General features: G+C 42.4%; 1 protein-coding gene across 1 annotated transcript; it reads left to right on the top strand.

Moving 5' to 3' along the window:
* Positions 1-100,658: 100,658 nt before the first annotated feature.
* On the top strand, positions 100,659-268,192 carry COL6A3 (collagen type VI alpha 3 chain). The gene is made up of 45 exons (XM_081940022.1): positions 100,659-100,990; positions 138,897-139,034; positions 141,664-141,741; positions 146,010-146,609; positions 151,217-151,810; positions 156,497-157,093; positions 159,132-159,695; positions 161,840-162,439; positions 162,933-163,532; positions 167,668-168,270; positions 169,271-169,617; positions 170,106-170,184; positions 172,933-173,078; positions 174,557-174,649; positions 179,180-179,233; positions 184,499-184,570; positions 185,181-185,207; positions 185,343-185,387; positions 185,511-185,564; positions 185,930-185,992; positions 187,748-187,813; positions 192,117-192,170; positions 194,119-194,154; positions 197,133-197,195; positions 198,349-198,411; positions 209,164-209,226; positions 210,307-210,369; positions 210,695-210,745; positions 211,527-211,562; positions 211,656-211,718; positions 213,959-214,021; positions 215,172-215,204; positions 215,303-215,339; positions 215,441-215,452; positions 215,649-216,142; positions 218,172-218,268; positions 219,048-219,743; positions 220,758-220,851; positions 222,381-222,433; positions 227,815-228,081; positions 228,802-228,897; positions 236,426-236,596; positions 236,711-236,761; positions 266,118-266,288; positions 267,401-268,192. The coding sequence occupies exons 2-45, from the start codon at positions 138,944-138,946 to the stop codon at positions 267,439-267,441; spliced, it is 8,241 nt and encodes a 2,746-aa protein (XP_081796148.1). The 5' UTR covers positions 100,659-100,990; positions 138,897-138,943; the 3' UTR covers positions 267,442-268,192.
* Positions 268,193-288,358: the final 20,166 nt, after the last annotated feature.

The following is a 288,358-nucleotide window of genomic DNA, read 5'->3' as shown; positions in this document are numbered from 1 at the left end:
ATTTTTCTGTTTCTGAATCACCTGTTTTAATTCTAGTTTTGTTATTTTTTTGACAACATTTCTTTCATATCTTCTGTTATTGACAGGGTTTCTTCTCCATTTAGATATTGTTTTATTTGTTTTCCATCTACTTGTTCCCCTTTATACAGATTCTCAAAATATTTGTATACAATCTTTTTCTTCCCTTCCATTGTATGTTGTAGTTCACCAGTTTCCTCTTGAAGTTGATATACTAATCTTTTTTCTCTTTCTGTTCTCAATCTATTTGATAGCCACCTCCCCGGTTTATTTGCTTGATCAAAAACATTTTGTTTTATTAGTTTTAGGCCCTTTACCATTTCTTCCTGGTCTGATATATTTAATTTATGTTTTGCTAACATCCAATCCTTTCTAATTCTGTCACTTTGTGGCTTATTTTGTAATTCTATTTCTAAATTTTTAATTTCCTTCTCTAATATCTTCTGTTGTGCCCATTTTTCTTAGTTTCTTTTTGCTGAATACGCTATAATAATTCCACGGAAATAAGCTTTCATGGTGTCCCATAAATTTTGTATAGATATCTGTTCTTTTGTGTTTTCCTTAAGGAATAATTCCAATTTGTTTCTACATTTTTGAATAAATTCTTTTTCTTTTAATATTTGCAAATTTAACATCTATCTTCATCTAGTTTTTTTTCCCCTTTCCAGATTATTTTAATGGTCTGCCCAAATATTTGGTAATATTTCAATTGTATGTATTTCTCCCCCAATTTCCTCATTCATCCATGCCATATCAATCCGTGACCAGGATTGGTGTGGGTTGGAATAAAAAGTAAATTGTTTCTTTTCTGGCTCCATTTTTCTCCAAATATCTATCAAATTTAGCTCCTCCATCATCTCAAAACAGGTTGTTGGTAATACTTTTTTTTATTTTTTTGTCACTTACGTAATCTTTTTTACTGTCTACTATGGCATTATAATCTCCTATTATGCAGATATTCCTCACTCCAATTTCTCTAATTTTTTCATGTAATTTTTTATAAAAGTCCTTCTGATTTTCATTTGCCAACTTGAACTTATATTCTGAGTTATACTGTAGAAATGTCTTCTTATCTGACAATGATTTATTGCGCATGTCTCCTAATACGTCACACATTCTTCACACATTTCTTGTACTTTTCTTCTGATCTTCTGTTTGCCTACCGAAGGAGGTGGGCAACAATTGCTCTTGCCAAAATGTAAGATTTAGACAGTAAGATTTGTTTTATTTTATTTTCATATTAAAGTTTGTTTTATTAGAACATGTTCTCAGGTTTTATTTTCTGCTTATTCAGAGATATGCTTCTTGGAAGGGCTGACGGTCCGCACCTCGTTAATCGAAGGTGGGGGGAAAACTTCCCCTCCTTCACAAATGGTAGCAGAGGATGGTTTCTTAATTTACAGCCTTTCTTCCTTTTTAAGCTATCTCCAAGAGACTAGCCTAATTAGAAAGAATTATTTATAGCTATTGAGATATGCTTAAATCCACTTTCTAACCATGCCGAAGAAGAAAAAGAAAAAAGGCAGAGATGAAGCACATTCCGAAGGTTCCCTCCCCTCTGACACAGAGGTGGAAGATTTTTCACACTGGCTTCCAAGTCTCTGACTTCAGCAACGGGGCCGAGAGGAGAATCTGCCATGGGAGATCTCACAAAGATAGAGCTGCTCCAGGAGATGAAGCAAATAGACCGAGGTCAGTTATACTCTCTTCTGATTATGCATGCTCCCAAACTCTTAGAGATTATGAAACGCTTGATGTTTGGCCAAAGTTCTCGCAGCAACAGCCAGCAGAAGAATTTCACCCCCATGTAGAAAGAGAAACTTATGAATTCTTCCCAAGCCCTGAGCAAGATATGAAAAGCTACCATGACCAGATAGATCTTTTCAAAAATCAGCTTTTTCAAGCCAAAAACGACTGTGAAAGATTAGAGGCAAGTAGGAGGGGTTTCCCCATTTTCAAACTGTCTGAGGACGCCATCTTACCTTCTTCTTCACAGCCTAAGGCACACCCCCTGGTGGATATTGTGTCAGGCAAATCAGAACAGAGAGATATGTACACGTCACAGAGGCCACATGATCTCCTTTGTTCTTCAGCATATGCCACGCAGGCAGAAATGATGCAGCCAAAAAGTGAAGCTGCACCGCCATCTCCTGGCAGAAATAATTTACTATAGCAGCAGTTAAAGAAATTGCAACAGTCTTGGTCAAATATATCTGTAGCTCATCCAGATGTCCAAGCTGCAATGCAAATGCCTCCACAGGCTCAATCTTCAACGCCCCCTGGTGCTGTTGGAATTTTCCTAGATGGAAGAAGGCAATACTTAATGCAGCAAAGGCAAATGCCAGCCTCTCAAGCAAGCCAATTTAATTTTCTGCTCAAGCTTTAACTGCACCTGTAATACAGAGACCACAGGTCCAATTACAGCGCCCCCTGGTTCAAGAACCAGCATATTTACCTGCACAGCATATCCCTCAACAGGCATTTTCTGTCACTCCTTTGACTGGTGAGTCCAAATTAAAGATGTCAGGACAGAATTATAAAGCCTGGGTCAGTGAGGTTGCACTCTTGCTTTGCAGAGAAGGTACCCATTGTATGGTATTTAATCCTCCTGCCCAACCATGGACTCCTGCAATAAGAGACCTAGAGACTAGGGCTTGCACAACATTATTGATGTCCATGGATACTGAATTGCAGATTACCTTTCCACCTGATGCAACAGCCCAACACATTTGGACCATTTTGGAAGATTGCTACAGGGCCATTTCAATTGAATCTTCATGTTTGCTCATGTCTGAGTTCCATGGTTCGAAGTTGAAACCTTGTGAACAAATTGGTGGACATTTGACCAAACTGAAAGGAATGAGAAGTGAATTGAGAGAAAGAGGCCATGTTATTGATGATATCCAAATGATCAGCATCATCATTAACTCATTGAATTATGAATGGAAAGATACCATTGCAAAGATTAACCACGTGCCTATTGCTCAACGCACTGTTAATAATGTATGCAGACTTTTAATTGAGGAGGAAGCTATCAAATTAGCCTCATCTGCAATGACCCCCAACGTCAAGAGCTCCAGCTAGACGTACCTTTCGAGGAAGAGTCTATGCTCCAAGGATGCCAAGATGCTACATCTGCAACCTATGGGACATGACACCCGGGATTGTCCCCAACGAGTTCCAGCTCCCGTAACATACCAGCCCAGAGGAACAGACTCCAGAGGCAGAGGTAGAGGCGGAAGACAAGGTCGTCGTGGTCCAAGGCGTTATCCACAAGCTCCACTCGCAACATTGGCCATAACCAACGTTCCACAACCTGATCCAAAGTACGACAAACGTCTTTTGTGGACTTTGGACAGTGGTGCAGCTTTACACGTTCCCTATAGAAAGGAACTTTTCACAGAGATGAGCGATCTGGAACCCAAATATCGAGAACTGTACTCCTTCTCCAACCACACTTGTAAGGTCATGGGAAAAGGAACTGTTTATGTTGAAGAGCTCGATACATTCATCCCTGATGTTTATTACATACCTTCAGCAACCAGTAATTTGCTTAGTCAAAGTCACTTGTCTAGAGAGTTAAAGTTCCAGGTTCACCACCTCGAGAAAGCAAGTTACATAGTTAAAAATGGAGATATAGTTGCTGAAACCATGTTGATTGGTGGTGTTTATTACTTGAAGCCAAAAGCACAGGCAAATATGCAAACTCCAAAAAGGGACAGCACGGGCCCAGAGAGAGTTTGTCCAGAGAGAGAACCCGTTGCTACTCCAAAGGCTCCTAAAGCTAACAAACAGAGAAAAAGGAAGCAGGTTGCTCAGAGTAAGCCTGAGGTTCCTCATGAAACTGTTAAAGTTGAAAATTCATTAACTGGTAAACCTTTGCATTCCAGGTGTATCCACAAGTGGCATAGAAGATTGGGGCACACCAGTTTCCGTGTTCTTAGAAAAATGCCGGAGTTCGCAAAAGGTATGGATTAAAGGGATGTAAGGTGTTTTTGGATTGTGCAGTTTGCAGGAAAGCTAAATCCAAAGCAGCTGCCATTCCCAAACACGCTACACGTCTGTCAACATGCATTTTTGATTTGGTACACACTGACATAGTGGGTCCTTTCCCACCAACAATTGGTGGTAGAAAGTTTTTTCTAACAATTGTAGATAATCATTCTAGATATGGATTTGTATATCCTATGGGAGAGAAATCTGAGACCTTTCAGATCTTTAAAGACTTTGCAGCATTTGTTTCTACCCAATACCAAGTTCGCATCGCCAGAATCCAGAGCGACCATGGTGCCGAATTCATGTCTCAGCGTTTCCAGGACTGGATGCGTAAGAATGGAATTCTTCATCAGACATCTGCTCCATATACACTGGCTCATAACGGAGTCATAGAAAGAAGACAAGGGGTTCTACAAACCATGATGTGTTGTCTCCTAGAAGATGCCAATCTCAGTAACATATACTGGGGTGAAGCTATCAAATATGCAAATTACATTGTCAACCGTACTTGGAGCAGTGTAATAAATCAAACTCCTTTCTACATGATGTATGGCTACAAGCCTGATCTCAAGAACCTCCACATTTTTGGTTCATACGCGATGGTGAACATTCCCTTAGCTCAAAGAAGAAAAGGAGGTCCAGTAGCAAAGAGACTGAGATTTATGGGTATTGATGATAATTCAAAATGGAGCAAATTTATTGACCCTAAACATGTAATTGTCATTTCTCAATCTGCTAATTTTGAGGAAGATATTGATTGGTCCAGAATTCATTCCAATGATCCTGGAGTTTATTTTCCTAGAGATGATATTGCAGATGCCACGCAGCCAACGTTCACAGGCAGATATTCCTTCTACCAGTTCTTCACAACCTGATGTTCCATCTTTGCAAGCCGCAGATGCTGATTCTAGCGACGAATGTGAGGACGAAGAAGAAGAAGAATGGACTGTTGTTCCAAGATGTTCCAAGAGGGTCACAAAAAGAATCCCTCCACAACGATATCCATGGCAACTGACAAAAACACCCTTGCCTTTGATTTGCAATGTTACTCTTCCTCCTGATACATTCACACAAATCAAGCAGCTTCCTGATTCGGAGCAAGATAAATGGTATGAAGCAATGCAGGATGAAATGGACAGTTTAAAGAAACTTAATGTATTTACACCTGCAAAACCTCCAGCAAACAAGAAAGTCATTGGCACTCGATGGGTCTACAGAATCAAGAAGAAACCGAATGGTGAGTCATTGTACAAGGCCAGACTTGTAGCTCAGGGTTTCGTTCAACGTTATCCTGAGGACAACACAAACACTTACTCACCAACAGTCAGAACTGAGAATGTAAAAATTGCTTTAATCACTGCAACTATTCTTGATTTAGAAGTTTTCCAGTTTGATGTGGACATGGCTTATCTACATGCAAACCTAGATGAAGAGATTTACGTGAGAGGACCTCCAGGATTCCGACAGCAAGAAGGGGATACCTGGTTCCTGAACAAAAGTCTTTATGGTCTGAAACAGTCAGGTTTAATGTGGTACTTATGCCTTACTGACAAACTAAATTCAATGGGCTTTATTAAGTCCGAAACTGATGAATGCGTGTTCACAAAAAGATCTAACATTGTTGATGACATTGTTTATATTGGTCCAAATAAGAAAATGAGTGAGATTTTTGCTAAAAGTTTGCAGAGATACTTCACATTGAAATCTTTAGGCCATATTAGCACTTATTTAGGTGTTCAGATTAAAAAAAACACAGAAGGGGTTTAGTCTTTCACAAGAGGAGAAAATTGACCACATTCTGCATCATTGCAACGTGAAAGATGCTAACACAACAAAGACACCCATGCAAACAGATTTTCACAACACATGAACCAAGTCCTGAATTCAAGGACCAAACACTTTATCATTCAGTCATTGGGTCACTATTATACATTAGTAGTTGGACCAGACCCGACATTGCTCTAATCACGACACGTAGGTAAGGCAACACAATTTCATTGGACATGCGTTAAGAAGTTATTGAAATACCTGAAACACACTAAACACATGAAGTTATTGCTAGAACCAACACATACTGATTATGCAGAATTGTGTTGTTATGCAGATTCTGATTGGGCAAGTGATAAGAAATCACGCAAAAGTACTTCAGGTTACATGATGTTCCTGAATGGATGTCCTGTTAACTGGCAAGTGAGAAAACAGTTTTGTTTCTTGTTCATCTACTGAAGCTGAATATGCTTGTGTTTCAGATGCTTGTAATTCTCTAACATGGTTTCATGCTTTGATCACAGATATCTGGACGCGTCCGATTCGACCAATCACCGTGATGGAAAATAATGAATCGGTGGTTTATATTTCTGAGTCACATTTCACAGGTTCTAGGTCCAGACACATTGACATTCGTTATCAAAACACAAAGCAATTAGTTAAGCAAGGTTTTGTTAAATTACAATATGTTTCTACACACGATCAAATTGCTGACATGCTCAACAAACCACTTCCAGCAGCTCAACACGAGTATCTGCGAAACAAGATGTGCCTTATTTGATGATTTGATAATATCAGCCCAAGTGACAAAAGAAGGGGTGTCACTGCGTTAATTGGTTTGCCAACTTGAGCTTATATTCTGAGTTATACTATAGAAATGTTTTCTTATCTGACAATGATTTACTGCGCATGTCTCCTAATACCAGTGACATGCGGTGAGGTTTATGACTGGTGAGGCACTGACACAGTGCTGGGTTTCAAATATTTTTAGACTTGTGGACTTCAACTCCCAGAATTCCACAGCCAGGCATGCTCAGTTCCAATTTAAAGCGACAGCATTTGTTTTTCTCCTTTGCTCCTTCTTTCTTTTTCTTTTTCTTCTCCTTCCCCTCCTTCCTCCCTCTCTCAATTCCTCCCCCTCTCTCAAACACACACACACACACACAGAAGTTGGATTGGACTATCTCTCCTACCCCTTCCCTCTCTCACTCACTCTCAAACAAACCCCCCCACACACAAAAGTTGGATTGGATATCTTTTCCAGTGGCTTGAAAGCAGCTCCTCTGCCATCCACCACCACCACCCCCATTCCCCTGCTGCCTTTCCCAAACACCTCCACCATTGCAAATGCAGCCTGCTGTCTGGGTGGGAAATGCCTGGAACACAATAAAGCCCACCCACCACCTCCTGCTGGCAGGCTGGGGTGAGAGGAGATGCAGAGAAGCCAGAGGGGAGCCAAGCCGAGCCTTCCAAAAGAAAGAGGCTGGGGGGGGGGGAGTGTGTGTACTACACCATGGCTCTTTGCCTGGCTTCCTGCCTCCTCCTGTGGTCTCCTCAGTGCTCACTTGTGCTCTCCCTCCCCAAGTGTAGTTTGATTGCAGGTGGAGCCATGTTGCCTTTTCAAACTTGTAATCAGTGAAGCTGGGCTAGATTTTTATATAGTTTTATCCAGCTGTGTGTGTGAGAGAGAGAAATGAATGGGGGCCTGGGGAGGAAGTCACTACACTTGGGGAGGGAGAGCACCAGTGAGGTTAAGCAGAGTCATCCATGGTGAGGCAGCAACTAGCTCAGCTTTTTCCTTTTACTTTTTTTTTTCATGATGAGAGTGGTGAGGCTGTGCCTCACTTGCCTCACCTGACTGCACGTCACTGCCTAATACGTCACACATTCTTCACACATTTCTTGTACTTTCCTTCTGATCTTCCGTTTGCCTACCGAAGGAGGTGGGCAACAATTGCTCTTGCCAAAATGTAAGATTTAGACAGTAAGATTTGTTTTATTTTATTTTCATATTAAAGTTTGTTTTATTAGAACATGTTCTTGGGTTTTATTTTCTGCTTATTCAGAGATATGCTTCTTGGAAGGGCTGACGGTCCGCACCTCGTTAATCGAAGGGGGGGGAAAACTTTCCCTCCTTCACAATATTGATTTTTGATTTATCCATATCTCTATCATTAATATTCTTTCCTTTGGGTCTGCATAAATTAAATTTGTCTTTATCCCATCTTTAACATATATTGCTATCCCTTTTCTCTTTTCTTCTGCTGATGCTGCACATAATTTTCCTAATTTAGTACATTCCAGATATTTTATATCTTGTTTTTAAATGTGTGTTTCCTGTAAGCATATTATGTCTGCCTTTTGTTTTGTTAATTTTGCCCAGATATGCTCTCTTTTTGTTGGCGAATTTAAGTCGTTAATATTTACTGACAATAATTGAATTTCTTCTTCCATCCTCCTAATTCTCTACCTGTCTTTGATTTTTATTAATTCTAGTTTCTTTTTTGGCTCCTTGTTTTTGGTCTCACTTCCTCCTCTCTCTGTTGTTCTTCCTTCTTCCTACTACTTCCTCCCTGTTCTCCTTCGTTATTCTTTGTTGTCATTCTTCCTGGCTTCTATATTCCATCTCCTCTTTACTGCTCTGTTCCTCTTCCGGGCCTACTAATTGCTCATATAAATCCTGTGCCTTCTCCAGATTGTCAACTTTAATCCTTTTCTCCTGCCAGGTTACCAGCATCCCTTTAGGTACCAACCACCTAAATAGTATATCTCGTTTAATCAATTGTGTCACCAGGAATTGATATTCTCTCCTTTGCTCCCTCACTCTCCGCGGGATTTGTTTCAGGATTTGTATCTCTTTCCCTTTGTATATAATCGGTTCATCTCTTGTTATTTTATAAATTATATCTCTTACTTTTTTCCTCATGAATCTGATGTGTACTTCTCTAGGCAATCGGTGCTTTCTGGCATAATTGGTGCTTACCCTGTATATATCATCCAACTCAATTAGAATCTCATGTCTGTCTCTTTTTAACATCCCTGCTATTAATCCCAACATTATCATTGGTAAATCTTCCTCTTTTGTCTCTGTTACATTTTGGAATCGAAGGTAAAATGCTGCACGGTCCATTTCCAGGTGGATGAGGGAGTCTTCTAAGTTTTTGCTTGATGTTTTCATCTGCTGTTCAACTAAGTTTAGTTTCTTCTCTATTTGTTCTGTTCTTTTTTCTACGGCTTTTATTGACTGCTCATTTTTTTCCAGTGTTTGTTGTATAATTCCCATTTTGTCATCTAATTTCTGTATGTTGTTTTTAACTTCATTTTTCATTTCACTCATCTCTATTTTCATTTCATTCATATCCGTTTTTAATTCACTGTGGTTTTTAGCTACTGCCTCTTTTTTTTAAACAAAATTTTATTGGTTTTTTTTTAAGAAAAAAAAGGAAAGGGGTGGTGGAATGGGTTACAAATTTTGGCAGTTACTATATGCAGGAAGTGCCCCCCCTTCTCATACTTTTCATTTATTAATACATTAGATTCTTACTAGTTAGTAGTATTTTGTCAGCATATAAATTCAGGTAATAATTTCAATCAATTTTTATCAAGCAGATTTTCCTGTTCATTTTTGTGATCTGAGTTTTCTTAGTATTGCCCCTTCTCCCCCCGCCAGCAGAGCTCCAGCCCCTCCCGTGTCCTGTAGATCTGGTGTAGGATCATCAGTTTTATCTAGGAGTGCTTTATTTTTTTCCATAAAGGCCTGAGCCTCTGTGGTTGTGTTAATTCTAACTCTAGCATCCTCCCAGAAAATTAACATACCTTCAGGCATCAACCATCTGAACCACACCCCCTTCTGGTAAAGCTTCTTCGCTAATTGCGAATAGTTTTTTCTTTTCTCACTTTCTTAGGGATCTGTTTCAGAATGGTTATTTCTCTATCTTGATATTTCAAAACTTGCCCCCTTTGTGCACTCAGAATCTCATCTCTTGTAGTCTTTCTAAGAAATTTAATATGTACCTCCCTGGGGACGTTGTGTGTTCTTGTAGTCTTTCTAAGAAATTTAATATGTACCTCCCTGGGGACGTTGTGTGTTCTAGCATATGCTGAGTTTACTCTATAAACCAGGTCCAATTCCCACCCCATCTGTTGTTTTTCTTTTTGAATGTATTCAGCCAAAATGTTTGTCATGATGTCCCTTAAATCGTCATCATCTGCCTCAACCACATTTTGGAACCTAAGGAAAAAAGACATTCTTTCAAATTCTGTTTTCATCTGGTGGGTCTCAAGCTTTTGGTTCCCCTTCTGCACCCCTTTCATCTCCCCCCTCATCTCAGCGGTCCCCCCTCCAAAAGATCCAGTCTCTGTGAGTTTTGGCTCGTCTGGTTCTGGTTCTCTTTAAGCTGCTCTTTCATCTTCTTTAATTGACTTTTTATATCCTCCTGTCCCTTTAAAATTTTATTTATTTATTTATTTATTTTCAATATTTCTAGACCGCCCCCTCTCCCCGAAGGGACTTGGGGCGGTGTACAGGTGTGTCATTAAAACGAATACAAAAGACAAATATCCCATACCCTTAAAAACGAATTAAACCTCATACAACTGTACAAAAAGTAAAAATTTAAAATTAAATTAAAAAACAACTAAAAGTATACCCCTAGAAATTTTTTTTAAAAATGCAGGCTTGAGGAACTAAAATTGGGAATTAGGAATTAGGCCAGGCCGGCTAGATTGAACAGGTGGGTCTTTAGTTTCTTACGGAAGGAGCGGAGGTCGGTGATAGTCCTGATATCTGGGGGGAGGTCATTCCAAAGGGTCGGGCCTATCACAGAGAAGGCCCTACTCCTGGGCGTCGCCCGCTGGCATTGCCTAGTGGATGGCACCCGGAGGAGTCCCTCTCTGTGAGAGCGAATCGGCCGAAGGGATGTATGGGGCAGGATACGATCCCGCAAATAACTAGGTCCTGTGCCATGAAGCGCTTTAAAGATGATGACCAACACCTTGAAACGCACCCGAAAAGCCACAGGTAGCCAGTGCAGCCCGCGCAGCAAAGGTGTTATGTGGGAGTATCTAGTAGCTCCCACAATTGTCCGCGCAGCCACATTCTGAACCAACTGCAGCCTTTGGGTGCATCTCAAGGGGAGCCCCATGTAGAGAGCATTACAGTAGTCTAGTCGAGACGTCACAAGCGCATGAGTGACTGTACATAGGGCGTTCCGGTCCAATAGGGGACGCAATTGGCGCCCCAGGCGAACCTGGTGGAATGCCCCCCTTGCCACGGCTGTCACATGGTCATCCATTGACAGCCGGGCGTCCAGGAGGACATCCAAATTGCGTACCCGATCCATGGGGGCCAGCTGTTCACCCCCAATGGCCAGTGATGGACGTAACTGGTTGAACCGGGGTGCCGGTAGCCACAGCCACTCCGTCTTGGACGGGTTGAGTTTGAGTCTGTTACTTCCCATCCAGATCCGAACGGCTTCCAAACATCGGGACATCACTTCGATGGCATCGTTGGGGTGGTCCGGGGTAGAGATGTACAGCTGCATATCGTCAGCATACAGATGGTAATCTACCCCGAACCCACGGATGATCTCGCCCAGTGGCTTCATGTATGTGTTGAACAGGAGAGGCGAGAGGACCGACCCCTGTGGCACCCTACAAGTGAGCGCCCTCGGGCTCGACCTCTGCCCCCCTGTCAACACACATTGCATTCGACCAGAGAGGTAGGAGGAGAACCACTGCAAAACGGTGCCCCTCACCCCCAACCCCTCCAGGCGACGCAATAGGATACCATGGTCGATGGTATCAAAAGCCGCCGAGAGATCTAACAGGACCAAAATTTGTTGAAACATCTGTTGAAAATCCGTCTCTGAAGGCTTAGGCTGCATCAGTGATGTTAAAGTCCGTTGTCCACTAGGACTGGATACTGTAGATGTCGGGGCGGAGACAGCAAAGCCCGGCTTCCCCGGGGGTGGTCTTTTAGGTGGCATTATATTGAGCAGAAAGAGTTCAAAGTCAATACAGAGAGGAAGCAGTTAGGGAGGGAAACTGCCAAGAGAGATCAGGAGGAAAGGAGTCCAAGCAGAAGAGAGTTTTTTTCTAATTGCAGCTTCTGGCAATAGAGTAATAAAATCCTTTGTTCCAAGGGAGTCCAATACAAACAAGAGATTTATCTGAGTGTCACGGAGACAAAGACAGGAAGCCTGAAATCTATGGGTGGAGTCAAATTTCAATGCTTATAAAGACAACGGAAGCATGCCATCTTGCCCCACCAGCTTCGGAGTTGAAGGGCATAACAAAAAGTTTTCAAAGTTCCCAAAGTTTCCAGATCATCACCTCATTTGTAGAATTACAATCCAAAATCCGCCTTCGTTATGAGCGTGAAATCATTGCATGGCTCTCTCCCTTCCTCCTCCTCTAGGGCCGAGAGCAGAATCGTTTATAGCCGCCTGTCCAAGGGGGGGGGGAAATCCCCCTCCCTCCAGGCACGCTTATCCGAGCCGAGTTGAAAACAGCTCTAAAAGCAGCTGGCAGTTTCTCTTTTTTTTTTAACAAGCAAGGGAACGGAGGGAAGTTTCCGCCTCACCACACAGCAACCGCATCCTTCAGATAGTGTGTTCTTCCAGCTGCCTCCTCACGAAGACGCCGCATCATGCTTCCCGGTGCCTAGGGCGATGCGGGCCCCCTCGGCCGCCGCCGACTCAGGGGATCCCCCGCTACGCCGCCCCTTCGGCAGGAGCCTCTACGGGGCATCCTGTGCCCCCCAAGCGGTGAGGGGCCCACCAGAAGAGCGCGGGGCGAGCAGAGCCTACCCGTCACGATCAGCAGCCGGAACCGGAAGTCATTTAGCTACTGCCTCTTGAAGCTTAATCATAGTTTCTTGGATAGTTAGCAGTGCTGTCTGCACATTTTTGATATTCGATCCAGAGTTTGGTTTTTCCATTGTAGTCATTTCTTCTGTTGACCTTTGGGATGCTGGAGAAGCAATCAACACCTTTGTCGATGGATTTGTTGCTGGGTTTACAATTGTCTTTTTCCCAGTTCTCAGTGCTGTTGTTGTGATATTTGCCATCTCAAAGTTTTATCTTGTTCTTTTAGTATCTTATATATGTTATCCCAAATTAGCATCCAATATCTTTCCCTTCCCCCCCTTTTTAAATGATTCCTTAACTTAGCTTGTTCTATCTATATTAATATACAAAGAGTAATCTTAAAGCAGTATAAGCAACTTAAATAATATCTATAAGTTATTCAATAATAACTGGAAATAGTAAAAAAGAAGTAAACAAACAGAGAGGGAAGGACAGAGAAAGAAAGCCTCAGTGCTCATTCATATCAACAGTACTATATCTTAAAGGTATAATTATTTCATTATATCCTTAGTATGATTACTGGAATTTAACTCAGATAGTTATTTATAACATATATATATATATGAATGAATATCCACAAGCTTTCTACTTACTTGTTTATGAATATAAATATTGATTTGAGTACTTATTTATAGGTATTGTAAATATTGTATATAGATATTGTATATAATTGTAACTTATTTCACTAAACTATTAATGCAGTCAGTTCATTCACTACTTTTTCTTTAAGTTCTGGGTTGAGTTACTTTCTTTTCAGCCTTTGCAAAATTGTCCACATTCTTCTAAATGGTTCTAAATAATTTCAGCACAGCTGTTGCATCAGCCTCTTCCCCTTCCGTTTCGTTGTTCTCTTCTCTTCCTAAATAATGTCTGTCAACCGCTGCTCTCAAGCACACCACAGTTCTCCAAGTTCTCCCTCTTACTTGATTTCTTTCCACTACTTGAGTCTGTACGACTTAGAGTCAGTTTGTACTCTTTCTTGTTGTCTCCCCTCCGATTGCTCACTTACACCAATTAGTTCTTCGGGCCGGTCTTTGCCTCTAAAATCTGCTGCTCTCACTCCTCCAAGTGGCCTCTCAGTTATAGAGCTCTCTCGCCCAATCTCTGGAGACTCACTGCTTTGCCGGTTCTCCTCTGCGATCTTCCCTTTTCTGCCCACACTCACCGCTGTTTCCACTCGCAAGCCAGTCTGCTAATCCACTCGATGACACAACAAGTTGATTAAATTCTTCCTTCCCCTTTTAGATAGTTTGTCGAGACTTCAAGTCTGCCATTGAAACAAGGCAGACGCTTGCATGCTGGATTAAAAGGGCAGTCGCCCTCCGCCTCATTAGTCCTAGGGTTTCCCTACTCCTCCGCATCTCTCTCCAAGATCGGCATATCCCCAAAGGGATCCTCCAAACATATAGATTGGGATCAAGCCAGAGCCCTGATTTCTTCCCCACACTTGTCTCGACGTCACCACCGGAAGTCAAGACTGAGAAACCTCTAGAAGTAGTATTTACAGATTTGATAGGTCCCATGGAACCAAGTATTGGGGGTGCACGTTATGTGTTGAGTATTGTGGACCACTATTCCAGGTATGGGTTTTGTTACTTACTGAAGGACAAAACAGAAACATTTCAGCAATTTTGCAATTGGATAAAGTTTGCTGTGAGAAAAACAAAACTTAAGGTAGTTACCATTGTAACTGATAATGGAACTGAATTTGTAAACCAAAGTTTCCAAACAATGGTAAAGAAAACTGGGATTGAGCAAAAACGTGCTGCACCATATAGACCTCAACACAATGCATTTGTGGAAAGGAGAGGCAGTGGGGTCTGCTGATTGTATACTTGGCTTCTCGCTATACATCAGCGGCCCTGCCCGAGCTCCTCGAGCTGATCTCAGAGACGGCAGTTGAGATCCCCAAGCTTTTGGTCATGGGGGATTTCAACCTGCCGTCGACAAGAGCAGCATCTGAGGTGGCTCGGGAGTTCATGGCTTCCATGACAGCCATGGACCTGACCCAATTAATTCAGGGCCCCACACATGAAGGCGGCCACACACTGGACCTTGTTTTTGTATCTGAGCAGTGGACGAGTGATCTGGGAATAGGGGATTTAGTTGTTACCCCCCTGTCATGGTCAGATCACTCATGTCTCCGGCTGGATTTCCCTGGCGCTACCCCCCACCGCGAGGAGGCAGAGCCAGACTGTCCAAGCTGGTACTGCCCCAAGCACCTGATGGAACCGGATAGGTTCCAGACGGAGCTTGGGCCATTACCTGTAGCCCTGACCCGTGCTCGGTTGGAGGACCTAGTGGCCGCCTGGAATAGGGTGGCGGCTGGGGCCTTGGACCGGGTCGCGCCTTTGCGACCTCTCCTACGGCAGCGACCCACCCGAGCTCCTTGGTATACCGAGGAGTTGAGGGTGATGAAGCGCCATAGGAGACGTCTAGAGAGCAGGTGGAGGTCCTCACACTCCGAATCTGATCGAACACAGGTAAGAGCCTATTTACGGACCTACCTTGTGGCATTGAGAGCAGCCAAACGTAGACACTGTGCCGCTCTTATTGCGTTCGCTGATAACCGCCCTGCCGCCATGTTTAGGGTGACCCACTCCCTCTTATTGCAGAGGACGTGGGGGGCACCCTTGCAGGGCAGAGCAGAGGAGTTTGGGGAATATCTGCAGGACAAAGTCGCTCAGATCCGGAGCGGATGGGCCCCCTCCAGTGGACCGGATGAGCCGTCAACAGTGAGTCTTGTGAGACCATTCTGGGAGGAGTTTGATTCTGTTGCCCCCGAGGATTTGGACAGGTTGCGTGGACGGCTGCGACCCACCACATGTTCAATGGACCCGTGTCCCTCCTGGCTGGTACTGGCAACCTGGGAGGTGACACGAGGCTGGCTTCTGGGCCTGGTGAACGCCTCATTGGGCGAGGGATCCTTACCAACCGCCTTGAAAGAGGCGGTGGTGAGGCCCTTACTTAAGAGGCCTTCACTTGACCCAACGGAGCTAGCTAATTATCGTCCAGTCTCCAACCTTCCCTTTCTAACGAAGGTTGTTGAGAATGTGGTGGCACAGCAATTTCTGCGACACCTTGACGAATCCGAATATCTAGACCCACGCCAGTCTGGCTTCCGACCCGGGCACAGCACGGAGACAGCCTTGGTCGCGTTGGTTGATGATCTCTGGAGGGCCAGAGATAGAGGTTGTTCCTCTATCCTGGTCCTATTAGACCTCTCAGCGGCTTTTGATATCATCGACCATGGTATCCTATTGCGCCGGCTGGAGGGGATGGGAGTCGGAGGCACCGTTTTGCGGTGGTTCGGCTCCTACCTCTCCGACCGGACGCAATGTGTGTTGACAGGGGGGCAGAGGTCGACCCTGAGGCCACTCACTTGTGGGGTGCCACAGGGGTCGGTCCTCTCGCCTCTCCTGTTCAACGCATATGTGAAGCCACTGGGGGAGATCATCCGTGGTTTTGGGGTTGAGTATCATCTGTACGCTGATGATACCCAGCTGTACATTTCAACCCCAAACCACCCCAACGAGGCTGTCGAAGTGATGTCCCGATGTTTGGAAGCCGTCGGGGTCTGGATGGGGGACAACAGACTCAAACTCAACCCCTCCAAGACTGAGTGGCTGTGGCTACTGGCACCTCGGTTCAGCCAGCTGACCGAGTGGCTGTGGCTACTGGCACCTCGGTTCAGCCAGCTGACCTCCAAGACTGAGTGGCTGTGGCTACTGGCACCTCGGTTCAGCCAGCTGACTCCATCGCTGGCCATAGGGGGCGAACAATTGCCCCCTGTGGAACGGGAGCGCAATTTGGGTGTCCTCCTTGATGCCCGGCTGTCAATGGACGACCATGTGGCAGCCGTGGCAAGGGGGGCGTTCCACCAGGTTTGCCTGGTGCGCCAATTGCGCCCCCTACTGGACCGGGATGCCCTACGCACGGTCACTCATGCACTGGTGACGTCTCGCCTGGACTACTGCAATGCTCTCTACATGGGGCTTCCCTTGGGACGCGCCCGAAGACTGCAGCTAGTCCAGAACGCAGCCGCGCGGGCTGTCATGGGGAGTACTAGGTACTCCCACGTAACACCTCTCCTGCGCGAGCTGCACTGGCTGCCTGTGGTTTTTTGGGTGCGTTTCAAGGTTTTGATTACCATCTTTAAAGCGCTCCATGGCACAGGACCTAGTTACTTGCGGGATCGCATCCTCCCACACACATCCCTGCGGCCAATTCGCTCTCACAGGGGGGGACTTCTCCTGGTGCCGTCCACTAGGCAATGCCAACGGGCAGCACCAAGGAGTAGGGCCTTCTCTGTGATGGGCCCAACCCTCTGGAATGACCTCCCCCACGACATTAGAACCACCACCGACTTCCGCTCCTTCCGACAAAAATTGAAGACTCACCTGTTCCGATTAGCTGGCCTGGCACAATCATAACTGTTACCTCCTGGTAGACATATTTTTAACTGGTATTTTAGGGGAATTGCTTTTAAATTTAATTTATGGATTATTTTTAGGGGTTTTTAAAACTATATTTATATACTTTACTCAGCTGTACAGTTCTTTTTAACCTTCTTTTTAACCTCCTCCATATCTATCTACCTATTTAATAATTTTAACTGTTCAGCTATTTAATTATTTATATGATGTATTTCTTGTATGGACTGTACACCGCCCTGAGTCCCTTTTGGGAGAGGGGGCGGTTTATAAGCACAAATAAAAGTAAAGTAAAGTAAAGTCATTGCAGGCAATGGTAAGGACGATGTTATCCGATTCAGGTTCACCACATAAACTATGGGGTGAAGCAATGTTGTGTGCTAATCATCTTCTGAACAACATTGTAAATGCTTCTGGAGATCTACCATTTACTAGGTGGCATGATAAGAAACCTGACCTTAGCTACCTACATACGTTTGGAGTTCCTGCATGGGTTCATATTCCAGCACAGATCAGATTAAAGGGACAAACTCGTGCATGGCAGTTAATATTTGTAGGTTATGATTTAAACCATAGATCTTATAGGTTTTGGGAACAAGGGACAATGAAGATCTACCATAGTGCTAATGCAAAGTTTCTGGAGCATGTTGGTTGGAACAAACTAGAAACTAATAATCAGGTAGTAATTGAAACCCGAGCAGACCAAAATAATGAAACAGGAATACCAAAAACGAGTGATGAAGGGAAGGAGTCTACTCAGGAGGAGGAAGAGATAAAGCAGGAGAACATTCAGGATAGTCCACCTATAAGCCCTGAGTTACCCAGAAGGTCAACCCGTGTAACGTGGCCACCTGATAGGTATCAGGCATCTATTGCATGTAAGGTGCATAAGGTACCTGCTACATACAATGAGCTGACTACGTATTCAAATGAGGATAAAAAGGTAAGGCAAGCTGCAATGGATAGGGAGTTTAAGTCATTGCAGGATTTGGGAGTGCTTGACAAGGCTGATTTACCTTCAGGTAAACATGCAAGGGGACGCAAAAGGATATATAAGCATAAAACCGGAGTAAATAGGAATTCTGTAAACCATTATGGAAGGGAATTAAGTAAACCCCGATGAGTTAGGAGTTTTGGCCATGTTGATATAAAAGGTTCTATGTTTGATAAGGGATGCATTATGCATTGTATCTGGAACCTACAGATGATTTTAGGTTGTCAGCTTATGCTGATGCAAGTTTTGCCACAGATGTTAAGACACGGATGTCAACATCTGGTATTGCTGTGTTTTTAGATAAGGCTCTAATAGGATGGAAGTCTATTAGGCAAAAACACATTAGCCTGTCAACAATGGAGGCAGAATTTTCCTGTTTATCAACATTATGTACTGATATTGTGTGTTAGAAACAATTGTTGCTTGATATGGGAATAACTGAAGCAGATCCTATCATTGTTTATAAGGACAACCAAGCAGCTATACAAATGGCTACAAATATTGCTGTAAAAAACAGATCTAAGCATACTGATTTGCGATATCTGAATGTGCAACAGTATATACAAAGTAAAATGATTGTATTGGAATATTGTATGTCTGAACACAATATAGCTGACCATTTTACTAAGGCACAAGGTGCTATGAAACACAAAAAATGTTGTGATGATTATGGATTGAAAATGTGAAGTTGTGGGTAAATACATTGACACCCAAGAGGGGAGAATGTTAGGGATGTAACCCTAGTCCTGGCTTGGCAATGTATATAAGCCATGATTGTAACAAATGTATCTGTTACTTTAAATGCTAGAGAGATGTAATTGGATGCTAATTGATTTAAACATCCATATAAGGAGGAAGGAACTATTACGGTCCTCCCCCCACTCCCCAGATAGCTACTGATGTTCCTGACTGTTACTGACTGTTATTGACTGTTATTGTATGAGCTTTGTATTGGAGAGAATACTGTGTATTGGATGGTGGCTAGTCTGTAACTAAGTTACCTGTCTACATGGTGAATTGTGAGTTGAGCAACTGTAACTTCCACGAGGTGTAAATAGACTGTATATACTTCAAGACTGCTTATAGTTTGTTTGGAGACTATTTATCCTATTTTTGTTATGCAAGTAAAGTTATTCTTTGTTTTATCTTTGGTGGCTGTGAGTGACTATTCAATGGCTTATTCGTTACTACATTCCGCTGCTGAACTCTAGTTTCCTAACGCAGATAGACTTAACAGAAATGATAACCTTAACTAGTAAAAACAACTTGGATATAAATTGTAAATTGGGACTTGGGAAAAAGATCTATAAATCTTATTAACAAATTTTTGTTTAGATCTTGTTATAACTGTGTAATTTCTTTTAGGTCTGATGAAAGGAGATGTGATATAAATAGTAAATAATTTTTAACTAACTACAACAATAACAAGGAAATGTTAATGGATAATGTTTAATGATATATACATGTGTTGGTATTGGTAAAGCAAATTGGATACAAGCTCTAAATAGTGAGATGGATGGGGGGGAAGGGGGGGAATGCTTAGATATTTTACTAATTGATTTTTTTTTTTCAGAATATGTTATAAAGGTGTAATGTTATTGGAGGTTTATTGAAATTGCTAATGAATGGCAATAGGTGGTTGTGTCTTTAAACACAAATGATTTCAGATAAAAGCACGTTTAAGTAATTATAGTTAAATGAGAATTGTGGTACATTGATAGTAAAATACATAAAGATTTTTGATTTAAAATGTGCAATTCAATATGAATGAAGTATAAGTAATGATTGTGGAAGAAACGCACGAAATTTATTTGTAACCAATCGACACGCTTTCTACAAGATGTAATGAAGGATGATTGTTTTTTGTGTTTATGTTTAATTAAAACAATAAAAAATTTTCAAAAAAAAAATACTTACAGGATGCTAATCTTCCCCAGATACCAGATGAAACCAGAACAATGTTGGAAGGTAAAATAACTATGATGGAGCTAACGGAAGCACTTAAGAAACAAAATAATGGAGAGGCCCGGGACCGGATGGATTACCAGTGGAATTCTACAAAACATTAGAAGAATTCTTGTCCCTCCCACTTTTAAAAGTTATGAATGAAGTGATGTCTGAAAGTAGAATATCTAAATCATGGTCAGAAGCATATATTACACTGTTACCCAAAGAGGAGACTGATTTAAACAAACCAACAACTATAGACCAATCTCTTTATTAAATTCAGATTACAAGTTATTTGCATCCATATTAGCAGAGAGACTTAAAAAGTATTTAAATAGTTTTATCCACTCTGATCAAAATGGTTTTCTACCAAAGAGACAAATTAAAGACAATATGATAATGATTTTGAATACTTTGGAATATTATGAGGCCCATCCCGAAAAACAAATGGCTTTGATGTTTTTTGATGCACAGAAGGCTTTTGATAATGTGAATTGGCAATTTATGTTTTTGCAATTAATTTTGGTAAGAAATTTATTCAAACTATACAAATGGTATATCATAAACAAACAGCAAAGATAATGGTAAATGGAGAATTGACAGATTCTATTGAAATAAAGAGAGGTACGATACAAGGTTGCCCACTATCACCGTTACTATTTGTCTTAACATTAGAAGTCTTAAACAGAAAAATCAGAAAAGAAGAAATAAAAGGAATGAAAATTTAAAAAGAAAAATATAAGCTACAAGCGTTTGCAGATGACTTGGTTTTTATTCTTGAAGATCCACTAGAGACAGTACCCAAATTGTTAGAAAGAATAGAGGAGTATGGAAAAGTAGCAGGTTTGAAAATAAACAAAGACAAAACAAAGATTTTGACAAACAACATATCATTAAAGACAAAAGGAAGAACTGGCGGAAGTTCTGCAGATCCAAGTCACAAACAAGGTCAAATACTTGGGGATATATTTATCAGCTAGATGTAGTACTCTTAAGGAAGACAATTATATTAGACTAAAGCAACAAATTGTGACTGATTTGATGAAATGGGAAAATTTACAACTATCAATGATAGGAAGAATTTCTACAATTAAAATAAACATTCTACCCAGAATCCTATATCTGTTCCAGACAATTCCAATCAAAATGGGCAAAGACTTTTTTGAAGATTTAAATAAAATAGTTTGAAGTTTATTTGGCAAGGGAAAAAAGCAAGAATAAAATTGCTACAAGATGCTAGAACAAGAGGAGGATTGGGCTTACCTGACTGGGAGTTATATTATCAAGCAACAAACCTGATGTAGATTAAGGAGTGGATAACACTAAAGAACTTTAGATTATTAAATGTAGAGGGTCATGATTTACTGTAGGGATGGCATGCTTTTTATGGTATAAGGGAACTAAAGCACATGGTTATTTTAGAAGACATTATATAAGGGAGGCTTTGCTATTAAATTGGGAAAAAGTTAAAAGATTACATTACTTAAAAACGCCAGTCTGGATATCAACTATTGAAGCTTTTTCATATCCAATAATATATAAAAAGGAACAGTCAGATATGTTGAAATATTGAATGCAGAGGGTGAACTCAAATCTATCCAAGAGTTGAAACAAGAAGGAATAGAAATGAATTCGTATCCATATGTATAGATACACTCTAGATATAATTAAAATTAAAAGGTCTTTATAACAAAATGACAGAATTAGACAAAATTTTAACAGGTACTGATGAAAAGGTAATTAAAAAATTATATGGATATTTATTAGAGGTTAAACTACAAGAGGAACAAGTTAAAGAAACTATGATAGCATGGGAGAAAATTTTTGGACATGGGATTGATTTAGAGAGATGGCAGAAATTGTGGTCAGAAAACTATAAAATGACGATGTCAACTGCATATAGAGAAAATTTGTATAAGATGTTTTACAGGTGGCATCTACCTCCAATGAGAATTTCAAGAATGTCTAAGGATAAATCTGAAAAGTGTCGGAAAAGTCATCAGATACCGGCTTCTCACTACCACATGTGGTGGACTTGCATTGAAGCTAAAAGATACTGGACTAAGATTCACATGTAGTTGGAGAAAATGATACACAAACACATAGACCTTAAACCAGATTTTTTTTTTATTGGGAATTATACCAGAAACTTACAATAAAGACTTGAAATATTTGATTATAAACGTTCTAACAGCAGCTAGAATCGTATTTGCAAAAAACTGGAATAATGAAACAATACCAAAACAAGAGGAAGTTATTCGAAAGATAATGGAGTGTGCTGAAATGAGCAAATTGACATTTGTAATCAGAGAACAAGAAGATGAGCAATTTCATAAGATATGGGACTTGTTTTATCAGTGGTTGGACAAAAAAACCTGGAAATGAAAAATGTTTTATGTATGTTTTAATTGAAGGAGATAAGTAAAAATACAATTATGTTGTTAAATAGATTAATAATGATACAATGAAAGATTGACTTACATATGAATTGAATAATTTAGAATATTTTGTTTTAAAATGAAGGATAAGGATAATAATGAATCTGTGTACATTTAATAGACGATTGGTAATATTATGCATAACCCTAGGTAGTGATGTATAATACAAAGATATTTTGTTGTTGATAAATAGTTTAATAAGGAAGTAATGAAAGATTGGTATATCTACGAAGCGAGCATTTAGAATACTTTATTTAAAAATGAAGGAACAATATTTTTATTAGAATGTATGATGTACAAGGACAACAATGAACATAAACATACTTGATGGATGATTAATGGGACTATGCATAATTGAAAGTAGTGAGGTATAAACATAAATAGTTGGGGGGGAATTACATTGTAAAAACAATTAGAATGAGATAAGTGATTACATAAAAGTATATTGTTATTAAATAGATAATTAAGAATGCAAGGGAATTAGGCTTGCTGAAAGGAAAGAAATATTAATTGTAATTGAACATATGATGTAAAATGAAAGTAAGGTACCTATTCATATTAGATGAAAAATTTGTGACTGTATATGTAACTGAAAATATGGACACAAAGCTTGTAACCAAACGACATGCTGTACGTAATGGATGAGAATTTTTATGTTTTTTTTTATGTTTAAAAATGTTTTAAAAAAATAAAAAATAATTTAAAAAACCACAGGGGTTGTTGTAGTAGAATCAACAGGTGTTATCTTTCTACTCATCTTCTAAGTTTTTTCTTTTGTATTTTAGTCCAATTAGTTTAATTAGTATCACAAAAGATTTAAGCATCAGCTTATTAAAGTACAAAGTTATAGATAGAATGAAGGGAGAAAAAAAGAGAGAAGAAAGAGAAAAAAATAAAGATCTCTTACTTAAAAAGAAAAGTGAAAGAGAGAAAAGCAAGAGAGAGAAAAGAAAAAAAATCTTCAGTCCAATTTACTCAAATTTTAGAGCAAGCCATCTCTTTATCTCCAATATCTTCAAAGGGAAAAGAGAGCAAAGAAAAATCAAGAGTCAATACTTCAAAAGCTTAAATAAAAAAAGTCAAGAAGCCAAGGAAGAAAAAAATCACCATCTCCCCAGCAAGATAATATATGCACAGCCACAAAGCTAGGGGAAAAAAGATTCAAAGTCTCTTCTTCTTCTTCTTCTTCTTCTTCTTCTTCTTCTTCTTCTTCTTCTTCTTCTTCTTCTTCTTCTTCTTCTTCTTCTTCTTCTCCTTCTCCTTCTCCTTCTCCTCCTCCTCCTCCTCCTCCTCCTCCTCCTCCTCCTCCTCCTCCTCCTCCTCCTCCTCCTCCTCCTCCTCCTTCTTCTTTAAGATGAAAGTCTTTCCAAGGTCACTCTGAGCTTTCCCTTATTTATAAATCTCTCCCCAAAATCCATTAGTCTGTAATTGCATCATCATAAATTGCCATTTCACATTGTCAAGCACTTTCTGCGCATCAAGAAAGATCAACTCAATTTGCTTTTCTGGGTGAGCTTCATAGTATTCCAAGGTGTTCAAAATTATTCTCATGTTGTCCCTAAGCCATTTTGACCTGTATGTATAAATTCATTTAAAAGTCTCTCTAGTCTTTCAGCCATTATTGAAGCAAATATCTTATAGTCCTCATTTAACAGGAAAATCAGTTTATAACACACACACACACACACACACACACACACAGAGAGATTGCATCTTTCAAAATCTCCCTCTGTCATTCATTTGCATTGACTACTTTTCCATTATTTGCTCTAGACTTGCACAAGCATCCCTAAGATATAAACTGCATTGATATGGTAATCTCTATGGCAAATCATGACACAAAAGGACAGCATCATTCACAAGATTTCCATGTGAAGATGGTGAAGGAGTGATAGCAAAGATAGAAGAAATGTAACAGACCTCTTCAAACTAATAGTTTTCTAAAAAGATGTAAGCTTTAGCAAAATGTAATCTTTTAATAAATTCTGTTAGTCTGAAAGAGCCCTACCATATTGTTTAGATTGTTTATTTCAATTTGATGGCTGTTTGAAAGGAACTATCCTGAATTATTAGTGTTCATTCTCAGTGATTTTTTCAGAATTATCATGCCATGTTATTGTATACCAGAAAAGCCTGCTGACCAACATATCCCCAGATAAACAACCTAATTCATATGAGATTCAAAAATACCTCCAGATTTCTAATCTAAAAAGCAACAAATCAAATGGTATAGGTTCGTGACGGCGAACCTATGGCACGTGTGCCACAGGTGGCACGCAGAGTCATTTCTGAGGGCACACCAGGTGTTGCCCTGTCAGCTCCAGCACGTATGCGCGCACTGGCCACCTGATCTTCAGCCTTGATTTTGCCCTCCAGAGGCTTCCCAATGTGCAAATGCCCAACGCGCAAACCGAAAGTTCGGGAATGGACTTCCGGTTTGCGCACTGGACTGTTTTTCGCCCTCCGGAGGCTTCAGGGAAGCATTTTGAAGCCTCCGGAGGGAGAAAAACAGCCCAACGTGCAAACCAGAATTCCATTCCTGAACGTCCGATTTGCATGTTGGGCCATTTTTCACCCTCCCCAGGCTTCAGGGGGCTTTCCTGAAGCCCGCGGTGGGCAAAAAACAACCCAACATGCTTCCCAGAAGTCCAGAGACTTCAGTGAGATCTGTGTGCATTCACGGCGGGGCATTGCATTATGGGTGTGGGCACGGACGCTCCCTATGCTTTTGGCACGCTTCGACAAAAAGGTTAGCCATCACTGGTATAGGTTCTCCTGCTTGAGCAGTGGGTTGGACTAGAAGACCTCCAAGGTCCCTTCCAGTTCTATTCAACTATTCAACAAATATGAGTTGAATTTTTCATAGTGGAAGTATATTCTTATCTTGTAAATGTAATGAGACATTAGGCCTCTGTGAATTAGCAGTGTCTGTGTCAGGCCTGCAGCCATATTCTCTTTTGGATCTTTGGCCTGCCATACTTTCTATTATTATACTTGTCATTTCTATTGGGGGGATGGTCCAGAGTGGAATGCTATGTAGCCAAAATAAAATTCCTTTCTAGAATCCAAGGTCATCCTTCATCTCTACATCTCTGCACTTGACCGGAACTGGATGGGTGGAACTGCCAGCATGGCAGTGAAAGGTTGGACCATGTGATGAACCTGTGGATATGGGGGCAAGATCTTGAACTTTCAACTGGGTGGGGCAAACCAAGAAACTTTAGATTCAGGTTTCCCCCAGATGTGCCAACATGGCTCTCTTAATAAATTGGAACTTTGAGCATTACTTTGCCTTGGACTCTGATTTAATTTTGGATGCTATTTGGAACCCTGACAGTCTGATTCAAATAGTAAGTGTGTTCTTGAGGACAGCTGGCAAATGGGTTGTAAATTAGTGAATTTTTATATGTTTCTGAGTTCTTTATTATTGATGTTTTGGTGTATGGGTGAGTATGTGTTCCTTCCATGTTCCTTAGGCTGGAGACAATATTCTAATTGCCATTGCAGGTTTTCCTTTTGTGTGTGGCTGGTCGTAGCTGGTCTTTGGGGCAAAGGGAAATGTAAGTCTAAGTGTTTTTGTTTTTCTAATTTGACCCTAGCCTGCTTAATCAATTTCAACCCTATCTAATTGGCCTGTCTATTCAGAGATCACTTTAGCTGTGCAGTATTTTCTGAATGACAATTCGGTTCTATGAATGGGCAAGACTTTTGAATGAAACACAGTCTCCCTAAGCTTGTATGAAGACTGCCTTTGTGGAGGAAAGACAGGAGACATTTCCTGCCTATTCTTAGAGGATTTTCTTCTCTTTTGGGAGATTGTCCTTGAGGAAATATTTTACTGTCTCCAATCTTCCCTTCTTAGCGAAGGTTGTTGAGAGTGTGGTGGCGCAACAGTTCCCTCAGCACCTGGAGGAAATTGATGATCTAGACCCGCTCCAGTCCGGTTTCCGGCCCGGTCACAGCACTGAGACGGCTTTGGTCGCGTTGGTGGATGATCTCTGGAGGGCGAAAGATGGGGGTTGTTCCTCCATCCTAGTCCTTTTAGATCTCTCAGAAACTTTTGATACCATCGACCATGGTATCTTATTGCGTCGGCTGGAGGGGATGGGGGTGAGGGGCACCGTATTGCAGTGGTTCTCCTCCTTCCTCTCCGGTCGGACGCAATGTGTGTTGACAGGGAGCAGAGGTCGACCCTGAGGCTGCTCACGTGTGGGGTGCCGCAGGGATCGGTCCTCTCACCTCTCCTGTTCAACACATACATGAAACCGCTGGGCGAGATCATTCAAGGGTTCGGGGTTGAGTATCATCTGTATGCCGATGATACTCAGCTATACATCTCTACCCCGAGCCACCCCAACGAAGCCGTCGAAGTGATGTCCCGGTGTCTGGAAGCCGTCCGGGTCTGGATGGGAGACAACAGACTCAAGCTCAACCCCTCCAAGACGGAGTGGCTGTAGCTACCGGCGCCCCGCTTTAGCCAGTATGTTCCATCTCTGGCCATTGGGGGTGAACAATTGCCACCGGTGGACAGGGCGCGCAATTTGGGCATCCTCCTAGATTCCCGGCTGTCTCTGGATGATCATGTGACGGCCGTGGCTAGGGGGGCATTCCACCAGGTTCTCCTGGTGCGCCAATTGCGCCCCATACTAGAGCGGGATGCCCTTCGCACAGTCACTCATGCCCTGGTGACTTCTTGCCTTGATTACTGCAATGCTCTCTACATGGGGCTCCCCTTGAGATGCACCCGAAGGCTACAGCTGGTCCAGAATGCAGCCGCGCGGACAATAATGGGGAGTACTAGGTACTCCCATGTAACACCGCTCCTGCGCGAGCTGCACTGGCTGCCTGTGGCTTTTCGGGTGCGTTTCAAGGTGTTGATTGTCATCTTTAAAGCACTCCATGGCACAGGACCTAGTTATCTGCGGGATCGCATCCTACCCCACACATCCCTGCGACCAATCCGCTCTCACAGAGAGGGACTCCTCTGGGTACCATCCGCTAAGCAATGCGGGCAGGCGGTGCCCAGGAGTAGGGCCTTCTCTGTGATGGGCCCGACCCTTTGGAATGACCTCCCCCCCGATATTAGAACTACTGTTGATCTCCGCTCCTTCCGTAAGAAACTCAAGACCCACTTGTTCAAATTAGCTGGCCTGGCCCAATTGTAATTGTAATCAGAAATATAATATAATCTAATCCTGACCTCCCTGGATGGCATTTTAAATTTTTGGGGTTTTAAATTGGTTTTAATTGGAACTATTTTAACTATCGTTAGTTTGGTGATTGTACAGACTGTGTGTTTAAGTTGGTTTGCCTGGGTTTTGTGTTTTGCTTTGTTGTCTATTGTATATTTATTGTCTGTACACCGCCCCAAGTCCCTTCGGGGAGAGGGGGCGGTTTATAAATTTAATAAACTAAACTAAACTAAACTACTCTAGGGAGAAGATTCCCTTTACAATTCAAAATTTGGTTTGAAACATTTAATTGTGAGCCTAGAGAGCTGGACAGTCAACTTTGATTATCCTATCAATGGGAAGATGTGTCACTATTTGCTCCCCCTGCATCAGCCTGTCTACTGTGCCTGGCACCACCTCTTAATTCTAATTGGCATTATCTACTTCTGCCAACTTTCTTCACCTTGCCTGATCATCATAACTAACCCAAGAATGTACAGTGGCCATGCAATCTGAATTCAGAATTGAGAGATTATGCCAGATAAGCAAGTGGGGCTTTGGCAAACAAGCAGCTAAGATTGCTGGTAGAAGCAATTGGCTGGCAATTGGAAGATAGTGGAACTGCAGGAAGGTGGGTGGAAGCAGAAAAACCAGGGAGTGAAACTGGCAGAATTGGGCAGGCTGTTAAAGAAACAGATAGTGCCAAGCCAAGTTCATGATTGCACAAACGGAAGCTGTTTACAGGAAGTGGGCCTTGGCAGGTATGAGAGAAGCAAAAAGAAAGTCACACCCATTTCTTGTACTCTTGCACTCAATAATCCAGCTGGATCATTAGGGCAAGATAAGATAGATATTTTTCAATCACAATGGACAGACCCAGCGAAGAGGCAACAGTTGAATATTTGTCTTTCTCAGGCTCTTTTGAAACAAAGCCGAAGCAAGCCAATTCTAACAGAGAATGAGTAAAAGCATAGCAACATGAAAAAGCAAGAACACAACTCATGTTAAAATGGTTATGAGAATCAGAGGATTTACTGAGATGATGACTTTTATTGGCAAATTGCTCATGTCTGCTTATAGAACCCATCATCCCTCCTCAACATTCTTCACTGCAGAAGCAATTACTCTATTATGTACAATATTATCAACATCAGAAGCAACAAAAACTCCCTTAAAGCATCAAAATAATTTAAATTGGTGGCCTACAGTTCAATTCAACTCTTAGAATGGATCCAATGGTTTCAGTCAAGGTTCCTTTCTTACTGAATCTTATAACTTTTGCAAACTGTTTACTCCTCTGCTACAATTTCCTCCATCTTGATGTTACCTTGCTGGCCTTCTGAGGCTTCAGGCCTCTCTAAATTGTACTAATTACATTTATAGCTGTTATAGAAATAGCTAAATTATTATTAATCTGTGCAACTCAATTATATAATGAACAGTCAAGTAGACAATTAATAATGAAATAGTGAATGAAACATTCAATGTTAAAGCTCTTCTCTGGAACCTTTTGAAATAAAACATTCTATTTAGAACACCTCCAATTTAATTGAATTATATTTTATTTTATGACCACATATTGGGTACATTCTCCTTGCTTCCCACCCCCAATCTTTGCAAGCCTTCTCCTCCTCCCTGCCCCCCTCACTCCTCCTTCTCCCTTCCCCATCCTCTCCTCCTCTGCCTTCCCCTGAACTATCAGCTGAGTACTTCTAGTGGTTTTGTGTAGAGCTTAAACATCTATTTATGCATCTTTAATACAACTTCATCTATCTGGAGAAGTAAAGAATTCCTGAAAGTCATATCCCTAAGCAGAAGTTGCAAGAGAGGTAACCAACAAAACATGTTATGATACTTCCCCAATATAAACTATTATGAAGTCTTGAATTGATTCAACTCAAAATATGTTGCCTTTGAATCACAATCTGAATGGAATCATGCCACTCTCATATCTGAATTGGAATTTGGTTCATATGTGCTCAAGTATAAAATAGTAGATTTTGGACAAAATGTTACATTTGTTTTTCTCCTATGGAGATTTCCAGCCAAAATTTCAATCAATCATCCCTTCTATGTTGCCATCTATTCCACCCAAAGGATTCCAAGTTTTTGTCTAACTGTTACTTTACATTCCATCAGTATGGAGCTTTTGAAGAGAAGTTTTTTTTTTTAATGAAACCTTGGCTCACAATTTTTGTTGGCACATTATTCCTGCCTTGCTACACATTATTTCCTTTTTGTGGAGTGTAGGATTTTTCATGTTTATAGTGTGGGTTGACATTAGGTGATAAAATGCACAACTACGGTACTAACTGGACAGAAAACTATGAAGAATCCTCTGCCTCCTTGAAAATTCTGGAGAACTGATAGCAGAAATTTTGAGTAGTTTGTAGAACCGGTAAATACCACCTCTGACTGGCCCCACCACCATCTATTCTCTGCCTCCCAAGTCCCAGCTGATCAGGCGGGAATGAGGATTTTGCAGTAACCTTTCCCTGGAGTGGGGAGGGAATGGAGATTTTACAGTATTCTTCCCCTGGAGTGTGGAAGGAATGGAGAGTTTACAGTATCCTTCCCCTGCCACACCCACCAAACTACACTATGCCCACCAAGCTATACCCACAGAACCGGTAGTAAAAAAAATTTGAATCCAACCACTGCATCCATGTATCTTTAATGTGACCAAGTCTTAGTGTCTGGCAGAGGGGGGTTCCTAATGGTTCGGACCGGTTTGGCCGAGTAGGTAGTAACTTGGCCTGCCACACCCCTGAACTGGTTTTCTCAGCAGTGCTGTAAGCACCACCAATTTTTTTACTACTGTGCATGGGTGCATAGTGGGTCCCTGAGCAAACCGACAGTAGCAGCAGCCAGAACCCACTCCTGATGTCTGGGTAAAGGAAGAATGGGCAAATGATGTCCTAGCATCTTAGACTAGACTTTTGCACAGAAATGTCACTGTTGCCCAAAGTGAGCAATTAGATTTGTTGGAATATTCTACATGGAGTCAGACAGACTCCATTTAACCACTTCATTAACGGGTGTTGGTTTGTTTTCTTGAGGTGTACTCTGTCATACAAGACCGACCTGTTCTGAACAAGGAAGAGGTGGGGCAGCATTACATGGTTACTGTTACTATTTCCCAACCTTTCCAACCCTCTATGGTCAAAGCAATGGAAAAAGGACCTCAGCTTTTGCCATATAACACAACAAAATCATATGTACAAGACCTACCCTAAATTTATTCAGGAGGAAAGGATGCATAGGTGTGGCAGCCAACAGCATCAGAACACTGCACATTTGTCCCCTTCCATCCCTGTCTGCCTTTCAAGGCAACTACCCAACATCATTCAAATGGCAAGGATGACTTTCAAACCAATTCAGGCAGACTTCCCAAGAACTATGAATAACTTGCCTTTGCCCATATTGACATTTCTCTTTTACTACTAGGATTCAATGTCCTTAGTGAATAATTTCCAGAGGAAAAAAATTAAGGTCAGGGCATTTCTCCATTGTAAACAGATCATAAACATTCCCTTGTCATGTAGAAAGGAACAACCGCTATGATGGATGCGAATGACTGAGATAAAAATGTTTTTTTGTTTTTTGTTATTTTTGTATAAATAATTAGTATTACAGTACTAATAAAATACTTTTTAAATATTTCATTAAAATATTTGGTATAAATAAAAATGGAGCCCCAAATGTGAATATAACACAGATTTTTTTGTTGTGTTAACTTTTTTCAGCGAGTATTCTTTCCCACATTTTTAAATACTATTGATCCAATTAGAAATGTACAACACCCAGATTTTCTTTATCTACCGTATTTTTCAGAATATAAAATGCACCTTTTTTCCTCAAAAAAGAGGCCGAAAATCTGGGTGCGTCTTATACATCGAATACAGCAATTTTGCCTCCCGAAGCCCCGCCCCTTCACAAAAATGGCCGTGTGTACCCTTATGCAGGCTTTCATAAGGGGGTTGGGGTGGGCAGAAATGAGTAAAAAATGGGCCGTTTTTGCTCCCCCAGCCCCCAGCAGCACTCTATAAGCCTCCATAAGGCTATGTATGCAATTTTTTAACAAAAAATGGGCCCGTTTTTGTGAAAAATTGGCTGTTTTTTGCTTATTTGGGGGCGGGCCACCTCCTCAGGAGCATTCTGCAAGCCCCCTCCCCAAGGCTATTCATGCCTTTTATTTGAGAAAAAACAGGCCCATTTTCATGAAAAACGGGCCGTTTGGGGAGGTTTGCAGAGTGCAAAAACTTTTTTTTCCCTTTCGGAAAGCTCTTTAACTGATTGATGAGAATTACATTGATCAAGTGCAGTGCCAGCAGAAATAAGTTTTAGGTGCTGCAGGTTTCCTTCTCCAGCACATGGATAAATACACCTGGAAACATCTACCTACCTACCTACTCTCTCTTTCTCTCCCTACCTATCTACTGTATTTCTCTCTCTCTCTCTCTCTCCCTCCCTCCCTCCCTCCCTCTATCTACCTACCTACCTACTCTACCTCTCTCCCTACCTACCTACTATATTTCTCTCTCTCTCCCTCTCTCTCCCTCTATCTACCTACCTACTTTTTAAAAAATTTGCCTCTTCAAACCTTGGTGCGTCTTATACTCCGAAAAATGCAGTAATTTTATTTCATTTAATTTAGCTTTCCTAAGATGAAGAAGGTTTTAACTTCCTGGATTTTTAGCTTTACCACTAGATATATCTTTGATTTGTAGCTTTCCATGGAAAACAAATATTCAAATTCAAACTATTATGGACATAACTAGAAAGCAAATCTATACCCTTCTGATACTGTACCTTCACAGGTATTCTGGTTCCTTTTTTAGACAAAATACAGTTGTAGTCCCATGGTAAAAGTAAAAATCTGTTTTTCCATTCCTTGCAGTAATCATATTTATCTGCAAGTTTAAATTTTGGGTGATCAGCATATGTGAGAAAGGGATTAGATCACAACGTGATTCCACTTTTCTCAAATATAATGTCAACTCTCTAAACAACTCTAGCTGGAGCAATATTTTTTCTTACTTCATTTCTTAGTTGCCATACTTATGGGGCAGAGGGGAACTTATGGAATGTAGAATGTTTTCCTCCAATGTACCAGACATAACAACGCTAAGGCTCCTGAGAACCAAGGCCATATCAACGTACCCTAGCAATGGCAGGAGAGAATGCTAAGAAGTATAATCTGCTTGGTTGGCTAATGTGACCTGTGACACAAAGGGGATGGGTAGTATCTATTATTTAATTATACCAAAGTATGGGAATTATTCAGTGTTGGTTTCACATTTGACCATGCCAATATGATGTTCCCAATAAACTGGATTTTTGAGGAAGCCATGGCCTCAGAGTCTTGAATTGATTCGGAGTATTACTCCACCTCGGGAGCAAGTGGTGGATGCCATCATTCCCCCTGCTCAAATAGCTGCCCAAGTGACCATCAGATGACAATGCCATGACTGGCAAGATCAACCAGCAAGCAACCTAACCATGAGACTCAAAACCGAATTGCTAGCAGACCCCTGACAACTGACACATCTTTACAAAAAGATATGATTTCGCATGGAAGAGGATGAAATTCTATGTCCTGGAATCCCTATGCACCCTAATTCTCCAGAGGAGCCATGACACCAAACCAGCACTCTAGGGTTCCTAAAGACTTTATACTTAGCCCAGAGGCAGTTCTGGTGGCTCAGCATAAAGAAAGATGTGGACAGTTATGTGAAAAGTTGCATCATCTGTGCCACAATGAAGAGACAACCGGGAAACACACACACACGGGACTGCTGCAACCAGTAACATAGCCAATGAGGTCATGGGAGAATATCGCAATGGAGTAAAGTTGCTGAAAAGTGGGAGAAACACAGTGATGTGGATTGTAATAGAACTGTTCTCCAAACAGGCACACTTCATACCCTGCATCAGACTACCCTCAGCTCACCAGCTGGCTGAACTGTTCCCGAAGCATATCTACCGCCTGCATGGAGTATCTTGAAGAATTATCTCAGACAGAGGGGTCCAGTTCATGGCTAAGTTCTGGAGGGAGTTCCTGTGGTCTATTGGGTCATCTCAGGGCCTTAGCTTGGCTTTTCACCCGAGCACCAATGGGGGGGGGGGGGGGCAGAGAGACTGAACACCATGATAGAGCAGTACCTGAGGTACTTCATGAACTATCAGCAGTCCAATTGGGCAGACCTTCTGTCTTTTGCTGAGGTCGCGTACAATAATGCTGTTCACAGTAGCACAGGACTAACACTGTTCAAAGTAGTGAATGGCATGGACTTTGTCCCAACTTTGTGTGTGTGTGTGTGTGTCTGTCTGCCCGTCAAAACTCCAAAAATAGGTCAAGTAGATCTGGGGGAGGTAATTCGTAAATTAAAACACTTGCTAAGCAACCGGCCATTAAGTGAGACCCACTTGTATTTGGTTTGCCTCAAGGGTTCAAAACAGTGGTGGGTTCCTACCAGTTTGGATCTGTTCAGCCAAACTGGTAGTGGTTTGGTGGCCTGGGTCATTGGAACCGGGAGTGACCCAGGCCTGCCACGCCCCCGAACCAGTTCCATGGTCGTTGTTGCCCCATCTTGTTTTTCAGTTCTGCACATGCGCAGAACAATTTCTATTGCAATGTGCATGCACATGCAGTGTGCATCCAGCACATATGCGAAGTGCACACACAATGAACTGGCAGTAGTGCCGGCCGGAACTCACCCCTGGTTCAGAGCTGAATGGAATCTGGTTTCCTTTGACCCTTTGAGGGATTGCAAAAGGTCCAGATGGGGGAATCCTCTAAGTGGGAACTAGGATCGTGACCACCTAGCCATGCCCACCTAGTCACATGACCACCTAGCCATGCGCACTCAGTCACATCACCACCTAACCATGCCCATCCAGTCACATGGCCACCTAGTCACACCCACCCAGTCACATGGCCACACAGTCACACCCACACAGTCACATGGCCACCTAGCCAGGCCCACCTAGCCATGACCGCAGAACCGGTAGTAAAACAATTTGAAACCCACCACTACATAGATTATAGGGCTGCATAAATACTATACAGATTTGGGGGAGGAATAATAAAATACAGAAAGCAATGATGCAGTATACAAATGTTCTATCAGTGTTTTGAATTTACAGATTTAAGTAACTGTATTATTTAAAAACAAATTAATATAAACTTTATTTAGAAAGAAGAGGTTACAGATTTTTGGTTTTTGAACATTTGTTGATAGATATACTGGTGCTATGGTTACTTTATTTAAAACAGAATTAGTTGCCATGGCCTAATGTATGAAAAACACTAGTATATAAACATGAACATAAGTAAATTATCTCAATAATATTTCAGCAATTACTCATTAGAAATAAATTTGCCAGCACATTTTGGGCACTTATATATTCCAAAGAATCCCAATCTAAGATTTATGATATAATAACCAACTGAGATTTCACCCATTAGTGCTTCCTTTGCATTCCCTTGAGTTGTTTTAAAACAAGACTTTTATCATGGTCTTTTATATTTGTTTGTTCCAAATCTACACTCAGTTTTATAAATTAAATGCTTAGGCTCTCTTTTTAAATTAACATTTTACCGTAATTTCTAAAGCTGTTTACTAGTCCAGGTTCAATAGAGAAAAGCTGTGTGGCATGTGTGTGTGATCTGGGGGTTCTCCTGGATTTGCAACTCCTACTGGTAGAGCAAGTGGCAGTTGTGACCAGGGGGGCTTTTGCACAAATGCAGTTTGTGCACCAGTTATGCCATTTCCTGGAACAACAATGCCTACTCATCAGGAGTGGGTTGCTCCCAGTTCTAACTGGTACAGTAGAAGATCTTCCTGGAATTTACCCAACCTTTTAGAACCTGTTCCTCCAGTCGGACAGTACCGGAACGCTCTCCCCGCCTGTCTGGTTGCCTCTCTTTCACTCCCTCGTCCCGCCCGTTTCGTTGCCACTCGTTCGCTCCCCTTGCCTGTCTGCACCATGCTTGCCTACCCGCCACTCCCTAATTGGTTGGCTCACCAATCATCCAGCCCACCACTAAGAGCCCTATTTAAACCGTAGCATGGACAACCCACTTACCTTTTTGACTCTCGCGTCATTGCTTCCTAGCTGATCGATCTGCTTGCCTTCCCTGCTGCTATTGCTGCCTGTTTCCTTCATGTAAGTAACTAAGTGCAGGGTGGGGGGGTGGCGTCAGGCCAGCTGGAGCGACCTACCATGGCCCTGCACTATAAGCGAGTCCAGTGATCTTTTGTGGCCTTGCAAGGATCCCGGGCTAGCTTATAGCACAGGGCCACATGGCCGCCAGTAAGTGGGGGTGCAGGGCTGCGTGGCCGCCAGTAAGCGGAGTGTCAGCAGGACCCTAGGCAGCGCGGTTGGCTTTCTTGGCAAGTTCGGGGACCTCACTCCCTGGGCTTGCTCAGCCCACGTGGCCACACCTAAGTGCAGGGGGTGGCAGGGGTGGGGGTGGCAGCAGGCCAGCTGGAGCGGCCTGCCATGGCCCTGCACTATATGCGAGTCCAATGATCTTTTGCGGCCTTCACAGGGATCCTGGGCTTGCCAGTAAGTGGGGGGGGGGCAGGGCAGCGTGTAAGCGGAGCAGCAGTGGGACCCTAGGCAGCACAGCATGGCCGGGGTTTTTGGCAAGTTCAGGGATCTCGCTCCCCCGCCTTGCTCAGCCCACGTGGCCTACGGTACATGAGCCCGGGGCCTTCATGAAGGAATTTATTGTGTATAGAATATTTTTAAATGGTTTTTTAAATTTATTGTTGATAGAATATTTTTAAATGGTCTTTTTAAATGTATTGTGTATAGAATATTTTTATTTTTTTTTAATTTATTGTGTATAGAATATGTTTTTTTAAATTGTTTTTAGAGAATGGTTTTTATTGTTTTCAGAAAATGTTTATTACAAGAAATGTTATTACTTTTTGGAAATATTTTATTTGTGATGCAATATGTTACTTTTAAATGCAGACGTTGGTACATGGTTTGGGAGCTTTGTGTGTTTCTGTAGCGAATTCACTACAGAAATAAACACAAAATCTTGCAAAGCTGCCTTGCACCAACTTTAACTTAACTTTAACTTTATTTAATTTATAAACCGCGCCCTCTCCCACTAGGGACTCGGGGCGGTGTACAGTCATATTAAAACACAGTATAAATACATAAATATAAATAAATATAGATGGAGGAGGTGACATATAGACTGTACAATAATAGTTAAAATTAAAAATTGGAGATACATTAAAAACTATCCCTAAAAAAGCTACCCCAGAATAAAATGTTTGCCAGGAGGTTAAAAATGGAACTATAAATGGGCCAGGCCAGCTAATTGGAACAGGTGGGTCTTGAGTTTCTGTCGGAAGGAGCGGAGGTCGGTAGTGGTTCTGATATCGGGGGGGAGGTCATTCCAGAGGGTTGGGCCTATCACAGAGAAGGCTCTACTCCTGGGCGCTGCCCGTTGGCATTGCTTAGTGGACGGCACCCGGAGGAGTCCCTCTCTGTGGGAGCGAATTGGTCGCAGGGATGTATGAGGTAAGATGCGATCCCGCAGGTAACTAGGTCCTGTGCCATGGAGCATGGTAATCAACACCTTGAAATGCACCCGAAAAACCACAGGCAGCCAGTGCAGCTCGCGCAGGAGAGGTGTTATGTGGGAGTACCTGGTACTCCCCATGATAGCCCGCGCGGCCGCATTCTGAACTAGCTGTAGCCTTCGGGTGCATCTCAAGGGGAGCCCCATGTAGAGAGCGTTGCAGTAGTCCAGACGGGACGTCACCAGCGCATGAGTGACTGTGCGTAGGGTGTCCCGGTCCAATAGGGGGCGCAATTGGCGCACCAGGCGAACCTGGTGGAACGCCCCCCTCGCCACAGCTGCCACATGGTCGTCCATCGACAGCCGGGCATCTAGGAGGACGCCTAGATTGTGCGCCCGCTCCACGGGGGGCAGTTGCTCGCCTCCTATGGCCAGCGATGGAATCCACTGGTTGAACCGGGGTGCCGGTAGCCACAGCCACTCCGTCTTGGAGGGGTTGAGTTTGAGTCTGTTGTCCCCCATCCAGACCCGAACGGCCTCCAAGCACCGGGACATCATTTCGATGGCCTCGTTAGGGTGGTTTGGGGTGGAGACGTACAGCTGTGTATCATCAGCGTACAGGTGGTACCCGACCCCAAAACCACTGATGATCTCACCTAGCAGCTTCACATATGTGTTGAACAGGAGAGGCAAGAGGACCGACCCCTGCGGCACCCCACAAGTGAGCGACCTCAGGGTCGACCTCTGCTCCCCTGCCAACACACATTGCGTCCGGTCGGAGAGGTAGGAGCAGAACCACCGTAAAACGGTGCCCCCTACTCCCATCCCCTCCAGCCAGTGCAATAGGATACCATGGTCGATGGTATCAAAAACCACTTGGCTGCTTTTCTATAGGCAAGCCAGGTTGGTGCAAGGCAGCTTTGCGAGATTTTGTGTGTTTCTGTGTGATACCTGGTTGTTGAGGTAATTGTGAGGTGGTTGCTTCTTGCAGCAATAACCAGGTGACTCCATGGCTGTTTTCATATGTTGAGTTGTGCTGCTTTGTGAGCTCCTGCAGCTTGATGGGTTTTGATGGTTTCTGATTGCCCTGCTTTTGTTTTCCTGTTTTCCTGGGTTAAAAGTCTTCTGTCTTTCCTATCCTGGGGGTTAGGTCTGCCAGGAAACAGGAAAAGGGGAGCCAGGCGAGCTATTTGTCTTAATGGGTGTATTTTAAATTTACCTTTCAGCTGGTGTTTTGTCTGGTGGTTTCTGGTTCTGTGAGCTTCCTGGCACTGTCCTTTATAATTTCCCACAATGCCTTGGTGGTTTTTATTCCAGTCTTCTTCACCCTAGAAAGGAAATCATTTGTAATTAGTATAAAATCAATTCTAGAAAAGAATTGATGCCTATCAGAAAAAAATGTGAAGTCCCATTCTTTAAGATTCCGTTCTCTCCAGATATCTCTCAATTCCATATCATCTATCATGTCAAAAAAAGATTTAGGCAATCTTGCTCGTGTTTGACTATTTTGCAAGAGTCTCTTTTTGTCCTTCATAGTGTCCCTAGCGTTCCAATCACCCAGTAATATACACGATCTATAATCCCATTGTATTAATTTGGTATGAAGCAACTTGTAAAATTTTTCTTGTTGTTGATTGGGGGCATATACTCCTGTTAAAAGTATTTTCTTTCCTTCTATTAATAGTTCAATTACAATATATCTTCCTTGAGGATCTGCTTCAATTAATTCAGCCTTTAAATCTTTTCTTAAGAATATAATTATACCATTTTTCTTCTCCTGAGCAGATGCCAAAAAATGCAGTCCCAGTCTTGGGATATTCAGATATTTCTGGTCCTGTGTTCTAATATGTGTTTCTTGCAGACAAATCACATCATTTTTAAATTGTTTCAGATAGTGGAATATTTTTTTCCTTTTTTGTGGTGAGTTTAAACCATTAACGTTCCAGGTTAGAAATTTAATTGTCATCTTCAGCCCCCTGAAGCTTTTTAAGAGTGACCTGGAAATCCTGCTGGAATTTCATCTTCGGTCTGGCTCCCCCCACAGCTTCTGTATTTATGCTTATAGTTTCTTGGATTGTTGTCTGGGCTTGTTGCATCTAATTTTTGCTCTTTACGTTTGGTATCCGCTCGGGTTTGTCTTTGTTCCATGATTTCTTCTATCTCAAGTAAGTCCAGGGTTTGAGCAGCACCCGCTTGTATCTGCATATCTTCCCATTTATCTTTCCCTGCTTCTTTTCTTCCTCTAGATCCTGGAGATGGAGGGTGTCCAGCCTTTAATACATTGCTGTAAAAATCTCTTGCTTTCCAGACTGAACTAAGACGATATCTTTCTCCTAAGTAATTCACCACCAATCCTTCTGGAACCTCCCATCTATACTGTATCTGATGATTTCTAAGTTCGTCCACTAGATCTCAATATTTTAGGGGGAATTTCCTTTAATACTGTCACCTCTTGATCTGCGACCTGCAATTTGTTTTTATACGTTTTGTAATATCCCATTCCTTATTTTCCTGGTAACAAAATAGATTACAATATCTCTTGGTAGTTGTCTCCGTCTGGCCATCAATGAATTTACATGGTAAATTTTGTCCATCTGCCAGTCATATTCGGTCTTGGATTCATCAGTTAATTAGACAAAAGCTTCCGCAAATATCTCTTTCAAATTTTCTTGGTTACTTTCTTTCAAGCCTCTTATTCTCAAAGCAAACTCCATAGCTCTATATTGTGTCATTGTGACTTCTGTCTCTGACTTATCAATCTTGCTTTGAATGTCTACAACCTTGTTCTCCAAATTCACATTGGACTGATTGATTTCTTCCACTCTATCCTCCAGTGATGTTACGTAACCAAGCAAACCCTTAAATGTATCCACTATATCTTCCCTTATTTGCTAGTTGCGAGTTTGGATTAAGTCCTTAATTTCAGACATTTTGTTAGACACATCTTTAAGGGCTTTAGTAATTTTGCCTTCCAGAGCAGAAGCTTGTTCCTTTAAGGCATTTTGAAGGTTACTTTGAAGGGCTTCAAGTGTTAATGCTTCTGCTGGGGGTAATAAAGATTGCAATTTTTGTGTCTGGGCTGGAGAGCTTCCAGCGCTCTTAGAGGCAGTTAATTTAGTTTGCTTTGAAGCCATTTCCAAATACTCAAATCAAACTTTTCAGCGGCCAAATTATTTATCCAAAAAGTCCACCTAACCCCCAGATTTGTTAATTTTTATCGCTTGATGGTGAACCAACGCTGTTTTGTTTAGTCTCGAGCTCTTGATTCTTTTTACAACTTTAGCAAGCACTTAACAGATACTTGCTTCTTAAGTTTCACTTTCACCACGCCCTTTGATGTTCAGGTGCCATCTTCATTTTTATCCCCGTTAATCTTCACAGAAGGAAATTATAATAAATCTGAGTTAAGTTTTGTACTTGCAATTATAATCACTCCTGTCTTCGTTCTGCCTGCTTCTTATTCAAATGTAGATTAATGGGTTGATAGCAGGAGTGGTCATGGTGCTTTGTTCTGCCGATGCAGAGACGCCCCGGGAGTGGAGCACTATTGGGCTGCAGGGGGGCTCTCACCTTTCAACCCCCAGAATTACTCCTGTGGGTCTAAGGGAGCTTTACCCTTACCCTGTTGCTCACCTCCCCCTCTTTTCCTGAGGGGAGAGTTTTCAAACTGCCAGACAGCTGGTTTACGCTGTTCTAGCAGCCTAACGTGATCTCGGGGCTGGCATTCCCAAAGGAACATCCATCAGCACCTACGTTGCCACCGGAAGTCCTCTTCTAACCACTAACTCTTGAATAGCTATTTGGACCGACCTAAGTACTGAACCTAATTAATATATTCCTGTTTTTTGAACTGAGAACTAAATTTCAGAAAAAGAAATCTGTATTGCTTTGTGAATCTACCTATGACATTCATTCTTGATCTAACTTCTTACTTGAAAGATTGTATCTTTCCTGTTTGTTGGGGGACATCCTTCCTGAAAAGACTGTGCATTGTTGGGTGAAAACAGAGGTCCTTTCTGTTACCTGTAGTCCTCACCTTACAACAACAATCGAGTCCAGTGTTGTTTTATTTAATTTGCAGTTAGTATTATTCAACAGGATGAAGAAGAGGCAACAGAGTATGAGCACTAGGACAGTCATCTTTCCAATGTAAGTAGCTGTTTTATTGCTTTGTGTGCTTGTTTCATCCTTAATATAGTAGTGCAAGCAATTAAAGTCTTCCTTTCTGTATCTCTTTGTGCAGGCCATTCATTGGAGCAAGGTGGTCAGTGGGTGACTTCAACACACAAAAGGACAGTCATCTTCCTTTTCTATTATTTTGTGTGTTTATTTTATCCTAATGCAGTGCATACAATTAAAGTCTTCCTTTCTGTGTCTCTTTGTGCAGGCCATTCATTGGAGCAAGGTGGTCAGTGGGTGACTTCAAGACACAAAGGGACAGCCATCTTCCTTTTCTATTATTTTGTGTGCTTGTTTCATCCTAATGCAGTGCATGCCATGGGAGAGTTCATTTCTGTGTCTCTTCTTTGTGCAGGCCACTCATTGGAGCAAGTGTGGTTAGTGACGTAGAAGACCGGCAAGGCAGTCATCTTCCCTCTGTAAGTAGCTGTCTTTATTGTTGTGTGTGCTTGTTTCATCCTAATGCAGTGCATGCAATGGAAGAGTTCATTTCTGAGTCTCTTTTTTGTGCAGGCCATTCATTGGAGTCAGTGATACTGAAGACTGGCAAGGACAGTCATCTTCCTTCTGTAAGTAGCTCTTTTATTGTTTTGTGTACTTATTTTCATCTTATTTAAATAGTAAGTGCACAAAATAATAAATTTCCTTTTTATATCTTCTTTTTATAGATCATCCATTGGGGCAAAGAATGCAGTGACTTTGTCTTGGCCACTCCCACCAGTCACATGACTGCCAAGCCACTCCCACTCAGTCACATGGCTGGCAAGCTAGTTTTTCTTTTAAAGGTATACCATTTATTTCCTCCCCCCCCCCCTCGCCGTAAAAAGCTCTTTTTTGGATGCAGTACAAGATGGATTTAAATTCCTGCTATCCTCATAATACTGTTACATACTTATACATCATTAAGCACCCATATTTTTTGACTAGTTTTAACTCTATATTATTAGGCATATTTCCAAATTTCCCTCCATTTCCCCCCTCCTCTAGTTACAAGGGACTTGTAACTTATGGTGTAATTGACCCCTCCCTCAGGCTCAGCCTGCTCATCTCCTACACTTGACCAATATTATCTAGAATGAAATGAATGTGGTGAGTGTGGCTCTTTTCTTCCCCCTCTTTTTTCAGAAACTCAAACTACACTTTTAAATGTATTCCTTAGTGGGCAATATCCAAATGGCCTACAAAATATGCTCAGATAGTTCAATCTATCTTTGTACTACTAAAACTCCCGTATCTGAAACATTTAACTGGATGACACAGTGCATCATAGGGCAACAATTTTGAACCTTGTTATCTCAAATAGGCAAAATTACAGAATGCATCCAAAACCTGGAGTTCCTAGCTAGTAAAGAAATGAAGGTGAAACCACCTCTGTTTTAGTGAAAAATGCTTGTTTTGTGGGGTGGGGTGGGGTGGGGGGTTTATGCAGTATTAAAAAGAATAGAAAAGGGAGCTGCTGTGTATTGCTTAATGGACTGCTAAATTGGCAAAATAGATGGCTAAATGGCCATGCCCACTCAGTCACATGACCACCAAGCTACTTCCACACGGCCACATGACTGCCAAGCCACTTCCACCCAGTCACATGATTGCCAAGCCACTCCTACAAAACAGGTCACACCCACAGACTAGGTAGTAAAACATTTTGAAACCAGTGACATGCGGTGAGGTTTATGGCTGGTGAGGCACTGACACAGTGGTGAGTTTCAAAAAATTTTAGACTTCAACTCCCAGAATTCCACAGCCAGGCATGATCAGTTCTGATTTTAAGCGACAGCATTTGTTTTTCTCCTTGTGAAAGAAGTTTACTTCTTTTTCTTCTCCCTTCCCCTCCTTTCTCCCTCTCTCCCACCCGCCCCCCTCTCTCAAACACACACACACACACACACACACACACACACACACACACACACACAAGTTGGATTGGACAATCTCTCCTACCCCCTTCCCTCTCTCTCACTCACTCTCTCTCAAACAAACAAACACACACACACACACACACACACACACACACACAAACACACACAAAGTTGGATTGGAGGGAAGAGCACCAGCAAGGAGACGACAGGAGGAGGCAGGAAGCCAGTCAGAGCCATACTGGAGCACACAAACTTTTCCCCAGCCTCGGAAGAATCCAGCCCAGCTTCACTGATTTCAGGTTTGAAAAGGCAACGTGGCTCTGCCTGCAAGGGAGAGCACAAGCGAGCCAGAGTCCTTCCCCCCAGCCCAAAGCCCCGCACCAGGAGGATGAAGTTTGAATTTCTCCCCCTCCCTCCGACCCACACGTACTTTTTCCAGCAGTTTCAAAGAGGATTTCAACTCTGCTTTTGCCTTGGGTCCTCTGAAGAAGCCCCGCCCAAATGAACGCCCTCTACTATGAGGCAGGAGAACTGTGTGCCTCACCTATGTCAGGAATTTTTAGGCTTTTAACCCTTGCTTAACTCTGCTTGAGTGATCATAAAACGCTTAAAGTCAGACTAGATGAGGCATGCAGTTCTCCTGCCTCATAGTAGAGGGTGCTTTTTTAGAGGCTTTTTTAAACAGTTAAGCAGAGTCATCCACGGTGAGGCAGCAAGCTCAGCCTGACCTCAGCTCTCGCCTTTTTCCTTTTACATTTTTTTTCATGATGACAGTGGTGAGGCTGTGCCTCCCCTGCCTCCCCTGGCTGCACATCACTGTTTCAAACCCACCACTGTATTGCTCCAATTATGCCATTGACATTTGGGATTTTATTTTGAATTTTTTTTACTATTTTAAATGTTAAACTGCCCAGAGTTTTTGGAATTGGATGGCATACGAAGTTGCAATCAATAGCCATTGTTCTTTCACTGACTCAGCCAAAAATGCTAAAATGGAAAGCAATTCTTGTTCCTCTGTCAAGGCAACAGGAGTGGAAGATGCCCAAACATTTTTTTATCCATAGGGTTCATTAGATTTGATCTCTTCCTATATTTCCATTGAAGGTTTTTTCTTTTAATTTAATTTCACTTTTCAACTCAGACATACATGTAGAGGCCATGAGAAAACGTCCCCAATTTATATAACTTTTTAGAACTGTTGCAAATGCAGAAAATAAACATTTTATGAGCTCCTTTCAGAGGTTTACATGTGTGTTATGCAAGCAATTTCATATAAGCAGCATAATCCCAAACCATAATATATGTCAAGTGAAAGAAAGCACAAGGAATAGATGTTAATGTTTCAAGAATGTTTCTAAAGTTCCCGCTGGATGCCCAGCTGAGCAACTTGACAATCACTCAGAGGATGTCAAACAGTTGGCAGGTAAGGGTGCGGAGAAGCAAAGTTGCTGATTGGTGAAGAGAATGGGCATGTGCCTGGAGCATAAGAATGATGAGGATTCTTTGATATGAAGCCCAGAAAGAAAATATTTTCTTTTCATAAAATCCAGGCTATCAATACCATATTCCCTGGTTCTAGATCACAATCCTCTGTCTACTGTGGGCCTCTTATCCAGGGTTTGATCTCTAGTGCCACCACCCAACTTCTGAAAATCATGCTTTAGCTGGTTGACTGGCCCAACCCACTCCCAAACTCTTGCCTGTTTTCTGATCTAGCAGCAGGCTTCCTTACAGTTTTGCAAACTCTGGGTCTCTTTGGCCTTTTGTACCTACAAAAAGAAAAAAATACAATATTTATCCTCCTGAGCACATGCAGCTTAATATTTCAGACTTCACTAGATCCTATTACAAAATCCATCAATTAGCAAATGAAGTGAATGAAAATTCAAAAACTCCTAACAATGTGCAACCTCTTTTGGCTCAAGGGTCACACCACACTTTGCAGGGAATGTGAAGCACTTCATGTGATGTAAGGTCATGGCTTTTGGGGTGGGGGTGGGGGGCTGGGATTCAGGAATTTGAAGAAACAAATACAAGTAGTCCTCAACATATGACCACAATTGAGCCCAAAATTTATGTTGCTATTTGAGAAATTTGTTAAGTGAGTTTTATGACCTTTTTTGCCACAGTTGTTAAGTGAACCACTGCAGTTCTTAAATTAGCAACATAGTTGTTAAGTAAATCTGGCTTCTCCATGACTTTGCTTGTCAGAAGTTTGCAAAAGAGGATCACATGACTCCAGGACACTGTAGCTGTCATAAATGTGAGTCAGTTGCCAATCATCTGAATGTAAATCATGTGACCATGGGGATGCTGCAAGAGTCATAAGTATGAAAATGATCATAAGTAACTTTTCTCAGTGCTGTTGTAATGAACCCTAAGTGATTGTCATAGCCCTGTCGGAGCCTGGGTCCGATGAGGAAGATGAGATAGAGCTAGGGCCAATGGAGGAGTAGGACGAGGCAGTCCCAGGGCACTTTAGTGATTTTAAATTAACAAGCCAAAAGCAGCTTCATTTTTTGTCCATGTGTGTTTTTCTTTATATGTTCTCTAATGTCATTAGAGAACATTAGTAATTTAAAGAATACATTAATTTGTTTTGAAAAAATCTTTACAGCAAGCAAGCAAACTTATGTTCCAATATGCATGGAGAAATCCCCTGACTATCTTCTATTCACTTTGTCTCTACTAAGAATATTACCATGTTGTTGCTTTTGAGTTGTGTTGCAATAGGAAAAGGGCTTGTACATTAACAGAATTCTAGTCCTCTGTGGCAAAGAACCATTGAAAATCAGTTTGGTCCAGTGGATAAGATGCTCCTAGAAACTAGGAGACTATGAGTTCTAGTCCTGCCTAAAGCATGAAAGCTGGCTGAGTAATCTTGTGCCAGTCATTCTGAATGCAGAATACAGAATGACAGAGTTGGAAGGAATCTTGGAGGTCTTCTAATCCAACCCCCTGCTCAGGCAGGAAACTCTATATTATTTCAGACAAATGGTTGTCCAATAGCTTCTTAAAAACTTCCAGTGTTGTAGCATTCACAACTTCTGGAGGCAAGTTGCTCCTCTGATTGATTGTTCAAACGGTCAGGAAAATTTTCCCGAGTTCTAGTTTGGTTCTCTCTCTGATTAGTCTCCATCCATTGCCTGCCATCCTGCCTTCAGGTGCCGCAGAGAATAAGTTGACTTTTTCTTCTCTCTCAGCCCACCTCACTGGAGGAGAGACGAGTATTATAGAGGGCCTGTTTGGTTTAGTGAGTGATTAAGGCACCAGGCTAGACAGCAGGAACTCATACATTCAAGTCCTGTCTTAGTCATGAAAGCCAGCTGGGTGATATTGGGCCAGTGATTTTGACAGCCCAACCCACTTCACAGGATGGTTGTTGTGAGGGAATTAGGAGGAGGAATGTCTGTTGGATATATTTGCCACCTTGAGTTATTTGTAAAAAGTAATACAAATTAGTTAATAAATAATGTATGTTCTCTGCCTTGAGTAACTTACAAAGTAATAAAGATAAAAATCTAATCAACAGACAGACAGTTGGAGATTATAGTACAGCAACAGATGGGCAACTGTTTTAATGGTTTCATCCAAACAAGGACATAAAATTTCAGAGGAAGAAAATGGAGGGGTATCTTCCTTCCAAAACCTTAGGGGATGCTAATCTTGCTAAGGTAAAAGCACCCTAGTTCTGGTAAGAAAGAGAAAACAAGTCTATTCAGTCCAACAAGCATGGACTGAACAAGGGCCCTGCTCCCAATATCTAGTTTTAGCTTTAGTTTTAGCCAATATCTTCATATATGAGACTCAACAGAGGCGAAGACAGGCTCCAAATGAAGAATGGCTTTAGGCATGTTACATCTTGATTTGTTTTTCAGCTTTTGGTTAAGATCAACTCTATTTAATTTGTATGGCAGTCATTGCTTCCCTAAAATAATTTTTGCCAGATTTCTTAAACTATTCTTTTCTGGAATCACGCTTGTATTTCATCATTCATATTACTATTAAAAATTTAAGCTTGCATTTTGAATATGCTTATTTTGATCAGGAAATAAATATTGTTAAACTTTTGAAACTCTTCAGCCAATTGTCGTCAATTGTCAAGCATTATTTAGTGCCTTTTTATAGTCAGGAACAGACTAAGAATCCTACTACAAACACCTACCTTGTACTCTGAATATCCTTAAATTTAAAAAATGGGTTAAAATGAGCACTCATTGAGGTTGTTTCAGAGGTGGGTTCCTACCAGTTCGGAACCAGCAGCGACTCAGGCCACACCTCCAAACCAGTTTCCTGGTCAGCGCAGCATGGGTTGTTTTTTTCAATTTTTAATGTTCTGTGCATGCGCAGACCTACTTATGGGCAACTGTGCATGCACACGAAGCAGTTGCGCACGTACCAAACTGCAGTAATGCCGGCAGCAACCCACCCCTGGGTTGCTTGCAACATAAATGCACTTATTTAGCATATTAAGAAAGTAAACATGGAAGAGGCTGCAACAAACCAATTCTGGCCCAATTATATAAATAATAGGTTGGGAAAATCCAAACTTGAATCCCAAAACAGTTTGGCAATACCTGGATTGCAAACATAGCACCAGCTTGTATGTTTAATATCCCATTTATTTTTTAATGTGCAGTAGAGTTAAATATTAATAAATATTAATAATGATGTGACTAGATATGTATATGTAAGAATGGTTTTCTTTAGTATATAAGATGGGGGGGGGGGGAGAACTCTCCTTTTTAACCTTGTGTTTTTGCATATAGAATAACAAATTAAAGTCATTGCTCTAAATTAACAGATTATTCCCACAAACATGCTTTCGGCTTTTTGATAAAAATCAGTTTGAGTAAGCAAAATAATAAAAACTTCATATTTTGTTATATTTTGTAAATAGTAAAAACTTTATATTTTGAGTGGTAAAATGTATGTTTTTATTTAAATATAAATCTTCTATTCTGGTTTTACACACAGTATAATAGGCCTCTTTCTGCACAGTTCAGATATGTCATTTTCTTCTTATGGTTATTTTATTTCTAGTAAATGAAGTAATTGGAAACAGGCAAGTTTTTTTCTGGAAGCAGGAAAATATGCTGCATTAGTTATTGCTAAATATTGCTTATGTGAATTCCTTTTGGGAAGACTAAATTGACGTGCAATAATGCAGGCAGTAGAGTACAACTTGTACGGTTGTTCCTTTTATGGCTGTATCTTCTCTAACGACATGCTCTCAATTTCTCAGATGATCTATATATTTCAGTTCCATATCATTAATGTCCTCTTTTCATTCTGAAGAAATATAAATGTCAACGTGAAACATCTGGACAAACATCTTAGCCAAAAGTATTCCCCTGATAAAATATACGCAATAAGTAAAGTATGTCAATGTACTGTATGTAGTAGAGCAAAGCTGTGATACATTACTAAAAATGTAAAATGTGCCTGTCAGCCTCTGCTTTGCTGCTTGCTTTCGCAAGCCATTGAAACGGGGAGGTGGGGGATAACATGGTATTTGGGAGGGAAAGTTTCAGCACAGGAGTGAATGAAGAAGGGAGTGGTTTTCTCACCATCTACTGCGCATGCTGCAGATAGTGGAATTGCTGCCAAGGCCAACCGTCTGGCATACCAACCTAATGATGGGTTTTGAAGCTGCAGCCCACATGACACCTGTGGGGTGTGCGGATTGGACTGGGTGATGGGGCTACTAGGGGGAGGGAGTTGGGCCACATATTGATATCTATTCATCAAGATTATTGCATAAATTGTCAATGGCAGACCCAGTAATGGCTCACTAGCCATTACTACACATGATTTCTTTCTTGTCTTCCATGACATGATGGCACAGTAAAATTTCTCCACAGGGTCATGCTATCACACTAAGTTTCTGGTAGGTCCACTGTTTTCATAGATAATTCAGTCATAATCAATAATGGCTGAGAATTCCTTTTTCTCTACTCCATACACATACACTGTGTTAGAAAAGGGGCTTAATTTTCATCCTTCAAGTGATATTCTAAATCATTCCATTTATAAAATTCCAAGTAATCATTGTTGGGGGTGAATGGGTATATGAATAGGCTACATGAAGGAAGAAAACGATACTCCTTCCAAACATGCTCATTATGTTGATTTCCTCATGTTCATCTCCATCTCTCCTCCCTCTCTCCCTCACCTTCCCCCTCCCTCCCTCCTCCCTCTCTTTTGAACAATCCAAGTTGTTCTGACCCCCCTCTTCGTACACCAAAGCACTCCAAGACAAGAATACTGCTAGATGATTTATTCACAGTAAATTAACACACTGACTAGACCTTGGCAGCAATCCAGACTTCCAAGATAAGAAACAGACACAAGAGCTTCTCCAGCATTAGTAATTAAGTTCAATCCTGCAACCAGCCTCCTCACAAAGTCTCTCCTTATATACTATCTTGAGAGGAGCCTAATTACAACCACCTGGGTATAATTATCTTCTGTATCTGCGTAGTTGTTCTCTATGTCTATCAGCCCTCCGTTGCCGGCGTCCAGAACCAACTCCCTTGTCTCCTCCCCACTGCACCAAGGCATGACGTCAGGAGCACACCCTCTTTGGCTTTCACTGCTGCTCCATGCCTCAGGCACCTTCTGGTGGCCAACCAGCCTCTCTGATCCCTGCTTGGAGTCAGAACCCTGTCCAGGGTCCTCCACATCCTCCAGAGCTGAGTCATAGGGCCCCTCATTGTCAGAGTCTGTTTGCAGCTCCAACGGCTCCTGCTGGGCCACAACACTATCCCTCACTGAAGGGCCCTTCCCCCGGGTCTGACGCTCGGGGTGCGTCAGGGGCATTCACGTCTGTCGCATCGGTCCAGGTTCCCCCATCCGACTCCTCGTCCGTCCAGTTGACCAAGTACTGAAAACGTCCCTTTAGCCATCTCGAGTCTCAGCTCTGGGCCACTTTGTGCGGTAGCCGCATCTCCACCTCATGTAATGATGGTTGGGGGGAAGAGGGTTGGCAGAGAGGAGAAGCCGACCACTCAGGGATCAGGAGCGAGTGATGGAACACCGGGTGCACTTGCATCGAGGGTGGTAGGGTCAGGCGATAGGTCACCGGGTTGATGATAGGGAACAGCCCAAGATACCTGTGGTCCAACTTCTTAGTTGGCCGGTGGGACGGAAGATGTTGCGTGGACAGCCACACGCGATCTCCCACAGCCAACTCCGGCACCGCACATCGAGACTTATCTTCCACCCTTTTGTAGTCCTCCTTTGCCTGATTCAGATAGCGGCGCACCACTTGGTTGACCAGCTGGAGCTCAGAGAGGAAGTCCTGCGCTGCGGGGACCAGGGAGTCCACTGGGGTGAGATGGAAATAGCAAAGGTGATACCCGACATTAGCCATGAAGGGCGTCATCCGTGTGGAGGTATGCTGCAAGTTGTTAAACGTGAACTCTGCCACAGCCAGGTATTCCACCCAGTTGTTCTGCTGCTGATTCACAAAGCAGCGCAGGTACTGTTCCAAGATCCCAATCACTTTCTCCGTCCCCCCATCAGTTTCGGGATGGTGCACCGAGGACAAACAAACCTGGACATCTAGAGCCAACATCAGCTCTTTCCAGAACTGGGCCGTGAATTGCATCCCACGGTCTGATACAACCCGGTCAGGTAGGTCGTGCAGCCGGAAAATGTGCTGGATGAACATGTGGGCAGTGGCGCAGGCTGTCAGCAATCTCCGACAGGGGATGAAATGCGCCATCTTGGTGAGCATGTCCACCACCACGAGGATCGTGGTAAAACCTGAAGACGGAGGCAGCTCTGTCAGGAAGTCCATGGACATGGCTCCCCAAGGTCTGTCCGCGGTCGGGGCTGATGTCGAGGAGGCGGGGCTGATGTCGCAGCGAGAATATGTCTGTTCCAATCTTTCCGGAATAGCCATCTAATTCAGATCATCTGGACGACTCAATCTGAGTCTAAGCTGTCCCAAAGAGACGGTGAAAGGTAGGGGGAGATCCAGTGGTCCCAGAGACATTCACAAAGTCTCTGGTGATCCGGAAAAAGCCCCTTTGCCAGCGATCGCAAATCAGCCACCAGGCTGCTAAAGCTGCTGACAGCCCCTACACATAAGCGCAGGAGAGAAGCATGTCGAGTTGGTGAGAGTTTTTAAACCCTTTTTTCTATGGAAAAGAGAACACCCTGAATTTGGAAACTTAACTTAAAATAAGGCTGACTAGAGAGAAAAGCGGTGGATATCAGTTTACCAATTAAAGCTCCCTCCCCCCCCTTTTTTTTTTACTTTCAGAAGCCAGGCTGGACTCGCATCATAATTCAATGTGGATTGGCTCATTGCGTTTTTTGAAGCTTTCAATTTTGGACCTTGTGGGGGGCTTTGAACATACTTAAATCTTAATTGCCCTGAAGATTCTTTTTCCCCCCGATTTGGCTACTCTTGTTATATTGGCGTTATTTGGTTTATAAGAAAAGCTTTTAAAAAAATTAAGACGGAAGAAGCAAGTATTCAGAGTTGATACAATTAACACTGCCGTCTAGTGGACTTGAAACATTGTTACTTGACAGTTGATTCCCTTAAAAACTCCGAACTGTGAGAGGCAGAAATACATTTGTTTGAACAACTGTTTTCTGTGGAATCTTTCAGTATCTGAAAATTTACTTTAGACTAAACAGAAGCCTTAAGGGAAAGCTCAGAGTGACCTTGGAAAGACTTTTATCTTAAAAAAAAAAATAAAGAGACTGAATTTATTCTTTTTTTTTTAGCTTGATGGCAGTTCTCATACTATTTTCATATTATCTTGCTAGGAAGATGGTGATTTGTGGGGGGGGGGCTCTTTGAAGTATTGATTTTTGATTTTTTCTTTTTCTTTGTTGCTCTCTTTATTTTATTCTTATTTTTTGAAGATATTTGACATAAATGGATGGTTTGCCTTAAATATGAGTAAATTGGATTGAAGATTTTTTTTACTATCCTCTTTTTTACTTTTTTATTTTATCCTACTCTTTTTTACTCTCCTCTCTTTCCCCTTTCTCTTTCTCACTTTTCTTTTTAAGTGAAATATTTTTATTTTTTCTTCTCCCTCCATTTTTTTCTCCCCCTCCACTTTACCTATAAACTTTTACCCCCATAAGTTGATGTTTAAACTTTAAATTTTAATTTTTTGTGATATTAACTGGACTAGATAGTAGAAGAAAAAAATATTAGAAGATGAGTAGAAAAACAACACCTGCTGGTTCCACAACAACAATCCCTACCTCCTCACCAGCAGGAGGTCAAAGATCAATAGAGTCGATGCTCCAACAAGAAAAGGAGAAGGGAATAATTTTAGATTCAATTATGCAAGCGATACAGAAATTACAAGCAGGAGCTGATAGTAAGGATGAAAAGTTAGATACCATTGTAAAGAAGACTGAGAACATAGAGCAGCAAACCCAAAAAATAGAACAAAAAGTTGTTAAAATGGAAGGAAAAATTGAAGATATGCAAAACTGGATGATGAAATATGAAAATGGAAAGAAAAGGTTCAACAAGAAGAGAAGAAAGTTGAGGAGTTAGACAGCAGAGTGAGCGACGTGGAAAGGGAGAGCAGTGGAATATTAGCATGAGAGATGGATAGGTCTGAATTTTTTTTTAGATTTCAAAACATAGAAGAAGAAAGAGGAGAGAACTTAGTACAGATAATATCTGAGATATTGACAAATGTCTTAGAGATATCCCAAGCGAAGATGATGGATGGTATAGATGAAGCATTTCGAGTATGTACAAGATACGCAATGAGAAATGCTCTTCCAAGGGAAGTCCATGTAAGATTTACCAAGAAAGCAATCAAACTACAAATATTATAGAAAATGAGAGATAGAAAAATAGAATACAAAGGCAAAGAGGTTGTAGTGTTGAAACAAATTCCGAGAAGAGTGAGAGAGAAGAGAAGAGAATATCAATTCTTGACTAAGGTTCTGATCAAAAAAGGTGTTAATTATAGATGGCTCATACCAGAAGGTTTATTATTTACATGGCAAGGACAAAGACACAGAATAGATACAATTGACAAGGCAGAAGCTTTCTATGCAGAACATCTTAGAGAAATGGCTGAGCAATAAATCCTGTATATAAAGTATAAACATGGAGGAAAAAATGATTACAATTAATATAAATGGACTCAACTCAGTAATTACAAGAAAGAAAATATTTCACAAACTAGAAAAATTAAAATGCGACCTAATCTGTCTATAAGAAGTGCATATTCAAAAGAGACATGAACACTTACTAATACAATCAAAGCTTGGGAAAACATTTACCACACTGGCGAACTGCAAGAAAAGAGGAGTGATCTTCTATATTAAAGATAATATTCCAGTGAAATTAATTTATGCAGATGAAGAGGGAAGAATTTTGATGGTGGAAATTATTTTCATGGTGGAAATTATGGATAATATTAAAAATACTTTTAATTGGAATTTACGCTCCTAATGAAAAGCAAGATGAATTTTATAAAAAACTGCACAAATTTTTTTTGGACTTGGACTATGTTGATATTTGCATGATGGGAGACTTTAATGGCATTGTAAACCAGAACATGGACTATAAAACACACAAAACAACAAAGCTAAATAGAAAACTGCTTCCGAAATCCTTCTTTGGGATGATAGATGAAATAAACTTAAAAGACATATGGAGAGAAAGAAATACTACAAAAGAACAATATACTTTTTATTCAAATAGACATTCATCATTTCCCAGAATTGATATGATATGGGCCTCAACAGAATTGATTTGTAAATTGAGATTGAAGCAAGCACATGGGCGGATCATAATCCAATCACAATTAAACGGAAAGGCCAAAGGATAAGATCTAGATGGACATTAAATAATATCATATTGAAAGAAAAAGTTTTTACACAGAAAATGGAAAAAGAATTGGCTTTCTTCTTTAAAGAAAATAGAAAAGAAGATACATCAATGCAGAACCTTTGGGATACATTGAAGGCTGTTATTAGAGGCCTGATAATAGACTATACAAGGAAGAGAAACCTAAAAATAAGACAAACGCATAAAGCTCTAGACAATGACTATAAAAAAGTTGAAAAAGAGTTACAGAGATCACCACAAAAAAAGATGTTAAAATAAAAATGGATATAATCAAACATAAAATAGATCTACTGGAAAAGGAAGAACTGGCACAAAAAATCAGAGGCACTAAACAGAATTACTTTGAAAATGCAAATAAACCAGGCAGATGGTTGGCATATAAATTGAAAAAAGAGAGAGAGGCAAAGGAAATATTCCAATTAAGAGATGAGCAAGGACAAATTCATTATGGAAATGTGGAGAAAAAGAAAATTATGCAAGACTACTATGCTAAGCTGTATCAACAAGAGAAAATGGAAGAGGGGGGAGTTAAAAACTATTTACAGAATGTTAATCTTCCCCAGATACTAGATGAAACTAGAATAATGCTGGAAAGTAAAATAACAATGATGGAGCTAACGGAAGAACCCAAAAAACAAAATAATGGAAAAGCCCCAGGTCCAGATGGATTTCCGGTGGAATTCTACAAAACATTTGAAGAAATCTTGTCTCTCCCTCTTTTAGAAGTCATGAATGAAGTGATATCAGAGAGCAGAATACCTAAATCATGGTCAGAAGCATATATTGTACTGCTACCCAAAGAGGAGACAGATCTAACGCAAACCAAGAATTATAGACCAATATCTTTATTAAATTCAGATTACAAGTTATTTGCATCTATATTAGCAGACAGACTCAAGAAGTATTTAAATAGCTTTATCCACTCTGATCAAAATGGTTTTTTTTTTTACCAAAGAGGCAAATTAAAGATAATATGAGAATGATTTTGAATACTTTGGAATACTACGAGGCCCATCCTCAAAAACAAATGGCTTTGATGTTACTTGACGCACAGAAGGCTTTTGACAATGTGAATTGGCAATTCATGTTTTTACAATTGGAACAGATGAATTTTGGTAAGAAATTTATCCAAACTATACAAATGCTATATCATAAACGAACCGCAAAGATAATGGTAAATGGAGAATTAACAGATTCTATTGAAATAAAGAAAGGTAAGAGACAAGGTTGCCAATTATCACCATTACTTTTTGTCTTAACATCAGAAGTCTTAAATAGAAAGATTAGAGAAGAAGAAGAAATAAAAGGAATGAAAATTAAAAAAGAAGAATACAAGCTACAAGCATTTGCAGATGATTTGGTATTTATTCTTGAAGACCCATCTGAGACAGCATCCAAATTGTTGGAAAGAATAGAGGAGTATGGAAAAGTAGCAGGCTTGAAAATAAATAAAGATTAAGATGAAAGGAAAAGTTGGAAGAAGCTTTGCAGATTCAAACTGCAAGTAAGGTTAAATATTTGGGGATATACTTATCAGCTAGATGTAGCACTCTTAAGGAGGATAATTATATTAGATTAAAACAACAAATTGCGACTGATTTGATGAAATGGCAAAACCTGCAACTATCAATGTTAGGAAGAATCTCTACAATTAAAAGGAACATTTTACCTAGAATTTTATATCTGTTCCAGACAATTCCAACTAGATTAGGCAAGGACTTTTTTGAAGACCTAAATAAAATAGTCTTGAAGTTCATTTGGCAAGGGAAAAAAGCAAGAATAAAACTTAAATTGCTACAAGATGCTAGAATAAGAGGAGGACTGAGCCTACCTGACTGGGAGTTATATTATCAAGCAGCAAACCTGATGTGGATTAAGGAGTGGGTAACACTAAAAAATTCCAGATTATTGAATGTAGAGGGTCATGATTTATTGTTGGGATGGCATGCTTTTTTATGGTATAAGGGAACTAAAGCACATGGTTATTTTAGAAGACATTATATAAGGGAGGCCTTGTTATTAAACTGGGAAAAGGTTAAAAGATTACACTACTTAAAAACTCCAGCCTGGATATCAACTATTGAAGCATTTTCATATCCAATAATATATAAAAAGGAACAAACGGTAAGATATGTTGAAATATTGAATACAGAGGGTGAACTCAAATCTATTCAAGAGTTGAAACAAGAAGGAATAGAAATGAATTGTATTCATACTTACAGATACAATCTAGATATAATGAAGATAGAAAATCAATAGGTCTTTACAATGAAATGACCGAGTTAGATAAATTTTTTAATAGGTACTGATGGAAAAGTAATTAAAAAACTATATGGATATTTATTAGAGATAAATATCAAAAAGAACCAGAGATCTTTTTTACGGGGAATCATACCAGAAATTTACAACATAGACTTAAAATATTTGATTCTAAACGTTTTAACAGCAGCTAGAATCGTATTTGCAAAAACTGGAAAAACGAAATGATAGCAAAACAGGAAGAAGTTATTCGAAAGATAATGGAGTGCGCTGAAATGAGCAAATTGACATTTGAAATTAGAGAACAAGAAGACGAGCAATTTTATAAGATATGGGATTTGTTTCATCAGTGGCTGGAAAAAATAACCTGGACATGAAAAATGTTTTACTTATGTTTTAATTGAAGGAGAAAAGTGAGAATACAATAATGTTGTTAAATAGACTAATAACGATATAATGTTTTAATTGAAAAACATAATAATCTTGTTAGACTAACAATAATACAATGAAACACTGACATATATATGAATAATTTAGAATTTTTTGTTATAAAATGAAGGATAAAGATAACAAATGAACCAATGTACATTTGATAGAAGATTGGTAATATAATATATAACTCTAAGTGCATACTATAAAGATATCCTGTTGAAAGTAGTGAAAGATAGATAAACATAAATACTTGGTAAATTATTTTATACTGTAAAAATATTTAAAATGAGACAATGATTACATAAAGGTACGCTGTTGTTAAGCAGACAATCAAGAATGTAGAGAATTAAGCTTATTGAAAAGAAAGAAACTCCGCTAAACCCAGCGGTACAGCCACCTTGGGCAAGGTGAGCACCTGCCCTGCACAGACGTGACAGGTGTGGTCGACACATTGCAGGGAAGGGAACATGATCAGGTTATGCGACCAATAAATCTGAGGGTCATGCGCTCGCAGCCAAGCCAAGCCCAAGACCACGGGGAAATGCAGGTCCGAAGCAACATAAAACTGGATGGCGTCCTCGTGCTCCCCAAGGACCAGACGGAAGGGTTGCATGGCGGCCTTAATAGGCCCAGACAGAAGCACCCGGCCGTCAATGGTCTCGACCCACATCGGTGGGTCCACCAGACACAGAGGGACATTGTACTTTGTAGCAAACAGCGCATCCATAAATTTCGTGGGAGCCCTGGAATCGAACAAGGCATGGGCGGGAATTCCCTGCGGACTACCAGCCAGGAGGATGTGTGCTACCAAGATCATGTGCCGGGGAGGGCCGTCAGTCTCAGTTTCGGCGTGCGCTCAACCTAAGGTCTCCGTCAGATCGGGCTCCTCCCGTTTCCCGACACATTGCTCTGAAGCCAAGGGGGAGGCTTCAGACCTCGCAGCCCCCCTACTCTTTTTGAGACAAACCAAAGCCAGGTGTCCAGGATCCCCACAGTAGAAACACAACCCCCCTGCACACTGTCTGTCCACCTCCATGCGTGACAAGCGGGGTTTGGCAGCACCCAACTCCATGGGCTCCTCCCGTGCAACCGTAGTCTTCTGAGGGACCGGCACCCTACTGGTCTCTGGGGGTGTGCGGCGGCCCCCCCGTCTCTGCAACTGGGTGTCTATCTGGAGGCACAAGTGGACCAACACGTTGAACGTCAGTGGCCTGTCCACCCGCACCAGCTCATCCTGCAGGTCATCTGACAGCCCGTCCTAAAAAGTGTCCATGAGGGCCATTCCAAGCTGAGTCCTGACTAAGCAGCCGGAATTCGCTGAAATAATCCTTCAAGGAGCCACAGCCCTGCTGCAGCGACTTGAGTAGTCTGGTGGCTGTTTCCCCCTTAATGGGATCATCATACATCAGCCTGAGATGGTCATACATCAGCCTGAGATGGTCACAAAAGCCCCGAAAATCATCCAGCAGGCGGCTAGCCTGGGATAGCAACGGAGTAGCCCAACGAGCTGCTGTGCCTGAAAGCAAACTAATAATAAATCCCACCTTAGCCCGGTCGGTGGGAAAGTCCTCCACTCTCAAGCTGATAAACAGCTGGCATTGTCCCAAAAACGCTGTAAACATAGCTTGTCTGCTGTCAAACCTGTCCGGCACAGCCACCAGACATTTCCTCCATGGCTGGTGGGGGGGTTAGCAGGCCCCTGGAGCTGAGCTACTTGACCAGCCAGCAAAGCCAATTGGGCATTCTCGGCATGTAGTTGCTCCATTGTAGCTTAATGGAGCTTTGTTTGGGGCAGAATTCAATCTTTTCTGACCCCCCTCTTCGTACACCAAAGCACTCCAAGACAAGAATACTGCTGGATGATTTATTCACAGTAAATTAACACACTGACTAGACCTTGGCAGCAATCCACTTCTAAGATAAGAAACAGACACGAGAGCTTCTCCAGCATTGGTAATTAAGTTCAATCCTGCAACCAACCTCCTCACTAAGTCTCTCCTTATATACTATCTTGAGAGGAGCCTAATTACAACCACCTGGGTACAATTATCTTCTGTATCTGCGTAGTTGTTCTCTACGTCTATCAGCCTCCGTTGCTGGGCGTCCAGGACCAATTCCCTTGTCTCCTTCCCACTGCTCCAAGGCATGACGTTAGGAGCACACTCCATTTGGCTTTCACTGCTGTTCCATGCCTCAGGCGCCTCCTGATGGCCAACCAGCCTCTCTGATCCCTGCTCGGAGTCGGAACCCTGTCCAGGGTCCTCCACATCTTCCAGAGCCGAGTCATAAGGCCCCTCGCTGTTGGAGTCTGTTTGCAACTCCAACGGCTCCTGCTAGGCCACAACACCAAGTGCTTTGCCTCCTCAGGACTTTAATGAAAAAAAAGGTGGGGAATATGCCTACTATAGTTGCATAAAAGTAATGGGTTACAAAATAACAGCAACTGTGACATGGAAGTCTCATTGAGACTTCTCACTATGCAGCTAAATATTCAGCCTAAACTCATGAGATAATAAACACACTGAGAATTTTATAATAGAGTTGTTGTGGATATTGGAAATATATGTTTTTTCTGCTCCCAGAAGCTGCAAACCGATCCAGTCCATCACATTTTAAACCACCAAAAATAAAAGGAAAGACGGTCCCATTTTAATTTGACTCCCACCCACTCCATCTCTGCCTAGCGATTGAAAAGAAAAATGTAAAAAATGTAAAGAGTAGTTCAAAGCAAGCTATGTGTCATTTCTTTTCTTTTCACAATTTTTTTCTTTCCCTCAGGAAGCATTGCATTGCCATTGGTAACACAAACATGAAAATATTTGCTTAGGAAGGCAATGTAGTTAAAATAATTCCGCTGAGTAGTGATAGATGGATATTTCTGAATTAGAAAAGTTTATCCAACCATCCAACTCATCATGGGACAATTGCCTGCTTCCATTGCTCTCCACATCGTGGAAGAAGAAAGCCTGTTTGGGAAATAGTAGACTCTTATTATTATTTAGTGCTTCTGCTGGTTTCTCCTTCCTTCCATGGCAGGCAATAGCGCTGGATGGAGGAATCCTAACAGTTTAGACATTGCCAACAAGTGCATCTCCACTTTCCTCTCACACCATTCCAATGGCAGTTGTCAGGAAAGACAACTCATCATTTGAGAGGACAGAAACAAATATACTAGCCTCATGCCAAGATATTGCCCTTCTGTTAAGTGGCTGTAATAGAGAATACACTACCTCTGGAAAAATACTCTACCTCCTGAAAAAGGAAAAGCTCCTTCCTACACTGACAACTTGAGAACTACAGAAAAAATATTGGGCGGACTTCCGGTTCCGGCGGCTGACGGCGATGGGCAAGTCTTGCTCGCCCCGCGCTTCCCTGGTGGGCTTCCCCACTCCTTGGGGGGCACAGGACGCCCCCTAGAGGCTCCTGCCGGAGGGGCGGCACTGCGGGGATCCCTGGATCGGCGGGGGCCGGCGGGGGCCCCCCCGCCTCGCTCCAGGCACTGGTGAGCACGATGGGGAGACGCTCCGGCGTCTTCGCTGTGAGGCTGTGCGGAGAAAAAGAGAGCAGAAGGACACGGCTGTGGTGCGGTGAGGCGTAAACTTCCCTCCATTCCCCTTATCAAGTTGAAGAAACTGTCAGCAGTTTAAGTTTCTTTCCTTTCAGCTTGATTTGGAGAGGCGCGGCTGGAGGGAGGGGGATTTCCCCCCCCCTCGGACAGGCGGCTGGAAACAATTCTGCTCTCAGCCCCAGGGGAAGGAGGAGGGGGAGAGCCAACCAATGATGTCACGCCCTTACTAAGTGAATTTTCGGGTTTAATCCCATAACATAATGATGATCTGGAAACTTTGGGAACTTTGAACTTTGAAAACTTTGTTTTTTGCCTCTAAACCCGAAGCTGGTAGGGCAAGATGGCACACTTCCGTTGACTTTATGAACTGTGAAACCTGACTCCACCTTTAAAACTTCAGGCTTCCGGTCTTTGTCTCCGTGCTACTCAGACAAATCTCTTGTTGATTGCTTTCTTTTAAACTCCCTGGAGTGAAAAACTTTGCTCTATTGCCAGGGTGATTAGAAAAAAAAATTCTCTTCTGCCTGGACCTTCTGTCTCCTGGACTCTCCTGGCTGTTCTGCCTCTCTGACTGATATTCCCTACACTGACTGAACTCTTTACTCCATAAACAATGTCACCCAAAAAACCACCTCCTGGAAAGCCTGGCTTTGCTGCCTCTGCCCCTACATCTGCAACCTCCAGTCCTAGTACACAATCAACGATAACAGCTTTGATGCAACCTAAAACTACAGAGACGGAGTTTCAACAAATGTTCCAGCAACTCCTACAGGGACAAGAGGAAATAAAGAAACAACTGAAGGAGATGAAAGAAGAAATTAAAGAGAACCAGGCCCAAATTAATAAGAACTCACAGAGACTGGATCTTTTGGAGGGTGGGACAGCTGAGATGAGGGAGGGGATGGAAGGGGTGCAGAAGGGAAACAAAGAACTTGACACCCAACAGATGAAAATAGAGTTTGAGAGAATGTCCTTTTACCTTAGATTCCAAAACGTGATGGAGGCAGATGATGAAAATATAAGGGACATCATGACAAGTATTTTGGCTGAATACATCCAGAAAGAGAAACAACAGATGGGGTGGGAAATAGATCTGGTTTATAGAGTGAACTCAGTCTACGCTAGAACACACAATGTACCCAGGGAGGTACACATTAAATTTCTCAGAAAAAGTACAAGAGTTGAAATTCTGAGTGCACAAAGGGGGCAAGCCTTGACATACCAAGACAGGGAGATAACCATTCTGAAACAGATCCCCAAGAAAGTGAGGGAAAAAAGAAAAAGCTATTCGCAATTAGCGAATAAATTATACTAGAAGGGGGTGTGGTTCAGATGGTTGATGCCTGAAGGTATGCTAATATTCTGGGAGGAGACAAGAGTTAGAATTAATACACCCATAGAGGCGCAGGCCTTTATGGAAAAAAACAAAGTACTCCTAGAAAAACCAGATGATCCTTCAACAGACATACAGGACACGGGAGGGGCCTGTCCGCGGGGGGAGATGGGGCAATACCGAGAAAGCTCAGATCACAAAAATGAGCAAGAAAATCCACCTGATATAAACTGATCGAAATTACTAACTGAATTTATATGCTGACTATATGTTACTACTTAGTAATGAATTTTGTGTAAATGTATACTATGAGTATGGAGGGGGGGGCACCTACCGCACATCGCAACTGCCAAAATTTGTAACCTTTCCCTTACCTTTTTCCCTTGTAAAATGTTTAAAAAAACCAATAAAACTTTGTTTAAAAAAAAGAAAGAAAAAATATTGGGCTATATATATTTAATAACTCCTGATCATTGCAAACCAGGTATATGATTCTTACCCATTATGGAGTCTATTTTTCCAGGAAAAAAATAGATTCAATGTCTTCACTGAGCAGAATCTTCCTTTATTTCTGCATTAAAATTCAGGAGAATATGGAACAATTATGAAAACATCCCTTGCTTTCTTTTCCCATTTTTTTTAATTTTTATTCTCTTACATACCATTTTAAGTATACATTCACTTAATTATTCTTCTTCTTTACATTTGTCATTCTTATACATTTGTTATTCCATTTAATAGGTTATAATATACAATTTGGGTTACTTTATTTACTCTCCCTTCCGCCTATTGTAACGCCACCTTATTTTCCCTTTCATTTCTCCCTCCCTCCCTTCTCTACTTCCTTCCTTCCTCCTCTTCTTCCCCTTCCTTCTTCCCTTCCCTCTCCCTTACTCCTACTCTTCCTCTTCCCCTTCCTACCCTCTTACCTTCTCTTTCTCTCCCTTCCACCCTCCTCTCCTTAACTCTTTCTTCTTTCCCCCGTCTTCCTCTCATTCTCTCCTCCTCTCTCCCTTTCTTTTTCTGTTGTTATAGATATCTCTTTCAAATCTCAATTTATTCTTTCTTGGGATGGTATTTCCGCAAACCCAAATATAATTTAGTATCATTTCTTATTCCCTTACCTTCACTAATCTACCCTAACTATGTTCCCCCCACTTTATATCTCACTCTTGAATATCTACTTGTATATTTAATATTTTATTTTCTGTTTTCCCCTTCTCCCCCCGCCTTTTCATTTGATAGTGCATCGTCTGGGTTCTGTATCTTCTCCTTACTTTCTTTTCTAGCTTCCTTTCTCTAGCCAATCATAAAATCTTCCCCATGTCTTGCACCTAATTTCCAGAGGGCTAGATATGGAAGACTGCCCCCTTCTAAATTGGGAGCAAGAACCAAGTAAGCATGCAGGTTTTTGCTTTCCCTCAAGGCAAGGGTCCTAAATGCCTCCAGAAAATTCATTTCTGTCCTAGAATAGGACTAACATAGTGCAGTGTTTTTTCTGAACTTCTTCAAAGATCTTCTTAGAAATTTGAGAGCTTATCGCTATTTTATAAAACCAAAGTCCCCCCCCCCCCAAAAAAAATACTACTTATACAGATTTTAGATGTTCTGTTTCTCCTGGACAACACTTCAAAGCTAAAGTTATCAATCTCTAAATAATTTTTGTTGTCCTAGAAATTTCCCTGAAAAGACTGGGGAAAATGTGTCCATTTCTGCAGATGCATTTTGGTCCCACTGAATCACTCAAAGTTTGAGATGGATTCATATACACATTTATTTAGGTAGCTCCTGGTTGTTTTTAAATTAGCCTGAAACTTTTGTTTTGGATTCATCTGAATTTGATGAAAGCTCTTGCTCTCCATTAAAACTGCACTCTCCAGATTATAAGCAAGAAAATATTCAAGTAGTCCATGGAAAGAGCAATGCAGTAATGAATCTTCTCCCAGATCACATTCTTTATATGATTTATCTACACTATTATATAAACATTGTGTACTGCTTACATAGAAGCATAGAGCTGTGCTACATTTCCTGTTTTCATATAATCTGGACAGGCATATCTTTGTCTCTCATCAAGTTCTGAAGAATGTTTACATGCTACTTTCAGATTCTTCTATTATTTGCTGACCAGCCAGAAAAGCTTATGATTTCATCTTAACATTGAAACTGGGTTAATTCCATTGAGTAAAGTATTATATAACCTTATTTTGGTTTGATAGATTACACTGGTCATCAGATAAAGTAAAAAAGACAGAAAAAAGCCTGGTTTAAATCAAAATTAATGCTTGAAATAGTCTGTTGCCAACTGAATTATTAAACAACAGATACTTCATTGGGTTTTTTGTGGAGAAATAAGGCATGCAAATTAAATTACCAAATATTGGCAAGCATTTCAGGGAATGCAGTTTTAACTGTTGCAAGTTTTCTAAAAACTTTGAAAGGCTGAGCTTTTCCCATTATAAAGCAGACTGAATGTCTATTCCTATTCTGGTTCTAACAACATAATTATTAGATTAAATGCAAATGATATTATGGTATTCATGAGGCAATGAGAAAAAACATCTTTCTAATCCCATTTAAGTCTGTGGAAAGTTATCACCCAGCCCTCTCCCAGAAAAATAAAATATTGAAATGGCAGAATATTATATTTCCCTGGATGTGAAAAGGAAGAAACATGTTTTAAAGAGAGAATAGCTCCCTGCAGCTTCCTGCCCCCACCCACTTTGTCAATGGGGCATTAAGATGGCCAAGCTAGTCCCTTTATATAATAAAGAGTTCTCCCCTTCAGCTCCAGGGGATGGGATTAAGGCATGATAATATTGGCCCTTTACCCAACTCCCCACATGGCATCTGAGAACTCAACCAAACCTGAATTCAAAACACAGCCTAGAGAGTTGCCCCTGCATGGCCCCATGGGAGTCTGACAACCAATCAGAATACAAGCTCAAGATCAAAGGCCAGAGAGGGCATAAAACCAGGGACTCAGCATCTCAGTCTCCCTTCTCTTTTCTCCACCAACACTGAAGCATGTGATCACCATTTCTGTTCAGGACTCAAGCCATGTGGTCCTGTCCACCATTAAAACCATCTTTCCAAGCAGCATCCATGTCTCCAGTGTCTTTTTCCCCACTTGGAACTGAACCTAGAAGGACATTTCTTTCAACAGTCATGAAATATAAAATCTAGACATTTCCAATGGTTTTACTATATTTGCAAAATCTGACCTGTATAGGTTGATATCCTCATATAGAGAGACAGAGAATCACTTTTATATTTACTAGATCCTCTTTTCTCTGTATGTTAAATAGTCCAGATAAACTAACTGAAATAATAAATTGCAAAATTGTTTTTATTAATTTTGAATTGCACTGATCTTTCCTCAGAAAGAAAAACAAGATGTACATGGAAATGAAGATTCACCATCGCAATGAAGTGGAAATCTGGTTTCCAATATTAAAAGAAAATTAGTTCATAATTAAGTATGAATTTTGCAACATATTTCCAATTCTGCTAAATGAAATGTAGAACCACTACAATTGTATGTAAATTATCTCCCTTAACCCCCTCCTCCCCACGGAACAAGCCCTGCATTTTAGGTTGATTAATCAATGAACAGCTGAAGTTTTCAACATCTTACAAGCATGTTTTTCCTTTTTAGAGGGTAGAAATGAAAGTAAGGGCTTGCAAAGCTACATAGGAGGAGTGTCAAACTTGCGGCCCACAGGTTGGATGCATCACATGCTGGCCCCGCTCCCACCAGGTCTAGCAAAGGGGGGGGGAATCACAATATGTCACGTGATGCCACAGTGATGACACAAGTTTGATACTCCTCCTATATAGCAATATAAACATGTCAGTGAATTCACTGGAATCCCTTTCGGGAAGGAAAGCAGCTTTGGGGACACTTGGGTAGTTTTACATTTCAACTGGATGTACATAAAAATTGTGACAGAAAAACCGTAACTATAATTTAAACATGACTTATAGACTATCATGGGAATGACATACCCATTTGGGATCAACTAAGCACTCCGTATTGCTGTAATACTTGTGTGAAACAACTCTATGAGTATATAGAAAATAAAATGGGTGATGATTTCCATCTGGTATGTAGATCTCTTTTTTGAACCTTGAATTAAAACAGCTGCAAAAAGAGCAAACAGTGTACAGTATGTATGTCAGAGGAAGGAGAAGTGGGTTTAAATATGCTAAGTCCTCGACTTATGACCTGGCGGCTGGCAACAGCCAAGCCGCGCCTGATTTGTTAAGATGCGGCTTGGCTGAACCCGGGCTGCCAGAGTCACTCCTATTGGCTGCCCTGCTTGACAGCTCCGTATAAATAGCTGTCAAGAAGGGAAGGTGCTGAATTTACTCTGTACATAGTTATTCAACTGCTGTTGCAAATAAAGTGCTGCTAATTTACCCCAGCTGCCTCACGCCTCATCTGTTCGTCCGAACTCCTAAATTGGCAATGAGGGTGGGATGCTGATGGTCCCAGCTGAACAGCCACTTAAGAGAGGAAGCGAGTGATTTTTCATTCAGCCTAAGAGAACAATTTTTTTTCTTCTCTTACCTCACGCTGCCATGACCATGACTTCGCTATCTCCCTTCGCTCCTTTTGGAACCACTGGCGAATCGTGGGCCGGGTTCCTGGAGCGTTTTGAATGCTTCCTGATAGCCAATAACAATCATAATTTGCCTTCGGACCGCAAGTGCAGCTTCTTTTTGAGCTGTTGCGATCCCGAAATGTTCAATTCAGCTAGAGCTCTCGCTGCGCCCCTGCCTGTCTATGAGCTCAACTGGGACACCCTGATTACGAAGCTCAGAAATCACTATGCTCCAACACCATGTCGGATCGCCTGCCGCTATGCATTCAGGCAATGCGTTCAAAAGGAGTCTGAGACTGTGAGCCAGTTCCTCCAGTCTCTCAGGACGGCGGCGATCCAGTGTGAGTTCGTCAATCTTGACGACTCACTTGTGGAACAATTTGTCTGTGGTGTGCAAGACCTCCGCCTGAAGCGGCGGCTGCTGGCATGGGCCAAAATCACCTTGCAGCAGGCGGTGGAGGAGGCCAGAGCCGCAGAGCTGTCAGAGCAGTCCACGGCTGAAATGCACCGAAACCAGCTGCCTCCTCCACCCAATTGCACCTGCCTCATCAATGAGCTCATGCCCCTCAACGAGATGGAGGAGGACCAGGTGGACCGATTGAGGGTTCTGCCCAGACGCCTACCACCACAGCCTGCCAGCCACACCACCATCTCAGCCTGCCTGGGTTGCGGAAGCAACCACGCCCGCTCAGCATGCCCCTTCAAAGCCACTGTTTGCCACAGATGCGCTAAGAAGGGGCATCTGGCACAGGACTGCTGCACTACCTTGCTGGCCACCCAGCAGCTGGATGCCCAGCAACAGCTCTATGGCCAACTGGAGCAGCCCCGCCTCCAACAGGCCCACCGCCTCCAGCAGTGGAAGGACAACTGTTTCACCATGACCCGTAATCCTCCGGACACCCCTGCGGAGTTGGTCAGCAAGGCAACGGCTGATTCAAAGAAGATTTCCATGTCCCCTGCTGCTGGAAGGAACACCCTGCCTCATGGAACTCGACTCCAGTTCTTCCCGCTCCCTCCTGTCTTGGGCCACCTTCTTGCAACTGTGCCCTGCCATCAGCCGCAACCAGCTGTCTCTGCCCGACACCACCCTTAAGGATTACCAGGGGACTCAAATTCCCACCCTGGGCTGCCATTCTGTGCGGGTAGACTATGGGGCTTTTCACGGGAAACTTCCCATCCTGGTCATTGAAAAGCCACTGCCTGTCTTGTTGGGTTTGGATTGGTTCCCCTCACTGGGCCTGTCAGTCATGGGGGTGCACCAAACTTCGACCCCTCCCCTAGCATTGAGGATGTTATCACGGAATTCGTAGATGTCTTCGATGGTAAGCTGGGGGAATACCGAGGGACCCCTATCTCCTTAAATCTAGACCCCAGGTTGCTCCTATTAGGCTGAAGGCTCACAGGATGCCTTTTGCCTTGAGGCCGAAGGTTGATGCCGAATTGGGCAAACTGTTGGCACAGGGTGTCCTGGAACCCATCGACCACTCTAAATGGGAGACCCCCATAGTGGTCCCAGTCAAGGCCGACGGGTCTATCAGGATCTGCGCCAACTATAAGTTGACCATCAACCTCGGCCTCCAGGCAAACCCCTATCCAGTCCCTGTGGTGCAACACGTGCTCCATTCCTTGGAGGGGCAGGGATGCATATTTGCCAAACTGGACATGGTGCAGGCGTACCAGCAGCTCCCAGTGGATGATGAGGCCGCGGCAGCTCAGACCATCGTCACCCACCGTGGGGCTTTCCATTGTCGCCACCTTCAATTTGGTATTTCCGTTGCCCCAGGGATCTTCCAGAGCCTCATGGAGCAACTGCTCCATGGGCTCCCTGGCGTGGTTCCCTACTTCGATGATGTCCTGATCGTTGCAAGCAGTCGATCAGGTCTCATCAAAGTATTAAGGAAGATCCTCGAGCATTTCAGGGGCACAGATTTAAAATTAAAGCACAGCTAATGTTCCTTTGCTGTGCCACGGGTGGAGTTCCTGGGCTTCTTAATTAATGCCCAGAGCATCCACCCTACTCCCTCCAAAGTTGCTGCCATCAGGGATGCCCCAACACCTGCCTCTAAGGCGGAGCTACAGGCGTTCCTGGGCCTCTTAAACTTTTATGCGCCATTTCTTCCGCATAAGGCATCACTAGTTGAGGTGCTGCATCAGTTGCTCGACCGATCTGCGGCCTGGTGCTGGGGCAGCTGTGAGGCACATGTGTTCGTGGCTGTCAAAGCTATGCTTACGTCAGCGGCTGTCTTAGTCCAATATAGTGACAAGTTCCCGCTGCCACTGGCATGTGACGCTTCCCAATGTTCTTCCCAATGGCTCAGAAGCCCCCGTGGCTTTTTATTCCTGGACACTCTCTCCGGTAGAGAGGAACTATAGCCAGATCGACAAGGAGGCTCTGGCTGCTGTGTCCAGGATTTTAAAATTCCATGACTACCTATACGGTCGGCGTTTTATGCTATTTACTGACCACAAACCTCTCCTTGGACTTCTGGCTGGTGCCTGACCGACCCCACCCATTCTCTCTCTTCGGATGACCCATTGGATGGAGTTCCTGGCAGCGTATTCATATATGCTGCAGTACTGTCCAAGCAAGCAGCTGGGGCATGCTGATGCCCTCAGCCCCTGCCCCCTTCCTGGCACTGACCCGACACCGGTGCCATCCTTGTCTGTGCTGTCCATCGCCTCCCTCGATCTTCCACTAATGGCCTCAGATGTGGCAGCTCACACCAAGACTGATCCAGTCCTCTCCCAGGTCTTTTCGTGGGTCCTAAGGGGCTGGCCATTGGGCAAGGTCCCTGAGGAGTTCTGCCCCTTTAAAACCCACCAGCTGGAACTGTCCATCCATGGCGGGTGCTTCTCTGACAAAATTTTGGAGGGCATTTTTGACCTTACTTGATACCACCCAAGGATTGAGCTCCAGTCACCATCTAGCCACTAACGGGCAAACTGAAAAATTGAACTCGGTTCTAGAAAAATATCTAAAATGTTTTATTAATTTTCAACAGAATAACTGGACAGATCTTTTGCCTTTTGTGGCCTTCAATAATGCTGTGCACTCAAGCACTGGTTTCACCCCTTTTAGAGTAGCAACAGGCCAAGATTTCAGCCCCATGTCTGAACAGAAGAACCCACACTCCCCTCACTTAAAGAATGGATAGACACACTATGAAACACATGGCCAGTAGCTAAATTAGCTTTACAGGAAGCTAGAGAGGCTTTTAAAATTCAAGCTGACAAGAAAAGAGTAGAAGCCAAACCTTTCCATGTTGGAGATAGAGTATCAGTGGTGGGTTTCTGCTGGTTCGCACTGGAACGGGCAAACCGGATGGTCAATTGACCTGGAAGTAAGTTCCTGCCCCGCCCCTATCACTCACTCGCTCACTTGCTCACCCCCGCCCGTCCAGAAGCCGTTCCATTGCTCACTCCCCCGCCCATCTGCACTATCCTAGCCCCGCCCACAGCTCACTGATTGGCTACCTCACCAATTGCCCCGCCCGCCTCTAAGAACCCTATCTAAACCCACTTACCTTTTTTTCCTGTTTGGCGCTCTATTGCTGCCTGCCGACTCTGAGGAGGTAAGTAAGCTGCAACTAAGCATGGGGCGGGAGGGGGGCTGCCGTGGCCCTGCACTATGACCTTTTGTGGCCTTGCAATTATCCCGGGCTCGCTTATAGTGCCGGGCTGCCAGAAAGCACGTGGGTGGGGACGGTGGCAGGAGCTTACGTGGCGCAGCTGGCCCAAGTTCGGGGACCTTGCAAGGCCTTGCCGTTTTTTGCATCAGTACATGCTGCAAGAGAGAGGGAGTAAAGACCTTTTCCGGATTGTTGGTGGTGGAGGTGCGGACCCGTGCTCATTAAAGCAAGTCCGGGGAAGTCCTTTGTGCCAGCTGGAAAAGGTCTTCACTTCCCCCCTCTTGCATCATACCCCAACTTCTCTGGTCGCGCCCGACCTGGTGGAGCACTGGGAATCGCCGGCCCATCGCCAGGGAGAGAGTCAGTGAGGTGAACCACGTGATTGCTCCAATCGCACGGCCACAGCCCGCCCGGAGAAGTTTCTCTTCTCAGAAATGTCTTCTCAGTAGAGTTCCTGAAAGGGACAGGCAGGCTGTTGCTGGCACTCCACCAGCTCTGGCGCAGCCCAACTGGAGAAGTTTTTCTTCTCAGAAATATCTTCTCAGTGGAGCTGCCTGTCCCTTTGAGGTGCTTCGACACCCGGGAGGGAGGGTGCGGGGGGGTGTAATTCCAGACACACACACACACACACACACACATTGCCCACTAACCCTAACCTAGTAACATCATCAGTGCTAGAAGGGAGTGGGGGGGGGGGAGGAGGAGAAAGGACAAAAAGGAGAAAAAGAGGGAGAAAGAGGAGATGGGGATAGTGGGATCCTTGCTTCTTTCTGAGCTTGGTGGTTTTCTTACAGACATTTCATTACCAAACTAGGTAACATCATCAGTGCTAGAAGGAAGTGGGGTGGGGTGGGGGAGAAAGTTAGGACAAAAAGGAGAAAGAGAAGGAGAAAGAGGACGTGGGGATAGTGGGATCCTTGCTGCTTTCTGAGCTTGGTGGTTTTCTTACAGACATTTCATTACCAAACTAGGTAACATCATCACTGCTAGAAGGGAGTGGGGTTGTGGGGAAAGGAGGAGGAGGAGAAGTCAAAGGACAAAAAGGAAAAAGATAAGGAGGGAGAGGACTGTGTGGTTCTTTGGTGTTCTCTGAACTTGGTGGTTTTCTTGCAGGCATCTCATTACCCAACCAGGTGTCATCATCAGTGCTAGAAAAAAAATGGGGTATACAGAGAGGAGGAGGTGGAGGAGGAGGGCAATGACTGTGTGGTGGTCCTTGGTGCTCTCTGAGCTTGCTTGTTTTCTTGCAGATGTTTCATTACCCAAACCAGGTGTTATCATCATCATCAGTGCTAGAAAGAGTGGGATATATTGAGAGGAGGAAGAGGAGGGGGGAGACGACAGCGTGGTCCTTGGTGTTCCCTGAGTTTGGTGATTTTTAATTATTTTTAGAGAATTTTTATTTATTTATTGTTTATAGAATGTTTATTACAAGAAATGTTATTCCTTTTTGCAAATGTTTTATTTATGATACAATATGTTGCTTTTAAGTGTACAGGTTGGTGCATGGTTTATGTGTCTCAAGGTGGCTGCTTTTCTATGGGCAGGCCAGGTTGGTTCAAGGCAGCTTCTCCAGATTTTGTGTGTTTCTGTGTGATACCTGATTGTTTAGGTAATTGTGAGGTGGTTACTGGTTCTGTGAGCTTCCTGGCACTGTCCTTTATAATTTCCCACAATGCCTTGATGGTTTTTATTCCAGTGGCTTTGTCTTTCCTGTTCTTAGGGTTAGGGGAAAAACTGGTTTCATCTGCAGTCTTTTGGGGGGAAATTGTTATTTTTTGGTGTTTTCCTGGCACTGTCATAGTTTGTGTGTGTGGGTGTGCAATGTCCCACAGTTATCTACACATTAATAATGATCAAGTACTAATAATATTTCCTTATACATTTTAGTGACCTTTCCTTACATAATTGGTGTTTTCTTTCATACTTTTAGATTTCTAATTGATGTTTCTGTTAGTTAGCAATTGATAAAACAAATCCCACGTGAAAAAATATTTGAAGCCTTCTTGATTGCAATTGTCAATTTATTCATTCCTGCACATTCTAATATTTATTCATTTTCATATGTTTGTTTTTTCCACTGTTGTGCAAACACAATTCCAACAGCTGTTAACATGTGTAAAATTAAATATGTATTTATTCCCTTTGAAATACAAGTAGTAAGTAGTAAGCTACTTACCTTCTGTAAGTAGCTCTTTTATTGTTTTGTGTACTTATTTCAATCTTATTTAAGTAGTAAGTGCACAAAATAATAAATTTCCTTTTTTATATTTTCTTTTTGTAGATCATCCATTGGGGCAAAGAATTCAGTGACATCGTCTTGGCCACTCCCATCCGGTCACATGGCCGGCAAGCCACTCCCACCCAGTCACATGGCCGGCAAGCCACTCCCACAAAGGAGGCCACACCCACAGAGTAGGTTCCAAAAAAATTTGAAACCCACCACTGGCTGGAAGGCACCAAACTGTGCCCAGCCATCCTCACTCCCCCCCGCCCCCGGCTAAGGGTGGGAGCGCCTGAGATGCCGCTGCGAGAGTGTCCCCTTCAGGTTGCTGGGACAGCAAATTTCAAGGAAAAACCCAGCTGCTGGAATCAGTGCACCACCGAAAGTTCTCTGGTCCGCCTGAACCCAAGCTTTTCTGAGCATGGGGAGATGGACGGCACAAACTACCGTCCATCTCCCCATGCTCAGAAAAGGAAGCCTGGGTAGGTCCTTTGCTAGCAGGCAGGTTCTAGGAGGGCTGCCGCGACCAAAGGACCTTCCCGGAGTTGCTTTTCTGAGCACGGAGAGATGGACCGCCATTTGCGTAGTGCGGCCAGTGCCTAGGAGGTCCTAGGAGACCAGCCACGCCGCATAAGCTCCTGACGCCGTCCCCACCCCCGCGCCCATGCTTTCTGGTGGCCAGGCATCTTAGGCAAGTCCAGGGACCTTGCAAAGGCCTTGCGAGGTCCGCAAACTTGTCAGAGGCACCGCCCACACTGTGTAAGCTCCCACCGCTGTCCCCATCCCCGCGCCCATGCTTTCTGGTGGCCAGGCATCTTAGGCAAGTCCGGGGACCTTGCAAAGGCCTTGCGAGGTCCCCGAACCTGTCAAAGATGGCGGCCGCGCTGCATAAGTGCCCACCCCCGCCCCCACTCCATGCCTGTACTTGCTGATGGCCCTGCAGCCCTGCAGCCCTGCACTATATACGAGCCTGGGATCCTTGCAAGGCCACAAAAGGTCACGGGACTCGCTTATAGTGCAGGGCCATGGCAGGCCACTCCAGATGGCCTGCCACCATCCCCCCACCCTGCGCTTAGTTGTAGCTTACTTACCTCCTTGGAGCCAGCCAATCAGCGAGTGGTGGGCAGGGCTAGAATAGTGCAGACGGGACCGAGGGATGGAGCAGCTTCCAGATGGGTGGGGGTGAGCGAGCGAACGAGTGGCCTCTGGACAGGCAGGGGTGAGCGACCAAGCGACAGGGATTCATTCCGGAATTTACTTCGAGCAAGCGAGCAAGCGACAGGCAGGCATTCCGGAATTTACTTCCAGGTCCACCGGTGGAACCTTTTCTAACTGGTTCGGTAGATCTGATGAACTGGTTCTACCGAACCGGTGCGAACCAGTAGGAACCCACCTCTGGTATTTACTGTGTGTTACAATACAATAGCAGAGTTGGAAGGGACCTTGGAGGTCTTCTAGTCCAACCTCCTGCCTAGGCAGGATACCCTATACCGTTTCAGACAAATGGCTATCCAACATCTTCTTAAAGACTTCCAGTGTTGGGGCATTCACAACTTCTGGAGGCAAGCTATTCCCCTGATTAATTGTTCTAACTGTCAGGAAGTTTCTCCTCAATTCTAAATTGCTTCTTTCCTTGATTAGTTTCCACCCATTGCTTCTTGTTCTACCCTCAGGTGCCTTGGAGAATAGTTTTTGACTCCCTCTTTTTGTGGCAACCCTTGAGATATTGGAACACTGCTATCATGTCTCCCCTAGTCCTTCTTTCTCTTAAACTAAACATACCCAGTTCCTGCAACCGTTCTTCATATGTTTTACTCTCCAGTCCCCTAATCATCTTTGTTGCTCTTCTCTGCACTCTCTCTAGAGTCTCCACATCTTTTCCACATCATGGTGACCAAAACTGAATGCAGTATTCCATGTGTGGCCTTACTAAGGCATTATAAAGTGGTATTAACACTTCACGTGATCTTGATTCTATCCCTCTGTTGATGCAGCCTAGAACTGTGTTGGCTTTTTGGCAGCTGCTGCACACTGCTGGCTCATATTTAAATGGTTGTGCACTAGGACTCCAAGATTCGTTTCACAGTTACTACTGTTGAGCAAGGTACCACCTATACTGTACCTGTGCATTTTGTTTTTTTGCCTAAATGTAGAACCTTACTCTTTTCACCATTGAATTTCATTTTATTAGATAGTGCCCAATGTTCACGTTTGTCAAGATCCTTCTGTATCTTAAGCCTGTCTTCTGGAGTGTTGGCTATTCCTGCCAGCTTGGTGTCATCTGCAAATTTGATGAGTTCCCTATTTATTCCCTCACCCAAATTATTGATGAAGATGTTGAAGAGTACTGGGCCTAAAACAGAGCCTTGTGGTACTCCACTGCATACCTCCCTCCATGTAGATGCAGTTCCATTGAGGACTACACGTTGAGTGCAGTTGGTCAGCCAGTTACGAATCAATCTGGTGGTAATGCTGTCCAACCCACATTCTTCTACTTTATCTAGCAGTAGGTTATGGTCTACCTTATCAAATGCCTTACTGAAGTCCAAGTAAACTATATTGACGGCATTCCTCTGGTCCACTAATTTTGTCACTTTGTCAAAGAATGCAATAAGATTAGTCTGGCATGATCTGTTTTTGACAAACCCATGTTGGCTTTGGCTATTACTTTGTTTGCTTCTAGATGTTCACTAATTCATTGCTTGATTATCTTTTCCAGAAACTTTCCTGGTATTGAGGTCAGGCTGATAGGTCTGTAGTTTCCTGGATCTGTTTTTTCCCCTTTTTTGAAGATGGGAACCACATCACCTCTTTTCCAGTCCTCTGGTAGTTCTCCGGTGCTCCAGGATCTCTGAAAAATATAGTTCAGTGGTTCTGAGATCTTGTCTGCCAGTTCCTTCAGAACCCTGGGGTGTAATCCATCCGGTCCTGGTGATTTGAACTCATCTAGGATAGACGGGTGCTCACTTACCATTTTCTTCCCTATTCCAACTTGTGTTCCTAATCTGATTTTTGTGGTGCTGTTTTTGATAGGTTGGACTGTTTTATCCCTTTGTGTAAAGACAGATGCAAAACATGAGTTAAATTGCTCTGCTTTCTCCCTGTTGCTTGTCACCTTCTTGCCACTTTCTCCCAGCAATGGACCAATTGTTTCCTTAACTCTTTTCTTGTTTTTAACATGTTGGAAGAAGCTTTTTTTTGTTATTTTTTACTTTTGTGGCAAGCCTTTCTTCATTGTGAGCCTTAGCTTTCCTCACTTCATCTTTACAGGCTCGAGCTATTCTGCCTTAGTTATGTCTCCCTTTTTCCACTTTTTGTACTTATCTTTTTTGTCTTTCAATTTGTCAGGGAGTTCTTTATGCAGCCATACTGGTTTCTTTTGGGAGCTGTTATTTTTCTTCTTCATTGGTATTGTGCTAGACTGGGCTTTTTAAATCTCATTTTTCAAAATCTCCAAGCTTCTTGAGTTGTCTTCCCCTTAAGGATTCTCATCCATGGAATTTTTCCCAAGCTCTCTCTAAGTTTATTGAAATTAGCTCTCTTAAAGTCCAAGACTCTAGTTTGACTTTGTTCTACTACTTGCGTTTGCATAATGTTGAATTCCAATGTTGCATGGTCACTTGCCCCCAGGGTTCCTGTGGCTTCAACACCTTCTATCATTTCCTCTCTGTTAGTGAGAATTAAGTCCAGTATGACTGATCCCCTTGTTCCCTTCTCTACTTTTTGTGGTGTGCTTCCTACATACCTTAGTTAGCTGACTAGCAAAAGGTTCATCTGCTTCCTCTGCTTGGTTGGGTGGCCTATAGTAGAGACCTAGGGCAATGTCATTCCCCCCCCCCCACCTTTAATATTGATCCAAATGCATTCAAGATAGTTCTCATCATTGTTGTGCTCTATTTCTGTAGAGAGGTAATTATTTCTTATATGGCAACTGCATATAAAGAGAATTTGTACAAAATGTTCTATAGATGGCACACGTCATCTGAAAGATTGGCAAAAATATTTAAAGACAAATCAACCAAATGTTGGAAATGCCACCAAACTCTTGGGTCATATTATCACATGTGGTGGATAAGCAAAAAAATACTGGCAAGAATTTGTATATTGTTGGGAGAAGATGAAGCAGCAACATATTGACTTAAAACCTGAATTGTTCTTGTTGGGTATTTTACCAGGGAAATATAGTAAAGAAAATGTATATTTGATTATTCATGTAATAACTGCGGTTAGAATTGTATTTGCACAAAATTGGAAAGCTGAAGAAATCCCTATAGATGAAAATGTGATTAAGAAAATATTAGATTGTGCAGAAATAAGTAGATTGACACTAGCAATTAAAAGAAAGGAAGAATCTGATTATTATAATATATGAGAGTTATTTTATCATTGGTTAGAAAATGAATATGGATAAAAAGTATAAAATTTAATAATTTAGGAAGAGAAATTAGATGTGTTAAGTTGTAATATTAAAATAAGAACAGGTATATAAAGAATTTGGTTATGACACAAAAAAATTGTACTCAGATGATACACTGATTAATGAATGATGAAATGTTTGTTTTAAAAGGAAAAAATAAAAAAAACTTTTACAAAAAAAAGACGCAACACACTGCTTTTTGACAAAGCTGGTGGCTTTTATTCCCTAATCTGGTGTAAAACTGGTCTGGTTGACAGAAAATTTTTTTAGTCTAAAAATTGCTGTCCTTTTTTCAGGGGAGGCAAGTGTAGGGGCTGAGAGCATTAAGGATTTTTTTCCCCAGCAAGGGGAGTGAAAAAGCAAAATGGTTGGCAAATGTTTTAAGTGCTCAGAATGGGATGCAGTATTTAGCTTCCGGTTCCGGTTGCGGTACGCGACGGGCAAGCTTTGCTTGCCCCGCGCACTCCTGGTGGGCTCCCCTTTGATCGGGGGGGGGCCACAGGATGCCCTGGAGGGGCTCCTGCCGAGGGGGCGGCGTAGCGGGGGATCCCCTGTGTCGGCGGCGGCCGGGGGGCCTTGCATCCGGATGAAACTCAAGATTCGAAGGACGCAGTTGCTGTGCGGTGAGATGGAGATTCCCCCCATTCCCTTTGATGATTGAATGAAAATAAAAAGATTGTCAGCTTTTTGGAAAGGTTTTCAACTTGTGGCTGGGAAGTGTGATTGGAGGGAGGGGGATTTCCCCCCCCCCTTGGACAAGCGGCTTGAAACTGTTTTGCTCCCTGCCCCCAGAAGAGGAGGAGGGGGGGGAGCTTTGGAATGGAATCACCCTCGTAGCAAAAAGCAGATTTCCTTTACTGCAATTGTGAAATGAGGTGATGATCTGTTTTATTTTGAAAACTTTGAAAACTTTTGCCTTTGGATCCCGGAGCTGGCAGGGCAAGATGGCACACTTCCGTTGTCTTTATGTACTTTGAAATTTGACTCCACCTACAGAAGTTGATGGCATTTTGTCTTTGTCTCTCTGGCACTCAGAGAAGTCTCGTGTTACATTCTATCCTGGACTTGGAACAAAGGACTTTACTGCTTTATTGCCTAGATCCCTATTTGCCTGGGCTCCCTGCCTCTCGATCTCCCTCGGCTACCCACCTCCCTAGTTGCTTCTTCTCTGTATTGACATCTACATCTCTGAGCTTTGAGTACCACAATGCCACCCAAAAGACCACCACCGGGGAAGCCGGGATTTGCGGGCTCCGCCCCAACATCCTCAACGTCCAGCCCCAGCGGACAACAGACACTAACTTCTTTGTTCCAGCCTGAGCCCTCTGAGGTGGACTTTCAACAGATGTTTGAACAACTCTTAAAGGGGCAGGAGGAATTAAAAAATAAATTGAAAGAAATGAATGAGCAGCTCAGAGAGAATAAAGACCATGTGATCCAAAACTCACAGAGACTGGAACTTTTGGAGGAGGGGACGGCTGAAATGAGGAGAGAAGTTAAGGGGGTGCTGAAAGGAAATCAAGAACTTGAGAACCACCAGATAAAAACGGAATTTGAACGAATGTCCTTCTTTCTTAGGTTTCAAAATGTAATTGATGCTGATGATGAAAATTTGAGGGATATTATGGCAAACATATTGGCTGAATTTATTAAAAAAGATAGACAACAGATGGGGTGGGACATGGACCTGGTCTATAGAGTAAACTCAACATATGCTAGAACACATAATGTTCCAAGGGAGGTACACATTAAATTTCTTAGAAAGACCACAAGAGACGAGATTCTGAGTGCACAAAGGGGGCAAACATTAAAATACAAGGATAGAGAAATAGCCATTCTGAAACAAATCTCAAAGAAAGTTAGAGATAAAAGAAAAAAATATTCGCTTTTAGCGAATAAATTATACCAGAAAGGGGTGTGGTTTCGATGGCTGTTGCCAGAAGGTATGCTAATATTCTGGGAGGACACGAGAGGTAGAATTAACACAACCACTGAGGCTGAGGCCTTTATGGAAAAAACTAAAGCCCTCCTAGATAAACCTAATGATACTACACCGGACATACAGGAGACGGGAGGTGCCGGAGCTCTGCCAGGGGGAGGGGGAGAAGAGGCAACATTGAGAAAACTCAGATCACCGGGGACATGTGGTGAGGGGAGGCAGGGGAGGCAGACCCTCACCTCTCTTCATGAAATAATAGTATATAATATAATATTATATACTATTATAATATAATATTAGTATATAATATAATATTATATACTAATATATAATATCTATCTATCTATCTATCTATCTATCTATATCTATATCTATATCTATATCTATATCTATATCTATATCTATATCTATATCTATATCTATATCTATATCTATATCATCTATATCTATATCTATCTATCTATCTCTATCTATCTATCTATCTATCTATCTATCTATCTATCTATCTATCTATCTATCTATCTATCTATATATATATATATATATATATATATATATATATATGTTTTCTGAGGTTTTCGCGGGTGTTTGTATGTATGTCTTTGGTTGTTCGGGTTTTCTCCCGCGTAGAATTGGAAGTATCTTCACGACGTTTCGATGAAGTCTCATTCATCATCTTCAGGCTGGTGCTTCCGGCTTGGTGCTTCCAGGAGCAATGTGAGATCTCAGCCGGTTCCTCCTTTTAACTGCCAGTGGGGGTTTGTGCTGATTGGGTGGGAGCTTGGCTGCATTCTGATTGGGTGGAGGTGTATTCTGATTGGTAGGGGGCTTGGCTGTGTTCTGATTGGATGGGAGTTTGGCTGTGCTCTGATTGGATGGGGGCGTGTTCTGTTTGGGTGGGGGCCTGGTTGTGCTTGTGTTAGTCTGAGTTGCAGAGGGATTTGAGCTGGTGAGCTGCTTTACTGTTGTTTGGCTTCGCGTTTGTGGTCGTGCCACATCTCCGTGGTGGGCATCAGTTTGCTTAATGTATGGATCTGAGGGGTTTAAAGTGGCTAATAATGCAGCTGTGGTCTGGCTTCTGGTTTGTGGTCCGGCTTCTGGTTTGTGGTCTTTATCGGTGTGGGTTTGGGCTTGCTTTTTGCGTGGATGTGTGATAGTGACATCCTGTGTGGTTTTCGCGAGTGTGGGTCTGGTATCATTCTTTGTGTTAGGGACTCGTTTGTCAGTGAGGGCGGGTTTCCAAATGGCTGGTAGGCGGGAGGTATCATCTCGTTTATTCATGCTGTGTGGTCGTTTTTCTATCTCAATAGCTTCTCTGATTATTCTGTTGTTAAAGTGTTCAATTTTGGCAATAGTTCTGGTCTTTTTAAAGTCTATATCATGTCCTGTGGCTTTGAGGTGTTGGACCAGGGAAGAAGTTGGTTCCTCCTTTCTGAATGAGTTTTTGTGTTCTTCAATGCGTGCCTTTATTCTTCTGTTGGTTTGTCCGATGTATGTGGTGGTGCAGGTGGTGCATGGGATTTCATATACTCCTTGATTTTCTAACTCTATTTTGTCTTTGGGGTTTCTTAGGATGGTGGATATTTTTCGGTTTGTGTAGAATGCTGTCTTGATGTTGTGTTTGTGGAGGATCTTGCTGATTCTGTCTGTGGTGCCTTTTATGTATGGGAGGAGGGCTTTGCCGTTTTCTTGTTCACTGTCTTGGATTTTAGTGGGGTTTTCTTTTTGGATTAGGTTAGTGATATTGTTTCTTTGGAATCCGTTGGCTGTTAGTACGTTGGTGAGAGTGTGTAGTTCGGTTTTGAGGTGTTGTTCGTCTGCTAAGCGTTTTGTTCTGGAGATGAGTGTCTTGGCTACAGAGTTGATCTGTGCTGGGTGGTGGTGTGAGAGTGCGTGCAAATAGCGGTTTGTGTGTGTTTTCTTCTGGTAGATGGTGTGTCCTAGGGATCCATTGGATTTCTTATAGACTAAGACATCCAGGAAGGGGAGTTGGTTATTGGCTTCTGTTTCCATGGTGAACTGTATTTTGGGGTGTAGGCTGTTGAGGTGTGTGAGGAAGTTGTCCAGTTTATCTTTCCCGTGTGGCCAGATTATGAAGGTGTCGTCTACATATCTGAGCCAGAGTTTGGGTTTGTGATCGGATTTTTCTAGAGCTTGGGTTTCAAAGTGTTCCATGAAGAGGTTAGCAATGACAGGTGAGAGGGGTGATCCCATGGGTGCTCCTTCTATTTGTTTGTATTTTTGTCCATTATAGATGAAGTATGTGTTGGATAGGCAGTGGTTGGTCAGATCTAGGATATGTTTGGGGGGGTTGTATTTATTTTGGATAGCTGTCAGGGCTTCTTTGATTGGTACTTGGGTGAAGAGGGATACAACATCGAAGCTCACGAGTAGGTCGCTGGGCTGTAAGTTTTGTTTCTTTATGATCTCTATGAACTGGAATGAGTTTTTTACGTGTGAGGTGATGGATTCTGCATAGGGCTGTAGTTGTTTGGCGAGAAATTTGGCTAGGTTTTGTAGAGGTGAGCCTATGGAGCTGACTATGGGTCTGAGTGGGGTTCCTTCTTTGTGTATCTTGGGGAGACCATAGAGCTTAGGGCATCTGGATGATTTTTCTCTGGGAATGATTCTTTGCTGAATCTCTTCGCTGATGGGGGAGGCTTTTATTTTGGATCTGGTGGTTTTTTCTAAGTAGGTGGTGGGATCCGTGCTTAGGGGTTTGTAAGTGGAGTCTTGGAGTAGGTTGGTTAATTTGGTTTGGTAGTCAGATGTGTTCATGACCACCGTGGAGTTCCCCTTGTCTGCTGGAAGGATTATTATGCTTCTTCCCTGGTCCAACACCTCAAAGCCACAGGACATGATATAGACTTTAAAAAGACCAGAACTATTGCCAAAATTGAACACTTTAACAACAGAATAATCAGAGAAGCTATTGAGATAGGAAAACGACCACACAGCATGAATAAATGAGATGATACCTCCCGCCTACCAGCCATTTGGAAACCCGCCCTCACTGACAAACGAGTCCCTAACACAAAGAATGATACTAGACCCACACTCGCGAAAACCACACAGGATGTCACTATCACACATCCACGTAAAAAGCAAGCCCAAACCCACACCGATAAAGACCACAAACCAGAAGCCGGACCACAAACCAGAAGCCAGACCACAGCTGCATTATTAGCCACTTTAAACCCCTCAGATCCATACATTAAGCAAACTGATGCCCACCACGGAGATGTGGCACGACCACAAACGCGAAGCCAAACAACAGTAAAGCAGCTCACCAGCTCAAATCCCTCTGCAACTCAGACTAACACAAGCACAACCAGGCCCCCACCCAAACAGAACATGCCCCCATCCAATCAGAGCACAGCCAAACTCCCATCCAATCAGAACACAGCCAAGCCCCCTACCAATCAGAATACACCTCCACCCAATCAGAATGCAGCCAAGCTCCCACCCAATCAGCACAAACCCCCACTGGCAGTTAAAAGGAGGAACCGGCTGAGATCTCACATTGCTCCTGGAAGCACCAAGCCGGAAGCACCAGCCTGAAGATGATGAATGAGACTTCATCGAAACGTCGTGAAGATACTTCCAATTCTACGCGGGAGAAAACCCGAACAACCAAAGACATACATACAAACACCCGCGAAAACCTCAGAAAACAAATATCGTACCTCTACGGGGAGGAAATCCACCATCTGACCAGGACCTACGAAAAACTCGAAGTCCAAAGAGCTTCCATTTTATGTGACCTCACATTCCTACGCAACTGCCGAGATCAAAATTTAACCCCCACATGCTTCCAATTAAAATTCCACTCCAACTCTACAGCCACCAAACGCATCCTGAAAAGAACAGAAATGGCCCTAATCAGAAATGAACTTCACACAAAAAGATTCCACCTAGACCGAATCAACAAAAATCTCCTTACACTTCACCCCAAACTCAGCAACAAGTTCCATCCCACACTTTGGGACAAATCCAAACAACTCGCCACCTGGAGAGCCGAAACACAGACCACCCTCAAGACAGACACACATACCAATAAACTCCGAAGACTAAAAGAACGCCAGAAACAAACCCCTCCCCCCTCACAGCCACACATGAAACAAACAGTGCATAACATCTCAGATAAGATCCTCACCAAAGCTGAAACCAATGTCCTTGCCAGAGGATTCAACTTTGCAGTCGCTCCCAAACACATCCCCACTGAAACCATTATATGCGGAGTTGAAACCAGCCTGACCAAAATCAACCCCGATGACGCTAACAGAATCAGACTCGAAATTACCAACATCCTCTGCACCAGCAAGCCCCCCAAAAGCAACTTACCCAAAGAGGAACAGACAGCACTACTTAACCTAAAAGAAGACACTAGCATAATAATCCTTCCAGCAGACAAGGGGAACTCCACGGTGGTCATGAACACATCTGACTACCAAACCAAATTAACCAACCTACTCCAAGACTCCACTTACAAACCCCTAAGCACGGATCCCACCACCTACTTAGAAAAAACCACCAGATCCAAAATAAAAGCCTCCCCCATCAGCGAAGAGATTCAGCAAAGAATCATTCCCAGAGAAAAATCATCCAGATGCCCTAAGCTCTATGGTCTCCCCAAGATACACAAAGAAGGAACCCCACTCAGACCCATAGTCAGCTCCATAGGCTCACCTCTACAAAACCTAGCCAAATTTCTCGCCAAACAACTACAGCCCTATGCAGAATCCATCACCTCACACGTAAAAAACTCATTCCAGTTCATAGAGATCATAAAGAAACAAAACTTACAGCCCAGCGACCTACTCGTGAGCTTCGATGTTGTATCCCTCTTCACCCAAGTACCAATCAAAGAAGCCCTGACAGCTATCCAAAATAAATACAACCCCCCCAAACATATCCTAGATCTGACCAACCACTGCCTATCCAACACATACTTCATCTATAATGGACAAAAATACAAACAAATAGAAGGAGCACCCATGGGATCACCCCTCTCACCTGTCATTGCTAACCTCTTCATGGAACACTTTGAAACCCAAGCTCTAGAAAAATCCGATCACAAACCCAAACTCTGGCTCAGATATGTAGACGACACCTTCATAATCTGGCCACACGGGAAAGATAAACTGGACAACTTCCTCACACACCTCAACAGCCTACACCCCAAAATACAGTTCACCATGGAAACAGAAGCCAATAACCAACTCCCCTTCCTGGATGTCTTAGTCTATAAGAAATCCAATGGATCCCTAGGACACACCATCTACCAGAAGAAAACACACACAAACCGCTATTTGCACGCACTCTCACACCACCACCCAGCACAGATCAACTCTGTAGCCAAGACACTCATCTCCAGAACAAAACGCTTAGCAGACGAACAACACCTCAAAACCGAACTACACACTCTCACCAACGTACTAACAGCCAACGGATTCCAAAGAAACAATATCACTAACCTAATCCAAAAAGAAAACCCCACTAAAATCCAAGACAGTGAACAAGAAAACGGCAAAGCCCTCCTCCCATACATAAAAGGCACCACAGACAGAATCAGCAAGATCCTCCACAAACACAACATCAAGACAGCATTCTACACAAACCGAAAAATATCCACCATCCTAAGAAACCCCAAAGACAAAATAGAGTTAGAAAATCAAGGAGTATATGAAATCCCATGCACCACCTGCACCACCACATACATCGGACAAACCAACAGAAGAATAAAGGCACGCATTGAAGAACACAAAAACTCATTCAGAAAGGAGGAACCAACTTCTTCCCTGGTCCAACACCTCAAAGCCACAGGACATGATATAGACTTTAAAAAGACCAGAACTATTGCCAAAATTGAACACTTTAACAACAGAATAATCAGAGAAGCTATTGAGATAGAAAAATGACCACACAGCATGAATAAACGAGATGATACCTCCCGCCTACCAGCCATTTGGAAACCCGCCCTCACTGACAAACGAGTCCCTAACACAAAGAATGATACCAGACCCACACTCGCGAAAACCACACAGGATGTCACTATCACACATCCACGCAAAAAGCAAGCCCAAACCCACACCGATAAAGACCACAAACCAGAAGCCGGACCACAAACCAGAAGCCAGACCACAGCTGCATTATTAGCCACTTTAAACCCCTCAGATCCATACATTAAGCAAACTGATGCCCACCACGGAGATGTGGCACGACCACAAACGCGAAGCCAAACAACAGTAAAGCAGCTCACCAGCTCAAATCCCTCTGCAACTCAGACTAACACAAGCACAACCAGGCCCCCACCCAAACAGAACACGCCCCCATCCAATCAGAGCACAGCCAAACTCCCATCCAATCAGAACACAGCCAAGCCCCCTACCAATCAGAATACACCTCCACCCAATCAGAATGCAGCCAAGCTCCCACCCAATCAGCACAAACCCCCACTGGCAGTTAAAAGGAGGAACCGGCTGAGATCTCACATTGCTCCTGGAAGCACCAAGCCGGAAGCACCAGCCTGAAGATGATGAATGAGACTTCATCGAAACGTCGTGAAGATACTTCCAATTCTACGCGGGAGAAAACCCGAACAACCAAAGACATACATACATATATATATATATATATATATATATATATATATATATATATATATATGTGTGTGTGTGTGTGTGTGTGTGTGTGTGTGTGTGTGTGTGTGTGTGTGTGTGTGTGTTATTTATCAGTACAAATACAACATTATATATATATATATATATATATATATATATATATATATATATATATATATATATATATATATATATATATATATATATATATATATATATACACACACACATAATATTATATACATCTGTCTGGCCGCGCCCGGGAACTGCGGAGGCAGAAATGTTGTCAGCGCTCCCGAATGATGAAGGCACGAAAGTGACTGGGTCGCTGCGACCCATTTGCTTTCGTGGCTTCGTCATCTGGGAGCGCCGACAACATTTCTGCCTCCGCAGCTCCCGGGCACGGCCGGATGGATGTAGCCACAGCGATGCCGAGGCGGTCCGAGCGGACAAAAGAGCGAGCGAGGCAACCTGATCATCGGTCGCTCGCCCGCCGGACTGCCTCGGCGCCATTCTGGCTACCTCCGTCTGGCCGTGCCCAGGAGCTGCGGAGGCAGAAATGTTGTCAGCGCTCTCGGTTGACGAAGCCACGAAGCGACTGGGGAACGATCAGAACCTTCCTGCCTCTGCTGGATTTCGCGCGTTCCTCACGCCTGCACTATGCAGTCGCGAGGAGCACGCAAAGTCCAGCAGAGGCAGGAAGGTTCTCGTCGTTCCCCAGTTGCTTTCGAGGACTGCGGAGCACGAGCCGGCGGAGCACGCTCAGGAAGGCGGGGAATGGGATCACGTGTGCTGGAGGCTGAGGCAGCCTCAGCCTCCAGCACACGTGTCCCATTCTCCGCCTTCCTGATGCCGTCACCAGCCTTACCAGCCATAAACCTCACTGCACGTCACTGCAGATCACAAAAATGAACTTGAAAATCTGTGTGATATAAAATGACTGAAACTATTTTAAGATAAAAGTTTATATGCTGACAAAATAGTATTAAGTAATAACAAACTAATGCATTAGTAAATGAAAGTTATGAGAATGCGGGGGAGGGCCATTTCCTGCATAATGTAACTGTCAAAATTTGCACTTCATCCATTACCCCTTTCCTTGAATATTTTGTTTTAAAGGAGGATTACACACAGGAATGGGCAAAATGGATTGATTATATACAGAATAAATACCAGACTAGGAGTTATTATCTAGCCTTTAGGTAAGAATGTTTAGACCGATAGATGATCAGAGTAAATAGTATATGGGATGTTTGGAATTGTTAGAGTGGTATACAGCGGAAGTCAGGGGGGTGGGTTTGTGTGGGAGGTGGGGGAGGGTTAGGGTGGAGGGTGGGGCAATATATATGTATGAATAAATTAGAAGATGGGACTAATGAAACATTGTTAGGCTAGGAGAAATTTATATTAAGAGTTATAGATGTTAAATTAGCTTAGAAAATGATCAATGTGTTATTATTAATTTAAGAGTAATTTATATAGTTTTTGTTGGGAGGAGAGGGGTTATGAGTAATCTATTTTAAGATGGGGGGAGGGGAGGGGGTAAAGTGTTTGGTATAATATTTGAATGTGAATTTTTGCGGGGGGGTTGGGGGGTATAGCATTTGTATGAGATTTATATTGTGTGGAGGGGGGGTGAAAAGGGGGAAAATTTGTTTGTACAAAACTCTTTTAATAAAAAAAAAAATTTAAAAAAAGAATGGGATGCAGTATTTGAGGTAAAATTATCCAGTGCAAAATAAAATAGAATGGTTATTTCTGATTTCTGAATGTCTGTGGAGATTCTCAGTCATCCAGATCATATTTTCTGAAATATGCTTTATCAAAAAGGCAACTGGACTGTTTTTTTCCTTGAGAAAGAAGAACAAAATATTTTGTTTCTCATTCAAGAAACTTCATCAGTTCTGATGCTGAAGGGGATGGAAAGATAGGTACTGACACTAAAAAAGTGACTTATGATAGGTTTTCCCATTTCCAACCATTGCAGCAGCCTCATGGTCATGTGATCAACATCCAGATGCTTGGCAATTGACTCATATTTTGATGATTGCAGTGTTCTGGTGTCACATGATTACCTTTTATGACCTTTTGACAAGCAAAGGGGAAGCCAGATTCACTTAACAACCATTGTACTAACAATTGGAATTGTTCACTTAACAACTGTGGCAAGAAAGGTCATAAAATGCGGCAAAATTCATTTAACAACTGTCTCACTTAGCAACAGAAATTTGGGGCTCAATTGTGGTTGTAAGTCAAGGACTACCTATATTGTTGATACTTCAAAAACTTGATTTGCTTATTGTATTGTATTTTATTTTTTGCAGTCACATTATACTACTGAGTCATAAATTGCCTGCAACCAATGATAGTTTAAGATCTTTTATCCTCAGATATGATTGGCAAGCCAGAATCCCTATTTGGTGCCAAAGTTTTTAATTTCTGCACTAAGGGATGTTTCTTTTAATTTTAATTTCATTTTGTTATGTATTGTTTATACATCTGATGTCCATTTTTTTTTCTATCACATAATTCAGATTATTAATGAAAATATTAAAAATGCTGGCCCCAGAACTCATTCTTGTGGCCTCTCACCAAATACCTTGTTCCAGTTTAATGAAAAATCTTTGAGAAATGCTGTGTATAATTTTCAGGCCCTTTGTATATCCATTTAGTTGTCATATCCTCCAACCCAAATCTAATTTTCTAACCAGAAAGTCATGAGATTCTCCCTTTCAAGCCTTTCCAGTTCAGCTTAGATTTTGAAGACTAGCCAAGATCTGCTGGATGTTCCTTCTCCCAGTTGCTTCTCCTGACATTTATTATGCTCTCAGTTTATTTAAAGCAAATATCAATAGTTTAAGTCAGGCAGGATTGAGCTAGATAAACTTCAAGTTCTCTTCCAAAATTTTCATTCCATGAATTTGTGAATGCTACTTTTTTGAAGCATTTGAAGCAAATGCACACATTTGAATACAGTCAGTTTTAATTTCTCTTACATTCAAAATTTTCAGCACATTATCAGTTTTTCAGTTTTTGCCACAGTATTTCCATGTAATGATGCAAATTCTGCAATATCAAGTATAAGCATCAACTCACTGCAAGAAACGAACCAAATAATGTACAGCATGGATGCAGTTATAATTGGATACCTGGGATGCAAAGGAACAAAGAAAACAAAGAAAAAAATCCCAAACCATGTATTACAAAAAATGAAAGATTAGACTGGAAAATAAGATCAGCAAGTTGAGATCAGACACAAGCAAGCTAGAACAGATGAAAGAAAAGAAGTTGAAGAATAAGAAGACCAAAGAATACTTAATCAAGAAGTACCATTTAGAAACAAGTAAGATCAAAGAAGCACTGGAAATAATGAAGCAGCAAGTAACAGCTATAGCTAAGAAGATCAGAAGATATGAAGCTTGAATTGCAAATTATAGGCAGAGCCTCCAATTTCAATCCAACCAGAACCATTTCTACCAATCCATCAATGGAGAAATTGCAGTGAATCAGTACCTGTCAAGGAAGAAACAGTGCAGTTCTGGGCACAGATATGGGATAACCTGTTGCAGAAAATGACAGGCTTTAGACTTCTCAGGATACATGAAAAATTTATTTGGCAGCCAGGTTCAGAAACGTTAGCCCATGGCTAACATTGCAAATTCTGAACAACCTTTATTATTGATGCACGCATTCTTATACATTCTCAAAGACAGTGTAACACGGAAACACTTAACTCATTTCTTATTGGTTACCTTGAGGAAAAAGCCTTATAAGGAGATGGGGGTCTTACTTCTCCTTTTGTTACAGGTATGGACTACGTGCCATTAACGAACTTTAATTGAACCTTGTGGTTTTGGACTTTTGACATAGGGACATTTGCTGGAACCTGTTGTGGTTGAAGGCTGATGACATTTCCCTGTCCCTTTAAGCAAGCTTCTAACTGTTCCTTTTATGCCACGTCCTCATTCTTATATTTTAATCCATATTTTATTCTACTTTAAACCCAAAGAAATACAACAAAGATGCAGCTTGGTTAAAATAGATGGATAAGAATAAAAAAGACATTGAAATGAAAGAATTAGTAATAATAGCAGAAATGGTAGAGAAAGAGCAAGGAAGATCAAAAATTGGTCATTACCAGGTGAAGATGAACTGCATGTGTTAGATATTAGCATATATCGCTGTAAGTCTCCACTCAGGTCCGCCGCTAGGGCGGGAACTAGGGATCGTTCTGATTGGTCGAGAGGCGTACCCGATCCCTATAAAAGGGGAACCCTCAGACCACACACCAAGCTGGATCACTACTACTACTAATCCAAGGATTCGATCCAGCCTAGGAATTCGGCGGGAATTCGGGCAGCCATCTCAGCGCGGCAAATTCAAACGCAGACAAGATGGCGATGCACACTCCTCCAGCTCCGTTCGACCCAATGACCGATCATTGGGAATCCTACATGATCAGGTTCAAGTGCTTTCTCGAAGCAAACGAATACACGGGAGTACCGGATTCGCGTAAGAAGAACATATTCTTGAGCTACTGTGGGCGAGAAGTTTTCGAGACGGCCAGAGATCTCTCTGAGCCAACACCCATACAGGCGGTATCATGGGCGGCGCTACAACAGACTTTACAAACACACTACGCGCCAAAACCTTCCTGCCACGTTCGCCGCCAGGAATTCAACACGAGGAACCAGAAGGCGGGAGAATCAATCAACCAATATGTTGCAGCGCTACGGAAAGCGGCAACGCATTGCGAGTTCAGGGATCTGGACGAGCAAATCCTGGCAAGACTCATATGCGGGTTAAGAGACATCTCTCTACAGAAACGGTTGTTGGCCAAGCCCAATTTAAGCCTACAGATCGCACTCGATGAGGCGAGAGCATCCGAATCCGCGGACAGATCATCCGAGACCATACAACGCGGATACAGCACGATCCAGACCGGATCCAGACATGCCAGAGTACACTATGAGGACACCGATCAAGAGATCGAGGACACCGAGTTCGAAGACAGCCATCGTATGCGGAGCAGTCACATGAGACCGGTGGGGAAACCCGAATTCCGTTTGCCACCATGTGCAAGTTGCGGAGGGAACCACCCCCGGTCTACCTGTCGGTTCAGAAACGTTGTTTGCTCGCATTGCGACAAACTGGGGCACATCGCAAGAGTGTGTCGGAGCGAAGTCCCTTCCTCACAACGGCAGCCTCCTATGTACCGCCAACAGAAGCCCAACCCAGGGGCTTGGCGAAAAAACAAAGGGCGCCCAGAGAGAAATCCAAGGGAGTTTGCCAAGAGAGATTACACACAAAGAGCTGAAAGGGCGTATTACCAGAGAGCCGAGAGAGAGTATCCCCAGGATACCGATGCCGAGAGAGAGTTGACCCAGAGAGAACCATTGCGAACCTATCTCACAACGATAGGTCAGGTCCGCACCAAGCGGCCTAAAAAGCTGAAAATCACTGTCCTCCTGGAGGACTCCCCTTGTGAGCTGGAAGTTGACACAGGATCGTCCCTGACGATCATATCATGGTCCGCCATGAAAAAGGCAATCCCAAGCCTTAAAAAGCGCCAACTGCGTACACCGGACATCCTGCTACGTGACTACCAGGGCAACCGAGTTCCCATCATGGGTCAAGGCACATTCCAGGTGCAGTTCAAGGACATCGTAGCCCAGCTGCCTGTGACCGTCACCAGCGCGCCCTTACAGAGCCTCCTGGGACTGGATTGGTTTGAAGCCCTGGGGCTAGAAGTCACCGGAATCAACGCCGTGGAGAACAGCAGCGCTGAACAGATTTTTAAGGAGTTTGAGGATGTGTTCAGCCCTGGTCTTGGTAAGTATGTGGGTAAACCTATATCATTCAATCTAGACCCCAACGTGGCGCCAATCCGACTCAAACCACGACGAGTGCCGTTTGCGCTCCGTCCCAAAATTGATAAGGAAATAGATAAGCTCGTAGAACAAGGGATCCTTGAACCGGTGGATCACGCACGCTGGGAAACCCCCATCGTAACCCCAGTTAAACCAGATGGGTCAGTCCGTATCTGCGCGGACTATAAATGCACAATTAATGTCACCCTACAACAAAGCGCATATCCTGTACCAGTAGTCCAACACCTATTGCACTCGTTGGGGCCAGGAAAAATATTTGCTAAATTAGATATGGCACAAGCGTATCAGCAGCTGCCAGTGGATAGCGCCACGGTGGAGGCCCAAACTATAGTGACGCACAGGGGTGCTTTCAAATGCAACCGGTTACAATTCGGCGTAAGCATAGCTCCCGGTCTGTTCCAGAGCGTCATGGAACGGCTTTTGCAGGGAATACCAGGGGTCGTCCCGTATTTTGACGATATCTTGGTGTCAGCTGCAAACGAGGAGCAACTATTAAAAAGAGTTAGAACTGTTCTGGTCAGAATTAGAGAAAAGGGTCTCCGCCTTAAAAAAGAAAAATGCCAAATTAACGTGCCTAGCGTAGAATTCCTGGGATATAGAATCGATGGGTTGGGCATACATCCAACATCGAAGAAAATTAAGGCGATCCAGGACGCCCCCACACCACGAAATCAGACCGAGTTGCAGGCATTCCTCGGACTACTTAACTTCTACAGCGTTTTTCTGAGACAGAAGGCTACCGTTGCTGAGCCGCTACATCGACTCCTCGCCAAGAACGCGAAATGGACATGGGGACGCTCCGAGGCAGCAGCTTTCGCCGCAGTCAAGCGCCTGCTCACAACCGACTCGCTCCTCATCCAATACAGCCAAACGCTACCACTGGTATTGACCTGCGATGCATCACCTTTCGGCGTTGGCGCAGTTCTCAGCCACAGGATGCCAAATGGGAACGAAGCGCCCATAGCATCCTACTCAAGGACTCTTTCATCGGCCGAAAGAAACTACAGCCAAATGGACAGGGAAGCGTTAGCCGCTGTGGCAGGAGTCAAACGTTTCCACGAGTATCTCTACGGCCACGATTTCGAGCTCATCACAGACCACAAACCACTGCTGGGCCTTTTGGCGGGAAACCGCCCCACACCAGTCTCACTCTCCCCGCGCATGACCAGGTGGACTGTTTTCCTGGCTGCGTATTCCTACAAACTGATACATCGACCGGGTTCCACCCTAGGGCACGCAGACGCACTCAGCCGTTGCCCACTTCCTGAACTATTAACAGACCCCACTCCCGAGGTACCGGTTTTATTAATTGACTGTTTGGACTCAGGACCTGTTTCTTCTTTGGACGTTGCTAAATTTTCTGCTAAGGACAATGTAATCAGACAAGTACAAACTTGGGTATGGAGGGGGTGGCCAAAGGGGAATGTGGGACCCGAATTCAAACTGTTTTGGACAAAATGCGATGAATTGTCGGTTTTACAAGGTTGTTTGTTGTGGGGGGATCGAGTTGTTGTTCCATACGCATTGCGGAGAAATGTATTAGAAGCGTTACATGTTGGGCATCCGGGGATCGTAAGGATGAAAGCGTTAGCAAGGAGTTACGTTTGGTGGCCAAACATGGACAAAGAGATAGAGGAATGGGTAGCCACTTGCGATCCGTGCCAAGAGTCTAGACCAGCACCCCCTGAAGCACCCGCCACAGAATGGGACAAACCGAAAGCACCCTGGTTGCGAATACACATTGATTTTGCAGGGCCAGTCCAGGGACAAACGTTTCTCATAGTTGTGGATGCATACTCCAAATGGTTGGAAGTAGTCCTAATGACTTCAATCACGGCAGAGGCAGTCATTAAGGTACTACGGCGACTTTTTGCCACTCATGGCCTGCCCGACCTCCTGGTCTCCGATAACGGGCCCCAATTCACGGCCATGCAATTCGAAACATATCTAGCAAGTCAGGGAATTCGGCATGCCCTTGTCGCGCCATTCCATCCAGCCTCGAACGGACAGGCAGAGAGAATGGTGCGATCTGCAAAAGAGGCCCTCGCTAGGATGGGCCCAGGTGATTGGCAAACACGTATTGATCATTACCTTCTAATCCAGCATATTACCCCCAGCGCCACAACGGGTAGGAACCCCACTGAACTACTCATGGGCCGCCGTCTATGGTCTCACCTGGACCGACTTCACCCAAATTACTCTGCCACATCGCCCCCAGACTCTACAAGCAAAATTCGGAGTTTTAGCATAGGGGATTCAGTATACGCCCACAACTATGCAGGGGGAACACTGTGGATGCCGGCAAAGGTAATTGGCATCACGGGACCACGATCATACTTGCTGGAACTAGAGGATGGTAGGAATTGGAAAAGGCACATAGACCAACTCCGGGGTCGCCCGGCACACTCGAATCTGCAATCCGCTAATGAGGACTATATCCCAACGGAAAGTCAGCAACCCAAAAGCCCAAACACAGAGGATTACAGCACCCTGGAGCCCAGAGTGGAACCGGAGTTCAACGACGGATCAGGTCAGCATCCGAGCGAGGAAAGTTGTCCAACCCCCGACTGCGAAACGGAACAAGCAGAACAAGCCGACCTAACCCCCACTCCATCTCAACCCGAACTCCGACGATCCACCCGTGTAAGACAGAAACCGACATACTTAAAGGACTTTGTCACAAACCGGAACACTCCATCTAAGAGGGGAGGGGTGTTAGATATTAGCATATATCGCTGTAAGTCTCCACTCAGGTCCGCCGCTAGGGCGGGAACTAGGGATCGTTCTGATTGGTCGAGAGGCATACCCGATCCCTATAAAAGAGGAACCCTCAGACCACACACCAAGCTGGATCACTACTACTACTAATAAAGAGCTGCTAAGTCACTACTTGTCCGGAGTCTGTTCTCTCGTTGCCCGAATCTAACAGCATGGTTTTTGGTTGAAACATCTAACCGGTATACCCAGTCATTGCCAAGCAATTTAACAAGGAGATGAAACTGAAGAGTGACTAACATTTAGGAAAACCTACCTGATAATGAAAGATCCAGTAAAAGGAGCAGTTTTGTTTTTTAATATTGTAAGCTGCCCAGAGTTACCATGGGGCAAGATGGGCAGCTAATACATTTTACAAACAAGCAAACAAATGAATAAATATGGAAACAAAAAATTATACAGAGGCCTGCCCCCGAACCTTTCTGCTTTTCTTGAAATAATTTATTAAATTAATATTACTTTTTCATTAAGTAAGCATCAAACTGGGAACTCAAGCTAAAGCACTAACTCAGTCTCCTAAACAAGGCAGCTTTTGCAACTTTAATTTTTCCTTTTTTTATGGCAAAGACAATATACTCTCTGTGACACCAGCCTCTGTGAGCACCCCATTTAAAAATTAAAAAAAAACATAAAATGCCCATGTAATTCAGGGTATTCTCATCACTTCACTCTGATTATAAAAATAACCCCCAAAATTTCAAGATGGCTGCTGCTACATGTGCAAAGGTAATGCTTCTGCATGAATTTAAGATGAATAATGCTTCTGTGCTTCATAATGATGTTAACAAACAATTTCTACCCCATACTGGCACATTAACATTGGGTTCCCTCAAGAGGCTTTGAATCTTTGTATAAACTCAATTATATCCATCTGTCTGTAGTTTAAGGATGAAACTAACAGTAAATTATAATACATAGTACTTACAACAATTTATCTCTATTTTTATTATATTGGTTTAATCTGCCATATATATATCCATGTTACAGATGTGATTTTTGAATAGTGCAAGGCTGTACAAAATTTATAATTATTTGAGTCATTCTATAGATTTACTCTTTTAATTATCCTTTGCCCAAAGAGATGTGGTAAATAATGCTTGTCACCTATAATTGTAAACAAAGAACACAATACTGTAAGAATGTTCTCAGCTTCTGTTTATCTATTGTGGTTAAGCCTGAAATTCAACACATTTTTATATAATTCCATGAACCTCTGGTTATTTCAGTTGCCAGATATTTCCAATTGAAAACCTCATTAGAACTATATTGCTCCATAAAAGCAGTGGACTGGAGATCTATGAAACAATTCTTCTGACTCTCAGTCATGGTTTAGTCTCATGATGTTGACTCTCCTCCCCAGCTTTTTAGTGGTACTGAAAAAGCATTGATAAATTCTTAATAGTGACAAATATGAGTTGGACTCCATTTTCCACTTACTTTATTATAACATTTATGTAGGCAAGAAAAACCAAATGCACAGATAGTATGAAGTGTTAATATCACTTTATAATGCCTTGGTAAGACCACACTTGGAATATTGCATCCAGTTTTGGTTGCCAGGATATAAAAAAGATGTTGAGACTCTAGAGAGAGTGCAGAGAAGATCAACAAAGATGATGGGGGGCAGAGGTGGACTGCACTTCTGTTAACCAATTTGCTGGTTGTGAGTGTGCACTTGATGGAGACGCAGCCACTGCTCTGGGGCTGAGAGTGGCAGCAGTGCTCCTAGAGGGTAGGCAGTGCACATGTGCAGCAGCCCCAGGACATCCACCTGGCTCTTGCCCTCCTGGAGTACCACCCCCACTGCCCCTCTCAGCTCCAGAGCAGTGTCTGCGTCTCCACCAAAGGCCGCCTGCCCACTCACAGACTGAGCCATGCTGGACGGCTACCTTAGAAGGCAAGCGGGCATGGGGGACCACTAGAAAGGCTACGTGGAAGGCAGGCAAGCATGGCAGGGCTGCAGGAAAGGGAGTAGGCTGCTAGCTCCCTTCCCTGTGGCCAGCCGGCCCTGACATGCTTGCCTGCCTTCTACGCAGCCTTCTGCTTGCCTGCTTTCGCAAGCTGGCCATGGGGACACCGGGAAGGCCATGTGGAAGGCAGGCAAGCATGGCAGCCTTGCAGGCTGTGGGGAAGGGAGTAGGGGAGGCAGGCTGGGACGGTGGAAAGCAGAGACTCGGCAGGGCGGGGTGAACAAGTGGCAACTGGGGGACCAGTTTGGGGGTGTGACCAGCCAGTGGTTGCTACCAGTTTGGCAACCCAGGCCATATGTCCACTGGTTCATCCGAACTGGTAGGATTTCACCCCTGGACTGGAAGCTAAAATATATGAAAAACAATTGCAGGAATTGGGCATCTCTAATTTAATGAAAAGATAGACTAGAGGAGACATGATAGAAGTGTTCCAATGTCTAAAGAGACGCCACAAAGAAGAGTGAGTGAAGCTATTCTCCAAATCACCCAAAGGCAAAACAAAAAACAATGGATGGAAACTACCATAATCAAGGAGAGAACCAACCTGGAACTAAGGAGAAATTTCCTGGCGGTTAAAACAATTAATTATTGGAACAACTTTCCTCCAGAAGTTGTGGGTGCTCCATACTGGAGATTTTTAAGACATTGGGCAATTATTTGTCCAAAATGGTACAGGGTCTGCTGCATAAGCATGGAGTTGGACTGGAAGACCTCCAAGGTCCCTTCCAACTCTTAGTGTATTCTGTTCTGTTACGCAAATATATCTGCAGTGTAGAGTCTTGATCTGCCCTATTCAGAACATTGCAGGGCTAAACTTCCCTCTGGTAGGAGCCCTGTCTTTCCATAGGAGACTATGCCTAACAGGCAGTGTTGTTTTCTTCCTTAGTTCACGTTTTAATGGTACATAGATTTATCCTCAATCTTTCTTACAACAGCCTATATTGTTTCTCTTTCCCCTTCATTGGTTTTGATTTTGTCATTGTGTTCTTTTTTATTTTGATTTTTTCTTTGATTCCAGGCATTTGATGCCTTAGACCAGTGGTGGGCAACCTTTTTTTTCAACTGAGCCAAATCTCGCCAAAACCACGATTGAAATTTATTTTGAGAGCCACACTTTTAAAACCGAAAATACATAGGATGGTACACTGTTTTTAGTTTCAATAAACTCTGGCATTTGAAGCACGCAAGTCTTAAAGCTGTCAAGTTACAAGATCCTTGCATCCCTAACCCTTTAGGAAAAAACCCCCAAGGGGTCTTCACACCTGACAGCTTGAAGACTTGTGGACTTCAACTCCCAGAATTCCTCCTCCAGTCATGTTGGCTCAGAAACTCTGGCATTGAAGCATGCAAGTCTTAAAGCTGTCAAGTTGCAAGACCCTTGCACCCCTAACCCTTTAGAAAAAAAACCAGGGTCTTCAAACCTGACAGCTTGAAGACTTATGGACTTCAACTCCCAGAATTCTGAGAATTGAAGTCCACCAAGGGCATCAATCATATTAGCCCAGAGATCTGCAAAATTGGCTCTTAAGACTGGTGGACTTCAACTCCCAGAATTCTGAGAGTTGAAGTCCACCAAGGGCATCAATCATATTAGCCCAGGCAGGGATCTGCAAAATTGGCTCTTAAGACTGGTGGACTTCAACTCCCAGAATACTGAGAATTGAAGTCCACCAGTCTTAAAACAGCAACTTTGCAGACCTCTGTGTTAGCCCAAAGCCTGGCGCTGGGCAGGCCTTGCTCCCCCATTGGTGGAGCCCCAGGAAGCGAGGAGGGAGAAAAAGAGACAGAGGCAAGGAGCTTCTCCCCCCCCCCCACAAAAATCTTATCAGGGAGCCGGCGGGCAGTAGCAAATTAGCTGATCACGGTGCGTGATCGGCTAATTTGTTACTGCCCGCCTGGCTCCCCGGTTAGATTTTTGCTGGGAGGGGGCGGGGGGAAGCTCCTTAGCCTGCACTTCTTTTTCTGCCTCCTCGCTTCTCGTCCCCGCCCGACTTCAGGATCCTCCCTAATCATTGTGGATCGAAAAGAAAAAAGGGAAAGAGGCGCTTGTTTTGAAGTGCCCGAGAGGAGGGAGGGGAGGAGGAAGACGCCTAGAGAGCAGGTGGAGGTCCTCACGTTCCGAATCTGACCGAACACAGGTAAGAGCCTATTTACGGACCTACCTTGTGGCATTAAGAGCAGCCAAACGTAGACATTGCACCGCTCTTATTGCGTCCGCCGATAACCGCCCTGCCGCCCTGTTTCGGGTAACCCGTTCCCTCTTATCGCAGAGGACGCGGGAAGCCCCCTTGCAGGGCAGAGCAGAGGAGTTTGGGGAATATCTGCAGGACAAAGTCGCTCAGATCCAGAGCGGATGGGCCCCCTTCAGTGGACCAGGGGAGCCATCAACAGTGAGTCTTGTGAGACCATTCTGGGAGGAGTTTGATTCTGTTGCCCCCGAGGATTTGGACAGGTTGCGTGGACGGCTGCGACTCACCACATGTTTAAAGGATCCGTGTCCCTCCTGGCTGGTACTGGCATCCTGGGAAGTGACACGAGGCTGGCTCCTGGGCCTGGTGAACGCCTCGTTGGGCGAGGGGTCCTTACCAACCGCCTTGAAAGAAGCGGTGGTGAGGCCCTTACTCAAGAGGCCTTCACTTGACCCGATGGAGCTAGCTAATTACCGTCCAGTCTCCAACCTTCCCTTTTTAGCGAAGGTTGTAGAGAATGTGGTGGCACAGCAATTTCCGCGACACCTTGACGAATCCGAATATCTAGACCCACGCCAGTCCGGCTTCCGACCCGGGCACAGCACGAAGACGGCCTTGGTCGCGTTGGTTGATGATCTCTGGAGGGCCAGAGATAGGGGTTGTTCCTCTATCCTGGTCCTATTAGATCTGTCAGCGGCTTTTGATACCATCGACCATGGTATCTTATTGCGCCGGCTGGAGGGGATGGGAGTTGGAGGCACCGTTTTGCGGTGGTTCGGCTCCTACCTCTCCGACCGGACGCAATGTGTGTTGGCAGGGGGGCAGAGGTCGACCCTGAGGCCACTCACTTGTGGGGTGCCACAGGGATCAGTCCTCTCGCCCCTTCTGTTCAACGCATATGTGAAGCCACTGGGGGAGATCATCTGTGGTTTTGGGGTTGAGTATCATCTGTACGCTGATGATACTCAGCTGTACATTTCCACCCCAAACCACCCCAATGAGGCTGTCGAAATGATGTCCCGGTGTTTGGAAGCCGTCGGGGTCTGGATGGGGGACAACAGACTCAAGCTCAACCCCTCCAAGACTGAGTGGCTGTGGTTGCCGGCACCTCGGTTCAGCCAGTTGACTCCATTACTGGCCATAGGGGGCGAGCAATTGCCTCCTGTGGAACGGGCGCGCAATTTGGGCGTCCTCCTAGATGCCCGGCTGTCGATGGACGACCATGTGGCTGCCGTGGCAAGGGGGGCGTTCCACCAGGTTCGCCTGGTGCGCCAATTGCACCCCCTACTGGACCGGGATGCCCTACGCACAGTCACTCATGCGCTGGTGACGTCTCGCCTGGACTACTGCAATGCTCTCTACATGGGGCTTCCCTTGGGACGCGCCCGAAGACTACAGCTAGTCCAGAACGCAGCCGCGCGGGCCATCATGGGGAGTACTAGGTACTCCCACATAACACCTCTCCTGCGCGAGCTGCACTGGCTGCCTGTAGTTTTTCGGGTGCGTTTCAAGGTGTTGATTACCATCTTTAAAGCGCTCCATGGCACAGGACCTAGCTATCTGCGGGATCGCATCCTGCCACACCCATCCCTGCGACCAATTCGCTCTCACAGGGAGGGACTTCTCCTGGTGCCGTCCACCAGGCAATGACAATGGGCGGCGCCTAGGAGTAGAGCCTTCTCTGTGATGGGCCCAACCCTCTGGAATGACCTCCCCCCTGACATTAGAACCACCACCGACTTCCGCTCCTTCCGACAAAAACTAAAGACTCACCTGTTTCGATTAGCTGGCCTGGCACACTCATAGTTTTTACCTCCTGGCAGATATATTTTAATTGAAATTTCTGGGGAACCATTTTAAATTTAATTCTGTGGGGTATTTTTAGGGGGCTTTTAAAGATTGTATTTTATATACTTTACTTGAATGTACAGTTCTTTTAACCTCCTCCATCTAAGCATTTAATTATTTATGTATTTAATATCTAAGTATTGATTTATCTATTTATTCTTTTTATGTATTGACTGTACACCGCCCTGAGTCCCTTTTGGGAGAGGGGGCGGTCTATAAATATGAATAAAAGTAAAAGTAAAGTAAGGTTCTCCTGCTTGAGCAGGGAGCTGGACTATAAGACCTCCAAGGTCTATTCTATTCTATTCTATTCTATTCTATTCTATTCTATTCTATTCTATTCTTATTTTTGTTTTAACTTAAAGAGGTTACTTTACTATATATTTAGACCTGTGCTGAAGAAAGTCAGAAGATTGTTGCTTTTTTGGTCACTTTTTAACTTTTTCCATTTTTTATCCTCTCTCCCCCATTTTACTCCTTTTTATTATTTTGTATTTTATATATTTTTTGAAATTCATACATTTTTCAAACAGGAGAGAAGGTAGAGGTTCGCTTCCAATGTTATAAATATAACATTCAGATAGGATTTGGACAGTGTTATTTGAGTGTCATAAACATAAGAGAGACTCCAGAATTTACAGTTAAGTAAATAGACCAGAACTAACATTTCAAAAGTGGTATGTGTAAAAATTAATTGCATTTCTCATTTTTTGCTCCCCCCAAACAACCGATGCATAATCTTGTGGCAACATGTAAAACAGAAAATGTTAGTTCTCCTTTCCTCAAAGGTGACTGGGAGGAGGTACTTCATGCAGAAAACACATGTTAAAACTAGAACGAAGGCAATGCTAAACTGTGACATCATCTTGCATACAGGGGCCAGCAGAAACAACGATTTGCTCTTTGAGCAAATCTGCTTTTCATTTACAGTTTGGTCAGTGAGTGAGGAGGCCTTGATTGTAATATTAGAGACAATCCCGTTTTGAGCCTCTTCCACCAAAAGGCAGTTCAGTTCTTCATTGCCCTTACCCAGTTGGAGGGATTTGCCTTTAAAAAAAAGAATACTATTCAGAATCCCAACTTCCTCTCCTTCACTGTGGAGAAAAGCACTAGAGGGAACCAGGGACGTTTAGCAAAATGAGAAGTTGAGTTTAAAGTGCAAATAATTCTTTCAAAAAGGTCCCGGAATTCTTAATTCTACATTTACTCAGGGGTAAGTACTTTGTTTTCTTTTATTGTAGAAATGATTTTTATCTAAGAATCTCTGTCAATTTGAATTTAATTCTATGGTTATTACCTAGATGGAGCACTCTGAAGTAATAGGGGCAAATGGGAGAGAAAGGGGGGGGGGACGACACTTTCATCTGTTGAGTTGACAGGATGCAGTGAACTTCAACCCAGTCTCAGTGGGCACTCAAGATGGGTTGGGAGGTAATAGTTGTTGGGAGGGGGGAGGTGCTCATTGAAGACTATGATTTGAAGGGAGGGAGGCAGAGAAAATCCTTACATCTGCATTGAAATGTACGTCTTTTCTCCTGTTTATGAATGTATTGGTTTGGATCTTCTCTTTTACAACTTTATTCTCTGTTTTAAGGGGTCAGTTCTGTTTGTAGTAAAGTTACACCTAGGATTTCTATTACCATCCTTTCAAAAAAAGCCATAATGTTTCTTCATTTTGCTAGTTACTCTGCTTTGAAAAGTTATGTTTGAATGATGGGGAGTGGGCAGAAAGCAGGGGTGTGAGCTAATGAGAAATGGTAGGATTGACTCCAGAGATACAGCAAACAAACCTAGGGATGATTGAGTTAAATTGCTATTTCGCATTCTCCTTGTACTTTTTTTAAATGATTGGGACTAAAAGGAGTGAAGAGAGATGATTCTCAGAAGGAACAGTGCCAGATTCAGTACTGAAAACATCTTGTAAACAAGTGTGTAGCTTGACACCTCAGAAAGCCCACTCCCCCAATGTTTTGAGGGGGAAGAAAATACAGAGGATATGCAGATGGAATAAAGATAGTAAAAACTAAGGTGAAACAATGTCTTGCCTTTCTTGGAAAGATTGCTCGGTTTCAATCAGGGAGAATTAGGAAATGCAAAGTTAAACATGCATCCATGAATTACTTTGATCTCTGTGGAGTATTTTCTGAGTATTGGGCTGCCACCTGGGCAGATGAAACCATGCCTAATTATTTTTCTGCACAGCTTTTTTTACTCTGCTGTTCCACCTCCATATTTTCCCAGTTGAACCTCAAATGCATTTTTATTTCAAATGGTAGATACTTATAAACATAGCCAGTGTCCATCTTAAACAATAAGTCTCATGATGGGCTGCTGAGAAAAGGTTTCCTATGAAGTCTTTCATGTCATAGAACAATATACCTCTCTTGTTGTAAAATGAAGCGACCGGGCAGTTCTGCAGGGGTTAATAAGTAAAGATCTTCAAGATGAGCAGGAGGAAGAATCTGATATAGTCTGCAAGATCAACAGTATGAACTCTTGTTTCTCTTGTGAAGTAATTCTACTTGGAAAGTTTAATTAAGCAAATTGGTATCTCTGGAAATAGTTACAATCATACTGAAAGAAATCTGAAATGTGGTTTTCAAGGGCACTATTCTAGATCAATTTCAAGAATGTTTATTGTTTCAACTAAAGCTGCGTGTTTTACATTTTGTTATTTATAAATGATTTAAAACTTTCAGGAAATTCAACTAAATTTACATTCTACAAAGCAGACATTTTTGAAAAGGATGTGTTAGTAATTAAGTGGCAAATCTTGAACTTGGAGTGGGTGGGGAAGTAACAAAAATATGTTCATATAGCCACTTTTAAAAAACAGAGGTTGATGAGTAAAATCTGGAATTTTCATTCTTCAATATGCAAATATAAGTAACATTTAATGTGCAAATATAAATAACATTTAATTATTTGATAAACTCATTTATGTTTTTGTATGGGCCTAGATAGGCTTTTCTTTTTCTGCCAGCTTCAGCCCATTCTACAGGATGGAGATAATACTGTCTGACCTAAATTGGTTGCTATGGATGGCTATGTATTTAAAGCAAAATATGTAATGCTATCAACTTTATAGGAGAGAGAAATTGACCCAGAAGATATTAAGCAGAAAAGGGCTGTGCTAGCAAAACTATTTCTTGGTTGCAAACTAAATGGTAAAGTGTACAGTAAATAGAACCTTCCACAATGGATAATAACAGAATTGGGCTGTCATTCTTGATATGACAGTTTGTGCTTGCTATCTTCCTATTTTACTTTGTCTGTGAAATGTTGGAAAATAGTACGAGAAAATTCAATGCTCTCTGACATTTGTGATATGACCTGATCACCTTGTACACATTTCCTATTCCCTGAAGCCTGTTCTAACCTAAGTATGAAAAACAATTTATGTCGGTATTTGGTAGAACTGTGCAGTACTTTGGAATTAATTTAGAAAAGGCCTTCAAAGTGTACAGTACCCTGAACAGACCATCCATTTGCAGTTCTTCAAAGGAGCAGTGATTTTTCTGTGGCTGGCCTGCTGCTTTCTGCAGCTGCCACGCAATCGAAAGAAAAGACCCAGTTACTTTCAAGAGTTACAAACAGATGCTGGTTTTGAATTTCTTTGGCTTCCAAAAGGCCTTTTGGAACTGAATCCTAAACATAGTGAAGCATTCAGTAAAACATGCTAAATTGGAACTGAAACTTTAATTGGTTGATGTAGTTAATTATTTTATGTTCCTACACAACATTGCTTAATTGTTTTTATGTCCCTACTGTTAGATATCTACAATAGCAACTATGATTTCCACCAAGGTCCTCTGTTCCGGCGGGAACAGAGGTTTGATTCTATTGGTTGAGAGGTCTGACAGCTCCCTATAAAAGGGCTGCTGTCAGACCCAGACTTTGCTGGACTGTTCACACTTGTATTAAATAAAGAGCTGTTGTACTATTAGCCTGTGTCTGCCTATCCATTGCCCAATCTAACACTGGCAACAAGGATGGGATTGGAAGGCAACTAGGTGAACCAAAAAGAGCGCACAAAATCCAGCAAGTATATCCAGCTCAGCACAGCTTCAAGCAGCCATTTTTGAACGGCAACTTCGAATCGCACTCTATATGAAAAAAATGGCTATGCACGCCCCACCGACTCCGTATGACCCAGTCACTGAGCACTGGGAATCGTACATGCTTCGATTCGACTGCTTCCTAGAGGCGAACGACCTCATGGGCCTGTTTGATGGCTGAAAAAAGAACATGTTCCTCGGGTACTGTGGCCATGAAGTGTTCAAGATGGCAAAGAACCTGTCAGAGCCAACACCGCTGCAATCGGTCGTCTGGTCCGTGCTCCAGCAAACGCTAAAAACCCATTATGCATCGAAGCCATCCAAGCACGTTTGCTGGCATGAATTCAATATCAGAAACCAGAGAGAGGGCGAAACAATAAACGAGTATATGGCAGCACTCCAAAAGGCTGCCGCATATTGTGAGTTCAAAGATCTGGATGAGCTGATTCTGGACCACATAATATGTGGTATATGGGACATTAGCTTACAGAGGAGGTTGCTGGCACGGTCAAACCTCACTCTGCAAATCGCCCTGGATGAAGCCAGGGCGTCAGAATCAGCCATCAAATCGACCGAGGCATTGCAGCACCAGAGCGTGGCCCCAGAAGCACAGAGGAACACACACGTTCATCGCGAGGCTGCAGAGCCTGAGAGTTCTGAGGGGGAAGAAGATGACAGCTGCCGTTTGCGCAGTAGCTGCATCCAGCCGGCGGAAAAATTCAAGCAACATCTCCCGCTTTGTGCTAGCTGTGGTGGAGAAAACGCCAGATCGGGTTGCCGTTTCAGAGATGCGACCTGCCAGCACTGCGGATGGACGGGGCACATCGCCAAGGTGTGCCGGAGCGAATTCCCTGCCACAGCCTGGCAGCCCAGGAATGCACCACACTGCCGCCTGGCAGAAGCCCCAAGGCATTCCGAGGGGGACAACAGAGTCACCTACCACACATCGATCGGACAAGTCCGCACCAGGCGGTCAAAAAAGCTGAGGGTCACTGTCCTTGTAGAGGATTGTCCATGTGAAATGGAGATAGACACAGCGTCCTCTCTGACTATTATTCCTTGGTCAACCCTGAAGAAGGCTATCCCTAGCCTCACAAAGCAACACCTTCGCACCCCTGAAATCTGCCTAAGAGACTACCAGGGGTACCAAGTCCCCATCGTGGGCCAAGGCACGTTCCGCATAGACTTCAAACAATTCAGCGGAAAACTCCTAGTGACAGTGGTCAGCGGCAACCTGCAAAGCTTCCTAGGGCTAGATTGGTTCCAAGCCCTGGGCCTCGAGGTAATGGGTATCAATGTCATGACAAAAACTCCTACATCGCATGCTCCGAAGGATAACGGCGCTGAGGCCATATTTAAGGAGTTCAAGGACATCTTCGGCACCTGTCTGGATAAGTATGTGGGGACCCCAATATCATTCAATTTGGATCCCAACATAGCCCCAATAAGGCTAAAACCCAGGAGAGTGCCTTTCGCTCTCCACCCTAAAATTGACAGGGAAATTGACAAGCTCGTGGGCCAGGGAATACTAGAGCCGGTCGATCATGCACGCTGGGAGATCCCTATAGTGACACCTGTCAAATCTGATGGGTCAGTCCGCATCTGCACAGACTACAAATGCACAATCAATAAGGCGCTACAACAAAGCGCCTACCCTGTACCCATTGTACAGCATCTTCTCCATTCACTAGGCCCGGGAAACATTTTTGTGAAATTGGACATGGTGCAGGCATACCAACAGTTGCCTGTAGATGGCGCTACGGCAGAGGCCCAAACCATTGTGATGCACAGGGGTGCATTCAAATGTCACCGCCTGCAATTCGGCATTAGTATCACCTCTGGACTGTTCCAAAGCATCATGGAATGGCTTTTGCAGGAGATTCCAGGAGTCGTCCCCTATTTTGATGACATCTTGGTATCGGCTACAAATGAGGCGCAACTTTTGAAATGAGTGCGTACAGTTTTGGCCAGAATTAGAGAAAATGGCCTCCATTTAAAAAAAGAAAAATGTCAAATAAATGTGCCAAGGGTTGAATTCCTAGGGTACCTTATTGACGGCTCTGGGATTCACCCGACCTCACAAAAAATCAAAGCTATTCAGGACGCCCCTACATCACCGAGCTGCAGGCATTCCTCAGGCTCCTTAACTTTTACAGCGTCTTTCTAAAACAAAAAGCCACCGTTGCTGAACCCCTACACCAGCTCCTGGCAAAAAACGCAAAGTGGACATAGGGAAGAGCCGAGGCTGCTGCATTTGCCATGGTAAAACGACTTCTGTCAGCCGATTCTTTCCTTGTCCAGTATAGCCAGACTCTGCCATTGGTGCTGACCTGCGACGCTTCACCATTCCGCTTCCGTGCCGTCCTCAGCCACTGCTTGCCCAATGGAGCTGAAGCCCTCATAGCATTTTATTCCAGGACCCTATCCGCCACAGAACGGAACTACAGCCAGTTGGACTGTGAGGCTTTGGCTGCTGTGGCCGGAGTAAAAAGATTTCATGAATACCTCTATGGTCGGGACTTTGAACTAATTACAGATTACAAACTGCTTTTGGGCTTGCTGGCTGGGGACCGATCAACTCCTGTGTCATTATCACCACAAATGACAAGATGGACCATTTTCTTAGTTGCCTACTCCTACCAGCTTGTTCACTGACCTGGCTCTATTTTGGGGCATGCCGACGCCTTGAGTTGCTGCCCGTTGCCAGATATTCTTGCAGACCCTACCCCTGAGACACCAGTCCTGCTTATTGACTATTTAGAGACTGGTCCTGTTTCATCAAGCAATGTTGCCCGCTACTCTGCAAAAGACTCCACTGTTAAACAAATTATGAACTGGGTGTGGAGGAGGTGGTCCAAGGGGTCTGGGTTCTATTACAATGTACTATTGTAAGCGTGATGAATTGTCTGTTGTTAATGGCTGTTTACTGGGGACCGGGTCATTGTTCCACCCAAACTGTGCATTGCAGTATTACAGGCTTTACATGTAGGGCATCCTGGAATTGTCAGGATGAAGTCCTTGGCTAGGAGTTACATGTGGTGACCTAACATGGACAGGGAGATCAAAGAATGGGTGGCTACCTGCATACCGTGCCAGGAGTCCAGACCAGCTTCCCCAGAGGTGCCCGCTAAGGAGTGGGAACATCCTCAAGCACCATGCTCTAGGGTGCACACAGATTTTGTTGGCCTAGTTTACAGCCAGACTTTCTTAGTAGTTGTGGACACCTACTCGAAATGGTTAGAAGTAGTCCTGATGACCTCCACAGTAGCGGTCATCAAGGTACTATGGAGACTTTTCTCCACGCACGGCCTGCCCAATGTCTTGGTCTCTGACAATGGGCCCCAATTCATGGCCATGCCATTTGAGACCTTCCTAGCAGCCCAGGGAATTTGGCATGCCCTGGTCGCGCCATTCCATCTGGCCTCCAATGGTCAGGCAGAGAGAATGGTGAGATCTGCAAAAGAGGCCCTCTCTAGGATGGGCCCGGGAGATTGGCAAACACGAGTTGACCATTACCTCCTAATTTAACACATCACACCCAGTGCCACCACTGGGAGAAGCCCTTCTGAGCTTCTAATGGGTCTCCAGCTAAGGTCCCACTTAGATCGGCTACACCCGAATTATTCTGCCTCATCGCTCCCAGACTCCACAAGCAAAATTTTAGCATAGGGGATTCAGTATACGCCCACAACTACGCTGGGGGAACTCTGTGGATTCCTGCCACAGTAATAGGCATCACCGGCCCTCGCTCTTACATTCTAGAGCTCAAGGATGGTAGAAACTGGAGAAGGCACATTGACCAACTCCGTGGCCGCCTCTCCAACTCCACACTTAGACCACCAGAGGTAACTCCTGCATGAGTTAGCCAAAGCTCTACCCAAACGGAGCAACTGCTCACTTCTCCTACAGTCAGCTCAAGCCTGAGGGTACCGGAATATTTATCTGGTGGTGTTGCAGGCCTGCAGCGAGCTCTGAGCGAACCGGCTCTAGAAGCTCCAGCTGCGGCCTGTGGAAGATTCCAGGAGCTTCCACCAAGCAGAGCTGCAGAGCAAACAGGTCCGTCTGACCTGTCCAAGGAAACCCCTCCTACTGAACTGCGCAGGTCAGGCAGAGCTACACAAAAGCCCGCCTACCTGCATGACTACGTCACCAGTAGGATTGTTCCATCTAAGAGGGGAGGGGTGTTAGATATCTACAATAGCAACTATGGTTTCCACCAAGGTCCTCTCTTCCGGTGGGAACAGAGGTTTGATTCTATTGGTTGAGAGGTCTGACAGCTCCCTATAAAAGACTTCACTGGATTATTCACACTTGTTATATTAAATAAAGAGCTGTTGTACTGTTAGCCTGTGTCTGCCTATCCATTGCCCGATCTAATACCTACATTACTTTCTGCTGATTTCCACTTTGTAAACAAGTCACATTTATGGTATAGAATTGTGGTGATGTTGGGGGAGAACATTGGTGAATGTGCTTCTTTTCTGTTAAACTTTATAGGTAATGTATAATGAAACAATCAATGGGCCATTTAAGAAGTAAAAAACATGTTTTGCTTATAGGACCTAATGCCCTAACTACTACTTTGCTCCTGCTATGATTCATAATACAGCATAGTTCAAAGCCAGTGTTTTAATAATCTTGCATTAAGGATGGGGAACTGCTCTTGAGGGCCTAATGCAGGGGTGTCAATCTCAAGGCCTGCAGGCCACATTTGGCCCACAGATCTAGCCCGCGGGGCGGCTCTGGAAACAGCAAAGGAGTGGCTCGCAATGCCTCTACCATCGAAAATGGAGCTCGGGAGGGTTGCACATGGCATTTGCTCTGTTTCCACTGGCAGAGGGTTGCAGGAGGTTTTGCAGCCGAAAATGGAGCTCAGCCTGTTTTCATTGGCAGAGTGCTCTGGCCACCACAGACACCCCTGACATGAATGATGTCAAGCTGGCCATGAGTGATGTCAAGCACACCTCCTCCACCTGAGGTCAAACACAACCCTGATGTGGCCCTCAGTGAAATCGAGTTTGACACCCATGACCTAATGCATTCTTACAGATAAGCCCATCTGGCTAATAGGACCTAGAACAAAATCCTTTGGCTTCCTCCCAAATTGTTCTCTCTGCCTCCTGTTTTCTGCTACTCTGTGTCATACTTCTATGGAGGATTTTTACTGCTATTTAAAAGGAACCTGACTGGCAGGATCAATTCTGACTTATCTGTCACACTGTATCTATCACAAAGTATGGGCAAGGGAAGGAGAAACCAATTATGCAGATGTTCTAGCAACTACTGCCAGAATTAACAGAACAGAATAACAGAGGTGGAAGGAACTTGGAGGTCTTCTAATCCAACCTGCTCAAGCAGGAGACCCTCTATCCATGATGGCGAACCTATGGCACGCATGCCAGGGGTGACACACAGAACCTTCTCTGTGGGCATGTGTGCCGTCACCAGCTGCTCTTCTGGTTTCTGATGTGCGCTTGTGCACTGGCCAGCAGATCTTTGTGGGTGCCGGAGCACTGTAAACCCAAAGACCAGCATGCGTGCTGGAAACCAGAAGAGCAGGTGGCTGGTGCACACACCTGGTCTTCTGGTTTCCAGTGCTCTGGTGCACACATGCACATGCATGCATCCATGCATTCCAGTTTGGGCACTCGGTGCTGAAAAGGTTTGCCATCGTTGCCCTATACCATTCCAGACAAGTGACTATCCAGTCTCTTCTTAGAAGCCTCCAGAGATAGAGCACTTTCAATTTTTCAAAATATCAAATTTTTCAAATTTCAAATTTTTAAAGAGAGAAAGTCCGAGTGTGGGAGTAGTAGTGTTTTTATGACAGTGAACAGAAACAGAGGAAAGGTGAAGCTTTCCAAGAGGAGAGATAGAAAGAATGCTATCTTGCCTTCTATTGTGAGGGTAACACTATCCTTTCTGAAGCCAGGCCCTGATATAATTGTGCCCAGGATGAAAATGGGAAGCAGAACCCTTCAACTAGAGTCTGTGCCTCCCCATTGATTGTGGTGTCAATTATATGTATGTATGCATGTATATATATTCCATTGTTATAGTCATTCATCTAAATGCAATTGACTCAGGGGTGGGTTCTGGCAGGCACTACTGTTGGTTCGCTTGTGTACACACTTAATGCACGCTGTGCGTGCATGCACAGTACAATAAAAATTGTTCTGCGCAGAAGCAAAAAACAAGAGAACCGATATGGGGGCATGGTGGGCCTGGGTTGCTGCCAGTTCCAGAGACCCAGGCTGCCAAACCACTACCGTTTCAGCCGAACTGTTCTGAAGTGGTAGGAACTCACCACTGAGTTGACTCTGGATGGCAAACAATACCACAATTAAAACCATAAAAATCACAAAAAGGCAACAGAGAATTATCACAATTTCATAAAAATTCACAGTTCGACTACTAGGTAATATGGTCCCTAACACTTTCAGGGTTCCAGGCTCATACATATAGCTAGGTCTTTAGAGCAGGGGGTCTCGAAACTTGGCAACTTAAGACTTGTGGACTTCAACTCCCAGAATTCCTCAGCTAGCCATGCTGGCTGGGAAATTCTGGGAGTTGAAATCCACAAGTTTTAATGTTGCCAAGTTTGGAGACCTTTGCTTTAGAGCATTATGAAAGGGTAATGGGGTTTGGGTCATCTTCAAAGGAAAAATGTTCTAGAGGGAAGAGTTTACTGCTGAGGAGACATGTCACCTGAGGTAATATTCCTTGGTTGACAGGGCCCTCAGCATCCACAATCTATTCAACTGAATTGGATGGGGATAAACTATTGGAAGATGGCTCATTAGATAACCTGGTCTCAAGTTCCATCTTTGTGAGTAACATAACTGTATTACTAATCTGAATATCAGGGGAGGGGCTGTTGGAAAGGAGAGGAGCCATTGCTAAGGATTCTCCACATCAGTCCCTGAAGTTGGCATTCTTTTGATTTTTGGACCCTTATCGACCTTTTTCTTTCTGATTTCACTGGAAAGGCAGATTCAACCTGGAGAAGGTAACTTAAGAAATAATCAGGCTCTGAAATTTAAAGATAGCAAGCACCAGTCTGAATTGCACCTAGAAGCTAACTGGCAACCAGTATGTTACATGGGCAACCAACATCACTGCTAATGAGTGACCATGGCTGCAACTGACATACAAGTTAAAATTGGGCAAAGGCTGGTCTCCACATGCTGTTCAAAAACAATCTGTGAATCTAGGATGACCTCTGACTATAAGCAAGCTGTATCTGGAGAAATACCAAATGTTATTTTCATTTGAGAACATTGAAAGCTGTTTCTTGAGATTAAAATTAGATCCAGGTGGATGCAGGAATTCTGCTTCTCTCATGCCAATGGATAGGTTTCCTTTGCATAACTAAACAAGAGGTAAAACATCGAATCCATGTATAATTTTAGTGAATGAACTGTGTGTTATAGAAAGAAGAATAAAATACAAACTTAAGAGTGAAGAAGAATCTGTGAATAGTTTGGAAAGCTTTTCCTTGGGTAGATGTCTGTTGTGACTAATCTTTGAAAAACCAGGCCAAATGCCTTGAGGTTTTCTCTTGTACTCTCTTCCTGATCAGTTGCCTGGGTGAGAAATGTCTTCCTGGCCAAATATCATTTCCTGGCCATATATCCAATTGTTCCTGACCAAAATTGGAATGGCTCATATCATTCCAGTGGTTTCAGTGGGATTTTTCAGTTAGGACAGAGTTTCTGCCATCCATGTGCAGTTTTTTCCCTCATGATGATTCATAGACTCATCACAAGCATTCTAGGCTTGAGAAAGAAGAAGAGAGAGTCCTACAATTTCCTTGCACTTAACTCCCAGGAATGGTTCACACGAAGTTACCTTCATTCTCAGTTGTATCTCAACTCTCCAATCCTCCATAGCTGCCCCAAAGGAAAAAATATCTCCCAAAATCTGTGCCTGAACCTTCTGCTATCCTTGATCAGATCCTGTCTGGAATTACTTACGGAGTTTTGCATGGTTGCCACATTTAATCTGATGCCTTTATCCCTTGTCTGGAAGCTATTAAGAATCCTCTGCTTTGTCTGAGCGATGTCTTTTTTCTATTTTTAGCAAGTATTTTAGATTCCACTTTCTGGAATAAACTATTTTGATTAAGTTTCCCCCCCCCTTTTTGATAAACTGTGTATCTGTTTAAATATGATGGTGAGTATTGTTTATTCATATTTAATCTAGAATAATGAAAGTCAGCAGTTTCAAGTCTGTAATATTTTTGGCTTAGTTTACAGGGATAGAATTAATGACTGTCATTCTCATCCTTTAATTACTCTGTATGTTCTGGCAGAATTGGAGAAAGGGTGGGAAAGGAGATATCATGTCACATGCTGTTTCGAAAGAGCCATAAGTCTCCAGCAACTGTTGCATTCTGTAAAATATAGCAATGTGATCCATTTTCCCACTCCCAAGTTATTTATTTATAATGTTCATTTGGTTTTATTCCCAGAATTCTTTTCCATACTCCTATTCGTTGGTGGTGGTATTTTTATTATTAATACTACTATCCACTGATTCAGTGAAAGCTATAACATACTTACCTGTGTGGGTAGTCCAAAAATAAGATATAAGAGTTCATAATCTAACAAATTAGGGAGGGGATATCAAATGTAGTTAAGACATATCTCTGCACAGTTCTTTTCTCACAAGAATCAGCTAGGGCAGTCCTGTGCTCTGCATTATCTCCATCTCATTTTAGGCATAAAGGAGCAAGAAAAAGGTCATGTAGGATAAGTGGAACTAGGTATAAGGATCAGCTTTGTTAAACTTACAATTTCTGGGGGTTCTGAATCGCAGGCCTATGCCTGAGTGTGATAAATTTAATTTTGGGTTTAATAATTAAAAAAACATGTTTATTAATTAAAACAAATAAGAGAATAATTCATTAAATGTAGCAAAAAATTAGGAAGTCAAGCTAGCTTGAAAAGGTTCTTATATTTACTCCTCATGGAGAAAAGATACATATTTTGCTCACCCTTGTCTTTGGACTACTGTGCTGATTGCCACCATCCTATAAGTAGGAGCTGAATCTAGGACAATAATTAATATTTTCTTTCTTTACTTTACTTTCAGTCAATTAAAACAGTTAATATGGTGAATTTTCAGTCATATATGTAATATTTTCTTTTCTTGCAACATTATAATTTAACAATATTTTTGGCTCTTTGGAGGCCTCAATCAAACCTTCTTGAGCTCCCTTTAGCATTATGGCTTTATGTGTTCTTCTCATCATGTCCCCTTCTGATAAATGAAATTCATCAGATTGACCAAGACCAATTCTGTCCTAAAATCAGATCAGAGCAAAGCCTACAATAGTCTAGATATTAAGATGGTAGATAGGTAGCCATATACATTTGTTCAATAAATATATCAGCTGTCTGTACAGCTGGCATTCCTTTCTTGTCCTTGAAGTAGCCAGAGTTTCTCATGGGACGGTCCAAGGCTTGGTTTCGTTTCCTCATGGTACCCTAGCAATCTCTCTCATTACATGCAATTTCCTCCCCTCCCCATTTCAATGGCAGGCGAACAGCAGCAAGCAAGATGCAGTGTAGCAAAATGGCAGCCCTGACAGCAGGATGATAGCAGAACCTATCATGAATGTTTCCAGATTTCAAACATTTTTTTCAGTGATGGACCAACACAAAAAATTAAACATTAAAATAAAGCAGAACTGAACAGAACCAAATGGAACAGGCCATAGTAATATATTACAATTGATGGTGAAATCATCGGTGGGTAATAAAGTTCTGCCTAATTTTCCAGACAGTCTTGATACGTCACATGACGATGATGTAACAACATGAGTTTGATATTCCTGGTCTATTCTAACAAAGAGAAGGGCTATAGGTGACATGATAGCAGTCTTCCAGTATTTCAGTGGCATCTGAGGGCAGGACAAAGAAGTAACAAATGAGAAAGAGAAATCTAACCTAGAATTAAGGAGAAATTTGCTGACAGTACTAATCAGTACTGTTATTCTAAATTCGGATTTGCAAATTAGCACACTTATGGATAATCCTTAAACCCCAAAGACCAATTAAATTGTGAACTATGCCAAAACGAAGAAGCCTCATTGGAATGGAATTAGTTGAGTGGATGAATTCATTGTTAGTTCTTTGTCTAAAAAACCCCTAAAAGTTGGCCCTATGAGGTAGACAAAAGTACCCAATTTCCATCAGGCCTTTGCCTCAAAATGAAAAGTACATATGATATCTGCTGTATCATATGTACAATACATGTGGTGCCAGACAAATTTTTTCAGACAAAAATTACTAGGAATATTAGTACAAGTACTCAGTTGTTGTAGAAAATAACAGGGCTTAGACATCTCAGGATCAAGGAGAAGTTTATTTGGCAGCCAGGTTCAGAAAAGCTAGTCAAAGGCAAGCAGGTAACTTCTGAACAACCCTTCTCATGGAAGCACGCATTCTTATACTTTGTCAAAAGCAGCACAACATGGAAATACTTAACCCATTTCTGAATGGTTACCTTGAGGAAAGAAGCCTTATAAGCAGATACTGTCTTGCTTCCCCTTTTGTCTGGGCTGCAGGTATGGAGCTCTAGTCTCATAATAATAATAATAATAAATTTATTTCTTAGCCGCACCCTCTCCCGAAGGACTACAGTCAATAAGGCTTTCCATCAAAACTAATTGCTTTTCAACCTGTATTTCCTTTACTGTCTTCAAAACTAGTTGTCTGAGTAGGGGTATCATGCAAGGAAGAAAGGCTAGGCTTGCAATCCCGCATAACAGTAGAAATAGCATTTGTTTAATCCAACCAGTCCCAGGTAACCAAGAGAACCATGCGTCTGCCCCTTGCAGCCTCTGTCCAATCTTGGATTCCCGATCCCGCAAATCTTTGGCTATTTCTTGGACCACACCTGATTTATTCATATAGAAACAGCAGTCTTCTCCCAGGAATACACACAGCTCACCTTTCTCAGCGGTTAAGAGGTCTATGGCACACCGGTTTCGTAAAACCACTGCTGCCAAGGAGTCTATTTGATCTTGGACTCAACCAAGGTGCCAGCAATTTGGTTTAGGCTTTCTTGGAATTCCTCTGACAGCTGCCTAAACTGTATGATGGAGTGTGTTATTCCACCAACACCTGTTCCAACTGTTGTCCCTATTTCCAGGATTACTAACAGTGGGATTAAGAGTGGCACCCTTTTCTGAACATGTCCCATTAAAGGAATAGGGAGAGTCTGTTCCCCACTTACCACACCCATTTTGGGGAGGAGGTGTATCAGAATACATGTTCCAGTCCAATTAGAAGGTAAGCATAGATAGGCATCTTTCCCACATAAGAAGAAGACTCCATTTTCTCCTATACACAGACCTATGTTCATGGAGAAGGCATGGGCTCGGAGGTTCCTTTCATTAGTCCAGGCCTGTAAGGTTCCTGCCAGGAACATACCAGTTAGGGGTTGTAATGGAACTTTTTGGTTAGGGTCCTCTTGCTTGTCCCTGAGGACTAGACCTTCAAAAAGATAGTGGGAACTGGTGTTTCCAGGGAGAAAATGAACACAAAATCCTGTGGTGGATTGAATCGAGAGCCAAATGGGGAATAAGGGTGGCTGAAATGGCCTTGGGCATCTTCCAGTAGTCAAATTCCCCTTCCAATGGTTAAAAATGAGGGGGGGAGCGGAAGCGAGAAAGTGACCTTCTGTTGGAAGAAGTTGTGAGCAGATGGAGACATACTGTGGGTTAATTTTACATCCAAGAGTGTCTTCCTAGGGACAAGGTACATTTTGGATGGGCATTGTTCTTCTGACAGTGACCCCACAGGAATGCCAGGTTTCTGCAATGCCATGTTTGATGCACAAGGAGGGTGACCCTATGATTTCTACACCCATGGCTATGGGACCAACAATGGGGAGATGGCTCATCCCCAGTCTTTTGAGTGCATTATACAAGTCACGTTGCAACTTGGCTTCTGTCACTTTGGTTCCCCATCTACCACCCTTTTCAAGGACTATTGTGGCCTTGGTCTTTTCCCAAAGATCTGGCTCAACTGGAACAGCATTGTAAGGGCCAGCAGATAAACACAACCAGCATTTTTGACCTAGGGCAGGGTCAGACTGATTAATTAGGCTTTGACCCAACTCCAGTATTCTTAACATATAGTTCCCTTTTCTCAATTGTTGCAGGGGCCCATTCTCCCTATGTTCTACCCCATTTCTTACAGGATTTGTCAGACCGTCCCAGATGGTTCCGCCCCAGGCGACTGATGGAACCGGATAGGTTCCAGACGGAGCTTGGGCCACTTCCTGTAGCCCTGACCCGCTCCCGGTCGGAGGACCTAGTGGCCGCTTGGAATAAGGCGGCTGCGGGGGCCTTGGACCGGGTAGCGCCTTTGCGGCCTCTCCTGCGACAATGAACCACCCTGGCTCCTTGGTTTACCGAGGAGCTGAGGGTGATGAAACGCCACAAGAGACGCCTAGAAAGCAGGTGGAGGTCCTCACGCTCCGAATCTGACCGAACACAGGTAAGAGCCTATTTACGGACCTACCTTGTGGCACTGAGAGCGGCCAAACGTAGACACTGTGCCACTCTTATTGCGTCCGCGGATAACCGCCCTGCCGCCCTGTTTCGGGTGACCCGCTCTCTCTTATCACAGAGGTCGCGGGAAGCCCCTTTGCAGGGTAGAGCAGAGGAGTTTGGGGAATATCTGCAGGATAAAATCGATCAGATCCGGAGTGGATGGGCCCCCTTCAGTGGACCAGGGGAGACGTCGGAAGCAAGTCTTGAGACACCATGCTGGGAGGGGTTTGACTCTGTTGCCCCCGAGGACTTGGACAGGTTATGTGGGTGACTGCGAGCCACCTCATGTTTACTGGACCCGTGTCCCTCCTGGCTTGTACTGGCATCCTGGGAGGTTACACGAGGCTGGCTCCTGGGTCTGGTGAACGCTTCACTGGAGGAGGGGTCCTTTCCGGCCGCCTTGAAAGAGGCGGTGGTGAGGCCCCTGCTCAAGAGGCCTTCCCTGGATCCGGAGGAACTAGCTAATTACCGTCCTGTCTCCAACCTTCCCTTTTTAGCGAAGGTTGTAGAGAGTGTGGTGGCACAACTGTTCCCACGTCACCTGGAGGAAGCAGACTATCTAGACCCGTGCCAGTCCAGCTTTCGACCCGGTCACAGCACGGAGACGGCCTTGGTCGCGTTGGTAGATGATCTATGGAGGGCCAGAGATAGGGGCTGTTCCTCTATCCTGGTCCTATTAGATCTATCAGCGGCTTTCGATACCATCGACCATGGTATCTTATTGTGCCGGCTAGAAGAGGTGGGCGTAGGGGGCACCGTTTTGCGGTGGTTCCGCTCCTATCTTTCCGACTGGACGCAGTGTGTGTTGGCAGGGGAGCAGAGGTCGACCCTGAGGCCACTCACTTGTGGGGTGCCGCAGGGTTCGGTCCTCTCGCCCCTTCTGTTCAACACATACATGAAGCTGGGTGAGATCATCCGTGGTTTTGGGGTTGGATACCATCTGTACGCTGATGATACGCAGCTGTATATTTCCACCCCAAACCACCCCAGCGAGGCCGTCAAAATGTTGTCCCGGTGTTTGGAAGCCGTCCGGGTCTGGATAGGGGACAACAGACTTAAACTCAACCCCTCCAAGACTGAGTGGCTGTGGCTACCGGCGCCCTGATTCAACCAGTGGACGCCATCGCTGGCCATAGGGGGCGAATTACTGCCCCCCGTGGAACGGGCGCGCAATTTGGGCGTCCTCCTTGATGCCCGGCTGTCGATGGATGACCATCTGACAGCCGTGGCGAGGGGGGCGTTCCACCAGGTTCGCCTGGTGTGCCAATTGCGCCCCCTATTGGATCGGGACGCCCTACGCACAGTCACTCATGCGCTGGTGACGTCTCGCCTGGACTACTGCAATGCTCTCTACATGGGGCTCCCCTTGAGATGCACCCGAAGACTACAGCTAGTTCAGAATGCGGCCGCGCGGGTTATCATGGGAGGAACAAGATACTCCCATATAACACCATTCCTGCGCGAACTGCACTGGCTGCCTGTGGTTTTTCGGGTGCGTTTCAAGGTATTGGTTACTATCTTCAAAGCGCTCCATGGCATGGGACCTAGTTACCTGCGGGATCGCATCTCACCTCACACATCTCTACGACCTATCCGCTCTCACAGAGAGGGACTCCTCCAGGTGCCATCCGCCAAGCAGTGCCAGCGGGTGACGCCTAGGAGTAGAGCCTTCTCTGTGATGGGCCCAACCCTCTGGAATGACCTCCCCCCCGATATTAGAACTACTAACGACCTCCGCTCCTTCCGACAGAAGCTTAAGACCCACCTGTTCCAATTAGCTGGCTTAGCCGATTTATAGCTCCATCTTCCACCTCCTGGCAAATATTTTATTGTGGAAATTTTTAAGGGAATTTTAATTTTATTTGTATTTTAGCTAAATATTGTACAGTATATTTTCTACCTTCGCCGTCTACGTCTATGTCTATGTTTATGTCTATGTATATGGTTTTAACAATGACTGTACACCGCCCTGAGTCCTGTTTAGGAAAGGGCGCGGTCTAGAAATAAAAGCTTATTATTATTATTATTATTATTATTATTATTATTATTATTATTATTATTATTATCGTTGACTTTAGGTCTTGGGATTGGCCTACGGTTCTGTCCCCATGTATAGACGATGCGCCGTTGGCAGGAGCAGATCTATTCCCAAGCATCCACACCCTGGGACCTGATTCTGCCCTGTTCTTTGGGGTTCTCAACATTTATTTATTTATTTATTTATTTATTTATTTATTTATTTATTTATTATTCATGCTTCTAGACCGCCCCCTCTCCCAAAAAGGGACTCGGGGCGGTGTACAGTCCATGCCAAATATATCAAAATACAATAAAATTGAATATGTACAGTTGGAATGGAGGAGGTTAAAAATGGAATTAAAAGACAAAGCAATATATATAAATATAGGATTTTGAACCCCTAAAACACACACAATAAGTTAAAAACAATACCCCTAAAATAACCAGTTAATACATTTGCCAGGAGGGACAGTTGTAATTATGCCAGGCCTGCTAATCGGAACAGGTGAGTCTTCAATTTTTGCCGGAAGGAGCGGAGGTCAGTAGTGGTTCTAATGTCGGGGGGGAGGTCATTCCAGAGGGTTGGGCCCATCACAGAGAAGGCCCTACTCCTTGGTGTCGCCCGTTGGCATTGCCTAGTGGACGGCACCAGGAGAAGTCCCTCTCTGTGTGAGCGAATTGGCCGCAGGGATGTATGTGGGAGGATGCGATCCCGCAAGTAACTAGGTCCCGTGCCATGGAGCGCTTTAAAGATGGTAATCAGCACCTTGAAACGCACCCGAAAAACCACAGGCAGCCAGTGCAGCTCGCGCAGGAGAGGTGTTACGTGGGAGTACCTCGTACTCCCCATCACAGCCCGCGCGGCTGCGTTCTGAACTAACTGCAGTCTCCGGGCACGTCCCAAGGGCAGCCCCATGTAGAGAGCGTTGCAGTAATCCAGGCGGGACGTCACCAACGCATGAGTGACCGTGCGTAGGGCATCCCGGTCCAGTAGGGGGTGCAATTGGCGCACCAGGCGAACCTGGTGGAACGCCCCCCTTGCCACGGCTGCCACATGGTCATCCATTGACAGCCGGGCATCAAGGAGGACGCCCAAATTGCGCGCCCGTTCCACAGGGGGCAATTGTTCGCCCCCTATGGCCAGTGATGGAATCAGCTGGCTGAACCGAGGTGCCGGTAGCCACAGCCACTCAGTCTTGGAGGGGTTGAGTTTAAGTCTGTTGTCCCCCATCCAGACCCCGACGGCTTCCAAACACCGGGACATCACTTCGACAGCCTCGTTGGGGTGGTTTGGGGTTGAAATATACAGCTGGGTATCATCAGCGTAGAAGTGACACTCAACCCCAAAACCACGGATCCTCCCTCAAGGGCAAGGGGGGGTCACTTGGGCATTCTCACAACATTGGGATTCAGGATGTTATCACTTAGTAGGCCCTTTGCCAATAACAGCCAAAGCCACAAAAAGCTCATAATTGTCCCTTACGCAGAACCTTTCCAAACACAATTCTTTTAACCTACAGAATCAGTACGTCATGGAGAAGGCAGAGGTTATATATAATTTGAGGAATAGCAATATCAGTCTTAGGTGTCCCATAGAACCAACCCTTATTTGTTAAATACAATGTCCACAGTCCCAGGATGAGTACTGCACTACAGAGAACCCACTCCCAGGTTTCCTCAAACATAAGTGTCCCCAGAAGATTCACACTGTCCACTGTCACAATCAATGTTTTTAGGCACAGCACCTATCTTTCTGGGATGGGGGGTGACCCCAATAAAAGAATATCCAATGCAGCAAATCACAATCTGGCAAGCACACTCACGAAAGCCACAGATAATGCAGTTATAGCTATGTAGGCTCAACTTTCCATGCCCTGATGCGTGCCCTATTTCCTTAATACATTCTACAATTAACGAACAGAACATTGTCTTCCTTCTCCAAATCTTCGGCCATACGTAGAGGAGTCAGCTTCCAGGGGTGACTCCAGTAAGGCCTCTTCTGCCCCATATGTAGATTGTCCATTGCTGGTAGGGCAGTAATAGGGGGCACTTCTTCAAGAGTACCACTAGAGGTCGGGCCTCGTCCCGGTCTACCTTCCAATACTCCTCAGCAGCTGGCTTAACTCGTATCCAGTGAATCCAAAACTTGGATTTTAACACTTTTACTGCAAGGGGAGAACACATGACCACAGTATACGGGCCCTTCCACCTAGGTTTCAAATTCTCCCCTTTCCAGTGTTTTACCCAAACTCTGTCTTCCACCTGAATATTATGACTAGAAGTCATCAGAAATGAGGGGGTTAATGAAATACAGTATTGCTGGATTTCTTGTATTTGCTTATTTAATTCTCCCACCATTTGATTCACCCATGAGGTCCCCAGCTGTCCTAGGTCCCCTATGTGATTTTTCAAGTTAGGGCTTATAACCGGTGGCCTTCCAAACATCATTTCAAAAGGAGATAACTTAAGTCCTTTGCGTGGAGTACATCTCACAGACCAGAGTGCCAAAGGTAAGGCATCCACCCATTTAAGATGGGTTTCAAGGCACACCTTGATTATCTTTTCCTTAACAGTGCAGTTTGCACTTTCAGCATGACCCCCACTTTGGGGGTGCAGGGAACAATGAAGTCTCCATTGGGTCCCTGTTGTGGCCCAGCAGGAGCCATTGGAGCTGCCACCAGACTCCGACAGCGAGGGTTACTATGAGTTGGCTCTGGAGGATGTGGAGGACCCTGGACAGGGTTCCGACTCCGAGCAGGGATCAAAGAGGCTGGTTGGCCACCAGGAGGCGTCTGAGGCATGGAGCAGTGGTGAAAGCCAAAGGGAGTGTGCTCCTGATGTCATGCCTTGGAGCAGTGGGGAGGAGACAAGGGACAGTGAGTCAGACATCAGCAGTGAGTTGTTGTTGGATGCTCGCCACCGAAGGGCTAATAGGAGGTCATTGCACTCAGCTGATGATAATTAGACTCCTCTCCAGACTATAAAAGGACTGCTTGTGCACACGCCTTTTGCAGAAGTCAACGCATGAACTAATGTAGGAGAACAGTCTTGTGAGCGTGGGAGGCTGGATTGCTGCCAATGCTTATCAGTGCCGAGTTGTTATGAAGGCTTATTTGTGTTGGATTGCTGCCAAGGACCTGACTGTCTGTAAATAAATCCGGTAACTTATCTGTGGCTCGGAGTGTGTGTTGGGGAGGGGGAGGAGGCAGAACATATTGACTTCTGCCCCAAACGAAGCTCCATTAAGCTGAAATGGAGCAGTTACATGCTGATAATGCCCTCTTGGCACAACAATTGGCTTTGTTGACTGGGCAAATAGCCCAGGGGCTTGCTAACCCCCCACCCCCAGCCAAGGAGGAAATGTCCAGTGGCTACTCCAGACAAGTGTGACGGCAACCAAAATATGTTTGCAGTGTTCTTAGGACAATGCCACCTGTTTATCAGCTTTAGAGCGGAGGACTTTCCCACTGACCGGAGAAAGGTGGGATTTATTATCAGCTTGCACTCAGGCACAGCAGCTTGTTGGGTTACTCCATTGTTATCTCAGCCTAGCCTTTTGCTGGATGATTTCCAGGGTTTTTGTAACCATCTCAGGCTGATGTTTGAGGATCCCATTAAAGGGGAAACAGCCACTAGATTACTCAAGTTGCTGCAGCAGGGCCGTGGCTCCTTGCAGGATTATGTCAGCGAATTCCGGCTGCTAAGTCAGGACTCTGCTTGGAATGAGCCAGCCCTCATGGACACCTTTCAGGACGGGCTGTCAGATGACCTGCAGGATGAGTTGGTGAGGGTGGACAGGCCTCTGACGTTCGACGTGTTGGTTCACTTGTGCCTCCGGATAGACACCCGGCTGTAGAGGTGGAGGCCTCGCTGCGCATCCCAGGAGATTACTAGGGTGCCGGTCCCTCAGGAGACTACAGTTGCACGAGAGGAGCCCATGGAGTTGGGTGCCACCAAACCCCGAGTGTCACGCACGGAGATGGACAGACGGCATGCAGGGGGGTTGTATTTCTACTGTGGGGATTCTGGACACCTGACTTTGGTTTGCCCCAAGAAGGGTAGGGGGGTTGTGCGGCCTGCGGCCTCCCCCTCAATTCCGGAACAACGTGTTGAGAAATGGGTGGAGCCCAATCTGAGGGAGACTTTAGGTTGGGTGCAGGCCAAAACAGAGGTGGACGGGCCTCCATGGCACATGATCTTAGCAGCGCACATCCTCTTGTTGGGTAGTCTGCAGGGAATTCTGGCCCATGCCTTGGTCGATTCCGGGGCTACCACGAACTTTATGGATGCAGCATTTGCTACCAAGTCAACGTCACTCTGTGTCCGGTGGACCCACCGATGCGTGTCGAGACCATTGACGGCTGGGTGCTTCTGTCTGGGCCTATCAAGGCCGCCATGCAGCCGTTGCGCCTGATCCTCGGGGAGCACGAGGAGGCCATCCAATTTTATGTGGCTTCGGGCCTGTATTTCTCCATGGTTTGGGGCTTGGCTTGGCTGTGGGCGCACGACCCTCAGATCTACTGGTGGCAGAACCTGATCACATTCCCGTCCTTGCAATGAGTCAACCACACCCGGCAGGTCTGTGCGGCCCAGGTACCCAGCTTGCCAAAGGTGGATGTGCCACTGGGTTTAGCGGAGTTCGCGGATGTCTTCAGTGAACAGGAGGCGGATCAACTGCCACCGCACCGGCCTTATGACTGTCCCATCGACCTGGTACCTGATGCGAAGCTCCCTACGGGTCATCTGTACTCCATGTCCGAGCCGGAGTTGGCCGCGTTGCGGGACTTTCTTGACAAGAACCTCGCCCGGAGGTTTATCCGGCCTTCATCCTTGCCCTTGTCTGTCCCAGTTTTGTTCGTAAAAAAGAAGACTGGGGATCTGAGACTCTGTTGCGATTTATTTATTTTATTTATTTATTTATTTACTGAGCGCTTATAGACCGCCCCCTCTCCCGAAAGGGACTCAGGGCGGTGTACAGTCCATATCAGAAATACATCATAAAAATAACTATAAAATTAAACAATTAAAATTATTAAATAGATAAGTAGATACGAAGGAGGATAAAAAGGTTTAAAAGAACTGTACAGCTGAGTAAATAGTTTAAAACCCCTACAAATATCCCATAGAATTAAATTTAAAAAACAATTCCCCTAAAATACCAGTTAAGAAATATGTTTGCCAGGAGGTAGCAGTTATGATTATGCCAGGCCAGCCAATCGGAAGAGGTGTGTCTTCAATTTTTGTCGGAAGGAGTGGAAGTCGGTGGTGGTTCTAATGTCGGGGGGTAGGTCATTCCAGAGGGTTGGGCCCATCACAGAGAAGGCCCTACTCCTTGGCGCCGCCCGTTGGCATTGCCTAGTGGATGGCACTAGGAGAAGTCCCTCCCTGTGAGAGCGAATTGGCCTCAGGGATGTGTGTGGAGAGATGCGATCCCACAGGTAGCTAGGTCCTGTGCCATGGAGTGCTTTAAAGATGATGATCAAAACCTTGAAACACACCCAAAAAACCACAGGCAGCCAGTGCAGCTCGTGCAGGAGTGGTGTTACGTGGGAGTACCTAGTACTCCCCATGACAGCCCGCGCGGCTGCGTTCTGGACTAGCTGCAGTCTTCGGGCGCATCCCAAGGGAAGCCCCATGTATTATCGGCGCCTGAATGATTATCAGCGCCTGAATGATTATCGGCGCCTGAATGCCATCACGGTACATAACCGTTACCCACTGGCCCTGAGTCCTGAGTTGTTGGAGCGGCTCCAGGAAGCAACGGTGTTCACAAAACTGGACTTGCGTGGGGCTTACAACCTGGTCCGAGTCAGGGCAGGGGACGAATGGTACGGACATTTTGAGTACACGGTCATGCCGTTCGGGTTGACCAATGCCCCGGCAGTCTTCCAACACTTCATGAATGACATCTTCCGGGACCTTTTGGATCAGTTTGTCGTCATTTACCTGGATGACATCTTGATCTACTCGATGTCCTGGAGGGATCATCAACATCACTTGAGTCAGGTCTTGCAGCGACTCTGAGAACATCGTTTATTTGCCAAGCTGGAGAAGTGTCAGTTCTGGCAGACTACCATCGAGTTCCTGGGGCACCATATCTCCTCTGAAGGAATTGCGATGGAGCCGGGCAAGGTGGAGGCATTATGTAGTTGGCAACCTCCTCGACATATGAAGGATGTTCAGAGACTCCTCGCGTTTGCCAACTATTACTAGACCTTCATCCCCAGCTTTGCTTTCTTGACCGTGCCCCTCACTCAGCTCCTGCAAAAGAAAGTGCTGTTTCGCTGGGGGCCCACGGAGCAACAGGTGTTCGTGGCCCTGAAGCGTGCTTTGACGAGGGAGCCGATCCTGAAGCACCCTGATCCCCATTGTCCATTTGTAGTGGAGGCTGACATCGCAGTGGGGGCGGTGTTACTGCAGGCTCATGGCCCTGATGGTACCCTTTTCCCTTGTGCTTACTACTCTCGGAAACTCAATCCTTCCGAGCGCAATTACACCATCTGGGAGAAGGAGTTGTTGGCTATCAAGGTGGCGTTCAAGGCCTGGAGGCATCACCTGGAGGGGGCCAGGCATCAGGTTGAGGTCCAGATGGATCATCGGAATTTAGAGTTTTTGACCACGGCGCGTAAGCTGAACCAACGCCAGAGACGGTGGTCTCTGTTCTTTTCCCGGTTCGATTTTAAAGTGACGTACATCCCTAGTGCGCTGAATCAAAGGGCGGATGCCCTGTCAAGGAAACCGGATTACTCTGACTCTGCAGACTCACTTCCACCCCGGACTGTTCTACCCGTCGAATCCTTCGTTGCAGTTCAGGAACCCGTGGACTTACGGTCTCTGATACGGGATGCGCAGCGGGATGATGAGTGGGTGGAACAACGGCGGGCAGAGGTAGGGCCAACTTCCCGGTGGACCTTTGACGATGACCTTTTGCGGTATCGGGACTGGCTCTATGTGCCTGCAGGGCCCCTCCATGGACTGGTTCTCTCCCAGTGTCATGACACTCCAGCAGCGGGACATTTTGGCCTTTTCAAGACATTGCACCTGGTCTCCCATACTTTCTGGTGGCCCCGCTTGCGACACGACGTGCAGATGTATGTCACGTCGTGTGTGCAGTGTCGACAGGCCAAGTCAGCAACGGGAGGTCCTCCAGGCTTGTTGCAGCCATTAGGAGCCTGGACAGACCCTGGGGGGCCGTGTCCATGGACTTCTTGACGGAACTGCCTCCATCTTCAGGTTTTACCACGGTCCTCGTGGTGGTGGACATGCTCACCAAAATGGCGCATTTCATCTCCTGTCGGAGATTGCCGACAGCCCGTGCCACCGCCCACATGTTCATCCAGCACGTGTTCCGGCTGCATGGCCTACCTGACCGGGTCGTATTAGATCGTGGGACACAATTCATGGCCCAGTTCTGGAAAGAACTGATGGTCGCTCTAGATGTCCAGGTTTGCTTGTCCTTGACGCACCATCCCAAAACCGATGGGGGGACGGAGAAGGTGATTGGGATTCTGGAACAATATCTGCGCTGCTTCATGAATCAGCAGCAGAACAACTGGGCAGAGTACCTGGCCGTGGCGGAGTTCGCGTTTAACAACTCACAGCATACCTCCACATGGACGACACCCTTCATGGCGAACGTTGGGTACCACCCTCGCTTTTTCCCTCTCACCCCAGTGGACTCTCTGGTCCCTGCAGCGCAGGACTTCCTCTCTGAGCTCCAGGCGGTCCACCAAGTGGTGCGCTGCTATCTGAATCAGGCAAAGGAGGACTACAAAAGGGTAACAGATAAGTCTCGATGTGCAGTGCCGGAGTTGGCTGTAGAAGATCGAAGGGCTAATAGGTGTCAGGAGCAATTGCGCAGTTACAGGAGGTAATTGCACTCAGCTGAGTGCTCAGTCCTTTTGGCGTCTCCAATGCCACATAAGCAGTCATGTCAGGGTGGCTCTGATCGTCTTGGGTTGCTGATAACCTTGCTTCTTTGTCTCCGGCCCTATTCCCTCTGGCTATTTCATCCTGCCCCTTCTGGTGGCCCTTGCAATGCATAACCGAGACTTTCTTTGGCATTTTGACAGCGGCTACGAGTCTCTCAATTAGGAAGGGGTGTTTAATTTCTTTTCCTGAGGTTGTTAAGAGACCTCTTTCCCTATAAAGTGCTGCATCAACATGTAAGGTGAGGAAGGCATACTTAGAGTCAGTCCAGAGAGCAAAATTTGGGATCCATATCCTACAATATCCTGCAGCACCCCAAAATCCCCATAATTCTTTCCTAGTCATTTTTTCTGCAATTTGGCACACAGCTTCCTTTTGCTCATGTCCTATTGCCCTCTGTCCCTGACTTATGGTGTAACCTAAATATTTCACCTGGGGCTACACCAACTGGGCTTTCTGCCTTGAGGCATGATATCCCTTGTCCATTAACAGATGAAGCAGTTGATTGGTATTGTCCCAACAAGTTTCCTTCATCTGTCCAGTTACTAAGACATCATCTACATATTGGAGTAACACATCTCCATCTTTGCAAGGCTGGAAATCTTCTAGGTCTGAGGCTAATGCTTCACCAAAAAGGGTGGGTGAATTTTTAAGTCCCTGGGGAAACCTAGTCCAAGCCTTGTCCAAGCATACTGCCTCTGTTACTGGGTCTTCCCACTCAAAAGCAAACAGTTTCTGACTGTCTCTATGTATTGAGATGGTAAAGAAGGCATCCTTCAAATCTACCACTGAGAACCAGCTGGCTGAGGCTGGGATCAAACTCAAAAGAGTATATGAGTTGGGAGCTACAGCGTGGACAGCGACTGTGGCTAAATTGACAATCCTCAGGTCTAAAGGAGCCATCAGGTTTTGGTATGGGTAGAATTCGGGTGTTCCAAGGGGGTTGTATTGTTCTTAGAATGCCTGCTCTTAAATATTTGACAATATGATCTTGAATTGCCTGTGCAACGGGGCAAGGATAACTTTTCTGCCTGAGGCGGATGGGCACTGCTAGGGGCTTCACTGGTATAATTATCAGTGCATGATGAGATGCATGGTCTGGCAGATTATCTTCTGCCCATAACTGGTGCACTTCAAACTCCTGCCTGGTATCGGGGACCTGACTCTTTTGAGCTACGATTACTCACCATATTTCATTGGGGGGGTGCCTCATCACCAGGGCCATCTTATCTTCTTCAAAGGAAAAGGTAGCTCTCATCTTACATAGGATGTCACGACCCAAAAGAGGAACTGGACACTCAGGCATATAGAGGAACTGGTGTTCTATATTTCTTCCATTCAGGGAACATTTCAGGGGCTTCAATACAGGGCGATGATTTATAAAACCATCGACCCCTTGGATATTTAATACATCATTGGAAAAGGGAGCCAAGGGCTTTGTAATCATGGATCTAGATGCCCCTGTGTCTACTAAAAAGGTTACATTATTGCCCTCTATCTTCATTCGGACCAACGGTTCGGGGGTGGTGGCTTGACTTAACCCTGGTCCCCTTCAGTCTTCAGGCCACTCATCTATTGCGGCCAAGCCTATAGCTTCTGTCCTCTCTTGGAGCCGACTTCGGCCTCTGCCCTGGAATCCACAGGGCCTCATTCCTCTTCCCCTTCTTCTTCTCTGGAAATCATAAATCTTGACCTCTCGAGTCAAATGACCATGGCCCATTCCTCTATTTTGTCCACGTCCCTGTCCCCTTATTCTGACTTCAAGTCTCTTGGGACATTCTCGTTGCCAGTGGCCCTCTTCCTTGCACCAATTACATCTATCTCTGTCCCGGGTTTTGAAATTATTTGACAACGTGACTGCCAGCAGTTCAACCTTACGTTGCATCCTATCATCTTTCTTCCTTTCTTCCACTTTGTCTCTATTCACAAAGACCTTCGGTGCAATTTCCATTAATTGCCTCATATTCATTCCTAAGGCTCCTTCCTGCCTCTGGAGTTTTCGCTTAATGTCTGGGGCGCTCTGGGTTATGAAGGCCATGGCTAACATGCGGGCATTTTCAGGATCTAGGGGATTGATTGGAGTGAAAGTTTTATATGTTTCAACCAGCCTTTGGAAGAAAGCCTCGGGACTTTCATCAGTTTCTTGTATTACAAGAGAAGGCTTCGACATATTTACTGGAGGTTTTGCAGCCTGTTCTAAACCCTAAAGAATTAGAGCCTGATAATCCCGGAGGGAGGCCATGTCTCCATAGGGATCCCATTGTGGATCTTATCTTGGAAACCGTTGATTTAGCACAGCCTGGAGGCTGCCTCTGTCCGTGGGCTTTAGGATATTACCTATGGCACTACTCAAACTCTCTCTCTTCACCATTAAGGAGAGTGGTCATCAACTATTCCAAGTCCTGCCAGGTTGAATTGTGGGTTTTGATAATAACTCTAAATAGGTCAATGACCTCTTGAGGCTTAGCTGACAATGGCCCATAATGTTGTTTCCAGTTTAATAGGTCTGTTGTAGTGAATGGGACATATTGGAATAGAGGCTGAATTTCTGCCTGTCCCTGATCATCTCTAACTCTTTGGTCCACTTGGTGGAGTGGAGCCAAGAACTGACTTCTGGTTTGGGCAGCAATGTGAGAAGTCCACTGGGGTGCAAGAGAAGGGGAGCCACTAGAGGTATTTTCCATTTTTGGCATCTCTCTTTGGTCATTATGTCCTACTGCCCCTTGACTATTGTCATCACCAGCATTTGGTTGTTGCCTTGGATGATAAAGGGGGACTAATGGAAGGGAACTCTCCTCTTCATAGGGTGCAGTCTTTAAGATAGGCTCCTTTTTGGGGTGACTCGTTTTGACCGGACATTTGTTATTTCCCCTCATTTGAGCCACACAGATCCTCATGACTTCGACCCTGCATTTATGAAGCCAGTCAGGATCCTGTTGTATTGCTATTTGCCACTGGTCAATGTATTGATACTGATCCGGGTGACCAGTTTTTGCATCTGTTACGATGTGATGTACTTTTGAAATGATGTCTAGATTAAAAGTACCTTCAGGCTTCCACCCTACATTAAATGTTGGCCACTCATTCTCACATAACGTTTTTAAATCTCCGGGATTGGGATCTCCATAATCTCTACTAAATGCTTTCTTAAAATTCCTTAACATACATTGAAGAGGCATCTGAGGGACACTACTTCTGCCACCCATGTTCTGTTTCTAAGACACTTGCCACTTACCTGCTGCCCCGAAAACTCACGGTCACCAACAGGAACTGCAGTGGCTTAACCTCCCACACAATTCTAGAATCTTGTTAGGACGCGCTGGTTCCGGATCCCAGGGGGGTGATCAAGCCCCCTCTTCCACTCTAAACCGAGTGGGTCTACAATTCCCACAATACTTGCCTGCAGGCATCTTCTTCTTCTCAGCCGGCATAATTTATTGACTTGTCCTGATCCCGGTCCGGTTCTTGGATCGGTGGTGTCCACCGGATGCCCGCGGGGCATCTGCCCCCTCCCAGAGAAACTCTCTGTTGGCGCCAGAAGGTTGGGCAAGATGGCCTCGATTGGGCACCAGTCAGTCCGTGCCGTCCTCAGCGAAATATCGCTCTAAGTCCTGCCACAGTCCTGCCACAGTCACCACAATTGTTGCAGAAAATAATGGCTTAGATGTCTCAGGATCAAGGAGAAAGTTTATTTGGCAGTCAGGTTCAGAAAAACTAGTCAGGTTCAGAAAAACTAGTCAAAGACTAGCATGTAACTTCTGAACATAATTTTAATGGAAACAATTCTTATACTTTGTCAAAAGCAGCACAACACAGAAATACTTAACCCATTTCTAATTGGTTACCTTGAGGAAAGAAGCCTTATAAGCAGATACTGTCTTGCTTCCCCTTTTGTCTGGACTGTATGGAGCTCTAGTATCATAATGGCTATGTGGCTTTGTAAGAACTTTAGCTGAACTCTGGTTTTGTGAGAACTTTAACTGAACTCTGGGCTAGGCTTCATACTTCCCGTTCTTTTGCAAGCTTCAAACTCTGTCTTTTACTTTATAATAACAAGATGAAAGGTTCCCTGAGAGGCTATCCAGCCTGACCTTGTATGTTCGCTCTTAATGTCCAAATCTCACTTTACCTTCTATTTTACTATCATTATTGTAAAATTACATTAACAGAATTTTAAAAGAAGACTAAAATTATTTCTCTCTTCCTTTCCTTTTATTCTTTAAACAAACAGGGAGCATCCCTTCTCAAACACTTCCCATGCCCTTTCTCCTTCTGTGGTGTGAGATACCTTTTACATGCTTGTTGTCTAGTTGTCTTCTCTTCTTTTCTCCTAAGATTGTTCCCATTTACCATTACAAATATATAGCTTTTTAACTTTCTCTTTTCCTTTAGGCCTGTGAGAAATAGCTGGATAAGTAGGTTCAAAACACACAGTGGAGCTTTTCTTATATTCCCAATATATGCTTTTTAAATATAAATTTTCTTAATCTAAACTCTCTTTTAAATTACAATTACTGCTTTTTGCAACCAAAGATTGCAAAATTAGATTTCTAGTATATCTTTCTAGATATGTTATTTGTACATATTTTATTGGGGAAGTTAAAAGGCAGAAAGCCTAGTTTGATGATAACATTCACTCCATTACACAAATTGATTGAAACTGTTGGAAGAAATATCATCTGGGTTCAGTTCCAAGTGGGGAGGAAGACACTGGAAAGATGGAGGCTGTTTGGAAAGATGGTTTTAATGGTGAACAGGACCACATAGTGAGAGAGAGAGAGAGAGAGAGAGAGAGAGAGAGAGAGAGGGAGGGAGGGAGGGAGGGAGGGAGGGGGAGGGAGGGAGAGAGAGAGAGAGAGAGAGAGAGAGAGAGAGAGAGAGAGAGAGAGAGAGAGAGAGAGAGAGAGAGAGAGATTCTTGGGCCCCCTTGGAGCTTCCTGTTCCTGTGTAAGGGAGGGTATTCTGATTGGTCGTCAGACTCTCATGGGGCTATGCAGGGATAGCTTTGTAGGTTGAATAAAAATGATGTATTTTATTCAAACTTTAGAATACTTGAAACAATTATTTTGGTATCAAAGTCTACCTACCCAGGTAGATAAATTAAAGTTACTTTATTGTAAGGCTACATTAACAGAACCTTGCAAGACTTCCCACTGCCTTTTTAAACTGCTTGATCCCTTAGGATAGGTCTTTCCTAAGTTTTGTTATCTGACCTTTAAAGAACTACTACCATCTTGTTTGATTGTTTCCTAGGCAGCATCTCTTCCCCTCTTTCCCCAACATCATTCTTACGTGCCATTATAAGTATCCAATTACCAAGCATGTGTAAAGAGCATGAATTTGTCATAGATTATTAATAGATTGAAAATATGATTATCATGCTGTTCAGTTAAAATAGTTTTCTGAGTGAATTACTTTAAAAATCAGTCCCTCTCTATGAGCTTGCAGTCTAAAACAGGGGTGTCAAATTCAAGCCTGGGGGCTGGATCCGGACCACAGGGTACTTAGATCTGGCCCATGGTGCCACCCTGGAAACAGGGAAGGATTGGCCCATGGTTCTTCTGCCAGCAAAAACAGGTTCCCAAGCTCCGCTTTCGGCTGCTGCAGCCTCCTACAACCCTCTGCCAGTGAAAACAGAGCTCCCAAGCTTTGCTTTAACTGCTAGAGGGTTGTAGGAGGCAACGGTGGCATTTTATTGCCCCCCCAAAGGAAGGAACCCAGTTGCATCTCTACATTTCGGAATCACCTCATCACGTTGCTTTGCTATCCATCCTGTAGCTTCCCCTCATTCATCCCTTTGCCATTGTCAAGATTATTTCTCTGTCGGAAGGTGGGGTAAAAGCCTATTGGGGTATTGCAGGTGGGACTGGACTCGGTGGGGGTCAGGTCAATACCTGGGTTGGCCCCTGCCCAGTTATCTGACTTGGTGCCATCTGCTGAGGGAAGGCAGGTGCCCACTGGCATCTCCCCCATCTATGACCTGGGAAGAATGCCCATCCCGGTGGTGCTTGATTCACAGGCTGCAGCCCAAACATCGGTGGCTGGCTAGGGGAAGATGTGGGCCAAGCCCCTTTCTGCTGGCTGGATTGATTTCCCCATGTTGGTGACCAAGCAAGCAGACTCCTGGCATGGGAAATATAATAAGCAGAGCTGTGGTGGGTTTCAAAAATGTTCACCACCAGTTCGGTGGACGTGGCTAGGAGGGGAGAGTATTTGACTGAGTGGGCATGGCCAACTTGATGTCACTCATGCACATGCAGTCACATGACCACCCCCACCAAGCCACATCCACTGAACTGGTGGCGAAAATTTTTGGGACTTTTTGACACATTTTTTGAGGGGAGGGGGGAAGAAGGCGAGAAAGGATGCTCCTCCCATGGTTGTTGCAAAAGCTGCCCAGGTGAGCTGCTCCCCACCTCCCCAGGCCAAGCCCACAGCTCGCGCCAGACTGAGGCCTCAGCCCACTTTCTTTGTTTGCCTGGCTGGCAGGCGCGGCGGTGGCACCGGTCAGACTGCCAGCTCTCAAAGAGGTATCTGAGAGCACCTATTTCAGAAAAGTGAATTCATAAGCTGCTTAAAATTGATCCTTCTTTAACTGATTCCCCCTCATTCACTCCATCTCCTCCATGGGGTTTGGGACAGGGCATTCAGAGCAGCCCCTTTTCTGCCTCAACGCACATTCATAGGATACCTAAAACTGCTAAGGAGAAGAATCCAGGCACCCGAAGATTCTGCAGCACTGGTCTGAAGGCACATGAGTTTGTCTAGGATACCATGCAAGCTTAAAATGAAGCTTAAAATGAGAAAAGCAACCCTGTGAAGTGACTTGAGTGTGCTGGAAGCCAAGAGAGGTCTTTCCCACCCAGCTGCTGGCCGCAGGGCACCAAAAAGTCCTCTGGTCACTGCTGCCATTTTCATGCATGCACAGCTTTCTTCTCACCAGCTGGAGGATTTTTTGGCGCCCTGCGGCTAGCGGCTGGGTGGAAAAGAAGTCCCCAATCCTCTGGCACTCAAAGAGGCAGCTGAGAGGGTTCTTTTCCACCCAGCCACTGGCCACAGGGCACCAAAAACTCCTCTGGTCACTGCCGCCATCTTCGTGCATGCACAGATTTCTTCTCACTAGCTGGAGGAGTTTTGGGCACCCTGCCGCCAGCAGGTGGGTGGAAAAGAAGCCTCCGATCCTCTGGCACTCAAAGAGGCAGAAGTGGTATTCAGCAGATTCTGACCAGTTCTGGAGAATCGGTAGTGGAAATTTTAAGTAGTTTGGAGAACTGGTAAATACCACCTCTGACTGGCCCTGCCCCCATCTATTCTCTGCTTCCTGAGTCCCAGCTAATCGAGAGGAAATTGAGATTTTTCAGTAACTTTTGCCTGGAATGGGGAGGGAATGGAGATTTTACAGTATCCTTACCATGCCACACCATGCCCCCTAAGCCATGCCTACAGAACTGGTAGTAATTTTTTTGGAATCCTACCACTGATAATAAGGAAAGATGAAGGACAGAAAGGGAAAAGGGTAACTGGATAGGACAGGAAAGGAACTTGCTCTCTGCATATAGAGAGTATCAGAAATGGGGAAGTAGAGAGTAAAAACAGCACTAGAGCCTCTTTGGCTGGGTCTCCTTTACTATAAGAATTAATGGAGGGATTAGCTTCCACTTGAATTCATTTCAACCCAGGCTGTCCCTCTCACTATTTGCAGAGAGTCCTGCAAAAGCTTTGGCAGCTGGCTCAAAGAGCAATTCCATGTAAGCTTTTTGCTGGGTTCAACCCCCACCAGGGTCCCTGGACAGTCTCAGAGTGTTCTTTCCCTATGAAACACCATTTTCATCACTTTTCACATCTGAGTTTATTGGCATTGCAGCAGTGCATGTGTTTATGTATTTTTCAGCTAAATTCTTGGAACTTGATATTAGAACATCTGAACTCCCTTCACTTAGAACACTGTTCTTTGGAGAGAATGGCTTTCCATGAGTTGCATGTGCATTCTCCTTCAAAGGAGAGAAAATTGCTGTCCTTGCCATATTTGTATAATTAAAGAAAGAATGTGTTTGCTTAGATTACAGATCATTTCAGATATTTATGGTAAGCATAGGAAGAGCTGCATATGAGACAGTTGACAGGCTTGCCTCAAATACAGTTGTGCTGGGAAAGAAGCCTTACTTTTGTCTTGTAGAAGGAGGGTTCTTCAAACATTGAGTTTAACCTCTAACCCTATTTCTTGGTATTCACATGAATTCCAAGTTTCTTCATCAGTTTCTTCATCATAATTCTCATCCATTCATCCCATCCATATATGAAAATAGTTTCCCGGCAGCAAAATTCTATTTGCCCTTACAGAGAAATAGGCATTTTTACAGCAAAGTCTTTGTTGCATTGTGACCTGAATTGTTTCACATTCATTTTACTTATACAAGAAATGCCACTCTTTCAGGTCTAACCTCAAGCCTACAAATAGCCACCAGAAACTGATAAGACGTGGTTACTGAAAGTTTATAAGGCAAGAAGGTCTGCTATTTTTGAGTAAAGCAGCTGGTTTTTGAAAAGAAAAGAAAGCTCCAAAATTTCAGTGATTCATCAGTAGACTAATGTCATAGTAGATCAGGGACATCAAACTCAAGGCTGGATATGGCATGCGGGGTGTTTAGATCTGGCCCACGGGGCCTGTTATGCATTGAATATATAAGTTGTGCTAAGCCCTGCTAAAGAAAAACTAACTTTTAGATGACCCTAACTGTTAACTTTAACTGTTTTGGAGGGAAACTTAGAACATTGATATTTGGGCAGGCTTTTTCAAGTATTATGATTGGTTAAGGCCCTATGGGCCCAAAGTATAAATTAGAGGGATTTGACTGCAGTCCCTCAGTTCCAGTTTTGGGTCAATAAATACTTTTGTATCTATGCTGGTCTGTTCTTGCCTACTGAAGCCCACTACACATTAGGGCCACCCTGGAAGCAGCAAATGACTGGCCGGTGGTGCTTCTGCCAGTGAAAACATTGCTCATGAAGGCTGTGTGTGCCTCCCCCAAGCTCCCTTTTTTCTGGCAGAGCACTTGGGAGCCCGTTTTTGCTGGCAGAGTACTCATGCCACCACAGGTGCCCCCGACACAAATGAGGTTGAGCTGGACATGCCCACGCTGGCCACACCCACCCAAGTCCCTCAAGGTCAAACACAACCCTGATACAGCCCACAATGAAATAGAGTTTGACACCCCTGTATTAGGCCATTCCCAAATATTACTCTCCCTACCACTACACAACTATTAGAAGTATGAGTTAGACAGTAACTGGTTCTAAATAGGCACCTTAAGTATATCACATTGACTCACTGCTTTCACTTCACTGGCAATCTAGGAAAATCCTTTTTGTTTTTGTGGAAAGTTATCTGTACCCAGAGCTTGGACATAAACACTGAATTGTGTGGAGTCTTCTGTGTGGAACTTAAATGTACATAAGTAATAAACAGGGTTCATTTTAATTCCCATCCAAGATTATATAACTTTTACATAATGTTTATATGATTTTATATAAATTTTAATATAATTTTATGTAATTATAAAAAGGATTATAAATTTACCTAGTTGTCTAAGTCTTACTTCAACATTAGCCACAAGAGGACTAACACTTAAGAATTGTAGTTTTTAGAATTTAATTTTTTTAAAAAATCTTAATTTTTTTGAACTTTTTGAACTTTTTGAAATTAAATTTTAAATGAATTTTTAGATTTTTTTTTTAAATTTTAGCAATTACAAGAAGAAAAGCATAGTCTTGGGGGAAAAAGTCCCACTTCTCTTCTGTTTCACTTTAACCTTAATTAGCTAAATTTAAGATGGACCAGAACTTTGAAATAAGAACTGTATAACTAACTGCAATTTTGGAACTGGGCATTAAGGAAGAACAAAAGACTAAGATGGCTCCTGAAGCTCTTCTTCTTCACACCAGCTGAGCTAGCAAAATTTAAGGTGGACCAGAACTCTGAAATAAGAACTGCATAATTAACGGTAGCTTTGGAACTGGAAAGTTCCATTATGAAAGGTGGGAATTTGAAGAACTATGTGAAATTATAAAAATATGCATAAATCATTAAAATCAAGTTTAAATATAATTCTGAACTCAGAAAAGCAGAACTGAAGGAAGAAGTGAAGGAAGAAGGGGGGAAGGATAATGAAGGGGTAGAAACAGTGGGAAATAAAAAGCAGACAAAAGACCTTATGGAGGTTGACAATGGCATAGGGAAAACTGAAGAAGAATTTCTTTGGGTTTGACAGTGACTTGAAGAAAATTGAATATGGTGTTTTTTCTCTCTCTATGGATGACATTAGTCTATCACTAAAGGTTCATTTAAATATTCATTTTTCTGGTAGTTGTTTGTTCCTTACTGTGTTTTCAGTTTGGATATAGTCTTCCATCTATTTGAGTTTCTGTTGGTTGAGTCTCAGAGTCCCAGGGTTTCTTGCTTCTAGGCCTTTTACTTGACATTATGCAACCGTGACTTGTGACTTTCAGCTGGCTTTCCCATTGACTTGGTGATGGTCATAAATGGTGATCACATGACTGTGGGATACTATGACTGTTGTATATGAGCTCCAGTTGCCAAGTGCTCAATTCACAATTAGGTGATTGCAGGGATACTGTAGTGACTGCACGTTTGAGGATTGTTCATAAATCTTCTTTTTTGGCACTGTCCTAACTATGGTCACTGAAGTAATGGTCAGTAAACAAGGACTTCCTGTATTTTGGGGAGAGGAAGATCATGAAGTACTGATACAGAATGATGTGGCCAAATGCTTCCTTAATTTTAAACAGAAAACTTTGAACTGAATATCCTAAGCGAGTAGTTGAACTGGGTGACATTGAGGTTACATCATTGGGACTTATTCAAAGCAGTGGTGGGTTTCAAATTTTTTTGCCACTGGTTCAGTGGGTTTGGCTAGTTTGGGGGGCATGTGACTGAGTGGGCACTGCCAACTTGAGGTCACCCAGTCACATGACCCACCCCAACAAACCAAAGGTTTTGGGACTTTTTGACACTTATGGCCCTCCGGTTCATAGCTCTGGATGCCGCGGGGTGGCAGTGGTCATCCCAGCTTTCCCTCCATCACCCTTCCTGGCTGAATAGCCATGGCTATTCTGAAGGCCGTGGTCTGTGGAAACAAGGTGGCCCTCTTATCCGGGGACCAGGGGCCTGGGTGTGTCCTTGGTGAAGCTGCCCCTGAGGTCCAGTGGGAAGCCCAGTGGCTGTTTGGGAAAGAAGCCTCACAGCTGCCTCTTTGAGAACTGGTGGCCTAACCTGTGCTGCCGCTGCTCATGCCAAATGAGTGGACAAAGGGAGCAGGCTTTGGCCTTGGTCTGGCATGACTGTGACGACTGCGGGAGGAGCACCCCTTCTCACATCTGACTGGCCTTCCCCATGGTTGCAGCTGGAGCACCCTGCTTCTGCTGGCGCACTGAGCCGGGCTGCGAGATGTGCATGGCCAATGGCTGGATTGGAAGCCTCCCAGCTGGCTCTCAAATAGGTGGCTGGGAGGCTTCTTTGCCAGACAGCCATTTCCCAGCAGCAGCGGCTGGTTGGAGGCCACCAAAAACTTGCCTTCTGGACTCTGGACCAGCCGCAGCAGATGGTAGGTAGCCCGAAGAAAGAGGTGGTTCTCAATCATGTGACTAGGGTTGGGGCCTTAGGAAGGGTGGGGTGGCAAGAGGGCAGCAGCTGCAGGACAAGGTTGGAGCCAGGGAATGGCACATTCCCCAACCCGGCCAAGGTGGGCGGCGAGAGGGCGGTGGCAAAAAGGCAAGGCTGGAGCTGGAAAATGGCGCATTCCCTGACCCAGCTAAGGCAGGCAGCAAGAGGGTGGAAGCTCTGGGGCCTCAGGGAATGGCTCGTCCCTGGGGGCCCAGCTCCTGACACAGGGTAAGTGGGCAGTATGCTTACTTACCTTTGGTGAGCTGAGCAGAGCGGGCAAGGCACGGAGGCGACTGGCAAGGTGCATAGCTGGGGGCTGGGCCAGGTGGCAAAGGGCTCGGATGGGCGGGGGGAGCACCAAGTGAGCATCAAGCAGGCGGGGCGAGTGAGCGTCAGGCGGGCGGGGTGAGCAGCGGCAGAGGGACTAGTTCAGGGGCATGGCCAGCCAACCATCACTACCGGTTCTCCGACCTTGGGAAAATGGCTGCCACCGGTTTGTGTGAATCACCTCTGATTCAAAGGTGTGTCTTACCTAGCCAAATCCAAGGGGAGAATTATTTTGGAAGAGATCAAGGAAAGAATAGGAGATGCCACTTGCTCAAATTTGGTTATTGGTTTCATTTGAAGATACTTGAATATCAGTAAAACATTGCAATAAATAGTTTCCCAGCTAGCATTAATTGGTACCAGAAAAGGTGAGAAAAAAGTCTTATGAACATCAATGAGATTTTTATAGTGAAGAAATTGCACTATTTTGCTATATAAAAACAGAAATAAAGTCAGTATTATGATGATATATTATTGGTTTCTGTATATCAAATTTCAACAGGAATATTTAACTGACAATATTTCCATTTCTTTTCAGATCTAAAACTGATGCTTTGAAAAGCTAACAACTCATAACCAAACATAATGAGGAAGTATCACCATTTGATTTTTGCAACAATCTGTTGTCTTTTACTCTTAGGCAATAATGAGGTTGATGCACAGCTTAAAGAAACTAGTAAGTGTCTTCTAGTTTTAAATGATTCAGTATTTAAAAATGAAATTTATCCCAGGTTTTCCTTGGAAATTTTGAAGGGAAAATATATTGCTATTGTATATTGCTGTAGTACTGATTGCCAGTGTCTATCTTTGAATCTTTGCCATGTGTACATAGGCATATTTACTGTAATGTATTACATCTCTTACATGCATGACTTGGTGAACAAGCAGTTGCCTCTGCTGTATCTACCCTTTTCATCCTTATACAATGGGTCTGATGGAATAAATCAATGTCATATATACACAGTATATGAAAAATGGGGATATTTTTGTGAAAGGGAGCCAATTTTCATATGTTACATTTCTAAAGAGATAGGTGTCTTTTTCCAATGATACAGATGATTGATTTTATGCTTGATTATTATTTTTTACAGTAAAGAATTAAGTAAAATTACAAAATATTTGGGAAATATTGCACATTGGTACAATTTTCAATTAATTTTAATTTGACTTTTCTTCTGTCTGATGAACAAAGACATCATCATGTTCTTATAATATTGGTAATATACGAAGGTATTTAATATAAACCAGAGTAAAAGATGCAGAACTAGTACTATAACAACTTATTTCAGAACAACCTTTTAAAAATAAATCTGAAAATTCCCACAAAAAAACTGTTTCTCCCAGCTGCCCATGAACTCTTTCCATTAGCAAGTCTTCCCTCCATACACCACACCTCTACTTTTCTCTTTTAGTATCTGCCATGTAGTATGGGATAGAGAAGGAAATATGCTCCTTCATTTCTTCCTTCTTTGTTTCACTGACTTGCTGGATAGCAATTAAGATAAAAATTCCAGGGAACAGAGGGAGGGACTGTTCTCCAAAAAGGAACTGGACTGCTGAGTATCATGGTGAAAATCAGTTACTGATTATTCTAAAGCAACTGAGCTCTCATAAAATGCTAAGCCATAAACTATGGTTTATAACCCACATTGGTTAGTTTCATGCACTAAACCAAAACTCACAACATTACAGCAGGGGTTCCCAGCCCCCTTGCTGCGGTCTGCTACCGGATGTGGCTTGTTTGGAACAGGGCTGCATGAATGGTGGGCCAGCGCGCACAGCTTAACTTGGGCAATTTGTGGGCCAGCTTGAACATGTGTGTGCGCATGGGAGAGCTGATTCCCCTCTCCCTCTTCCAGGCCACCGAGCTGTAAAGGTGGGGAACCACTGCTTTACAGGCTTTGTGAACTAGGGGAAAGAGAGCGAGAGAGAGATGGAGGAGAGAAGCAGAAAATCTCCTGCCACTCATTTAGGAAGTGGGTGATCCTGTTCAATGGAAACTCATGTATGGAACTTCAGATGGGCACATTGTGATGTCCAAATTTACCCCCTTTCAACATCTCTTGTCTCCTGGATTAGTCTTGGTATTCCTCAATGAGTCAATATATTTGTATATTTAATATACTCCATAATTTGTGAAGTCCCTATAGAGGAAGAAACCGCATATAAAAGCACACTTTTTTACTCTTACCTAGGCAAGGAAATCACACTAAAATCATACCATGAGCAGGAAACTTTTAGATTAGATTAGATTAAGAGTTGGAAGGTACCTTGTAGGTCATCTAGTCCAAGCCTCTACCCAAGCAGGAGACTCTACACCATTTCTGACAAATGGCAGTCCAATCTCTTCCTGAAAGCCTCCAGTAATGAAGCTCCCACAACTTCTGAAGGCAAGCTGTTCCATTGGTTGATTGTTCTCACTATCAGAAAAAAATTCTCCTTATTTCTAGGTTCTAGGTCCTTGGTCAGTTTTCATCCATTATTCCTTGTTGTCCTTACAAATATTGCAGTGGAAACAGTTCTAGCTTAGTTTAGCAAGGAAAATGCATTTCTGCAAGCTGCTTTAGAAGTTTAAAATTGCCACATCACTCAATGTTCGTTAAACAAGAATAATTTCCAGGATTCGAAAAGTTTCCATCTGCCCCAGTGTAAATGAACTCAGTGTTGTTGGTGATATAAAAGAAAAGCCTGGCTATTAATGTAGGACAAGATCTTCCTCCCCACCAATGAACTCTGGAAAATCATAAATCAATGTGTTTTTTTTAAAGATGTCAAAATTGGTGCTGCTGCTGATATAATATTTCTAGTGGAGTCCTCTTGGAGCATTGGAAACGAAGTTTCCAACTTGTTCGGGAGTTTCTGTATGATGTTGTAAAACAAATAGATGTGTTGGAAATGATTTTCGGTTTGGTCTGGTCCAGTTCAGCAGAAACCCACATTCAGAATTCCAGTTAAACACCTATCATACTTTGCAAGATGTCCTCTTCCATATTTCACACATGTCTTACATGGGGGGAGGAACCAAGACCAGAAAAGGATTAGAGTTCCTAATTCGGAACCATCTAACTAAAGCTGCTGGAAGCAGAGCAAGCAATGGCATTCCCCAGATTATTATAGTTTAACGGATGGACGATCCCAAGATGATGTGGCTCTACCATCATCTATACTTAAAACTGCTGAGGTAAACATGTTTGCCATTGGAGTGCAGGATGCATTGGAAGGGGAATTAAAGGAAATAGCAAGTGAACTCCTTGATATGCACCTATTCAACCTAGAGAACTTTACTGCTCTCCACGGCATTGTAGGTGACTTAGTTGCCAGCATTCGCTCATCCATGACTCCAGAAATGGCTGGAGTAGAAGGAGGGATTAAAGACATCACAGGTAACACTATCTGCTCTGCCTTTGCAATATTTGTGACTGAGGGAATTATTTGCTACTTTTCCATAATTTTAAGCATTTTGATATGCAGCACAAGGGCATTTCAAGGTAACAATAACTAACTTTACTTCCAGTGCTATACTAATATTTTCTGTCTGTATGATGTGTGGCTAATACTAAAATAGCATGCAGTGTAGAGAAAGAATGCAAGCAAAATGATAAGGGGAAAGATTTTGAATAGAAAAATATTGCAAATATTTCCATTACTGTCAGGTTTTTTAAAAATACTGCATGAGTTATTCCATGCTTGGATGCTTGAATGCTCCTACCAGGGAGTGTGTAATATACAGACAAATAAAATTATACAATTATAGCACTTACACAGAATTTTAAGATTTTAAAAACTGATATAGGTGGTACAAAGAGTAAGAAATCTGTGTTTATCTGACTACTGTTACTGGTAGCTAGAAGAGAATGTTTTCCACAATGTTTTGCAATGTATTAATTGTGGGATTTTTAGCCTCTCCTTAGTTGTAAGAGTTTCCTCGGAAAAGCCCTAAAATGCATAGTCAAAGGGTTCAAAACAAAGGATGGGTTTTTGGGTCCCCCCCCCATATAATGTTTTTCTGCCATTACATGTGATTTCCCTGCCAGTCTCCTCACGTTGTGCCTCTCCCCAGCTTTCTAATTATGTCTATCCTCCTGGACACACAAATGGACAGTAAAGAAAGAGAACCGGAGGTCATTGACTCCCAGCTGGATAGCAGAATTGAAAAGGAAATCTCCTGTAAATCCCATCTTTACATTAAGCAGGAGGGCGAGGAAATAATCTGACTGGAATAAAAACTGTTTTATTTATGGTAATTAGTAAAAATGATGAAATAGAGTAGGAAATCTTATTGATTTAAATTTATCAATGATTATTCTGCAAGCTTTCATCCTTAGACCTTTGTTTTTATACCTTGAAATGCATAATGTTGTAAAAAACAAAACAAAACAAAAACCAAAAGCTTTATAATATTTGCCTTGTTTTATTACTTTTTATTCACTTTGGCTCAATTACTTTTCTGCATGATTCACAGCCAAATGTTTTAAAGAATAGGGCAAATAATGAAAGTCCTAGAGGAAATCAGGAAGTACTCTTCTCTGCTAAACTATTTCATTTTATCATTTTTTAATTTATTAGATTTAACAGATTAACAGAGATGGAAGGGACCTTGTAGGTCATCTAGTCCAAACCCCCCCCCCCCAATCAGGAGATCTTATACCATTTCTGACAAATGGTAGTCCAATTTCTTCTTAAAGCTTCCAGTGCTGAAGCTCCCACAACTTTCGAAGGCAAGCTGTTCCATTGGTTGATTGTTCACACTGTCAGAAAATTCCTCCTTATTTCTAGATTGAATCTCTCCTTGATCAGTTTCCACCCTTTATTCCTTGTCTGGCCTTCAGGTGCCTTGGAAAATAACTTGACCCCTTCCTCTCTGTGGCAGCCCCTCAAATATTGGAATACTGCTATCTCCCCTGGTCCTTCTCTTCACTAGACTAGCCATGCCCAGAATTATATGCTACTCATCATGCTATCTATATTTAAGAATAACTTTTAAAAAAAAGCCTATCTGAGAAATCTGTACTAATTTTACCTGCAGGGAAAATTTTTCTCACTTTTAAAACAATATCCATTGAACTAGATTTCGATGTAAAAAAAATCACATTGCAAAAATGATGGATTGAATGGAAGATGCATCACTTTGAGTATCCTTAGAGAATTATAGGAGTCAAGATGAGAAAGACTTATTATTGGATGAATGGAAACTTCCTTTTCCTGCAATTACTTTCCTGACAGCTGCTTATACCCCTATGGCAGTTGGTCTCTTCCCTCAATGGATTAGGGTTCTGGGAGCTTCATAAGATGCTGAGCAGGACTTCCTAGTTTATTAACAGAAGACTCTTGAGCCTTGAGGCAATAACTTATCAAGACTTCACAAACATACATACTACTCTGCAGGCAGAGCTCTGTATCAATGTTTAAGGTGATAACTTTGTATTGGGTAAAAATATAATAACTGCAAATGATTGTACTAAAAATGGATGCTTCTTTCTACATGCATTCAGATATGATGCTGGTTACTTGTACCCAACATTAATGTGAAGAAGTACTTTGCTCTAATAATAATTTCAAAAAATTAACAGATTGGCTAATTAATTAATCTTTTTGCATGAGTTGAAATGACACATTATGAATTTAACAATGCCCCTATATAAAATACTACAAGCAATCATTTTCAAATGCACAGTGGAAGAGATGTTCACTCTTTTAGTAACTGCAAGTGTTTACTCTTCAACAATATGCTCTGTGTAATTGGAAACTTTAAGTTGAAATTGCCTTGGTATATATTACACACTACCTTAGTTACTGCTTCCTTTTCAAGCCATCAGTTCTTTGCTGTTCTGAAACTCTAAAAAGCATGCTTTAATCTGCTTTTCATCAATACTTCAAGCCTTCATTGTATTCTTTGGTAAAAAGATTCTTCAGCAGTGACAAATTATCCAACTATTATATATACTGTCTTCCTGTTTCCTTGTGATTTGCAGTATTTAACAGAAAGTCTATACATTTTTTTAAAAAATATATAAACATTTTAAAAAAGTTAATCCAATTTGAATGTTTTTCAAACTTTCTGAGTTTCCAAGAAATCTTCATCACAAACAGTAGTAAGAAAGGGATGAGATGTGGCTGCTCTTTCAGCTATAGCTTTACTAGTTAATAGGCTTAGAAAAAATGAGAATCACTGTATATTCAGACTGGCTCTTAACAAGGTATATTTTAAAGTTAAAAGGATGTCCCAAAGTTGCTGGAAAGAAGGAACATAATTTTATGTCATAATTTTAGGAGTGTAACACTGATGTATAGTCATATGGCTAAGGATCTGATTGCTAAAATGATAAACAGGAAATTCTGAACACAGCTTAAATTAATACATATTTATGCATATACTTTATGCACATATAATAGTATATACATAATATACCAATAGTACATGGTATATTTATTCCATCAGCAAGCAGAAATATTATATTATTATAGAATGATTGGATATAACTCTAAAAATTCTACTCAATTATGAGAGATTCAAAATAGATAATCCACATGATCATGATAATGTCAAAAATCCATCTTCTCAGTTGAAAAAATACATTCTCCATGGAATTATTAGGTTCACTCTTGTGGATCCAGAAACAGGCATAGCATATGTGGTTGGATAATTGTTATGACTGGATTTATCGCTTTAACACGATTCTGCATTACTTGATTGAATATCCAGTGGTAATATGTGAACAATTAAATCAGAAGTACATTTTTGTTGTAATGTTAACATTAATTACCATAAATGACATATGCAAGGATACTTATATATGCTTACTTTCTTTTATTTTGCACTTTGGTTTTATGTAGATTATAATTAGAAAATATGCAGACAAATAGAATAATCAAACAATCCTTAGATACAGAAAGTATACGTATATACACACAAACATTTGGGTTTTGAATGAAGTATTTTTTAACATGATAAACCTTTAAAATATTTTCTGACCTTTAAAAATATTTTTCTTAACTCTCATAATTTTATTATTATTCCATTGCATTTATTATCATTAGCCACTTGACTCAAATTTGTATTTTGAAAACAAATACATGATTTCTTCATTTGCCATGCAATTCCATGTATTTTTCTCTGATTTATGATTCTTTGAAGTAAATATATAGAGAATTCCAAATTAAACTGTTTCTTATTTCTGAGCCATGTTGAATCTCAAAATGGAAACATTTTTCATTTATATTTTACCACATCTTATGAGTGTAGGAAGTAAACCCTGGACTACATATAACTGAAATGTGGCATAATATTGCATTGTATATAGAAAAAACCCTTCTCCCTCCATGTGCAAAGGTCACATTTCTTTGATAATGAAGTTGTTTTAGAACCTCATTCTATTTTAATGTGAGAGTGGCCCATCTGTGATTGCAAAATATTGTAATTTGCAAGAACATACAATATGAAAACTGTCGGTGCAATTTTTCCAAAGACATTCATATTCAATCAGAATGCAGAACTGGCAGGCAAGTTTCATTGACTTTGGTCACCACATATTTTCCCCCTCCATAATCGTGTTTCTTGCTATTTTTCAAAGAAACATGTCGAAAACTATTCAACTTGCATGGATTCACTTGGTTTAATGCTTTCACCTGTTGCATTTCTCTTTTTTTCAAGCACAAGAATCTGCTGACATTATTTTCCTTATTGATGGATCAAAGAACGGCGCTGTCACTTTCTCAGCCATTCGTGATTTCATTGCAAATGTAATTGACAGACTCTCAGTTGGAGCTGAGCTCATACGAGTTGGGGTGGTTATGTTTAGTGATGAACCCAGAACTGTATTCCCCTTGAACAGCTACACCCAAAAAGTTGATATTCTACAGGCAGTGAAGGCCCTTAGCATTCTTGGTGGCGAGGAAGCTAATATTGGAGACGCTCTTGATTTTGTCATGCAAAACCACTTCACCCACTCAGGAGGCAGCAGAATAGAGGAAGGTGTGCCACAGATTTTAGTGCTCATAAGTAATATTGAGTCTAGTGATGACATAAGAGAAGGAGTTTTAGCCATGAAGCAAGCTAGTATATTCTCATTTTGCATTGGGGTCCAAAATGCTGACAATGCAGAGCTTCAGCAAATTGCTACTGATGCAAGCTTCGTATTTACTGCCCTGGATACACGTAACCTTGGTGAACTTCAAGAACTTTTACTGCCAAACATTGTTGGAGTGGCCCAAAGGCTCATTTTGTTAGATGCCCCAACCATTCTTACAGAAGGTATGTATTTTTCAATGAACTATTATTTTCAATTTAGTTATTTTTGCTCATATATCGAATGTTATTTATTTGATGGTAGACCGAGGATTGAGAATGATGGGATTGAGGGTACATTATGTGTAACTGCATAAACACAGATACCATACTGCCATGCCTATACACCAAGACATATAGAATGCTGTTATCTTTCCACCAAAGTAGTATTTACTTATGTACTTTGCCATTTAAAAAAGGCACTAATAAATAGCAGTTGAAACAGGACTTTAGTTGAATCTCATTTTCATTATCTCCAGAACTGCAACATGCAACTTGGAAAAATAGAGAGACAGATTTATGAAATAGAGATTCCAGACTGAAAAATAGCAGGTTATTTGACCTATCACCAGGACACTGATGGGTACCATTTTTCAATCTGGAATCTCAGTGACAGGAATGATTACTAAGAGTTTCATTCTATGAGTTGCTTTTATCTTTCAGATTCTGCTGTTTCATGGCAGATCAGATATAGAGTGAGCACATTTTAAATTGCAATAGAATATTTATTTCATTCTAGAACTCCAAGATTGCATTGTTTCCAACCCTGTTTCAAACTTTAAATAATTCTAGGAACAAAGTGGGGTGGGTGGGTTGAAAAGGCAAATAGGGTGGAAATCTTCTTGCTTTCCAACCTCCAGGTTACCTGGGTGGTCTTTGAAAATGTTTAGGCTTTCCGGACTTCCGGTTCCGGCGGCTACGGCGACAGGCAGATCGCTGCCTGCTCCAGCTCTCCCGGTGGGCTTCCCCCGCTTCTGGGGGGGCACAAGACGCCTTGGAGGGGCGCCTTGCCGAAGGAACGGCTCGCGGAGGGTCCTGGCGTCGGCGGCGGCTGGCGGGGGCTCCTCCGCTTCGTTCTAGGCATCGGGGAGCAGTTTTGGAGGACGTGCGTGCGCACGCGTCTCGCCCCATGCCGATCGGAGAACACACTTCCGAACGAAGCAGCGGCAGTATGGTGAGAGGCTTCCTTTCTGCATTCCTTCGCTTTTGAATTGATGAACTTTTCAGCACTTTTAAAAAGTTAAACTTTCGGATCCCTGCTAGAGGTGCGGCTAGAGGGAGGGGGATTTCCCCCCCTCCCTTGGACAAGCGGCTTGAAAAGACTTTCCTTCCATCCCCAGAGAGGAGGAGGGGGGAGAGCCAACTAATGATGCCTCACCCCTATAAAAGTGATTTTCATTCGACCTAGCTCCAGAACTAATGGATGAACTGAGAACTTTTTGAACTTTTAAAAATTTTACTATGCCTCTGAGCCCAAAGCTGGCAGGGCAAGATGGCACACTTCCGTTGTCTTCATGAATTGTGAAACCTGACTCCACCTTTAAAATTCAGGCTTCCGGTCTTTGTCTCCGAGTCACCCAGAGGAATTTCTTGTGGATTGCTACTTTCTGAACTCTTTGGAGAAAAAAACTTTCATCTACTGCTAGAGTGACTAAAGAAATCCCCATCTGTTTGGATCCTCTGCCTTCTGAATTCGCCTGCCTGCTCTACCTCTCCAGCTGCCCAGTCTCTACTTTGACTGATCTCCTTGCTTCATAAACCATGTCTCCAAAAAGACCACCTCCTGGAAAGCCTGGCTTTGCTACTTCTGCTCCAACGTCTGCAACGTCTAGTCCAGCTACACAGTCAAAGATATCAGAACTGATGCAACCCAAGACTACAGAGATAGACTTCCAACAAATGCTTCAACAAATTTTACAAGGCCAGGAGGAAATTAAGAAACAGTTAAGGGAAATGAAAGATGAAATTAAACAGAATCAAGCCCAAATCTTTAAGAACTCACAGAGACTGGACCTTGTGGAGGGTGGGGTGGCGGAGGCGAGGGGGGGGGTAGAGGCCTTACAGAAGGGGAACAAAGAACTTGACATCCAACAAATGAAAGCAGAGTTTGAAAGAATGTCCTTTTATCTTAGATTTCAAAATGTAATAGAAGCAGATGGGGAAAATATAAGGGACATTATGACTAACATTTTAGCTGAATACATACACAAAGATAAACAGCAGATGGAATGGGAGATAGATCTAGCTTATAGAGTGAATTCAGCATATGCCAGAACACATAATGTACCCAGGGAGGTTCATATTAAATTTCTTAGGAAAACCACAAGAGATGAAATTCTGGGTGTACAAAGGGGGCAAACACTGACATACTACGATAGGGAGATAACCATTCTAAAGCAGATTCCCAAAAAAATTAGGGAAAAAAGGAAAAGCTATTCGCAATTGGCGAATAAATTATACCAGAAGGGGGTGTGGTTTAGATGGTTGATGCCTGAAGGTATGCTGATATTCTGGGAGGAGACAAGAATCAGAATCAACACACCCATAGAGGCACAGGCCTTTATGGAAAAAAACAAAGCGAACCTAGAAAAAACAGATGACACTACAACGGTTATGCAGGACACGGGAGGGGCCGGAGCTCTGCCAGCGGGGGGTGAAGGGGCAACACCAAGAAAGCTCAGATCACAAAAATAAATAAGAAAACCACAATGTTATAAACAGACCGAAAGTATTAATGAATTTACAACTAGACTATATATTATAATTATATAAACTGATTGAAAAGTATTTTTTCTAGAATTAATATGCTGATTTTTTTTATGACTATGTAATAAGGTTTGATATTTTGATGTAACCTAGGAGTCTGGAGGGAGGGGGCGTCTGCCATACTTGCAACTGCCAAAATTTGTAACTATTCCACTTACCCTTTTCCGCATAAATGTTTTTAAAAAAACCAATAAAACTTCTTGAAAAAAAAAAAAAAAAAAGAAAATGTTTAGGCTTTCCCCCGAAAGTCTGGATTAGAATAATAGAATTATCTTGTCTTTATGATTTAGTATAATTTACAATGGATTATGTATGAAATCAATGTTGTCTCTGTCCTGTAACCAAGTTTGAAAATGACTGGAGAGGGTCCAGATAATCTGCTTCATCTACAGTACTTTGTAGTAGGATACTTCCTCAAAAGATGGTTGAAGGCCAAGTGCTATTTATTTAGGATCCCACTCTGAAATCCATACAGGGAGGATCTCTCAGGAGGCATTGTACTGGCAGTCCAGGTGGTCACACTTATATGCAACCCCAGGAAGGAACCAAAAGAGAAAAGTTCTAAAACTACAGACATTTATTATATTCAACGATAATGTTTAATAATTAAACAACTTTTCAATCACTGTGAACTGTATGCAATATTTTATGGCAGTATTCCAGCTCTAAAATTAAATCTGCTCTTAAGATTGTGAAAAAACAGTTCTTGAGTGTTTACCTAGTTTCTATGCTAGTGAAATGAAAGAATATATATGAAAACAGGAAAGACGCATGTTATCTTTCAAGTGCAGTAGTTACCCTACCTATCATCTCAAGAGTTGATAGTTGAATCTTTTTATTAGTACTTTTACAGCCCAGAGTAATATATATTTGGTGCTAAAAGTGATTGATATGAATTTCACATCTGCGTGAGAATCATGTTTGGCCTAAGATGTATTATCTCCCACATCACCATTTTTGGACTGAAGAGGATTCAAATGATCTGCTTCATCTAGGATACTCTGTGGTTGACTTGCTACTACTATCTCAACAACTTCCTTAATAATTTGCTGAGTTATTCTTCTATTGGGGCTAGATATGTATAGTCTGAAACACATATGTATATTATTTATTTCTTATTGATACCAATGGGTAATTAGTTTGCTTCCTCTCAGTGCTGAGTTCACCATTCATTCATTCATTCATCCATCCACATGCTGACAACCTATCTTCTGGCTTAAGGTAGCATACAAATGTCTATCTACAGTAAAATTAACCATAACAATTAAAACTATTTAACCAGCCCCTCCAATATTTTCAGCCCCATCCTACAGTGTAACAGGGAAGGAGGGTGATGAATCAGACTAACCTACCACAGCATGTTGTTCCATATTTGAGGAAAAGTGGAAACTATTGTTGAAGTTAAGTGTGTCTGTGGAAGACTGGGCAAAAGGATTCCCGTGGAAACTCATTGGGACAGTTTGTATAGAAGTACATGATTTTGTAATAATAAAGCTTTCTTCACAGTTCCATATGAGAGCCATTACCATGTCATTTCAAGGTGATAGATTAATTTAATTTATTTTTAATGGGAATATCATCAAGGTAGTATCAAATCCCTTTAACTTATTCTTGGAATTGTGTGCTTATTCATAAAGCTGTTCACTTACTGATGTTAGTTTTCTGCAGGTTTTGGACCTAAGTATGTTTTGCTGTTATAAAGTTGTTTAGTTACTTTCTCTTGGTCTTTACATGCATGGAAGTGGGAGGGGAGACGGATTTTTATAGGCTTTGATGTTATTCTACTGTAAAGCCAGAAAAATGTAGTTGCATGAATATTACCCATGAATTTTAAGCAGAAATACTGAAGTGCAAAAAAAAAATCATAAATATAAACTTAGATTGAATATACTGTAACTCAACAATTAAAGTAAATGTCTTGCACAACAAATAGGAATGTTTATCTAATAATGCTTGCACTGATTCAGAATTTATTCGTGTTCTTCAATGAGTAAGCACACTGACTGCTTATATATTGTTGCTTACAGTTGTTGAAGTCAATAAGAGAGACATAGTCTTCCTGATAGATGGTTCTACTGCATTGGGACCTGCCCCCTTTAACGCAATTCGTGATTTCGTGGCCAAAATCATCAACAGAATGGAAATTGGACCAGATCTCATTCAAGTTGCAGTGGCACAATACGCAGATACTGTAAAACCAGAATTTTATTTTAATAGCTTCCAGATGAAAAAAGATATTGTCACCACTGTTAGGAAAATAAAACCAATGGGTGGTGCCAGACTTAATACTGGCTCAGCATTGCGGTTTGTTAAAAACAACTTCTTCACCAATGCCGCTGGGGCCAGGATTGATGAAGGTGTCCTTCCCATGTTGATTCTGATCACTGGGGGCGTGTCCATGGATGATGTTCTCCAATCAACACAAGAAATTAAAAGGAATGGCATCGTGGTTCTTGCTGTGGGAGCCCGAAATGCTGATCATACTGAACTCGAACAAATTGCCTACAAGGTATTCACCCCCACAGAATTCCGCACAGCTGCACTAACAGTCATCATTCCTGATGTTTTGTCATCTGTAAGGACACTCCCTATAAAAACTTTGGAAATACCATCAACAGAAGGTAATTTCTGTTCATTTTATTTAGCACATTTTTTTAAAAAAAGGAACTTAAATATGTCTGAATATTTGTTTGTTTGTTTATTTATTTATATTGCTGTTTGATTCCTGTCACTATCTGGTAACTTATAGGTAACCATTTTTTAGCGACACATTTGGGGCTAGCAACTTGGTCATTGCAAAATTGTCACTAAGTGAAATTGCAACTGTACTTATTTTATTTCAGCTTTCCTTTGCAATACTAAGCTGTGAAAGTCATAAATGAGAGGATTGGTTATTAAGTTGCTTTTTCATCACTATTCTAACTTGGAACAGTTACTATACAAGGCAGTCACTAAACAAGAACTGCCTATAGAGTCTATTCATTGCTTGAAGTTATTTATGGATAGATTTTTATTGTTCGTATTTAACTATATAATTTTGATAATTAAAAGTTGGTATAGAAAATATTGCAAACACTGTAGCTAATATTTGAAAACATTGCTAGATATATTTTTCCATATATTTCTTTTGCCTTACATGTAGAAATGGCAGGTTCAAAGTCATTAGGATTCTCCATTTATTAATTTGATCACCGTGATGTTTCTGCTAAATTGAGCTAGCTGGAATCGGGTATCCCTTATTCAGTTTCCATACTATTTAATTATTCAGTGATTACTTACCGGTAGTTCATTTACAACTATTAGCTCTTAATTAATAGCCATAAGGTATTAGTACAAAAATCCATAGTCATTATTTTTTCTAAAGACTTGTATATCCTCCTTCAAAATAATAAAAATACTTTTTCTTTCCCATCAAAGTTAGAATTAGATAATAATCAGTTCATTTAAAATTTAGCAATCTAATTTATTTTAAGAATTGAAGGAAAGAGATTTTTTAATAGGAAATTTAATTCCTGAGATGGTCAATCTACTTTCTTCTCTATCATCTATCCATCTGGTAATGTAACTGTTCACTCTAATCTTATCATACAGTACAAAAGGAAGATGAAAACATTCATTATAACCACAAAATATTAGTTTTCTAAATGGCCTCCGCAATAATGTTGAATGCTCATAACCATTTTGAAGTTACAGTACATCATCATTAATTTGCTAACTTTCCAGATGTCACTTAATTACCCTTAAATTAGAATATAGTAAAATCTGCAACTTAAACCTTTTTCAAAATGTACATTTCTTACTAATATTTTCCTGCATGGTACAAATCACTGATGACATTTTTATTTTAGAATTGAAATTAAAAATGCTCTTAAATGTTGCTTTATTTGTGAAGATACATTTCTTCCTCTCCTTTTTCTTTTTTGTAAATATGTAATATGTATGTATATTCCTCCTTTTAAAGAAATTTTCATGTCTGTAATTAGGTTAATCCAATTTTGCATGGAAACCAATTGCCCCATCCCACACCACCAATTTTTCAAGCCTCTTCAGTGGATTGGAAAAAAAATTGTTGAACAGAGTGGCTGGGGCTTTATAGGGCACCAATAGGTACTAATGGGGAACATTTGACAATAGGCAGCAAAATATTTTACTTTCACTTTTTCCTTTGTTAGCATTTGTAAATATTACATTCCAAACATTTCTAAACAAGATCTCCACTTATGCAGACGTCCCTAGAGTTTTGATTGAAGAACATGGAATTCTCTGTGTCTATATAGTGCTATATAGACTATATATAGTGCTATATAGACTATATATATATATCACTGGACAACAATTCTTTCAACCAAGATACTTCAAAAAGGCTAAATTAAGAATGCCAGCACCCATTACTCCCTTAGGAAGGAAATTTGGAAAGGTTAGGGATATTGCACTGCCAGATGTTATCATGTGATCATCATTTCAAACTCTCCCTGCCAGTTTCTCAAAAGTCAGTGGAGAAGCCAGCACTTGATCATGATTGCAAAGAAAATCTTTGTTTGTGAGAAGCTGGTAGGGAGTACTGGCAGTCAAGAGACTGGCAGGGAAGATCATAAATTTCTTGGATAAGTGTTCCCCCGGCTGTGCAACCTGCTAATCTGCACTCATACTACACTGGCCCTATGCACCCTTCTTGAATGAAGATACACCCATGCACTGACCCCTGATCCATACAGCTCCTTTCCCACAACCACACTCATTCCCAACTCATTTGACACTTTTCACACACTGCTGTGCATCCTTCCTGACTTGCATTGCACCACCACATGGTCTCCTTGAGCTGCACAGCATCTCTGATGTACTCCCATATACTCTTCCTGACCCATGCTGTACTCGACTCCCATATGCCCTCCCCAACCCATGCTACATCCAAATTCTATGCCCTCCCTAACCTGCGTGGCACCTCTTTTGCACCCTGTGCATCCCCATGCACCCCATGCATCCTCTGCAACCTGCTTAAAATCTCTTGCATATTCCCCACATCCTTCTTGATCCACAGTGTGCATTGCATTCCTCACCATTGAGGATGGTGTGTTGGAGTATGCAGAGATGTGCAAGAGATACCATGCAGATTAGGATGGTGCATGGGATTGTGTGAAAGGTGCCATGCAGATTGGGGGGGGGGGGACACTGCACAATAGTATGTAAAGTGTACCATATGACTCAGGGAGGATGCATAGGTATGTGTAGATGTACGAGTCAAGGGGTCTGGTGTGGGTTGGGGAAGGTTTATTTATTTATTTATTTATTTTATTATTCGTATTTATAGACCGCCCCTTCTCCCAAAAGGGACTCGGGGCGGTGTACAGTCACTAAAATGCGTTATAAAATACATACATAAAACAGTTAAATAATTAAATACGTAGGTGGAGGAGGTTGCAAGACTGTATATAGAATAATAAATATAGTACATTAAAAGCTTATTAAAACCCCAAACCCAATTAAAATGAATAAATCCCCGGGAGGTAAAACTAAGAAAGTGCCAGGCCAGCTGATTGAAATAGGTGAGTCTTTAACTTTTGCCGGAAGGAACGGAGGTCGGTGGTAGTTCGAATGTCTGGGGGGAGGTCATTCCAGAGGGTTGGGCCCATCACAGAGAAGGATCTACTCCTAGGTGTCGCCCGCTGGCATTGCCTAGCAGACGGCACCAGGAGGAGCCCCTCTCTGTGTGAGCGGATAGGTCGCAGGGACGTGTGTGGTAGGATGCGATCCTGCAGATACCTAGGTCCTATGCCATGGAGCGCTTTAAAGATGGTAATCAGTACCTTGAAACGCACCTGAAAGGCCACAGGTAGCCAGTGCAGCTCGCGCAGGAGAGGTGTTACGTGGGAGTAACGAGTACTTCCCATAATAACCCGCGCGGCTGCGTTCTGAACTAGCTGCAGTCTCCGGATGCGTCCCAAGGGAAGCCCCATGTAGAGAGCATTGCAGTAGTCCAGGCGAGACGTCACCAGCGCATGAGTGACCGTGCGCAGGGCACTCCGGTCCAGTAGGGGGCGCAATTGGCGCACCAGGCGAACCTGGTGGAACGCCCCCCTTGCCACGGCTGCCACATGGTCCTCCATTGACAGCCGGGCATCGAGGAGGACGCCCAAATTGCGCGCCCGCTCCACAGGGGACAGCTGTTCGCCCCCTATGGCCAGCGATGGGGTCAGCTGGCTGAACCGAGGCGCCGGTACCCACAGCCACTCAGTCTTGGAGGGGTTGAGTTTGAGTCTGTTGTCCCCCATCCATGGGATGCACAAAGCTGTGACAGAGTTGTGGTGAAGGTCAGGAAAATTGCATGGGAGTATGCAACTGTTAGGTAAGTTATGTCTCTGAAATGATGACCCAATGTGTTACGGTTGTCTAATCCCATCTAAAACTCATCTGTTAAAATTGGATTAATTGCAAATTGTATTCTTTGACTTTCTATGGCATGGTCCATGCCTAGTAACATGGTTATAGGCTCACTTGTGATCTTAACATTTATAGATAAAATTCAAGTTTTCAACTGGTAAAGGGGTAGAAATAGGCCCAGTTCATGGCAGGAAGTTTAGCCCTTTGAACATTAAATGGTCAAAGCAGAGCACTCAATCCTGAAAAATTCATGTTGCCAACTTACATGTTTTTTTTCCAAATCATGTCTGATTTTCAGAGGCTGCCTGGATAAGTCCCTGCAGTTTTCCTGACAAAATTTTTCAGAAGTGGTTTGCCATTGCCTCCTTCTTAGAGCTGAGAGAAAGTGATTGGGCCAAAGTCATCCAGTTGACTTTGTGCCTAAGGCAGAACTAGAACTCAAGGTCTCCCAATTTGTAGTCTGATGTTTTAACCACCTATATCAAACTGCATCAAATCTACAGGTGAAGATTTTCCAATTGACCTTATTTGACCAGATGATTAGAGTCTTTGGAAAACTTTCTAGCCCACTTATATTCTCCACTGAATTCAGGGGATAGAATCTTAATATCAAATAATCTTTATACAGTTCCACATGCACACATGCAGTTAGCAGTCATTGTTTGCAAATGGAAATCTGAGAAATATCACATTTTAAAATGTAGTTGGTATGTTTTGATTAATTGTGCGGTGGGTGGCTCTTGATACTCCTCTTGGTTCTTCTTTTCTTCTCTTCATGGCTGTCTTGTCCTGTCCTGTTCTGTCTTGTCCAGTCCTCTTGTCTCTTGAATGAGGTATACATGTGTGTACCACAGTTGCAAATGCACACATGACCAATACTGGTATGTTTTTCTATGAAGTCTCATGTTATTTTCTGTGCTCTACTGCAGTTGTAATCAAAAGAGATATCGTCTTTCTTTTGGATGGATCAGTCAACGTTGGAATTAACAACTTCCCATATGTCCGTGACTTTCTTTTGAACCTAGTTAATTCCCTTGATGTTGGAATTGATGATGTACGAATCGGCCTAGTACAATTTAGTGAGAACCCCAAAACAGAATTCTTTTTAAACTCCTTCCTAACCAAGGCAGATGTCCTTTCTCATCTGAGACAGTTGAGACTGCAAGGGGGGTCAGTTCTGAATTCAGGAGCTGCACTAGATTTTGTGCGTTCCAATCACTTCATTGAAGCAGGTGGGAGCAGGAAAGATTCGAATGTCCCTCAGGTGCTAGTCTTCCTTGCGGCAGGGCCATCTGCTGATGCCTTCCAAGGTGCCGCCAATGCCTTAGCTCGTGCAGGAGTGCTCACCTTTTGTGTTGGAGTTAGGAACGCCAAACTAGCAGAACTTCAGCAGATTGCATTTAATCCACAAATAGTATATTTTAAGGATGAATTCAGCTCTCTGCCAGCTTTACCACAGGAAATGATTAGTCCACTAACAACATATGTTAGTGGAGATGTGGAAGACATTACGATCACATCAACAGGTAATTTTATTTTTTCATATTACATTGACTTTTATCATGCAGATATGTTTTGAGTGACATACTAATTTTATGAACTGTTAATTATATCTTCAAAGGGATGCGATGGCTCAGTGACTTAGACACCGAGCTTGTCGATCAGAAAGGTTCGGCAGTTTGGTGGTTCAAATCCCTAGTGCTGGGTAATGGAGTGAGTTCTCGTTACTTGTCCCAGCTTCTGCCAACCTAGCAGTTCGAAAGCATGTAAAAATGCAAGTAGAAAAATAGGAACCACCTATTCCTATTAAAAATAGGAACCACGTAACAGTGTTCTGTGCGCCTTCGGGGTTTAGTCATGCCAGCCACATGACCATGGAGAAGTCTTTGGACAGCGCTGGCTCTTTGGCTTTGAAAAGGAGATGAGTACCACCCCCTAGAGTTGGGAATGACTAGCACATATGTGCAAGGGGAACCTTTATCTTTACCTAATTATATCTTATTATATCTGACATTTTATATCTTATATTAATAACTGGAGGCAGTGCCATGGCTATGGTGCTGGGTCAGGAGTGGGACAGCGAGGGTCTGCTCTACCTTTTAGGCACAGATGCCACAGTGGATAATTTTGGGCCAGTCCCTGATTCTCAATCTTGGTCCAGGAAATTGAAAAAGACCACCCACTGGTCCAGCATCATATAATTTTTATTATTGTTATTATATGCATACATCCCCACAAGAAAGAGAGTGATTGGCAACTCTTTCCTAACAGAGAGAAGCAGGAGGGCCCAGCAGCAGGGGAATTGTCCAGTGGGAGAACACAACAGCCTGTTGTTCAGACTGAATATCTCACATGCCATTACCAAAATGTCTCAGTCCAGAAGGTTTTTTCTTAAGCCATCTTAGATTCAACTGACAGGAGGAGCTTAAATTGTAAATATAGGAATGCCAATAATCTTAATTTCTTACCAAAATCTTAGGAAAATCATTGCTTGCAGGTCTCTTTCCATGTAGACTTCTTGCCTCTCAACACTTCTGCATTATACGTGGACATACAATTAAAGGAATATTCTGAAGTGGAAGCTTTATGAGAAGGGTCCTGAATGGTGCAAGTGCTTTCAGGGGGCTTTAAATATTAGAGAGAACAAGAGATTTCATATCATATCCTTTAAAATATGGTCCCTTTTCCCAATATGAAATATTATTCCCTTCCACTGTCTGCAAAAGAGCTGAAAACAATTATGTTTTTGCAGAAAAAAAACTTTACAGAATGAATATTATTGCTCAGTATAGTAAAGTGGTGATACCTCATTTTCAAATGCAAACTTACCTATTGATTTTACTGTCAAGGGAATTATATGTATATATGAATCAGTTCTTAGAAACACTGGTATCTGGAAACCTTATTTCTTAAAAATACATTGGGAAAATATAGATAATAACCAGATGCCAACAAGGAAATCAGCATATATCTTTTTAAGGACAACAAAATATATTTATATGGAATAGGCTTTTCTTTTTCTTAATATAATACTGTGAGAAGAACCTTATTCCTTCTTCTGAAACTTAAGGTGATAAAGGTCCCAACTTATTATATTATAGTCTCCTTGATAAAAAAGCAAACAGTCTACTAGTCAAGGGACTAATTTAAGCATTGGAGAGGTGGTAGAGTGATGTGCTGTCATATATCACGAGTCTCACCAGAAATGTAATATGCATAATCCATTTAAGGAGCCAAGAGTTCATTTCCCTCAAAGTTGTAAATCACTCTATGATTCCACAATTTCCTCTGATGTCATGTCATATTTTTTTTTAAAATGGGGAAGCTTGTACCAAAGATGTAATCAAAGATGCCAAAGCGATCACCTGAGTCAAATTATATTTCTTACTAATCAAATGTGATTTGGATTTCTTGTCATATATATATATATATATATATATATATATATATATATATATATATATATATATATATATATATATATATATATATATATATATATATATATATATATTCTGTAATAAAATGATACATACTGAACATCTTTACCTCACTTCATTCCAGAAAACAAGATTGATATTTTATTTTTGATTGATGGCTCAATGAATGTGGCTGGACAGTTTCCTGCTGTTCGAGAGTTTGTGGTCCAAATTATTTCTGACCTGAATGTGGGGCCAGATGCTGTACAAATAGCTCTAGCACAATTTAGTGACAATGTAAATGTGGAGTTCAACTTTGACATCCCATCCAAGATAGAAATCCTTCAGAAAGTGAAAAAGATGAAGATGAAAGGAGGAAGGCTACTGAACATTGGAGCTGCACTAGATTATGCTGTAAAATACCTCTTTGTACGAGTTGCTGGGAGCAGGATTGAAAAAGGCGTGCCACAATTCCTGGTTCTTCTTGTGGCTGGGAGATCAGACGATACTGTGGATGAAAGTGCTGATACCCTGAAACAAACTGGTGTGATTACTTTTGTTATCCAAACCAAGACCTCTGATCCAGTTGAATTAGAAAGGATAGTTTATGCTCCTCAGTTCATTCTAAAGGTTGATACCCTTTCTCAAATTGGAGACATACAACCTGAAATAGTCAATCTGTTGAAAACCATAGAACTTAAACCTCAAGGTACATTTCTTTATTTTTATTTATCACTTGATGTTTTAGGAATTTTATTCTGGGAAATTTCCAGGGATATCTTTTGCATCACCCATGAAACATCTAACAATGTCATCTCAAAATAATAACAGAAGATTCAATCAGGGCTTCACAATATCACAGAAAAACCCCAGTTGTCAGTAAGTGCAAGAAGAGAAAACCTTTCTGATAGAGGGTTCAGATGGCTGCAGAAGTAGTTCCACAGAATTTAATACCTTTGTACAAAGAATTGCTGATAGTCTGGATATTGGCCCTGATAAAGTTCAGGTTGTTGTGGTCCAGCACAGTAATACTATCAGCCTGGAGTTCCTTTCAAATCACTACTCTGTGACAGGATTGAGATGATCAAGGTCATCCAGAGATTATCTCCTATAGGCTCTTCACTTAACAGAGGGGCAGCCCTTAATTAACTTGTTAGTTCCTGAGCCCATCTGGAAGCAGGATATCTGAAGGTGTCCCATAGTTCCTCATTTTGCTGTCAGCTAAAAAGACAAGAGAAGATGTCAAAAAAGCTTCCTTGGATCTGAAGATGATCCTTTTAGTATTGGCATCGAAAATGCAGATGTCACTGAGCTGCAGACAAATTCTTTTGTTTCTGAAATTGCTCTCCTTGTTTCTGGTATTAGTGGACTGAATACCTTATAGCAACTCATTTCAGAGTCATCCAACTGACCAGGACAGAAATAGAAGCGTCGGTCTCTGAGCTGATTTTTTCCATCACTTGGTTCAGGGGAATTTTTAAAATTATTATACTGTAATTTGCAGTATAATAAACTGCAAATTGTTAAAATAAACGAAGTAAATAATGAACATGGGCTGGCCAAAATTAATTGCTGCTTGCTTTTCAAAAAGCATTATTTTCAACAGCCTGCTCGCTTCAGAATTCTGGATGAGACAATCACATTTCTAGAACCATATAATTAGTAAAGCCAAAAGCCATATCTTTATGAACATTTCTTGAGGTTTTATTTTTCTCAATCCCCCACATCTCATTTCCATAAATAAGGCCAGTAAAGAATTTTCCTTTTTTTAAAAAAATACAATCACTATTTTCCCCCCTAATGCCCAGAAAGGATAATAGTTCTGGTCAATATAAAAATGATAACTGGCATCCAGGTGTCCATCCAATTGCTGTTCTTCCAGATGCAGTGGGACACAATGAAAAAAGAGAATTGAAGGGAGGGATGAAGAAAACAAGGAAACAATTTTACCGCTTCAATAGCCATCAATGAACCCCATCCACAATATATTGGATAACCTCTTCTGTTCCTGGAGAAATTTACTGAATAGTTTCCCCATTTCCCTGCTTGTAAATGGGGCAGAAAATGTTAAATAATCACTGCCTAATCAAATAATTGGAGTGACTAAATAATTCTAGGTTACATTCCTAGGTCACATTTCTTTTTCTTTTCTAAATATTTTTTTGTACAAGGAGTAGGGCATGCTTGAATGCATTTCACTTTACTAGTGAACTGACTTCCCATGCATATTGACATAGAAAAATAGGCAAATATCCTTTATAACGATGATAGTCTTCTATATAATGAATATGATAGTCTCCTGCATATAGCAGTAGAATAGCTGATACTATGTGTTATTCCATTTCAGAGGGATTCTAGGCTAACTGGAGTTGCATATCACCACAAACAATTATTCTGCTAATATAGATTAGAATTTCCAGAAGTGTAAGATTCAAGCCATCACATCGATTTTTGTTAATATTTTATTTAATCAGTATTTTTGTTTCTATGATACAAATGCTCTGGAAAAGTCTAACATACATTCAGTTCTAATAAAAATACATTACATGTTTCAACAATTGCATAGTTAGTAAAGCAAATAATATATGAGTACCCTTTATGTTTCCCTCTGAGAATTTTATGGAAGAAATAGGCAATAGAAAAAAGTAAGTAAAAATTATAAACATCATTTATCAATTTAATCAGAAACACTATCTTTCAATCAAATTTTATAGTATATTTTCTATAGCCTTTTAATAATATTTTGTACTGTGTGACTGTTAATATTAGCTAATTAATTCCTTTAATTAAATCCTTGAATTTATTTGCTAGTATAATTTTGACTGTAATCTAATATCATTTTTTGTTCTATAGCAGATACAAAGAAAGACGTGGTTTTCCTTATTGATGGCTCTCAGTTTGCAATTTCTGAATTCCCTTCAATTCGTGAATTTATCGAACGGCTTGTAAACAATATGAATGTGGGTTCAGATGCTACTCGAGTAGCTGTAATTCAATTCAGTGATAATCCCAAAGTTGAATTTTTGCTGAATGCACATTCTACCAAGGAGGAGGTGCTAGCTGCAGTAAGAAGACTAAGTCCCAGAGGTGGGAGGCAAGTGAACCTTGGTTCTGCCCTAGAATATGTGTCAAAGAATATCTTTACAAGACCTTCTGGGAGCCGCATAGAGGAAGGAGCACCTCAGTTTTTAATCCTTCTTTATTCCCACCAACCTCATGATGATACAGAGAACCCAGTACACCAGATCAAAGAGATTGGTGTGGCTTCCCTTCCTATTGGAAAGAATGTGAATCCTGAGGAAATGGCCAAAATAGCACTTAGTCCTGATTATGTATTTCAAGTATCAACTTACCAAGATCTACCTAGTCTGGAACAGAAAATGTTAACCCATTTTACAACATTAACTACCCAGCAGATACGAAAAATCATTACTGATACAAGTCGTCCTCCAGGTAAGGTGATTTGTAGGATTGTCTGCATAGAACATTGCCCCATCATCTGCCTATCTTTCCTGCTTCCTTGTTGCAGTGACTAGCATAGAGGTGGCATCATTCTTGGTATTTGGCAAGACAGAGCTGTAATATTTTTCTAGGCCCAAGCCAAGTTTTATTTTTGTATTGGGATCAGGATGACCACCATCTCACTTGGGAACCAGGGTTGCCACATTTTCAGGGATCCAAAGCACCAAACAGAATTGTAAGAGGTGTTTTTGATTAAATAAAAACAAAACGAGATGAAGATAAACCATTTGACTACTGGACCTTTTGGACCAGGTTTACCTCTCAACTGACAGGACTTTAAATTGTCGACTGCTGCTACCCTAGATTCTCTTTACTGAGACAGGAGCTAGCCAGGGGTTGAAGCTATATATTAAACATGAACTCCTTTCTGTGAGAAAAAAGCTGGTCTTATTCTGTTTTCCCATTCTCCTCACCCTTATTGTAGTCATTGACGGTGAAGCAATGGACATCGTCTTCCTTGTCGACAGCTCTGATGATGTCAGACCAGAAGGACTTGCTCACATTCGTGATTTTATTTCCCGGATTGTCCAGAAACTAGACATCCAACCAAACAGAGTGAAAATTGCTGTTGTCCAGTTTAGCAATGAAGTGTTTCCCGAGTTTGACTTAAAAGCCTACCCGACCAAAGAGAGAGTGCTACAAGCCATACGACGCTTAAGGCACAAAGGCGGTTCTCCCCTGAATGTTGGGAAAGCTCTGGACCATGTTATGAAGACTCTCTTTATCAGATCAGCAGGAAGTAGGCGAGAAGAGGGAGTCCCCCAGAAATTAATTCTCTTACTTGGAGGGAAATCCCAGGATGATATCAGCAAGCCATCTATTCTGGTGCAGAACTCTGGGATCAGTACTCTGGGAGTTGGAACAAGACAAATAGACAGTGCGGAATTGCAAAGGATCACCAGCAATCCCCAAACTGCATTTATTGTGAGAGATTTTACTGAGCTCCCAGCAATAGAAAAACGGGTCATTGGAGCATTTTTCACACCACCAATGCCAACTGAACTACCTACAGATGTTATCGCTGGTCAGTCTTTCATTTTTAAATGAAACTGTGGAGTTGGAATAATATTCAGGGGGATTTAAAGAAATAGGTGTATGAAAATGAAAATTGCTTTCTGTTTCCACTTCAATAGTACCTATAGCTGGAGCCAACACACTGCTTTGTATAAAATAAAATAGACAGTTTGCAACACAGCTATTGCATGAAAAGGCAAAGTTAAAAATTTAGCATTCAATTTTCATTATAACATTCAAAGATAAATATAGTTTTCACATTGTACTTTTTTGCATGTTTAATTAGAGGTTCAGTTTAGAACTTGCTTTTGTGTAAACAAGGTGGAATGAAATTATCCATCTCTAATCAACAAATCTAGACCACTTGGGTAATTCTGCCTTGCAGCCTAAGCTGCTTGTCTCCGATAGAGCTCTGGGTGACTCTCAAACCAACTTCAGAATTTCCAGTCTAAATTTCAGTCGGTTAGCAAGAGGGCCAGAATGTTCTCAGTCTAACTTTGGCTAGTTATATGATCGGAATGGTCACACTACTCCTTCTGGCCCTTCTTATGCATAACAGAAAGACAAACCTTGGTCCTTGGCAATTGGGTAGCTGAGTCTACTTCTGCCTGCCTTTTCTTTTTATTGTTTGTTTTCTTCTAATCAGCTCCTTTCCTTTTCTTTCCCAGATTTTTGCCCACACAAACACCTCCATCCCTGCTTCCCATATTATTTTCTCTGTCATCAACACAAAACCCTTTCTTTTTCTTTTTCCCTTTTATGGTATAATTATGCCATCATTAAAGCAATAGCAAGTGAGTTGTTCTTTTGTTCATATGCCCCTTTGCTGGTCCATGCAAAGTTTATTAACAAGGAAGAACTGATTGTTCAGCTTCATACACATAAAGGAGCAACTTTTAAAATAAAAGGTGTTAAAATTAAATATGTTTTAAAAGGTAGTAAAGAAAGGGGGAAGGGAATCTTTGAAATACTGTGGGCAGAGGATAGAAAAGTAAGAAGCATGTGTCACCGAGCCTGGACAGAAGCCAAAATGGTGGATGGGTTGAATGGAACATGAAGTTTGAGAGGTAAGGATCAGAAGTAGGTTGCTCCTGGTTCAGCCTGGATTGGGTGAACCAGTAGTAGCGGCGGCGGCAGGCTCGCGCACACCCAAACCGTGAATGAACTATCCTCACCAGTGGCAACCCACCACTGGTGATGATAGTTCATTCACTAAATGGGCCCCTGATGGATCAATTGAAGGTTATAGAAAATAAGAGGAGTACATATTCAGTTCTGCAATTCAAGCTGAAATGGCTGCCTAGGGCAGTGACCAGTCATTAGAGGGGAGGGGCCTTGGTACTAGAATAGAATGAAGTGCCAGAGAACTTATGCTCTGTAGAGCTTAAGACTGCTTTGCTTGGGGAAATAAATAATTTTGAACTGTATTTAGAAAACACAAGTAGGGCTAAATCTGCAATGGGCTAGGAAGGGAAGAAGATGGCATGTTAGAAAGAGATCGGTGATCTGCACTGATGAGCCAAGCAAATGTGGATCTGCACCTTGGTTATACACCAATTTCCAATTTCCACCAAGCAGTATCCTGACTAACAGGAAGCCAGCTTCCTATAATCTTCTCAGCTGTCCTTACCACTCTCTGTATGGATCTTCTCAACAGCACTGCTACCACCAAACCAAACAATGATGCAGTTTGTTAAACCTTCTCAGTTGTGCTTCTGTAAAAAGTGGCCAGGACAGAAGGAGAAAGATGTGCTTCAAAATAGTGTTAGAATGAAATGGAAAGGAATAGCAGAAATTGGAAGGGACCTTGGAGGTCTTCTAGTCCAACCCCCTATAGCATTTCAGACTTTTTTTTAAAGGTTGTTTTAAGTTTTCTGCATTGTTTTAGTAGTTCTTGGCACTGTCCTTTTGGGGTGTACTTCCCTCACTCTTTTTGAAAGCCTCTAGTGATGGAGATCCACAATTTCTGAAGGCAAACTATTCCATTGGTTGATTGGTCTCACCTTTAGGAAATTTCTCCTTAGTCCTGGGTTGCTTCTCTCTTTGGTTAGTTTCCATCCATTGTTTCAGGTTGTGCCTTTTGGTACTCTGGAAAATATATTGATTCCCTCATTTTGTAGGAACCCCTCAAATTTCCTGACAGAACTATTAATCAGTGGAACAACTAGCCTCCAGAAGTTGTAAATGCTCCAACACTGGATAATCATTTTTCTGAAGTGGTGTAGGGTTTCCTGCCTAAGCAGGGGGATGGACTAGAAGACTTCCAAGGTACTTTTCAACTCTGTTATTCTATTCTAAATATTGCAACAGTGCTATTTTATTGTGAATTGGATTACGGAGAAATTTTCTAACGGTGAGACCAGTCAAGTTGGCCATGCCCACCCAGTCACATGACCCATTTCCCACAGAAAACACTGGGAGCCACAAAACCTGGGTAGGTGTGGCTAGAGTGTGTGTGTCATGTGACTGGGTGGGAGTGACATTGAGTTGGCCATGCCCACCCACTCACATGATCGGCCACCCGCTCACATCACCACCCACCCACTCACATGACCTCAAGCCACACCCACAGAATCAGTAGTAAAAAAAAAAAGAATCCCACCACCGCCCCTAATCATCTTCATTGCTTTTCTCGGTACTGTTTCTAGAGTCTCAGCTTCTTTTTTGCATTGTGATGACCAAAACTGGATGCAGTATTCCAAGTGTAGCCTTATCAGGGCATTATAAAGTGGTATTAACATTTCATTTCAGGGCTGTCAAACTGGTGGCCTGTGGGCCAGATATGGCTTACACAGGCCATGCCCACCCGAGCTCTCAAAAACAAAAACATCACAATAGATCATGATCCGGACCATGACACGATCGAGTTTTACCCTCCTGCTTCATGTGATCATGATCCTATCCCTCTGTTAATGCAGCCTAGAATTGTGTTGCAGCTGCAGCACACTGCTGGCTCATATTTAAAAGATTGTCCACTAGGAATCCAAGGTCCCTCTCACAGTTACTACTATTGAGCAAAGTACCACCTATTTGATACTACAAAATGAAGTAATACTACTTCATTTTTTTAGATAGCACCCAACATTCAAGTCTGTCGAGATCCTTCTGTATCTTAAGCCTATCTTCTGGAGTATTGGCTATTCCTGCCATCTTGGTGTCATCAGCAGATTTGATGAGTTCCCCATTTATTCCCTTGTCCAAATCATTGATGCAGATGTTGACGAGTACTGGGCCTAAAATAAAGCTTTGGGATACCCCACTGCATATTTCCCTCCATGCAGATGCAGTTCCATTGAGGACTACACCCTGAATGTGGTTGATCAGCCAGTTATGAATCCATTTGGTGGATTCTGTCTAACCCACATTTTTCTATCTTAACAAGTAGTAAGTTGTAGTCTATCAAATGCCTTACCTCCAAGTAATGCTCTCCTCATCTGACACAGAAAGTGCAAACATTGGTTTGCACACTTTACTAAACATAACATATAAAGAGATCAAGTCAGATTGTTAGTTATCTGCACCCCTAGAAACTTAATACTATTGACTACCTCTACAACTGCAGCCTTGATACAAAGTAGAGTATAACTAGGCTGGCTCTTTTTAAAATTAACAATGATCTCCTTTGTTTTGTTAACAATTAAAACCAGTTTATTTTTTTTTGTACCAGTCCACCAGCTGGTTGTAAATTACCTGATCTATTTTAAGTGGGGCAAGAGGCGTTTCTCTAAATTGCTCTTTTCCTTTCCTCTGCGTGATCTTGAATTGCTGTAGCTTATTACTTTCTCTGGATTTAATATGTACTTGATCATCTTGACATATTGTTTTAAAAATGGGATTCAAGAAACTTTTGCATGGTAGGAGGTGTTATGTTCTTTTCTCCTAGTAGTGCAGAGAATTGGTCCCTCGAAATACAGTTTTAGCTTATTCACCAGTAAGATATCAAAAGCTGAGAATGAGGAAAAGTGCTATTCACTATGCAAGTGCTTATTCAGAAAATACATTATGATTGCTCTCAATAACAATGACAAGTTATATCTGAGAATTCTGTGAATACAGAAATCAGGTACATTTCTAGTCATACTGATTAAAGCAAAATGCCTTAAGATGAACTGCCTAATACCTTTTTTTTCTTTTAAATCTTTTAGTTGATAAAAAACAAGGTGATATTGTCTTCTTGCTGGATAGCTCTATCAATTTTGGAAGAGACAATTTCCCCAATGTTGTTGAATTTATACATGACTTAATCGATGCTATTTATGATGAAGGCGATTCCATTCGAGTTGGTTTAGTACAATACAACTCTGATGTGAGTGATGAATTCTTTCTGAATGATTTCTCTGACAAAGAGCATATCTTAGAAGCAGTGAACAAGATAGCCTACAAAGGAGGCAGAATTGCCAATACAGGAGCAGGTATCAAGCATATCCAAGCAAAACATTTTGTGAAGGAGGCTGGCAGCAGGAAAGACCAGAATGTCCCTCAGATTGCTCTCATTGTAACAGCAGGCAAGCCAGAAGACGATGGGGAGGCAGCAGTCTTAGGGTTGTCTCAGTCGGGTGTCAAGGTCTTTGCAGTTGGTGTGAAAAACATTGACATGAATGAAATTACTAAGCTCTCCAGTGACTCCACAACAGCTTTTAGGGCTCCAACTTCCCAGGTCCTCTCAGAGCTCAATGAGGCTGTTCTGGTGACTCTGAATGATGTCATGAGAGAACAATTATGTCGTGGTGTGGTGGAAGTCTCTAAAGGTAAAGAAAATCTTATTCAATTTGTGTTTCTGGTTGTTGTTGTATTTTGCTTTATTTTACATTTAGGGATTTACACAATACTGTACTGTAATTTATATATGCAGCAATCATTTGCTTTTGTTTCTCTTATTTTAATATTCAATTTCATAATGGCAAGTATAGATGGTATTTTTATTTATTTGTATTTAAGAAAATTTATAGAAAACTCATTCTCACTGATTCCAGGTGGTGTATAAAGATAAAAACCCAATGTAAAAAAATAAACAAAAAACAAAAACCACCACTTGGTGACAACAATTAGTCAATCAAAAAGTGACTTGATGGGATCCATCCCACTCTGAGTTTCCCAGGCTTGTTGTAAAACCAGATATTCAGGGCCTTGTGAAAGAATGTTAAAATGCGGGCCAATCTTCTCTCTGTGAGATGATGTTCCAACACAGAGAAGGCCCTTCTTCTTGGTCCTTAGCTTATGATCACAATTGAGTCCAAAATTTCTGTTGCCAAGCAAGATATGTTAAGTGAGTTTTACCCCAAGTGAATGTGGCTTCTTCATTGTCTTGACCATGGGGATGCTGCAAAGGTTGTAAATATGAAAAACAGCCACAAACAACTTTTGTCAGTGCCATTGTAACTTCCAACAGCCACTAAACAAATTGTTGTAAGTCAAGGACTACTGGTATATTCTGTAGTCCATTTTTAAGTGTAGCTATTTATTAATACTCAAAGTTCTATTAATACCAGTTTGGGGAAAAATAACACAAAATGGTGAGACTGTCTGAATTTTCATAGAAAGCTGATCATAGTGTGATGTTGGATCAAGTGATATATTACTGGATATTAATGAATAGTGCAAACAGAGCAGCTATTCTTGACTAGAAATCCAGAAATTACTTTTAGATACTTATTTTTATACGGTACAATTTAACAATTGGTTCTCTAGCTACCATGCCACTTTCCCTTTACTTTATGTATGATACATTTGCCATATTTTCTATTCTAGATTGTAATCTGGATGTCATACTTGGATTTGATGTCTCAGATACTGTACAAGGGCAAAACATATTCAGTGTACAAAGAATGCTGGAATCATCAGTTGAAGATATTCTGAACAGGATCAGTCAAATGCAGAAAATTAGCTGTACTCCCAACCAGGCACCCACAGTGCGTGTAGCACTTCTGTCACAGACTCCCTCTGGAATTGTAGAAGCCTTTGATTTCTCAGAGTATCAGCCGGAGTTGTTTGAAAAGTTCCAAGCCTTGCGAAATGATGGACCATATGTGCTCACAGCAGACACCCTCAAGTCTTACCAGAATAAATTTAAAACAGCTCCCACTGGAAGTACAAAGGTAAATGTTGACTTCATTTTCATTTTTGGAAAATAAAATCTTTTTGCTGCATCAAAATATTATTCTATGGAACCCCCACCCCAGGTGATTGCTGTGTATTGTCATGTATGTCATGCTGTAATAGTGAATGTAAAACAAATAGTTGTGAGTATCTAGGCTACACTGATGCATATGGTATGTGACTTTGAGGAGTCTGCACCTGCAGGGCTAGACCAGCCAAACTGACCAGCTGAAATGATCTACTGAAATCACAGAAGGAAAGGGGAGGGTGTATGAAAGTATATCCAGTATAATCATTTGTAGCAAGTGTATTTAAAGAACTGGGCTGTGTGTTGCCTTGCAAAAAGTAATTGTGTCAGCACTGTATACGTGTTAATTGCCTAAGAGCCTCGGGGCATTCCTGAATATCAACTCAGTCACTGGCTGATGTTTTCACTGAGGAGCACTTCACAACTTATCTTTATTAACACAAAACTCTTCTTCCTTAGGTGGTGATCCACCTAACTGATGGTATTGATGGTGCTATGGGACCACTGGCAACTGCATCAGTGAATCTAAAGAAAGAAGGTATGTTTTATAAGGCTTTATTTTCATACTAACATAAAAAAATCATTTTAGTTGGGATTTCTGAGACTACATACATATATTCACACTGATCAAGTCTTTCAGATAAATGAATATAGAATAACCTTAAAGCCAGGGGTGGGATTCAGCCAGTTTGGATCGGTTTGGGTGAACCAGTTGTTCCAATTTTACACGATTTGCAGAACCGGTAAAATCGACCACCGGCTAGCTCCACCCTACCCACCCCACCCTGCCCTATATAGTATCTTCCCTTCACCATGTGGTCCAGACCATCCACCTAATCTCCATGCCTCACCTGCTCTGCTCACTAAAGGTAAGCATGCCGCCTGCTTGCCCTTTGCCTTGGGTTGGGACCCAGGGACAGGTCTTTTCCCCAGCTCTGGCCTTGCACTGGAGCCACTGCCCACTTGCTACGTGCCTCGGCTGGGTTGGGGAATTCACCATTCCCTGGCTTCAGCCTTGCCCTGGGCCTCCATCCACATGGTGCTGCCCCCCTCTGGCCTCAAGCTACTGCCTCGCGGGGCTGAAGCAATTTATTCGGCCTGTAGCCTGTCGCACTAAGCTGGGGGGTAGGGGCAGCATGGGCGCAGGAGGACTGAAGTGGTTTGGGAATGGACTGGATGGTTCTTCTTACCTGTGAGAAGTCCCATCCAGAAAGTGCTGCAGCAGAGATCTTGGAGCCGCTTCTTCCAGCCCTTGCCGAGCCTTAGTCGCTCGCGGAGATGTTCTCCAAGTCAGCAGTTGCTTCTCTTGCTGGGAGAGAGAGAGTCTCTTGAGCATCAATTTAGCAGCTGTGAGCTGCCACTTTCCTCTAAGTTCCATCTGGAAAGTGCTGAGGCACAGAGAACCAGCATTCAACATGGCTGCTGCTTCTCTGTGCTGCTCACTTTCCAGATGGGACTTAAGATGAAAGCGGTGGCTCACAGCTGCTAAATTGCACAAGAAATGCTCTCTCTTGTCAGGGTTCCAAATAGCATCCAAAATTAAATCAGAGTCTAAGGCAAAGTATTGCTCAAAGTTCCAATTTATTAAGAGAGCCATTGGCACATTTGGGAAAACCCGAGTCTGAAAGCTTCCCGGTTTTCCCCACCCAGTTGAAAGTTCAAGATCTTGCCCCCACACCCACAAGTCAATCACATGGTCCAATCTCCCACTGCCATGCTGGCAGTTCTACCCATCCAGTTCCGGTCAGGTGCAGAGGTGCAGAGACAAAGGATGACCTTGGCTTTCTAGAAAGGAATTTTATTTTGGCTACATAGCATTTAACTCCGTACCATCCCCCCTCCCATTTTCCCACAATAGAAATGGCATAGTAGAATAATAGAAAGTGTAGCAGGACAAAGATCCAGAAGGAATATGGCTGCAGATCTGACATCTCTCTCAGCGAGCAGCAGCAGAGAGAAGCAGCCACTGCCCGGAGATCAAAAATGGAGTGGAGCAGGCTCCGAAAGGCTGCTCGGTTGACCCTCGCTGCGTGGCAAAAGCCACGAATGCACACACACTCACAATTTTGGTGAATCGGTTGTTAAGTGGGTTGAATCCCACCACTACTTAAAACACCCAAGAGGCTCGGTGACACAGTGGTTAGAGTGCAGTACTGCAGGCTACTTCTGCTGCCTGCCAGTTGCCTGCAATTTGGCAGTTCAAATCCCTTGAAGGTCTACTTGTCCAACCCCCTGCCTAGGCAGGAAACCCTACACCACTTCAGACAAATGGTTATCTAAACTCTTCTTTAAAAACTGCCAGTGTTGGAGCGTTCACAACTTCTGGAGGCAAGTTGTTCCATTGATTACGGTAGCTTGCAATTATGATGGGCATCCCTGACTCGCCAGGGAGTTGCTCTCCCTCTCTCTTGTTTCTCATCTTCCCCCTATCATCATCAGTTTGGTTGACAGCTTAGAAAACAAACAGCATGGCACCCCCCTGGGTTTATCATCTTATCCTTCCTTTCAGTTTTAGAGTGAATTAGGAAAAGTTTAATCCACTTGCAATGTTTTATATTACATGCTTGATGACAAACAGCCTTATGTTTATAAGTGACAGCTTTCCTGCTAAATACCTATATGTCATAACCACCTGAATTAGAATTACCATAATGAAATCAAATCTGATGTTTTTTAATTTTTATTTGGTGTGCCTTTTATTTACTTGCCAAATACATATATACTTACAACCACAATTGAGCCCAAAATTTTCATTGCTAACTAAAATTGTTATTTAGTGAATTTCTCCCCATTTTAAAATATTTTATCACAGTTGTTAAGTGAATCACTGCAGTTATTAAGTTGATAACATGGTTGTTAAGTGAATCTGGCTTTCCCATTGATTTTGTTTGTCAGAAAGTCGCAAAAGTTGATCACATGAGCCTGGAACAATGCTGCAATGACTATAAGTGTAAAAAATGGTCATAAGTCATTTTTTTCAATGCTGTAGTAACTTTGAATAGTCACTAAAATGGTTGTAAGTCAAGGACTACCTGTAATATAGACTCAGTTACTTTTTTAAAAAAGCATAAATTAGATTGCTTTAAAAGTGTGGCCTTTTGGAGATTGTAGAATAAAACAGATTTAACATTGAGAAATGAAGTGGGGGGTAGGAGAAGCTAAATAGAACCACCTTATCTAATCCTTTCTCAGATAACAAGATAGAATCCTACAGGATGAACATTATCCTTCAGGGATTATGAACAATCATTCAAGATGGATCCCCCCCCCCCCCTATGTTCTCTAGGTGTCAAGGCTCTTATTCTTGTTGGGTTGGAGCGAGTATCTAATTTTGAAGAAGCAATGAAACTGGAATTTGGACGTGGCTTTACTTATAATAGACCTCTCCAAGTGAATCAGCTGGATTTAGATTTTGAAGTGACAGAGCAATTGGTAAATAACTGAAGTCTATACTTTATTCTTAATGCCATTAAAAATAATGTTAATGGATATATATTTGCAAGTACCTATTATGTAACAATATTGTGTTTTTGAAGAAATGTAATCATGGTTTTTTAATGATACCTAATGTACATTTTGTCCATAAAATGTAACTTCTGTGAAGTTCAGAGATGAAAAAGCTAAAAATTACAAAGCAGTTGCCCTCAAAGAGGAAGGGGCCTTTATGTAAGCCACATTATTTGTTCTTCTCATATAACATTTTCTATATTAGTGAACTTTATAATAAATTAGAATTGGCTCATTGGATCAATTACCACACAGATACTGTTTAAATAGCCTCCGCTGGCCTGTCACATCTTTCTGGTCATTGCAAAGGCTATTTGTGGCTGTTATCCTTGAATAAAATATGATGAAAACTTCATCCCTTGTCCAGAATTATTAAATTGGGAAACTGCTTTGCCAAATCAATATCCCAGATGGATCAATCAATAAAGCTAATTTGAAGGTTACTGTACAGCAGACTAAAGTCTGCTAAATTCCTGAATTTGACCTATATTAGAACCGAGACATTTTGTATATTCCTACAAATCAGTATGGTACATCACTGTTGTTAACTCCATAATACAGTTGAGGAAAAGGGACATTAAAGTTGTGAGAGGCTTGCTAAAGGCTGCCTGGTGAGACTGTTGTAGAGGTAAAATATGAACCAGCAGTTCTCTGATTTGTATGTCAATTTCCCCTCTTTTATGCTGTAAGAGCACTCTGTGATATAGTATGACTACAACTTATCTAACTATATACTAGGGTTGCATTGTATTTCAGATTTGAAAGTGAAAACATGCTTTGGAGTTACTTGGAATCTCCATGCTCTCTGCAAGACCTTTGACCCTTCCAAGCAGAAGTGTGCACAGCCCCACTAAATATTCCAGGGGTTTGAGGTTTCTTGGATTCCTGACTTCCCTTCAATCTTCCTACATAAAGCATTCTAGATTAGGGTCTATACATTCTTGAAAGATTGGTATTGGCAATTTGCGGTAAACTGGAGAAGAATCACAGCCTGATGAGCCAATTCTAATTTATTATAAAGTTACATTGACAGAATCTTCCAAGGATGAAGAGCCCCCCCCCCCCCCCAGTAGCCTTTATAACCAGAAAAAGTAGAAAATGTCTCTTCTCAATCTCTTGCCCTGCCCACTAGACTTTTGTGGAGAAGTCCTTAATTGGCTCATATATTTATCTTTCAGCCTGTTTTAGCACTGTTATGTTTGAGAAATTTATTTATTTTTCAACATATGATCAATTACTATATTGATAATATTCTCCTCCACCTTGTTTTCAGTACTCTTTTCATTCTCCAAGCTATTATTTCAGTTAAAGCTCAATATTGCACAAATGCAATGAACAATATTGTGCACATATGGGCATTTTAATAATCTATTTTTACTTAATTAGTAGTCTGTTTTATTCAGGACAATATTGCAGAAAGATCATGTTGTGGAGTCCCATGCAAATGTTCCGGACAACGGGGAGACAGAGGATTTCCAGGCACAGTTGGACCAAAGGTGAGATGTTTAACATGGGTTTTACAATTTATAATAAGGCATCTATGGGAATGAGATGAATCTGTTCCAAGGAGAAATACAAAAGATGCCCAGAGTTTTGAATTCACCTGCAATGATTCTCTGGATCCCCACTATACTCTTGTATAGCGATCTCTATATTGTACTCATGTCTTATCTAGAAAGCATGTTTCAATCTATGGCAGTGATGGCGAACCTTTTTCGCCTCGGGTGCCAAAAGCACATACGTGCGCGCTATCACACGAACTCGAGTGCCGACCCACATAAAGTAATGTCCCCGCTCACCTGTGTGGACCATGCATTTTTGCACAAGGCTTCCTCGCCACTCCCTGCTCTGGCTGCTTCCCCTTGGATAACACCCAGTGAGGGGAGAAGTTGCTCTGCCACTAACGGGCAGAAATTGGGGTGGGGGTGGGGGGATGCTCAAGTGTGCTCCTGTGTCAAAAAACCTTCCCTTATCATTCTCCTGTGTAAAGATTGGGCCCTTTTTACAATGGCAGGTGTGAGTCCAGTTGCTAAATTCTCCCTTTCTATTAAAGAGGATCCTGGGCACTACAGTCAATAGACAAATGATGAAGAGAGCTGCTGGCACAGGGGAAAGAAAAGCAGCAAGAAAAGAAGAAAAAGCAGCTTTTTCCCCTCAAGGTGGCTGCTCTGTTTCCCCCCCCCCCTCCCCTGTGCTAGCATAGAGGATCCTGCCTGGTTGCTGCAATCCAAAGAGAAATGAGGAAGAGAGCAATCTGCATGAGGGAAAGACAAGCAGCAAGGAAATAAGGAAAAGCAGCTTTTTTCCCTCAGGGTGGCTGCTGTCCCCCCCCCCCCCGTGCTAGCACAGAGGATCCTGCCTGGTCACTGCAGTCCAAAGGGAAATGAGGAAGAGACCAATCTGCATGAGGGAAAGACAAGTACCAAGGAAATAAGGAAAAGCAGCTTTCCCCCCCTCAAGGTGGCTGCTCTGTTGCCCTTTTCTCCATTTCAGCACCACTCCATGGAGCCTGCCCCACCCCCCATCGCCCAGGTCCTCGCTTCTCCCAAGCATTTCTTTGCCTATTTAATTTCCCCTCCGTAGCATTTTTCCATCGTGTTTCTTGCCGTTTTGGACAGGAAAACAAAGTTTGTGGGACTAAAAAAAACTCCTTTCAATCAATCAATTCCAACTTTGCGAGATCTCTTCCCCCTCCCCAAGTTGTAATTGATTGAAGTTTTTTTTTAGTCCCACAAACTTTGTTTCTCTGCACACGATGGCAAGAAACGCGATGGGAAATCAGGTAGGCAAAGAAATGTTTGGGAGAAGCGAGGACCTGGGCGATGGTGGGTGGGGCAACCTCGATGCCCTAGCACTGAAATGGAGAAAAGGGCAACAGCAGCCACGTTGAGTGAAAGAAGCCTCTTTTCTTCTTTCCTTACTGCTTGTCTTTCCCCCCTGCTGGCAGCTCTCCTCATTTCCCTGTGGATTCAAGCGATCGAGCAGGATCCTTTTTAGTAGCAGGGGGAGGGGGGAACACAGCAGGCAGCACGGGGAAAGACAAGCGGCAAGAAAAGAGGCTTCTTTCACTCGTGCTGGCAGCTCTCTCATTTCCCTGTGGATTCAAGCGATCGGACAGGATCCTTTTTAGTAGCAGGGGGGAGGGGGGAACAGAGCAGCCAGCACGGGAGAAAGACAAGCGGCAAGAAAAGAGGCTTCTTTCACTCGTGCTGGCAGCTCTCTCATTTCCCTGTGGATTCAAGCGATCGGGCAGGATCCTTTTTAGTAGCAGGGGGGAGGGGGGAACAGAGCAGCCAGCACGAGTGAAAGAAGCCTCTTTCCTTGCCGCTTGTCTTTCCCCGTTCCGGCAGCTCTCTTTGCATTGGGCTGTTTTTCGCCCTTTGGAGGCTTCAGGGAATCCCTCCGGAGATTAAAAAAAATATCGAAAATCAGCTGGCCAGCGGGTGCATGCGCACTGGAGCTGACAGGGCAATGCCTCGCGTGCCCTCAGAAATGGCTCCGCGTGCCGCCTGTGGCACGCGTGCCATAGGTTCGCCATCACGGATCTATGGTATCCATTTTATGTATTTAAATTTCTAGTGTTAAAATTGATATGAATTTCATTTCAGCACCTTGTTTAACAAAAGTTCTTGGCTCAGAATTTGCAGCTTCTAGAGTTAATTTTGATACTCAATGTCACATTTCACTTGTACTTGACAGTACTTGAAAGATTTAAAAAATAGAATGCAACTCTATTGAAGGCTTTGCTATGTAGGTGAAACTATATAAACAAATTATATATTGATCTACGCATTAGAGATATAATTTTAAATGAATGAGATAACATGAATGCTCATGTTATATATATAAAATTAGAAAATAGGACCAGTGGCTGGAAAGGGTTAAATTTAAAAGATAGCACCGAGGCACTGATCATAGCAGCATAAGAAAAAGGCTTGAAACATCAGGTCTTTAGAATCACAGGTCTGCCATATTAGATAGGATCTAAGATGCAGACTATGCAGACGGATCCCAGAGATAGTCCAATATCATACTGGCAGGATTTAAGATGCAGGCAGGAGCAGCATATACTAAATGGCACAACCAAGTTGCTGCATTGTGAACAACAACATCTGTTTGTTTTATTGGATTTATATGCCGCCCTTCTCCCAAAGGACTCAGGGTGGCGTACAGCATTAAAAAACCCATATTATAAAATCTAAAAGAAAATTAGAAACAATCCAAGAAACAAACCAAATTAATATAACACTAACATTTTAAAAATTGGATAAAATTAACAGGCCAGGCCAGCTTGATGGAAAAGCCAAGTTTTTAGGGCGCGTTGGAAGGACCAGAGGTCGGGGATTATGTGAAGCTCCAGGGGCAGCTCATTCCAGAGGGAAGGCGCTCCCACAGAGAAGGCTCTCCCTCTGGGGGTCACCAGCCGACACTGTCTGGCCGACGGCACCCTGAGGAGGCCAACTCTATGGGATCACACTGTGCGGTGGGAGGCTACTGGTGGCAGTAGGTGGTCTTGCAGGTACCCTGGGCCTAAGCCATGGAGCGCTTTAAAGGTCATAATTAGTACCTTGAATCGCACCCGGAAAACAACCGGCAACCAGTGCAGGCCGCCTAAAAGGGGTGTAACATGGGAACACCTAGGTACCCCCATGATAACCTGTGTGGCCGCATTCTGGACCAGCTGAAGCCTCCGGGTGCTCTTCAAGGGCAGCCCCATGTAGAGAGCATTGCAGTAGTCCAGGCGAGGAAAGGACAAGGGCATGAGTGACTGTGCATAGAGCATCCTGATCCAGGAAGGGGCGCAACTGACGTACCAGGCGAACATGGTAAAAAGCCCCCCTGGTCACGGCCATCAGGTGTTCTTCTAAACTAAGCCGTGTGTCCAGGAGGACTCCCAGATTGCGGGCCCTCTCTGAGGGGGCTAAAATTTCTCCCCCTATCATCAAAAATGGAACAAGATGCACAAATCGGGATGACGGAAACCATAGCCACTCAGTCTTGGAGGGATTGAGCTTGAGCCTATTCCTCCCCGTCCAGATCCGCACAGCCTACAGGCATTGGGACATCACGTCGAGGGCATCGTTTGGGTGCTTTGGGGTAGAGATGAAAAGTTGGGTATCATCAGCATATTGATGATACCGTATCCCAAAACCATGGATGATCTCTCCCAGCAGTTTCATATATATGTTGAACAGGAGGGGTGAGAGAACCGACCCCTGGGGCACCCCACAAGTGACACACCTCGGGGTCGATCCCTGCCCTCCAGTCAACACAAACTGCGACCGATCCGACAGGTAGGAGGAAAACCACCGTAAAACGGTGCCCCCCACTCCCAACCCCCCGAGTCGTCGCAGTAGGATACCATGGTTGATGGTATCGAAAGCCGCTGAGAGGTCTAATAGGACCAGGACAGAGGAGCAGCCCCTTTCCTGGGCCCGCCAGACATCATCGACCAATGCGACCAATGCCGTCTCTGTGCTGTACCCGGGCCTGAAACCCGACTGAAACGGATCCAGGTAGACAGCTTCATCCAGGTACTGGGGAAGCTGACGTGCTACCACAATGTATGGGTTTAGACTCCCACACGCAGATAGGAGATCCCACAGAAGGTCATGAAGAATAACAGGGCTAAGATCCTGTGGAACTTCCAGATCCAGATGGACAGAGAGGTATTAGCCAGTCAACTAGCCATTATGGTTGTAGACAAGGAGCAGAAGACAGTGACAGTAATAGATGTAGCAGTGCCAAGTGACAGCAACATCAGAAAGAAATAGTATGAGAAGCTGAAGAGTTTCCAGGCCTAAAGGAGGAACACACACACACACACACACACACACACACACACTGTTTATGTATAATCTCAAGCTTTTTTGAGATCATATTCAGATATTTATTGCAATGACTTACTATAATTTATTTGCAATTTATTTGTAATTTATTTGTAAAAAGGCAGAATTGAGCGTAAAGATAAAAAATAGGATATTCAACTCAAGTTTATGTATAAATATGTTCTTCATGTTTTAAAGGGAATTCCAGGGGAAAATGGCTATAGAGGCTATCCAGGAGATGAAGGTGGACTGGTGAGTAAATGTTTCTCAATACCTGAACTTCTACTTGCAGTAGCAAGGAAACAGAAGAAAATTATCAATACTTTTGCTGCGAAGATGGATGGATGGAGGAGGAGGAATATGGTACCACAACTTTAGTGCTGCAACAATTTTGGTTTATGATGAGCAGAATATTAGCAACATTTTGCTTTTTTGTTCCATGCTACATACTGTATAAATTAAAATACAGTCTATCTTTTCTTACCTGCTATGCACAATAATAAAAAATCCAAGCCTTATCAGATTCTTCTTCCAGTTGTTGAGAGCGACGGACGTGTTTTGTCCGCCCTGCGCTCTCTTGGTGGGCTCCCCTCGGCTGGGGGGGGCACAGGGTGCCTTGAAGGGGCGCCCTGCCTTATGGGCTGCTCGCTGGGAGTCCCCTGGATCGGCGGCGGCCACGGAGGGGTCCCCGGCATTGCCCCAGGAGCCGAGAAGCGAAAGGGGGTGCACGACAGAGCCTTCACACTCCCGCGTGCTTTCGTGTTGAGGGGGGGCACAGGGTGCCTTGAAGGGGCGCCCTGCCTTATGGGCTGCTCGCTGGGAATCCCCTGGATAGGCGGCGGCCACGGAGGGGTCCCCGGCATTGCCCCAGGAGCCGAGAAGCGAAAGGGGTGCGTGACAGAGCCTTCACACTCCCGCGCGCTTTCGTGTCGAGGCAGCTGGATGATCTTGACAATTTGAAGGCTACAGCTGAAGTGCGGTGAGATGGGAACCCTCCCCGATTCTCCTTTTGATATTTAAATGAAAGATTGTCAGCTTTCTAAAGGACTTTCAATCCCCTCCTGGGACGTGTGATTGGAGGGAGGGGGATTTCTCCCCCCTCGGAAAAGCGGCTTTGGACTTATCTCCTCTCTCCGAGAAGAGAGAGAGAGTTTAAAAAGGAATCACACTCGTTATAAGCAAGCAAATGAATGTTTTAATGCAATTGTGAAAGAAAAGTGAATGATCTGACTTCTTTAAAAACTTTGAAAACTTTTGACTTGTTGCTTTCTGATCCCCGGTGTTGGTGAAGCAAGATGGCACACTTCCGTCGTCTTTATGCTCTTTGAAATTTGACTCCTCCTATGAAAATTGCTGGCATTGTACCTTTGCCTCAATGACTCTCATAAATATCTCTTACTACATAGTATCTTGGATTTGGAATAACTGATCTAATTGACTGGATTTGAATTATAGAAAAGGTCTCTATTCCTGTCTGGACTGTCTGCCTCGTGGTCTCTCTTGGTTGTGGCTTTCCACAGTCGCCATTTCTTTGTATGGACCAGTGACGTGCGGTGAGGTTTATGACTGGTGAGGCACTTCAAATATTTTTAGACTTGTGGACTTCAACTCCCAGAATTCCACAGCCAGGCATGCTCAGTTCCAATTTAAAGCGACAGCATTTGTTTTTCTCCTTTGCTCCTTCTTTCTTTTTCTTTTTCTTCTCCTTCCCCTCCTTCCTCCCTCTCTCCCTTCCTCCCCCTCTCTCAAACACACACACACACAAACACACACACACACACACACACACACAGAAGTTGGATTGGACTATCTCTCCTACCCCTTCCCTCTCTCACTCACTCTCAAACAAACCCCCCCACAGACAAAAGTTGGATTGGATATCTTTTCCAGTGGCTTGAAAGCAGCTCCTCTGCCATCCCCCCCCCCATTCCCCTGCTGCCTTTCCCAAACACCTCCACCATTGCAAATGCAGCCTGCTGTCTGGGTGGGAAATGCCTGGAACACAATAAAGCCCACCCACCACCTCCTGCTGGCAGGCTGGGGTGAGAGGAGAGGCAGAGAAGCTGGAGGGGAGCCGAGCCGAGCCTTCCAAAAGAAAGAGGCTGGGGGGGGGAGTGTGTGTACTACAGCATGGCTCTTTGCCTGGCTTCCTGCCTCCTCCTGTGGTCTCCTCAGTGCTCGCTTGTGCTCTCCCTCCCCAAGTGTAGTTTGATTGCAGGTGGAGCCATGTTGCCTTTTCAAACTTGTAATCAGTGAAGCTGGGCTAGATTTTTATATAGTTTTATCCAGCTGTGTGTGTGTGAGAGAGAAATGAATGGGGGCCTGGGGAGGAAGTCACTACACTTGGGGAGGGAGAGCACCAGTGAGGTTAAGCAGAGTTGATTGCAGGTGGAGCCATGTTGCCTTTTCAAACTTGTAATCAGTGAAGCTGGGCTAGATTTTTATATAGTTTTATCCAGCTGTGTGTGTGTGAGAGAGAAATGAATGGGGGCCTGGGGAGGAAGTCACTACACTTGGGGAGGGAGAGCACCAGTGAGGTTAAGCAGAGTCATCCACGGTGAGGCAGCAACTAGCTCAGCTTTTTCCTTTTCCTTTTTTTTTTCATGATGAGAGTGGTGAGGCTGTGCCTCACCTGCCTCACCTGACTGCACGTCACTGGTATGGACATAGACATCTCTGAGTTTTTTTATATATATAATGGCTCCGAAGAAACCACCACCTGGGAAACCAGGTTCTGCTCCAGCATCTTCAACATCCAGTCCAATTGGACAACACTCACTAACATAGTTTCTACAACCTAAAGCCCCTGAGGAGGAATCAGTAACTCATCAGCTGCTTCAAAAGATCTTAAAGGGGCAGGATGAACTGAAAAATCAACTGAGAGAAAAGAATGAACAGCTCAGAGAAAATCAAAACCAAACGGCACAAAACAAACAGAGACTGGGCGTTCTGGAGGAGGGGACAGCTGAGATGAGGGGGGAGGTGAGGGGGGTCCAGAGAGGAAATTTAGAACTTGAGAACCACATGATAAAAATGGAATTTGAAAGGATGTCTTTTTTCCTTAGATTTCAAAACGTAATTGAGACTGACAATGAAGACTTGAGGGGGATCATGACAAAAATGTTAGCTGAATATATTAAAAAAGACAAACAGCAGCTAGGATGGGATATTGACTTGGTTTATAGAGTTAATTCAGCTTATGCTATAACACACAATGTTCCAAGAGAGGTTCACATTAAATTTCTTAGAAAGGCTACAAGAGATGAGATTCTGGGGGCACAAAGGGGGCAAATGTTAAAATACAAGGACAGAGAGATAGCCATCCTGAAACAAATCCCGAAGAAAGTAAGAGATAAGAGGAAAAAATATGCACTATTAGCAAAAACATTATTTGATAAAGGATTTTGGTTTCGGTGGCTTCAGCCAGAAGGTATGCTGATTTTCTGGGAGGGCAGTAGAGTTAAAATTAATACAACTATGGAGGCGGAGGCCTTCATGGAAAAAAACAAAGCCCTCCTAGACAAAGCGAAAGACACTACACAAGATATGGGAGGTGCCAGGCCGGGGGGGAAGGAGGCAACAATGAGAAAACTCAGATCACAAAAGTAAGTTAGAAAAATAGTGCAATTGCTGATATAATGAATCTTTTTGTTTGATACAAAGTAAATGATTGAAATTATTGAAAGATACAATGTAAAAATAAGCTGTCAAAATCTAGTTAAGCAATAACATCTTGTTTATCATTTTGTAAAAGTTATGAGAATTGGGGGAATACCATTTCCTGCACGATGTAGCTGTCAAAATTTGTAACCATACCCATCACCCTTTTCCTTAAAATTTTGTAAAACTAATTAAAAAAAATTCAAAAAAAAAAAAAACAACCCAAGCCTTATCTAGAGTTTTCACATGTCATTTATATTCCAGGCGAATCTGGAATCATGCATTGCTAAGATAGATAGATAGATAGATAGATAGATAGATAGATAGATAGATAGATAGATAGATAGATAGATGATAGATAGATGATAGATAGATAGATAGATAGATAGATAGATAGATAGATAGATGATACATACACACACACACACACACACACACACACAGAAAGACAGACAGACAGACAGACAGACAGACAGACAGATAGATACACATAGACACACAAACATCCAGATTAAATGTGCCATTAAGAGACATATCTCTATTTACACAGTTCCTTAACAAGGACAAACAGCTGGGCATTCAGATCAGTGGTGGGTTCCAACCAGTTCGTCCCAGTTCAGCCGAACTGGTAGTAGTTTTGTGGCCTGGGTCACTGAAACTGGCAGCAACCCAGGCCTGTGACGCCCCTGAACTGGTTCTCTTGGCCATGCCATAAGTGCCAACATCTTGTTTTTTGCTTCTGCGCATGCACAGAACAATTTTATTGCACTGTGCATGCACGCGCACCATGCATCATGCGTGCTCATTATTTATACACCGCCCCGAGTCCCTTCGGGGAGAGGGGGCGGTCTATAAATACTGAAAATAATAAATAAATTAAATAAAATGAGCGAACCAGCAGTAGTGCCTGCCGGAACCCACCCCCGGTTGGGGTGTTGTATAAAACATTGTAACACTACTATCCAATTCTAAAAGGCTAATATTAAGCTAAACAAAATTCTCTCTTAATGGAAATCAAATGGAGATGACTAAGGAGGCAATGATCCTATTTTTTGCATCTAGAGCAGAAGGTACTTCACTAAAAAAGAAAAGAACAAAGATGAATTCGGTGTGGGTAAACTCCCCCACTCCCTCCACCCTGCTCTATGTAATCAAGGATTAGGGAGCCTCTTAGTGGGGATTTTTTTGAGGCACATGTTGGGCAGATTGTGATTGCGTGGATGTTAGGAGGAGAACTAAATGTCTTCTCAGAACTGTGTATCAAAAATCCTCACTGTAATCCAGTTTTAAAATTTCAATTTGTGCACACAGTCGTCTTTCTAAAGCTTATTGCTATTTGGGAAACATTTTTGAGAGCATTGCTATGGAGGCTGGAGTTACATCTTTGCTTGAGACAAGCTTTGGAATAGAGTCCATTATTCTAGTATTGCATTTTATATGTCTCATTGCCATGCTGGAGTCTGATCAAATTTTGAGCAGGCACATGTGCGTGTGTTTGGATGAAGAATATAAAAGAAAATTTGCCTCCATGAAAGAAAGACCCTATAGCATTGCAAGTAACTGGATCCCAATGGCCCTGGATCAAATATGATATTTGGACTGAAATTCCTTGCAATCACATATTTTGCATTATAAAAACTGTATACTTCTTACTGACAGGATAGTCTGAATGTAGCATGATAGAAATGTTCCATATTCTAATAACATCCAATGTAATATTCTTGTTACAGAACTTGACATCTCCTTTCCTTTCTAGTATTCAGGTTTCCATTTTCTTTAATTGCCATCTCTCAGAAATATGTTTGTGACTGAAGAGGTATCCATGCTGACTCTCATACTTTTTCCTTTTTATCAAAGGGTGAACGTGGACCTCCTGGGATAAATGGAACCCAAGGTTTCCAAGGCTGCCCAGGTGAAAGGGGAATGAAGGTAAAGGAAGAGAATTGGGCTCTACAGAAGAAGCACATATACTGTAAGGACTTCTCAATAGACACCAACCCAGTTTACATTAGTTCACTACAATCACATTGTAGCATCTGATAGTAAATTACTCAATAGTATTGTCCAAATTCTTTTGGGGATGGAGTGGGGAACTGATGGGTGAAGGCAAGCTCTAAGAAACAGGAGAGTAAGAAAAGAAAATTTCCAGAAGTTAGAAACAGAATATATTTATTGAATTTACCTTAACCAATCATAGCCTACACACCTTCCCTAAATGGGCAGTGAAATTTCAGTGGATTTGTTTAAAAAATAAAGTGTATGCATCAAGCTGTCGTGGTCTTTTACAGATAAATTGAAACTTTCTTACTCATTGAGAAACAATCTCTTGCTTTTTTTTTTGTTTTCTATTTATTTTTATCTTCCATTTATTTTGAGGTCATTCCAACTTTTCCTTAATTTTATAGAAAAAATGGAAACAATTCTTACTGTGATGGTTATCTGAATATTTTTTGACTACTCATTTTCTTCTGTAGCTGTAGGTTTTGAGAAATTGAATAAATTTTTAATTAGAAAAATGATAATTCTTTCTTTTTTGTAGGGGGGTCGTGGATTCCCAGGAGAAAAGGTACTTAACAATTTCAATATAACAGAAGAAAAAAGAATACACATTTTCCTGTGTTATACTTTTCTCATTGTCAATTTCACCTCAATATTTCTTTTTTGGGATTATAATAATTAATTACATTCTTTGATTCTGTAGGGTGAATTAGGGGAAAATGGGCTTGATGGAATAGACGGAGAAGAGGTGAGTCATTTGAGTTACTTTTGGACTAATAAAGAACATGAAAAAACATTTCTTTCTGGTTACAACTCATTTCAGTAACTCACTTTGATTAATAAATTCAATTAATTTGATTGCTTTTGCCAGGGAGAGAGAGGCTTTCCAGGTGTTCCTGGGGAGAGGGGGAGCCCTGGTAGACAGGTAAGTGTAATTTTTTATTATTCCAAAATTTCAAAATTGAAAAGAAAAAACTCCAAACAACCAAATAATATATTGCTTGTTATAGAGCTACAAGAGACTTCTGGGAAATCAGCAAAGATCTCAGATATTTTTGTTTTCTTCAGTAAACTCCTAACTGGAGAGATTAATTAGAGATAAGATGCAGCCCAGTTGTATCACTGAATAAGCCACTCACTGGGGAAAAAATGGAGACAGCTGGTTTAGTATCCTTTCTCTGGTTATTCTGTTGCTAGACATATCAGCCAGGTCAAGGTGAAAGTCACATTAATTACAGGATTCCATGGTTATGGGCAAAGGTTTTGATATTACGGAAATAATTTCCATAGGGTGGCAGAGGAAGCAAAGGAGAAGTAGGAGACCCAGGTGACCGTGGACTTCGAGGTGATCCGGTAAATATGTTGAAATGTATTGAGATGTATATACTTTAGATTTCTAATTCCAGGAACAAAGAAAAAAAGAAAAATGGAGAGATTTTTTTTCTTTATATCTTTTTTCCTTTCCTTTCTCTTTCATATTTACTATTTTTAATGTACTTATTATACATGTAAAATCTTTTAGTAATAGCTATTTTTAAAAAGATTAAAAATTGCAGCAGATTTAAGATGTTAACTATCAGAATGGGCAGGCTTGACACTTGCAATAATTACTTTACTCTTATTGAAATCTTGAGGTCTATGAGGTAAAACAGTGTAAAATCAAGGGTCAGGAGAGCAGTACAGAACATTTCAAAGCACATGCTGAGGATAGGAAATTGTTTTCAGAACTGAACGACCAGTCCACTTCTATTTTTTTCTCAGTCTCCTCTATTTCAGAATCTATTGGCTGTTTAGTAAAAAACAATCCCTGTAATGGGAAGTTGGGCAGGATGAAGCACAGTGGTGGTTGTCAATTTTTTAACTATGGTTTGGATGCTTCTGTGCATGCACAGAAACGCCCGGGTGGGTGGGTGGAGCCTCCCGCCATTGATACTACCAGTTCACCTGATCTGGGCTGAACATGGGAGCAACCCACCTCTGATGAAGCACCTGCTATTGATTTCTAAACTTGTATCTGCTATGAGCTGGAAATAGTTGGGCAGCATACAATGTCATGAGTGAGTCAATATCCAGAGGGAAGGGAGTAGTAAAACCTGGAGGTGGAGTAAAAAGAATTAGAATCAGCCTAGAATTTCTACATAGCCACAAATGGACTGTCCAATCCCTCTTGAATTCTGTTTACCCTTATCCTTAATTGACTAGATTCCTAGGCAAAGGCATGAATTGTAATAAATCAGTTTAATTGGAACATCACCTGTGGTCCTCTGACCATCTTGAGTTATAACCTGTGCATCTTTGCCCTTTCACATTCATATTTTTAATTTTCAGTTTCTTCTTTCTAATTTAATAAGATCTGTGAATTTTGGTTACTTATCAAAGCCGCTAGGAGATATTCATTGCATAACTCCTGTCATCTAGCAGTTAAACAGGAAAAACAAATCAGAAAAGAGAGGCAACAATCCCAATTCAGCATAACAATACATGGACTAAAATCTAGATCATAAAGACATTTGTTTCTGCATAAATAATCTGAAACAATAAGAATTCCATTCATTCTTAATGAGGGTTTTTTTTAATCATTTCATTCAAATATTAAATTGTGTGCAGGATAGAATTCAAGCAACCAGTACCCCAAATTCCAGGGGTAGGACAAAATTTTAATCAGTGCAATTTTGGGCCATAAACGATTAAAACCCAAAATTACTCTGCTTTGTAAACCCAAGCAAACCAGAATTTTTCCAAGAGGCCCAGGGAATAATTAAAGTTATCTTTCCATGCCTATTTTCCAATATAAATATGTTAGTTAGCTGAAGCAAGTTATCAAATAAGGTCAAAGTATACAGTAGTGTAAACAAGGTCTATATGTCAACACCTCTACATAAGGATTTCTCTCCCTGTAGTCTAGTGTCCTAAATATGCACCCATGCGTTTAGAAAAGTTAGAGAGATGAAGAAAACTAGGTTATGAGATGAGCTTTGTGGATATGTCAGGATTGAAAACAGTCTATTTCTCTGAACTGTATCCATTACTATGTTATAAACTGTGTTATAAACATTTAATAACTTTTGTCTCACTCTGCTTGCTTTTCATTGCTTGGGCTGCTTCCAGGGTACTTTTGGAACTGATAGCACTGACAGAGGACCCAAAGGCGAAAAGGGAGAACTTGGACCAGCGGTAAAATATCAATCCTTGGATTTGTAGGAGGGTTAGATAGACGTGCTACCTGGCTTGGGAGACTGATCTAGAACCTCCAAATTCCAGTCAAGATTGCTTGGGAGAATTTAATGCAATCTAATGACTGGACTAATTACCTTATCAACAAGAAAAATAAAGTTGTATGAGACTATGAGACAATTAACCAGTGGAGTGGCTTGCCTTCAGAAGTTGTGGATACTCCATTTATTAATCCAGAGAGGTGGACGAAGCGTTCTCTCAGGGGATTTTTAATCAAAGTTTTTATTCGTATTTTAGGGGGCCCCGGGGGGGGGGTTAGTCAGGTTGAGGGAGGGACTAGTGCCAGGCTGACGGGTGGGATTAACATGGGAGCGAGCAAGGGAGTGAGCGGAGTCATTAGGGGGAGGGGGAATAGTAACATTCCAGAAGAGGGTCTTCCCATCCTAACGGTCTCGGGGAGGGGTAGGTACGATGGCAGACAGAGATCCTATAGCTGGCTGGGAGACCAGGGTCGCTGGATTCGGCCGGTCTCCTGTTCCAGCCCCCGCAACCTAGGTGGTCAGGTCCTACAGAGCCGGGGCCTGAGACTGATGCTATGCAATGCCAGGTCCGCCGCTAATAAAGCCCCCCTCATTCACGACTTGGTCTTAGAGGGGGAGCCGGACCTGGCGGGGATAACGGAGACCTGGCTGGGTCACATGGGAGGTCTCCCCCTCGTGGAAATGTGCCCGCCAGGCTACCGTGCATTTCATCAGTCACGGGCCCGGGGCAGGGGTGGTGGGGTATCGGTCATTATAAGGGAAGGTCTTGAGCCAAGAGAGTCCACTGTGCCACAGATAACTGGTTGTGAGTCCCTATGTGTGAAGTGGGGCCCAGGGAGGCAGTTGGGCTTGCTGATTGTATACTTGGCTCCTTGCTATGCATCAGTGGCCCTGCCCGAGCTCCTCGAGGTGATCTCCGAGATGGCGGTTGAGACCCCCAGACTTCTGGTCATGGGGGACTTCAACTTGCCATCGGTAGGGGAAACATCCGAGGTAGCTCGGGAGTTCATGGCTTCCATGACAGCCATGGACCTGACCCAAGTAGTTCAGGGCCCCACACACGAGGGAGGTCACACACTGGACCTTATCTTTGTCTCTGGCCAGTGGAGGAGTGATCTGGGAGTAGGAGATTTAGTCATTACACTGGTCAGATCACTCACTTCTCTGGCTTGACTTTCCATCTGATACCCCCCCATCGCAGGGAGGCGGAACCGGAATGTCCTAGATGGTTCCGCCCCAGGCGCCTGATGGAGCCTGATAGGTTCCAGACGGAGCTTGGGCCATGTCCTGTAGCCCTGACCCGTGCCCGGACAGAGGACCTAGTGGCTGCATGGAATAGTGCGGCCGCTGGGGCCTTGGATCGGGTTGTGCCTTTGCGGCCTCTCTCGCGGCAGCGATCCACCCAGGCCCCTTGGTTCACCGAGGAGCTGAGGGTGATGAAGCGCTGAAAGAGACGCCTAGAGAGCAGATGGAGATCGTCACGCTCTGAATCTGACAGATCACAGGTGAGAGCCCATTTACGGACTTACCTTGTGGCTTTGAGAGTGGCCAAATGTCAGTACTGTGCCACTCTTATTGCGTCCGCAGATAACCGCCCTGCCGCCCTGTTTAGGGTGACCCGCTCCCTCCTTTCTCAGAGGCCGCTGGAAGCCCCTTTACAGGGTAGAGCAGAGGAGTTTGGGGAGTATCTGCAGGATAAAATCGCTCAGATTCGCAGCGAGTGGGTCCCCTTTAGTGGTCCAGAAGAGACGTCGGAGGTGGGTCTTGAGGGATCAGGCTGGGAGGAGTTTTACTCTGTTGCTTCCGATGATATGGACAGGTTGCGTGGGCGACTGCGAGCCACCACATGTTTACTGGACCCGTGTCCCTCCTGGCTTATACTGGCATCCTGGGAGGTTACACGAGGCTGGCTCCAGGAATTAGTCAACGCTTCTCTTAGAGAGGGGTTCTTGCCGGCCGTCTTAAAAGAGGCGGTGGTGAGGCCCCTACTCAAGAAGCCTTCCCTGGACCCGGCTATATTGTCTAATTATCATCCCGTCTCCAACCTTTGCTTTTTGGCGAAGGTTGTAGAGAGTGTGGTGGCACAACAGTTCCCACGCCACCTGGAAGAAATGGATTATCTAGACCCGTGCCAGTCCGGTTTCTGGCCCGGTCATAGCACGGAGACGGCTTTGGTCGCGTTGGTGGATGATCTCTGGAGGGCCAGAGATGGGGGCTGTTCCTCCATCCTGGTCCTATTAGACCTCTCGGTGGCTTTCGATACTATCGACCATGGTATCCTATTGCATCGTCTGGAGGGGCTGGGGTGAGGGGCACCGTTTTGCGGTGGTTCTCCTCCTACCTCTCTGGCCGAGCGCAATGTGTGTTGACAGGGGGGCAGAGGTCGACCCTGAGGCCGCTCACTTGCGGGGTGCCTCAGGGGTCGGTCCTCTCACCTCTCCTGTTCAACATATATATGAAGCCGCTGGGCGAGATCATCCATGGATTCGGGGTGAACTACCTCCTGTATGCTGACGATACTCAGTTGTACATTTTTACCCCGAACCACCCCAACGAGGCCGTCGAAGTGATGTCCCGGTGCCTAGAAGCCGTGCGGATCTGGATGGGAGGCAACAGACTCAGGCTCAACCCATCCAAGACGGAGTGGCTGTGGCTACCGGCACCCCGGTTCAACCAGTTGTGTCCATCACTGGCCATTGGGTGTGAACAGCTGGCCCCCATGGATTGGGTTCGCAATTTGGGTGTCCTCCTAGATACCCGGCTGTCAATGGACGACCATGTGACGGCCATGGCAAGGGGGGCGTTTCACCAGGTTCGCCTGGTGCGCCAATTGTGTCCCCTATTGGACCGGGATGCCCTCCGCACAGTCACCCATGCACTTGTGACGTCTCGGCTGGACTACTGTAACGCTCTCTACATGGGGCTCCCCCTGAGATGCACTCGAAGGCTGCAGCTGGTTCAGAATGCGGCCGCACTGGTTGTTGCGGGAGTCTCCAGGTACTCCCACGTAACACCTCTCCTGCACGGTCTGCACTGGCTACCTGTGGCTTTTCAGGTGCGTTTCAAGGTATTGGTCATCATCTTTAAAGCGCTCCATGGCACAGGACCGGGATACTTGCGGGATCATATCCTGCCCCATACATCCCTTCGGCCGGTTCGCTCTCACAGGGAGGGGCTCCTCCGGGTACCGTCCATGAGGCAGTGCCAGCGGGCGACGCCCAGGAGTAGGGCCTTCTCTGTGATGGGCCCGACCCTCTGGAATGACCTCCCCGTGACATCAGAACAACCACTGATCTCCGCTCCTTCCGTAAGATGCTCAAGACCCACCTGTTTAGTTTAGCGGGCCTGGCCTAATCCCAATCTAGTCCCTGAACTCTGTACTTTTAAATTTTTGGGGTTGTTTTAAGCTGATTTTTAACTTTTATTACCCTGTACAGCTTTATTGTTTAATTGGTTTTTAAGTGTATCTGTTTTATATTAGGTTTTAATGTGGTGTCTGTACACCGCCCCGAGTCCCTTCGGGGAGAGGGGGCGGTCTATAAATTTAATAAAATAAATAAATAAATAAATAAATCACTGGAGGTTTTTTTAAAAAAGATTGCACAGCCATATGTCTGAAATGGTATATGATTTCCTGCTTGAGCAGTGGGTTGGACTAGAAGACCTACAAGATACCTTCCAATTATGTTATTCTGTTACAGACATTTTTGGTTTTCCCATAATAGAAATGGGAGGGATGAAGAATAAAGGTTAATAAATTAAAGATGAAATCAATCACAGGTCAGATCAACTGGTGAGATCAATCCAGAAAACAATATAATATAATCACCTAGGATAAGAAACCATCAATAAGGCGATAGAGTATTTGGGTAAAATACAAAACTAATAATTTCTCCAACTCAAGTTTTTCCATCCTATGAAACACTCTATTTGAACTAATGATGGCATGAGCCCTAAGATCTCTCTAGTTTGAGAGAAAATTTAACCAGTTTTTGAAAATCAATATAAATCCTACCTTGTTTCCTCATTATAATGTTTCATGAAAAAAGAAAGATTTTTGGCAATGAAGTGAGGTCAGAATCTTTCTCAATTACCCCATTCCAGGGTCCATTCATATCATAAACACAGACCTAATTTAAGTAAAAGAAGAAAAGAAAAATTTTCAAAAATACTTTCTACTAAAATGTTTTTATTGTCCTGTTGTGACATACATTTGTCTCTTGTTTAGTGATAAACAATTCCAGTGTTTTGTATTCTTACAGGGAGAACTTGGAAGAGATGGACCACGAGGTGACACAGGAGGAGCTGGAAGAGATGTGTGTATAATTTTCCCTGGTATTTGATTTGCTAATAACATAGTTTCTACAATAATAGACATATGTGTGTGTGAATGTATGCATATGTGGATGATTTAGAATAATATAGGAGCACTTTAAGTAAGATCCTATAATTGTATGGGATTTGTGCTGAGATTCTCACTTTAAAAACTAATGTATTTGTTTAAGTTCTAATATTTGATATTTACTAAATATCTAAACCAAACTGAGGTAGGTAGTAGGAAGAAGAGGAAAATAATCAATGGGAAAATAACTAAATAAAGATTGATTGTGTTGTACTTTTGTCAACAGAGTTGCATTATTTTGGAGAAGCTCATTTAGCATCTCTTGGTTAAGTGTCTGAATATGAAATATTGATTAATTCATTGGCTTTGATTTGAGATTATGTGAATTAATGTGATGCAAAACTTTGATCTGGACAGAGAACTAGGAAAGATAGCATAGTGGCATTAATAGTTTTGTCCCTGTAATAAAAGAGAGAAAGAACCCTTACTTTCACAACTAACAATCTCAAATGAAGATGGGAAGATACATATCTTGATTCCAGAAAGGAACTGGGGAAAAAGGGAAGAAGTTGGTTGGGATGGAGCCATGTGTAGTTGCTACAAAATTATGTTTAAGGAGTAATGATAATCAAGGTAGGAAGATTCTCTCAGTGCTTTGCTTCATGTTGAGAAATAGACCTAGAGCTGGGTCAGAATGTGCAGAAAACATTTATCACAAAATATGCTGACTTTGCAATGGAAACAAGACACCCTTTTTGTGTGTGTCCTGACTATTCTGACAACTGGGATCAGTCATGTCCCTGCTGTTGTTGATTTAAACTCAGTGGAATGTTATACCAGTGGAGCATTGAAGCAAACATAGAAATTAAACATATTCAAATTTCTTCCCATTTTAGAAGCAATATGTTGAGCTTTTTGTGTGTGTCCTGACCATTCTGACAACTGGGATCAGTCATGTCCCTGCTGTTGTTGATTTAAACTCAGTGGGATGTTATACCAGTGGAGCATTGAAGCAAACATAGAAATTAAACATATAATAATTTCTTCCCATTTTAGAAGCAAGATGTTGAGCTTGATTCGATGGTATCTTTACCATTATCTTTATAAGACAGAAGAAGATTGCTTGAATGTCTGCAGCTTGCCTAGGAAATTATTGTTGCTTTGTGTGTGCATGTGTCTTTCTGCTTATTATGGGAAGTTATAGTTAATGTGAGCAGATGGATAAGCTGTATGTATACTTTGCTTCGTTTATTCTAAAAATTATGTGAATGACATTTGTGTTGATAGTGTTTAACTGCAAACTTTATTTTTATGGTGTTGGTTTGGTTATCTGTTTAGTATCTATATACATTATCTGTTACTAATATTGAGCTCATGTTATATTTAAAAATAAAAAGATTCTAAGCTGGGTTAGAATGATGACATTCATTGAACGTTGGTATGTGGGTGCTTTCTGGACATACCTTGGTGTCTTGTGTTAAATTTTTTTAATTAATACAATTAAAAAGAACTAGCAGCCCATTTATTGTAACCAGGAATCACTCCTTTGTGCAAACAAAGACATCTACCAAGACAGAGTCATTTGCTGAGCTTTCATCTGACTGGCTAAGAAGAGGGAGCAAACACAAATCTCTTGTTTGGTCTTGCTAAATAGAAGTTAGTGTTTACAAAGATAAAATAACACAAAAATAAATCTAAGAAAGAATTTTAAAATCTTTAGAATTAAGACACCTTGAAGTCTGAATCTTCTGTTTCCTATAGCACTTAGCTGTTGAAAGATATACATTTTCAGTTTGAGTATTCACAAGAAAAAAATCCTCAGAGAATAAGAAGCTGTAGGTAATTACCAAAAGAGAGAAAAATATTTTTCTAGTGATATCTCTGCATAACAATTAATGGCTATTACTTGTATTTATTTCAAGGGAGCACTTGGCAGAAGAGGACCAACTGGTATCAAAGTAAGTCTTTATTATGTTTTTACATGATGTGTGTTTGTGTTATGTGCTATGTGTGTCTTATATATATTGTATACACATATAGTAAGGGAGGTGAGGATAGCCAAATCTAAGTAATATCTTAATAAAGGTTGAGAAAATGAAAAATGTAGAATTTTTTTTAAAATTCTCAGTTGTTAAATAACTTTGCATTCAGGAGAATTTGTTGAGAAGAATATACGGTACTTACACAGCCCACTGTATGCTTCAGATATACAACCATTTTAAAATCATTTCTGAGACAAATTATGTATTATTTTTCAGGTATAAACATGCATGCACAGAATAGATATATTTCACAAACATTTCTTTCAAAAACTGCTTATGAAATTGTAATAAGCAAGATCTTTAGTCCAGTAGGGCAACTTAGTTGTAAATCTTTACTTATTTATCATGTTTATATGGCTTCACATTTCACAACAATGTGACTTTGGGTAGTGTACAACAGTAAATTAAAAAGAAAAATCAATAAATTCATAAAAACAGTTATCCACTGAAAACAATAAAGAACAATGAAAAGCTTGTAAACAGAGAGGATGATGTTAGCTAAAGGAAGGGAGTCATTGCAATATCTCCCTGATCCCCATCTTTATTCTACTTTTCTGCCAAAAATACTCATTATAGTATATAGTACATGGTTTTTGTGTGCACTGTATCTTCATAGCAACTCTGTAAATTAGGTTAATATAGATTGGTTGAAATTCTGACTGGCCCACATCTGTCCATGAGTTTTGTAGATATAAATGGTTAAGACATAAATTTAAATTTATTTATTTATTTATTTTTATTTTTTTAAAAATATTTTATTAACAAACATATAAAATACACACACACAAAACTTAGACGTACAACACATTTACACAGTGCAATACAAACAGGAGCCTCCTGTTCTGGTAGCAATTATCAATCAATAGCATTCACCTTATATTATTTCCCATTTAATTGTATTTTATTTGAGTTTCACCATTCTTAACTTTCTTATTTTACTCATAACTATTATTTTTGAGTTTTGTTACATTCCTTCATTGATTCTTGTTTCTTTCCTCCATCCACCTATACCATTTATCCCATATCTGGTAGAATTCTGATTCTTCTTTTCCCTGAATTTCTTTAGTTAGTTTGTCCATTTCAGCACAGTCCATAACCTTTCTTATTATTTCATCTTCACTTGGAGTTTGTTTGTTTTTCCATTTCTGGGCAAAGGCAATCCTTGCCGCCGTAGTTATATGTAGTATTAAATACTGGGTTTCTTTTTTGTATTTCGCAGACATTATTCCTAATAAAAAGATTTCCGGTTTCCATTCTATTTTCCCATTATTGCCTCCAGCCAATTTTTGATCTTTTTCCAAAACTTTTTAGCCTCCTCACAGGTCCACCATAAATGGTAATACATTCCGTGTATCGATTCGCATTTCCAACATTTTGGGGAGGTATTTGTTGATATTTTAGCTAACCTTGTTGGTGCCAGGTGCCATCTATAAAACATTTTGTATTGGTTTTCCTTGTATGCAACTGAGAGTGTCATTTTTAAGTTTGTTCCCCAAAATTTTTCCCATTTGTCTAATTCAATATTATATCCAAAGTTCTGCGCCCATTTTATCATTTGTTCTTTCACAATTTCCTCTTCCATTTTATACTTCAGGAGAAATTTATATATTCTCCCTATCATCTTTCTATCTGAGCTTTGAATAATTTTATCCAATTCGTGTGGTTCTGTTTCAATGTCATATAATTTAGTATCTTTATTGTATTTAGTTTTGATTTGAAGGTAAGTTAGCCAGTCAACTTTCATGTTCTGTTCTGCCAATTCTTCAATTGTTTTTAAGTTTCCCTGTCTATCAATTAAGTCTCTATATCTTAACATTTTGTTCAAATCTATAAAATTTGGATGAGTCGTCCTTTCTGTCGGTGATAGCCAATTCGGAATTTTCACATAGTGGGTTTTTTTTAAATTTTGAGCCATTTTTGCAATAACGCTCTTCTAATTAAATGATTTTGAAAGCATTTGTGCGTTTTATTTTTATCATCCCATAGGAATGTGTGCCAGCCTGCTTGCAAATCATGGCCTTCCAAGGTCAAAATTCTTTTATTCTTTAGCTCTATCCAATCCTTCACCCATGTTATTGATACTGCCGATGCGTATAGAACCCAATTTGGTAATGCTAAACCTCCCCTCTCCTTGCTGTCTTGCATTGACTTTAGTTTAATCCTCGCTTTTCGTCCCTGCCAAATAAACCTAGCGGTTATTTTGTTTAATTCTTGAAAGAATTTTTTACCCGGATTAATAGGTGCGGCTTGCAACAGGAATAAGATTCTTGGTAAAATATTCATTTTAATTGTCGCTATACGTCCCATGAGTGATAGTTGAATATTTTTCCAATTTTCTAACTCTTTCTTTATTTGTATCACTAATTTATTATAGTTATCATCTTTAATTGTGGAACATTTTGCCGACACCCAGATCCCCAAGTATTTCACTTTCTTAGTTATTTGCATTCTGGTTGTTACTTCCACTTCCAGACATAAATTTTTAAATAAGTATGTGAGTAATCCCAGAGGAAAATAAATTTAAAACTCAAGTAATGTAAATGGCTGCATCTGAAAGATGTTCCATCCACTGACAGAACCTAGTTCCATTTGTCCCTCATGCCCAAAGGAAATGCAAAGAAGAATGCAGCTTTTAACTGAAATCATTCAAATATAAGAAAATGCCATTCTGCCTTATTAAACAGTAGCTGTATAAAAGCTTTTCTCTCTTTCTCTCTCACTCTTCCACCCCTTCTATCTCTTTATCTCCCTTTCCCCCTCTTTATGTCTACGTCTGTCTGTCTGTCTGTCTGTCTGTCTGTCTGTCTATCTATCTATCTATCTATCTATCTATCTATCTATCTATCTATCTGTCATCTCATTACATTCTCCATTCAATTGTTTTAATTCCTTAGGGAAATAAAGGTGCTCTTGGCTCACCAGGATTTAATGGAGAACAAGGAATTAAAGGCCCCCAGGTGAGTTTTTGCAACTCATTTTCAAAAGAACGGAAATGACATTGGGGGTACACAGAGGTTGTGTTAACCCATTGCAGGAAAAGCAACAACAATTTCAATAGCAATTTATTGGTTAAATTTCTAACTGATTTATTGCTATCAGTTTAATTGCAAAACATTTTTGTAGATTATTTCTGATTGTATCAAAACCATCAAGTATTATCTTTACTTGTCAAATAATATATTTTATGATGGTATTAATTTATGTCAAGATCTCCCCAAAACAGCACCTAAGAAAACGTTGGCTACAAAAGGAGATTATAGATGATATTGTACAACTCTTTATATAAATAAAAGAACATTAAATAGAATAAAAAAAATAAAAGTAAAAAAAAAACTGCAATCAGAAAACATGAATCCAAAAAATCAGGGGTATCAAACTCACATCGTCACAGTGGCATCAGAGAATATATTGGGACTTTTTCCCCTTCGCTAAACCAGGTATGCATGTGGCCAGTGTGTGACACATCCGGCCCATGGGCCGGGACTTTGATAGCCCTGCAAAAGATCATGAATGCAAACCCTCAAATACATATAGGAGGTTAAAAGCTGCCAGTCCTCAACAACAATTGTTGGAATTTTTTTGTCTCTCTGTATGTGTGTATGTATAACATTGTCATCTGAAGTTATTAGAAGTGTTACTGTCTGGAGAATTTAGATTCATAGACTTGGAGGTTATATTAGAGGTCATGTAGTCCAATCCTTAATTCAGTGCATTTCTTAATTCTAAAGAATTAAGAATTTAACTAATAATGTTAAGAATGTAATGGAATTGCTAAGCCACATAGGAAACACTGTAAAAATAATGGGTGTAGTATTTTATACTACGCATATTCCAGTGGCATGATATCTGACTCATGTAAATATCTATGTGGATGCTAAATGAAGGTAGGACTTTGTATATTATATTACATTATGTTATCTTCTCTTGTGATGCAACTGTGAGGATTTTTTTTAATAGTTGGGAAACAGTAAATTCATTCATTTCTGTTCATTCAGGGATAACATAGTACTGTGGCTTTGGGAGTTCATAATAAACCTGTATTTCAAGAATTTATCAATTTTGTATCAGAAACATTCTGCTTCAAATATTTAATTTTGCTTATTTGTACAGGGACCACCGGGCACAACTGGAATCCCTGGCCTTCAAGGAGAGTCTGGCCTCCCTGGCCAGAGGGTAAAATCAGTTCTTTCTATCATCAAGAATGTTCTTAAAGAGCAAATTATAGACACTCTTAGATGCAGAAAACTCAGATATTATTGTCTGTTTCTCATCGTCATCATGACTGATGAGTGGTTAATAACTAGGAGCAGAAAATATTTTTTATTATGGATCCTGTTGGGACTCAATCACTTTTCATCCTGGCAGGCAAGAAGTCTAGATAGCATTTCTCATTAATAAGAGCTGAAGAACTATTTCATAATCCCTGTATGTACTTGGGTTGGCCTAATTGTTGCAGAAAATAACAAGGCTTAGACATCTCAGGATCAAGGAAACTTTATTTGGCAGCCAGGTTCAGAAAAGCTAGTCAAAAGCAAGCATGTAACTTCTGAACAACTCTTCTAATGGAAGCACACATTCTTATACTTTGTCAAAAGCAGCACAACATTAACCCATTTCTGATTGGTTACCTTGAGGAAAGAAGCCTTATAAGCAGATACTGTCTTGCTTCCCTTTTTGTCTGGGCCGCAGGTATGGAGCTCTAATCTCATAATGACTACGTGGCTTAGTAAGAACTTTAGCTGAACTCTGTGGTTTTGTGAGAAATTTAACTGAACTCTGTGGCTAGGCTTCATACTTCCTGTTCTTTTGCAAGCTTCAAACTCTGTCTTTTACTTTATAATAACAAGATGAAAGGGCCCCTGAGAGGCTATCCAGCCTGACCCTGTATATTCGCTCTTAATGTCCAAATCTCACTTTATGTCCTATTTTATTCCCCACTTCTAGACTCTATTTTTAGCTATAATTGAATCTAGTCTACTACAGAGCTTTAATTCAACAATGCAAGTACATAATGCAGAATAATGATATATAGCAGCGAGAAAGGAAAAAGACAAGTAATACATATGGAATAACTCTTAGAGCTTATCCTCTGAAGGCACTCTCTCTAGTCTCCAGGGTGCAAGTTGAACATATGTGCCTGTGTCTGAAATCTCATCCTCATCTTAGGGATGTGGGGCAATCCTACAGTCAATAAGGCTTTCCATCAAAACTAATTCCTTTTCAACCTGTATTTCCTTTACTGTCTTCAAAACTAGTTGTCTGAGTAGGGGTATCACGCAAGGAAGAAAGGCTAGGCTTGCAATCCTGCATAACAGTAGAAATAGCATTTGTTTAATCCAACCAGTCCCAGGTAACCAAGAGAACCATGCGTCCACCCCTTGCACCCTCTGTCCAATCTTGGATGCCCGATCCCGCAAATCTTTGGCTATTTCTCCGATCACCCCTGATTTATTCGTATAAATCAGCAGTCTTCTCCCAGGAATACACACAGCCCACCTTTCTCAGCAGTTAAGAGGTCAATGGCACGCCAGTTTTGTAAAACCACTGTTGCCAAGGAGTCTATTTGATCTTGCACCTCAACCAAGGTGTCAGCAATTTGGTTTAGGCTTTCTTGGAATTCCTTTGACAGCTGCCTAAACTGTATGATGGAGTGTGTTATTCCACCCACACCTATCCCAACTACTGTCCCTATTCCCAGGATTACTAACAGTGGGATTAAGAGCAGCACCCTTTTTTGAACATGTCCCATTAGAGGAACAGGAAAAGTCTGTTCCCCACTTACCACACCCATTTTGGGGAGGAGGTGTATCAGGGTACATGTTCCAGTCCAGTTGGAAGATAAGTATAGATACACATCTTTCCCACATAAGAAGAAGACTCTATTTTCTCCTACACACACACCTATGTTCATGGAGAAGGCATGGGCTTGGAGGTTCCTTTCATTAGTCCAGGCCTGTAAGGTTCCTGCCAGGAACATACCAGTTAGGGGTTGTAATGGAGCTTCTTGGTTAGGGTCCTCTTGCTTATCCTTGAGGACTGGGCCTTCAAAAAGATAATGGGCACTGGTGTTTCTGGGGGAAAGTGAAAACATAATCTGTGATGGATTGAATCGAGAGCCAAATTGGGAATCCAGGTGGCTGAAATGGCCGTGGTCATTGACCGTCGTCAAATTCCCTCCCCATCTGGTAACGGTGAAAGGTGGCGGAAGCAAAAAGGTGACCTTCTGTTGGAAGAGGTTGTGGGAAGAAGGAGAAATACTGTGGGTTAGTTTTACATCCATACGTGTCTCTCTAGGGCTAAGGTATAATTCTAATGTACATTGCTCTTCAGCCAGTGTTCCTACAGGAATGCCAGGTTCCTGATATTCGTTTGACACACAAGGAGGGCGACCTCTACACCAACGGCTATAGGGCCAACTATGGGAAGGCTACTAATACCCAGCTTTTCTAATGCACTGTAAAAGTCACCATGCAACTTTGCTTCCACTGATTGGGTTTTCCATCTGCCACCCTTCAAAAAGGCTAGTGTGGCCCTGGTCTTTGCCCAAAGATCTGGCTCAACCTAGACAGCATGGTAAGATGAAGGGGCAACAGACGAGCACAAACAGCATTTTTTACCTAGTGCGGGGTCAGATTGATTAATTAGACACTGGCCTAGTTCCAGTATTCTCAACATATAGTTCCCTTCCCTCAATTGTCGCAGAGGCCTGTTCTTCCTTTGTTCCGCACCATGTTTCATCTGGATTGTTGGGCGTTTGTCCTTAGGGCTTGGAGTTGGTTTAGGTTGAGGGTACTGTCCCCACCGAGAGATGAGATGCCGGTGGTGGGAGGGAGCTTGCTCCAACCCCTCGTCCACCATCTCCAGGAACCCCATACCCTGGGCCCTGATCTTGTCCTGTTCTTTGGGATTCTCAACACCCCTGGAGCCTCTTTTAGGGGTAAAAGGAATTAATTGGTCATTCTTACAACATTGGGAATTGATGTCCAGAGTCTTATCACCCAGCATGCCACTGGCAAATATCTTCCAAAGCCACAGAACACCCATACTTGACATTTTAGAAGAGGCCTACCCCGCTATAATTCCTTTTAACTCACTTAATGGAATTACCACATCAGGAAGAAGGATGGGGTTAGGCTTGATTTGGGGAAGGACAATATCAATTTTGGACGATCCACAAAGCCAAGTCTTATTTGCTAAATATATTGCCCACAATCCCAAGACTCCTACTGTGCTACAGAGAACCCACTCCCATGGTTCCTCAAACGTAAGTGTCATCAGAAGATTCGTACTGCCCTTTGTCACAGTCAATGATTTTAGCCTCAGCACCTGTCTTTCGTGGGAGGGGGAGATTCCAGAAGAATGAATATCCAATACAACAAATCACAATAAGGGCAAGCACACTCACTAAAGCAATAAATAGTGCAGTTATGGCTATGCATGCTTGACTTTCCATACCCTGACAGGTGCCCAGACTTTCTAATACCTCTTATATCTAATAAATGGAACGTTGTCTTCCTCCTCCAAATCTTCAACCGTACGTAGAGGGTCAGCTTCCAGGGGGTGACTACCAGTAAGGCCTCTTCTGCCCCGTATGTAAAGTGCCCGTTGCCAGTAGGACAGTTATAGGGGCGCTTCTTCAAGCATACCACTAAAGGACAGGCTTTGTCCTGGTCTGCCTCCCAATACTCATCAGTAGCTGGCTTAACTCGAGTCCAGTGAATCCAAAACATGGATTCCAACACTCTTACTGCAGGTGGAGAACACATGACCACAGTATATGGGCTCTTCCACCTGGGTTTCAAGTTCTTTCCTTTCCAGTGTTTTACCTATACTTGTCTCCCACCTGAATATTATGACTAGAGGTGCTCAGAAATAGTGGGCTAAGGGACACACAATATTGTTGGATTTCTTTTGCTTGTTTAATTCTCTCACCATTTGACTCACTATTTGAGGTCCCTATTTGTCCTAGGTCCCCTACGTGATTTTTCAAGTTAGCACTTATAACTGGGGGTCTCCCAAACATCATTTCAAAAGGAGATAACCTAAGTCCTTTGCATGGAGTACATCTCACACACCAGAGTGCCAAGGGTAAGGCATCCACCCATTTCAGGTGGGTTTCAAGGCACACCTTGGTTATCTTTTCCTTAACAGTGCAGTTTGCATGTTCAGAGCGACCCCCACTTTGTGGGTGCAGGGAACAATGAAGTCTCCAGTGGGTCCCTAAGGATTTTGCTAGCCTTTGAATTACTTGGTGCACAAACTCAGGCCCATTGTCTGATGATATGAATGAGGGAACTCCATATTGGGGCACAATGTCTTTAAGTAGGATTCTAGCTACTTCGCGTGCCTGCTTTGTCTTGGTGGGAACACATTCAGGCCATCCAGTATAATTACACACTATGACTAGCATTGCCTTATACAGCCCACACTTGGGCATGTGTGTGAAATCAATAACTAATGAATCCATAGGGTAATATCCCTTGAGCTGACTTCCTGGCGGAAGACTAGGTCCTTGTCTTGGATTAACTTGAGCACATGTGTTACATTTCTCAGTTGCATGGGCAATGAGTGAAGGCAATTGATGTACATGATATGCTAAAAGGCTTTTGCTAATGCATTCTTGCCCACGTGAGTTGTTGAGTGAGAGTCTTTTACTACTGGCCAGGCTAAATTTTCTGGTACATAAATTCTTCCATCCATTCTCCCTGCTTATGCCCTTTCAAATCTACAGTTTCCTGGAGTTCCTCTCTTTAGAATATCTGGGGATCAGTCCCCTTCGCATTTCCAATGCTGCATAAGCTGTCATGTCAGGGTGGCTCTGATCATCTTGGGTTGCTGACAGCTTTGCTTCTCTGTCAGCTGCTCTTCCCTTTTCTGCTGGATCCAAGCATCCAGCTTGGAGATTGTGCAGATCCCTCATATGAGATCTTTAATTCCCCCGGGCAAGCACACTCGTTGCTCTTTGTTTCTAATACTTCACGAATTGCATGACTAGTAAATATAGTAATTGGCTGCCCACAAGTCAATTTATTAGTTTCCTTGATCAGAAGAGCAGTTGCGGCCAGGATTTTAAGGCAACGTGCCCTCCCCTTTTGCTACTTCATTGTTGCTTTGACAAATGGGTTGTTGCCACTTCCCTTTTCTTGAGTCAAGAAAGATTTCTCAAGGTTGGGAAGTCCCTTAACATGAGTTTGAGGCAATGCTTACTTTAAAATCTCAAATGCCTGTTTTGTGCATAACAGAGACAGGCTGGAGCAACAATGGCATATGTGCCTTTTGCCAGCATGTATCAAGTGACAAAATCAGTGAGTATTTTCTTTCCAAATAGCCCCATGAGCGTGTAAAACTCTAAATGCATATTTTCTGTCTGTGTAGACATTAACCACCTTCCCTTTTGCTAACTGGAGGGCTCTTAAGTGGGCGTGGGATTCTAGTTACTGACCCCTCCTTGACAATTCTACGAGCAGTTCCCCTGACCTCCCGCTTTTCCTGTCTAAGGGCCTTGGAGAGAAAAAATTCATTTCTTCTTGCCCTTTGAAGTTCCTTCTCTGAGATTTTGAGGCCACTTAATATATGCTTTGCATGCTCATTCCACAAGTTCAGAGAGTGCCTTTCCTGGCCCTTCCTTTTGTCTTCTATAATTTTTACCCTAAAGTCATCTGCAGAGTGACCAATGACTAGTTTATTACTTTATAATAACAGGATGAAAGGGTCCCCGAGAGGCTATCCAGCCTGACCCCATATGTTCACTCTTAATGTCCAAATCTCACTTTACGTTCTATTTTACTATGACCACCCCAGGAAGCACAACAACAAGCAGTATCTGCATAGGCTTTTGTGGCTGTGAGGTTATCAGGCATCTTTCCTGGTAAAACAGAAGATTAGGCCACAGCCCCAGACATCTTTATCACTTATAAAATTAGATCAGCCCCAAATGGCCCAGTGTTTTTTTTCTTTGAGGTTTTAAGAGAATTTGCTCCGCAGGTAAGCAATAACAAGGACCAGCATTTGGAAGCCTCCTGTCCCCAAGCCAGAAGTAACAAAATTTCCTCCAATCCTCTTTTAAAGCCATCAAATAAACAGCCATTGCCTTGCTTTTGGCAAGAATCTGATGATAATAAAATAACCCTGGGTAATCAACTACTTCCTTTTTGTGAAATAAAAAAACCAAGGTCCTATTGTGAATTTCCATTCATTGGAGGACTCCTGGAGTTCATGATTAGCAAGAGGGAGAAGACCTCCTACTGCACTTTCACTATACCATGTGGGACTTTGTAGACTTTGATCATGTCTTGTCATGGTCACCTGTTTTCTAAGCCAAAGAGTTGCAAATTTCAGGTCTTTTTCAGAAATGTGTTGGACACCCTGACAATTTTTCTGACTCTATATATCCTTTCCAGCTGTATTATTTCAGCTGCAGACTTTTTCCACAGTGGCTCCTGCTCTAGGGAACATCCTGCCTTTGGAGATTAGAATGGCTCCAATTTTGTCAGCCTTTGTAAGGGTCTGAAAACCTGGCTATGTTCCCAAGCTTGGGGTACTGAATGCATCAAGGGCCCTGTTTCCTGGCTGCATTGTTAACTGACCAAGTATCTTGGCTGCTGTGTATATTTATTGTATTGTTTTTGTTGTTTTAAATGTTTTTAGTTTTTTAATATATTTTTGAATTGTAAGCTGCCTGGAGTCATTGACTCAGATGGGCAGCTATAGACATTGAATAAATAATGAATAAGATTATATGTGACAATTCTAGATGAGAATGCATCATGCGTTTGTATAAAGGCATTACTATGTTGGCAGTTTTATTTTCAGTCTCTTTCTTGATTATCTCTTGTGTGGAGCTTGCCTTATTCTTTTTTCTTTTTGATTAAAGTTTTTTTATTTTTCCATTTTTATAACATATAATCACATGTATACTATTACATAATCAACATCTTATTGTATTATTAAATGTTTACAACAGTTCATCTTACCAACAACTCCCCAAAAACAATTATTGGCTCTTCTGCTCTCCATACATCAAATTTGTACTTTATCCATCACTTTCTTCTCCCTCTCTCCTCCCCCTCCCTACCTCCTTTCTTCCCTCTGTCATCCTTCCCTTCTCAACTTCCCCTTCCTCTCTCCTTCTCCTCCCTCCCCTTACCATTCCTCATTTTCTCCTTTTCTCCCCCCTGCCCTCTCTCCTACCCCTCTCTTCTTCCCTTACCGTTCTCCTCTACTTCCCATTCTTCATCTCATTTACTTGGTATATTTCAGTTTCTGAGCAAGCTCCCTTTTATGTTGATGGTATTTATAATTCTTTTTCAATATGCATATTTAATTTTTCTCCTCTTTTTTAGTAAAAAAAGATGATATAACAGAAAAGTATATATATATTAAAAGCACAATGACTATATATATATATATATATATATATATATATATATATATATATATATATATATATATATATATATATATATATATATATATATATATATATATATATATATATATATATATATATATATATATATATATATATATATATATATATATACACATATATATATGTATGTATGTCTTTGGTTGTTCGGGTTTTCTCCCGCGTAGAATTGGAAGTATCTTCACGACGTTTCGATGAAGTCTCATTCATCATCTTCCGGCTGGTGCTTCCGGCTTGGTGCTTGCTCCTGGAAGCACCAAGCCGGAAGCACCAGCCTGAAGATGATGAATGAGACTTCATCGAAACGTCGTGAAGATACTTCCAATTCTACGCGGGAGAAAACCCGAACAACCAAAGACATACATACAAACACATATAGTCATTGTGCTTTTAATCCCCTCCCCAAACTAATTTTGGTCGAGCTGTAGACCTGGTTACAATTCTCAGCTATTCTCATCATTATCTTTATATAGTTATACATCTTACATGCCCCCAATTTGTGATTCTGTCATTTTATCACAATAGTTTCCCATTGTAGGTATATTTCATATTCCCTCTCCATTTTTCTATACCTTGAATTAGATTACCCTTAGTTATCTCTAGATGACAATCTTCGCTGTTCAGTGTTCATTACACTTCCCTTAATGTATTATATAATGTAACAAGTGCTAAACATCTCACTTTGTTCATCATCTTAAAGGTTCTATATATGTCCATGTTACATAGATTTTGACCCATGCTTAGTTGTCCTTCTATTGTCATATTCACACAATTCGCAACTCAATTTAATTACCATGTTAAAAAGGTAAATCACAAACCTCTGCTTTACAAACTCCCCATATCAGTTTCATATTCATCCATATTCCATATATTTTAACTTTTATTTAGTTATCTTTCCATTATCATGCAACTCCATTTTATTATCATATTTAGGAATAAAGCCCTTATCTTAACTTTATATTTTCCCATATAGTAGTTTCTAATTATCAGGTTTTTTCCTGGTAAGTCTTTTGTCCCACTTCTCTGTTCCTGACTTCTCCCTTTTCTTTATTTTAACACATCCACTCCCTTCAAATTTCCCCAGGTGACGAAAGGAATAATTTATATTCCTCTTTGTTGGGGGATAACCTCCTGCTTCAATTTTCCTTATATCACTAACAGTCTCCACGACCACTTTTGTCAGCTTTGTTTTCCCTTTTGCTGGGACATCTTCCCATTTCACAATTTTCCCTACACCATTGCTGGGACCAAAGGAGTCTTTTGTCTGCTTTTTATTTCCCTCCGCTTCTACCCCTTCAATGTGTCACCCCCCTTCTTCTTTGAGTTCTTCTATAGCTATCTACTTCTCTGGATTCAAAATTCTAATTAGGCTTGATTTTACTGATTTTACTGATTTATGTGTCAACTTGTAAAGCGTTTCCATGACTACTATCAAGTTGACATAGAAAAAGGGAGAAAAGGGAGAAGAATTCCATGCATACCTTTGGCCAGAGTCAGGTCTCATATCCCTACAGCTGGCGTGTGAAATGTGCATGTTCATAGCCTGCCACAGCACCTTGTTGGTGGATGTGATCTATAACACAGACAGAAGGGAGGGGATACAGGAGTAAAGTTCAGACACCATTAAGCGGACATTATGTATATTCTTTAAAATTCCACATAGTTCTTCAAATTCCCAGTTTTCCATGTTGTCCAGTTCCAAAGTTACAGATAATTATACAGTTATGCAGTTCTTGTTTCAGAGTTCTGTTCCACCTTAAGTTTGTCTGCTTCAATTGCTGTGGGGAAAAACGATGGTGGCCATCTTAGTCTTTTGTTCTATCTTAATGTCCAGATCACCACCAGACCACCATAAATTCAAACCGGAAAAGAAGCTGGGGCCATCTTACTCTTTTGCTGAGCGAAAAAAAGGAAGGAGAAGAAGAAAATAAAACAAAGCAAAAAATACTTTCGTATTTCCCAGTTTGGATTCCGTTATTATTCTGTTGTTGTTCTTTCCCTTACCGGGTCTGGTCTCTTGTAGTTGCTCACAATATATCACTTGGAACAGGCTTGCGATCAGCGAGATTCGGGTATTCTTCTTGCCTTCTACTTTTCAAAGTTCTGATTTATGGCAGTTGCTTAATTAAAACTTCCCGCACAGTCAAAGTTAGGTTATCAGTTATCAGTAAGAAGAAGTGCTTCTTTTTTCTTTTGGAGTTAAGATTTATTAATTGGAAAAAGTTCAAACAGAATAAACCTTTCAAAATGTTTGGTTTTTTTTCAAATCCAAAACCAAGTTTAAAGTTTATATTTGAGTGGGTTTGTCATTTCTCTGTTTCTCTTTTCTGTCCAAAATTGTTTTGAATAAATAACTTTTGGGGGGGCTGGTGTTTCAACCCTCCATTTTCTCTTTCTTTCTTTCTTTCTTTTTGGAAAAGTCCTCATCTGACCATCAATATTATTTATGTTCTCAAGATTTCTATGCCTTTTCCAGGTTTGATTTATGGCTGTGGGTTAGATAAATTATCTTACCGGCCGTTCATCTCTTCCGAACCCTCCTGTTCCTTTTGATTTGATAAGAAGTTCAGCATCTTGTCAGCCATATTTATAGGCTGTTGCCCCGACTCTGATTCAGAAGACAAATCTCTGACCTGCAAGGAATCTGTTACCTCCCCCTGGGTCTAATGAGATGCTGTCCTTTATGGCTCCCCCTCCAAGGGGGGGGGGGGGTTCTGGTCCAAACAGACCTCAAAGTGTCAGACAGGGTTCATGTGAGCCTCTTGAGAGCCCACACCCTCCACATCTGTCCAGCTGAAGAACTTCCTGTTGACTCTCGTGGAGCTTGCCTTTTTCATGGCAGCTGCACATTGAGTCAACCTCTTGAGCTACCTATTATGTATTCAAGATCCTTTATATGGTTACTTACAGGCAGATCTCATAATTGTGGACATGAAGCTAGTTTTGTTGCCTAGTTTGAATTGAATTGAATTTGCTATAAACTTAACAATTCACATATTTAACAAGTTATTTTGAAATCTTTTACCATCTCATTTGATTCTCACTACTTTAGCAGTTTGGTATCCCAAGCCAGTATCATTTATGAAAGTCCTTCCTTTTTATTTTCTGCAATGATAAAAATGCCTGTTCATTCCCAAATTTTGCATGTCATTTTTAATCATTCAATAATACATAAAAGGACAAGTGTCTTTATCTATGAAAAAAAGTTTACTGAATAGTTTTTGTTAAATGGCTTTGTCAAAGCTTTTTTGAAATTTTATAGAAATCTATACAGGCTTTCTTCCATTCACAGGCTCCATTGTGAGATTCCATTGTGGGAATCTCAGAAAACTTTAGAAGGCTGATGAGGCAAGATTTACTTTTGCAGAATCCACATTGATTTTTCATAGCAAGGCTTGTTTCTTTATATGTTTAAGGGGTTTTCCCTTCTTTAATAATGGTTTCCATCCATTTTTCAGTTACTAATATGTCCGTCCTATAATTTCTTGTTTCTGTAGGGTGCTGGTGGTTCAGCTGGAGCTGTTGGAGAACGTGGTAGGTCTGGTCCTCTTGGTAAAAAGGTCAGTTTTTTTTAAATAGCTCTAATAATTATTAGTTAAATGACAGAAATGGTGGCAGTTGAAATAAATCTTGTTTTCACTACCTCACATATATCTTTCCAATCTTAACCACTACATCAAGCTGGCTCTCAAAAATTGTCTATAGAAACTAAGAATATTGTTAATTTTTAAAAAAATATTTAATTTGAGATCACAATATCATTAAGCTTTCCCATTGGAATGTTGAATTTCCCCATTGTATCTTGTTTAATTTTAAAAGTGCATGGGGAAACGCAAGTTTAATGGTTGACATTTACTCAAAAATACTGGATTCTTTATCACTCCTATTATAGCAACTTGGAAGTTCTCCTGAACTCAGATATACTTGAAGGAGCAGCTTCAGCTGGTGCACAAGTTGTGTTTCCTCTGTGAATGGGAAGCTTTGGTGACAGTACCTCATTAAAAATTGATTACTGTAGTACACACATTATTTGGACTGCCATTGAAGACTACCCAGAGATTACAGTGGGTGCAAAATGTGGTAGCTTGCTTGCTCACAGGTGAAATTTGCCTTACCAAGATAACATCTTTGCTGCAGTTGCTATATTGGCTTTCAGTAGGCGTTTGACTGCAATGCCTTTAAACTTTTGAGTGGCTCAAGGCCCTATTACCTGTAGAACCATTTTCTCTGACCAGAACTTGTCCATCCCCTGTGCTTAATCTAAGAATTATTCCTTTGGATTCCACCCTGTGGGCTGTCAGGAGAAGGGGAGTCCAGAGACAGGCTTACTCAGTGGTTCCCCATTTGTGGAATAGCTTTCCCCTTGAGGTCCTCAACTATTGACTTTGAGGAAGTGCTTTATTGCTGCCCCTTTGGGACTCTGATAATGCTTACTCCTTGTTACTTTATATTTGGTTATTAAGATTTTTTAATATTAGTATAGCATTGACATTGTTGGAGGTAATATGCTGACTTTTTAAAACACTTATAAAGAACTGTAAAATGGTATATAAGTCTAATTGTTATTGCTATTGCTAATACTATTATTCTCTAAGCACTGTGTGTATATATTACATGATATACTCAAATAAATATTTCAGGGTGAAGCTGGTGAGCCTGGTCCAAAGGGGCCCATTGGTCCTCCTGGTCCCCAAGGAGAAATGGTGAGTGTTACTAGGAACCAGTATTACTCAGTACTCAAATATCAAGTATAACAGATTCCAGGGATTATCAACATTTTCTTGTTAAAGCATCGAGAACATTGTCCACATGTTTCTTGATTGGAAACCTTGATTGTTCCCTGCAGGTCAGTCCAGATGGCTTACAAGCCATTTCACAGGGTTCCATTCACTCCTGTAGTTGAAAGAACATTCTTAGTACTAAATTGTTTAGAATGTAATGCCTATTATGTTACAGCAAATGTGCAAAGAGACTTTTCAGGATCCCAGGACTGTTCCTTATTTTGATTTATGCCTTTGCATCTTGTAGGGAGATGATGGACGAGATGAAGTTGGCAAGGAAGGACCGAAAGGCAGAACTGTATGTTTAGGATCATTTTTTAGACTTATAAAAACATCTGAGATTTCTTTAATCCATACAGCATGGGCAGCAGCAGAATTTGCAGCAAGGAAACCAAAGGTCTCTTTCCTTCTAACACAAGACTGCCTGTTTTCTTTTGTTCTTCCTTGACAGTAACAACACCCACCTTCCCACACCCAATTTTGACAATATCTCTGATTTTCTTTCAAGCTCTTTTGTGTCCATGTCTCAAATCTACTTTTCCTTGGCCTTTCCTTCTCTTCCCCATACCTGTTCAGTAGGCAAAATAAATGAAATATAAAATCTGTAGTCTGCAAGCTGCCCTTCTTCTCCATTGAACCTTCCTGATCTGCATAATTCAATTCCATGGATAATTTTTAATTGATACCAGTAGAGGTATTTTTTTACAAACCTTTTTAAACACACTCATATGAGAAAGTTTTAAGTATTTGGAACAATGTGTTTGGGGGAAAAGATTAAACTTCATTATAAAGAGTGTGGTCTGATTTGAGTCATCCTCAGTGTCAAAGTAACATACCTTTGGGATTTGTGATTCCCCTTTTGAAAGCTCCCTGAATTTAACTGCACAGAATCCCCATGCAGGCTTTATTATTATATTGTGATTCTTCCAAACAGTTTTATTGATCATTTGGGTTTTTCAGCAGAACAAAATCTTCAGTAGTGCCTCTGTTGATACCCATAATCACTAGAAAAGAGATCAGGGGAGGTGGGAGGAAACCAACTCTTCTGCTTCTAAGACTTCAATTTCTTTTCTCCACAGGGACAACCTGGTTTCCCAGGATACCCAGGATCACGGGTATTTAAAACACTTCCTAGTCTTTGTAGAGTACTTTAACTCCTATGTGATCTTTATTAGAGAGTAAATGCTCTGCTTCTCATTTTGGATTAGGGTGTACCTGGAGATCACGGTGATGATGGTAAACCTGGACCCAAAGGAAGCAGTGGTGAACGGGTAATGCCATTTCATCCTCTGACTCATCTTCCCCCCCCCCCCAATGATTTTCTTTGTTCTAAATGTCATTTTGTAACTATTACTGGCAGTGCTATAGTGTACTTAATTAGAAGAAAGATAACAAAGTAAAAGTTGTATCACCCTGGCAGTGTAATAGGAGATGGGTTATTCTTATCTTTTATAATAGTATTTATTTAAATTTTGTTGCCGAGTTGGTATTGCTACTTTATTGTAAATACTAGAAGGGTCTCCTATCTGGAGAGCTAGAAGGCATTGATTTCATTCACTTGTAATTGGCTGGACAAGATGCTTTACACTGCCTGTATTCACACATATTATGATATGTGCATTGAAGTCCTATCTTTTCACCAGATGGAAGCCCTATCTTTTCACTAGATAACGTGTGTCTATACATACGTACGTATGTATGTGTGTATCAGTGATGTGCGGTGAGGTTTATGACTGGTGAGGCACTGACACAGTGCTGGGTTTCAAATATTTTTAGACTTGTAGACTTCAACTCCCATAATTCCACAGCCAGGCATGCTCAGTTCCAATTTAAAGCGACAGCATTTGTTTTTCTCCTTTGTTCCTTCTTTCTTTTTCTTTTTCTTCTCCTTCCCCTCCTTCCCCTCCTTCCTCCCTCTCTCCCTTCCTCCCCCTCTCTCAAACACACACACACACACACACACACACACACACACACACAGAAGTTGGATTGGACTATCTCTCCTACCCCTTCCCTCTCTCACTCACTCTCAAACAACCCCCCCCCCCCCCACACACACACAAAAGTTGGATTGGATATCTTTTCCAGTGGCTTGAAAGCAGCTCCTCTGCCCCCCCCCCTATTCCCCTGCTGCCTTTCCCAAACACCTCCACCATTGCAAATGCAGCCTGCTGTCTGGGTGGGAAATGCCTGGAACACAATAAAGCCCACCCACCACCTCCTGCTGGCAGGCTGGGGTGAGAGGAGAAGCAGAGAAGCCAGAGGGGAGCCGAGCCGAGCCTTCCAAAAGAAAGAGGCTGGGGGGAAGTGTGTGTACTACAGCATGGCTCTTTGCAGGCTTCCTGCCTCCTCCTGTGGTCTCCTCAGTGCTCGCTTGTGCTCTCCCTCCCCAAGTGTAGTTTGATTGCAGGTGGAGCCACGTTGCCTTTTCAAACTTGTAATCAGTGAAGCTGGGCTAGATTTTTATATAGTTTTATCCAGCTGTGTGTGTGTGTGTGAGAGAGAAATGAATGGGGGCCTGGGGAGGAAGTCACTAAACTTATATATATATACACACACACACACACACGCACACACACGTATAACAGAATAACAGAGTTGGGAGGGACCTGGTAGGTCATCTAGTCCAACCACTCTGTGCATTTTATATATCTTCCACTCTACTACCAAATTATTCTAGATAGATTAACAGAGTTGGACGGGTCCTTGTAGATCATCTAGTCCAACCCCCTGTCCAATCAGGAGACCCTACACCATTTCTGACAGATGGCAGTCCAGTCTGTTCTTGAAAGCCTCCAGTGATGAAATTCCCACAATTTCTGAAGGCAAGCTGTTGGAAAAAATATAATACCCATGGGTGAACCAGAATTTTCTTGAATTGGATGAGTTAAATTATGTTAGAATTTTTAGGAGGCTTACAGTTTTTGTATTATTATTATTGTTGTTGTTGTTATTGTTGTTGTTACTACTACTACTACTACTACTACTACTATTACTACTACTACGAAGCAACTTGAAAACTATGTTTTGGGTTTTTAATAGCTGCCTCCCCCAAAAGCAATCTTAATGGTTCACCTCTAATCTTACATCATTAGAGAAATGAATTTTATTATTTATAATATGCTTTTAATTAGATGACCCTCAAGAAAGATTAAAAATAGCACAATGATATATAACCCAAATCCCTTTTATCCAACCAGACTGACTGAATTGCAACAAATAAAAGAGATGTGAAAAATAAATGATTGCTAATTTAAACAAACCTTCAAGATTAAAGTAATGGTGGCAACTGTTGGGTACTTTAGATACATAGTGAATATGGGATAAAGGAGGAGAATCTATGGAGTAAGAGCAATGGAGAATACTGCAGTGGAATCTTCAATGTAATATTAGGAATAGATCCAGAAACCTGAACAAATGAGGACATATTTAATTAATTTGAAAGAGCAAGGATGAATAATATGAAAAAATATTTATGATCTGAGTCAAATGCCTTGTTTTCCCTTTTTAGGGACGTTCAGGGGAACCTGGCCAAAGAGGTCAGAAAGGAGAGAGTGGATATCCAGGAAAACCTGTAAGTTTTTATTATGCTGGTTATTGCTTTAGTAACTACACCTTACTAGTATACTTTGCCCTTTCTTTTCATATAATTTGCAAATAAACTCACATGTTGTAAAGTTAAATTAAAATCCATCTCTTAAATAAATTCATAAGAACCACAAAAATTGAGATGTGACTTTAATATGTTTACACTGCACATTCTTGACTTGCTTGCATCATTTAGAAGTATTCTAGATTGTACATAGATTTAGTAAAATTGTAGGAACTGATAACAGTTACTGAACTGATTGTGGCTAGCTTATGTGGGAATTCTGCCATGAGCCTAGTCAGAATACCAATACAAAAGCTAAAGACCTACATTTTACTGAGTTACAATAAAAGAAAGTAGAGCTGTGAAAATTCAAAAGTTATAAAGTTTGAAGTTTCACTTTGGATTCTGAGATAAAAAACTTTGTAAATATTTCAGGTTTTGCAATATGTTTCCCACATTTCTGTTAAATGGGATACTTTTTTAAATTGCTCACAGAGCTTCAGCTATATAGAAATGTAGATGTAGAACTCTAATGTAGTGTAGATAAATGTAATGTATCAATGTATATAATGTACATTAAAAGTAGAAATATAATGTAGTAAACCAGCAGGATTTTGTCTTCCCCTGTATTGAGATGCATACAGATAAGGAACAGATTGCAATAGCACTTCAACTTCTGCATTTAAGCTTTTTTTCTGCCATCAGTTTTCCAAGTTTGTGTGTTTTTATCTGAATTCATTATATCCGCTAGAACATGGCAAGATATTCCAATCAGTAAAATAAAAGAGATTAAAAAAACTTTTAAAAACTTTAAGAAAAACATACAGGAGAGCCCTTAATTCAAGGAGATGTGATAGTAAAACTGGCTGAAACTGAATGCAGTGTTATTTTGAAAGAACACTTTACTTCTTCCATGAGTGGCTTCCTTCTGGATCAGCCTGCACAAAATCAGCCTCTAAGACTGGCCTTTTGTGCTCTTGGCAACTCACATACAAGACTTTCTCCCCCAATCTCTGGACTTTGTTCTCCCATATGATTAATTAAGTGTCTGAACTTGTCAAGTCAATTTTAAGCAAGCACAGTTAAATTTATTCACAGTAAATTATATCTACATTTTTAATCTTTCTTTCAGGGATTTATGGGTAGTAAAGGAGAGTCTAGAGATGTAAGTCAACCATTAATTTATCGCATCAGATCTTTTGTATTTCTTCATGTTGGAAACCTTTTTTCACTCTCTCTCTCTCTCTCTCTTTTACTTTAAAGCACTGTACGCTTATACACAACATCAAAGATAAATGCCGTAAGTCTATTTCTTTTGCCTCTGGTCTTGATGTAGTTGGCTTTTTGGTATAGATTATAAAGTAATTTCTTTCTTTTCCTTCTTTCTGTTATTATTCACAGCTTGCTGTTATGGTAAGTTCATTTTAAATTATTCAATATCTGCAATCAGATGAAAAACCAACATACACAACTTCTTTGAAATACAAGCATTGAATTATTCACTGGTAAACTCTGTCCCTTCCTTTTGGGGAGTGAGGGGAAGGGGGCTGTACAGCTAATACCTTTTTTTCTCATAATACTTGCTTCTTAATGTCCCCGGTTTCTGCAGGTCCAAAAGAATGTCCTGTTTATCCAACTGAATTGGCCTTTGCTCTTGATACTGCTGCTGGTGGAAATGCAGACACTTTCAATAGAATGAAGGACACAGTAGTGTCAATTGTTAACAATATCACAATTGCAGAAAGCAACTGCCCCAGAGGTGCCCGGGTAGCACTGGTTACATACAACAGTGAAGTTACCACTGAGATACGTTTTGCTGATTCCAGAAAGAAGAAGGAGTTGGTAAAACAAATCAAGGACCTCCAATTTGTTCAGACATCCAAACAACGTAGCTTAGAAACAGCTATGGGATTTGTGGCCAGGAATACTTTCAAGCGTGCACGTAGTGGCTTCCTTATGAGGAAAGTGGCTGTGTTCTTCACCAATGGCCCAACAAAAGCATCTCCACAGTTGAATGAAGCAGTACTAAGACTCTACATTTCTGGAGTTGTACCTGTATTCCTTACAAACAGAGAGGACAGGGTCCTTATCGATGCATTAAAGGTCTGCTTCCTTTTGTTTTTCTTCCCCTTGCATAATCTTTCCAGGAATCAATCAATAAATCAATCAATCATTGTTATAGGATTCAGTCAGTCACTTCTGTCTTTCAGGAGCACTCAACAAAATGGCTTAATTTTGTTATTTTTTATATTGATTATTGTCCCTGGATCACTGCACATACAATATTTTGGATTTAAAAAGGAAAAGATTGCTTCAGAGTATTTGTGGCCATGTGCAGAGCACTTGTGGCCACTCCCTAAACCAAATGCATCTTTTCCCCAGATTATGCTACAGCTGTGAGCAACAACCATTTAATCCTGGGGAAAGATGCTGCTGCATAGAGAGTTCATATATGAATGAATCAAACTTACATCTGTCAGCCTGAAAGCTTTGTGGTTTATCAGCAGTAGCTAGGCAAAGTCTTAAAAGCAGCAGACAATGTGGATGCTTTTGCATATAGTTCTTTTTGCCCAAGAAATGCCTACAAAACTTCCCTCACAGGTTTTCCCTGAGCATGGTAAAATAAAAAAATCAAGATGGCAACCACAGTTGTGCAATTGAAGCTCTGCACTGTTGTGACCAGCATCTTGATGTTTTTAAAATCATATACTGTGGACACCGATACGATCCCTTAAATCCATCCACAATAGGAAATTGACTGTCTTCAGAAAGGAGTGGGGACTTGCCAATTAATGTGCAGGTTTCTGTTTTTGTTTGTTAGTTTCCATACATTCAAAATAATAAGTTGATTCCAGAGATCTATTGTATACTTGATATTCTATGTATTCAGTGGGACTTAGTTCTTCCTCCTGTATCTGTAGTAGTAGTAGTAGTAGTAGTAGTAGTAGTAGTAGTAGTAGTAGTAGTAACAACAACAACAACAACAACAACAACAACAATAATAATAATAATAATAATAAAACAGTACTAAAGATTTAAGAAAAAGCATATCATGTGGTGGTGGGGAATAGCCTGAGGATGGGGAAGTTGGCAGTTGACTGTCTATCCAAGCAGGAGCATCTGGCTTCTGATCATGTAAACAGTTCTTTGGATATAAGCCATAAAGTCCATTAATAATGCATGGCTGCTTCTTTTCCAGCTGAAGCTGTCAAATCAGTATATACTGTGGATGAAAGAAGAGACTAAGGAGATGGCAATTATTATGTCATTGTTTTGAAAAAGATGGCCTTGCACTCAGATTAATTAAAACATAAGAAAACCTCTTTGTTAGAAGAATGTGTGGCAACCATTATTTTTAAAACTATCCTTAAAAGGATTGAAAGAAAAATTCTCAGACAATGGCGGGAAATAGAACAGTAATTTGCTGAAATAGCTTCTTAATTTGAATAGCATCAAGATAAGTAATCTTTCCCAGAGATGGATGGTATCCCAGTTAAAATTATCCTACACAGTTTGTTCATTTGATAGTGTAGTCACATTAATTGGATTTGAGAATTCGTGCATGATCCAGTTTTTAAGATGTCACTGTTGACATCCCTCCCTCCCTCCCTCTCTCTCACATTTTCTCCTACCTCTTCTACTAGAGCTCAAGATAACAATATAATAATTCATTCTCCATTTTATGATCACAATAGCTTTAGAAACTAGTTGGGTTTGTACTTAATTCAAAGCCACTTCATGAGTTTTTCACATCACATTTCTTGTGAGTAAGTTAATATGGATGGTGGATAAACCAAGAAGCTGCAGTTGAGATTTCATTTTCAAGTTTAGGTCCACATGTTGTAAGTCCTACCGCCAGATGTTCTGGAGGTAAAGTAGGAGATAAAGAATGGACAAACTGTTCATTGTACTTTCATATTGAATCCTTCACTCAATGATACAGAAAGGTAGGCTTTGAATCTAAAAGATAAATATACAGAACAATTTACAAAAATGTACTGAGATCTGTATCTATGTCCAAGTGGAATTTAGAAAAGCTAACCCCTTTCTTGATATATTTTAAAGACTCTGGGCAATTTAACAAATTGTTTCCAGAATTCCATTGACTGCATGTTTCTCTTCTTGTTTTTAGATAAACAACACTGGTGGACAGGCTTTAGCATTTACTGGTGGGACTGGTCAACTGGCTGCAACTATTAGGAAAGTGTTCACATGCCATATTTGTCTAGGTAAAATATGTGACATATTTTTTTACTTGAGATATTTGTGTACCATGACAAAATCAATTTGTAACCAGTCTGCTTGAAGATTTTCGACAAATTAGAGAGAACCAAGGAAATTTTAGAGGGTTTTTTGGTTTGTTTTAAGCTCTGCCATGTAAGGGCCATGTAAGGGCCGTGTTGCATGGATGGACCTGCCTTCTTTTCAACCTTGGACTAGGTCAGAGTGCCTTATAAGGCCATGGTCAGAAACCATTCTGGAACCAGCAGTTCAGTCTGAGCAGGCTTCAAGAATCTTGTGAACAATTGTATTTGTTTTTTTTTTACTGTTACTAATGCTTCCTCTGTTTCTAATAGTGCTGTTCAAGGGACATTTTGTTTTTACATTTCTGTTCTCATGATCATGCACTACTGATGTTCTTTTAGTAGTGATGAAACCCAGATGAAATTAAAATTTATAATTAGCCTCGTTAAAGCAATACTACAATCTGCTCATAATGTAGTCATTCAGTTGCCACATGCAATGGTTCCCATTGTAGTGGAAAATTTTGTGGTGGAAACTTTTATGGGCCAGTCAAGGAGTTTTAGAATCACTCTAAACCCAGAAATAAAGCATTTTTAAATGCATAATTTGAAGCTACTATCAATTATGCTTTGGTTTTTGGTAGATGCTCTGGTTTTTTGGCACAATTGACGATTGTATATCTTGCTGTTTTTGTCCAACTGAAGGACAAAAAAAGGGCACTGCAAATATTAATTATGTAATAATTATATATTTATTTGTCTAGATGTATGTGATCCTGATCCCAGCTGTGGTATCCAGAGGGGTAGCTTTGGCAGAGACAGACGGGCAGCGCCTACAGATGTTGACATTGATATAGCATTCATCCTGGATAGCTCTGACAGTACCACTCAAATGCAGTTCAAAGAAATTAAGAGCTACATTTCATATATTGTAAACCAACTGGAAACTAGTTCTGATCCCAAGTTATCACAACACCATGCCAGGGTTGCCATTGTCCAACATGCTCCCTTTGAGTTTCAATCAAACTCAAGCATATCTCCTGTCAAAGTTGAATTGTCACTCACAGATTATGGCCCAAGGGACAAATTAACAGATTTCATTCAAAACCAAATGTCACAACTATATGGAACACGGGCTGTGGCAACTGCAGTAGAGTATACAATGAGGCATATTTTTGAGAGTGCACCAAATCCCAGAGATCACAAAGTCATTGTTTTGATAATAACAGGAGGTATTGAAAAGGAAGAACTTGAACACCTTCAGAAAGTTATTGTAGAAGCTAAATGTAAGGGATATTTTTTTGTCATTATTGGCATTGGTAGGAATATTAATATTCCAAGTATCTACAGCTTGGCAAGTGAGCCTAATGATATCTTCTTCAAATATGCTGATGAGGCATCAGAACTTCATGAAGAACCATTGCTACGTTTTGGAAGCCTCTTGCCATCCTTCATCAACAGTAAGTAGATGCTTAATATGTCAGTGAAAGGTAGAGAGTTAAAAGGGTTAGACCAAAGAGCACCTGAATCTGGGAGGGAGGGTTTAGGGTGCAAGTGTAATGGCTCCCCTCCTAACTTGAGAAAGTAAAGACTCTTGAAACGGATTATTTCAAAAGGAACCTTTAATCAGTCATGATGGAAACCATTAGAAGCAAAGCAGCATCTGAAAACCTTTAGGCCATGCAAATGGGATTAAGCTGATAATGACCCCTCCCCTTTGTCCGAATGCAGATTCTGACCAATACACAAGTGTGAAGATGTTTCCTTAACTCTTCTGCCTTGGGAGTCAATAGAACACACATTCCCATGGCTATCTCTAGTTAGACATCAAAGTTATGTATCCCACATGGCTATCATAAACATCCCTCCAGAGATGTTGGGCCCTTCAATCTCCCGGTGACAGCAAACCATTGTAAGGTTGTAAAACTCAGTTGTTTCAGATGTAGCTAGTGATTTAACTCCGAGGCTCCCCTCCTCCCAGTTGAATGGCAGTATCACTTTTAGGGATCTGACAGCAAGACTGTACAGTCAAAGAACAATGTTGCAAAATAAACCTAAAACCATATATTTGACCGAATACTTCAGTCAGTGTCTGCCTGCTTGCCTACCTGCCTGCCTGCTGTATGTATTTGTTCCCAGGCTTAGGATGGGAAATTTCTGTATAATAGGCAGAATATAATAAAGCAGCAAACCTGAACTCTACACATGTAGGCTTGACTCCTTGTGCTGAACTAAATCTAAATAAATGTTAGAACAGGGGTGTCAAACTCACGGCCCACGGGCCAGATGCATCACCCACTCGCCACACCCATTTTAGTGGAGGGGGAAAAAGTTATGATATGACACATTACAAAACGTGATGCTGCAAGTTTTATTCTGTGTTAGAATATTTAAATAAAGATATGGTTTTAATTCCTATAATATGTTTGGAAAATGAGAAAATATTTATGCAAAAATTCTCCCTTGTGTTTTAGGTGAAAATACCTTTTACTTATCTCCAGATATCAGGAAAAAATGTGATTTGTTCCAGGGTGACCAGCCAATCAAAAAATTTGGCCAAAAACAACTGTAAGTCTTTACAGTTCATTTTCATTGTCAGAATGTAAATTTTCTTCCAGATACCAAATTATGTGTGTAAGAATGAGACCCCTCTCTTCATTATGCTTGCCATGTTATCTCGATTTTTTTCTATTTTATTGATTGTATTGTATTTTTTTTTTGCTTGATTCTTCTCAGTCACCCAGTCATTGTGAATTAAGTGGCATACAAATGTAATAAAGTATATTATTATTAATTATTATTATTATATTTATTGCCTTGAAGGGGCAATAAATATGGGTTTAGAGCAATATAAACCTGTTTCTTATATGGGTAGAAAGAGTATCCTCACTTGACCCTATCCTTGTCCCATTTCTAACCCTTAAGTTCTCTTTAATTATATTTAGTTGTCCTGGGTTTAAAGCATTGTTTTTCCTTTCAGGCCAATAGCATTCAGCGATGGCTGCAAGTTGTATAAAAATTACTATGTTCTGTGAGCACTCTATCAGATTAAGTTTGGTGACTAATGGTACATGAGAGTTCTTATTCTTCCTTATAAGCAGATGTAGGCTTGCCTCTCTCCCTGTCTCTTGTCTATGTAAAGAAAGAAAAAGAAGGATGATAAATTCTTAAACATAACCAATGAATTTGTGATGCTGATCTTTTTTCCCTAACAACCCCCGCCCCCCAAGTATTCAACTTGGATATGGCAGAATGGGTCATAGGAAGGAATGTTTGGCTAGAGTCCTGGAGTCTGGCTCTCCCCATCCCGGATACTGTGCTTGATTTGTGGATATTTGACCTGTGTGGCTGATGACTTGCTGAAAGGGGAGAGCAGCACATTCCCAAGAATCAAGCAGAAGTTTTGTCCCTCACACTCTGCACAGGCATGATGAGAACAGTCCCATTTAACATTGGGTCAAAATAGACTAAAGGGATATGAGATGGAGCAGCCGTATATTTTGCAAGATGACTGGAGAGCTCATTAATTCATCATCAGAAAGAAGCTTCTTTTCCAGACCTGATTACTTCAGCTTTAGAATTTCTCCTCTGGTGGTCAACTGGATCAACAGAAGACCCTTCCTAATGTCTGTTTGGGAAGCTATCACAGATAGCTTTTAATCAGAACAATAACTTCACTAACTGTTGGAAATCCAGTATCTTTAAGATGATCATTTGTTCCTTCTGATTTGAAGATGTATTCATATATTAGAAAATATACTAGAAAATATTAATATACACTTATACTAAAAAATGCTCCTGTCTAGAAAATCCCATATACTTTTCTGACCAAGTTTACTTTTCAAGAACTTATATTAATACTGGGGGTATCTTAATAAAATTACTATCCTTCAGATAAAGCGTGCAATAAAATTGCTAAAAATTGTAAAATGTTTTTGTTTGGAAAAGAACATTGGATTTTTTAAAAGCTGCTGTCTTAAATAACTCTACCAAAAAAGTGCAAAAGAGTGCAGATGCAGATTTTGAAACAAAGACTTAAAAGTGTCTTGATTATTTACAGTATGCATACCTATAACTATTTCTGTTTCTTCTAACAGAACTATTCCAAATAATGTTACTGTCACACCTGCTGTAACAGAAAAATCAAAAGGTAAGTACATCTTCCTGCTATTGCTAAACAGATTTAAATATATTACTTTACAATAATTTGCTATTTACTGTTTTGTTTACAAAAGATTACTATGTTTAACTTCAAATACCATATCTTTGCTTCAGTAAAAGAGGTATGTATGAAAAGAAGTCCTGCAGATTATATTTAAAAATAATAATTGGAAAAATTACAAGAAGTAGGAATGGACAATATTTTTTTATAAAGGAAAACAGCTGGAAGTGGGAAAAGTTGAGGTTTCCTTAGAAATTCTTTTCAGTGGTTGCAAGTTTCAGGAGGCTTCCCCCCCCCCCCCATTAAAACAACATAAACAGATATTGTCTGTTTTTTTGTGTTTGATTTTAAATGTAGTTTGTATTTAATGCATTTAATTACAGCTTCTTTTTGTGTTTTCGAATGCAAAATGTGATCTGTTAGATAGGGCAATGAGAAGGCAGACACGGGCTTAACGCAACAGCAGCTGTTTATTACAGAGGAACAAGTATGTACAATCCAGCAACTGTTCGGTCTGACAGCTCTCCTTTTATAGGGAGCTGTCAGACCTCTTAGCCAATCAGATTAAACCTCTGCTCCCGCCGGAACAGAGGACTAGAGTAGAAACCACGGTAGCTAGTATTAATATCTAACACCCCTCCCCTCTTGGTTGGGATGTTCCTATTGGTCACATATCTTTGAGGTAGGTGGGTCTTTGTTTCGCTCTACCAGACCTGCACAGTTCATTTGGAACCGGTTCTTCAGGCAGGTCGGACGGACCTGTCTGCTCTCCAGCTCCGCTCTGTGGAACCTGCTGGAACCTACCCCAGGACACAGCTGGAATTCCCTGGCTTCGCTCACTTGGAGCTCGCTGTTGGCCTGCAATAAACTCAGATAAGTTTTCTGGACCTTGCGGGTTTGAGTTGGCTGTGGAAGGAGTGAATGATTGCTCCTTTTGGGTAGGGCCTTGGTTGCCTTGTTTCGGATTTTCGTCTGGTGCCCTAAGATTGGAGTGGGAGAGGCGACCACGGAGTTGATCAATATGCCTCCTCCAATTTCTACCATCCTCTAGCTCTAATAGATAAGAGCGAGGCCCGGTGATGCCTATTACCGTAGCAGGAATCCACAGAGTTCCCCCGGCATAGTTGTGGGCGTATACTGAGTCCCCTATGCTAAAGTTTCTAATCTTGTTTGTGGAGTCTGGGGGCGATGTGGCAGAGTAGTTTGGGTGTAGCCGGTCTAAGTGGGACCTTAGACGGCAACCCATGAGAAGCTCAGAGGGGCTTCTCCCAGTGGTGGCGCTTGGCGTAATAGGTTGGATTAGTAGATAGTGATCAACCTGTGTTTGCCAATCACCCGGGCCCATTCTGGCAAGGGCCACTTTAGCGGATCGCAACATTCTCTCCACCTGACCATTGGAGGCCGGATGGAATGGTGCGACTAGGGCATGCCAAATTCCCTGGCTAGCTAAGTAGGTCTCGAATTGCATGGCTGTGAATTGGGGCCCATTGTCTGAGACCAAGACATCGGGCAGGCCGTGCATGGAGAAAAGTCTCCGTAGCACCTTGATGACCGCCTCTGCCATGGTAGAGGTCATCAGGGCTACCTCTAGCCATTTCGAAGATGCGTCCACAACTATGAGGAACGTTTGGCCATAAACGGGGCCTGCAAAGTCAATGTGCACCCTAGACCAGGATTCCTGAGGGCGCTCCCACTCCTTAGCAGGCACCTGTGGAGGAGCTGGTCTGGATTCCTGACACGGAGCACAGGTAGCCACCCACTCTTCTATCTCCCTGTCCATGTTAGCCACCAGACATAGCTCCTAGCCAAGGATTTCATCCTGACAATGCCAGGATGCCCCACATGTAGTGACTCCAGTACTGCCTTTCGCAGTTTGCTTGGAACAACCACCCTGTCCCCCCACAGTAAACAGCCCTTGATTACCGACAACACATCACGTTTAGTAAAAAACATTTTAAATTCGGCCCCAAAAGGCCCCTTGGGCCACCCCCTCCACACCCAGTTCAGAATCTGCTTAATAACAGAGTCTTTAGCAGAAAAACAGGCAACATCGTTGGACGAGACAGGTCCAGAGTCCAGCCAGTCAATAAGAAGGACCGGTGTCTCGGGAGTGCGGTCGGCCAGCAGTTCGGGTAGGGGACAGCGGCTTAGAGCGTCGGCATGTCCCAACGTGGAACCAGGGTGATGAATCAGTTTGTAGGAGTAAGCAGCCAGGAAAACAGTCCACCTGGTCATGCGCGGAGACAAGGAAACCGGGGTAGGTCGGTCCCCTGCCAGTAGCCCCAGCAGCAGTTTGTGGTCCATTACAAATTCGAAGTCTCTGGCGTAAAGGTACTCGTGGAACCGTTTGACTCCCGCTACAGCAGCCAAAGCCTCTCTGTCCATTTGGCTATAGTTCCTTTCAGCGGGAGACAAGGTTCGCGAGTAGAACGCGATGGGGCCTTCCAAACCATTTGGCATGCGGTGGCTGAGATGGCGATGATGCCAAAAGGGGATGCGTCACACGTTAACACCAGTGGCAGGGTTTGGCTGTACTGGACCAGCAGGGAGTCAGCAGTCAGCAGGTGTTTTACCGTGGTAAATGCGGCGGTCTTGGCTCGGTCCCAGGACCATTTGGCGTTCTTGGACAGGAGGTGATATAAGGGCTTAGCGACTGTTGCTTTCTGTTTGAGAAAGACGCTGTAGAAGTTAAGGAGCCCAAGGAATGCCTGCAGCTTGGCCTGATTGCGAGGTATAGGGGCTACCTGGATAGCTTTTACTTTTTGGGATGTCGGGTGGATCCCAGAAGCATCAATCATGTACCCCAGAAATTCTACCCTGGGCACATTAATTTTGCATTTTTCTTTTTTGAACCAGAGGCCTTTTTCGCAAATTCTGGTCAAAACAGCCCTGACTCTTTTTAAAAGTTGCGCCTTGTTTGCAGCCGATACTAAAATGTCATCGAAATAGGGGATGACTCCTGGTATCCCCTGCAAAAGCCGTTCCATGATGCTTTGGAACAGTCCAGGGGCGATACTAACTCCGAATTGAAGGCGGTGGCATTTGAATGCACCCCTGTGCGTCACGATAGTTTGAGCCTCCGCTGTGGCACCATCTATAGGCAATTGCTGGTATGCCTGTGCCATATCTAATTTAGCGAAATTTTTTCCTGGCCCTAGTGAATGTAGTAGGTGCTGTACAATGGGCACAGGGTAGGCGCTTTGTTGCAGCGTGTTGTTAATTGTGCATTTATAGTCTGCGCAGATGTGGACTGACCCATCCGGCTTGACCAATGTCACTATGGGGGTCTCCCAGCATGCATGGTCGACTGGTTCTAGGATCCCCTGGCTCACAAGTTTGTCAATTTCCGTATCGATTTTAGGGCGGAGAGCAAAAGGCACTCTCCTGGGTTTAAGCCTGATAGGCGCGACGTTGGGGTCCAAGTTAAAAGAAATTGGCATTCCCTCATACTTACCGAGACCGGAGCTGAAGACATCCTCAAACTCCTTAAAAATCGCCTCAGCGCCGCTGTCTCTTATGGCGTTGATCCCGGTGACTTCCAACCCCAGGGCTTCGAACCAGTCTAGCCCCAGGAGGCTCTGTAGCAGTGCGCTGGCCACGTTCATGGGAAGCTTGGTGCAGATGTTTTTAAATTGCACCCGGAAGATGCCTTGGCCTATGATGGGGACTCGGTTCCCCTGGTAGTCGCACAACATGATGTTGGCGTGCGAAGGTGCCATTTTTTCAGGCTTGGGATGGCTTGCTTCAGGGTCGACCAGGAGATGATCGTGGGGGACGATCCAGTGTCGACTTGAAGCTCGCAGGGAGCATCCTCAATGAGGACTGTGACTTTCAGCCTTTTTGGCCGCCTGGTGCGGACTTGCCCTATCATGGTTTGATAGGTTACTTTGGGTTCTCTCTCTGGGTGCCCTTGAGTTTTCTGCCAGGCCCCTGGGTTGGGCCTCTGTTGGCAGTTTGGATTTGGTTTTGGCTGCCAGGCAGTGGCAGGGAATTCGCTCTGGCACATTTTGGCAATGTGCCCCATTTTGTTGCAACGCTGGCAGGTTGTGTCTCGGAACCGGCAGGTAGACCGGGCATGGTCCCCTCCTCAGCTTGCACAGGGCAGCAGGCACAAGTTGAATCTTCGCGCCAGTTTTGTGCGGCTACTGCACATGCGGTAGCTGTCATCGTCTTCACTGTCAGAGAATTCTTGTTCAGCGGCCTCATGATGTACGCGTGTTTGCTTCTGCATGGTTTGTGGCATGTTGTGCTGGCACTGCAATGCTTCCGTGGACTTGTCGGCTGATTCGGACACCCTGGCTTCATCGAGTGCGATCTGCAGAGACATGTTCGATCAGGCTAGCAACATATTAGCTTATGGACTCCCCTTCTTTTTGGTTCCGCACATTGAATTCGTGGCGGCGAACGTGCCTCAAAGGTTTGGGCACGTAGTGAGTTTTTAGACTCTGCTGTAACGCCGCCCAAGGAACTGCTTGGATCGGAGTTGGCTCTGATAAGTCCGTCGCTGTTTCAAAGACCTCTCGGCCGCAGTAGCCCAGGAAGAGGTTTTTCTTGCGGGAGTCGGGAACCCCCATGAGGTCTTTTGCCTCGAGGAAGCATTCGAACCTCAGCATATATGATTCCCAGTGTTCGGCCACTGGGTCATACGGAGTTGGCGGGGCGTGCATAGCCATTCTTGTCTGAGGCGATTTGAATTTGCCGCTCAAAATGGTCACTTGATGCCGTGCCGATGCTCTGGGCTGGATTTACTTGCTGGATGTCTCGTTGTTCGTTCTTCGCCTATCTACCTCTCAATCCCACCCTCGTCGCCAGTGTTAAATAGGGCAATGAGAAGGCAGACACAGACTTAATGCAACAACAGCTCTTTATTACAGAGGAACAAGTATGTACAATCCAGCAACTGTTCAGTCTGACAGCTCTCCTTTTATAGGGAGCTGTCAGACCTCTTAGCCAATCAGATTAAACCTCTGCTCCCACCGGAACAGAGGACTAGAGTGGAAACCACAGTAGCTAGTGTTAATATCTAACATGATCTGTTCATTTTTTATGATTATTAGCAGGCAGGTTTTAAGTAAATGATTTACAAAATAAGTATATGTCAACTGGGTTCTGGAAATGTTTGCAATCTTTTTTTAGATTGCAAATAGTACACAGTTCCACGTGCAATTAAAGGTTCTAGCATATTGGAATATTCTTACCTTATTATAGATATTTTTTCCCACCTTCCCTGTTGGGGGATTTTTGTGTTAGATAGGATCATAAGTTTTTATGAATGATATCTTTTTTTGTATAAGTCTTATCCTGAACATCCTTAAAATCCCGAATCTATTAATTCTGTTCTTTTATTAGTTTTTTCTTTTCTTCAACAGTGATTAAACATAATGGAGAAGTCCAAATAACTGATATCACTGAAAACAGTGCTAAACTGCATTGGATGATTCCTGAGCAACAGAAAATCTATGTCTATCACATCACAGTCACCTCAGCACATGACCACTCCTTAGTTTTGAAGCTTAATTTAACTAACAATGAAAGAGTCATTGGAGATCTTCAGAGTGGACAAAAGTATCATGTTGCTATCACAGGTTATCATAATGCCCAGGCCAAAGCTACTTATAGGGGAACATTTAATACAAGTAAGTTATCTTGGGTATTAGAATTAAGTGCATTGTTTTTTCTATCAATTTTGGTTTTTGGATATACGAAGAAGCAAACCAGTTGTCCTAATAGTAATGACACATAGCCTAATTAATGCTATGTATTTGGGTCACATTTTTAAGCAGCATTATATGCTATAGTGAGGTATTCATTTGATAGATTTTTACAGTAGGAGAAAAGATAATATTGTAACAATTTGATTAATATTGATCTGCAACTTCCAAGTGTCTACTCAGAAGGAATAATGTCCTCTTCCTGCATTTTTACATTGCTGAAGCATAATTTCGAGTGAGAAATTTATTTCTGAATGAAGTGCCTGATTTGAATACCACCTTTGTTAAGAGCCGTTTTATACTTCAGGCAAGTTTGCTCAAAATGTCCCTTTTAAAAAGGAAGCTCATAATAAGTAATCATAACTGGATTACTAGATATAGTCAGGTGTTACATAATATTCAAAATATGCATCTGTATATTATTATATTTCCATGATTTTAATTTATTCCTAGGTACTGTGCTTGCTAAAATTGTAATATTAAAACACACTATAGCTTTCTTTTTCTTTATGTATGATTACATACAAAGCTGAAGAAGTGTTGTGTGCAATGTCTCAATCAGTCTGGATGTAAGTAAAAAAGTTTATTGCTTGACTTGAGTCCTCCTGAGCCCACCCTTACTATTGCTTGGCTTGCTTTCTACAGAGAGCATGCCAGCAGCCAAGATCCCTTCAACAGGAGCAGCAGCAGCAGCAACCAATGTAATGGTGAACACTGAACCTTTGAAAGTCCCTGAAAAAGGTGAGTCCAAGCTATGAAAGATCTCAGAGGTATTGGAAATGAAAGTTTGGATGGATTAAACCAGAAGTCCCTAAACATTTCGGCACCAGGGACAAGTTCCGTGGAGAGAGGTTTTTCTACAGACTAGAGGGGTGTGGTTTCGCATGCTGCCTGCATCCCGTAGATGCAGCTGTTTGTGTAGACTGGTTTCTAGCATGCTGTGGACCTGTGCCGGTCCACCGACCAGGGGTTGGGGACTCCTGGATTAAACTATGTTCTAGACCAGTGGTTCCCAAAGTGGATGGTACCGCCTTCTGGGGGTGGTGGGATGACTTAGGGGGGCACTAAGAGGCAAGGGGGGCGGCAGGGGGATGCTAAGGGGACAACCCAAAGGGGACATTCTCCCAGCGGCGTCTCAGGCAACTTTCTCTCTTGCCATACAATAAAGCCAAATTTGTTTATTTAACCTCCCGCTCCAGCCTCCCCTGCCCTACTACATTAAGATCCTCGCGCTTCCCATTTCTGCTGGAAGCATGCAGGCCATGTGAGCGAGCAGGTGTGTGAAGCCCCTCAATGATCTGAGGGGAGCTGGGAGGTGCCAAACTGTGCCCAGTCATCCTCACTCCCTTGCAGATAAGGGTGGGAGCACCTGAGATGCCGCTGGGAGAATGTCCCCTTCGGGTTGCTGGGACAGCAAATTTCAAGGGAAAACGCAGCTGCTGGAATTGGCACACCTGCAACTTAATGCTCTCCAAGAATCCTGCATTACCAGAAGCAGCAGAAGAGCAGCAGCGGGTGCCATTGCAACCCTGGTGTCCAGCATCCTCCTCAGGAGCCTTGAGTTGCGGCTGTTTGCATGTTTCTCCCGAGCTTCTCTCGGGAGGGGAAATGGCAAGCACCCCGCTAGCAGAGCCTCCGAGTGAAAGGCAAGTGAAGGGTGCAGTGATGGGAGAGGCTGGCTGTCCCTGAAGCCAGCTCTTGAGGAAGAAGGCAGAGATGAAGCCCGGGGCTCGCTTCCCTTCATCCTTCCTCCAAGAGCTGCAGGTGGCAAGGAAAACAAGGCTTCTTTGCCAGCTTCCCAACTGGCAAAACAGAAAATTTTGCCAACTGGAAGGTATGTGTGTGTGTGTGTGTGTGTGTGTGTGTGTGTGTGTGTGTGAGAGAGAGAGAGAGAGAGAGAGAGAGAGAAAGAGAAAGAGAGAATAAAAGGAGAATAAAAGGAAGGAAGACAGAGAGAGAGAGAAAAAAGAGAGGGACAAAAAGAGAAAGAGAGAGAAAGAAGGAAAGAAAGAAAGAAAGAAAGAAAGAAAGAAAGAAAGAGAAAGAGGGAAAGAGAAAGTAAGTGGGGGAGACAGAGACAAGAAAGAAAGAAGGAACAAAGGAAGGGAGGAAGGAATAGAAATGAAGAAAAGAAAATAAGAGAGAGAGAGACACAAGAAAGAGAATGGACAGAAGGAAGAAAAAGAAAGGAAAGAAAAAAAGAAAGAGGGAAAAAGAGATATAAGAAAGAAGGAAGGAAGGAAGGAAGGAAGGAAGAGAAAGAAAAAGAAAGAGAACATGATCACAATTGAGCCCAAAATTTTGATTGCTAAGCAAGAGCAATCTTTGGGGAGAGGGGGCAGTCTATAAATTTAATAAAATTAAATTAAATTAAATGAGTTTCACCACATTTTACAAGTTGGCCACTCCCACCCAGTCACATGACTGCCAAGCCATGCCCACAAAATAGGCCACACCTACAGAATAGGTTCTAAAAAAATTTGAAACCCACCATGGGTATAAAGTGTTTATTATCCATTTTGGATTTCTTACAAGAACATCTTTTTGTGTAAGTTTGTGATATCTTAATGATATCTGTTGCAGTTTTGTGCTTTGTGATAATACCTTACTGAGATTACTTCTTTCAATATCTACACAGGAATTATCATCTACTAAGAACAGTGAAGTTGTTACTACTGTGTTTGCCCGAAAACAAGACAGGGTCTTATTTTCTTTTGACCCCACCAAATTTTGCTTGGGCCTTATTATCGGGGGAGCTTATTGGTTTGGGGTTGCCAGGTGGCTGCTCTCTTGTGAGCAGGAACCCGAAGAGCCAGGCACAGCCTCAGGAGAAAACAGCTGTGTTGCGCTTCGCAGCAGCACAACAAAGCCATCATGAGATGACCACGCTCATGAGCAGCCACCTGGCAATGCCCCTTTCCAGCCGGGCAGAGCATCACTCACTTACCCAGTAATATCCCAAAGCTGCGTGGTGCTCTGCCTGGCTGGAGAGAGGTTGCGCAAGCACTTGTTCTGCCTCCAGCTCGCATGCCTCCCTGCCTCACCATGCCCAACTCTCCCTGCAGGGCTGGGCCAGGGCACTGCCGCCGCCATGGCCCCGCTGCTGCCGCTGCCATGCTCCGAGGATAACCAGCTTCCAAACTCCGGAGATCCGCTGCCGATTCCTCTGGCAGCGGCTGCTCTGGGACTACGCTCTATGGTTGTGGGCTGGCTGCGGGAAGACTCTCTGTACCAGAGTGTTCCAACAGCCAGCCCACAACCATAGAGCGTAGTCCCAGAGCGGCTGCTGCCAGAAGACTCGGCAGCGGATCTCCAGAGTTTGGAAGCCAGTTATGCTCGGAGCATGGTGGCGGCAGCCGCAGTGGGGTGGTGGTGGCGGCAGCAGGGCGGCAGTGGTGGTGGCGGCGCCCTGGCCCAGCGCTGGAGGGAGAGTTGGGCATGGTGAGGCAGGGAGGCACGTGAGCTAGAGGCAGAACAAGTGCTCGCGCAAACTCTCTTTCTAGCCGGACACAGCTCCATGCGGCTTAGCACCTTTGGGATATTACTGGGTCGGTGATTGGCACTCTGCCTGGCTGGAAAGGGGCATTGCCAGGTGGCTGTTTGTGAGAGCAGCAGCCCGGCAACCCCCTGCTTCAGCTGGGGACAGCGCCACCCACCAACCTAGCGGTATCCCAAAGGCATCAAGCAATGTGAGCGCCTTTGCCCCCCCTCCCCCCGGCTCCTGCAGCTTTGTGCCTTTAGGATATCGCTAGGTTGGTGAGTGTTGCTCTGCCTGGCTGGAGGGGAGGGTTGTCTAGGGGGCTTATTATTGGAGGAGGGCACATATTTTTGCCCACAGGAAAAATATGGCATGGTCTTATTATCAGGACATGTTGTAATTCTGGGGAAACACGGTAAATTTTACTGAGTTAGTAAGTTACTAGTTACTAAGGTTCTTGATAAATGACTATCAGAGTTTGAAAACCTGGTATCACTGGGTCATATTCAACAATTTTGTTGAATTAAAATTAACTAAAAAGGTTTTTAAATTGGATTTTGAATAAATGTGCAATTAATTGTTACAGTTTTGAATTTTACTGTTACTATCTTCCTTCCGTTGTGCAAACCACCCAGTCACATGATCCCCCCCAGCCATGCCCACCAAGCCACGCCCACAGAACCGGTAGTAAAAAAAATTGAATTCACCACTGGGTGGGGGTCACTGAGGATCAGTTTGTAGCACCAAGGGGGCAGTGGACTGAAAAAGTTTGGGAACCACTGGTCTAGACAAAACATCTAAAGTGGCATGATATGCTACCTGAAATGAAGGATACTGGTTGATTTTTGTGGAACAGTGAAATATGTAAACTAAAGGTAAACATAATGTGCCAGGGAACTTTTTATCTCAAAGTAAGTGGCAAACCATGAACCTCAGATGTCCCACGCTTTATACTAGAGTTTCCATTAGCTAGAGCCAGCAAGTAGTACTATTATTGTTGATTCTCAGTGGAGCATGACAGGATTGTAGAAATTAAAGCTGGATTCTAATACAGGGTGATTTTGGAAATTCCAAAATAGCTAAGAGGATGCTCAAATGAAATGTACCATATTGTGTACAACTCTTCTGTAGTGAGATGCATTGGTTCCTATGTATGTATGTATGTATGTATGTATGTATGTATGTATGTATGTATGTATGTATGTATGTATGTAAGCTTTTCACATTGTATAAAGGTGTGTAAAAAGGAAGAATACCTGGTTTTGCACAGCCCTACAATAGTCTTTTGGGGAAAATGCCCACAATTGCACTGTTTAAAGATCCTTTGACACTAGTAAGGGTAAGACATTCTTCAGAATTGCAAGGTTTAAAGCTTTAGGAAACTTGTAAATAAATAAAAAAAATCCTAGGAAATGATTGCATTTCTTCAGTGATTACAGCTAGGGAGACTTGATCTGCTATCTTAATGACCTTCTTCCCAAAAAAAGGCCTATCACTACTGTTCTAGTAGTACTATCCATTTGCATTTTGGAGGGCAAATGTTTGCTCATTCACCCCTTCAGCAGACAATGACTTAGCTTCATATCCTGCAACTGTGCCGCACTTCGATTTCATTCCAAAAAGATGCTTCAGAGCGCATATTGGTAGAAATGTATCCGTATCTGCAGTTCTTTCAAAGTAGCCATGTCTTACCTTATGCTATGTCAATTGGTAGTTGCATAGGGCAACTGTGTGACAGACATCTGTTTTAAAGGGTTGTGGTCAGGTGCTGTGTTCATGTATCAAAGGTTCATTTTTGAATTATTTCCAAAGCCCTGCCAGCCCTAATAGACCACCATCCTAGCATAAAATGTTTCTGCGGATAATGGAAAATATATTTTCTTATGGCTCATTGGAAAAGTCTGAGTTATGTGATGTTGTGTCACTGTAAAATCCTGTGCTCATTTCTTTGCCATGTGTCTTAGCTCAAGTAATTATTTATTTTTGTAACCAACCATTAACAAATCACTGTGTTAAACTCAGTTATTAACAATATGTAGATAATTCACATTTGTTCTGAATGTATGATTGTTGTGTTAATTTTTTTGTAATAATAATTTATGTTAATATGACAAGTGTACGAAATTGTCATAATTTTAATGAAACTTCTGTTAAAATCAGTTTTTATTTTGCTGCCATTCTGATTCGCCTGCTCATAAGATTTGAAAAAACTATGATTGATAATATAATTTTACAAAACTAAGATGGGTTGAATTGATATTGGATTTGGTATTTTTTCAAAATTTGATACTATCTTTACTGCTAATAATATTTGAAATTCCTTGTGCATTGCCCATTAATAGGAAAGATATAAGCCACATAATTTTTCCAAATTTCAAATTCAGATGAGTATTTTATTTTGCTTTGTTTTAGCTTCCTATAATCTATTGTTTCTGTTTTTTTCTGTTGCATATTATGAATTCTGGCCTGAACTGCCATGCCAGACATTTCTAATAATGTTCATGATCATGGTAGAACTCACTTTTTTTTTAAAGTCTGCAAACATCTGTAAGACCATATGAAAAAAAATTGCTAGGATTTCCTTTCATTCAAATTGATAACTGAAGGTTTGATGAAAGGTACTAGATATCTTCACACTAGCTATATTGAATATGCTATTCCCTTTTATGAAGTTAATCATAAAAAAATATAGAAAACTAATTTTTTATAAGAGATAAATTCTGAAAGAGAACTTTGAAAACATTGATCTTTGCAAAGCTTTAGTTGGAAATTGGTGGAGATATCTTTTGCCCCAGACATGGTACATTTACATATTTGCATTACAGATTAATTTCTTTAATATTTTCATCTTTGTTTGTCTAATTCCATTATTCTTCTCTTTTTAATGTCCATAATTGCACTTATTTTTCTGTTATCAATTTTCAGCCTTTGTGACACAGTTGTTGCAGCACTGAACTGGTTCTTCAAAGTCTCTTGTCCATGTCTAGTTTAACTTCGTTTCAACTATTCTTTTGCAAGTGAGCCATGTAAATTTCATGTAATAATGATAATCCTTTTCTTTCGGACTTGTATTCACCTATAAAAGTTCCTAGTGTGAGAAAATCCCCTGTACATCAAATTGTTTTTGAAGATGCCATGATATGATTTTGGGTGGAGACGGTAGGAAACTGTGTGCTTTGTGTGTGCCTGCGTGCTCATGTATACTGTTCCAAATGGCTATGGGAAGTGCTTCACTGAATAGCCTGTGTTTTTGAGACATGATAATGCCTTATTCTGCAACCAAGAAGAAGGAATAAACTTCAGTACAGATGTACAGTATAAAGCAAAATATAAAGTAAAGAATATAAACATTTCAAGTATAGGTAGTTCTTGACTTACAATTATTTGTTTAGTGACCATTCGAAGTTACAATGACCCTGAAAAAAGTGATATGACCTTTTTCACACTTACAATTGTTGTAGGATCCCCATAGCCATGTGATCAAAATTTGGGCGCTTGGCAACAGGCTTGTATTTATTTGCAATGTCCCAGGATCATGTGATCACCATTTGTAACTTTTCCAGCCAGCCTCCAATAAGCAAAGTTAAGGATTCACTTAATGGCTATATGGTCCACCTAAAATCTGCAGTGATTTGCTTAAAACTGTGGCAAAAGGGACATAAAATGGGCCAAAATTCACTTAAAATTTGAGATTTTATAAGTCGAGGACTATCTGTAAGGTGGATAAAATTATTTTAAAATTTGTATGACCAACTTCATTGAAAGGGCTGTTTTGTATACAGTATATTAACCCCTAATTAATTATTCTATGTTATTATAATTATTTTAAAACTCTTTTTTCCTCCGAGCTTACATTTAGGTCATACCGTTGTCTAATTCTAACACAATTAAGGTTTTATTCAAATAATCCTAAATCCTCCAAACAACGGCTACTCTGCTTTTTGTATTGAGAAGAGCCTGGGAATCTCAGCTCGTGCCAACCCATAAGACTCTAAGTTTGTAAATTCAATTTCCTTCTCCTGGAAAGTACTTTTAAAGTGTGATAGTGCAATAGGAAGCACTTCCAGAACTAGGCAACACTCGACAAATTCACAGTATAGCTTAATAGTCAACTTCCTCTCGAACTTTGAGTTCACTTGCCCTCAATTGAGCAGTATAGTGAGTGCTGACATCAGTACAGTACTGGTCCTTAATTGAGAAGGTCAACAAATCCAAATAAATGGGCAGGAAGTAGAATAAAGGCTCCACAGGAAAAGATGTGCTGAAATTCACTTTCTACATCTAAGAAGGTACAGGTCTTATAAGAAGGGTATTATTTGTATTGAGGGTAGGATTGGCCCATTGGTGATAAAATAAGAACAGTGTAATTTCAGGAAACAACCATACAGTTCCAGTGGGTTGTAAAATTTTCAACTATACCCTTTTTGCATTTTCTCCACTCTGCTTTTTATATTTCTGACTGCTACTCTGCACTGGATTTGGCTAATGACTTAACAGAGACATGCAGAAATGTAGCACTTTTACAGCCCATCTGTGTAAGACATGAGCCAATACAATATTTGCACTCATGCACTGGCTGCCTGGCATATCTTTGATTTTATTAGCAGTGCAAGATTATTATTTTCCATATAGTTTCTGTAAAAATCATTAGTGAAAGATTGTATTCTACTTCCTTTTTGTTTGTTGAAAATGTTTTTTGGGGGGGTTGTTGGCATCTTGTGCCTTTTTTGAAGCTTTTAATATTTTCAGGATCATTTAACTTTTGCACATGTTGAAATTCAAATTTAACAGATCCTTGCTTACTGGACCTTGACATGGGCACGCAGTGCAAGGAGTATCAGGTTAAGTGGTTCTTTGACTACAAAAGCAAGATCTGCACCCAGGTTTGGTATGGTGGGTGTAACGGTAATGCCAATAGATTTGAGACAGAAGCTGACTGCATTAGCAGATGTGTGAAGCCATGTAAGTACCCAAATAGGATTAACCCATTTTGTACTTTCAATATTGTGAAACAAAGTTTCCAAACAGAGGGGAAAAATAGTTTAAACACAAATTCCACACACTTTTTCTCTACAGCAGATGAGAAAGACATGCAGCTTCCTGTCCTTGAGAAAAGTCATTTGTCAGGTAAAGTCAGAAATGGAAAGGATTGTACTTCCTACCATTTGTCCTAAAACTGTGTCTTGGATGCTTGTCATGGCCGTTGGTCAAAGATAACCATACAGTGTGCCTTCATGTTGTTTTTTCACAATAATTATCCCATATTTTCCGTCTCTGTTTGCATGCAACCTTAATATCTAAAAAGAAACCCCAGTGTTGGTGTAAAAATATTATAGAATGCAGCTACAATTTCTTTATTTCCTACATGGAGAGGGCAGTCTCAGTTGACAAAACGTACTTCCTCAAGAATGGTAGACAAGTTTCAGATTCCATTGTGGAGGAACTTCATAATGTTGCTTTAACTTTGTGGCAAGAAATAGTGCCTGCATCTGGGGCACAAAAATCCAGATTACCATAAGGTTGTAGCAAGAAGATAGGGATTTTCTTTTTGCAGACCAAATATAGTTACCTTAGATAATAGGAGCTTGTTGAACTTCCTTTTTGTTTCTTTTAGTTGAAGAAACAACTAAACAACTTCTTTCAGTTCTTTTTATTGTCCATATATGGACTTATAAGAGATATTCTCTTTTTTCATAGACAGTGTGGCCATTCCTTACCATTCAATCAAAACACTCACTTAAAATGATGCCATGAAAGTTTTCTCCATCTTGCCCTGCATTGAGAACCTGATGCTAGCAGGAGTGTTACAAACCCAAATACTTTCTTCCAAGACTAACATCTCTAAAGAAGTCAGGATTTAGGCCAAAGGGAAAGCTCTTCAAAGAAATTTAAGAAGCAGATCCTGTAAGGGTTGTGGTTGGGTTGGTGTTTTTTTTTTTTTTTGCCATCCACACATCCTAGTTGGTTTTAGTCGGAAAATCTGAATGGGAGAATTAATAATCTTTGACTCTAAACAGATAAAAGCTGCTAAAAATAGAATGAAATGATTCTAGAACTGAAATGTAAAAAAAAAAAAAAACCTTGGACAGCCAGTTTAGAGAATATGGAGCTGAATGGGTTAATGATCTGGTTAAATGTAAAGCAACTTCCCACATTGTATCCTAAGACCAAACTTTGTACATCAGAACATTTGACTTCACAGCTGGTTTGTGAGCCTGATAAGTCAGCTGGTTATAAAAACTTTCAGTTACAAGTTCTTTGAAACCCTCTATTTAGAAATTCTCATAGATAAACAATTTTAGAAATCTATGGCATAGGGGACTAGAACATATCTTTGGATCTTATGTCCAAGCTCCATATTTAGATGGGTTTCTAGAACTTATGGAGAATGTCCAAGTCACTGTACCTGCATATTCTTCTACTGCTAATCTTCAAAGCAAACTTGGAACATTTCCAAGTGCTGCCTTTTGGATATCAACAAAGAAGAAATAAAATGGTAATATGAACATTATTTCATTTTTCATGTTTCCAGAAGAATATCTTCTATTTTACCATTAGGAGCATTTCGCTCTAAGATCATGTGAAGTTGGTGGATAGAACCAATAGGTAAATGCAATTTATTAGATGACAGAAAAGATGTTACTTCTTGTATAGCAATAAGTTAAAACCTTGATTTAATGGACAAGAGGAATATCTACAATATCTGAGTGTCCATCAAATATGAATGTACATTATTGTTATAATCTATAACATTTCCATATTTAAATCATTCACAATTGTTGTAAATTGACACAATGACATAAATGGAAGCAAGTGACATAAAATAAGTCAAATGTCCAAGAAGTTTTGTGTGAATGGATTAGGCTTCAGATTAATTTTTTTAGGAACATCCAAAAATGCAGGTCAAGCCCAAGTTACATAATCTTTGGTGGCTAGTGCTGAAGTTCTATATACCTAACCAATAAGAGAAGCCTATTTATGTTTTCTTGAAAATATATTAGGCCCAAGCGTGGAGGTGGGAGGTGCAGGGATAGGACTTCACAAATATTAAACCACTCTCAATAAGCAATCAATCAGAATTTTAAGAAACTAATGCTAATATACACATGTATTGTTTTATAATACTTCTTAGTAATCTACTAAATATAAAATATACAACAGCTGCTTTCTTCTCTTGCTAATCCATTGCTTCTTGGATTGTTACCAATAGGAATAATAATAAACTTTAATTAAACTTTAATTTATAAACCGCACCCTTTCCTAAACAGGACTCGGGGCGGTGTACAGTCATATTAAAACAGTATGAATACAAAATATAGATATACTTAAATATATAAATAGGTACACGGAGGAGGTAGGATATGCACTGTACAATATTTAAATTAAAATACAAATAAACATTAAAATTACCCTTAAAAACTACCCAATAAGATGTTTGCCAGGAGGTTAAAAGTGGGACTATAAATCAGTTAAGCCAGCTAATTGGAACAGGTGGGTCTTGAGCTTCTGTCGGAAGGAGCAGAGGTCGGTAGTAGTTCTAATATCGGGGGGGGAGGTCATTCCAGAGGGTTGGGCCCATCACAGAGAAGGCTCTGCTCCTGGGTGCTGCCCGTTGACACTGCTTAGTGGACGGCACCCGGAGGAGTCCCTCCCTGTGGGAGCGGATTGGTCGCAGGGATGTGTGAGGTGAGATGCGATCCCGCAGGTAACTAGGTCCCGTGCCATGGAGCGCTTTGAAGATAGTAACCAACACCTTGAAACGCACCCGAAAAACCACAGGCAGCCAGTGCAGCTCACGCAGGAGTGGTGTTATATGGGAGTATCTTGTCCTCCCCATGATAGCCCGCGCGGCCGCATTCGGAACTAGCTGTAGTCTTCAGGTGCATCTCAAGGGGAGCCCCATGTAGAGAGCATTGCAGTAGTCCAGGCGAGACGTCACCAGCGCATGAGTGACTGTGCGTAGGGCGCCCCGATCCAATAGGGGGTGCAATTGGTGCACCAGGCGAACCTGGTGGAATGCCCCCCACGCCACGGCTGCCACATAGTCATCCATCGACAGCCGGGCATCAAGGAGGATGCCCAAATTGCATGCCCGTTCCACGGGGGCCAGTTGTTCGCCCCCTATGGCCAGCGATGGGATCCACTGGTTGAACCGGGGCGCCGGTAGCCACAGCCACTCAGTCTTGGAAGGGTTGAGTCTGAGTCTGTTGTCCCCCATCCAGACCCGAACGGCTTCCAAGCACCGGGACATCATTTCGACGGCCTCGTTGGGGTGGTTTGGGGTGGAAATGTACAGCTGTGTGTCATCAGCGTGCAGATGGTATCCAACCCCAAAACCACGGATGATCTCACCCAGCGGCTTCATGTATGTGTTGAACAGGAGAGGCGAGAGGACCGACCCCTGCGGCACCCCACAAGTGAGTGGCCTCAGGGTCGACCTCTGCTCCCCTGCCAACACACATTGCGTCCGGTCGGAGAGGTAGGAGCAGAACCACCACAAAACGGTGTCCCCTACTCCCATCCCCTCCAGCCGGCGCAATAGGATACCATGGTCGATGGTATCAAAGGCCGCTGATAGGTCTAATAGGACCAGGATAGAGGAACAACCCCTATCTCTGGCCCTCCAGAGATCATCCACCAACGCGACCAAGGCCGTCTCCGTGCTGTGACCGGGCCGGAAGCCGGACTGGCGCGGGTCTACATAGTCGGTTTCCTCCAGGTGACGTGGGAGCTGTTGTGCCACCACACTCTCTACAACCTTCACTAAAAAGGGAAAGTTGGAGACGGGACGATAATTAGCTAGCTCCACCGGGTCCAGGGAAGTCTTCTTGAGTAGGGGCCTCACCACCGCCTCTTTCAAGGCGACCGGCAAGGACCCCTCCTCCAATGAAGCGTTCACAAGACCCAGGAGCCAGCCTCGTGTAACTTCCCAGGATGCCAGTACAAGCCAGGAGGGGCACGGGTCCAATAAACATGTAGTGGCTCGCAGTCGCCCACGTAACCTGTCCAAATCCTCGGGGGCAACAGAGTCAAACTCCTCACAGCATGGTGCCTCAAGACTTGCTTCCGACGTCTCCCCTGGTCCACTGAAGGGGGCCCATCCACTCCGGATCTGAGCGATTTTGTCCTGCAGATATTCCCCAAACTCCTCTGCTCTACCCTGCAAGGGGGCTTCCTGCGGCCTCTGTGATAAGAGGGAGCGGGTCACCCGAAACAGGGCGGGAGGGTGGTTATCTGCGGACGCAATAAGAGCGGCACAGTGTCTACGTTTGGCCGCTCTCAGTGCCACAAGGTAGGTCCGTAAATAGGCTCTTACCTATGTTCGGTCAGATTTGGAGCGTGAGGACCTCCACCTGCTTTCTAGGCGTCTCTTGTGGCGTTTCATCACCCTCAGCTCCTCGGAACCAAGGAGCCAGGGTGGTTCATTGCCGCAGGAGAGGCCGCAAAGGCGCTACCCGGTCCAAGGCCCCAGCAGCCGCCCTATTCCAAGCGCTACTAGGTCCTCCGTCCGGGAGCGGGTCAGATCTACAGGAAGTGGCCCAAGCCCGTCTGGAACCTATCCGGTTCCATCAGTCGCCTGGGGCGGAACCATCTGGGACAGTCTGGTTCCGCCTCCCCGCGGTGGGGGGTAGCGCCGGGGAAGTCGAGCCGGAGAGATGAGTGATCTGACCATGACAGGGGTGTAATAACCAAATCCCCTATTCCCAGATCACTCGTCCACTGTCCAGAGACAAAAACAAGGTCCAGTGTGTGCCCACCTTTGTGTGTGGGGCCCTGAATTAATTGGGTCAGGTCCATGGCTGTCATGGAAGCCATGAACTCCCGAGCCACCTCGGATGCTTCGCCTGTCGACGGCAGATTGAAGTCCCCCATAACCACAAGTTTGGGGGTATCAACCGCCATCTCCGCGATCAGCTCGAGGAGCTCAGGCAGGGCCGCTGATGCATAGCGAGGAGCCAAGTATACAATCAGCAAGCCCAACTGCCTCCCCGGGCCCCATTTCACACCAAGGGACTCACACCCGGATATCTGTGGCACAGTGAACTCCCTCGGTTCCAGACTCTCTCGCATAATTACCGCCACCCCACCACCCTTACCCAGGGCCCGCGGCTGATGGAATGCACGGTAGCCTGGCGGGCACATCTCCACGAGGGGTAAACCACCCTCGTGGCCCAACCAGGTCTCCGTTATCCCTGCAAGGTCTGCCCCCCCCTCTGAGATCAACTCATTGATGAGGGGGGCCTTGTTAACAGCGGACCTTGCATTGCAGAGCATCAGCCTCAGGCCCTGGCTCTGTAGGTCCTGGCCACCTAGGCTGCGGGGGTTGGTACGAGCGACCTGGCGTGTCCAGCAGCCGCAGTCTCCCAACCGACTTCGGGATTTTCTTCCGTCCTCGCACCCACCCCTCCCCACGACCGTTGGAATAAAACAACCCTCTATGGGAATGTCATTTTCCCTTCCCCCCACACTCTGCTCACTTCCCCCTTGACCTCACCTGTTCGCCTGGCAAAAGTCCCCCTCCTGGCCTGATTATCCCTCCCACCCACCCTGGAACCCCCTAACTTAACTAATTAGATTTCAATAGGGAGATATATTTCTATTTTGCACTATCCTAATTGTGTTTTTCTGACCTTAATTTTGCCTGAAGTATTTTTAAAGCAAGGTGAAAATATAAACTAGTTAATTATTGAGCTAGTACAGCAACAAGAGATGGTTATTTAAAAAATCCTGTTTCTACCATGAAGCAGATGGAAAGGAACCTGCAAATGAACCCTATTGAATCATTGTCCAGTTTGATTGAAAACAAATTTTCATTGGAAGTTTATGAAACTTATTCTTGGTAAATATTTTTTTGGACTGCTTGCCATTGGTTTCAGAAATATATTCAATAACATTTGTAATTACGAGTATATAGTGAATAATCTTACCTATTTCACTGAAATCCATTTTTTATACAACATCATTTCCAGTAAGAACTAATCACAAACTTTATTCTTATCATAATACTATCCTGTTAAATGGTGGGATTCGTTAGCTGTTCAGTTAAAATTGGTGAAATAATAGGTATTCCATGATCCTTGTCTCTTCTCCATAATATTAGAAGTAAATAACAATGGACCCAAAATTTTGTTAATAACAAACCACAAGAAATCACAATGAACTGAACAAATACCCTTTGGCTGTATGACAAGCAATAATTTTCTCCACAAACTGTGCAGATACTTGATTGTTCCTAGATTTTTTATTTGTGTAGGATAAACAGGGACACAGTGGCTCAGTGGCTAAGACTCTGAGCTTGTCGATCAGAAAGGTTGATGGTTTTAATCCCTAGCGCTGTGTAATGGAGTGAGTTCCCATTATTTGCCCCAGCTTCTGCCAACCTAGCAGTTCGAAAGCATGTAAAAATGCAAGTAGAGAAATAGAGACCACTTTGGTGGGAAGGTAACAGCGTTCCGTGTGCCTTCGGCATTTAGTCATGCCAGTCGGATGACCACAGAGACATCTATGGACAGCACTGGCTCTTTGGCTTTGAAATGGAGATGAGCACTGCCCCCTGGAGTCGGGAACGACTAGCACATATGTGCGAGGGGAACCTTTACCTTTTTAAATTGTTGTGAGGAGAAAATGAAGCACTGAAGAACTGTTGCATCTTCTTTTTAAGAAGACACTATACAATAATAACATGCAGAATTAAATTTAGTTTACATTTATTTCCACCCAGGCTCTAGGTTGTGCATGCTCATTATAGGCATCACAGTCATAGTAACATAACTGGTCTCAATATTTACAGGAGGAAGAATTTACCCAGGAGGAAATTTCCAAGAAGGAAATTAAGAAGCAGAGCAAAAATGATAGCAAGAGAAGATATGAGTAAAAGAAAAAAAAACTGAAAATTTGATCAAGGAAAATGTGTGTATTGAAAGGTGATAGCTAGTAATCATCCCTAAAACAGGCAAAGAGATAACTGAATAAAATTGGGTTTGTAATAAAGTCCTGAGCTCCTTTCTAATCAGAATAAAAGATTCTTCACTAGATATATGAACGGTTGAGTTTACTATAATCCACCTTCATAATCTTGTCAAACATTTTTAAGTGAACTATTTTGTAGTATAATAAAATATTAAGTATAATTAAAAAGTAATGGGGAAAAGAGTTAACAATATTAATTCATGTAGAACAACAACATTCTGTCCCTGACCCTAAGGAGATTAAAATAACAAAGCAATATCACAAAAATATAATTGTAAATGCTATTAACTACTGAGGAATAATAATAAATATTTGCCCTTTTTGAGTTTCTTTTTTTTAAAATATTTTTTAATTTGACATTTTCCAAACATTAAAATCACAATTACACATTTACAGCTTTCTGTTATCAGTATTTCCTTTTTCTGATTTCGGGTTTTCCATCTATTATTTTATACATATTCTTCTTTGTTTCATACTTACTCATTTTTACAATATATACATCTATGTACAATATTTCCATCTCTATTGCTTTCTAAATACATGCCATCTCTTTTCATTGTGTTTGCTATGTGTTCCTTATGCATTGATTGTACATCTCTTTTCAAGCCAGTTATACCACCTGTTCTATATCTTGTAGTACTCTGTTTCCTCTCTATCTCTTAGTTCCATTGTTAGATTGTCCATTTCTGAGCATTCTAACACCTTTTTTATGGCTTCTGCATTTGTTTTTAGTTTCCATCTTTGGACATATGAAATTCTGACAGCAGTGATTATATGAAGCATTAAATATTAGATATCCTTACTATTTTTTTAAAAAATATTCCTAGAAGAAACAGCTCAGGGTTCATGTCAATTTTGTGTTCTATTATTTTTGAATTTTGGTCCAGAATTCTTTGGCTTTCGGACATGTCCACCACATATGATAGAAGGTCCCCTGTTGATGGTTACATTTCCAACAGTTTGGAGATCTATTTGGGAACATTTTGGCCTACCTCACCAGGGGTAAATGCCACCTATAAAACATTTTGTAAATGTTTTCCTTATAGGATGCTGACATTGTCAATTTATAATCCCCCCCCCCATGTTTTTCCCAATGCTCCAATTTAATATTATACCTGAGGTTTTTAGCCCAAATTATCATTGTTTCCTTCACGGTTTCCTCCTCCATTTTGAATTTTAAGAGACAATTGTATATTTTTGTAATCATTTTTTCTTCTGTTCCTGTTACTATTTTTCAACAATTCTTGTTGTTCATTTTGAAATCCATACTGTTCTAAGTCCTTTTTGTATCTTTTGTTTTGTTTTTATTAACAAGTTTTATTGGTTTTTACATTTTTTTTCAAAGAAAAAGGGTTAAACGGGGTATAAAATTTTTTGACAGCTACATCATGTGGGGGAAAGCAGTCCCCCCAAATCTCACAACTTTTACAAAGAAAAATAGAAAAACATCAACATTTGAATAGACATTAGCTGTTTTGGGTTTAACACTAAGTCATCAATATATTCAATCATTTTTTTGTATCACTTCCATAAAGTTACATTATAACAACAATTGCAATAATTTTTCAAATCACTTTTGTGACCTGAGTCTTCTGGATGTTGCATCCTCCCCCCTCCCCGTCTACTGGCAGAGCCTCAGCCCCTCCCTCCTTCATTTCTTGTGTACCATCCCCTATTTCGTCTAGGAGAGCATTATGTTTTTTAGTGAAAGCCTCCGCCTCCACAACTGTGTTAATTCTAATTCTGCTGCCCTCCCAGAAAATCAGCATGCCTCCTGGCAATAACCACCTGAACCAGACTCCTTTATTATATAGGGGTTTTTTTGCTAAAGAGGAATATTTCTTCCTCTTATCTCTTACTTTCTTTGGAATCTGTTTAAGAATGGTTATTTCTTTATCTTTATATTTTAATGGTCCCACCCTTTGAGCTCCTAGAACCTCATCTCTTGTGGTCTTTCTAAGAAATTTAACATGGACTTCCCTTGGAACATTGTGTGTTCTAGCGTATGCTGAGTTGATCCTGTAAATCAGGTCAATATCCCACCACAGCTGCTGTTTATCTCTTTTAATGTATTCAGCTAGAATTGTAGTCATAATCTCCTTAAGATCTTCATTCTCAGTTTCTGGCAAGTTTTGAAATCTAAGGAAAAAAGACATCCTTTCAAATTCCATCTTTATCATATGATTTTCAAATTCTGTATTCCCCCTCTGGATTGTCTTAACCTCCTCCCTCATCCCAACCGCGCCCTCCTCCAGTACATCTATTCTCTGTTTATTTTGTGTGGTTTGTTGTTGTGTTTCTCTGAGCTGATCGATTAGGCCTGTCAGTTGTTTTTTCAATTCGTCCTGTCCCTTTAAAAGAGATTGAAGCATTTGGTGAACAGATAAGTCCTTTGAGCTCTCTTCAGGCACTTTAGGTTGTAAAAATGACACCAATGGTGTCTGTTGCGTAATCGGGCTGGACGTGGAAGATCCGAAAAGACGAGCAGCGGACGCGCACGTCCGTCGCCTTCGGAGACCGGAAGTCGTCTCCCTTTTTGTATCTTATTTGAATTTGTAGGTACGGCCACCAGCCTAATTCAATTCCCTGTAATTTTAACTCCTGATTTGTTTTAAGTTTTCCTTGCCCGTCCAATAACTCCCTATATGTCAATATCCTATTCAAATCTATTACATTGGGGTAGATAATTGCTTCCATGGTTGATATCCATCTGGGAATTTTTGTGTAGACGTTTCTTTTGATTTTCATCCATATTTCTAGTAATACTTCTCTTACCTGATATCTCTGGAAATATTTATGGGCTTTATTCTTTCCCTCCCAGATAAAAGCATGCCAGCCCAGCTGTAAATCATGACCCACTATCATCAATATTCTTTTATTTTGAAGTACTATCTGTTAGATCGGGTAAAGGAAAGGCACACTCAGGCTTAGGCAGCAACAGCTCTTTATTAACTCTGAAACAACTATGTACAATCCAGTGAAGGTTCAGTCTGACAGCAGCCCTTTTATAGGGAGCTGTCAGACCCTTCATCCAATCAGGTTGAATCTCTGTTCCCATTGGAACAGAGGACCTTGGTGTAAACCATTGTAACTGATTCTGGTATCAAACACCCCTCCACTCTTAGATGGGATCAACCTACTTGTGACGTGGTCACGCAGGTAGGCGGGCTTTCTGGTGGCTCGCCCAGACCTGTGCAGTTCAGTTGGCGGGTGTTCTTCAGTCAGGTCGGATTGACCTATTGACTCTGCGGTTTCGCCTGGTGGAAGCTCCTGGAACTTTTCCCAGGCCGCGGCTGGAGCTTTTAGAGCCGGTTCGCTCAGGGCTCGCTGTGGGCCTGCAACACTGACAGATAAGTGCCCCGGTACCTTTGGGCTTGAGTTGTCTGTAGAAGGAGTGATTTCGTGCTCATTTTGGGTAGGGCTTTGGCTAACTCATGCAGGAGTTACCTCTGGTTGCCTAAGATTGGAGTTGGAGAGGCGACCACGGAGGTGGTCAATGTGCTGTCTCCAATTCCGACTGTCCTCGAGCTCTACTGGGTAAGAGCGAGGTCCGGTGATGCCTATTACTGTAGCAGGAATCCACAGAGTCCCCGCAGCGTAATTGTGGGCATAAACTGAATCCCCTACACTAATGTTCCTAATTTTGCTTATCGAATCTGGGGGCAATGCGGCAGAGTAGTTTGGGTGTAGCCGGTCTAAGTGGGACCTTAGCCAGCAACCCATTAGAAGCTCGGAAGGGCTTCTCCCAGTGACAGCACTTGGCGTGATGTGCTGTATGAGGAGGAATTGATCAACACGTGTTTGCCAATCTCCTGGGCCCATCCTGGATAGGACCTCTTTTGCAGATCTCACCATTCTCTCCACCTGACCATGGGAGGCTGGATGGAATGGAGCGACCAAGGCATGTCTGATTCCCTGCACTGCTAAGTAAGTCTCAAACTGCATGGCCGTAAATTGGGGCCCATTGTCAGAGACCAGACATCGGGCAGGCCATGAGTGGAGAAAAGTCTCTGTAGTGTCTTGATGACCGCTTCTGCCATGGTAGAGTTCATGAGGCCTACTTCTAGCCATTTCAAGTAGGCATCCACAACTACCATGAAAGTCTGGCTGTGAACTGGGCCAGCAAAATCTATGTGCACCCTAGATGATGGTGCTTGAGGTCACTCCCACTCCTTAGCGGGCACCTCTGGGGGAGCTGGTCTGGACTCCTGGCACGGTGTGCAGGTAGCCACCCATTCTTCTATCTCCCTGTCCATGTTAGGCCACTACATGTAACTCCTGGCCAAAGACTTCATCCTGACAATTCCAGGATGCCCTATGTGCAAAGCCTCTAATACTGCAATGCGCAGTTTGGATGGAACAATGACCCGGTCCCCACACAGTAAACAACCATTTATTACAGACAATTCATCACGTTTTCAGTAAAACATTTTAAATTCAGACCCAACAGGCCCCTTGGGCCACCCCCTCCACCCCCAGTTCAAAACCTGTTTGAGTGTAGATTCTTTTGCAGAGTGGCGGGCAACGTCACTAGATGAGACAGGACCAGTCTCTAGGCAGTCAATGAGAAGGACTGGCATCTCGGGGCTAGGGTCTGCAAGCAGTTCAGGCAGTGGGAATCAACTCAAGGCATCGGCATGCCCCAATGTAGAGCCAGGTCGATGGACGAGGTGATAACTGTAGGCCGCAAGGAAGATTGTCCATCTGGTCATTCACAGTGACAAAGAAGCAGGAGTAGCCCGGTCCCCAGCCAGCAAGCCCAGTAGTGGTTTGTGATCTGTGATGAGGTAGAGGTACTCGTGGAGCCTCATGGTCCAGTTGGCTGTAGTTCCACTCGGCAGCAGACAGGTTCGTGAGTAATAGGTGATGGGCATCTCAGTTCCATTGGGCATGTGGTGGCTGAGGATGGCTCCGATGCCAAAAGGGAAGCGTCACATGTTAAAACAAGTGGCAGGGTCTGGCTGTATTGGACCAAAAACGTGTCTGCTGACAGCAGTCTTTTCACCGTGGCAAATGCGGCTGCTTCAGCTTTGCCCTAGGACCACTTTGCGTTCTTTGCGAGAAGTCGATGTAAAGGTTCAGCAACTGTGGCTTTCTTTTGAGAAAGACACTGTAGAAGTTAAGGAGCCCGAAGAATGCCTGCAGCTTGGTCTGATTGTGAGGTGTAGGGGTGTCCTGGATTGCCTTAATTTTTTTGTCAGTTGGGTGAATCCGAGAGCTGTCAATGAAGTACCCTAGGAATTCAACCCTTGGCACGTTAATTTGGCATTTTTCCTTTTTGAGGTGGAGGCCTTTGTCTCTGATTCTGGCCAGAACAGATCTCAATCTTTTAAATAATTGCTCCTTATTTGCAGCCGATACCAAAATGTCATCAAAATAGGGGACGACTCCTGGAATCCCCTGCAAAAGCTGTTCCATGATGCTTTGGAACAGTCCAGGGGCGATACTAACTCTGAATTGCAGGTGGTTGCATTTTAATGCACCCCTGTGCATCACAATGGTTTGGGCCTCCGCCATGGCACCATCTACAGGTAACTGCTGGTATGCCTGCACCATGTCTAATTTTGTGAAAACTTTTCCAGGGCCTAATGAATGTAGTAAATGCTGTACAATGGGTACAGGATAAGAGCTTTGTTGCAAAGCTTTGTTTATCGTGCACTTGTATTCCGTGCAGATGTGGACAGACCTGTCAGACTTGACAGGTGTCACAATAGGGGTCTCCCAGCATGCGTGATCTACCTGCTCTAGGATTCCCTGGCCTATCAATTTCTCCAGTTCCAAATCAATTTTAGGGCGGAGAGCAAAAGGTACTCTCCTGAGTTTCAGCCTGATGGGGGCTACATTGGGGTCCAAATTAAAAGATATTGGGGTCCACACATACTTACCTAGACCGGTGCTGAAGACTTCCTCTAACTCCTTAAGGAGTTCCTCAGTGCTTTTGCCTCGTATGGCGTTGATTCCGGTCACTTCTAGGCCCAGGGCTTCAAACCAGTCAAGCCCCAGGAGGCTCTGCAGTTCTCCGTTGACTACCATCACTGGTAGCTGGCTGCAGAAAGTCTTGAATTTCACCTGGAAGGTGCCCTGGCCCATGATGGGGACTCGGTTCCCCTGGTAGTCGCGAAGGCGGATGTCAGGAACCCGTAGATGCTGCTTCTTAAGGCTAGGGATAGCCTGCTTGAGTGCTGCTCAAGGCATCAAGGATGACCCAGTATTTTGCATGGAGAGTCCTCAATGAGGACTGTGACTTTCAGCTTTTTTGGCTGCTTCGTGCAGACTTGGCCTATGGAGGTGTGGTAGATACCTTCTGTTCGCCGTGGTGGCAGCTGCCATGCCCCTTGGTTGGGCCTCTGCTGGTGGTTAGGTTGGCTTCTGGGCTTCCAGGTTGTAGTGGGGTGATCGCTTCTGCATACCTTGACGGTGTGCCCTTTTCGATCGCAGCGTTGGCAGATTGTGTCGCGGAAACAGCAATATGTTCTTAAATGGTCTCCTCCGCAGCTGGCGCAAGACAGGAAATGCACTTTGAATTTTCATGCCAGTTTGGTGCGGTCACTGTGCATGCGGTAGCTGTCATCTTTGCTCTCCAAGCCTTAAGGCTCTGTAGCTTCGCAATGCACGCCTGTGCTCTTCCGTGTGCTTTCAGATTAGATTTTGCTAGTAGTCTCCTCTGCTGGCCAATGTCTCAAACACTGCATATGATGCGGCCAAGTATCAGTTCATTGAGATCTCTAAACTCGCAATACACTGTGGCCTTTCTGAACACCGCAACGTATTCATTGATGGATTCACCCTCTTTCTGGTTACGAATGTTGAATTTGCGCCTTCGGACATGTTTAGATGATCTGGGAGCGTAGTGTGTCCTCGGCGTCTGTTGTAGCACCAACCAAGTGACCGATTGGAGTGGCGTTGGCTTGGACAAGTCCTTTGCTATCTCAACACCTCTCGTCCACAGTAGCTCAGGAACATGTTCTTTTGCCAGCCTTCAGAAAGGCCCATGAGGTTGCTGGCTTCGAGGAAGCAGTCAAACCTCAGCATGTAGGATTCCCAGTGCTCAGTGATTGGGTTGTATAGAGTCGGTGGGGCGTGCATTGACATCTTGTGTCCCTGAGCGTGTTTGAATTTGCCACTCAAAGATGGCTGCTCGATGCCGCACCGAGCTCCGGGCTGGATTTACTTGCTGGATTGTTGTGCTCTTTTTGTTTGCCTAGTTGCCTTCCAATCCCACCTTCATCACCAGTGTTAGATCGGGTAAAGGAAAGGCACACTCAGGCTTAGGCAGCAACAGTTCTTTATTAACTCTGAAACAACTATGTACAATCCAGCGAAGGTTCAGTCTGACAGCAGCTCTTTTATAGGGAGCTGTTAGACCCTTCAACCAATCAGGTTGAATCTCCATTCCCGCCGGAACAGAGGACCTTGGTGTAAACCATTGTAACTGATTCTGGTATCTAATATTATCCATTCTTTGAGCCATGTTACCGCTGCTGCCTGATAGTAAAGCTCCCAATCTGGGAGGCCAAATCCTCCTTTGATTCTAGAGTCCTGTAGTAATTTTAATTTTATCCTAGCTTTTTTTCCCAGCCAAATAAAATTTAAAATTGTTTTATTTAGTTCCACAAAAAAAAATCCCTAATTTTACTGGTACAGTTTGGAATAGAAATAAAAATTTTGGTAGGATGTTCATTTTTATGGTTGCAATTCTTCCAATCAGCAATAATTGTAATTTAGCCCAATTTTCCAAGTCCTTTCGTATTTGTTGTAATAATTTTGAATAATTGTCTTCTTTTATGGTAGAACATTTAGCCGTTAGCCAGATTCCAAGATATTTTACCTTTTTAAATATTTGCATTTCCAATACTCCCTCTAATTCCTCATTTTGCCTTTGTGTAAGATTTTTAGTAATTATCTTTGTTTTATTTTTATTTATTTTTAAGCCTGCAACTTTACCAAATTCCTCTACTTCTTGAATTAATATTTTCCCCATTTCAAGGAGGTCTTCTATTATAAAAAACATATTGTCCCTGAATGCCTGAGTTTTGTATTCTTCTTTTTTAAATTTTTAACCCTTTTATTTCCTCTTTTTCCCTAATCCATGTTAGTAAAATATCCAAAGAGGGGATAAATAGAAGAGGTGATAGTAGGCATCCTTGTCTAACCCCCTTTATTTATATTGACTTTGTCTGTTAAATCTCCATTTACCATCATTTTAGCTGTCTGGTTTGAATATATTGCCTTAATCATCCTAATAAATTTTTCTCCAAATTTCATAATAGCTAATTGTGTGATAGGAAACTGCCAATTTAAATTATCAAAAGCTTTTTGCGCATCTACCAATACTAATGCCAATTGTTTTTCTGGATGAGCTTCATAGCATTCTAATACATTCATTATAATTCTTGTATTATTTCTTAATTGTCTCGGGTAGGAATCCGTTTTGATCCGAATGAATAATTTTATTTAATATTTTTTAAAGTTTTTCCGCAATGATCATCATAAATATTTTATAGCCAGCATTTAGCAGCGAGATTGGCCTATAGTTTTGGATCAATTGATTATCTGTTTCTTCTTTTGGAATTAATGTTATAAATGCTTCAGTCCATGAACTTGAAATTTTTTGTTTGTTTTAGTACTTCATCGTATAGTTCTAACATGATTTCCTCAAAAGTTTCTTGAAATTTTTTATATATCTCTGCAGGGATACCATCTGGTCCTGGTGATTTATTGTTTTTTTTTTCTTAATTGTCTCCTTTATCTGTTAGAGTTATTTTTCATTTAGCATTTCTCTTGCTTCTTCTGAATTACTTGGTAGGTTTCTCTCTTATAAATAATTTTGGATTTCTTTTTCTGAGATACTTTCCAGACTGTATAGAGTTCGAAAAAAGTTTTGTATTGTACATTTTTTCCCTTCTATCTTATGGAACAAATTCCCATGTTCGTCCTGTAATTGCTGTATTAGCTTTTGGGGTTTTTCTTTCTTCAATTTGTGGGCCAGCCATCTACCTGGTTTATTTGCTGTTTCGAAATAGTTTTGTTTCACCATTTTTATATTACATATCATTTCTTCTTGAAGTGTTAGATTGATTTTGTGTTTCACCAAATCTCTTCTTTGATTTAATATTTTGTGGTTCTTTCAGCAACACTGTCTCCAACTCTTTAATCTTCTCCTATAATAGTGTTTGCTGTTTCCTTTTTTCCTTATTTCTCCCTGCCGTGTGTGCTATTGTTATACCCCACACATAGGCTTTTGTGGTATCCCATAGATTTTGTAGTGTTGTTTGATTTTTCTTGTTTTCTTTAAAGAAAATATCATTTGTATATATGATTTTTCTTTTACAATTCTCTGATTTAGCATCCATCTGAATTTTTTTCTCTGGCCTTTCCATTTTACCATTAGTGGATTATGGTCTGCCATGTATTTGGCAAAATCTCCATATCTTCTATATTATTGATTAATTCTGGGTTCATGCATGCCATATCAATTCGTGACCATGAATTGTGTGGATGGGAAAAGAAAGTGTACTGTCTTTTTTTAGATTTATCTGTCTCCATGCATCCCTTAAATTTAATTCTTGCACCATTTCAAAGAAGGTACTCCATAGTTGTCGTCTTTTCTTTTTCTTCTTCTTTGTATTCCTATAATCTATTTTGTTGTCTGCCACTGCATTGAAATCGCCTATTATACAGACATTTTCCCAGTCTGATTCAATTATTTTCTTGTGTAATTTATTATAGAATTCTTTTTGGTTTATATTTGGAGCATAAATTGTCACCAACAGAAATCTTTTTTTATTTGTTGTTATTTCTGTTATTAAAAATCTGCCTTCTCTATCACTAAATATTTTCCTTGAATTTAACCAATCTTTTATGTATACCATAATTCCTCTTTTCTTATTTTGTGCTAACGCCAGATGCAGCTTTCCTAATTTGGGGCATTCTAGAATATTACCATATTTTTCTTTGATATGGATCTCCTGTAGGCAGACAATATCTTTTGAATCTCGTTAATATTTGTTTTCGCTTGACCGTTGAGCTGATACCATTGATGTTCAAGGATATCATCTTTATTTTGTCTTCCATCTTATTTGTATGTTGGCTTTGGTCTTTTCCTTGTTCTTGTCTTGGTTTGTGTTCTTGTCCTGGCTCCTTCTCTCTCCTGTCATTCTATTTCCCTTCGGTCCCTTATATCCTGCTCCATAGGTTTTTCCTCTGATGTCCGTTCTTCCTGACTCTTATTTTCTGCTTCCTCTCTACTATCTTGTTCGTCTTCTTCTATTATATAGTGATCATAAAATTCCTGTGCCTTTTCCAGCAAGTCAATACTGATTTTTTTTCCTGCCAGGTTATTAGCATCCCCTCAGGGATAAGCCATCTAAATATCACTCTGTATTTGAGCAGTTGGGTCGATAGGAAATGTTAGTTTCTTCTCCATTCCCTTATCCGTTTTGATATCTGTTTTAATGTTATGGTTTATTTTCCATTATAAACCAAAGACTCTTCTCTTGTTTTGCTGTAGACTTCATCTCTTATCTTTTTTCTTGTAAATCTTACATGTATCTTTCTTGGAAGTTTATGTCTGTGTTCATAGTTTGTGTGGACCCTATCGTCCAAGTCATTTTCCACTTCCTGCTTGCTTTTTTGCAGAAGTTCAGCCAGGAGTTCGGCCATTAACTTTGGAAGATCTTCCTCCTTAGTTTCCACTATATTTTGGAATCTAAGATAAAACATGGATCTCTCCATCTCTAAATTTATAATGGCCTCTTCCATTTCTTTGTTTACCACCATCATTTCACTTTGTCTTTTATCTAGTTTCTTTTCCATTTGTTCCATTCTAATTTCCACTATTTTTATTTTTTGCTCATTTTGTATTATGTTTTCCTGCATTGTACCAGTTTTATCAATGCTCAATTTTTTTGAGTTTCTATCACATCTCCCATTTATCAAGATTTCTCAAAGATAGTTGAAGGTTCAGTTAGACCATCAGCAAATTTCTTTAGTTTCCTAGAATGTAGCTCATTTGATTACTTGATTTGTACATCTTGTTCCATCTTTGACGATAGGGGAAGAAATTTTAGCCCCCTTAGAGAAGGCTCGCAATCTGGGAGTCCTCCTGGATACTCGGCTTAGTTTAGAAGAACACCTGACGGCCATGACCAGGGGGGCCTTTCACCAGGTTCGCCTGGTACACCAGTTGTGCCCCTTCCTGGATCGGGATGTTCTGTGCACAGTCACTCATGCCCTCGTCCTTTCTCACCTGAACTACTGCAATGCTCGCTACATGGGGCTGCCCTTGAAGAGCACCCAGAGGCTTCAGCTGGTCCAGAATGCGGCCGTGTGGGTTGTCATGGGGGTACCTAGGTGCTCCCATGTCACACCCCTTTTAGACGGCCTGCACTGGTTGCCGGTTGTTTTCGGGGGGCGATTCAAGGTATTAATTATGACCTTTAAAGCACTCCATGGCTTAGGCCCAGGGTACCTGCGAGACCACCTACTGCCACCAGTAGCCTCCCACCGTCCAGTACGATCTCACAGAGTTAGCCTCCTCAGGGTGCCGTCGGCCAAGCAGTGTCGGCTGGTGACCCCCAGGGGGAGAGCCTTCTCTGTGGGAGCGCCTTCCCTCTGGAATGAGCTGCCCCTGGAGCTCCGCATAATCCCTGACCTCCGGTCCTTCCGACGCGCCCTAAAAAGTTGGCTTTTCCAGCAAGCCGGCCTGGCCTGTTAATGTTAATTTTAATTTTAATTTATTTTAAATGTATTGTTTCTTTTTAAAAAAATCGGTTTGGTCTTTTTGGAAATGGGTTTAATCTTTTTTTTTACTTTTGTGATGTGTGTTTTTAATGTTGTACATCACCCTGAGTCCTTTTGGAGAAGGGCGGCATATAAATCCAAATAAACCTAAACCTAAACCTATTCAGGGTAAATAGATATTTCCCTTACTATGATTCATTTATTTATTTTACATATCTATATGATGTCCTTTCTCAAATAGCCTTGGCCAGTTTATAATATTATATAAATGTTAAAAGCCATACTGTAAATATTTTAACATCATCAGCATAAATCCCTAAAACTAAATTTTGTTTAAGGCTTTAAATATTCTTTAGGCTTTAAGCAAAGACTTTCAATTTCTTCTTAAAGTGAAAGAAACTTGTCTTGCTGCCAGTGCCAATTTGTTTCACAAGTCCCTCCATGGGGGCGGGGAGAGATAGACTACTTCCTGTGTTATGTACGTCCAAGATGGAATTTGCAAAAGTTGGAAAAGTGTGTAGCTCATTATATGGGACTGGATGACCTTAGGCTCAGGCCTAAGTCAGGGAAAATATGTGCTAATGTGCTGATTCTGGCCAATTGCAACTTCTAAAGCATCTTGTAAGGCTGTTCCATAACAAATATACAGCAGTAATCTAAATTTACACTATTTATTCCATGTCATTACTAGATTCAGGAGGACTCTCAGGTATGAACTAGAACTCTTACTTCAACAGTAGCTAAATCACTTCAACAATGAGATGGGTAGCATATAAATTAAATCAATAAATATATAGATAAATTGAAATGTAACCTCATCCTGAATAACACCGAAATCCTGAAGTGAACCCACACTTACTCAACTGTAATTTAAATCTTGTCTGAATTCTCCTCCAGATGGTCTTTCTGGTCTCCTATATCTTGGAAATAGGGGAAGGAAAGGAGAAGTAGTCTATATTTGGTAGTAATTGGAATACTAGTAGTAACTGCTTGAAATTGCTCCCAGTGGCTTCATAGTAATTTTAGATAGCAGGCAAGACAAATTGGAACCTTGTGGGATCCCCCAGGACAATGACCAAGAGATCAAGCATTTTTTTCCAAAGGTAACTTCTGATAATTTCCAAAAAAAGTAAGAGCCATGTCATCACAAGACAGTAGATTATCTCTTTAAAAAATACTACAGCCATTGGGATCAAAAGCAGCTAAAAGATCCAAGCTCAACAGGACCACACATTTCTCTCTCCCAGTTGAAATTAAGGGCATCTCTACATGCTAAAAAATTCTTGGAGTGACAAAAGCTGTCTTATTACTCAAGGTTTAAATATGAAATGTTGAATCCTGGCTTGTAGTTATAAAAACAGATGACATCTTATGTAAGGCTTCTAACAGTTTTAAATTTAAATCCCGGTCCTTCATGCTGCCCTTCAACCTTTTTCTAGTGGAATACTTCCTGAAAAAACCTCATGAGCCAAAACAGAAGTTGACTGGAGAAATTTCCCTGTTATCCAACAATACAACCGTCTTTTGGAGTAGTTAGAACTTAGTTAGTTAGTTAGTACAGTTTCTTTTGCTTTTCTTTGTACAGATTGGAAGAACTACTTTTTTTTAATAAAGATTTTTTTATTTTAATTGAACAAAAACACAAAAAAAGAATCATCCTTCAATACATCTTGTAGAAAGTGTGTCGATTGGTTACAAATAACTTTCGTGCATTTCTTCCATAGTCATTACTTGTAGCCTGAACTTATTCATACTTAAAAACACAACCACATAATGGCATTTATTAGCTATTTCAAAAATCCTCCAATAACATTACACTTTTATGACATATTCGAAGTAAAATCAATTAATAAAGTTTCTAAGCCTTCCCCCGCTCAATTCGCTGTTTAGAATATTATATCCAAATTGCTTTTACCAATACCAGAGCATGTATATATTATTAAACAAAATCCATTAACATTTCCTTGTTGTTATTATAATTAGCTAAAAGTCATTTACTATTTATATCCCAATTCCTCTCGTCAAACTCAAAAAAACATTACACCTTTGTGACAAAACCTAAATAGAAGTTTGTTAGTAAAATGTATAGTTTTTTTCCCCAGGTCGCAATTTGCAATCTATATCCAGATTTCTTTTACTAGTTTAACAGTACATAGTATATATCATTAAGTTGTATCCATTACAATGACGTGCAGTCAGGTGAGGCAGGGAGGCACATCATGAAAAGAAAAGAAAATGTAAAAGGAAAAAGGCGAGAGCTGAGGTCAGGCTGAGTTAGTTGCTGCCTCACCGTGGATGACTCTGCTTAACTGTTTAAAAAAGCGCCCTCTACTATGAGGCAGGAGAACTGCATGCCTCATCTAGTCTGACTTTAGGCATTTTATGATCACTCAAGCAGAGTTAAGCAAGGGTTAAAAGCCTAAAAGTTCTCCTGCCTCATAGTAGAGGGCGCTCGTTTGGGCGGGGTTTCTTCAGAGGACCCGAGGCAAGAGCAGAGTTGAAATCCTCTGAAACAGCTGGAAAAGGTACATGTGGGTCAGAGGGAGGGGGAGGAATTCAAACTTCATCCTCCTGGTGCGGGGCTTTGGGCAAAGGCTGGAGGGAAGGACTCTGGCTCGCTTGTGCTCTTCCTTGCAGGCAGAGCCACATTGCCTTTTCAAACCTGTAATCAGTGAAGCTGGGCTGCATCCTTCCGGGGCTGGGGGAAAGTGTGTGTGCTCCAGGATGGCTCTTTGACTGGCTTCCTGCCTCCTCCTGTGGTCTCCTCGCTGGTGCTCTTCCCACCAATCCAACTTTGTGTGTGTGTGTTTGTGTGTGTTTGAGAGAGAGAGAGAGTGAGAGAGAGGGAAGGGGGTAGGACAGATAGTCCAATCCAACTTCTGTGTGTGTGTGTGTGTGTGTGTGTGTTTGACAGAGGGGGAGGGAGGGAGGAGGGGGAGGGAGAAGAAAAAGAAAGAAGTAAGCTTCTTTACCAAAGGAGAAAACCAAATGCTGTCACTTTAAATCGGAACTGAGCATGCCTGGCTGTGGAATTCTGGGAGTTGAAGTCCACAAATCTAAAAAAATTTGAAACCCATCACTGTGTCAGTGCCTCACCAGCCATAAACCTCACCGCACGTCACTGATCCATTATCATCCCATTATTGTTAATTATAGTTATTTAATTATTGACGAATAAACGTTTAATAACAATCTAAAACAATCTAAAAATTACTAAATTCCTACTTATTGCTCAACCAAAATTAACTAATTTTTTTATTATCAACTTTCATTATCAACCTGTATCTTTCCAGTAACAAAACAGTCTTATCTCTCTTGTGGTATCATCAGTCTTCTTTTTATCTCCTTTATAAGGTTTTTATAGATTTCTCTCCGCACTTTGTTGCTTGAAGGATCTCTCAGGTAATCTCGTTGCCCTCCAATTATTTTTAAAGTTAGCTTGTTTTTGGTTATCAATCGTGCTTCTGAAAGAATTTCTCTTCTTAAATCCATCATCATTACCCTTTTTTCTTCTTCTGTATCTTGAAATCTGGGGTAATAATAATAATAATTAATTTTTAATTTATTAGCCGCTCCCTCTCCAAAAAGGACTCGGGGCGGCGTACAATAAAACATATAAAACATAAAAACATATGTGCAAACACATAAACAACAGATCCACACATATACAAAGACATACATGCACGGAGGAGGTAACAATTACATCACATTAAGAATGTTAAAAATCAGCCATTAAAATACCCCTTAATAATAACACAATTTAATTTAACACAATTTAAAATTTAAAAGGACTGTCAGGAGGAATAAGAAAAAACTACGGTTGAGCCAGGCCAGATAATTGAAAAAGGTGGGTCTTAAGCTGTACACGGAAGGAGCGGAGATCGGAAGTCATCCTGATGTCACGGGGGAGGTCATTCCACAGGGCTGGGCCCATCACAGAGAAGGCTCTGCTCCTGGGTGTCGCCCCCCGACACTGTTTAGTGGACGGCACCCGGAGAAGTCCCTCTCTGTGTGAGCGGATTGGTCGTAGGGATGTATGGGGCAGGATGCGATCCCGCATGTAACTAGGTCCTGTGCCATGAAGCGCTTTAAAGATCGTAATCAAAACCTTGAAACGCACCCGATAGACTACAGGAAGCCAGTGCAGCTCGCGCAGGAGAGGTGTTACAGAGGAGTATCTAGTCCTCCCCATAATCACCCGCGCGGCCGCATTCTGGACCAACTGCAGTCTCCGAGTGCATCTCAAGGGAAGCCCCATGTAGAGAACATTGCAGGAGTCCAGGCGAGACGTCACCAGCGCATGGGTGACTGTGCGTAGGACATCCCGGTCCAATAAGGGGCGCAATTGGCGCATCAGGCGAACCTGATGGAACGCCCCCCTTGCCACGGCTGTTACATGGTCATCCATGGACAGCCGGGCATCCAGGAGGACGCCCAAATTGCGCACCCGTTCCATGGGGGCCAGTTGCTCGCCCCCCGATGGCCAGAGATGGAAGCAACTGGTTGAACCGGGGGGCCGGAAGCCACAGCCACTCCGTCTTGGAGGGGTTGAGTTTTAGTCGGTTGCCATCCATCCAGACCCGTACGGCCTCCAAACACTGGGACATCATTTCGACAGCCTCGTTGGGGTGGTTCGGGGTGGAAATGTACAGCTGAGTATCATCAGCATACAGATGATATCCCACCCCAAAGCCACGGATGATCTCGCCCAGCGGTTTCATGTATGTGTTGAACAGGAGAGGCGAGAGCACCAATCCCTGTGGCACCCCACATGTGAGGGGGCTCAGGGTCGATCTCTGCTCCCCTGCCAACACACGTTGCGTTCGGCCAGAGAGGTAGGAGCCAAACCACCGTAGAACGGTGCCCCTGACTCCCAGCCCCTCTAGCCGGTGCAACAGGATACCATGGTCGATGGTATCGAATGCCGCCGAGAGATCTAATAGGACCAGGATAGAGGAACAACCCCTATCTCTGGCCCTCCAGAGATCATCAACCAACACGACCAAGGCCGTCTCCGTGCTGTGCCCGGGTCGGAAGCCGGACTGGCGTGGGTCCAGAGAATCATTCTCCTCCAGGTGACGTGGGAACTGTTGTGCCACCACACTCTCTACAACCTTCGCTAAAAAGGGAAGGTTGGAGACTGGACGATAATTAACTAGCTCCGTTGGGTCCAGGGAAGGCTTCTTGAGCAGGGGCCTCACAACCGCCTCTTTCAAGGCGGCCGGCAGAGACCCCTCGCCCAACGAAGCGTTCACTAGGCCCAGGAGCCAGTCGCGTGTAACCTCCCAGGATGCCAGTACAAGCCAGGAGGGACACGGGTCCAATAAACATGTGGTAGGTCGCAGGCGTAGAGCTCCAATTCGTCAAAATCCCTCTTCCATGTTCCCTTCATTCCACTTTCATCCACATTTGCTTCATTAATAAATTCATTTGTTGTCTTATCTTTATCTTCTATATCTTCATTCTCCCCTTTAGTTTTTGGGGCTCCAACCCCTTCATCTTTTGATGTGAGGAATACTAGTTTTTCCAACTTCTTCTCAATTCTCCCATATCCTTCCAATAAGTTTTGAATTCCAGCCAAAATATTTTGAAATTTTAAGGTTTCCTCATCTGAATATTGATCCATGTTTCCAAAAAAGAAGAAAGAAAAGAAAAAAACTGATAGCCACTGTCAGTCTGGCCCTCCAAGCCTCTTTTATTTTTTAATTATAGGTTGATTTAAGCACAAGGTTTTTTGTGCTCTTCAAAAGAGAAGGGTTCTGTTTTGTTTTGTTTTTCCCCCTTTCTCTCCCCTGCCAAAATAGTTCTCATAGGCACCTGCAAAAACAATTCATGCCCTTGGCTCTTTATCAGTTTGTATAAGCAAGTTGCAAACCCTTCAGCTACAAAGTCAGTGAAAACAAAGAGAAAAAATAAGAGATACATTGTTTCAAAAACTCCAGCTTCCGACTTCCGAGTGGCAGTGTTGCTACTTTTCACTTTCACTATCTCAGGCTTATAGGAAATAAGGTTCTTTAATAAAATTTAATAACAAGTAATAGGAAGAATTGTTAAAAATAAAAAGGAAGGTTTTAGTCCAGAAATCAAAAAATAAAGTAACAAAGAGCAGAAGAAAAAAAAGATTACTTACTTTACTTTACTTTTACTTTTATTTAGATTTTTATACCGCCCCCTCTCCCCAAAGGGACTCGGGGCGGTGTACAGTCAAATAAAAACACATCAATAAATAGAAAATACAAACACAAAAGAGGAGGCAATAAGAAACTGTACATATCTGAAGCAAAGTAGTTAAAAGCAATATTTAAGTAACCCTAAAAATACCCAATTAAAATATCTGCCAGGAGGTAGAGTAAAACTATAAATGAGCCAGGCCGGCTAAACGGAACAGGTGAGTCTTCAGTTTTTGTCGAAAGGAGCGGAAGTCGGTGGTGGTTCTGATATCGGGGGGGGAGGTCATTCCAGAGGGTTGGGCCCATCACAGAGAAGGCTCTACTCCTAGGCTCCGTTCACTTTAAGAGAAGAAATGAAAAACGTTACTAGCACTCCAATCCACAAAATATGGTTACAAAGAAAAAAGGCTTTCCAATGAAATCCAGTATTAATTAATTTCGTAGCTTAGTTCTTGCTTGAGGATCTAATTTGGCTTTTTTAAAAAAAATGTTTCTTTGGGCAGTCTTTCCCAAAATAGAAAAAAAATATCTCACCAGATGGACTCACTTTTTCTTTTCACTTCCTTCCTTCCGGAGCCATCCCAACTTCATCAGCCTGGGGGCAGCCTGTTTACCGCCGGCTTGAAGAACTTCCCTTGGGTCAATCAGGGACTTTGTAATGTCCCTGAGACCAGCAAGGCTTTGTCTTCCTGTTCACCATCTCTACAGGACGGTTTAGGTCCAACTGGACCGTCCAGTGGCAAAAGTGTTAATGGCGGTCTCGGAGTATCGAGGCCGCATGTCATCGTGACGTTGGCTCCTCCTCTGATGGAAGAACTACTTTTTATCCTTCTTGGTTTCAGGGATTTCACCAATAACAGAATTACTTTTAAGTACCATTTCCTTTCAACCTCATATTTGGGTCCTTTCTTTGTTTTCGGAATTCAGTAAAGTCTTTGTGCAGCTTATATTGGCTGCTTGTGTTGTCATGTCTCCATTCTGACAATACCCCCCAACCCAAGTTGTTTGCAATTTTGTATTTAGTTTCTTTTTAAAACTGCATCCTCCATTAGCTTCTCCTTTTGAGGAAGCCTATTTAGCATTAATCTTAACTGTCAAAATCTTTTTCTGGAATTCTAAGATCAGTGTAATTCCATTTAGCTTTAATTTTCTTGAAAATGTAAGATTGTTTCTTTTCCCCACATTCCCTGTAAAAACGGAAGAAGCATTTGATGGTGCAAGAAGTAGAAACACAAATATTTCTCTTCTCTAATTTATTTAGCAGGATGTCGAATATCTCAGACGATTCAGCAGAAGGCTGTAAGGCACAAATATGCATGCGTATCTACTTCGATAATTGCAGATAGTCCTCAGTTAACAACTATTTGTTTAGTGATTGTTCAATGTTATGGTGCCGAACAAGGAGTCTTGCAGCCAATCCTTGAAGTTGCAGCTGTCGCCATATCCCTCTGGTCATATGACAACCAGCTTGCAATTAATAATGTTGCAACATCCTGGGACCATGTGATTGCTATTTGTGATCTTCAGTGTCAGCTTCTCACAAGCAAAGTCAGGAAGCTAGTAGGAGGTCTCAGTGACTAAGTGGTGCACCTGGTGACCACAACTGGGACTGCTACAACTGCTATTGTAAGTTGGCATGATCATGTATTGCACTTTACAATTGTGTCATGTAACAACATAATTCCCAGTTCCAATCACTGTCATTAACCAAGGAATATCTATGATCCACCCAAGTAACATAATTATATTTGCACACACATTCATTTTTTAAAAAATGAATGAAAACCCCATTTTGCTTATTTTCATGCCAGCAGTCTGCTCTCTGCAAATCACTTCAAATTTTGAAATGTCTTTATTCACATCAAATATTTTTAGCCACACATTTTCTTATATACTGTAACTGATTTAAATAAACAGAGGAGTCTGTTCTTCTTTCAGTCTCCAGAAAGTAGTCTTCCATTAGATAATATACCTGCAACTTATCCAAGGCCTTCTTGGGCCGTATATTTTGTAGATTGTGCCTCACTACAAATTCAAAAGCCAAAAGGTGCTGTAAAGTACATGGGATGGGAAGATAGCATCCGTTAGCAGTCAGACTTTTTCTAGCATTGCATGTCTGCCTGCTGTAGATGCCAGGCTATGCTGGGAAAACTGTCTTTGGTTATGAAGTTATTGAGAGCTCTAACATTAGCATCTTTTTGCCTTCAAACTGGGAGCACTGCATATCTGTAGTATTTTGATTTATTTTTTTAAGGGAATAAATAACAAGTGTAAACTATTCCTGGTTTCATGGATGTCTTCTGAATCAAGGAAAATGTCCCATCATAGACTAGGATTATGTATATGAGTTAGACTCTTCACTTTGTTGAATAGAATATATCTTGCTAGGTATTTCTTTTAATTTAATAAATTTATGTTCTGATTCATGCAATGTTAGCAAACTTATGGAATTTAGGATGTTGTTGGTACATCATGCATATGCAAGGAAGTCATTCTACTTTGAATAATAAACCTGTTCTGATCCCCCTTCCTCCGTTGCCCACACAGAACACACACTCCGGAACAGTACAAGGGAACAAGGTTTATTGCACAAACAGACAAGAGGTTCCGTGGCAGCAAGCCACCAAGACAAAACTCACAGGAACAGAACACAAAAGCAGCTATCCAGCTTGCCAGGATCCCAGACTAGAGTTCTGGCATAAGTCTTCTGTTGACTGCTGCGAAGGGCGTATGCAAAGTCAACCCTTTTATAACCTAAAAAGGGCGCCTCCCAAACACCAGCTGAGAGCTCTTTACCACCTATAATTACGCCCACGCTCCTTGCATCTGTGGGCGCGCTGGTAACGGGCGTCCAGAAACTCCCTGCTGAGTCCTGAGTCACTGTCACATGACTCTTCCCCGTTGCTCCAAGGCATGGCATCGGGAGTCCTCCTCCTCTGGCTCTCACCGCTGCTCCATGCCTCAGGCGCCTCCTGGTGGCCGACCAGACTCTCGGATCCCTGCTCAGCATCCGAATCCTGTCCAGGGTCGCCCATCTCCTCTGGAGCTGACTCGTAGGGACTATCACTCTCGGAGTCTGGTGGCAGCGGCAACGGCAACGGCTGGGCCACAACAACACCTATATGTTCTTTTTTAAAAATATCAAGCTTTGGATCATTTCAGATTTTATTTATATGATTTGAATGTATTTGTTCAATTTTTTTTTAAAGATCTTCAAAGTTACTCACTGGAAGCCTGGAAGCCATCTTTTTCTTTGGATCTTCAGGGCTGCCACACTTAGTGCTGTGGGACAGACACCCCCTTCAGATTAAAAATACACAACAAATGAGAGATTTAATCTAAGTTTCTCTTTATATGAAAAATAAACAATTCATTTTAGATTTCAATGATATATGAGTATAGCAATAGCAATAGCACTTAGACTTATATACTGCTTCATAGTGCTTTACAGCTCTCTCTAAGCGGTTTAGACTCAGCATATTGTGCCCAACAATCTGGGTCCTCATTTTATCGACCTCGGAAGGATGGAAGGATGAGTTGACCTTGAGCTAGTGAGACCCGAACTGCCAAACTGCTAGCAGCCAGTGTTCTCGGAAGCGCCAATAACCTTTCTGCCTCCGCTGTACTTTGCGCGCTCCTCACGACCGCAATAGACGTCCAGAAGTGGCAGGGGCTTGATGACGTTGCCGCAGCTGCCATGCGCGGATGGACGGAAGTAGCCAGAGTGGCGCCGAGGCAGTCCGGCGGACGAGCGACTGAGGATCAGGCTGCCTGAGACTCCATCACTCGCTCGCTCGCTCTTTCGTCCGCCCGGACCCCTCGGCGCCACTCTGGTTACCTCCGTCCGGCCGCGCCCAGCAGCGACGTCATCAAGACAAAGTGGCTTGGAGGCGAAGTGCTTTTCAGTGCTTTTCTGTGCGTCTGGCATTTAGGTAGATAGCCGGATGTCCTAAATGGCAGACGCACAGAAAAGCACTGAAAAGCAGCTGCTGTTGGGGATCGCGGAGCGCGAGCCGGCGGAGCGCGCTCAGGAAGGCGGGGAATGGGATCACGTGTGCTGGAGGCTGAGGCAGCCTCAGCCTCCAGCACACGTGGTCCCATTCCCTGCCTTCCTGATGACATCACCAGCCTCACCAGCCATAAACCTCACCGCATGTCACTGGTTCTATGTCTATTTTCACTTGAAATTTTACTTGAAATTTCTATATAGTTTAATTCCATAACTCCTTGTAACTCTATCAATATTTAAAGGTATGACAAAGCAAGGCCTAAAGTTCTCTTCTTTTTAAGATACCTTCCAGGAATTCCATTGGCCTTAACTTGTATTACTTCCTCATTTGAGGACGATTTCTCTCCTTTACAACAGATCATCATTTCTTTTCTTTTAATTCTGCATGCTGCTGTATATAATAAAACTGAATACTACTTTATATGTGTGTATTACTGTTCCAGAAGGAAGCATGCTCATTGTCACTGGAAATGCTTTATCGTCATGTTCAGGTGAATGTGTGTGAATTTTATGGTGAAGAACATTCACATAAAGTGTTCTTTTATTTTTTTACACAAAGTGATGTACTGATTCTTTGTCTTTTGGTTTGCAGGCACAGGTATCTGTCAGTTGAAGAAAGAAGATGGTACTTGCAGGGATTTTGTTCTAAAATGGTATTTTGATCCAAAGACCGCAAGTTGTGCTAGATTCTGGTATGGTGGCTGTGGTGGAAATGAAAATAGATTTAACACACAAAAAGACTGTGAAAAAGTCTGTGTTTCAGGTAACAAATAGATAATTGTTTAACTGCATGCTTTTATTTCTAAGAGCAAATGATTAATAGCGCTGTAAAACAATTAGGGTATGTTTCACTGTTACATGGCATTGTATATATGGTAATATGCAGAGAGAGGTCATAGACATTGTATTGCCAAGCCCTAAAATGTAGTGCCAAAATGTTTCCAGTGGTTTGTTGTAATAAACCAAAGTTTGAATCATAGACAAGAAAATATTTTTTAAAAGATAGTAAATATGTTTGGTGGCATAAAGTTGCTCAACTTTCCATAGTGTATTTTAATATAGTTTCTGAGGTCTTTCTGATTATGTAGATTTAGATCAGGGGTAGTCAATCTTTTTATACCTACCGCCCACTTATGTATCTCTGTTAGTAGTAAAATTTTCTAACCGCCCACCGGTTCCACAGTAATGGTGATTTATAAAGAAGGGAAATAACTTTACTTTATAAAATTTATAAAGCAGAGTTACAGCAATCCCCAACCGTCCACCATGAAAGCTGGAACACCCACTAGTGGGCGGTAGGGACCTGGTTGACTACCACTGATTTAGATAAACGAGAAAGGAAAGCCTGCCCAGGGTTGCATGTATAGAAGTCATCTAGACTACATAGACACTTTAAGATTGAGGGTGTGGTGCAATGGTGGGTTGCAGGTGGTACGCCCTGGTATGGGCGTACAGGTGCCTGCCGGGAGCACCAAGTACCGTTCCGGTATGGTGTTCCAGAGGGCCTGCCCGCCCGCCCGAGCTCCTTAGCTATATTTGAGCTCTTCGGCGCTTCTGCGCATACAGCGTATGGCATCTGTGCGACGCTCCGCCAAGCAGCTGCAGTGTTGCAGAGGCGTCATGGAGGTAAGGACGCATGCACACGCTGTACACATGCATCCATTGCACTGTACTGGATGCAGCGGGATCCAGAACCCACCACTGGTCTGGTGGCCACAGCTTACTCTATGCAGTCAGTCCTGGAACTGCTTTAGAAAACAGCAATTGCTTCAAAATTCTTGCCTACCTTTATGTATTCTGTTAAATTCATCAAGCAATATTTTCATGAAAATGTTTCAGAACTGAAATTTTAATAAAACATTGTTCATTTTCTAGCTCACATCAAGTCTGGTGTTGTGACAATGATTGGAACTTAATTACAGCAAAATATCAACAAATACCTCTAAGAAAACCAGGAGTCAGCCATTGCCAAAATACCCCATGTAGAAGCTAAGGGTATAAGGCTCCCTTGCACTGTGCTATTTCTGCTTTACTTTCTGCGCAAACCTTGAAGAAAGTGTTTGCTGCACGATTTTATCAATATGGTGCTAAAGTGTTTGTGGATTGAATGCTCATTGTCTGGGATATACTCTGTAATTTCAACAGTATGTATTATTTTACCCACTACCAATTTTACTTGTTTCAACAAATTAGAGTTTACTTTGGATTCTACCAGCATACCTATTTTGGCTATTGTAAGAATTCTAAAAGAATGTGGAAAAAAACATTGCCATTGTTATATACTTGCTTTTATCATTGTCATAACTGAACATAACTTTAGATGGAAAGCCTTATGTCTGTTCTAGGGAAAAACGAATCAACTTTTCATTCTACTTTTACTTTTGCTGGATTAGACTTTATATCAATTTTGCTTTAAGTATGTGTGATCAATCACACTAGTAACAAATTCAGCATTTGCTGATACTGGTACACTGCTGGGATAACAACAAAGTTCAAAAGTTTTTAAAATATGGCGTAGAAGGTTTCTGGCAATCTTCTAATGTAATCTGTTTTATAATTTTTAATATTTTTGCTGGGGTGGGAATTCTTCATTATTTTGTTTCTAGGAAATCTTTACAAAATAAATTTAAATAAAGTTTAAGTGAGATTTTGAAAGTCTCAAAAGTATTTCATTGTGTATGTGGTGGTGCTTTTTACAACATGATTCTATAAAAACGGGCTTTGCCATCTGGTCTTGTGATTACACATCAAATGGAACTTAAGGCAGTAGCCAGAGCTTTGAAAGCTTAAAACAGCTTCCTGTTTTTTTGCCTGCCTTGAACAGCTAGATCATGGGTCCTCAAACTATGGCCTGCGGGGTGGATGCTGCCCACTGAAGCCATTAATCCGGCCCACACAGGAGCATGAGGCTGCCCTGCCCACATTACCACAGCCACCCTTCAGCCAAGTGCTGGACTTATCTTCGTGAGCCCCACAGGTTGGAACTGAAAGGTAAGGCCAATTTTGGCCTGCAGAGAGGTTCTGGAGGCAAGGGAGGTAAAAAATGGGACACACAGATGCCCCAGGAGGCCAAAATATGAGCCTTCACCCATTTTTGGCCTGTAGAGACCTTCTGGAGATGGGGGAGGTGAAAAATGGGGTGTGCGGATGTTGAGGCAAGGCAGGTTGAAGCTAACACAACCTTTATTAACAGTATAACACGGCAAAATGTAAGGCAAACCTCCACCTGGCAAACAGCAACATTTGACAGCTGACAGCCCTTTTTATACTAGAGCTGTCAGACGCTGAACCAATAGAATGGCTGTATTCTCCTGCCAGCTGGCTGCTCAACCAATCAGGGGCCGGCAATGATAGTCAATGGCATCGTAGCCTTGAGGACTTAACACCCCTCTCCTCCCAGTTAGCACATGCGTAGTCAGCCAAATATACCGGTCGGCATCGGCTCCGCCCAGATCGCCTTAGTTCAGGGGTGGTGGCCAAAGGAGGAGCTGCTGGTGGAGAGTCCTGTGGAACATCAGGAGACTGTGCAGCTGAATTGGCGGGAAACTTGACCGCCATGGAACTGACCGGATTCTCAGGTAAGCTGGTGACAAGAATGCATCGGTGGGAGGTGTTGCGTGCGGCTCTGTCTGCACTGGAGCAGCCTCTGTTGATATTAGTTCCCCGGGGCAGGATTGAGCCTGCATGGGTGTTGGTCTGCTGTGCTGGTGGCTTGCCATCTGAGCTGGTTGATGTGTTGGCGCCACATTTGCCCGTCACTGAGCTGGACCTTATAAGAGTAAGGTCCAGTTAGTTGCGTGATTTAGACTGGGTCTCCCACATTAAAGGCCCGTGTGGAGTTGCCTGCGAGGGGGCTTTTCTCTGCTGCATAACTGGGGTATAGCCGGTCCAGGGTTATCCGGAGCTGACGACCCATAAGCCGTTCTGCGGGACTTTGCTTGGTGATTGGGCATGGGGTTGTATGCTGTGCTGGGAGTTATTGGGACAGTTTGTCATGCCAATTCCCTGGCCCCAGGCGGTCCAATGCCTTCTTAGCCAACAGGATGGTTCGTTCTGCCAGGCCATTTCCGGCCGGGTGGAATGGGGCCGTCGGGGCGTGTCGTATGCCATGCTGGCCTAAAAACATCTGGAAGGGTGCCGACGTAACTGGGGCCCATTGTCAGTCACCACCATGTCAGGCAACCCTACGAGGACCAAGATGTTCTGCCCTAAGAACAGGCTGGTGAAATCCAAATGGACTCCTGCACATGGAGCCCAGAGCATGTCCCATTCCCTGATGCGCACAGAAGGGGGAGCTGGAGCTGGTCTAGATTGCTGGCACTGCTGGCAGGTGGCTACCCAGTTTTCTATTTCCTGGACAATCTTGGGCTACCACACGTAGCTTTGGCCCAAAATCTTCATGAGCACAATGCCTGGGTGAGCTGTGTGCAGGCAACTTAAAATTGGTGACCTAAGCTTTGGGGGAGCTACCACCCTATTGCCCATTAACAGACACCGTTAAGGATGGACAGCTCATTCTGCTATATATAATAGGGGTGAAATTCAGGATCTACTGGCCCCTGTGGCCACCCCCTGCGCACCCAGTCCAAGACTTGGGCCAATATGGGGTCTGTGGCAGAGAGCCTGGCAATATCCCCGGCAGATACTGGCATGGCCAACTCTTCAACTAAGAGGACCGAAACTGTAGGAGCAGGGTCCAAAACAGGCCCTGGCGGAGGGCAGCGACTGAGGGCATCACCGTGCCCCAAGTTTTTCCTGGCCTATATTGTAGCTGATAATTATATGCTGCTAGAAAGACTGTCCATCTGGACATTCTTGGAGACAAAATCTGAGGAGTCTGGTGATCCCCCACCAGAAGACCCAAGAGGGGTTTATGGTCAGTCACTAAGTGAAAAAAACAACCATAAACGTAATAGCTTTACCCCTGCTACAGCAGCTAGGGCCTCCTTATCCAGCTGACTGTAATTTCTTTCAGCTGCTGAGAGTGTGAGCGAATAATAGGCAATTGGGGCTTCTGAGCCATTAGGTAGGATGTGACTCAGAATGGCCCCAATGCCATAAGACGATGCATTGCACACCAAAGTTAATGGGAGGCAATCACTGTATTGCACTAATAAAGATTTGGATATAAGGACATCCTTAACTGCCCTAAAGGCTTGAGCTTCCTTAGACTCCCAATGCCAGGGCATCTTGGAGTCCAGGAGCCTATGAACGGGCTCTGCCAAAGACGCCTTACGTGGTAAAAAAATGGAGTAAAAATTAAACAGCCCCAGAAAGGCTTGCAGATGAGCCTTAGAGGAGGGTATGGGGGCTTTCTTAATTGCCTCTACCTTGGACAGAGTAGGGCGGAAACAGCTCAGGACTGCTCTTAATTTATCAATGAGCTCAGCTTGATCCAAAGTGGATATAAGCACGTTGTCGAAATAGGGTACCACCCCTGGCAGCCCCTGAAGCATCCGCTCCATTAGGCTCTGGAAAATACCCGGGGCTACACTGGCCCCAAATTGCAAGTGTTTACATTTGAAAGCTCCCCGGTGCATTATGATGGTTTGAGCCATGGCAGTGGCTTCATCCACCGGGAGCTGCTGGTACGCTTGTGCCAAGTCTAACTTGGCAAAAATGTTTCCCTGGCCCAAGGAATGGAGCAGATGTTGAGCCACGTAAGGATTGGCTTGCAATCCTTTATTAATGGTGCATTTTAAATCCCTGCAAATTCTAATACTACCATCCTGCTTAATAGGTATTACTATGGGGGACTATCAGGGGGAGTGGTCCACTGCTTCGAGCACTCCTTGTGCTATTAATTTATCTAGCTCTAAATCTATTTTGGGCCGAAGAGCAAAAGGCACTCTCCTGGATTTTAGACATATTGGCACCACCTGGGGGTCCAAGTTAAAAGAAATGGGGGTCCCATTATATTTACCAAGGTTGTTGTCAAATACGTCCATGAACTCGCTGGCTGGCGTGGCGAAGGGATCTGGAACAATGGAGTGGATGCCGGAGACATTGAGCCCCAATGCAGAGAACCAGTCAAGCCCCAGGAGGCTGGGCAGATGGCCATCTACAATGATGAGGTGAAGAGGCCCCTGGAAGTTATTGCTAGCTATGGTGAATGTGCCGCAACCCACAAAGGGTATTGGCTGTCCTTGATAGTCTCTGAGGCAAAGTGGGCACTGTCTGAGTTGAGCTTTGGTCAGACTGGGCACTATCCATTTGATAGTAGCCCAAGAGACCAGAGATTTGGAAGAGCCAGTGTCCACTTCTGTTTTGCAGGGCTCTCCCTCTATGCGCACAGTCAGGTATGTCTTATGGGTAGGCTTAGTCAGGGACGCATGGCTGATAGTCCAATCAGGGTGCTGCTGGTCACCTGCGATGGCAAAGCAGTCTTCGCAGTGTTTGGGAAGCTTTTTACGAATTGTCTAGACAAGGAGCGCTCTGGAGGTGGGTCAGCGATTGGCATGGCCACTCTGCAAACCTTGGCTAAATGTCCTTTCCTGTCACACTGATGGCATATTGCAGCTTTGAACCTGCAGACTGACCTTGCATGGTTCCCGCCACAACTCAGGCAACTTGCCTGAGGTAAAAAATCAGCCTGAGTCCGTTTTTTCCTGGTGGCCAGTTTGAGGCGGCTAATCTCTTCTTCCTTGTCCGAGAAGTCTTCTTTGTCATCGTCTTCGGACAGCATGGCCCCTGCTGGCATCGGTGGCCGGTGGTGGAAATCTCTGAATTTCTGCGGTGGATTTGTCTGACATTTCATATGCCGTGGCTTCATCCACAGCTGCCTGAAGGCTTAGCTCTTTTCGTGCCAGCAAGCATCGCTGAAGTTTGAGGTCATTGATACCACAGACCAGCTGTTCTAACAGGGTATCATCCAGCACAGGAAAGTCACAGTGCAGGGCCACTGTTCTGAGGAAAGCCATGTAATCGCTCACAGATCCCCCTTTTCTCTGGGTGCTCTGCCTAAATGCATAATGTCTGGCTATGCGCGAGGGAGTTGGAGAGTAATGCTTTTTAAGTTTCTCCAAAAGAGTCTCCCAAGGCATCAAATGGACGGATTGTGGGGCTACTAAAGCCTTGGCTGTTCCAAACATCTCATGGCCACATGCGCTGAGAAACTATCCTCTTTTATGGCCACTGGACAAACTGGTGAAGTCGTTTGCTTCCAGGAAGCACTTGAACCGCTCGAGGTAGGCATCCCATGTTTCAGTGGCCGGGCTGAATGCCATGAATTCTGGTAGATTAGCCATCCTTAGAAGGACAGAACTTGAGGAATTAGCCTTGGAGCGACTTCTCGTCGCCTGTGACTTGAGGCAGCTCTTATTAGTGACTTCGCTTTTCCTTTACCTCAGTCCTGATCCCATCTTCATCGCCAGTGTTCTGTAGGGAGAACGAGGCAGACAGGAACTGAGGCAAGGCAGGTTGAAGCTAACACAACCTTTATTTACAGTATAACATGGCAAAATGTAAGGCAAACCTCAACCTGGCAAACAGCAACATTTAACAGCTGACAGTCCTTTTTATACTAGAGCTGTCAGATGCTGAACCAATAGAATGGCTGCATTCTCCTGCCAGCTGGCTGCTCGCATCTCAACCAATCAGGGGCTGGTAATGATAGTCAATGGCGTTGTAGCCTCGAGGACTTAACACTTCTCGATTGTAAGCTCCTTGTGGCTGAGAAGAATTGTTGCGAAACTGAGTTTCCTGAAGTGGACCACTAGACTCCGAAACAACTGTAAAAATGATCTAGGAAAAAGAAAAGTCAACCAAAAGAGCAATATGCAAACAAATGCAAATAAAACACCCCCAGGAGCAAAATAAAGTTTAATTTGTGTGCATTGTTTAATGGACTTTTAAATTGGCCACACCCAGCTAGTCATATGATCTAGCCACACCCATCAAGTCACATGACCGTCTAGCCCCGCCAACCCAACTGGTCTGCCCCCCCAAAAAAGGTCTGAGGGAATTGGCCCCCTGTTTAAAAAAGTTTGAGGACCCCTAAGCTAGATAATATTCATTTAGACATCTGGGAGCTAAGGGTGAAAAGCAATTGGAAAAATTATAAGACACAAGACATATATAAGCTAAAGAGGAATAGGATAAGAAAATCCTACTGATGATGTTACCTAGTCTGGTAACAAAACATCCAGAAACTAAACTGAAACAAACTTGGAGAGCAAACTCCTATCAAAATTATAAGACTATGCACCACTAGGCCTTAAAAAACAACTTGGCTATTATACAAAATGGTTGCTAAATGAAAAAGACATAATAGAGAGAGAAAGGGAGGGGAGGCGGAGATATGTGATGATCACTGGTTGCTGTCTTCTCATTCAGATAAATTCTTAAATTCTTAAATTTGTATTTATTAATCAAATTTGTATAGCTGACCATTTCACAAAAAGCAACTTCTCTCTTTTTTTGCCCCCTTGCAAAGCAGAGAGATTGCTTCAACAAGCTTTCCTTTCCTAAGCAGCTTTTATTCACAGCTTGCTGCTTCAAACTGACCAGACTTTAATCAGTTTCACACTGAAGGCTTTTGTTGGCAGGCACATGACCTTTGGTCATAAATGTGCACATTGGTTAGAAACGGCATCCTATTGCAGAAAATCAAGAGATAGGACTGCGAGATCAAGATAAGCTTTATTTTGGCCAAAAGGTCCAGACAGAGATAACAATTTCTAACATATGGACAAGAACCCATAGAACAGACAGTTTCTTCTATACCTTCTAAGAGCAACGTACACAGAAATACTTAACTTCACTTCTTATTGGTTACCTAATGCATTAGCTGACATTGTCTTGTTTCCCCTTTTTAATGGCAACGGAGCTTTACAAGAACTTTTAAACTCTGTAGTTTTCTGAGAACTGTTGGACCCTGCGGTTAGGCATTCACTTCCTGTTCTTTTGTAAGCCGCAAAGTCTGCCTATGTGGCCTTTTAATATAGAAGTAAAGGGTCCCTGAGAGGCTGTCCAGCCTGATCCAGTAGGATTCACACTTAATGTCTAATTCTCACTTTACATCCTACTTTATCCCTCCCCTTCTAGACTCCATTTTTAGCTACAATTGAATTTAGCCTTTTATAGTGCCTTATTATAACATTTGGCATAGCAATTGGTGAAGTTAATATTTCAGCAGTACTTATTAGCAATGCAAACATATAATCTTTGTCATAACACACTTAATGCAAAATAGTGATATATAGCAAGGAAAAAAGACAAGTTATACATATGAAATAACTCCTAGGGCTTGTTTTCTGGAGACACTTTCTTCGGTCTCCAGGGTGCGAACTGAACATATGTGCCTGTGTCTGAGGTCCCACTCTCATCATAGGGATGTGGGGCAATCCCATGGTCAATAAGGCTTTCCATCAAAACCAATTCCTTTTCAACCCGTATTTCCTTAACTGACTTCAAAACTAGTTGTCTGAGTAGGGGTATTATGCAGGGAAGAAAGGTCAGGCTTGCAATTCCGCATAATAGCAGAAATAGCATTTGTTTAATCCAACCAGACCCAGGTAACCAAGAGGACAACATGTCCATTCCTTGTCTTTTCTGTGCAATCTTGGATGTGCGGTCCTGCAAATCTTTGGCCACTTTCCTGACCATACCTGATTTATTCATATAGAAACAGCAGTCTTCTCCCAAGAACACACACAGCTCTCCTTTCTCAGCAGTTAAGCGATATATGGCATGCCGGTTTTGTAAGACCATTGCTGCCAAGGAGTCTATTTGGTCTTGGACTTCTATTAGAGTTTCTGCAATTTGGTTCAGGCTTTCTTGGAACTCCTCTGACAGTTGTCTAAACTGTACTATGGAGTGTGTCATTCCACCTATACCTGTTCCAACTGTTGTTCCTATCCCCAGGATTGCTAACAGTGGGATTAAGAGCAGCACCCTTTTCTGAACATGTCCTAAGAGGGGGACTGGGAGAGTGTGTTCTCCACTGACAATGCCCATTTTTGGGATAAGATGTACCAAAGTGCATGTCCCCATCCAGTTACTTAGTAAGCATAAATATGCATCTTTCCCACATAAGAAGAAGAGTCCATTTTTTCCCTACACACACTCCTATGGTCATAGAAAAGGCATGGGCTCGGAGGTTCCTTTCATTAATCCAGACCTGTAAGGTTCCTGCCAAGTACATACCAGTCAGGGACTGTAATGGAACTTCTTGGTTAGGGTCCATTTGCTTATCCCTGAGAACTGGTCCTTCAAAGAGATAGTGGGAACTGGTGTTTCCAAGGGGAAAATGAACACAAAATCCCGTGGTGGATTGTATCGAGGGCCAAACGGGGAATCAGGGTGGCTGAAATGCCTTGGGCATCTTTCAGTGGTCAAATTCCCCTCCCAACGGTTAAAAACGAGTGGGGGCGGAAGCGAGAATGTGACTTTCTGTTGGAAGAGCTTGTGAGCAGAGGGAGACATGCTGTGGGTTAATTTTATGTCCACGAGTGTTTTCCTAGGGGCCAGATACATTTCAGATGGGCATTGTTCCTCTGACAGTGACCCCACAGGAATGACAGGTTCCTGATATCGTTTGATACATAAGGAGCGTGACCCTATAATGTCTACACCAGTGTTTCTCAAACTTGGCGATTTTAAGTCCTGTGGACTTCAACTCCCAGAATCCCCCAGCCAGCATAGCTGGCTGGGGAATTCTGGGAGTTGAAGTCCACAGGACTTAAAGTCGCCAAGTTTGAGAAACACTGGTCTACACCAATGGCAATGGGGCCAACAATGGGGAGACGGCTCATCCCCAGTCTTTTGAGTGCATCATACAGATCACCATGCAGCTGGGCTTCTGCCATTTTGGTTCCCCATCTACCTCCCTTGTCAAAGACTATCGTAGCTTTGGTTTTTTCCCCAAAGGTCTGGCTCAACTGGGACCGCATGATAAGATGAAGGTCCAGCAGACAAACACAATCAGTATTTTTGACCCAGGGCAGGGTCAGACTGTTTGATTAAGTTTTGACCTAACTCCAGCACTCTTAACATATAGTTCCCTTTTCCCAATTGTTGCAGGGGCCTGTTTTCCCTATGCTCTGCCCTTTTTCTTACAGGGTTTGTCAGATAAGTGACTTTAGGTGTTGGAATTGGCTTACAGTTCCGTCCCCAAGCATAAATGATGTGCCGTTGGCGAGAGTGGAGCTGTTTCACATCCTGTAACTTGATTCCACCCTGTTCTCCAGGATTTTTAACATCCTCGGATCCTTCTTCAAGAGCAAGGGGGGTTGCTCGGGTATTTTCGCAACATTGGGAACTACTATTCAGGACATTATCATTTAGCAAGCCCTTTGCCAATAACATCCAGAGCCACAAAAAACCCCTTATAATTGTCCCTCACGCAAAACCTATCCTAATACAATTCTTTTAGCCTACTGAATCACCACATCAGGGAGAAGTCAAGGGTTATATATAGTTTGAGGAAGGGCAATATCAGCTTTGGGCAATCAACAAAACCAAAATTTATTTGCTAAACATATCACGCACAATCTGAAAACTCCTATTATACTGCAAAGAACCCATTCCCACGGTTCCTCAAACATAAGTGTCATCAGATGATTCGTATTCCTCTTGATCACAATTAATGATTTTAGCCTCAGCATCTGTCTTTTTTGGGAGGGGGCAATTCCCGAAGAACGAATACTCAATACAACAAATCAAAATAAGGGTAAGCATACTTACTAAAACAAGAGATTGTGCAGCAATGGCCATAAAAGCTTGAACTGCCATACCCTGACAGGTGCTCAAAGTTGTATAATACATTTTATATCTAATAAATGGAATGTTGTCTTCCCCCTCCAAATCTTCAGCCATATGTAAAGACGTCAGCTTCCAAGGGTGATGCCAGTAAGGCCTCTTCTGCCCCGTATGTAGTCTACCCATTGCCAGTAGGACAATGGGGGGCGCTTTCTCAAGCATACCACTAAAAGACGGGCTTCATTCTGATCTGCCTCCCAATATTCATCAGCAGCTGGCTTAACTCGAGTCCAGTGAATCCAAAACTTTTACTGCAAGTGGAGAACACGTGACCACAGTATATGGGCCTTCCATCTGGATTTCAAATTTTTCTCCTTTCCAGTGTTTCACCCAAACTCTGTCCCCCACCTGAATATTATGACTAGAAGTTTTCAGAAATGGAGGAGTGAGAGAAACACAATATTGTTGGATTTCTTGTATTTGACTTAGGTTCTCTATATGATTTCTCAAGTTAGTACTTATAACCAGTGGCCTTCCAAACATCATTTCAAAAGGAGATAACCTAATTCCCTTTCACGGAGTGCATGCACAGGCCAAAGTGCCAGTGACAATGCATTCACCCATTCAAGGTGAGTTTCAAGACACACTTTGTCCTTGAGTAGGATTCTAGTCACTTCAAAACTAGTTGCCTGGAGTTCCTCTGCTTTATAACATCTGGGGCTCAGTCCCCTTTTCATTTCCAATGCTGCATAAGCTGTCATGTCAGGGTGGCTCTGCTCTTCCTTTTTCTGCTGGATCCGACCATCCAGCTTGGAGATTGTGCAGATTTCCCATATGAGATCTTTAATTCCCCCGGGCAAGCACACTAGTTGCTCTTTGTTTCTAATACTCCACTAATTGCATGACTAGTAAATATAGTAATTGGCTGCCCACAAGTCAATTTATTAGCTTCCTTGATCAGAAGAGCAGTTGCGGCAAGGATTTTAAAGCAATGTGCCCCCCTTTTGCTAAGCTGTGGGGTGTTGCCACTTACCTTTTCTTGAGTCAAGAAAGATTTCTCAATGTTGGGCAGTCCCTTAAGCTTCAGGCAATGCTAAAATCTCAAATGCCTGTTTTGTGCATAACAGAGACAGGCTGGAGCAACCTGATTAACAATGGCATATGTGCCTTTTGCCAGCATGTATTGAGTGACAAAATCAGTGAGTATGACCCCCATGAGCATGTAAAAACTCTAAATGCATATTTTCTGTCTGTTTAGACATTAACCATCTTCCTTTTTGCTAACTGGAGGGCTCTTCCTCTGACTGGGCGTGGGATTCTAACTATTGGCCCCTCCTCATACATTCTTCCTGCAAGTCCCCTGGCCTCTTACTCTTTCTGTCCTTCTTCTCTGAAATTTGAGCCCAATTAATATACGTTTTGTATGCTCATTCCACAAGTACAGAGGTGCCTTTCCTGGGCCCCCTTTTTTGTCTTCTGTAATTTTTTTTACCCTAATGTCATCTGCAGAGTGGCCAATGAAGATCATATTGACCATTCTCTTATTTTCCTCAACCTCAGGATCTAATGTGGTATATTGCCTAAAGGTTTGATAAATGCATTCTAGGAATTCCTCTGAATTTTCATCCTGTTTCTGTTGAATTTAATAGACCTTCCCTAAATTGTTAACTTCTGTTTAAATCCTAACAAAACTAAGGTCCAATAGTTTTGCAGCTGAATGGACTAGGTTCCCAATCTGGTTCCTTCAGTAACAATGTCCAGTCTGGATCTTTTGCATGATCCTTCTGCAAAGGCTTATTCATGGTTCCCTTCACCAACCTTCTTTTCTCTGGGGTTAATAAAATTTCCATCAGACTTTGTATGTCAGCCCAAGTAGACTGGTGAGTTCAGAAAAATGGATGCAAAAAGGATATGCATCTCATCTGGATTTTCTCTATAAGCAGGAATTTGATTTTTCCAATTATATAAATCAGCCATTGAGAATGGAGCATATATCCACACCTTATGTAGCTCCCCCTCAGCTTCTGGCAATAAATTTCCCTTTTTATCTCAACTGCTCCCTTGTGCAGGTTTGTGGTCCACTTGATCTGTCTCTTCGATAACTTTTTTGGTTTTCTTCCTCCGGGCCCCACCTAATGGGACCGTTTGTTCTTTCTAACCAATATCTGATTCAACCTTTTGTCTTTCTGGGTCTCCTACTTCTTCAGTGTCAATCATTTCATGTACACAGATACACAGGTGGAGGGCACTGATCTTAGAGACTGTCTCTTTTCTTTTTCTTTTTAACAAAAAAAAAACTTAAACACATCAACAAGGACAACCATGCAAGTTAAAACAGCACAGGAACTAAATGTTTCATTAGACTCTCTTTTTCTTTCCTCCCTGAGGCTTGTTACTTATTCTGGTAACTTGACTATATCTCAAGGTTTTTTCTAAGAGTGTTGGATCCTGTCCACCCAGGACTAGACACCATACTTTTTTTTTCTTTTTTCTTCTTCTTTGTTCTGGGGTGTTCAGTGTCTTGAATTGCTTGTACAATGGGGGTGAGGATAATTTCTCTGCCAGAGACTTCACTTGGATGACTAATGGTGTATGGTGACCTGCATATTCTGGAGGATTATCTTCTGCCCATAATCGCTGCACTTCAAACTCCTGCCAGGTTTCGAGGACTCAAACCTCTTGGGCCACCATTTTCACAGAATTTCATCGGGGGGGGGGGGTGTGCCTCATTACCAATGTCATCTGGTTTTCATCAAAGGATAGTGTGGCTCCCATCTTACATAGGAGGTCAAACCCCAAAAGAGGAACTGGACACTCAGGCATATAGAGGAACTGGTGTTTTACATCTCTTCCATTCAGGGGACATTTCAGGGGCTTCAATAAAAAGGTTACATTATTGCCCCCTATCTTCATTCGGACCAAGGGTTCAGGCGGGGGCTTGACTAAACCCTGGTCCCCTTCAGTCTTCAGGCCATGCATCTACTGCAGCCAAGCCTATAGCTTCTGCCTGTTCTTGGTAGTGACCTCGCCCTCTGCCTTGGAATCCATAGGGCTGCCTTCCTCTTCCTCTTCTCTCTCTCTGGAAATCATAAATCTTGACTTCTCGAGTCAGATGGCCACAGCCTCTTCCTCTTTCTCATCCACGTCCCTGTCCCTCTATTCTGACTTCAAGTCTCTTGGGACATTCTTGCTGCCAGTGGCCCTCTTCCTTGCACCAATTACACGTGTCTCTGTCTCAGGTTTTGGAATTGTTTGACAATGCAACTGCCAGTAATTCAGCCTTACTTTGCATCCTATCGTTTTTCTTCCTTCACTAAAAGCTTTCTTAAAATTCCTCAACATGCATTGAAGAGGCGTTCGTTCTTGCCCTCCCATGTTCTATTTCTAAGACACTTTCCACTGACCTGTGGCCCCGGAGAATCACAGCCACCAACAGGAACTGCAGTGGTTAAAACCACCCACACAGTCTAGAGCCTCATTAGGATATGGCGGTTCCCTTAGGGAAGAACGCTATCCCGGGCTCAGGGGGGAGATCAAGCCCCCTCTTCCACTCTCAACCAAGTGGATCTACAATTCCCACAATACTTGCCTGCAGGTGTCTTCTTATCTCAGCCGGCATTGTTTATGGGCTTATCTTGATCTTGTGCTGGTTCTTGGCCGGTCGATGTCCTCCGAGTGCCCAGGGAGGGTTCGTGAGTCTCCCTACAGAGAAATCTCCATCGGCGCTGAAAGGTCTGACTAGACGGCCCCGATTGGGCACCTGGTCGGTTCGTGCCGTCCTCAGCGAAATATCGCTCCTTATCTCCTAGCCTTGGCTTGCCAGAAATGTTACAGAAAATCAAGAGATAGGACTGTGAGATCAAGATAAGCTTTATTTTGGCCAAAAGGTCCAGAAAGAGATAACAATTTCTAACATCTGGACAAGAACCCATAGAACAGACAGTTTCTTCTATACCTTCTAAGAGCAACGTACACAGAAATACTTAACTTCACTTCTTATTGGTTACCTAATGCATTAGCTGACATTGTCTTGTTTCCCCTTTTTAATGGCAATGGAGCTTTACAATAATTTTTGAACTCTTGATTTTCTGAGAACTGTTGGACCCTGTGGTTAGGCATTCACTTCCTGTTCTTTTCTAAGCTGCAAACTCTGCCTATGTGGCCTTTTAATATAGAAGTAAAGGGTCCCTGAGAGGCTGTCCAGCCTGACCCAGTAGGTTTCACACTTAATGTCTAATTCTCACTTTATATCCTACTTTACTGTGGTTGCTTTGCCAAGGAGGGAGGTAATAGAGAAAAACCTTTGTTCATTTATGCTCTCCAGAAATGGCTGTTTTGCTTGATCTGGAAACAGAACAAAAAGACAATGCAGATAAGTTCTTGGGGAGTTGCCTTGAGCCAAAATGAACCTTTTCCCAGGTGCAAATCACAAAGAGGGCAAGTCCATACTTTCCATTTAAGCTGCTCCTGCCCTATGTTCCTTCCAGCTTAAGAAAAGCCTGTCCAGATTGAGACACTTCGGCAACAGCTTGCAAACTATTCAGTCCAAATGCAGATCACCATCTCTTCCCATTGGATAATTTTTCTGCTGGGGTGTCTTTCCAATTTTGTGTGGGCAAGAGTCAAGGATGGGAAGCAGCACCTGTGAGCCTTATTGAAGCAAATTACAGTGCTTCCTTATCTCTGTGAGAATTGTTTTTTCCTCCAGAATGCCAAGCATTCCAATGCTGGGGCAAAGCCAACTTTTCAGAACTTATGCACCATATAAGTGCATAATTCATTAAAGTTAACTCCTCAAAGTAGAGTTGGGATTCTACTGGCCTCTTGTTGACTCAGCCTTCCATCCTTTCAAGATGGGTAAAATGAGGACCCAAATTGTTGGGGGCAATATGCTGACTCTTATATATATAATAAACATTATATAAGTCTACGTGCTATTGCAATTGCTATTGCCTTCTGGGGCTTTGGAAAATAAGTTGACCCCCTCTTTTTTGTGACAGTCCTTCAAATACTGGAATACTGCTGTCATGTCACACCTAGTCCTTCTTTTCTCTAGACCAGTGATGGCGAACCTTTTTTGGCTCACGTGCCATAAGTGGGGGGAGCGCAGGGGGTAGTGTGCGGGCGTGCTGCACCCATAATGCAATGTGCAACCCCCCAGTGTGCATGCGTGCACTACAGGTGATCCCCCCTATTTTTTGCATGTTTTTTGCCCTCCCCAGGCTCCTATAAAGACTCTGGAGCCTGCCCTGCCCCCCGGAAGCCCTCCGGAGGCTTGAGGGACCTTCAGGACGCTTCCCTGAAGCCTCTGGAGCAGTCAAAACGAAGCTCCGAGCAAACTGGAAGTGATTCCCGGTTTGCTCGGAGGGTCATTTTGAGCGCTCCGAAGGCTTGAGGGACCTTCACGACGCTTCCCTGAAGCCTCCAGAGCAGTTTCTAAAAGGGTTTGGATCATTCCCTGCTTGTGAATGGAGCCAAACTTTTTATAGGCTCATTATGTATCTGGCAGGCATGTGGAATGAGCCTTCTGGCAGTAATATTTTATTGGAGGGGAGGGATTGGTTGCTTCCCGCAGAAGGAAGGGAGAAAGAAAGAAAGAAAGAAAGAAAGAAAGAAAGAAAGAAAGAAAGAAAGAAAGAAAGAAAGAAAGAAAGAAAGAAAGAAAGAAAGAAAAAAAGAAAGAAAAAAAGGGAAGGAAGGAAGGAAAACAGAACAGCAATTTGGGGCTAGAGAGCTACTCAGAGGTCATCTAGTCCAACCTCCTGCTGCAGCAGCAAACCTTACATTGTCTGGATTATTTTGGTGCCTCTATTAGAGAGGAAAATTGCCAGAAAGGAAGAGTTTACTAGGACAAGGTTGCCATGCAGAGGAAGGCAGAGATAGTCCTTGACTTATGACTACAATTGAGCCCCAAATTTTGGTTGTTAAGCAAGAGCATTGTTAAGTGAACTTCACCACATTTTACCCAATCCATGACATCCCCTGGTGAGTGACATCAGGTTGGCCACACCCACCCAGTAACATGATGCTAAGCCACACCCACAAAATAGGCCACGCCCACATAATTGGTAGTAAAAAAAATTTGAAACCCACCACTGAACCTGCTCCTACAACTATTCTTCATATGTTTTAGTCTAGTCTCCATGACTTTAATCATCCTAGTTGCTCTTCTGTGCACTTTTTCCAAAGTCTCAACATCTTTTTTTCTAATGTGATGATCAAAACTGGATCAGGTGTGGTCCTACTAAGGTTTTACAAAGTGGTACCAATACTTCACATGATTTTGAAACCCAGCAAAAGGATCTCTTAGGGTCTTTGAATCCCAAAAAGTAAAACTTTATTGAATACACCATTTCGCAACGGAAGAAGCAAAACCAGCTCTGCTTTTCCCGCACAAAAGCTTGCTTCATTAAATAAGAAATTCCCTTTCTCCCACTGCTTGAGTGTTCACATTGTCCAATAGTAAAACTTCTTTTTGTTATGGGAACAGTCCACTTCTCCTTCTCGAACACCTGCAGTAGTGACCTTGGTGTTTGGCAGGCTCTCGTGGTCCATAAACGACACCTTAGCATCCCATTTCCTCCCTTCACATTCCACTCCTCCCCACTTTTCATTGCAAGTTGAAAAGCGATAAAAGCTAGAAGACAATAAGTGATTCAATCTTGCCACTCTGTTTAGCTCTCTTACAGTTACTGTTTTTTTAATTAAAATTTTAAAATAAATTTTACAATTATCACCCCCCTTACCCTTCCCTATTTCCACCCTCCCTCCCCCCGACCTCCCAGAGCAAAATGCAGGGTATAAACATTTAACAACCATACGCTAACATAAGCTAACTAATTTTAACATGTTACTATTCTTGTGCTTTAATTCCCCCTTTATTAAACTCACTTTGAATAAATTGTAACGTTCTTTATGCCTTCATTCATAAGCTAACTGAAATTTTTTAGTCCGGTATTTGTTTTGAATATAGTCAATCCATCTTGTCCAGTCCAGCTTGTACTTCTCATTGGAATGATCCTTCAAATACGCTGAAATTTTGGCCATGTCTGCTAAGTTTACTACTTTTAACGTCCATTCTTGGATAGTAGGCAACTCTTCCTTCTTCCAGTATTGCGCCACCAACAATCTTGCTGCCGTCGTTAGGTTCAAGATCAGGTTAGTCTCTATAACAGTACAATCTGAAACTATGCCTAACAAAAACAACTGGGGCATGAACTTTATCCTCTTTTTCAAAATATTTTGAATAACCCACCATATTTTTATCCAAAATGCTTTAACTTTTTTACAAGTCCACCAAATATGATAATACGTGGCATTAACACAATCACATCTCCAACATTTAGATTGTAGATTCGGATACATTCAGGCTAGCCTTTTGGGATCTAAATGCCATCTGTACAGGATCTTGTAGAAATTCTCTCTCAAGTTCTGAGCTTGTGTAAATTTTACATTTCTTACCCAAATCTCTTCCCATATTTCCATCATTATTGGTTCTTCAAAATTTTGTGCCCATTTTATCATACAATCTTTAACTAATTCTGTTTCTGAGTCTATTTCTATCAATACATTATACAACCTTTTTATGTGCATTTGACCCTGATCCCTGATTTATTTTATCAAGTTATCCTCATTTTGGATAATACCGGATTTCTGGTCTTTTTTCCATCTAGCCTGTAACTGACCATACTGGAACCAGGTTTGAATTACCCTTTCATCTCTTAATACATTCAAAGATTTCAACTGCAGTGCACCTCTATCCATACTAAGGAGTTCTGCATATGTATCTTGTTTTTGTTCTATACTTATATTCTCTATAGCATGTCTAGGCACCCCCCACATAGGTATTTTGTCGTTTAACCTATATTGATATTTTTTTCCAAACACGCAGTAAGGCATTCCTTAAAATATGACTTTTAAAGATCTTGTCAACCTTCTTGTCATATATTAAATAAGCATGCCAGCCATATACCAAATCATAACCCTCAATATTCAATATTCTATCCTCTGTTAGGTTGATCCAATTGCTAATTGTTGCTAAAACTGCTGCTTCATAGTATAATTTTAAGTTAGGCATTTTTAAGCCTCCTCTTTCATGTATATCTTGCATTATTTTAAGTTTTATTCTTGGTTTCTTTCCTGCCAAAACAAAGTTGTTAATACCTTTCTGCCATTCTTCCAAATTTGCATCTTTTTAAAGTATTGGTATCATTTGAAAGAAGAATAGAAACTTGGGCAAAACATTCATTTTAACTGCTGCTATCCTTCCCAGCATGGTATTTTATGCCATAATGGTTCATAATTGTAGTTATATAAGTTCCCATTTGAAGTTGTAATATAAATTCCTAAATATTTAACTCTTTTTACTATCTCACATCCTGTTACTCTTTCTAATTCTTTTTTTTTTTTTTTTTTGGTTCATAGTCATATTTTTAGCTATCATCTTTGTCTTCCCTAGATTTACTTTGAACCCAGATACTTGACCATATTGGTTAATTATATTCATTAGACCTATAACTGATTCCCCCGGCTGAGTTAAAGTTACAACCAAGTCATCCGCAAATGCTCTCACTCTATATTCGTAGTGCCTAATCTTAATTCCTTGTAGTTCGTCAGACCCACGTATTCTGTTTAATAACAATTCCAGGGTTAAGATAAACAATAATGGAGACAAGGGGCACCCCTGTCTTGTTCCTTTTTCAATTTTAAAAGATTCTGTTAAGCCTCCGTTAACTATAATTTGTGCTGTCTGTTTCTGGTATATTGCTTCGATAGATTGCATGAAATGCTCTCCGAACTGCATCTTTGTAGTATTTTTATTAAAAATTGCCAATTAACTTGATTGAATGCTTTCTCCGCATCTAAGAATAGAAGCACTGCTGGGACTTGGTTATACTTTCCCAAGTATTCCATTATATTGATGATTTGTCTTACATTACTTTTCATTTGCCTTCCCTGTATAAAACCAGACTGATCATTGTGAATCGTTTGTTGCGCAATTGGCATCAACTTATTTACCAATATTTTAGCAAAGATTTTGCAGTCTGTATTAAGTAATGAAATAGGCCTGTAGTTTTTTGGCTGGGTAGGATCCTGTTCCTCTTTTGGAATCAATGAAATAAAAGCTGTTTTCCACGATGGTGGAACCCTGCCTTTCATTTGAATTTTATTAAATAGTTCCTTAAGAGGTTCCATCATTTCTAGTTGTAACTTTTTATAATAAACTGCTGTCAGGCCATCTCTGCCAGGCACTTTGCCAATTTTTAACTGCTTAATTGCCAGGAGGATTTCTTCTGCAGTTACAAGTTGATTCAATCTTCCCCTTTGCTCATCTGTAAGTATAGGAATTTTCTCTTTCTCCAAATATCGGTCTATATCTGACCCTTGTATTTTGTCACCAGCATACAATCTGGTGTAAAATTCTAAAAAAGTCTTTTTAATCATATCCTGTTGAAAAACTTATTTCCCTTTATATTCTACTTTCTCTATATTACGGGATCTTTGTTTTTTCCTTAACATATATGCTAGCCATCAACCTAGTTTATTGGCATTACAAAAAGTGTTATGTTTAGCATATAGAAAATTAGTGGCTATCTGGTCCGACATTAACATATTGAACTGCCCTGGCAATAAAGTAATTATCTCTTTTGTCTTCTTATCATCTGGTTTAGACATTAACTCCTGCTCTTTTTTTTTAAATCTCTTTCTCTAATTCCCTTTGTTTCTCCCTTTGTCTGCGCCTATAAACATTGTTCAAATTTATTAAAACGCCTCTCATGTATGCTTTACTTGCGTTCCAAACCATTTCCATTGATATCCCCTTTATGCATATTAAAAGCAAAATATTCTTTCAATAGTTTTTTACATTCCGTAACATTTTTCTCATATCTAAATAGATTTTCATTTAATCTCCAAGACCTCCTGGGTCGGTCTCCATATTCAAGTTCCATCCAGACCGGGTTGTGGTCTGTTAAAGTTCTCGGGCATATCTTAGTCTTCTTTACCCTGGAAAAATAATCATTTGTAATTCGTATAAAATCAATTCTGGAAAAGGATTGATGCCTATCAGAAAAAAAAGTAAAATCCCGTTCTTTAGCATTCCGTTCTCTCCAGATATCCCTCAATTCAAAGTCATCCATCATATCAAAAAAAGATTTAGGTAATCTTGTTCGTATTTGGGTATTTTGCAAAAGCCTCTTCTTTTTTTAAAAAAAAAAAAGTTTTATTGGTTTTTTTAACATTTATAGGGGAAAAGGTAATGGAAAGATATACAAATTTTGGCAGTTGCAAAGTGTGATAGGCGCCCCTCCCCTCCAAACTCATAGTATACATCTGAATATAAAACATTAAATGCATAGTCATATACAATCAGCATATTAATTCTATTGGTAGTTTCAATCAGTTTATACATTGTAATATATAATCCACATGTTAATTCCATTACTCCTTTCGGTCAGTTTATATCAATGAGATTTTCTTATTCATTTTTGTGATCTGAGCTTTCTTGGTATTGCCCCTTCTCCCCCAGCTGGCAGAGCTCCGGCCCCTCCCGTGTCCTGCATATCCGTTGTAGGATCTTCTGTTTTTTCTAGGTGTATTTTATTTTTTCCATAAAGGCCTGTGCCTCTATGGGTGTGTTAATTCTAATTCTTGTCTCCTCCCAGAATATCAACATACCTTCAGGCATCAACCATCTAAATCACACCCCCTTCTGGTATAATTTATTCGCCAATTGCGAATAATTTTTCCTTTTTTCCCTAATTTTCTTAGGGATCTGCTTCAAGATGGTTATTTCCCTATCATGGTATGTCAGTGCCTGCCCCCTTTGTACCCCCAGAATTTCGTCTCTTGTGCTTTTTCTAAGAAATTTAATATGTACTTCCCTGGGTACATTGTGAGTTCTGGCATAGGCTGAGTTCACTCTATAAACCAGATCTATCTCCCATTCCATCTGTTGTTTTTCTTTGTGTATATATTCAGCCAAAATGTTTGTCATGATGTCCCTTATGTTTTCCTCATCTGCTTCTATCACATTTTGAAATCTAAGATAAAAGGACATTCTCTCAAATTCTGTTTTCATTTGTTGGATATCAAGTTCTTTGTTTCCCTTCTGCACCGCTTCTACCCCCCCCC

The sequence above is a fragment of the Natrix helvetica genome (assembly GCF_964273705.1).
Source record: "Natrix helvetica genome assembly, chromosome: 2".
Lineage (NCBI taxonomy): Eukaryota > Metazoa > Chordata > Lepidosauria > Squamata > Natricidae > Natrix > Natrix helvetica.
The sequence above is the reverse complement of the archived record's forward strand: the minus strand, read 5'-3'. Positions and strand labels throughout refer to the sequence as shown.

What these genes read in the sequence shown, in the direction of transcription:
- COL6A3 (XM_081940022.1), top strand. Translation starts at nt 138,944, where the DNA reads ATGAGGAAGTATCACCATTTGATTTTTGCAACAATCTGTTGTCTTTTA. An exon ending in AGGGATTAAAGACATCACAG is followed by an intron (nt 141,742 to 146,009) that starts GTAACACTATCT and finishes CTTTTTTTCAAG; the next exon opens with CACAAGAATCTGCTGACATT. An exon ending in CTGGTCCCCAAGGAGAAATG is followed by an intron (nt 210,370 to 210,694) that starts GTGAGTGTTACT and finishes TGCATCTTGTAG; the next exon opens with GGAGATGATGGACGAGATGA.